At 34.0% G+C, this 288358-nt stretch overlaps 6 protein-coding genes and 3 long non-coding RNA genes across 18 annotated transcripts; 5 read left to right on the top strand and 4 right to left on the bottom strand.

The window, feature by feature from the left end:
* Positions 1-5515: 5515 nt before the first annotated feature.
* Positions 5516-12630, bottom strand: LOC129905785 (uncharacterized). Of its 2 annotated transcripts, XR_008770657.1 has the most exons (5): positions 12097-12168; positions 10101-12033; positions 6160-6549; positions 5921-6089; positions 5516-5840 (listed from the first exon to the last, which is right to left on the bottom strand). It is a non-coding gene; the product is annotated as an uncharacterized LOC129905785 (long non-coding RNA). The 2 variants fall into 2 exon arrangements; XR_008770658.1 differs by lacking the exons at positions 10101-12033; positions 12097-12168 and adding an exon at positions 12555-12630.
* Positions 6888-9090, top strand: LOC129905782 (uncharacterized). The gene has a single exon (XM_055981351.1). It carries the CDS (start codon positions 7365-7367, stop codon positions 8898-8900), a length of 1536 nt encoding a protein of 511 aa, XP_055837326.1. The 5' UTR covers positions 6888-7364; the 3' UTR covers positions 8901-9090.
* LOC129905784 (uncharacterized) lies at positions 10980-14586 on the top strand. 2 transcript variants are annotated; one of them, XR_008770656.1, is made up of 5 exons: positions 10980-11095; positions 11167-11782; positions 11866-11982; positions 12085-14345; positions 14409-14586. It is a non-coding gene; the product is annotated as an uncharacterized LOC129905784 (long non-coding RNA). The 2 variants fall into 2 exon arrangements; XR_008770655.1 differs by lacking the exon at positions 14409-14586 and having other exon boundaries at positions 11860-11982; positions 12085-12805.
* A 1050-nt stretch (positions 14587-15636) lies between these two features.
* On the top strand, positions 15637-17183 carry LOC129905783 (inactive peptidyl-prolyl cis-trans isomerase shutdown-like). Its single transcript, XM_055981352.1, has 2 exons — positions 15637-15803; positions 15875-17183. The coding sequence occupies exons 1-2, from the start codon at positions 15748-15750 to the stop codon at positions 17163-17165; spliced, it is 1347 nt and encodes a 448-aa protein (XP_055837327.1). The 5' UTR covers positions 15637-15747; the 3' UTR covers positions 17166-17183.
* Positions 17184-50647: 33464 nt separating this feature from the next.
* On the bottom strand, positions 50648-52252 carry LOC129921169 (ubiquitin carboxyl-terminal hydrolase 14). The gene has a single exon (XM_056002873.1). The coding sequence runs from the start codon at positions 52136-52138 to the stop codon at positions 50747-50749; it is 1392 nt and encodes a 463-aa protein (XP_055858848.1). The 5' UTR covers positions 52139-52252; the 3' UTR covers positions 50648-50746.
* Positions 52253-52375: 123 nt separating this feature from the next.
* Positions 52376-61043, bottom strand: LOC129921168 (uncharacterized). Of its 3 annotated transcripts, XR_008773466.1 has the most exons (4): positions 60968-61043; positions 57595-60931; positions 57143-57531; positions 52376-57083 (listed from the first exon to the last, which is right to left on the bottom strand). XR_008773466.1 is itself a non-coding variant. In XM_056002872.1 (2 exons), exon 2 carries the CDS (start codon positions 59825-59827, stop codon positions 57827-57829), a length of 2001 nt encoding a protein of 666 aa, XP_055858847.1. In that variant the 5' UTR covers positions 59828-60931; positions 60968-61043; the 3' UTR covers positions 52376-57826. The 3 variants fall into 3 exon arrangements, 1 of the variants encoding a protein (XP_055858847.1); XR_008773465.1 differs by having other exon boundaries at positions 52376-57531; XM_056002872.1 differs by having other exon boundaries at positions 52376-60931.
* Positions 61044-65642: 4599 nt separating this feature from the next.
* Positions 65643-71282, top strand: LOC129921477 (uncharacterized). Of its 3 annotated transcripts, XR_008773529.1 has the most exons (3): positions 65643-65889; positions 65933-68827; positions 68871-71282. XR_008773529.1 is itself a non-coding variant. In XM_056003318.1 (2 exons), the coding sequence occupies exon 2, from the start codon at positions 66595-66597 to the stop codon at positions 68053-68055; it is 1461 nt and encodes a 486-aa protein (XP_055859293.1). In that variant the 5' UTR covers positions 65643-65889; positions 65953-66594; the 3' UTR covers positions 68056-71282. The 3 variants fall into 3 exon arrangements, 2 of the variants coding, with proteins under 2 accessions (XP_055859293.1, XP_055859292.1); XM_056003318.1 differs by having other exon boundaries at positions 65953-71282; XM_056003317.1 differs by having other exon boundaries at positions 65933-71282.
* A 48769-nt stretch (positions 71283-120051) lies between these two features.
* On the bottom strand, positions 120052-123399 carry LOC129907790 (uncharacterized). The gene is made up of 3 exons (XR_008771156.1): positions 121136-123399; positions 121004-121078; positions 120052-120925 (listed from the first exon to the last, which is right to left on the bottom strand). It is a non-coding gene; the product is annotated as an uncharacterized LOC129907790 (long non-coding RNA).
* Positions 123400-124257: 858 nt separating this feature from the next.
* Positions 124258-263710, top strand: LOC129907787 (arginine-hydroxylase NDUFAF5, mitochondrial). 4 transcript variants are annotated; one of them, XM_055984162.1, is made up of 5 exons: positions 124258-124464; positions 124518-124773; positions 240526-240750; positions 250989-251201; positions 251280-251453. In XM_055984162.1, the coding sequence occupies exons 1-5, from the start codon at positions 124280-124282 to the stop codon at positions 251430-251432; spliced, it is 1032 nt and encodes a 343-aa protein (XP_055840137.1). In that variant the 5' UTR covers positions 124258-124279; the 3' UTR covers positions 251433-251453. The 4 variants fall into 4 exon arrangements, with proteins under 4 accessions (XP_055840137.1, XP_055840138.1, XP_055840135.1 ...); XM_055984163.1 differs by having other exon boundaries at positions 124348-124464; positions 124523-124773; XM_055984160.1 differs by lacking the exons at positions 124258-124464; positions 240526-240750; positions 250989-251201; positions 251280-251453 and adding exons at positions 217301-217383; positions 217445-226356 and having other exon boundaries at positions 124659-124773.
* The last annotated feature ends 24648 nt before the right edge of the window (positions 263711-288358 follow it).

Raw genomic sequence — 288358 nt, 5'->3', positions numbered from 1 at the left:
ATTATTTCTATTTTAAGTGGATATAATGATACATAAATCTTATTTCAAAGATGTCTACAAGAGAAGTTAGAATTTTTTAAAGTCAACCATGTCGAATTTCCAGACTGAGATTATGGTACTTCCTACACTGGTAGCTGGTCATCGCCAATAGATCTCCACAGGTGTTTTGAGGTATTTTTAAATTTTTTTCAATTTAAGATTTTGTAACTTGTAGAGCACGTTACGTTATGTGTGATATATCAAATAAAAGGTTATGTTATCAGCATGCGTATTAAAGTTAAATCAAATTTGTATGTGCACTAGATCAAAAGATATAACGTGTGTTGGAAAAGAACATCTTTTTACCGTTATCTCCGAATTTTGAATATGAAATTAATTGAAATTTTGTACATTTATAATTTATTTAATTACCTACCTACAGTACAAATTTCATTCATCTATTTATTAAAACAAAAAAGTTATAACAAGTTGAAGTCGTGTCGCGTTTTCGTTTCATCTTGTTTCAAATCACTACGATACTAAAGAAATTTTCACTTCAAAATGACTTAATTTGTTAATAACGTGCTGTAAGGGCATTAATGCAATAAAATTATTTTATTTTAATGCAAAAACAATAAAGCAAGCAGGTTATAATAAAAAAGGGGTTTTTAAATCATAGGTATTCTGTGATTTTTAAAGGTTTCAAGAGAATTATACCATTTGATAGTACATATTTGAATTCTCTTCTTTCGTATTTGTATTTTCTTGTCATTAATTTATTTTAGGGATGTACATACATTATTATTTGTTGTTCGTTTTTCATTAAAAAATTGCGGTTTTATTCACTTAAGGCCCTTACAGCAAGAATCCATGAGCGGTGGTAGCCCCCGAAGCAGTAAGAAAAATTCTCAGGTAAGTTTTCAGGTGTTATCCAATGAAAAATGATGATCAATTCAGGGCTTATCCAAGTCTGAATGTTTAAAAAATAATAGACGAAAGGTATCGTATATGCTTGGTAAATTAATTTTTCAACAAGTCCAGCCACTTAAAAACCAAAAGTAAAGAGGTTTTTCTTTAAAGTAGTTTTGTTTTTTTTTGTTAATTTCTCCAAAATGACAAAATAGTTTTAAATTCAGTTTTCTATTTTTGTCTTAAAACAAGTAAGACCATTAAATTTGAAAAACTAAATTAGTACTTAATTAACTAAAATTTGAAAAAAAATTAATTAAAACTTTTTTTTGAATTTTTTTTGAAAATTTTGATTTTGAGAATTATTTTTAAAAAACAATACCATAAAATGGCTTTATTTAAATTTTTTTTTTAAACTAGGGTTTTGGCTTTACGAAACAGTATAGCACATTTTTGTTGGTCTAAGCGTTGATTTTTAATAATTTATTTTTCAAATTAAGTCATTTTTTTTTTAATTTGCTCCTCCCCGCTAAACGAGACGAAATAAACCCTCCCCTTCCGTACGATATTTTTCTTGTCTCGACCTAATCCACACGCTCTACATTTTTGGCACATTCCTCGATTCCTCCTGAATCACCTTGTATAATATACATATGTATCTACCTTTTACATATTTACTTCTTAAACAAATTAAGAAGTGGCTCTAAGGCTCCTAAAACTTTTTCTTGTGATTTTTCTCAAAGCAACTAATTCTTATCCTCAGACCATTTAAAATGATAATAAGTATTTCTTATATATGTACCTACTTACTTCTTAATAAAAATAATTTTACAATGTCCTGAATAAAATATAGGATACATTTGCTTTGGGAGCAAATACATGCGACCCATTCGCGGATTTTATTTATAACGAAAAAATATGCAGACCCTTTCTGTAAGGAGGTTAGTTCCTCACTAAAAAAAAAAAACAAACTAAAGAAACAAAATGTTCACATTTCGGTAGATTCCGCAAGGTGGGGGCTTTCTTTAAATTTAAATAAATAAAAATAACCAGCCAATAGAAATTACTTTTCAAATACACACGGAGAAAAAATAAGGTATGTACCACCTTATTTCTGGTACATTTAACTATAATGTAAAGTTAATATAGGGATGACTCCCCAATAAGATCAATTTTACCTTACTGTTCTAGTAAATTCGTAGCTTCTGATTTACTTTACAGTAAAGCATTTTTTAGTATGAATTTCAAACAAAAATTACTAGAAATAAGGTACATATTTTACCTTACTGTAATGCTGAAAATACTACTTTTTAAAGTAACTTGAACTAGTATGGAAGGTAAATAATTCATGAGTAAATAAAGCCAATTTCATATTATTAATAATAGTTTCCTAAAGAAAATTGTAGTGCATGAATCTTCCAATATTATAATAAAATAAAAGTAATAATTATTATTGAAAAACATAACTTGGGTAAAATTACGCGCAATTGCTCCTCAAAGCCGTTTAGGAGGAAGTATGTGTGACCCAGTTATGTTTTTCAATAATTGTTATTACTTTTATTTTATTATAATATTGGTAGATTCATGCATTACAATTTTCTTTAGGAAACTATCATTAATAATATGAAATTACCTTAATTTGTTAAGAATATGCCAGCTGCAATTGCGGAAAAAACGATGCTCAAAATAAGACAAAGTAAGTCGTTGAAACAAAACTATATTTTCAAAAGGAAAAAAAACGCAATGATTTCAAATTCTGGTGTAAGACTTCGTGTCCAGAAAATCAAAGATTAAATCCTCTTGTACATGAAATAGTGCTCATCTATTAGACATTTCATGTTCAGACTTGTCGACATGCAAAAAATCATTTACATTGGAGGCTACAAAGAGAATAATTATAGTTTGTTTTTGTTAATGGTTTAATTATTAAAAAAATTTCACACAGTTACAAATTATAAAAACAAATTGGAAACGACATGTCCACTTACTTTTTACAATTATTCCGCACTTAACTATGATAAAAAAAAATAAAGGGATAACAAAATGGCGCACTTTTCAATGACAGTACCCATGAGTTTTTTTTGTATCTAGGGTACTGTACTGTAAGGTAAAACTTGCAAAATCTACCCATAAATCACTCAAATACTTTTAACTAGAATTTTAAAGTAAAAAAAGTGATACAATTTTGTAGTTGAAAATAAATTTTACTTTACATAATGAAAATATTACTACAATTAAAGTTTGTACTACTATATTTTGTTCACTATAATTTACTTGTAAAAATTACTTTACGGAGCCAGTAAAAGTTCAATACGTAAGATAAATTTTATTAAAAATCTAAGGTTTTTTACTTTAATTATCTTACTAGTCATTTGGAGTAACAAATACTAGATTCATTTTTCTCCGTGCATATTTAAAAATGTTCAGACCTACAAAAAAAAAATTCAAATTTCTTATTGGTGATTGCCAGTGTTGCCACAAGCTGAAATGAAAAGTCGCTAGGCCAACCCCTAAAAGTTACTAGATTGGCTGAAATTCTGGAGACAAAAAGTCGCTAGAAGTCGCTAGAAAAAAATTGTAAAATAAAGCTCAACAAAAATTTATTTTTGAATAACTTTATTTTTTTTTTTTTTCAAAAATTCAAACTTATTCAACAGCATTATTTTTAAATATATTTGTTTTTAAAACCATTTCTGGTAGTTCATAGGTATGACAGTTTTTGTTAAGTCATTTAAGCTGATTTCGAATAAGAATAATAGAATTTAAAGTTTTTGTTGACAATTTATTACAATTACAGTATTGGAATTACGAAAATGAAAATGTCAAATTAATATAAATGCCAGGGATATACAATTACCTGTGCTGTTATATAATAAAAATAGTATTTACGTTTCACAACTCAGAAATGCTTGGCTTCAAAAGTCGTTAGAAAAGTCGCTAGAAATAATCTAGCGACACCAAAATATTTTTTGTCGCGGAAGAAGTTGAAATGTCGCTAGATCTAGCGACAAAGTCGCTAGAATGGCATCCCTGGTGATTGCTTCGATAAATAAATAACAAAAATGAAACTCCCCCACCAAATTGAAACAACTGAAACTGAAATACAAATTTGTTTATTTTTTTTAAATAATTTTTAGTATGTCTCTGACCTCTTTAGCAAGGGGTGGTGCTGCGTCTTTTTTTCTTAAGTAGGTACTGTAATATGTCAAGTTATTAGATTGGTAGAATTACTTTTGACTTAAAATCTTGCTTGATAGTTTAAAAACTTACATGAGAAGTCTTAAAAATTTTTTTAAACAAAAAAGGTGGGTTGTCAGAGCGGTAGCGGGTTGGGTTGCGACCCGTGGAATACCTTAAGCTCCACATATAAGGCTTGGTGGTAGCACCTTCAATTTGCCGTTGTCCTTTAACATCTCGAACTTATTGCGCTAAGAAATCATGTTATGATGTTATAAAACGTTTTTTGTAGGTACCTACATAATTTCATAGTAGGCACCTAGAAGATACACTCGGGCGAATGCGTGCTTTTATTGTTAGACCGAGAGTCCATTCAATCACAGCAATATTGCAATTAGCTTCATTTATATACCAATAATTATTTTACCGGCATGTAGAATATTTTACGGGAAAAAAGAATTCTACATATTTTTTTGTTAAAAAAAACCCATACAACGTCTCATAAAGCAAAGTTTCAAGTTTGAAGTACATCTACTGATGCGGGGTACTTACATTAAAAAAATGTAAACTCACATAAAACTCCTTCAAAAATTTCAACCCCACAGATGCACGGACAGTACCTACCTAAATCTCGAAAAAAAATTTCCACATAATATCAGAACCTACAAGGTCCACAAAAGCCCAAATGTACATTATTTTGACCAGTTTAGTTGCCTCAAAGGGAAGCATATCCCTCCAGTTTTATTTCTTTTCTTCTCTAAAATTATTCCTACAAACATGAGTTGTCAAACCCATGTACATATACATCTGACCTGAGACCTCTTTTTCGTATTCATACATATTCTCTGAAACCTCATCAAAAAAATTTCAACCAATCTCATCTTCTCCTTGGTTTATTTATTAATGTTTGACCAATCTGATTACACATCGTCGGTCCAAAGGAAAAACTCACTAACTACATAGGATTTCAGTAGCACTTAGTGAGTTTTTCCTTTGAACCGACGACATCTTGTGTTTCATTATTGTCATTATTTCACAACGTTCCTCTTACTGTTGCCAGATCAAAAACAACACAAAAAACAGTTCGTATTATTTGAATTCGTAACATCGTTACACGTATCATAGTCGTGCGTATCATAGTTTTGCGTCTCATAGGCGCTTTCCCAAGGATTAGGTCCTCTTTGTTAAAAAATATCAAAACAAAAAGAACTTAATATTTAAGTATTCAACAAGTCTGGTAATTATACGGACATTCCACAGAATTTTCTTCAGCAAAAAGTTGGACAAAAAAAACCAGTCGAGGCTAAGTAATTAAAATGTTAAATGCAACAACACCTTACACCCTCGGGCTTAGTTGCATTGTTGTTGCATTTACCTTGTAAACTGCTATCGGCGATAACCGATTCGTTTTGTTTTTGTCCAATGCCCGGGCGTAATCAAAAACACACCCTTTGTTATCTTTTTGCACTATATTTACTTATTTTTTAATCATTGAACTCAATGATTCATGAACAAAATGTTTCTAACGAAAACTTTATTGTTGAATGAAAAAACCCGAGCATCAACAACAAGACATCTTATTAAATAAAGAATGAAGGAATGGCCAGGACTTCTTCGTCGTAGAGATTCGGTTGTTGATTGGTCAACGATTGCTGTACAAACACAATCAGTAAAGATTTTCTTTATCTGGATTGGATGAAGAGAATTCTTGTTCGAGTAGCGTAATGATTATATCGTAGGCACCTTTTTTCAGCCAAAACCCGGTGTGGGATTGACTGCAAATACGAAAAAAGAAGTTGATAATGTAAAACGCACACATTTCAGCAATTAATAAAGAAAAGAACATTAAACGTACTTCTTTGCATTCATTGTCTAGAACAGTCAAGGAGTTAAGAAGTTGTTTAGTGTCAGTGAACTTTTCGCCAATGGAGTTTTCAGATTATCGGTTTCGTTTTTTTGGATCACCTATTTCCTAATTGATGGCTGGCTGTATTATCGTTGATTATTTTAGCCAAAGTAATTTCCTTGGGACAAAGAAAGGGATTTATGAACAAATACTTAAAAAAATATCAAAGAGCAATTAAGATGATTTACCTGAGCTGCGAATTGTTTTTTGTCTCCTCTTTGAAATCTTCGAGACTCATGAAAAGTTGACAATATTCTTCTTCTTAACCACTATAAAAATTATTCCATTTAAGTTTGAAAAGCATCAAAAAGTGTATTCCCATGCGTTCCTTGAATTTGTGGGAAACATTCTTCTTTGCGTTTTTCAGAGCTCATTGAATTATTGATACTGTCCTCCACGAATGATTATTGACTTGATGTTAGTGTAGAGGTTATGCTGCTGATGCTTCTGGTGTTGAAACGGAGGCACCAGTATTGGCAGCAGCAGTATCATCTCGACTTGACTGCTATTTCTGTGACGTGAATGGTGTGGTCGACGTTGATGATTTTCTTCGAGGGTACAATGAATGGAACGAATTCCTTTTTTCATTTTTATAACTAGAACTCTCAGTGGATTCTGTCATGTCATGTCATATGTCATGTCGTGTATAAACATAATGTAAACTTACAATCGAACAGAAACAAAAGATCTCATGTAAAACCTCGAATAAAAACTGACAATTCATTCTGACTACACGTGTTAAACTAACAAGAACTAAGAGCTTAAACTTTCAATGTTATAATATTCGTATTATTTTATATTTCAATAAATGTTAACTTAAATAAGTATTTAAAAGTTTTTTAATTTATGTACTCAAGTACATAACATGGTGACAGAATCGGGATCTTATTAAGAAAAGATAAAATAAAATAATCGTCGAATCACGCAACCTCAAAATGGCGGCATTAAAAATGGAACCTTTTTCGATGAATGGAAATGTTGCAGAAAATTGGCGACGGTGGAAGACAGATTTTTCCAACTATCTAATTGCAAATGAATTAGATGAAAAATCTGATAAACGAAAAATTGCAGTTTTCCTCATGACTTGCGGTGAAGATCTAAAGTGCAAATTTGCACAACTCGAAGTTGAACCTGTTCTTCCCGCCACTGAAGTTAAGTTTGAACAAGTCCTGGCTAAATTTGATGACTTCTTTAAATCATTTTCTAATGAAATCTTTTCTAGTTATTTATTTTGGAACTCAAATTTTAGACAACTTCCAGAAGAAAATTTGATGTGTTCTATAACAAAGTCAAACAACATGCTATCGACTGCAATTTTGGCAATTCGCTATCAAGAAACATTCGGGATAAATTGCTTATTGGTATCTCAAATTCTGCCTTACGCGAGCGCCTTATGCGTGAAAAAACTCCATCCGAAAAAATTGTTGTAGAGCAGTGCCGAATAAGTGAGTTATCTCATAGCCAGTCAAATTGCATGTCCTCTGCCAGTGTAGAAAATCAAGAAGTTTCTATAGATTTCATAAAAAAAAGAAAATTTCAAATAAAGAATACAAACCAAAATCAGACATGCAACAAGTGTGGACGGCTGCACGATCCCCGGCGTTGTCCAGCCTATGGTGATGAGTGTAATAATTGCGGCAAATTGAATCACTGGGCAAAGAAATGCAGAAGCTCGCCGAAATATAAAAAAAACCTTCTAGAAAATAAAAATAACTACAACCACGTCCATCAGATTCAGACTGGCAATGACAACCATGATGAGGGTGAAGTTTTTACAATCTCCACATTAGCTGGCAAAACCGAATGTTCTTCGAAAGACTGGTCGGTGAATGCATTTATAGATGGAAATCTGATTAATTGTAAACTTGACACAGGAGCTCAGTCAAATGTTATTTCTGTTAATTGTTTGCAGCAATTTAAAAATAAACCGAATGTGCTTACAACCAAGGATATTTTGAAAGCATTTGGAGGTTCAGTAATTAAATTGGTTGGCCAATGTTATTTGCAAGTTGAACTCAATGGAATCAAATGTAAGCAGCGATTTTTAGTCACTTATCTGGATGTAAAAACTATTCTTGGACTTGAGGCATGCAGATATTTTAAGCTCATTAATAAAAAAAATATATGTGAGCTTGTGTTCAACAACAATCAAATAAAAGAAAATCCAGAATCCATTATCACTGAGTTTGCAGACGTGATTGAAGGCCGTGGTTCATTAAAACCAGTTAAAAAACACCTAAAGGAGAATGCGGTTCCACATATTGCTGCAGTAAGACGAATTCCAATTTCATTGCATGAACCAGTTAAAAAAAAATTAGACTATCGAACCACCGCAACTAATGGTCTTAAATCTCAAGCCGCGAACCTCAAAACAAAACCTTATAAAGAATATTGTGTGAAGGACACAGCATGGTTTCGCAAAAATAATAAAACTCCTTGGACAACAGGAAAAATTGTTAAAAAAAAATCGAGTCGCCGTTATGTTATTAAAACAATTGATGACAAATTTTTCACAAGAAATAGTGTGTACATTCGTCCTAACAAATTTCCAGAAAAAAGCGTTGATAAAGATTACAGCAAAAGTTTTGCATCTCCTGAAGACTATTACACCACCGCTTCGCCTGGAGCTCAATTTTTAGAAGAAGAACCGACTTGTTCTTCAGCGAAACAGTGTTCTTCTAACAAAACTTCATTAATTGATAGAAGCATTTATCAAGCGATTTCATCTAAAGCAATAATTGATAATTCAGATTCTATAATGAGTATTAAATTACTATTTCCAGATATGAAAACATCGAAAGCCGTACCTGATATACTAGCAAATTCAAACTCTCAACCTATACCGGACATTCCTGAACAACCAAGCGGTTCGAAGAGGGTAATAAAACCAAGAGTCAAATTAAAGGATTATGATTTAAGTATTGACTAAAAATGTATGTTTAATCAATTTATTATAAAAGGGGCGTGTCATGTCATGTCATATGTCATGTCGTGTATAAACATAATGTAAACTTACAATCGAACAGAAACAAAAGATCTCATGTAAAACCTCGAATAAAAACTGACAATTCATTCTGACTACACGTGTTAAACTAACAAGAACTAAGGCCCAATTTATTGACTCTCCATTAAATTTAAATCGTCATTAAAAAAGGGAATTTTAAAATTAAAAACCAATTCCGTTTAATTCAGTCTCTTTTAAGGATTTTTTTGAAGTTTGGCATCTTTAACTAATTGAGCATTAAATTTAAAAGTCGTTTTAGTTAAAACACCAAATTCGACCTTTTAAGAGGGATTTTTAGAGCAAATGGAGGTTTTAAACAGAATTTCTATTTATTCACTCTCCATTAGTGTCAAATGTCATATCTATAATTATTTTATTTTTTTATTGAAAAATGTCAAATGAGCTAAAGAATTATTAAAAAAACATCACAATTATGAATAAAAGTCCAGACTAGAATTTTTTTTGTAGGTAAACACATATGCATTTGTACCATAAATAAGTAATTCAAGTTGTTATTTGACACCGATGCGCTGAAAAAAATTAAATATTTCACTTAACCTCTTCTCATGGCTTTAATTGTATGTTGTAGCATTCTTTGGTTACCACTGGTATATCGTTAATCTCGTGCATTTTCGCCTGGCGTTTTCAGCTTTAAAATACTTACGGGCCATAGTTTTTATGGTTTTTCTTCAAATTCAATTCTATTTGATTTGACAAAATTGTAGCTTTTGACAGATTATTTTTCAAAAAAATAAAAAATCCCTAGGATATTTTTAACAGAGTTTTAAATTTAAAGTTTCCATTAAAAGTAAGGATTTTAACTAAAGTAGAGTGAATAAAATGAATTTTTAATGCTGTATACTTAAAGGCGTCAATAGTTTAACAAGGCCGTTAACTAAAGCGATAAATTTCAAAATTTAATGGAGGCTCAATAAATTGGCCCTAAGAGCTTAAACTTTCAATGTTATAATATTCGTATTATTTTATATTTCAATAAATGTTAACTTAAATAAGTATTTAAAAGTTTTTTAATTTATGTACTCAAGTACATAACAGATTCATTAGTTATGTTTGGAACGAATAACAATACAAAATTGCAACTACAAATTTACAAACCTTACAAACCTAGTAAACAAGGCACATTGCAGCTTTGATAAATTTATTTTTTTTCGTTTTTGATGGAATTTATCATTTTCTTTTTCACTTCTATTTGACAAACAATTGATAGGTACAAAAGAAAATAAATTAACAGCGTTCAACGCAGTCCACCGAAGTGCGTTCTTTTTCAAACAATAGTTAACTATTATTAACTTTCGTTAACTTTTGTCGTTCTTTTACAAGGGGTACTAGAACGTAGCCAAAATGGATCCGATTTGTATCTATTTGTATCTTCCCAATGCTTCTGAAAATGTTTTATTGGAGTCGGAAGACAATTGTTCTTCTGGAAAGAAGGGAATTCGACATAACTATTTCCAACTCACCTCCATGATATGAGTTGAACAATCATTAGGTTGTTGATGTGTCAAAGTGGATGTTTTGTTTACAAAAAAAAACTTAAAAATGTTTTTCTTTTGGAAATAAGCGGAAAAAATAAAAATAAGAAGAGAGTTTTGTAATTTTATGACGCGAGAGAATTTATTTTGAATAAAAAACATGAGTTTTTGTTTTAATAATGCACATAAACTGTCAAGTGGTTTGACAGTTTGAAATATATCTTACAATAAATCGTTCCTAAATGATTTATAAAAAAGAACCCAACTAATTCAACAAAGAAATTTCAACAACATTTTTTGACATAACAACCATAGTTGACTTTTGTTAGAAAAAGAACGTACCTCCTAAAGGTGATTGAACGCACCCATTCATACTGCTAAAACTTCAAATTTGAGAAACTTTATTTTATGTTTGCTTTTTGATGCTTTTGTTTTGCAAATTTTAAATTTAAATTAAATGAACTCTTGAAAAGTTCCACAAAATGAAAATGAAAATGAATACTTAATATGATTTAAATATTAAAGTCGTCGGTGAAGAAATGAATTTGGCGTTTAGCGATATGACCAACTATGAGATGGTATTATCACTACACTCTGGTTTGAACTGATGATTTAAGTGATGATAAAGTAAGTACTATAGTAATATTTTTATATGTACGAGTTACCTAAAAATTGTATTTCAATCTCCACAACATCAGCAAGGACTTCCGCCTCAGCAGAAACATCCACCGCAGCAACCGCACCATCAGCCACCTTCTCAGATGATTACTCCACAACAACATTCCCAACCACCTCCACAGCATCAGCAGCCTCCTCCATACTACCAGGGAATGCATCTGCAAAACTTCAATCTACCGACATTTGGTTTTCACCGCCCCTGGGGCTACGATTACGATGGGTATCTACCTCCATGGGGAATACCATCACGGAATATGCAACAATGCAACAACATCGTGCCATTCCGCAACAAGAAAAACTTTTGATGCAAAACCAAGAAGAGTTTTGTGAAAAAAAAAACTAATTGTGGATCAAGTGTGCTACTTCAAAGCTTTATACATCAAGAGGAAACGAATTTCTTTGAAAATGTATCCCAAAGAATTGTCGAACTATTTGATGTACTCTGTGGTATGTTAACATCACCAACTGCTTATCTACTACTAATATTTGGCTACTACCTGTCTTTCGCAATGTCGCAAGGAGAGCCAATTAATTGCTATTGCTAAACTACATGCTGAACGAAGCTCACTGGCCTCATACAAAACTAAGCCAAAGCTAAGCTGGAGCCTGGAGGATCAAGTTGTTTCTTTAGAAAAGGTATGAATGTTTTAAAATTAAATCGTAATTCAGATGGGTTATAATTTTTGTTTTTATTTTTTTAATGGAATTGGAAGATGCAGCTGAAGCAAGTTAAGAAATGAATAAGAGCATATCCGAAATTCTTAACAACCAAAGTGGAGATGAATCATTCAAAAGCAATGTGGAGGAACTGCTAAGGCAACATAATGAACAACAGCGTAAGTAAATTGGTTATCTTTCTGCAGAATAAGATTCCCAATCGTATAACTCTAAAGAGGAGATCTATTCTTATTTTAATTCATTTATTATTTTGTTTTTAGATACAATCTTACAGCCCTATTCTGCTATCCATCGGGGGGAAAAATCGCTAAATATTCACCAATTACCATTCTGCTATTAGGGGGGTTCACATTGACCAACTTACCGGACAGACCGGTTGTCATTTGGCCTGATGGCCGAATTATATTTTTCGTTCACACTCATCAGACAATTTTCATCAAAACCCATTTTTCAGCTTATTTTTAATATATCTTTACCCTATTCTGCTCTCAAATTAGAGAGAATGGATTATCACTGTCTGCCGGACAGACATGTCGTTTAATTGACTAACATGTCCGTCCGACCACCAAAAAATCAAAATTTTTTGAAAACCATCCGGCAAACCGGACAGGCCGTTGGATGGGTGTTCACATTATCAAAACAGCATCAGATCAGACCAAATGGCAGCTGGTCTGTCCGGTAAGTTGGTGAATGTGAACCCCCCTATTCATAGGGGGGAATCCAAACTCACGTCGGTAATATCGGTAATGTTGTTCAGTATTCCACTAATCACGTGAATGAACTTGCTCCATACATTTGCAATCCGCATAAAAAATGTTGCGGATCTGTCACTTTTGGTTGTAAAAAATTCACCATCGTTGAAATTAAGCAAAATGCCACTTTTCATAAATTTTTAATTATTTCTTAACATTTAATCGGCTGTTTTTATTTTTTCTATGCAAATAAACACAAACAAAAAATTTTGTTTTCCTTTCAATTTAATTCGTCGCCATTTTTTTTTAATTTGACGTTCACCTGGACGTCCTGGAAATATATATACAATGGTGTATATCACACCTATAGAGTTGGCGATTGAAGCCACAAAAAAATAAAAAAAAAAAATAAATTTTATATAAACTGTCAAACATTTTATATAATCTGTCAGATTTCGAGCTCGTTTTCCATGGGCGAACTTACTCTTATTGGTGATGACAAGGCGATGCAATCATTGACCGCCAATGTTTTAGCTAATCTTAATGATTTTGCAACAATTTTCAGTCTGTTTTTAGTTGAAAAAAAAAAAACAGTTTAAAATTCGTATATAATTATGATAAAAAATAGCACTTATACGGAAGTCTCTCACGAGACCAATTACTTTTCTATTGGCGCCCCTTGAGTGAACAATATATATGCACTCCGACCCTTTACCAATACATGTGCATCTGTACAACTCACACTAATAAAAAGTGGCTTCACTTATTTGGATAAACACCCCTTCCTGTACTTCTTATTCAATGAAAGCAACACTTTTTCCACTTTAAATCACCTGATCCATGGCTGAACCACTGCTAACCCACCAATATCGGTGGGTAACTTCTGATCGTGGTTCAGCTGTGGGTTAAGACCTGAACCTCGATTGTACAACACTGCAAATGAGTTGAACCGAGTTCAAGCGTTGATCCGAGGATGAACCACGTTTGTACAACTGGCCCTGAGGGTTAACTCACGGATCAGCTGAACTCAAGTTAACTCTTGAACCAAGTTCAACTTTTAGTGGGTTGTATAGTTGTAGATGAAGTGAGAGTCAGCTGAACCCCAGTTTAGGTTTATATACAAGAAAATTTTAGTATACATATATATACCTAATGTCACTGTCAGTTGTTGTTATTTTATAAAGCACAAAGTTGGTAAAAATGTATCGTCCGTCTATTAATTGTGATTTGGAAGAAAATACACAAAAATTAAGCATTATTTTAGTGAAAATAGTTTTTTGCCTATTCTAATGGTGGCCGGACCTTCATCAAGTTATCTGATCAGGACGAGGAGAATTCTTGGGGGGTTGTTTTATTTGTTTGATGTTTTTTTTTTTTTTTTGGAGAAAATTGTGTATTCATATATAAAAATTAATTAAGTATTAAAAAATACACATAAAAGTGATAAAAGCTGTGTTATTATTTTATTTATTATTTAGCATCACAAACACATCCAAAACAAATAAAAAAAAAAACACCCCAATCATTCACAGTACACATAAAAAGGTAATATAAATATAAAGACAGTCCGACCTCCGATCGAGAAAAGCGGGGTTGCACTCACACACTTGCAACTTTTTGTGTATGAACACAAAGTCTAAGAGAATCGTGGTGAAAACTGAGAAAAGGAAAAAAAAGTAGACAGACATAGCCAACAAGAGCAAAAGCGTCATTTTGTTATTTTTTGTTGAAGTGTTTAGTCGCGTCGTGTCTCGTGTCGTTGTTAATAAAATATAAGTGTAATTATAAACAATTATATCAAACTATTAACAATATGGAAACAAAAAAAGGTATGTTGTATATATCGCTCAAAGTGTTTGGATTAAAATGATGTGTTTCTGTTTGTGTTGTAGATGTAATCTCTAATGATGAAGAAAAAGGCAGAAGGTGAAACATGCGATTGGGCATCTAAAGAAACATCAACAACAGCAGCAACAACAAATAAAATAAAATGAAAAAAATGTATTCTATTTTATATTGTATATATTGTGAAAATTTCGTTTGCCAAAATAAAATAAAAAAAAAACAGTTTCAGTGTAAAAAAAAAAAAATCTAGTTCTTTTTTTGGTCGCAAATGCGAAACGTCATCCCTTTTTTATTCCTCTTTCTGGTAGGTTTTCGCTGCTCCGACTCAGGTCCGCCTTCGGCTCCGTTTTCTCGGAATGGAGATTTTCACCACACCAATACATATGCAATCGACTTCGCGGTGATTATAATTTCCATACTAATTTGAGCCGCCTTCGGACCAGTTTCTGATCCGAAGTCGGACTCAGCTCAGTCTCAGGCGGAGCGGATTCGGACCGAGGTCGGACCTGTTTGCTTGAAGGGTATATTCCGAACTGACATTGGTCGCCAGATTGTCAACACATGACACTTTGGCGACCATTGTCAGCTACCGTATTCTTAATTGTTTAAAATACCGACGAAAAACGCACAAAAACCGATAAACAACGCACACCACTAATTTTTAAACAATTATTTACCATTTTACGAAGAAAATTTGTTATTTTTCAATTTATAATATTTTTAAATGACATTTCATAAATTAAAACAAAAACAAATTTCCTGTTTACTGCGATTGAAATATAAAAATTAAAGGCCGACCTGACAGATTGGTGCCCATTTTTGACAAACAAATTTTGAAAACGTTCGGAATATATTACCTTATTATGTGTACTGTGCCAATCATTTGGGAAAACCATATTAATTTCCACCAGCTTTTAGCTAAACTGTCAAGAAACTCGGATTAAAGTGAGAAAGCAAAACTTTTTCCCTTAAAAATCACCTGAACCACTGCTAACCCACCAATATGCCATGGGTGGGTAACATCTGATCGTAGTTCAGCAATGGGTTAAGACCTGAACCTCGATTGTACAACACTGCAAATTAGTTGAACCGAGTTCAAACGTTGATCCGTGGATAAACCACGTTTGTACAACTGGCGTTCGCAACCGCACTCGTCGGATGGAAACTTATGGAAATACAACAACAATTGACATTAGCATCCGACTCCATCCGTCAATTATAGTTCTGGTTTAAGGGGAAGACGTACGAAAGTTTCCAGTCTTGATATAGTTTGTTTATGGTTCTTATTCTTAGATAGTTTGTCGATGAGACTAGTTTATTTTGTTTTCCGTTATTTACTTGGTGATTTACTCTTATTTATATGAAATAATAAATATAAAAATTGTAATGAATCCCGAGGAAGAAGTTTCATTGAATGTCTTAAGTGAACCTCTATCAATAAGGTAATTGTATTTCATTTCATTGGATTTTTTTGCTTGAAATATTAAAAACGTTATTTCAATCTTAACTACAGTGATCTTATTGTTAATGGTTCTAAATTTGAAATAAACGCCAATTTTGATGATGAAGAGTTTATTTCGGACATTTTTGATGAAATTAATCCCGGGTCAGATAGTGAAGATGATACTCGCGTTGATAATGCTAAGCTTGTCTCGCCTTGGCAACATTCCTTTGAAGAACTTCGTTTACAAATGACGAAATTAAATGATTTCATGCACAAAAAGATAACAAAGGTGGGCAACAACGAAAAAGGAACGGTTCCCGATATAGCACGCGTATGTATACGCTACAATGCATATTGGGAGGGTGAGGGTGCACCTTTTGACTCGTCATTTCTTCGTGGCTCTTCGCACTCATTTTATACCGGGCGAGGGGATGTGTTAGAGGGACTAGAAGAAGCTGTCAAATCAATGCACAAAGGCGAAGAGGCTCAATTTTTAATATCTTACCAATTGCTTTTTCGTGAAATGGGATGTCCGCCAAGAGTTAAACCAAAGGCCGACGGATTGTTTATAATTGAATGTGTCGATTTCAATGCTGTAGGCGATATGAATGCAACAGATGAACTTAGTGATGAAAATCGCAACAAGTTTCCAGCTGTTGTTATTAAAGCCAAAGAAGTTCATCTTAAAGGAATTGATTTTTTTGGTCAATCAATGTATAAGAACGCCTGTAAGGCTTTTATGAAAGCAGTTAATGCATTAAATTTTTGCCAGCTTAAAAATGAAGAAGAGCAGGAGCAACAAACTGCTTTTTTGATAAAGCTTCACACGAATTTAGCCGTTTGTTATAACAAATTAAACCAGTTCAACAAGGCTATTCTTATGTGCCGAGAGATAAGACGCTTAGCAAACGACAAAATGAGTTGCAAAGCTCTTTTTCAGGAAGGCAGGGCTCTGCTAATGTTAGGTGAATTCACGAGAGCACGTACGTTGCTGATTAGAGCACAAAACATCGAACCTAACAATGTGGATGTAAATAAGGAACTGAAAACATTGGAAATGCGTTATAGTAATTACAAAAACAACGAAAGAGAGCTTTGGACTAGAGCTATTTCGGTTATAAAACGTGATGAGAATAAGATGAATAGGACTGCTGAAAATGATACAGATTCATCATTCCGAGAGGGTATGTCTAATGTCATACAATCATTAAACAAAACTGAGAATTTCAAATCGTTCGAATTACCCACGGGTTTGACTTCAAAAGAAATCAATGTTGTGGATGAATTGGCTAAAGAAATGAATATGAAGTTACAACTTTCTCCTCTGGATAATACCACATATACACTGGTCAAAAAATAAATTTTTTTCTGTTTTGAATTTTGTTTGATTTTTTAATTAATACAATTTTCAAAGGTATTTTCAATAATAAAGGTTTCTGTTTTAGGAAAATACTCTCATGAGTAATGATCTAGCAGAAGTGCCACCATCTGCACAAGGAGATGGGAATTGCATAATAAAATCGTTAGAAAGTACTTATGAGTCTTGGAGGAAGCCAAAGGAATGCCATAAAAAGCAAAATTTTAGTTTTTACATTGAATACCTAGCTACTAGTTTTCATAAAATTGTTCAATCTTACTACTTCATATCAATACTCCGTCAAAAAAAAAGAAAACTGGACTTGGTTTACTTTATTAATGGCTCCAACTCCTAGTTTACTTATTCGGTCTAATTGGGGTTTTTGTTTTCATCCACTTCTGGGATCCTATTTTGTATATAAATTGTCTTTTAATCTACTTCGTTATCATTCTAATGCGGTAATGTATTACAATTATCCTTTTATTTCAACGACAATCGTTAATCTTAACAACTGTTATTTGGCTATCGTTTGACTTAATTTTATTGTGTTTGCCGGTAGAATGAAAATAAATATTTTCTTTCGATCTCTTGTCTTGCGACCTTTTCTTTGAATAATCGTTCTTTGTCCTAGTTATCGTTTACTTCTGTATCGTGAACTTGCCACTTATTTCTTTTTACTTAATAGACCACCTGGGCTTCCATAGTATTTGAGGATGAATTTCTTCATTTAAGCTTGTTCTGGGGCTCAATTACGTAATACGAAACAAGTGTCAAGTCAACGATAGTGAAGTAAACGAAAGTCACGACAAAGAGCGATTATGTAAAACGAGAAAGTCGTTTGGCCAAACTAAACCGAAAAAAAATATTTTTTTAGGCTTGCATGAACTCAACCAGCAAAAGCAATAATAGGTGTGTTTTTTATTACCACCGGTCTTAACTGGACAAAAAAAACGCCTCGGGGCTTAACCTGAAATCTTGGCAGCACTGTATATTGAATGTTCCGAAAACAGCAGACACAATAAAAATTTAGAGTTGTCATATTTTTCGCTTTCGTCATTTCCTTGTATTTTTCATGTATGTTTTACAAAGAGATACAAAAATGTATGCTAGCAAAACTATTTTAATACATTTTGCCCTTCCAAACGTGAGTTTTCACGTTTTTAAACAAATTCTAAACAATTTATGAAAAAATTAGTTTGGTAGCACAGATTTAAAACTCTTCAAAAAGTTAAGCCCAGAGAAATCTCCGGGCTAAACAACTAAGCCCAAGGGGCTAAAGTGTTGTTGTATTTAACATGTAAATTGCTTAGCCCAGACTGCGTTTTTTTTGTCTAGTTAAGACCGGTTGTAATAAAAAACACACCTAATATTAGGTCTGTTCCAGACTTTTTGTGCACTAAATTAGGCAGTCTGTCAAATTAATGAGAGTTGGGAGAGAATTCTCTCAGCAGGAAATAAAACTACGAAAGACTGCCAAAAAGTCTGGAACAAGTTGAACACCATTATACAGCACAGTTTCATATTTTATGTTTAATTCGATAAACACTTTTTTAATGCAAAAAACACGTAAACGCGATTCAATTTAAAATCACTACAATTTGATTTGTTTTCTTCTTTATTTATTTGTTTGACATACGTCAACTTTTCATTTCACAGAACTCATATTTCTGCCGGAAGAAATTCTTTGGGCTAAATTTGTCAGGGTGGGGAAATTTTGTACTCTCTCGTGAGCGCTACACAATTTTTGAAGTTGGGAACAGACTCTGACCAAAAACAACCAAATATAACTAAATTCGGCAGTTTCAAACTGAGTGTGGAATGGACCTATTATGACAGATAAACGAAAACGAAAGTTAAACGATAGGTAAATGGCAGTCGTAAAGATTAACGAGTATCGTTGAAGTAAAACGATTATCGTAATACGTAGTCGCATTTCAACGAAAACGAAGTAGTTTCAACGATAATCGTGTTACAAAATAGGGCCCCTGAGATTTACTTTATACTCTATAGGATTTGGCAGGGAAGGGTATCCTGAGCGAATGATTTCTTTCATACTAATTCATAAGTGAATGGTGGGAGTGAGTGTTTATCAGTAATATAATGAACCAAGACTGGATTAGAAAACATGTACAGATACAGTGATTTTACAACTCCGAATTGACTAGAATGATTCTTCAGATGATTAAAATTAAGAAAACTCTTTAATTAGAAAACCGTATGTTTCACCATTCTAGTCAAACAGTTATTTGATTAATAATCAATTTATTTTATGAATGTTTATTAGGGCGGAATTCATAGTCGTTACTCAAGTTAAGATTTTTCTCAACTTTAACATTGACTTGAGAAAATATTTTTCTCAATCAAACTCACAAAGAAATTTGACTAATTTACGTAAACTGTTATGCAAAAATGTATTTTTTTAATAGTTCCGTATCAATTTAATTTTGTATTTGACTCGATTTAACGATTTTTAACATTAAAGGAAAAAACTGATGGCAAATAATTAAAAAAATAATTATTTTAGATGACAGTTTACAGTCTACATTAAAAGCTTTTAATAGGTCTGTTTAGTGAATCTGATCCGCACAGAAAAGATCCAAAAAGTATAGGTTTGTGTGTTTCATGGAGGAAAACCTTGCCCTAAACTGTTCTACAAACTGTCATTTTGTGTTCCATGAAGTTTTCCAGCACAGATTAGTTCAAGTTTTTCTGCTCCTACTTTTTAGTTAGAGCAAACGAGTGAAAAGTGTCAAACGGCAACTGATTTGTTTTATTCTTACAAAAATATATTTAAATAAATTCAAAATAATGGAAATTTGTTTAGAATCTTCTTAATATGACGAAAAATTCAAAATGTGAAAAATATTCTGATTAATTATAATTTATTTGAATGAAAAGTCAGAACAAAAAAAAATTATTTTAATTTTAAATTTCAAAACTGATAGGCAAAAGTCAACCCTATAAAATAGGAAGGTGTACTTTTCTGATCTTTTTTGTTCAGACAGTTTTCAAGAATTTGTGCTGTTCTCATCTTTTCTGTTCCAGTTTTTCTTCATTAAACAGACCTAATGTATGTAGATTATTATTTAAAATTTTTGTTATATTTTTATGTAACGTAATGTAACAGTATTTTTATGTAACGTATGTAACAATATTGCAAATTGTTTAAATTTGTTACACAATTGATAATAAATGATTTGTTTTTATTTTGATGAAATAAAGTTCCCCTGAAGAAGACAGCAACCCCTGTCGAAACGTCGGGAAAAGATAATGTTTACTTAATTGTTTCATTGCTAAAACCATTGCGACCAAAAAAGCCAAAGGAAAACAAGATTTTAATATTCTCTTTAATCTTAATTTTTAAATAACAACATAACGAAAACCGTCGTTTTGAGGTAAATGTATTTTAAAGTTAGAAAAATTCCTCCAAATTATTTAAAGGCTTGGTCACACCGGAGGGTACATGCGGGAGCGGTACGGGTAATTGTATGAAATAAATTTCAAACTGACATATCAACGTTCAGATGTGGAATTTTTTTCATACAATTACCCGTACCGCTACCGCATGTACCCTTCGGTGTGGCCAAGCCTTAATACAAATATATTGGGATGCAATTATTTTCAAATAATAATATTTACACAAATTAAGTAAAAAAAAAATTATTTTTAAGAGTATTTAGGTATATGTTTTTAGTGAGATATGCGGCCCTAGCGAGGTGCGGATTTTTCCGATTATCTACAAATCGGAGACTTTTTTCTTCGAGGTAATTCTCCGATAAGCTGATCGGAGATTCTCTCCGACAAAATTCAAAGCATGTCATTTGCATGCGATGAAGTACTTCAAATGCTTGTATTTTTGACAATTACAAATAAAATTTTTTCCGAAGCCCTCCGACAACTTTTTGTTGCGGAATAGTTAATTAAAATGTAAATGATAAAGAAATAAAGACTATTGTAATTAATTTGAATTATTTATTATCGATTTATGTGTTTAGGCAACACGAAAAAAAAACAAAACTATATAGGTAAAAAGAAATCGCTGGCACTGGTGGAGAGCCTTGCAGGCAAAAATGTCTTTCTCTTTCACAGTTGCTTTCACTTCTTTTAATCACTTTGCATTCACCTTTTAAAATATTCCTTTTTTTTAATTTCTTTGGACTCGGCCTCTAAAAATTACCCGACACTCCATTGATACTTTTTAAAATAACTTCAACTTGTTTGTTAAGCCTGAACTACATCAAAACACAGAGTCAAAAAAGTACGAAAAAGTCAACAAAGCTCAAAATATAAATAGGTCTGTTTAATGAATCTGATCCGCACAGAAAAGATCCAAAAAGTACAAGTTTGTGTGTTTCATGAAAAAAAGACTCGCCCCAACTTGTTCTACAATCTGTCATTTTGTGTTTCATAAAGTTTTTTAGAACAGAAAAGTTCAAGTTTTTCTGCTCCTACTTTTGGGGTAGAACAAGTGAGTGAAAAGTGTCAATTGTCAGCTGTTTGTTTGATTGTGATAAAAATAAGAAAAAATAAAAAATTAAAAATGAATTTCTTAATTAATAATTTATTAAAAATACGGGGAATGATTTTTTAATTTAAAATTTTGCAACAGATTTAGACAACTGTCAATCTTGTTAAATGCCAAGTTGAACATCTCTGTTTTTTCTTGTTCTGACAGTATTTACAAACTTGTGCGGCTCTGATCTCTTCTGTCCTAGATTTTTTTTCATTAAACGGACCTAATATCACATGTATATTTACCTGACATCTATTGGAAAAAATTAACTAAAAAAGCTCTTTTGTTTTTGAAGTTTTGAAATTTCAAATACAAAAAAAATTTAAAAATAAACAAATTACAGTCAACTCCATCTAAGTCGAATTGTCACAGGACACGAAAATTGGTTGGAGTTAGAGGGAAATTCGACTAGGAGGAATCTATTTAATCTTTTTGTTGCAGGCGGTTTCATTAAAAACGGTTAAAAAATTTGAGTTAAAGGAAGTACGACTTATAGGGAATGGACTGTATTTGAAATTTCAATTGTTTGTCAAAAGAGCTTTTTTTCGCAAAATGACAGGAACTATGTGATCGAAGAGCTACCTTACGGAAAGGATATAAAATATTCAGCCCTATTCTGCTATCCATCGGGGGGAAAAATCGCTAAATATTCACCAATTACGATTCTGCTATTCATCGGGGGGAATCCAAACTCACGTCGGTAATATCGGTAATGTTGTTCAGTATTCCACTAATCACGTGAATGAACTTGCTCCATACATTTGCAATCCGCATAAAAAATGTTGCGGATCTGTCACTTTTGTTTGTAAAAATAAATTCACCATCGTTGAAATTAAGCAAAATGCCACTTTTCATAAATTTTTAATTATTTCTTAACATTTAATCGGCTGCTTTTATTTTTTCTATGCAAATAAACACAAACAAAAATTTTTTTTTCCTTTCAATTTACTTCGTCGCCATTTTTTTTTTAATTTGACGTTCACCTCGACGTCAAATTGAGGGATGATAATGCAGTTTACCCGATGGATAGCAGAATGGCAAGGTAGAGTTAAAGTGAACCGAATGTGTGAATCGGATCTGAGATTCACGGGAACAGCAGAATAGGGCTGATTGTTTGAGTGTATATGTTTTTAAAACTTTGTGAAAATTGAAAGCTTGGTCTTGTTAAAGCTTTTTGAATCGAATACTTTTTTTTAAATGAAAGAGAGATATACAAACAAGCTACCAGGGGGAAGAAGAAAAAACATCGTGTTTACTTTTTTGTACTTTTTTTGACTTTGTGTTTTGGTGTAGTTCAGTGATGCGTTCTTTTATTCGACTATGTTAACTATTGTTAACAATAGTTAACTTTCGTCGTTCCTAAATGAGAAAAAAGTTACAAAGTGTAACATCTTGACGTCACAACATCGTTCCTAAATCCAGTGTTGAAGTGTCAAATAGTTACATTTTGTTACTTTTTCCAACTCAGCTTCTGGACTTGAGTTTCAATGTTAATCTGTCAAACACAACTAAATTGGGAAGAGAGGGGATGATGTGAGAAGAGAATTTCTTGTTTGTTTCCATATTTGAAATTATTGAATGCATATTTTTGTTTCAATTTGCTTAGAATTCAATTAAAAAGAATTATTTCAGTACCAAATTAATTTTTTTTTGTTTATTCATTCATAAAATTAATCTCAAAAATTTTTCTTTTGACAGATCAACAAAATGTAACATTTAGTCGTTCCTAAATCAAAGTTAACATTTTGTAACAAAATGTAACAAAAACAAATACAACGATTTTTTTGACATAACAACAATAGTTAACATTGTTCAATAAAAGAACGGACCACAGGCTTTATTCTTTGAATTGCCTCATCTATTACACGAAGCCTCAAGAGGCTTGACTCTTTTTTCTAATTTTCTTTTGATAATCATTCTGTGAGGCGCGTACTATTACATGATGCCTCTTGAGTCCAGGCCTCAAATTTGACATTTCTCTTAAAATGTGTCGTTGTTGTATTGCACCAAGAAGAAAAAAGAAATGAAAGGGAATTTTGAAAAAAAAAAAGTGGAAAAAGAAACGTCAAAAAAGAGTCTCAGAATTCTGACCCACGACTCTGGTCGGATAATTTTTTGTTGCATCTTTTTTCTTTTTTTTCTCTTTTGCATTCATTACGTTTGAAAAGAGGCGCGCCTCTTGAGGCTTCATGTAATAGCTGACTATTGTTTTTTTTTTCATCTATTGTTTTTTAAGAATCAAAAAGAAATTTCTTTAATCTGTGGTAAATATAGAGATGCCCTTCTAAAAAAATATATAGATGTTTTTCATTTCGATATATTGTTGAATAGAATTATTGCAATATCGATTCATTTTCTAATCAACGAAAGGGTATAATTTATTGTATATTAACATTCCTTTTTATTAAAAAGTATGAAATGATAATTTCTATATCATTTAATGATTGTTACAATGCCTTTTGGTGTTTATATATAAACATATCGAAAGATATACATACATCGATATATCGGTATATTCCTTAGGGCCAGTTGTACAAATATTTAATCCGTGGATCAGCAACTTTTACGGCCGTTTTCTTCACAGAGTCCTAGCGTTAGCACCGGTCCTAGTCTTAAAGTTAGTACTCAAATCGGTATCAACTCATTTCTTCACTCAAGTACTAAGCCCTAGAACTGTCAATTTAGGACCGAGTACTAGTTAGGACTCGGTACTAGCTAGCTCCTCAAAATCAGCTAGGATCTGGTTATTATACCAATCGTTAGTACTCAAATTGGTACCAAGTGATTTCTTCACAAAAGTACTAAGCCTTAGAACTGTCAAATTGGTACCGAGTATTAGTTAGGACTAGGTATAAGTTAGGACCTGAAAATCGGTAGTCTAGCGGTTAGAACTTAAATAAAATCAATGGATTTCAGTCTTTTTAAAAGATATCTGACAGATTTTTTAATTTCTTGTTGTTTCTCTTAAAAAGTGCGTTTTTGTTGATTTAAATGATTTTTTTTTAATTTACAAAAAACACCTAAAATGGGAAATGCAATGCCGTAACCGAAGAATGTACAAAAGAACATTTCTTGATGTAGGTGCAAGTACCAAAAAAGTATAGCGACTTTAATCGATCATTCTAAAAGTCGGATATTAGTAAAAAAAAAAAACCATAACTGGACTGCATTTTTTTTTAATTATTCTTTTTATTAACATATATTTTTTACATACATATGAAGTTACAAATGTCTGTACGAAACTGATGCATTAAGGTTAGGGATTCGTTTATACCTCGAGTATTTAATTATAACTTCGTCGTTTTTTGTATCTTGTATTTCAGCATTTTCTACATTTACCAGATCATACAATTCAGCACTCATGAATTAATTCTTGACTGTGACATTTTTTGATAAGCAAATCGAATTTCTTTGCTTGTTGACTTCTTGTAAAGTTCCACCACATTTTTTTTTTTATTGTTCAATAATCTTTTTATTATTTTTTTTACTTTTTGTCTATATTTATTTTGCAAACTTCCCTTAAATATCAAAATTAATTATTTCAAACATCAAAATATTGTCAGAATGACAGTTAAACCAGTTTTATACGTATTAATTCTTAGGACCGCCTTGTAAACTTAGATCAGGTCCTATAAACGTGAAGAAATGCTCAGGTCCTAACTTTTCCTTAGGACCGAGTACTAGTGCTAGGACCTGGTCTAGCTAGACCGGGTACTAAGCAGACTTAGGACTTATGTGAAGAAATTGGCCGTTATCTTCTAAAATCGGTAGCAAGGCTGAAGTTTGGCACTGGTTCAAGGTTCATATATGGAGAAATAGCCACATTCATGCTTGAACCGAAGTTGACCCGCAGCTAATCCGCCGAAACCGGTGAGTTAACTTCCTGAACCAAGGTTGATCCACGTTTGTACAACTGGCACTTAGAGGATATAATAGGTGTGTTTTTTATTACAACCGGTTTTAACTGGACAAAAAAAACGCAGTCTGGGCTAAGCAATTTACATGTTAAATACAACAACACCTTAGCCCCTTGGGCTTAGTTGTTTAGCCCGGAGATTTCTCTGGGCTTAACTTTTTGAAGAGTTATAAATCTGTGCTACCAAACAAATTTTTCATAAATTGTTTAGAATTTGTTTAAAAACGTGAAAACTCACGTTTGGAAGGACAAAATGTATTAAAATAGTTTTGCTAGCATACATTTTTGTATCTCTTTGTAAAACATACATGAAAAATACAAGAAAATGACGAAAGCGAAAAATAGGTTAGGTTAGGTAGTAGTGGCTGTCAGGCAAATTACCCGACACACTTAGACCCTTATGGATCCATTGTGATACCACAAAAGACTAGCAAGTTGGGACTCACTAGCCGAACCACTCGGTGCTTCTTATGAATGAAGATAGACTTTTAACGTCCGTTTTCACTAGATCACTAGTGTAATCGTAGAAGAATTCTCCTAGATAGAGTTTTCTTCTATTAGAGAGAGCAGGGCAGGTGCACAGAAGATGTTGAACAGTTTCCTCTTCTTCTTCATCCATGCAACTTCTGCAGAAATCGTTAGAGAACACGCCCATTCTTTTTGCGTGTCTACCTATTAGACAGTGTCCTGTAAGGACACCTATGGTGCAGCTAATATGCATTCTGTTTAAATTTAACAAACCCTTTGAACGTTTCAAGTCTATACAAGGCCATATTTGTTTAGTAGCTAGGCAAGTATTACTCTGAGTCCATCTGAGGTTGGTTTTCTTTAAAGCGTCCTGCTTTAGCATAAGTTTGCATGTAGCGATAGGTGTTCCTATATTGTTCCTTTCTGGTTGAAGAGGAGTAATTGTTCCTAGTTTGGCAAGTTCGTCTGCCCTGCAGTTGCCTGGGATGTCTCTATGTCCCGGCACCCATACGAGGTGAATGTTAAACTGCTCAGACATCTCCCTTAGAGATGTTTGACAGTCGAGGACCGTGATTGAGCTTGTAGAGACGGAGGCAAGAGATTTAATGGCTGCTTGACTGTCCGAGAAGATCCGAATATCCGTGTTGGATATTACGTTTTCTCTGAGCCAAGAGAGAACCTCCTTAATCGCCAGAATTTCTGCTTGGAACACGCTACATTGGTCTGGTAAGCGGAAGAAGAGACTGAGATTCAGTTTTTCCGAAAATATGCCACTTCCTACACCTTCATTGGTTTTTGAACCATCAGTATAGAAGTGTAAAGAGTCATTATCCAGAGTACTAAGGTTCTCCCATTCAGTTCTGGAGGGAATGGAGTTCTGGAAATTATTATCGAACACCAGTTGAGGTGTGGTATAGTCTAGACGATCCGGAAGGAATCCGAAGTTGTTTAGAATGTTTGTGTGGCCAATATGATTACTGGTCCACTGAGAGGTTGCTTTTAGACGAGTAGCTGAGCTAGCTGCTACTTGTTTGCTGAAGATGTCTAGGGGTGTGAGATTTAGAAGTATGTCTAGGGCGTCAGAAGGGGTTGACCTCAGCGCACCGCTTATGCACATACTTGCTGACCTTTGGACTTTGATAAGCTTGTTTAAGTTTATCGTTTTGTCCAGTGCGGTCCACCAAACTACCATCCCATATGTAAGTATTGGTCTTATGACCGATGTGTACAGCCAGTGTGCAATGTTAGGAGAAAATCCCCATTTGCCACCAATGGCTTTTTTGCATGAAAAGAGTGCCACATTGGCTTTTTTAACTCTTTCTTCAATATTGAGCTTCCAGGTCAGTTTTTTATCAAAAATGAGTCCTAGGTATTTAGCTTGATCGGATAGAGTAAGTGTTACCTCTTTAATTGTAGGGAGTTTGAAGTCTGGAATCTTGTATTTCCTCGTGAAAAGGACAAGATCCGTTTTGTGGGGATTAATATCCAATCCACATCCTCTAGCCCAGTGAATTAGCTTGTTTAAAGCTGTTTGTAGAAGTTCTGCAAGTGTCTGTGGGTATTTGCCCGATACGGCAATTGCCACATCATCCGCGTAGGCGATAACCTTAAAACCTTCTCCCTCTAGGTCTAGCAGCAGTTCGTTGACTACTAAGTTCCATAGGAGAGGCGATAAGACCCCTCCTTGAGGGGTCCCTCTGTTGGCTGCTCTACAGGTTTTGAAGTTTCCCAACTCTGAACTGATAATCCTGCTACTAAGCATGATTTCTATCATGTTCTTAAGCGGGTCTTCTATTTTGAGATTGTCAAGAGCATTCATGATTGCTGAGTTCCTGACATTATTGAAAGCACCCTCTATGTCTAAAAAGGCGACAAGAGTGTACTCTTTGTAGTGTAGAGAGTATTCAATGGTGCTAACCAGAGAATGGAGAGCAGTTTCCACCGATTTCCCTTTAGTGTAGGCATGTTGTGCCTTAGAGATCAGACATGGTTCAATTTCCTGTCTTAGATGGATATCTATCATTCTTTCTAGAGTTTTAAGCAGAAAGGATGATAGACTAATAGGTCTTAAATCTTTTGGAGTGACATGAGAGCATTTTCCCGCCTTTGGTATAAAAACCACCTTTGCTTCTCTCCAGGCCTTTGGAATATACGAGAAGCTTATGCAGCTTATCATTATAATTTCCAACTTTCGTAGTATGATATCTGAGACGTGTTGTAATTCAGCGGGTATGATACCATCTGGCCCAGGTGATTTGTATGGATGGAAGCTATTTATTGCCCATATTAGTCTATCCTTGGAAATAAGATCTTTGCTAATTTGATAAAATTGGTTGGGTCGGTGACCAATGTCACTTATTGAGTTCGAGCTACCAGGGAAATGAGTGTCTAGTAGCAAGTTTAGCGATTCCTCATAGGAGCTAGTCCAATCGCCATTAAAGTCTTTTAGGGAGCTCGGCATGTTTGGATTAGTTGAAAGGATTTTTCTGAGTCTAGATGCCTCAGAAGAATCTTCAATTTTACTACAGAAGTTCCTCCAGGAGGATCTTTTACTTTTCCGTAGTTGTTTCTTGTAACTTTTTAGAGAAACTTTATACAGGTCCCAGTCTAATGGGTTCCTTGTTTGTTTAGCCCTATTGAAAGCCTTTCTACAGTCTTTCCTGAGCGGTTCTAGCTCTTTGTTCCACCAGTGCGGTTTTTTCTTTCTCTTATTATGGTAATGGGACAAGAGTTAGCCATGGAATTGTTTAGAGCTTTGGTGAGATCGTTGACTTTTAAGTCAAGATCATCTGTATTAGAAGGGAAAATATTGTCCTGATTATCGTAGCAGGTAGTAAAAGTTTCCCTATATTTCACCCAATCCGTTTTCCTATAATTACGAAAACCGGTGGGTTTTGTGCATTCATCTTCGAGACTAAATTGGATATACCTATGATCTGAGAATGAGTGATCATTAGATACAGCCCAATTCCTTATCTTGTGGTGAATTGTTTGTGATACAAGGGTAATGTCCAATACCTCTTGTCGGTTCTTTGTAACAAAGGTAGGTTCATTACCAATATTACAAATAGGAGACTAGTACTTAGAATAAAATCAAAAAGTGACTCACCTCTTTCATTTACGTCAGTACTCCCCCACACTGTGTGATGAGCATTAGCATCACTGCCAATGAGGAGATCTACTTTTTGGCTCGCTGCTGCTGCGATCATTCGCCCAAGTGTCTCCCCCGGAGGCGGCCCACAATCATGGCCTAGGTAAGCAGACGTAATCCAATATGTTCCTTTGGAGGTCTGCAGTGTAGCGGTTGTGATATCACGATCGCTGTAATTAGGGAGTAAAAATACTGTTAGTGTTTTCTTTGCTAGTATGCAGGATCTAGGCTCACCTTTATCCGTCACATACAGCAGAGAATAATCTTTCGTCCCAAGGCCTCTCACCAAGGATTTTACAATCCAAGGTTCCTGGATCAGGACTATATCCTCTCCGGACTTGCTTAGTCGGAGAAGAAGGGCGGCCGAAGCCTTTATGGAGTGTTGGAGATTAATCTGTACCACCTGCAGCATGGCTACAACCAGTACGATCAACCTCCACCACTGTGGCATTTAGGTCTTCCGTTTCTGAGGTAGAGTTTAATAGCTCATCCTCAGAAAGAAGATCCTCCTGCGCAACGCTGACAGTGTCCATGTCGGACAAACTTCCAGCCATCTCATCATCTTCCAATACGGAAGATATTGTTTTCGCGTCCTTTTCGGACGCTGGGTTTTGGTTCGTGTCATTTACTGACACTGGGGTTTGTTTTGTTCCCTCTTCGGGAACTTTCGAAGATGACCGCTGATCTGGAATGGAAGAGCTGCATGATGCATCCACTTCCATTGCTGAAAGTGCTTTACATATGCCCAATTCCTCCATTTCAGACTGCGCCGTATGGCCTGCAAGCCTTGCCATCTCCTCATCTTTTTTATAGATTTTTAGCACAAGGCTATCAAATCCATACTGGATAACTCCCCCGGTTGCAGCCAGAGGATCCAGTGATTCTTTGTTAATGATAACAAGAGCCGAACGATAGCGCCCCACCGGCTCTTTTTCGATGATTGGGACTTTCCAGTCGTGAGTGGGCATCGAAGGGTTACTGAATTGAATCAGTCGGAGAACCATCTCTGGTGACGTGTGTAAGGCCGGGACCAGAGTACGAGCTCTTGGCCTGCAAGGGATTTCCTCCCTTGGCACAACCTCCAGCTTAGCACCTGGCCAGATCTCACCCAAATCACCCACAGCAAGCTTATAGAGATGTAACGATCTCTGATCATCGCAAACGATGAGTTTGACCCTATTTTGGTGCCATCCTCCGTCGCTTACCTTTGGAAGGGGGCCTGGGTTCGTCTCGAGAACAGGGATGAACCTGAACCCGAGGTGAGCCCTGACGTCCGCCCAATGATCAGGCGAGATGTTTCCATCTAAATTGCCTCTGTCGATGACCGCAACAGTAACCTTTTCTTTGACCACGTCACTAAAAGTATTCCCAATTCGAAGTGTCGGTGGTACGCCATCCAACACCCTTGCTTTTTTGGGTTGAGGATTTTCTTCCTCAAAGGACCTTTCTCGCTTAGACGTAGTGTCTTTGCTGATCCTCTCCATCACTTTCCTCGCCCACTTGAGCTTGCCGAGTTCAGAACGACTTCTCTCCCCCGGGGCTTTTTCAGCATCGAGTTCGATGATCTTCATCGCTCGGCGACGCAGTGTGTAATTTTGCCAATCTAGCGGAACTTTAATCAAAAATAAATGTCTCTCAAATGCGACAAAATTGGTATCATATGAAAGGTAAAACCTCTGGCAATAGAGTGTTAAAAAAAAAACAAGAAAACAACTGTATTTACCGTTCAACAGAATCACAAACATCAGCTTGGTTCAAGAGAAAAAAAAATTGAAGCTCATTGCTTTTCTTGTGTCAAGTTGATAACAGCGTGGTCAAGTGGAAAATAAGTTGTGTAAATTAAATTTATTTTATTTATTTTGGGTAATATATTATAACTTCTCAGGGTAAGTAATTTTTTTGTGCACTTACAAATAAAAAAAAAAAAGTCGTTTGTTTGAAGTCCTTAAAAGTGATGTTTTTTAATTGTGTTCTGTAACTTTGTGAAGCGTTTTAAAAATGTATCCTCGTGTATATTTCGTGTTATTGGGTTTAAAATCTCCGTTGGTATATTCTGTGTTAGAATTTCTTTACTTTCCATGCTTTAGACTGCTGACCCCATACAAAATTTTTTTTTTTGTTCAGGTACATAGGCCAAAAACCAATTTTTTGATCTTTTGAAAAATCGCACATCACATTTTTACAAATTGAAAATGACTTTTTTAGATTCTTGTTGGCAAAATAAGACAAAAAGATTAAATAAAATTTTTCGATATTTTGCTTCGTTTTCGAAATAGAGACAGTTTAAGAACCAACTCCCAAAATCGTTTGCTCGATGTCGGCTCTTCCCCACCCATTGTGGTACATTTTGTACTCGTATAATACATATTGGACATATAGTTAGATATATAATTTTGAAAATCAATAAAACCCTTGTAGAAATACAATACTAAACAAAATTAAGCTGGTTTGCATCAAAAAAATTAAGTTTACTTGGAATTAGAATTAAGTACTGCTAGATTGGCAAAATTGCACACTGTGCGACGCTCATTAGCGGGTCTGGATCTTGTTTTGCCCCCTTCCTTGGCCGAGCTGGAGTTCTTGTTCAGAACTGCAGCTCCACCAAGGGAAGGAGCAGCTGGATTCGAGGATGACTTATCGTGGCCAGCGGTTTTAGTATCACTAACCCCTCCCGCCACGATATTCTTCCCCGTCTCACTGGTATTACGGGCATTGGAGGTAGAGACAGAGTTGCTAATAGCATCCCTGCCTCCCCCCCCTTGGACATTGTTGTTTCCTGGTTTGGGTGCCCCGTCACCTTGGTCTGTGATACAGACCGGTGGCAGCAGTGACACCGTCCCCTTTCCACACATATTCATACTTCCTTCCGGGAGAGACGTTCCGTCACCTTGGTTGGCGGTTTGGTCGTTCTTAACTACCTCGCCGCTAGCCGGTGGCAGCAGAGTTGGCAACTCCGGAAGTTTGTTTCTTTCCAGGAGAGACATTCCGCCACCTAGGTTTACGGTTTGGTTGTTTTTCACTTCCTCATCGCGAACCGGTGGCAGCAGAGGCGCCGTTCCCGGAAGATTGTTCGTACTACTAGCATTAGGATTTGACTCCGTCCTGCAAGTAGTAGACGTTGGCATGACTGCCGCATCACTCGCTTTTTTAGAACAAGTGGCCGGCAAGTCCTGCTTCCCGCCATGTTTTTTTGGTTTTGTTTGTTTGTTTTGTTTTTTTGTTTAAAGAGTTCATAGAAGGTCCCACGAGTAGAAACGGAAAGAAAATGTCAGCCCCGGCAGAGCCGTGTACCGGGGTAAGGCTAGTCTATTTCGGACCTTGCCAGGCATCCGAAAGAGCTCGTAAGTGACTGGTTTACCCCCCAGTCTTGCATTCTTCGGCACGGTTTCAAAAAGCTCACACCACCACTGAAATTAGGGACCCCGAATCTATGGTGAAGTTGAATTTCTGAGGATTGTACTATTAAGAAGTAAGAACCACTCAGCGATCCAACCTGACCTTAGCTGCCACCGCTTTGACATCGTACAAAGCATAAACTGTGGTGGTCATTGTCCGCCCGGCACCCACTTGGAGGGTTCGATCGAGGATTTTTGCCAGGCAAATTAGTATTAGTATGTAAGCATGTAAGTATGTAAGCATGTACCTTTGTAATTAGTATAAGTTATTGAATATTAAAGTTATTCTTCAACTCGTCGCCCTAGTATTGAAGTGCCGAATCCGCCATTTTTACATTTTTGGGAAATCGCATTTAAATGTTCGGAAGATAATTGCGAAAGAACTAACTGCTGGTATTTTTTAATATTTTAGTATGATATATAATTAAAATGTGTCTTTTATACACATGTTATTGGACATCTGCAATTCGTTTAGTTTTCAAAATATTTAAATTTTTGTCCAAAATGAGTTTGCCGTATACGCCATGAAAATCTGAAGTTTCTTTTATTCATATACACGTACGTCAAAAAAAAAACATAACGTACGGCAAAACGATTCTCAAAATGTTCTTACATTGCATGAAAAATTTGACGTAAATGCCAAAATTTCTTGTTTTTGTCAAAACAATAGTGAATAGGTCCGTTCCACACTCAGTTTGCAACTGCCGAATTTAGTAATATTTGGTTATTTTTGGTCAGAGTCTGTTCCCAACTTCAAAAATTGTGTAGAAGAGAGGGCACACGAGAGAGTAAAAAATTTCCCCACCCTGACAAATTTAGCCCAAAGAATTTCTTCCGGCAGAAATATGAGTTCTGTCAAATGAAAAGTTGACGTATGTCAAACAAATAAACAAAAGAAGAAAACAAATAAAATTGCGGCGATTTTTAAATAGAATCGCGTTTACGTGTTTTTTGCATTAAAAAAGTGTTAATGTTTATCGAATGATATGAAAATGATAAGCTTGTTTAAGTTTATCGTTTTGTCCAGTGCGGTCCACCAAACTACCATCCCATATGTAAGTATTGGTCTTATGACCGATGTGTACAGCCAGTGTGCAATGTTAGGAGAAAATCCCCATTTGCCACCAATGGCTTTTTTGCATGAAAAGAGTGCCACATTGGCTTTTTTAACTCTTTCTTCAATATTGAGCTTCCAGGTCAGTTTTTTATCAAAAATGAGTCCTAGGTATTTAGCTTGATCGGATAGAGAAGATCCTCCTGCGCAACGCTGACAGTGTCCATGTCGGACAAACTTCCAGCCATCTCATCATCTTCCAATACGGAAGATATTGTTTTCGCGTCCTTTTCGGACGCTGGGTTTTGGTTCGTGTCATTTACTGACACTGGGGTTTGTTTTGTTCCCTCTTCGGGAACTTTCGAAGATGACCGCTGATCTGGAATGGAAGAGCTGCATGATGCATCCACTTCCATTGCTGAAAGTGCTTTACATATGCCCAATTCCTCCATTTCAGACTGCGCCGTATGGCCTGCAAGCCTTGCCATCTCCTCATCTTGCGAAAAAAATATGACAACTCTAAATTTTTGTTGTGTCTGCTGTTTTCGGAACATTCAATATACAGTGCTGCCAAGATTTCAGGTTAAGCCCCGAGGCGTTTTTTTTGTCCAGTTAAGACCGGTGGTAATAAAAAACACACCTAATGTATGGAGTGCTTGTTCCTATACCTAATACATTGTAACGCCATATGGATGGATAGGGGTCGCTGCCTTCGTTTTTCAGTGCGAGTACGGTTTCGCAGCTGTAAATAAACACGCTTGTTGATGACAGCCATCAAATGAAAATAAAATGGAGGCATGCACTCATCGAAAAACTTAAAGAAACTAGAGCCCTCTATAAAAGCTTCACGGAACTAACAGCACAAGCACTCCATATATTATATCCTCTAAGGTATATTCTGTATCTAAAATCTGTCGCATGTCAAAATATTGCGACGCGGTGCGTCGTCCCATTTGTATAGTATTTTTTCCTATGAAAGATACCTCGAATGCAATTTGAACCTCCGACGAACCTCCGAAGTATGCGTTGCGGAAAATCTCCGCTCCGAAGGAATACCTACCTCGCTAGGGCAGATGTTGTTTTGACCAAACATTTTTCGTTCAAGATAAAGATTATTTCGAGTTGTCCTTAGTGCCAACTCCCAAAATTGTTTTTTTTTTTAAATAATCTAGCACAAGTTGGAGTTATGCCATTATGATCAAACATAATTTTAGAAAAAAGAGTTAAGTGTGGCCATTGAATATCTTTGGAACTAGATTACTAGAGTTATGCTGTTAAGACCAAACGTAGATAGTTTTTTTTTTTAAATAGTTCTGTATAGGTACTTAACTCATTTTCAAAAAAAAATGGACTTACGCTGTTAATACTAAACTCCATAGATATAAAATATTAAAAGCAGAAACATTCAAAAACTAGCAACAATTTGGAACATATTCGAGAGAACTTAATCAGTGTCCCTATACATTTGACCAGGTTTGTAGCTGTCCAGGTTATATAGCTGTCATCTTGTTTTTGAATGAAAAAAAAAAATTATTTTTAACTTTTTAAGCTAAAAGGGCGCATATCCATTTTTGTAGTTTTGAGATAAATGAATTTTAGTGTTTCTGGATTTCGCACCCTTAAATTAATTATTTTTCAAAATTTTAAAAAATGATTTATTCTTTTAAAAAATGTATTATCTTATGGCATTCATGAATTTATTATAATGTTGTGTATTTTAAGAGAAAATGGACATACGCCCTTTTTGCTTAGTAAAACACATAAGATGTGCAATGCCGTGCTAAGTAAAAAGGGCTCATATCAACTTTTGTAGTTTTTAGTAAATTGAATTTTATTGTGTCTGGTTTTCGCACCTTTAAATTAAATATTTAAAAAAATTTAAAAGAATATGGAAAAACCTACGCCCTATTTTAATAATTAAAACACATGAAGAGTGCAAATGTGCTCTTTTGGCTAAATGAAAAGATTCGGAAAAATTGCCATAATCTTGTTATTAACTTAAACCAATAAAACAAAAGATTTTTCATAACATTTCATAAGCAAAAATAGACATTAATTCAGAATTAAAAAAATAAAATAACTTAAAAAAAAAAAACAAAAAAACATCAAAAATAATAATTCAACATGAAACATACTTAGTAATTTACTAAAAATGGTTTAGCATTTTACTAAATAGTTTAAATTTTTTCGCTAATGTATCTCAGTCATTTTCCAAACAAAACGGAAAGTGTTTTCCAGATATTAAGCCGGTTTTCTGGTAAAATCTGGCTTATTTTTTTTGGATAAGATTTGTTTTTCTGGTTAACGAGATACCTCGGGTGATTGGTTTCGCGAATGACATTTCTATTCCATTTTGTATGAAATTTGCTTTCAGAAAACTTAATTCGATATTACGCACATAAATACTTGGGTTTTAGCACCAAGGGCAAATTTTCTTTTTATGGGATGCTTCCAATTATGACCGATTTTTTCTACTTTACTGTTACAGTCGAAAAATTTGTCATTAATCTGTTAAATCTTTTTTTAAGCCAAGGAAAGCGTATTTTACTCAATTGCATTTCAGAATATTTATCACTTTCATTCGAGAAGTAAATATGTAATTTTAAATGGTTTAAGGAACTTGTCACTTCACTATCAATACTTGGCGGAAACTCAGAATTTACACAATTGTCAAGTGTTCATTTACAAAATTGTCCCCTGAAACATGTCGCATGTCTTTGAAATAGGTACCTGATTGTAAAAAGATTCGGCCGATATAAATATTATTATATTTTATCGTTTATTTTACATACATATATTAAATCCAAAAAAAAGTATTCAAAGATACTTTTGAAATAACGAATACTACTTTTTAAATGGTTTTTATATCCTTTTTTTGAAGATTGTTGAAGCCGTTTTTCGGATAATATTTTATGTGTAGAAATTTTCAAAAAAAAATTCAATAACGAATAAATCGACATACAGTGCTGCTAAAAACATTCCGGATTTTTTTGTCATTTTCATCAATTGAAATTTAATAACACAAAACTGGAACAAAATATTGTTTTAATATTTTTTCTAGGTCGTTTATATATCAGTAAAGCAATTTTAACAGAAAGTAGTGATCTTTAAAGCATACAAAAATTTAAAAAATTGAAAAATGAAGAAGAGTCAATATTTCAGCTGTGAAAAACTAACCGGATTTTTTAATGTTAATTTTCAAAGTTAATATTTTGCTTAGTAACCTTTCTTTTTGAAGACTGCTTGGCACCAACGAGACTTGGACTAGGACAAATTAAATAAAATAGAACTAGGAATATGCTCTCAGTCATTTTTCAAAGCTACAAGTACGTTAGTTGCTGAGGTGTGCTTTTTCTTTTCTACCCATCACTTAAAGATGGCCCACAATTTTTAATCGGGTTCAAGTCGGCTAATTGTTACGGATATTCTAAGCCAGGAGTATTGTCTGCCCCAAACTACTATTTAATGAGCTTTTAAGAATTTTTGGCATCATAACTTGCAGAAAGAGGTGACGTAAAAGCATTTCTTTCTCCTTTAAAGGAGACATTATCGACTCCAACATCTCGCTATTCTGGAAATGATCCATAATTCCGTTGATTTGGTGTAACGGGCTATAGCCTGCAGCTGAAAAACCCCAAACCATCACTGATCCTCTGCTGTGCTTCCGGATAGGGAGCATATTTTTTTGGTTTGAAACATGTCCATGTTTGGGCATTTCACAATCGGAATAAAACAAGCTAGAATTGCTTTTATCACTGAAAAGCATATTTTTCCGTTTCGTTATCGAGAAGCTCAGATGTTTTTTTGTAAATACAACCATGATGAAGTATTTTTATTTTCAAATTTAAAGTGTTTCTTAAGATCCTTTTATGCCCTACCTTGTTAGACAATGCTCAGTATACAGAAATGGCCTATTTCCGAGCAGAAAGACATAAAGACCATATCTCTCAAACCCTTTCTTACTGCACTTGATATTAAAGGCAGATTAAGCTCCTTGCAAATCGTTTAAGAAGTCGCAAAAGAATATTTTATCAAAAAACTCTTTATTCCCCTATCAGTTTTTAGGGATATTTTGTGATGGCACCCACCCAATTGATCTACTTCAACTAATTTTTCACTTTTCTACTTTTTGATGATATTAAACTCACTTGACGTTGCAATTTCAACATCCCAAAGGGACAATATTTTGTTTTATTTCGTCTTGAAAATGTTCTACAATTCAGTAACGAATTTGATGACTATAACGCGTTTTTTCCCTTGTTCCATTAAATCATTTATACAATTCAAAAAGCTAATAACTTTGTTTGTCACTGCAAACAAAAATTGTATTGAAGTGACGCTTAAAACCGTTACCTCAACAACGAGAATCGAAATTCTTGAAAAATCCGGTTAGTTTTTCACAGCTGAAATTCTGACTCTACTACATTTTTCAATTTTTTAAATTTGTGTATACTTTAAAGATCACTATTTTCTGTTGAAATTGCTTCACTGATATATAAACGACCTAGAAAAAATATTGAAATAATATTTTGTTCCAGTTTTGTGTTATAAAATTTCAATTGATGAAAATGACAAAAAAATCCGGAATGTTTTTAGCAGCATATTTATACAAAATTTGACCCCTTTTGAAAAAAGGCGTATGAACCAACAAAGTTGTGAGATACTAAGTAAAAAAGGACACATACGCAAAGAATTATGGCTTTTGTGCCTTCTTTGCTTAGTAAATGGTTCATACGCCCTTTTTGCTTAGTATCATGATAGAAAATGAATAAATATGTGCCCTTTTTCATTTGCGGCTTTGGGCTATTTCAAGTTGAAAATACGATTTTTTTATCTCACCCAAAAATAAAGTGCTGCTTAACGTTTTCAAATATGCCACTAACTCATTTTTTGATTTTTGGATAATGCCCCCTTTTTTCTTAGCACGGCAGTATAGGTATGTATGTTCCAGTTAAAAAAAGTGGGTTTCCTCATGACGTCCGTGCGTCTATTTATACAAGAAGCTGCAACCTAAACGGGTGGACGGATTTTCTTGAAATTTGGTACAGATGATTTTTGTAATTTCTCCAATTGCGAGAAACCAAAAAAAATTAGTCGAAACTAAATCTTTGAAAATTTGTGAGACATGACTGATTTGCGCTGTCTTGAGACAGTTTTAGCTATTTATTAAAATTGCAGTGTTTAATTTTTTTCTGGTGAAAATAGCGATGGATTCGGAAACAACAGGTATTAGACATTTCAAATACAATTTATTTTATGAAATTTGTTTAACCATAATACTTTTTTAGTGGTGGGCAAAAAGGGGCCAAAATAAAGATTTTTTAAAGAATTTTATGTATGAAAAGACATTTATTTGTGTATCCTGCTAGATTCCGCAATTATTGTTATTTGTATGAAAACTTGAACGCTTTAACTAACAAGTTCTTAACAATTCAGCCGCTCAGCCGCAGAATACCGCAGTCGGGCGAATTTTCAGCACATAGAAAATTTAAATAAATTTGCATAATTAGTATTAAAAAATTTATAATCTGATTTTTTCTCCCATTATCAAATAATTTTGTATATTGGGCATTTAAAAATATAAATTTTTTTTTTTTCAAAAAAAAAAATTCGAGAAAAAAAAATTTTTTTATCCTAAAAAATTTTTTTTTGTAGCAAAAACAACTGAAAATAAATAATTTTGGCCGCTTAGATTGTTGAAATACCTATATGTGCAGCGTTTTTAGCTTTTCTCAACATGAGCAGCGTGTTTAGCTTTTCTCTCAAAAAATGCAGATAATGGAAATATGGTATTTCAATTTTTTAAATTCAATGATGTCGGCTCTTCCCGTATATCGTTAATGGCTGAACCAATTCTGTTTAAAATTTTTGTATAGACAGTTTGTATTACAAACAATTAGACTTCCCTGAAAGTAGTTTTGCATGAAAAAACACTTTATAATTTGAAATAAAGAATCGCCATAGCAACTTCCGGAGAGGTCTTATGGGAAAAAAATTCATATTTGTTATCTATGATATAAATAATACAAACTGCTGGTCTGTTTAACTTTATTGCAGATGTAAAATTCATTTTCACAGTGTTTTTTTGTCCAATATTTTGAAAAGGAAAAATAAAGGTAAATGCTAATAACTATACAAAATTTATTGAGTAATCACATACAGCCGTATTCTGCTATTCCATTCACGTGAATCAAAGGATTCCATATCTTTATCATGTCAAATTGGCTTTGAAAAACTTCTAACTTTCGATAGCAAAGTCTTGTTCCCGTCTGTTTCAGAAATTCTAAAGAAAAAAAATGTTTAAATTTAATTTTAACCACCTTTTAAACGCTTCTTTTTTTAGACTTAAACGTGAATCGAATAGCAGAATAGGGCTGATAATTTACTTTGAGTGAATTATATGAACAAATAATTAAGGGCGATTTTATTCACTATAGCTCAACTTTAGAAAAAATCTAAAGTTGGCAAGCTTCAGAGTTGACCCCAACTAAAGATTTGAATCATAAGTTGAATGTTTGTTTTATTCAATAGTTTTTTTCTCAACTTTCTAGTTTGAAATCAAAAGTTAGCAAACTTGTCGTTTTAGAAATATCCCTAGGATATTTGTGACAATTAATAAAAAAATCTGCCAATTTCAATTGTATTTTGAATACTATGTCATTCCAATTGAAGTTTAATTTCTTTTTTTTAATAAATTAATGGCTCCATCTTTCCTTATCTATATTTTAAATGGCTTTATTTTTTTCTATCAAACAGCGGGAATTTATTTTAGAGCCCGTAAATACTGAAGAAAATAGCTTTTCCAAGAGCACAAGAAGATATTCAAACCAATTTTTTTTGGAGTAAAACCTCAACAAGAAAAAAAAATCAATTTTTGTCACACACATTATTTTTATTCATTTTTAACCTTTAATTAAAACACATACATTATGTACATTATCTACAAATGAGAAAATATTATGCGCTGCATTTTTTTTAAATACTTTTGTAACAAACAAAAATAGGTTAACGGTACGTTTTTAGGGACACAAAAATATTTGTTGGCTTTCTTGGAAACACTCAAAACGCATCAGTTCCATCATTTTCATTATCCAAACCATTAATAATGGAATGTTAAATTTTTCAAAGACAACAATAATTTTTATGTAATTTTTTTTTGAATTCTAAAATACTTTTGACACAAAAATTAATATAAATAAATGACATTTTAAACAAAAATCTCAAGTTTGCTCGGCAAACTTCTCATATTTTCGAGAGTTGAGAAAATCTAAAGTTGATAAACTCTAGATTTATGTCGTTTTCTTTCACTCCAATGAGAGTACCCTTTTAGTACTTATTTTTGCACTTTTGAAGGTTTTGTGTTCTTTGACGCCACAAAAGTGTAAAAAAAAAATTACTCCGGAGTAATTTTAGTACTACGGAGTACCCCGGATTTACTCCACATTTTTAGTCAGATTTACACCGATTTACACACACACTTATGAATTTGAAGTTTGACATTTTAAAATTTTGTTTGAAAATTGAAAAATGCGAAAAGTTTTTCTTTCAAATTCTTTTGTTATTAACAGAAAACAACCATTATGAATATATTTTTACTGTATTATATTCCACCAGATATATTTCTTCCATTTTTTTCGTTAATTCTTCACTTTTTCCAAAATTAAATTTAAAACCGAATAAAAAAAATTTTCCGCCAGTGTTCTTCATCAATAAAAAAAAATCCTGTGCCATATAACAAAAAAATCCCATTTTTTTCTGCGTTGATGGGATAGTTTTATTTTACAATTGAATCATTTATTTGCAAAACATGATAAGTCCATGATTTTAAATTTTTCAGGAGAAGAAAAAAACGTTCTATTTTCTTTTAATATGCGTAGAAAAATTTATAAAAAATATATTCTGTAGAACTCTTGCCTAGCTACAAAATACCGTTTCGTTTTTAATTTTTGGATCGATAGCTCAAAAGATAAAAAATAAAAAAGCTTTTGGACTTATCATACTTTGAAAATAAACGGACGTGAAATTAGTTTTTAAATGGATATGCAATTTTGCTTTTAGCTCCAATCTATCAAACAATTGTATTTGAGAATAAAATACAATGTCCGGACTGCTTATTTAACTTTAAAGTAGCTTTAAACTTAAGATTTTCAGCCATTAATCTAATATACCATTTACACAAAAAGAAGCTGTTGTTTATTTTCAAAAGATGATAAGTCCGGGACTTATTCTGTTTTTGATACTAAAAAAATATTTCGCGTAGCTGTAAAATCGGATACAGATGGAGTAGATACTTCATATTTTAAAGACAGACGTGGTTATCCCTGGAGTACAAATTTAGTCAAAAAAACGAATTTTGAAAAAAAGTGGACTTATCATGTTTTGCAAATAAATGATTCAATTATAAAATCAAACTAAGGGTGTGCGTCAATTAGGCTGAAAAAAAACCGATCAGAAGCATAATGAAAAATACCAAAAGCAAAACTAAGTCCGCTTCTACACGAAGACGCAAAGCGCGATACGCACATAAGAGCAAAGAAGAAATAAAGTTCGAAAAAAAAGGAAGGAAGATTTTCTACCGTGAGTCTCCGGTAAAAAAATTTGTGACTCTTTTTGACGTTTATCTTTGATCTTGTTCTTTTTTTTTTGCTGTTCTGCTTTATTTTATTTCGTCGGTTGCGGAATCTGCTTTGTCGGTTGTGTATTATTTGCGTGTATAGTAACGTTTTTAATTTATGCAAAAGTTTTCGTTGCACATAGACCCAGGGATGAGAATGCTAAGCCCGAAAAGTGAAACATACTGCCCAAAAAAACGAAGTAGATTTGGAAAATATGTAGCAGATAATGAAAAAAAAAATATACATATAAAACAAAGGAGAATGCCCAAAAATAAATATATTTAAAAAAAAAAAAAACCAGCACCGATTTAAATGAGACCTGCATAGCTTGAAAGCGCATCACTCGTAAATAACAAATATGATTTTTTTTCTCAAAAAGCCATCCCCGTGATTGCTATAATGATTTTTAATTTCAAATTATAAAGTGTTTTTTATTAAAAAATTATTTTCATTGACTTGGTCTTAGTTCCATGAGCAAAGATGTGCCATCTGCCATATAAGAACCTAAGATTGTTTTTTAAAAGCCGATGTCTGATTTATTTTATGCAAAATGCATAACCGGACCCACAGCCATTATGTGGATTTGGGCGGTGACATAAAATAATTAATATCTTGGATGGGTCTTTGATTTGGATGTATATGATGTGAAATTCCTGCAGTGCCTAAAGAGCACTAACAATGCATTTTTTTTAACAAAAAATGAAACAAGATGACACATCTTAAATGAAATTTTGTTCTTTAGAAAAAATTTTTTAAACGAAGTAGAAATAGGTTGCTACGTAGCAGATACATCAAAATAAATTAATGAAGTAGATCTGCTACATATGAAGTAAATACTCATCTCTGCATAGACCCCGCACGGGGGTTGTTTTTTTGTATATTTTGGTGTTTTTTTTAATTAAAATACATAGTCTGCTTCTACACGAATACGTAGACGCACAAGATGCTCATAAGAGCAAAGGAGAAATCGATCTTTTTTCCTCTCTTGTTCTTATGTGCATCTCGTGCGTCTACTCCTTCCTATAGAAGTCGTCATACGAAAACAAGAACAAAATAAAACCAAAGAAAATAACTCAAATTTGCGTCTTCAAAAACAATAATACGCGTGTAGAAGCCCGTGACGCACCGTAACGAAAATCAAAAGGAAATTGGAAGATGATTTCTACGCCTTCCGTCTTTGTGTATTATGCTTCATATGTTATTAATATTAATTTTTTTTTTCAATTCATAAAATGTTTTCCCTAGGCCTGTTATCACTATTTTTTTCAAGGATATTATCCATTTTTGCCTTGTCACACACACTATTACATAAAAAAAAAATTACTCTCATTATGTTCTTTCACTCCAGAAAAAGGAGTAAAAGTTTAGAGTACTCCTTAATAGAGTGAAAGAAAACGACATTAGTATTTGACATTTGATAACTTCAACTTTCAGTGAATAAAACCAAATTCTAAAGTTGAAACTAAAAATCCTAAAGTTATATTCAACTTCGACTGAATAAAATCGCCCTAAATCCATTTATTAATGAAATTCGGATTTGAGTGATTGTATTTAAAATTCACTTTGATCTTAATTAAATGCAGAGTGAATAATAATGAAGATCTAGTAAGACAATAAACACCCCTACTCTGGATCTGGAGTTGTGATGCTTACAAGTCACAATTTTTTGTGATGTTATTTATATAAAGCTAATGTTGTTTTCGACGGAATGCTTCCGGATGCTTCGGATAACATAATGACATATAAGGACTGATGCTCTGTCATTTCCCCTAAGCCTGAAGACATCAATCTTGACGATGCGATGAATAGAACTCAAGATATAAGCTGTTTAAACGGCTATGTTTTGGAGACTTTGATGTTTAATTTTTTGTCATAATTTCTGAAAGTAAATCACCTTGGAATTCACCATTGCTCATTGTGCCAAAGAAAATGGTTGAAGGTCAAAAACGGTGGAGGGTGGTTGTTGACTTCAGAAAACTAAATGATGTCACAATCAAAGATGCATTTCCCCTTCCTAGAATAGAAGAAATTCTCGATCAGTTGGGCAATAGTCAGTTTTTCACCACATTGGATTTGGCAAGCGGTTACCATCAGGTGTTGATCGATCCAGCCGATAGAGCAAAAACCGCGTTTAGCACCAGTACAGGGCATTACGAGTTCAATAGAATGCCCTTTGGTCTAACCGGTGCTCCGGCAACATTTCAAAGGATCATGAATCACATTCTGACAGGTTTACATGGCATTGATTGTTTCGTTTGTTTAGATGATATTGTTGTCTATGGTAAAAATCTAGAAGAACATAATCAAAAACTTTCTAAAGTTTTGGGAAAACTTAGGCAACACAATCTCAAATTAAATACCGAGAAATGTAACTTTCTACGGCGTGAAGTAACATATTTGGGACACGTATGTTCTGAAGCTGGTGCTTCACCCGACCCAGCTAAAACAAAATGTGTTACAGATTTTCCTAGACCCAAAACAATAAAACAGGTGCAATCATTTCTGGGACTTACGAACTACTATGGAAAATTTATACCGCAATACGCTAAAATAGCAGCCCCAATAACAAAGCTGCTGCGTAGTGAAAGTAGTCTCGAATGGTCTCCAGATTGTGAGAAATCGTTTCAGTTCCTCAAGGAAGCGATTACCTCACCACCTGTTCTCAACTACCCAGATTTCACAAAGCCATTTATCCTGACTACAGATGCCAGCAACGAAGCTCTAGGAGCCGTTTTGTCTCAAAGCGAAGTGGATGAGGATAAGCCTATTGCTTATGCTAGCCGTTCGCTAGAAAAATCTGAAAGAAATTATTCTACGATAGAAAATAATAATATAGCCGCTTTGTCTCAAAGCGAAGTGGATGAGGATAAGCCTATTGCTTATGCTAGCCGTTCGCTAGAAAAATCTGAAAGAAATTATTCTACGATAGAAAAGGAATTGCTTGCCGTAGTTTGGGGCTGTAAGCACTTCCGAACATATCTTTTAGGTCGAAATTTTACAATTTTTACAGACCATCGTCCCCTTGTAGGAGTATTTAATGTAAAGGATCCAACCACGAGACTTTTGCGTTTTCACCACAAATTGTATGAATATCGAGGTAAAATCACGTATAAGCCTGGCAAAACCAACTGCAATGCAGATGCGTTAAGCAGGATACAAAAAGATAATGATTGTATCAAAATTGTTCAGACAAGGAGTAAGGTCAAAAGGAATAGGGAAGTTCCTAGTATTAGAAACAACATAAGTATTGAAAATGACATCGTAACACAAAAAGGTAAGAAAGGTAAGAAAAATCGAGGAAATAGAAAATTCTAGAAAATCCTGAAGACATACAAACAGTTCTTCGCGATTTCCACAACTCCGCACTAGGAGAGCATCAGGGGATGACAAAAACTTTTGCACGGATTCGTCGTCAGTTTAGATGGAAAGGGATGAAAAATGACATTGAAAATTACATCAGGAATTGTGACAAATGCCAAAAAAATAAGTCAGGGAAAATGACCAGAATGGGCGCGTTCAGGAAATATTAGGGACTAAATATTTAGGCAACGTCATTTTCTGAACGGAAATTTGAGTAAATTGACTAAATTAGTTTGGATACACCATTATTGTCAAATTTCGAAATTTACTTGAGAATTTCAAAGATCGCGAGGGGCAGACACCAAATTTCATTAAACTTTGATAAATAGGTAAATATTATTAATTATAACCGATAATGCACTTTTTACTCGTTTTTCACACAAATATATTTAATTCTCTTGTAATTAAAAAAAATCATCTGTCATGTTGACAAAAAAACTTTCCTAAATTTTTAGGGACAATTTTCTTGCCTAACTTTCCAGTCAGCTCTCCAATAAAATTACCTAAATTGGAAGGATTTTTTTTGACAGCTGACCAATCAGAGACCGAGAAATTACCTAATGTCGTATTCTATTGACGAATCTCAGAATGAGATTTGTGAATTTGACAGCTGAAAGGGGGGGGGGGGGGTGAAGAGGGGAAATAGTGGACAAACCTCAGATTTCATGATCTATTTGCGTCTTGAGATTAAAAAAAATGACAAAAAAATGAATCTGAGATTCAAGAATCTGATTCTGGATTTTTATCAAGATTCACGCATACAAACACACCCACTTTCATACACACTCCTCTGTTTGACATTTGTCTGAACATTTGTTGTTGTTTTATTTTTTTTATACGCACAGATTTCACACACAGTTACAAAACTAGATTTCATATTCTATTTGCAGTGGAAAATCTGAGAATTTTACACAAAAATCTCAAAAGTCAATAGAAAACGACATAAATGTTTAGTCCCTAACGTTTCTGTCGGTGTTCTTCTACTGACGTATTCCGGTAATAGATACATTTTAACATTCCAGGACGACTTGACGAAGTATATGACCTGTGTGGCAATTCCTGATGCTGAAGCATGCACTGTAGCAAGAGCTTTTTACGAAGAGTTGTAACAAGGTTCTGTATACCCAAAGTTCTAGTCACAGATAACGGAACAAATTTTACTTCGAAGCTTTTTTCCGAAACTTGTAAGCTTCTGGGAGTTAAAAAGATCCACACTACCGCCTATCATCCACAGGCCAACGCAGTCACAGACCCTTAGCGGAATATCTAAGGAGTTTTGTTGACAATGATGATCAGTGTTGGGACCAATGGCTGAGACAGGCAATGCATGTCCACAACAACACGGTACATACCGCCACTAAACTGACACCAACGAAGAGCTTGTATGGTTTCGAGTTCGAGATGCCGACAAATTTAAAGAGTAAACCTAAACCTCTTTATAATGATCAAGATTATCCGAAACTTCTTCAACATCAACTGCAGAAAACTCATGAACTTGCAAGAAAGAATCTCGAACTGGCCAAGCAAAAATCGAAACAGCAATACGACCGTCAAACAAAAGTCATGCTTAAAAATCCAACTAGGAAAAATAAGTTCTCCCCTATTTGGTTGGGTCCCTACGAGGTGGTGTCTGCAAATGATATTGTAAATACCAATATTCAAGTAGGTAGGAAAATCAAAAGGGTACACAACAACGGACTTAAGGCATATTGTAATGATTAAATTTGATTTCTTTTATTTTTTTTTTCTTTCTAGCTTGTTGACTGACTGGTAAAAATAATAATTTTTATTTTTATTTTACTAACCAAACATAAATTACACCGGCAAACAAAAAAAAAAAGTGTCATGTACCAGAAACCAGACCTATCTTTCTATATGTTTTTGGACTCGCTGAATCCGAATTTCAAGTCCGTTTGGCCCTGTCACCCTCCAGTTTTGAGCTGTGACTGCATTTCGTTTGAATTTGCATGACTTTTATGGAGTTTTTTGCATTTTTCTCAAAACTGAAGGGTGTTCGGGCAAAACGGACTTGAAATTCGAATTCAGCGAGTCCAAAAACATATAGAAAGATAGGTCTGGTTCCTGGTACATGAAACTTTTTTTTTGTGTGCCGGGGATGAAAGCGACATGTCGCGAAAGTGCCAGCACACCAAAAAAAAAGCTGTATGTACCAGGAACCAGTTTTAAGAAAAATGTAAAAAATACCCCAAAAAAGGCAAAAAAACTTCCTTTTTTTTTAGTTTTTTGCATTTTACTCATAACTGGAGGGTGACAGGGCCAAACGGACTTGAAATTCGGATTCAGCGTGCCCAAAAACATATAGAAACATAGGTCCGGTTTCTGGAACATGACACTTTTTTTATTTTGCTTTCTTATGAGAAATTCTTCCCTAGGGATTTTATTTCCAGCTCCATCATATAACGGTTCAATCTGGGATTCAAAGTGAATTCCGCAAAAAAAAACTTGTCTTTTTGCTGTCTAATTTTTTGTTTTGTACACATCCATGGTAGATTCTACTCAGTCCTCGTACTCTGGTGTTTCTTTATTAGCTAAGACATAATTTGACGCAAACAAATCAGTTCTCCATTGATTTGTTTAACAGGTAACGGGATTTTTAACTTGTAACAATAAATGCCCTAATTTCAATGTTTATTTGCGAAATGTTTCCAATTTTTTTTTATGAATCTGAGCCTAAACATTAGGGTGCTTCTTATATGGTCGAAAAATTTTTTTTTTCGATTTTTTAATGGGACACCCCTGTATTATGTTCTACCATATAAGCATAGTATATGGTATTTTTTTCCGATTTTAATATTAAAATTTAGGGGTCGCTACCATTCAATAAAGATTTAAGTAAAAATATCGATTGCAACAAAAAATTTTAACGTACGCTTAAGACCCGATTTTTCAATCTTCTAATAAACAGTCAGTTAACTGTCTGTCAAATAAAGATATTAGGCTCAAAAATAATCAGATAAAATCATTGGATTTTTCAATTAAGAAAAATCACTCAAATAGCTATTCTACAGAATAACACAAAAAAAATGTCAAATTCAAAAATATTCAAAATTAAACTTCCCCTGTATTTTTATCAAAATTTCTTTCAAAATAGTTAAAGATTTAATATAAAGTACTTAATTCTGATTAAAAATTTTAAAATTTTCTGAGAAAAAAAAACAAAATTTGGTGTATTTTTCAAAACTTTGAATTGTGGTAGCGACCCCTAGAACGTCTTTAAACTGGGCCAAATTTTACCCAATTTATATTTAAGGCAGGAAGAACAAAATGAGAGGGTGTCCCATTAAAATTTCGAAAATTGATTTTTAAGAAGCACCCTACTAAACTTACCTTAACCTTACCAAAATTGAAAAAGAATGCTGGTCAAAATAATTATGCCGCTCAAAAAATAGCACTTTTAATACAAAACAAGCTGCCTGAAAGCCAAATTTCACTCATATGACTTACTTTGACCACCATGAGATTCACAATAACATACTTAATAAATAACCACTATCTTTACCTTAGTTTAACCGTTAGAAATTATTCTTATTAGATCGAGAATTGAAAATTAGTCAAAATAATTATGCCGACGACTGTATATAACAGAATACATATCGAACTCAAATGGTTTGAAATTAATGTCGATTTCCATTTGAAAATGGGATTTTTGTACCAAATTCATTGGTCGCTCGTGGCAAATGGATATTGCCAATTGATTTATTTTTATTCGTAACTGTGTTGAAGCAATTTTTCAATGGAAAAAAACTTGGTCATAAATTTACAAGAACAAATGTTCACATAAATGTCAAATACTGCGGTGTGAGTGCAAATTTGTGTAAATCTCCTTAAAAATTGAGATCTAAAAAATTTGATCTCGGATCAATAAAACATGATCTCTTTTGACAAATAGAATTTGAGATACCAGTATTTCCCGGTATTTTTTGATCTCGGATCAAAAATAATTGATTTTTTGGGCAAATGGAACAATAAATTTATTGTTATTATTTGGAATTGGTTTAATTTCAATAATACTACGTTTCCACCTACGCTAAATCCGGGATTTAGCTAAGTAGATTAAGCATAAATCTCGAGTTTTATTCTTAATCTCGGATTGAAAGTAGGTAACATCTTAGATTTCAGGGTATCTGAACCCAAATCTGAGATAAAGCGAAGTAGATTTAAAATAAATCTCGAGATTTATTCTAACTGCCATATTATTCACTAGTTTAAAAAATACATCTGGATGTAAAGAAATTGAAATGTCAAAAATAAATCCAAATCTATGATATTCACTATCACACAGAGAAAAATTAGTCATTTTTAACGGCCATATTATTCACTAGTTTAAAAAATACATCTGGATGTAAACAATGTCAAATGTCAAAAATAAATCCAATTCCATAATATTCACTACTTAAATCCAATTTTTTAAATCAAATCTCGTTAAATCCAAACAAATTTAAACTGCTCTCTGGAGGTCTGTTTAACTTTATAAATCCAGATGTAAAATTAATTTTTACAGTGTTCAGTTGTTTTTTCACGTATTTTTGTGAAGGAAAAATAAAGATAAATGCAAATTATACAAAAATTATTGAATAAACACATAATTTTTTTTTGAGTGAATAATATGACCAAAAAATTAAATCCTTGGATTTATGAAATTCAGATTTAATAAATTGGATTTAAAATTAACTTAAATCCAAACTAAATCCAGAGTGAATAATATGGCCGTAACTATTTTCATAGTTAAAATCGGGTTAACTATTTTGGATTTATTTTTGAGATTTGACAATTTTACATCTAGATGTATTTTTTAAACTAATGAATAATATGGCCGTAAATCTCGGATTTAGCGTAGGTGGAAACATAGTATAAGAGAAGTCAACAGTTGGGCGATTAATTTTGGCTGCAGTTGTATTAAGCTCAATCGGACAAAAATTGTTCCGGGGAAACAGAAAAGATTGACGAAAAGCTTCACCTTGTCCAGTAAACCAAATTGTAGGTACGAGTATATTAAAAGAAAAACATCTATGTATTTGGAAAAGGTTTCATGAAATTTAGTTGAAATGATCGTTAGGAATTAAAATTGATTAAATACATAAGGAATTTTATCTAAGTTCTGGGTCCATACAATAAGACATATGCACAATGCCAATCACCACCTCCGGACAGTCTAAGAATATCCTCTGTTGCGACTGGAGACACTACATCGTCATCGTACTTCATCCAGATGTCAATTCCCTGACGCACCCATCCTACGTAATGTCCCGAAGAACTTGATCTGCCTTTGTGTGTTAAAACAGCCTGTAAAGTATAATACCCAGAATTATTGCTTCCAAGATCGTCTGCAAATGAAGTGAGGACGGCGCCTGGAGTAAATTTCTCGTTTGCCTTTTCAACTTTTACTTCCTCATCCAGTTTTTCTAAATTTTCGTCCTCTAGTTTCTTCAATTTCTCACGTTCAGGTGTAAGTTTAGCCTGTAGCTGAGGTGTACAGAGTTCAAATGCATCAAAATCAATGGGAAATTTAATATCTTTCAAGACCTTTGCATTGATCCCTTCTCTTCCTTTATATTGAAAACGAACAAATTGTATGGTGAGATATGCTGGCAGACGACTTATCTTCGATGACCGAACATATACAGCATCCCTCCCAAGGGCTTCGGAAAATTTTGTAAGTTGCTCCTGCATTTTTGATTTTAAACCAGTGTGCATGTGCTTTACTTCAGGTGAAATGAAGCAACTCAATTGCAGGAAATTTTCTTTGATTTGACTAGCCGGTTCCTCCGGGTACTCGCTACATTTCATTTCGACATCAAAACAGCCTCCAAAGTACTGTTCTATAAATGAGTTATATTTCTTTTCACTTACTTTTGCTGGTAACTTGTCTTGCAACATTTTTAAGATTTCGGACCAACATTCATTGGCATCTTGCTGTCTGTAGGTGCCATTTCCTTCACTTTGGGAAAATTGAGGAAACGCTGTGTGCAATGTTTGGAGCAACAAAATAGGTGTAACTGTACACCCCTTATCAAGTTGAGTAACAACTGATTTAATTGCTGTTGTAATTTTTGAAGAAGACGATGAACAATCGTCCTTGAACTCCATTAAAGCTTCTCTTAGCTCTGGAACGGATTTCAAACACTGGACTGTTGCATTCATGTAGCAAGTATTTCCCAGATTAGTTAGACCTGCCGGCAATTCAAGAGCGGTCGCTAATTCCGATTCATTCATGTCTTCGATGAACATGGTTGGTTCTTGGGGTAGCTGTGGTACTTCTTCTTTTGTTCCCAATAGGAAAATTGCTGCACCTTCTTTTAGCTGAATGTTCCATTCGTTGTTTTTCAACTGGCTACCTTTGAACATAACTTTTTGACGATCTGGTTGAACACCAGTCAGAGCATAAAGTTGGGCTTTGAACAGAAGAGGTTCTTCGTCGGTATTAACTTCGATCCCTTGAAAGTTTTCTCGTCCCCATTTCACTTTAACTTTGTATAAAGGCATTATTTAAGATTTTATTTGACTTTTTATAAATAAAATGACAGCCAAAATGTAGTACTTTGCGCTAGAGCTCAATGACGAATCAATTTACGAAACCTGTTTACATGCAGTGTTGAAAATTTAAATTTGAGTGGAACCAAAGATAAATAATTACAAGGAACCTAAGCCCAGCAAAGAAATCAACAGTACCCTTCAAGCAAGAAAACGGAGTTCAGAAAAGACCTTCCGACCATCGACCGAGAAAAACGGGGTTGCACTCACACACTTGCAACTTTTTGTGTATGAACACAAAGTCGATGGAGAAGCGTGGTGAAAAATAGTGAAAAGGAAAAAAGAACGTAGGAAAGACAAGGGCAAAAAAAAAAACAGCGTCATTTTGTTATTCCATTTGTGAAGTGTCTCGTGTCGTGTCTTGTATAGTGAATTGTTTTTAAAATATATTAAATAATAATACAAAAATATGTAAAATTTACTATGAAAAATGAAATATGAAAAATGTTGTGTTTGAAAGTCGCGATTTTCAATGTGCAACCGGGAAGTGGAAGTTCGAAAAATGAAAAAAAAAAATATTTTGGCGTGAGACGACATCATTAGCGAAATGAAAGAATTCTGCACAACACCAACAACCAGCAGCAACAACAAATGAATTAAAAGACTTATTGTATTTTAAGTTTTATATTGTATTTATTCTGATTAAAATAAAAGTTTGTTTGTCAAAATAACATAAATTCAACGAAAAAAACAAAAAATAAATCGTCGCCCTAGTATTGGAGTGCCGTATACGCCAAATTGCATTTTTTGAACTAGGTATGCAGTCGTATGTTTTCGAAGTTGCTCTTTTCAAATCTGCTATCCGTTTTTTTCTATCTTTTTTCGTTGCCGAGATATTCACTATTGTTTTGACAAAAATTTTGGCATTTACGTCAAATTTTGCATGCAATGCAAGAAAATTTTGAGAATTGTTTTGACGTACGTTATGTTTTTTTTTGACGTACGTGTATATGAATAAAAGAAACTTCTGATTTTCATGGCGTATACGGAAAACTCATTTTGGACAAAAATGTATGTATTTTGAAAACTAAACGAATTGCAGATGTCCAATAACATGCATATAAAAGACACATTTAAATTATATATCATACTAAAATATCAAAAAACACCAGCGGTTAGTTCTTTCGCAATTATCTTCCGAACATTTAAATGCGATTTCCCAAAAATGTAAAAATGGCGTATACGGCACTTAAATACTAGGGCGACGAAATTATTGTTCTTTTTTTGGTCGCAAATCCGTTATTTCTTTTTTTTTTGTTCCTTTTCTGGTAGGTTCTCGCAGCTCCGACTCGGGTACGACTTCGGCTCCATTTTCTTGAACTGGAGATTTTCACCACACCAATAAACATGAAATCAGCTTCGCGGTGATTATAATTTCCATACTAATTTGAGCCGCCTTCGGACCCGTTTCTGAGCCGAAGTCGAACTCAGCTCCGCCTGAGGTGGAGCGGATTCGGACCGAGGTCGGACTTCTTTGCTTGAAGGGTAGGGCGGCTCAAATAAGTATGGAAATTATAATCACCGCGGAGCAGATTTTATATGTATTGTCCGACCTCGGTCTGAATCCGCTCCGCCTGAGTCCGACCTTGACTACGAAACGGGTCCCTACCCTTCAAGCAAGAAAACGGAGTTCAGAAAAGACACTCCGACCTCCGACCGAGAAAAACGGGGTTGCACTCACACACTTGCAACTTTTTGTGTATGAGCACAAAGTCGTTTATAATTTCGATTATAATTTCCATACTAATTTGAGCCGCCTTCGGACCCGTTTCTGAGCCGAAGTCGGATTCAGCTCCGCCTGAGGCGGAGCGGATTTTGACCGAGGTCGGACTTGTTTGCTTGAAGGGTAGGGCGGCTCAAATTAGTATGGAAATTATAATCACCGCGGAGCAGATTTTATATGTATTGGTTTTTTCACCACGATTTCTCCTTCAACTTTGTGTTCATACACAAAAAGTTGCAAGTGTGTGAGTGCAACCCCGTTTTTCTCGTTTTGAGGTCGGAGTGTCTTTTCTGAACTCAGTTTTCGTGCTTGAAAGCAAATACATGTACCGCTCATTCACAATAAACATAAAAAGATAAATGCAGAAATACAATCACGCTTTGCCGTCGATTTTGACAACTGCCAAAAGTTCAACCATACGAAATTTGTGTAATCTCTTACAATAGGTGTGTTTTTTTGTTTATCTATATAGATTTTGTGCAAAAAAACGACATCGGGATTTTTGAAATCCATGCAAACATTTGGCACCACTGTACACATACTTTGGCAGCTGTCTGTCAAAAATGTTGCTTTTGTTTTTTTTTTATTTTAACTCCGAAGTGGGAAGGCCATTACATCCATGTTGGATGCAAACAAAAATTTTCATATGGCCATGGCATCCATGTTGGATTCAAAAAAATTGTTTTTTCACAAAAAACCAAAAATTATCTGTATATTCTTAGCTACATTTTAAGACCATGACCATTAACATTAGTTGCGTCGTTCTTGTGTTATAAGCGTTTGAAGGTGGCCAGGCCATATTGAATTTTTTTTCGATTTTTTAAAAATCAAATGTGAAAACTTTTTTATTTTTATTTCTAATTTTTCGAAAAAACTTTGGTAATTTTATATACATATCTGTTCAACAATCTTATCAGGATCCATTTAAGACTTTTATCTGAAAAGTGCATTGCGTATATCTCGAGATATTAACATTTCAATGCAACCATGTCAAACAAATTTTTTATTATTTTTTTCTATGAGAGTTTTTTTCAAACCTCGTTTTCTCCGCTTTTTTTTTTTGTTAATATTTTCAGATATTTCTGTATGAACACAACAATTAAACTACCTTGGCACTACTGTTTTTATCGAGAGAAAGTAAAATCTGGATAATTATCTGGATTTTTCAAAAATCTATACAGATAAAGTTTTTGTTGTTTTTAACACGTAAATTGTTTTGATTTCAAAAATCTCGATGTCGTTTTTTTGCACAAAATCTATATAGATAAACAAAAAAACACACCTAATGAAGCTTTTTCTACTGTAGTTTTCCAAAATTCAAAAAGTGTCACACCTAGCTATATAATCACTTCTAAAAGGAGTGATTTCAAATTCCAAAATTGAAAAAGGAGTGAATTTTTGGAGTGAATTCTTCACTCCCAAAATTTTGAAGGCGTGATGGAGTGATTAGCAAAACTTCTACATTTTTGACTTCATGGACCACTTGTCAAATACTTGAGTGGTTGTTTAAATTTTTTTTGTGAAGAAAATTATATTTATTTACCACAATCAAGACAAAAACTTGGCCCAATAATTTTGTGAGTGACTTAGTTTTTAAATTTGACAGCATATTTTATGTTTTAATCAGCTGTTCAAAGTCAAAGTGGCAGAAGCGCACTTTGAGGATTTCTGAACGTCACACGACCACGCGTCTGGCAAATCGTGATTGTGTTTCTGCTTTAAATATCTTCCAAACTGACATTGGTTGCCACATTGTCAAAGCATGACAATTTGGCGACTAATGTCAGCTACCGTAATTCTTAATTGTTTTAAATTACTGAAGTAAAACGCTCAAAAACAGAAAAACCACGCACAACACTAATTTTTTAACATTTATATGAAGAAGAAATATGAAGAAAATTTGTTATTATTTGTTATTTTTCAATTTATAATTTTTTCAAATGACATTTTATAAATTGAAACAAAAACAAGTTTCCTGTTTACTGCGATTGAAATAAATATAAATATTAAAAGCCGACGTGACAGATTGGTGCCTATTTTCGACAAACAAATTTTGACAAACAAATTTTGACAACGTTCGGAAGATATTAAACTCTTCAGATTCCAAATCTATCCAACGGACTTTTAGTTCTAACTCTATCGCATCTAGCTGCGCCCGAGAAAGAGCTTCTGGCACCACGTTCAGTGAACCCTTCCTATGCTCTATGTGGAAGATATAGGACTGTAATTCTAGGCTCCACCTGGCCAATCGACCGCTAATGTCCTTTATAGACGTAAGCCATTTTAGAGAAGAGTGATCGGTTATTATGGTAAAGTCTATACCCTCGACATAGGTACGGAACTTTTTCACTGCCATTACTGCTGCCATACACTCCTTCTCGGTTACACTATGATTCCTTTGGCAAGTGTTTAACTTTTGTGAGAAGTAGATCGGAAACTTAACCTCATCGTATGTTTGGAATAGCGTCACACTGGATAAAGAAGCGCTTAGTAAAATTCGGTCGTACTAAATCTGGGGCCGTCATTAAGGCTCTTTTCAACTCCTCGAACGCAGATTTTGCTTCTTCCGTCATGATAAACTTAATATACTTTTTCTTCAACGTGTCGTTAGTGGAGCGGTCAAGATAGAAAAGTTTCTTATAAACATCCTATACCACACAGCTAGACCCAGTAACCTTCGAACTTACCTTGAATTTTTCGGCATGGGAAAATTCGCTTCTACCTTGGCGGGATCTGTTTCCGAATTCCTACCACCAACGATGAAACCCAAATATTTGAGCTCTTTAAAGCAAAATTTGGATTTCTTAACGTGAGATTTGCCTTTCTCATACATTCGGCTACCTCGTACAGCGATATGAATCTCGAAATCGGGCGCAACGTTAAGCTCCCCATGCCAGGCCTGCGTTAAAATCTAGGCAATAGCTTAAAAATATTTAAAATGAATACATCGCATAACAATTTGTTTGAAATAATCCTGAAAAACTACTCACGCTTACTCTTCACAAAATATTGGTCCATAGAGTCATTTGGGGTAAGATCGCTCAGTGGGTAAGAGCGCGCACTGCTTATTGCTCGAGCTTCTGGCACCACGTTCAGTGAACCCTTCCTATGCTCTATGTGGAAGATATAGGACTGTAATTCTAGGCTCCGCCTGGCCAATCGACCGCTAATGTCCTTTATAGACGTAAGCCATTTTAGAGAAGAGTGATCGGTTATTATGGTAAAGTCTATACCCTCGACATAGGTACGGAACTTTTTCACTGCCATTACTGCTGCCATACACTCCTTCTCGGTTACACTATGATTCCTTTGGCAAGTGTTTAACTTTTGTGAGAAGTAGATCGGAAACTTAACCTCATCGTATGTTTGGAATAGCGTCACACTGGATAAAGAAGCGCTTAGTAAAATTCGGTCGTACTAAATCTGGGGCCGTCATTAAGGCTCTTTTCAACTCCTCGAACGCAGATTTTTCATCTTCCGTCATGATAAACTTAAAAATTATTTCTATCTTCGTGACCTTCTTTAATATATAATATTAACTCCTATGTGGGCTTTAGGTCAAATTCATTTATCCTAATTTTTCTTCGACGTTTCGGTTGTGATTACAACCTTCTTCAGGAATCTAAAATAAATATTCTTAGTCTAAAATATAATAATTAAAAAGAAAATAAAAATCTATACTTACGATGTTAAGCTTAAAAAGTTTAAGATCTTTAAAATCTTTAATTTTATCTGGATTGGTTTTTTTGTTTTTGTAATATTTTAAAATTCAATTAATGAAGTCTTGATAAAGACGTTTCTATCAATCGAAATTTTAAAATAATGAAATCTAAATTTCACATTTGATAAGAAATTCAAAATTTTGAACTTCTAATCAAAAATGATCTTCAAAATTCAAGTCAAATATACCTAAATATTTAGCCTAAAATATTTCTATGCACAAACTGACTATAAATATTGCTCAACCCTTCGCAATCAGATCTCCTATTAACCGTATTATCTGTATTTAAAATATGTAACATTTCTAGTAACATACGTTTGCTATAGTGTTTTTCTGTCTGTATAATATCAACGTTATTGAAATCTGGTCTATGTCCTTCATCTATGCAATGCAAAGCTAATGCTGTCTTATGTGAATGTCCGCTATTAATATCTGATCTATGACCAGCTAAACGATTTTTAAGTTTTTGCATAGACGTTCCTACATAAACGGAAGGACAATTTATTATTCCATCACCTAAGCATTTTATCTTGTAGACAATATTTGATTTTTCATTTTTATTAAGTTCACCTTTTAAATTCGAAAACAATGAACTTCTTAGGATATTTGCCGATTTGAAAGCTATACGAACATTATCTTTATTTCTTATTGGAGCATTTAACATTCTATTGGAAAGATTTGGAATGTATACAATACTTTTGTATGAAAATGGAGTAACATTTGCTACTATATTTATCTGAACCAATGGATTGAAATATTGATTCAGTAATGTTTTTATTATATTTAAAGGAAATGAATTGGAAAGTAACGTATCCATAATTATTTGTATGTTTTTTTGACGAAAGACAATGTCACTGATATCTAAAACTCTATTAACAAATTTTTTTGCTGTATTGATAATAACTTGTTTAGGCTGTTTAGAATTAAAATTAATAAGACGACCTGAAGATGTTGGTTTTTTGTACCAATCAAATATTAACCTATTATTTCTTCTTATTACTAACACATCCAGATATGGAAGTTTTCCATTATTTTCAAACTCAACTGTAAACTGAATTTTCGGATGAAACGAGTTTAAAGCAGTTAGAGTTGAATCAACATGACAAGATTTAAGGATGATAAAAATATCATCAACATATTTTGTAATTATTTTAGGCTTATAAGGAATTTTTTCAAAAACATTATCTAATAATGCTTCCATTACAATATCTGCTAATATTGGAGAAGCTGGACTTCCCATCGGAACTCCTTGTTTTTGTTGATAAAAAATTTTATCAAATTCTAAATAATTATTATCTATAACACAAAATCTTAAGATTTCTAAAAATTTTAATTTTGGAATTCTGGTATGATCTTTAATTTTATCCCAACTTTTTTCAACCAATTCTAGAACCAATGGGATAGGAATGTTAGTAAATAACGAAATAACGTCAAAAGAAACAAGAATATTATCTTGTTCTAAAATGATTGGTGAAATAGTTGAAATAAACGATGATGCGTTCTTAACATTGTATTTTGAGTCAACAGTTATATTATTTAAAACCTTAACAATGTATTTAGACAACTCATAACATGGGACTTTTAGTGATGAACAAATTGGCATTAATGGTACATTCTGTTTATGGATTTTTGGAAATCCGTAAATTTTTGGACTGTTAGCTGTATAAGTCGTCCTACATTTCTTTTCATATTCATTAATATAATTATTTCTGAACAAGAGTTTAACATGGTTGTTATTAATATTTTGGACTTTATTTGTTGGGTCGTTTCTTAAAATTGTATAAGTATTCCTATCAGCCATCATATCTTTCATTTTAGCAAAATAATTTTCTCTTAGCATAGCTACCGTAACATTGCCTTTATCAGCTGGGACAATCAAAATTTCTGGGTGTCGTTTTAAGAACTTTTTTGTATCACTAAATATTTTATTCAAATATTTATCCAAATAAGGAATTGATACAAATCGCATATAATTCTGTAATATTTGCGTAAAACATGACCGTGCAGGTTCTTGTTCATTTTGTTCTTTACTTTTTATTAACTCTTCTCCATCGGCAATCATTTTAAACATTGGTATGTTTTCTTTTTTAATAGGTAACGCAAATTTTGGTCCTAAAGATAAAATCCATTTTGTGTCCTTTGGGAATTCTACCTGTGTTTTATTGACGAACCAATTTTCTTTAAAATTGATCCTCATTTCTTGTCTAGCTTTAAATTTTAATGACCAAGCTTTCTCTTTTTGGAAAATTTTGTACTATCATTTATTTTGGTTTTTGTTATTTCTTGGCTCCTGAAGAAATAACTATATTCATTTTCTAATAATACGCGTTTAATTTTACTTTCTAAGACAACTAATAGGTGTGTTTTTTATTACAACTGGTCTTAACTGGACAAAAAAAACGCAGTCGGGGCTAAGCAATTTACATGTTAATAACAACAACACTTTAGCCCCGTGGGCTTAGTTGTTTAGCCCGGAGATTTCTCTGGGCTTAACTTTTTGAAGAGTTTTAAATCTGTGCTACCAAACTAATTTTTTCATAAATTGTTTAGAATTTGTTTAAAAACGTGAAAACTCACGTTTGGAAGGACAAAATGTATTAAAATAGTTTTGCTAGCATACATTTTTGTATGTCTTTGTAGAACATACATGAAAAATACAAGAAAATGACGAAAGCGAAAAATATGACAACTCTAAATTTTTGTTGTGTCTGCTGTTTTCGGAACATTCAATATACAATGCTGCCAAGATTTCAGGTTAAGCCCCGTGGCGTTTTTTTTTGTCCAGTTAAGACCGGTGGTAATAAAAAACACACCTAATAATCTATTTTGATTTTTGATTTGCGATTGTTTCAATGAAATTGCAATATTGAGTAATTTTGAATGATATTTTCTTGATGTTGAAGAAAGTTTTTTATTTAAACCTCTATCACATTCTCCATTCTCAAAATCGAACAACATTGAAACATTTTTTGTTGAATTCTGAATAAATTCAGGAATTAAACCAAATTCCCTACATTTTAGAAGAAAAACTAAAGTATTTTTATGTTTAATATTACTTACCCCTATCTTGCTAAAACTTTTTAAATCTGAACATACTTGAAATCCGTATGTGTTTCTTACATATTCATAAAAATTCATTTTGAAAGTTTAAATACGGCGTGCCCTCCGTAATACAAATTATTTCTATCTTCGTGACCTTCTTTAATATATAATATTAACTCCTATGTGGGCTTTAGGTCAAATTCATTTATCCTAATTTTTCTTCGACGTTTCGGTTGTGATTACAACCTTCTTCAGGAATCTTTAATAAATATTCTAATATTCTATCTATACTTACGATGTTAAGCTTAAAAAGTTTAAGATCTTTAAAATCTTTAATTTTATCTGGATTGGTTTTTTTGTTTTTGTAATATTATTATTATTATTATTATTATTATTATTATTATTATTATTATTATTATTATTATTATTATTATTATTATTATTATTATTATTATTCTTTATTTCATGTTAAGATATATTACAATTTGATCTAGCCGGTTTACAAAAATATATTAAAAAGTAAAATTTAACAAGAAATAGATACAAGCATTTTGTTGTCTTAAGGACAAGTAGCAAATGCTCAATACAAATATTTTAAAAATTTAAACCAAAATACATTAATGGGGAACTACAATGTTTAATAGAAATGAATTGTAAAATGAAACTTCAAAGTAACTAATGAGAAACAAAAAAAAAAATAAATATGTTATTTAAAAGATATTCATTGTGAAACATCAAAACAGAAAAAAGTACCTAATAGTTTAAGGATTAAAAATGTGAGCAATATGGGCATGGTCGAGTAAAAATAGCCAAGCCTTTGTTTTATTTAGAAAGGAAGTTCTAACTCTTTCGCATCTAAGATCATCAGGCAATTTGTTAAAAAGACGAGGGGCGTTAGCTAAATAAAAGTAAGCAAAGTGAGTTTTCTTGACCCTAGGTACAGTAACTAAATTCCTGGTGTTAACTCTTAGATTATGGTTAGAATAAAGTCTAATAACATTATATCCCGATTTGTCAAAAAACATTTTTAACACCTTGTAAACATATAAATGCCTCAGTGGAAGGATCTTAAGTTTTTTGAAAAGTTCAAAGCTAGGTGTACGACGATGCACTTTAAACATAATCCTGATAGTGTGTTTTTGTTTGACAAAAAGAGGATCTAATTTTTTCGAATGCGTACCTCCCCAGCAAGATAACCCATACTGAAGTTTAGATTGTATTAAACCATTGTAGACTGACTTCAAAATAGGTAACTGACAGTATATACTTAGATGGTAAAATTGTCTAACAGCGTTGTTCAAGTAAAGCTTCAAAGAATTAGTATGCTCTTGCCAACAAAGTTTTAGATCAAGAGTAATACCATGGTATTTAAAACTATCAACCCTATCGATCACAAAACAGTTTTCAGAGCACTTAGTAGCATCATTATACACAGTTGTAGGTGAATGAGAGCAAAGGTAGTCTAAAGGAAATCGAGTGCAGCAAGGTGAATGATAAAGTAAAGGAAGATCTTTGCATATATTACCAGTCAAGTTAAATAACATAAATTTAGTTTTTTTTACTAATAACAAGTTTATGCAAGTGAAACCATTTCCTTAAGACTTCCAAATCATTATTTATGAGAGAACATAAATTAAGATAGCTGAAATCAGAGTAAGATAACGCTGTATCATCAGCAAAAGCTGTTAATTTACCATTGAAATTTTGAAGAAATAAGGAATTGATAAACACAACAAATAGTAGTGGACCCAGCACTGATCCTTGTGGAACGCCCATGTTAATTAACTTCGTAGAACTGATACTATCTTTAATTCTAACTACCTGCTTACGGTTAACTAAATAAGATGCCAGCCAGTCATACATGAACCCCCTAAAACCTGATTTATATAATTTACTAAGTAAAAGCTGATGATCAACCATATCGAAGGCCTTGGTTATATCTATAAATAAAGCTGCAGGAATATTAGATTCATTCAAGCTCGAGTATATTTCACTGCATAGCTTCAAAACAGCATCTTCTGTAGAACGTCCACAGCGGAAACCAAACTGCAACTCACTAAAAAATCTAGTTTTATCTAGAAAAGAAACCATTCTTGACTTTATACCTTTCTCAAATATCTTTGAGAAGGTTGAGAGAAGAGAAATGGGACGGTAATTATTCAAGCATGAAGAATCACCTTTTTTATGAAGTGGTATTACAAGGGCAAGCTTTAGTGCATCAGGAAAAATACCTCTCTGAACACTAAAGTTAAAAATATAACTCAGAACATCAGAAATGTAAAAAGAAATATTTTTTAAAGTTTGACTAGAGATAGAATCCATTGAAGTAGAGTTCAAATTTTTCATACTCATGATTATGTTGTGAATTTCAACCGACGTAAACAGTTCAAAACAGAAGCTCTCTGAATGAAAATTGTCATCCACAATGCCACTGATACAATGACTACAGGTATTTACGGCTGAAGATTCACTTACAAAATTTGATATATTTGAAAAATAATCGTTAAATAAGTTCGCGATTTCGGTGGGTTCAGATATTTGTGCATCATTAGTACAGATAACAATCTCAACACTAGATTTGTTAACATTAAGTATGTCATTTACGATTTCCCATTCTTTTCTGGGGTTACCATAGCTATCAGAAAATCTTTTTTTATAGTACTCATCCCTACAAAAGGGGATTTCAAATTTCAATTCATTGCACAAAGTTTCATAATAGTTTTTAAGCCTTAAATTATTAGGGTGTTTGGACACACTAATGCAAAGCTTTTTCTTCTTATTAATTTTCTTTAGCAAAAGCGGAGTCATCCATTTCTTAAGGCAGTTGAGTTTTTGAGATTTTTTAAGTACCCTGAGAGTACAGTTTGATAAATGAAGCTGAATTTTTTCAATGAAACAGTTAAAGGCAGTGGACGGATTATCAGCTTTATAGGCTTCATCCCAAAACTCGAACATTAAATCATTTTTTAGTGCAATAAAATCAATTTTGTTATGATTCACAAAACTGATAGTTTTAGATCTATTGACAATAGTGCTTAATTGAATTGTAGTAAGACAGTGATCTGTTATTTTTAAATCATGTACCATAGTCTTATAAGTTGTATTATTACATCTATGAAGCCGTATAAAAATATGATCTAAACATGAGCTATGTTCAGGTGTAATACGTGTAGGTTCCACGACTAAAGATTCAAAACCGAAAGCAGATAAAGCAGACATATATAAATCATTTTCAGATGTAACAGAAAGGAGATCTATATTAAAATCTCCTAAGAGAACCATATTCTTTGAACGTTGACTTTCTAAGAAAACTGAAAACTCATCCACAAAAGCACTTACAGTATAGCTGTGTAATCTGTAGACTCCAACAAAACAATACATAACACCAGAAATTTTGAGATTCAAGCAAATTAAATCAGCACTGTCTAATCTAGGGAAAAGTGATTCACATAAAATGTTACTTCTATAAAAAATCGCGACACCTCCGGCAGGATAAAAATCATTACATGCAGCTACAAAAATATAATTTGGAATACAATAATTAGACACTTCAAAATCAAATATCCATATTTCCGATAAGATTATTAGATCTGGCAGATGATCACAAGATGCAAGAAGAGACAAAAGACAATCGAAATTTTTTCTCATGCTTCTAATGTTTTGATGGATCACTGAAAATCCAGAAAACATTTCAATGTTTGAATGATCATGATCAACACAAAAACAATTCAAATTATTATCATTTACAACTACCGATAAATCGCTATTAGAAATATCATTGTTACTTTGAAGGATTTGAAAATTACTAATATTTGATGAATTCATTATTTTAAGAAAGAAAAAAATAAAAAAAGAAAAAATGTATACAAAAATTAAAATTTAAATTAAATCAGACCGTGCTTAGAAAAATCTTCAAAACAAACAATTTTTAAGACTTTGCCTCCTTCATCTTTCCTGACGAGAACATTTGAATCATTTATCCAAACAAATTTGCATTTATTCTTAAGTTTAAGATTTTTGGCATGACGAAGAAGAGACCTTGTATAGACAGTCAGTGAATCGTTAATGAATATTTTATTTCTAGTTTCAAAAACATTTCCATAAGACTGGGATTTATTCATTCGGACCTTGGCCATAATCTGCTTTTTAGTTGTTAACGAATTTAATTTGACACAAACAATCTTGGCAGATCTCTTATCTTCTTTACCTTTACTGCTTTTCACATAACACAGCTTGATCTGATTAGCATCAATGTTTTCTCCTACCCCTTCTGTGATCAGCTTAATAACTTTATCTTGCACGTTAGAATTATTAACATCAGGAATTCCCACAATGTCAAAAGTACATGCTCTCTCCTTCTGCTCCAACATATTCAACTTCATTTCCAATGTATTTACCTTCACGACAAGATTAGCATTGCAATTCTCTAGCGAGCTTATTTTGGCAAGTGCCTCGCCGTTCATCTGCTGCAATGCTTTAATCTCATTGTACAAAGACTCGAGTGTTATGGTCCCACGATGATTAGTGTTGTTGTTGTTGATAGTATGCTCGATAGAAATATTATGCATATCAACAGAAAATGAGTTAACGGGCAATGACGTAGCATGACAAGTCTGCGGTGTAGGAGCAGAACGGGGGTCACAAGCAGAACACTTAAAGCTGTTGTTGTTATTAGAAATTACATCAATTTCATTTTTTGTGAGGTTTGTGCACTTTCCGTGAAGAAACAGGTTACAGATTGAACATTTGATGTTACTTTCGCTTTTAACTAATTTGCGATTGCAAACACTGCACTTCATTTTGGTAGATTTTAAAAAGTGACAATTGAAACAATTAATGCTGTGATACTATTCAACTTTGTTTGTCTTTAATAAGAAACTTTAAAATTCTCTAGATTGTGTCTGTCCCCATCAACACTCACAAGAGAGTGTTGATAAAGACGTCTTGATAAAGACGTTTCTATCAATAGAAATATTTTAGGCTAAATATTTAGGTATATTTGACTTGAATTTTGAAGATCATTTTTGATTAGAAGTTCAAAATTTTGAATTTCTTATCAAATGTGAAATTTAGATTTCATTATTTTAAAATTTCGATTGATAGAAACGTCTTTATCAAGACTTCATTAATTGAATTTTAAAATATTACAAAAACAAAAAAACCAATCCAGATAAAATTAAAGATTTTAAAGATCTTAAACTTTTTAAGCTTAACATCGTAAGTATAGATTTTTATTTTCTTTTTAATTATTATATTTTAGACTAAGAATATTTATTATAGATTCCTGAAGAAGGTTGTAATCACAACCGAAACGTCGAAGAAAAATTAGGATAAATGAATTTGACCTAAAGCCCACATAGGAGTTAATATTATATATTAAAGAAGGTCACGAAGATAGAAATAATTTGTATTACGGAGGGCACGCCGTATTTAAACTTTCAAAATGAATTTTTATGAATATGTAAGAAACACATACGGATTTCAAGTATGTTCAGATTTAAAAAGTTTTAGCAAGATAGGGGTAAGTAATATTAAACATAAAAATACTTTAGTTTTTCTTCTAAAATGTAGGGAATTTGGTTTAATTCCTGAATTTATTCAGAATTCAACAAAAAATGTTTCAATGTTGTTCGATTTTGAGAATGGAGAATGTGATAGAGGTTTAAATAAAAAACTTTCTTCAACATCAAGAAAATATCATTCAAAATTACTCAATATGGCAATTTCATTGAAACAATCGCAAATCAAAAATCAAAATAGATTATTAGTGGTCTTAGAAAGTAAAATTAAACGCGTATTATTAGAAAATGAATACAGTTATTTCTTCAGGAGCCAAGAAATAACAAAAACCAAAATAAATGATAGTACAAAATTTTCCAAAAAGAGAAAGCTTGGTCATTAAAATTTAAAGCTAGACAAGAAATGAGGATCAATTTTAAAGAAAATTGGTTCGTCAATAAAACACAGGTAGAATTCCCAGAGGACACAAAATGGCTTTTATCTTTAGGACCAAAATTTGCGTTACCTATTAAAAAAGAAAACATACCAATATTTAAAATGATTGCCGATGGAGAAGAGTTAATAAAAAGTAAAGAACAAAATGAACAAGAACCTGCACGTTCATGTTTTACGCAAATATTACAGAATTATATGCGATTTGTATCAATTCCTTATTTGGATAAATATTTGAATAAAATATTTAGTGATACAAAAAAGTTCTTAAAACGACACCCAGAAATTTTGATTGTCCCAGCTGATAAAGGCAATGTTACGGTAGCTATGCTAAGAGAAAATTATTTTGATAAAATGAAAGATATGATGGCTGATAGGAATACTTATACAATTTTAAGAAACGACCCAACAAATAAAGTCCAAAATATTAATAACAACCATGTTAAATTCTTGTTCAGAAATAATTATACTAATGAATATGAAAAGAAATGTATGACGACTTATACAGCTAAAAGTCCAAAAATTTACGGATTGCCAAAAATCCATAAACAGAATGTACCATTAAGGCCAATTTGTTCATCGCTAAAAGTCCCATGTTATGAGTTGTCTAAATACATTGTTAAGGTTTTAAATAATATAACTGTTGACTCAAAATACAATGTTAAGAACGCATCATCGTTTATTTCAACTATTTCACCAATCATTTTAGAACAAGATAATATTCTTGTTTCTTTTGACGTTATTTCGTTATTTACTAACATTCCTATCCCATTGGTTCTAGAATTGGTTGAAAAAAGTTGGGATAAAATTAAAGATCATACCAGAATTCCAAAATTAAAATTTTTAGAAATCTTAAGATTTAGTGTTATAGATAATAATTATTTAGAATTTGATAAAATTTTTTATCAACAAAAACAAGGAGTTCCGATGGGAAGTCCAGCTTCTCCAATATTAGCAGATATTGTAATGGAAGCATTATTAGATAATGTTTTTGAAAAAATTCCTTATAAGCCTAAAATAATTACAAAATATGTTGATGATATTTTTATCATCCTAAAATCTTGTCATGTTGATTCAACTCTAACTGCTTTAAACTCGTTTCATCCGAAAATTCAGTTTACAGTTGAGTTTGAAAATAATGGAAAACTTCCATATCTGGATGTGTTAGTAATAAGAAGAAATAATAGGTTAATATTTGATTGGTACAAAAAACCAACATCTTCAGGTCGTCTTATTAATTTTAATTCTAAACAGCCTAAACAAGTTATTATCAATACAGCAAAAAAATTTGTTAATAGAGTTTTAGATATCAGTGACATTGTCTTTCGTCAAAAAAACATACAAATAATTATGGATACGTTACTTTCCAATTCATTTCCTTTAAATATAATAAAAACATTACTGAATCAATATTTCAATCCATTGGTTTAGATAAATTCAGTAGCAAATGTTACTCCATTTTCATACAAAAGTATTGTATACATTCCAAATCTTTCCAATAGAATGTTAAATGCTCCAATAAGAAATAAAGATAATGTTCGTATAGCTTTCAAATCGGCAAATATCCTAAGAAGTTCATTGTTTTCGAATTTAAAAGGTGAACTTAATAAAAATGAAAAATCAAATATTGTCTACAAGATAAAATGCTTAGGTGATGGAATAATAAATTGTCCTTCCGTTTATGTAGGAACGTCTATGCAAAAACTTAAAAATCGTTTAGCTGGTCATAGATCAGATATTAATAGCGGACATTCACATAAGACAGCATTAGCTTTGCATTGCATAGATGAAGGACATAGACCAGATTTCAATAACGTTGATATTATACAGACAGAAAAACACTATAGCAAACGTATGTTACTAGAAATGTTACATATTTTAAATACAGATAATACGGTTAATAGGAGATCTGATTGCGAAGGGTTGAGCAATATTTATAGTCAGTTTGTGCATAGAAATATTTTAGGCTAAATATTTAGGTATATTTGACTTGAATTTTGAAGATCATTTTTGATTAGAAGTTCAAAATTTTGAATTTCTTATCAAATGTGAAATTTAGATTTCATTATTTTAAAATTTCGATTGATAGAAACGTCTTTATCAAGACTTCATTAATTGAATTTTAAAATATTACAAAAACAAAAAAACCAATCCAGATAAAATTAAAGATTTTAAAGATCTTAAACTTTTTAAGCTTAACATCGTAAGTATAGATTTTTATTTTCTTTTTAATTATTATATTTTAGACTAAGAATATTTATTATAGATTCCTGAAGAAGGTTGTAATCACAACCGAAACGTCGAAGAAAAATTAGGATAAATGAATTTGACCTAAAGCCCACATAGGAGTTAATATTATGATAAACTTAATATACTTTTTCTTCAACGTGTCGTTAGTGGAGCGGTCAAGATAGAAAAGTTTCTTATAAACCTCCTATACCACACAGCTAGACCCAGTAACCTTCGAACTTACCTTGAATTTTTCGGCATGGGAAAATTCGCTTCTACCTTGGCGGGATCTGTTTCCGAATTCCTACCACCAACGATGAAACCCAAATATTTGAGCTCTTTAAAGCTAAATTTGGATTTCTTAACGTGAGATTTGCCTTTCTCATACATTCGGCTACCTCGTACAGCGATATGAATCTCGAAATCGGGCGCAACGTTAAGCAGATCATCGAGATACACGAAGACTCGGTCTCAAAGTCATGCAGAGACAACCTTGTCCATTAAGCGGCATAACTTTTGGGCCGCATTGCACAACCCAAATGGCATGACCGTGAACTGGTACAAGGATCTCCCCGGTACCGCAAACGCTGTTTTCTCCCTTCTCTCCTTCTCCAGCGGTATCTGCCAACAGGCTTCTTTTAAGTCTACACTTCTTATATTGTAAGTGTCTGATAGACGGCTGATAAGCCCTTTAACATGAGGAAGCGGGCATGCGTCTTTTTTGGTCACTCCGTTGACCTTACGAGAATCCAAGCAAAAACGATACTTTATCGTATTATCTGGGCCTGGCTTCTTAATAAGGAAAACGGGCAAGCACCAAGGACGCGGTCTCGGTGTTCCGCCATTGCCGTTTTTCCTATCCCATGTTGGTCAAAGTCAAGAAACTTCTTCTTGACCGCTTCCAAACGTACCCGCTGTTGTTCCGTTAAATTATGAGCATTGAGTAGTTCCGCGTCATTCTCCAGAATCGATACTGAGCTTACTATGTTTGGGGCTAGTTGGAACATCCTCCAGAAATCGACCCCCAAGTATAATTCTTGGTCCAAACTAGGAACCAAATAAAGAGTGTTCGTTTTCTTGTGGTATTTATATTCTATTTCAGTTCGAACCTTTCCAACAATGGCTTGACGGTTTTGACCCCCGATGTATAAAGTTGTACTAATAGGTTGTTTGCCTCTACAAATTTCTTACAGTCTCTACCCAGAATGCTCACGCTAGCCCCAATGTCCAATAAACCTAGCAGTTGTTTATGGACTACTACAACCTTAGCGTAGGGCCTGGGATCAGTACTCTTTTCTACTACCGTGGACAATATGTTTTTTTACGCGTTTCTTTCCTAATTCTAAATCTCTCTCTTGCCATCTCTATACGCTTGGATAGTGTATAAGCTTTTCCTTGAAAAATCTTACTTCTAGCCTCATAATATTCTTTTAATCTTATATGAAGTGGCTTAACCACTGAAAATTTCGGGATCTTTTCATCAATTACTCTGTCTTTTTCTTTAATTAAAATTCTTATATTGTGTTGTTTGCCGTTTGCTGGAAAGCTTCTAGCTGCTCTTCGGAGTACTGCCTCGTATTCTATATCGAGCACGTGAGCCACATACCTGCCAGAAGGCTGAGGTCGTGGATGTTTATGGGCTTCTCTATCCTTCATCGGAAATGCATATTCTGCTTCTTTACATACAAGTCTTAGTTGGTCCACACCACAGTATTCACTGGTTGAGCATACACAAGCCTTCCGCTCCGGTCGTTCATGTTTTTCTTCAAGATCCGAACAAGTTCTATTTCGGGTATAGGTGCTCAGAGCTGCGATCTCAACTTAAAATATCGGATTGTGGGTTTTGTAAAACGTTCCCTGAGGGAATCCTGTCTGAGGTACCCCACTATTATAGTCGTTTCCTTCCCTTCGTGCAGGAATGGGATCAACCCTCGGACCCCCCATTGGTTGAACCTGTTGCATGAACAGGACTTGCTGGACCTGGCTTGTGAAGGTCGGAGTCACTTGCGGTGGGGGCGGCTGATTCACTGGTGGGTGGTTTACTGCCCTTCGGGTTGTTGCCTCTGTAGGTGGTGTTGTACGGTTACAGCTGTCGGACTCTTTCATAAGTTGTCTGACCCCTCGTTCGACTTCCGTCCGAATATATTCGCTAATGCTCTCTCTCTTAGAGTCTATAAATGCATCCCGAACGCTGTGTCAATGCTGTGTAAATATTTAAACCAAAAATTAAAAAATTTTTTGTTTAATTTAATGTTTTGTGAAACACTGTTTTTTGCACACTTTTTCGACTTCAAATTACATAGAAAAAAAAGATTCCTTCGTAATCAAACCAAGCTCAGCTGATTCAAAATCCTTATATACTTCTTAAAAAATTAAAAAGCTCAGCTACGTCATTTTGCATCCAACTGAGCTAGAGCGATTTGATTTGATAAGGTCAATCATTTTTTCGACATTTTTTTTTCATGTGTGAAAATAAAATCTTGGAAAATTAGAGTTCATTGTTTTGTGTGTGGTGGATTTCAATAACATGATTTTTTATTTAAAAGGAAAAACATATTTTATGTACATATATTTACTACCTAATTTGTTTGAAAGGGTTTTAAAGCTAATTTTTTTTAAACCTCTTATAAAACCTTTAATTAATTATGCATTTGTTTTTGGGTAGATATCATTAAATTTCATTCAGGTACTTTATTTGATAAGTGCTTTTTACCGGATTTAAGAATTTTCTAATATTTTAATATAAGGATAGACAGATAGTTTTCATGGGATGTCATAAAATTATAAGTAATAAATGGATTCGAATATTTTTTAGTGCTGGTATTTATTTTTAAGGTATAAACAATGAAACAATTGATGAAATTATCATTTAAAGTTTAAAAGAGCAGTTGCATAGTTGAAAAAAAAATGACTTGTGGCACTCGAGGACTGCCGCGGTAAAGCTATTGCATTGCATTTTTTATCAACTTATGCAATTATAATTTGTTTACCTACACTACACAAAACAAATGATTATATTTTGTATCTACCTATCAATTCATATACAACAACAAGGTCACATTTGAAAACAACATGCATACACACAATCTCATATCATAAACTTGTCCAGATAAAAAAATAAGAAAACACAAGAATACTTTTTCTCTTCTCTTCTGATTTAATATCGCAAGCGCAATCCAACGCTTTACTCCTTCACAAATCACAAAAAGTTGATCAAGAAAGAGAAGAATGGGAAGAGAAAACAAAAGAAAAGAAAATACAGAACAATGTATGGTCTTCTTCCTTACTCCTCTTTTTGTTGTCTAACACAATTTATATAACCCTCTCTGGCTGAACCAAAACCATTCACACATCCATGCAAGCTTCGTACAATCGTATCATATGCATATACACACATACCATCATAAATGTACTAATTTTTCGTTACGTTTTTTCTTGGTTAGCTCCCCATGCCAGGCCTGCGTTAAAATCTATGCAATAGCTTAAAAATATTTAAAATGAATACATCGCATAACAATTTGTTTGAAATAATCCTGAAAAACTACTCACGCTTACTCTTCACAAAATATTGGTCCATAGAGTCATTTGGGGTAAGATCGCTCAGTGGGTAAGAGCGCGCACTGCTTATTGCTCGAGTTGTGTCCAAAAAAAACAAAAACCAAAAATGAGGAAATAAGCGCTTAGTAAGACGTTAATAAGTGATGACCTTCGCGATTGTGTGCTCAGTTTTATTTTATTTTAAAAGAGGATTGAAAAAACCCGGCTAAGAACAAAAAAAAAAGTTGTGCATATTTATATTTGATTTAAGTCAAAAATTTGTTCGATTTTGTTTTGTTTTACTATACATTTGATAAATAGAAAAAAAGTACCTTTGTGGGTAAAATCGCGCAGTCCTTTTGTGGGTAAGAACGCGCACTTCTCCCCATACTAAATTTTTCTTTTTTTAATATGACAGACACATTTTTAACTTGAATCTTGAGAAACGAAGGCTGTTATTCCTGAATTCCAAAAAAGAAAGGCCGTAGACTTCTAATTTAGTTAGAAATATTTTTTTGTTTGTTATATTTTGTAAATATAGTTCAAGTTTTTGTATTTGTACTTAATTGGTTTTTTCTTTAATATTTTCATTCATTTTAGTGAAAACTTTTAAGTTTTGAAATAAAGTTTTGTTTGACTAAGTATAACATTAAGTTTTTAGAAATTTAGTTACCGTAAACTGTCAAGATTTCTATTAAAATTATGTGCGCGCTCTTACCCAAGATTTTGCGCGATCTTACCCTGACTTTGGGGCAAGAGTGCGCACTTCGACTTCATTTGGTTTTTGTTTTTAATCATATGAAATATTTAAACTAAATAACTTTATTTTTGAGTTTTCTTGTTCCCAAAATATATGTTTATCAAATGTAAAAAACTTTATGCTGCTATCTCTTACAGAACTTTCACAATTTTGCCTTAAAGTGAAAAGTGCGCACACTTACCCCAACTGACTCTAGTCAAAATATCATAGAATATCAATCACTTCCACTTGGAGAACTTTCAGAAGAAGCCCAGGAATGCAAAATTAAAGACCACAAGAAGTACAGATATCAAAATACGTGCAAAGTTTCAAGGATTCGGCAGAATGAAGACCTATTTAACATGCTTGCAACCTCATCGGATACACTTATTTCTACCTTAAGGCACGTAAGAAACCAAAAAGATCTGAAAGAACAATCCAGAAATGATGAGTTTATAACAAATTACCCCGGACTTAGATGATAGTTTTAAAGAAATCTAGTGTTTTTTATATGTTAATTTGTTACTTTTATCTTTTTCCACTGTTTGACTTGTAATATATCACTGAAATACATTATAAATGCACTCTTCTATAAAGAAAAATGAAAAAATGCGTACAAATTAAAATAAAAAAAAAAATACTTTTCTCCCCACTGTTTCACTCGAATTGGTTCCTTTCCTTTTTCCCCACTGTGTCACTTTACTCAGAATACCAAAATACCATTATGTTTACAACCTTATCTAAAACTTCTTACTTTAACACGAAATTCTGAAACACCCTGTAAAGTTTTTTTCATAGCCTTCAAAATTTCCTTCAAGATAAAAAAAATTGTGGCGATTTCTTTTTTTGTTTAGAAGATATTAACTTTGTAAGCAAAAAAGTCAAAACGGGCCACTGTGCGCCGTCTATAGCCAACTCGATCATTTGCCTCAACTCTGGCGTACTACTCACTACATTTCCCACCCCTATGGTACCCATCCCAGAACTTGTAACGACTTAACCTCCTCCCATATTCACGGGACCCAGGTTTTGCCTCTCCCCCTCATTAAGTTCATTAAGTTAAGTATCTGTTGACTCTTGCCTCTCTGAGACTACCCCAGTTACGTTGCTGTATGGTGGTGCGGTGACTGATCCGCCCGTGACTACTGATCAATTTGCCCCATCTGATAATGAGAGATTCTGACCTACCAGGATATTTCCCTCCCGCGAACTCAACTGGTTAACCCCCGCCATTGGCTGACCTCCTGGATGTGCCTGGTTTCCACGTGTAGATGTTGCAGACACGCCCGAGCCATTTGGCCGTAGTTCCTGTATGCCTGTATTACCGTCGCACATAGGGGTATTTGGCCAATCTAGCTGGACAAAAACCAATTTTATAAAACTCTTTGAATGCAAAAAAAACAATGCTTTTGGCAACTCTCTGGACCGTTATCTGAACACGAGACATGCAAGTCTAGAGAGAAAATTAAAAACAGTTGTTTTAAAATTTAATATTTGTTTCTTTATTCAAGATTAAAGGTGGACGTTTCTTTTATTTTCGCGAGTTAAAAAAAAATATGGAGAATATTCGAGCAGGTTAGTGAGTATTGAATAAGTCAATAACTAATTAAAATGTATGTCAAAAAATAATATAATTTGAGCCAAAAAAATATTATTTTTATGTTGTTTTTTTTTTTTGTAAACAAAGCGTTTTGTTATACTTCTGCATCGATCTGTGCTCTTAAATGTATGTCAATTGAAAGGTACATATTCTTTCTTAATAATTTCGTTTAAAAAAGCTCCGCATTTTTTCGCCTAAAAAATTACGGCTAAGTAGAAGGTAATATAGTCAACTTAAATTTAAAGTAGTTTTTTTTTTTAAATACTTATAAATTTTTTATTTTTCGAACTTTAATCCATTTGGATGCTTATGACGAATAGGCTATTTATCTCTTAAATTGCTTGTTGGTACATAAAAACAGTAAAGCAAAAATAATAGTAAATATATAGTTGCAATTATGTTTTAAATCCTTGATTCCACGTTTTTCTATTTTTTCTTTTTATTTCAAATTTAAAAACTTGTATTTTTTGCTATTCCGTCATTATTAGTGAGTTTTTCAAATGAAAAAGTTATGAGGTGGAAAATTCCCAAGTAACAATTTAGCTTTCATAAGGGTCAATGCAAGCTATTTTTTGGCTTTCATAACGGAGGTCTTCCTGCAGAGGGGTGCACAAACCGGATTACTTGCGTAGGATGTTATATTAAGGCCTAATAGAAGTTGTTGAAGGTGTTGAAGAAGGTTGAAGAAGATGTTGAATTTATGCATAAAAAAAAGAATTTATTGAATTTTATTTCATTTTTTTTTATTTTCTTTTGATTTTTTCTGTTTTGCATTTTGTACATATTATTTTATTTATTTTCACTTTTCCTATTTTCTTTCTTTTCCTTTTTTGGAAATTCCACTGCTTTTTCTGTTGTTCTGAAATGATGAGAATATTATTTTAATTGAAAAAGAACACATTTTTTTATTTTCACCACATGGCCCGGCCAGGAATCGATCCCACGTACCTCTGCATACCAAGCCAGCACCTTACCAGTAGACCATACTCGAATATTAAAGATGAGTGAAAAAAGGGAGCTAATTGAAACCTCACATAAAAATGTAATGTTTTTTTCTAAAGCGTTACAAACATTGCATATCTGCAGGATAAAAGCTTTGCATACTTATTGGTGAAAAACATTGCATACTTGAGAGATGAAAACATTGCATACTTACAAGAACCTCTTGGAACAGGTCTTATGAAACCCTTCTGTCACTTGAAAATAGAAGGCTTCTTTATGAAGGTCTTCTTTAACTTATATTTACAAGGCTTCTTATAAACACTTCCAGATAGCCTTAAGGAGACCTCCTTTGTTTCCAAAATGGATGATTTGCGTACGTAAGCCTTAAACTAAACGTATACAAACTATAGCTTGCCGAATCGAAGAAAATGGACCTTATGCAAGTAAAATTGTTATTTGGGCAATAGACCATGCTCTAATATTAAAGATGAGTGGAAATTTGGGAGCTAATTGAAACCTCACATTGAAATGCAATGTTTTTTTCTAATGCGTTACAAACATTGCGTATCTGCAGGATAAAAACTTTGCATACTTACAGGTGAAAACATTGCATACTTACAAGAACCTCTTGGAACATGTCTTATAGAGGCCTTCTTTCACTTGAAAATACAAGGCTTCTTTAGAACGGTTCAAACAGGTCTTATAAATGTCTTCTTTAACTGATATTTACAAGGCTTCTTCTTAACACTTCTAGATAGCCTTAAGGAGACCTCCTTTCTTTCCAAAATGGATGATTGATGATTGATGACCTTGTCAAATCGAACAAAATGAACCTTATGTAAAATTGTAACTTGGGTTGAATGTTATTGTCCAACACCAACAAAACACTTTGTGGATGATGGGTAAATTTGTAACTGCTGTAATTTTTGGGATAATCACCATAGTATGAAATCAAGTTTATCTTAGAAAACGTTTCCATTCTGGTGGATCTACACCAATTTTGCCCATCATCCTTTAGATTAGTTTCTTGCTAAGTGTCGTAACTTGTAAGCGCTTCATTTATATTTCAGGCCCATCAGGTTTTACACGATCGGAGTTATTCAATTTGTTGCAGCAGCAGAGTTCGCTTAATTTTAATGAACAGTTGGAATATATAGAAAACTATCTTATAGGCTATGACGATTTCGAACGTAAGGAAATTATAGAAATTAAACAGAAGTTTTCCTGGGGGTTCATTCCGTAATTTTGAAAACGATAATCGAGTCGATGATAATCGTTTTACAGTTTGAGAATCTTTAAAGCTATTTTAAGTCAATTCTGATTCAATATTTCCTAAATAGTTTATATAAATAAAAGTTTTCGTATCCTTAGAAGTCGTATTAGTCTAGATGATTTAGTAGTTGCCTGTTACTCGGGTGTCCGAGGTTCGATTTCAGGAGGAGAAATTGTTTTTTTTTTTTTATTTTCTCAATAATATTCAATAATCGTCAATAAATAAACGATAGCTAAATAGGTCTCGTTTTTGGAGAATTTATTCGTTTTTGGATGCAATATTTGATTTTTTTAAAGTGTTTATTAATTTATTCCAATCACTGATTAATTTGGAAACTCCACTACCAAAAAAAAATATTTTAATGATTAATTTCTACAAATTTTGTTATTTTGTTATTTAATAACCATAATGTTAGAGTAAATTATTTTAATATGTGTAGCAAAACACTTTACGCATTTAAGTTTTGACTTTTGGGTCATTAAAAAAAATCATATTGATCCAGCTATACCAAAATTTTGGAAAATAAAAATTTTCAAAAATTATATTCCAATTCCAACGCATATGTAAGTGTACATGACCATTTTGATAATATATCTCACAGATTTTTTCAAAACTTTCGCCTATCCAAAGAAACGTTCGTTTTAGTATTATAAACTATTAATTTAAACAACGGCCGCCGTTCATCATAAATAAGTCAATAACTAATTAAAATGTATGTCAAAAAATAATATAATTTGAGCCAAAAAAATATTATTTTTATGTTGTTTTTTTTTTTTTGTAAACAAAGCGTTTTGTTATACTTCTGCATCGATCTGTGCTCTTAAATGTATGTCAATTGAAAGGTACATATTCTTTCTTAATAATTTCGTTTAAAAAAGCTCCGCATTTTTTCGCCTAAAAAATTACGGCTAAGTAGAAGGTAATATAGTCAACTTAAATTTAAAGTAGTTTTTTTTTTTAAATACTTATAAATTTTTTATTTTTCGAACTTTAATCCATTTGGATGCTTATGACGAATAGGCTATTTGTCTCTTAAATTGCTTGTTGGTACATAAAAACAGTAAAGCAAAAATAATAGTAAATATATAGTTGCAATTATGTTTTAAATCCTTGATTCCACGTTTTTCTATTTTTTCTTTTTATTTCAAATTTAAAAACTTGTATTTTTTGCTATTCCGTCATTATTAGTGAGTTTTTCAAATGAAAAAGTTATGAGGTGGAAAATTCCCAAGTAACAATTTAGCTTTCATAAGGGTCAATGCAAGCTATTTTTTGGCTTTCATAACGGAGGTCTTCCTGCAGAGGGGTGCACAAACCGGATTACTTGCGTAGGATGTTATATTAAGGCCTAATAGAAGTTGTTGAAGGTGTTGAAGAAGGTTGAAGAAGATGTTGAATTTATGCATAAAAAAAAGAATTTATTGAATTTTATTTCATTTTTTTTTATTTTCTTTTGATTTTTTCTGTTTTGCATTTTGTACATATTATTTTATTTATTTTCACTTTTCCTATTTTCTTTCTTTTCCTTTTTTGGAAATTCCACTGCTTTTTCTGTTGTTCTGAAATGATGAGAATATTATTTTAATTGAAAAAGAACACATTTTTTTATTTTCACCACATGGCCCGGCCAGGAATTATTTGTACTATGTATTTTAAAGAGCATACACAGAGAGTTTCTTTTATGGGAATAATATGAGATGAACTGAAGGTATTTATACATTCAAGGATAATGATTTATCCCGTATAGTCCCGTTTTCGTAAAAGAAATTTATACGAAATTTATTGGTGAAAAACATTGCATACTTGAGAGATGAAAACATTGCATACTTACAAGAACCTCTTGGAACAGGTCTTATGAAACCCTTCTGTCACTTGAAAATAGAAGGCTTCTTTATGAAGGTCTTCTTTAACTTATATTTACAAGGCTTCTTATAAACACTTCCAGATAGCCTTAAGGAGACCTCCTTTGTTTCCAAAATGGATGATTTGCGTACGTAAGCCTTAAACTAAACGTATACAAACTATAGCTTGCCGAATCGAAGAAAATGGACCTTATGCAAGTAAAATTGTTATTTGGGCAATAGACCATGCTCTAATATTAAAGATGAGTGGAAATTTGGGAGCTAATTGAAACCTCACATTGAAATGCAATGTTTTTTTCTAATGCGTTACAAACATTGCGTATCTGCAGGATAAAAACTTTGCATACTTACAGGTGAAAACATTGCATACTTACAAGAACCTCTTGGAACATGTCTTATAGAGGCCTTCTTTCACTTGAAAATACAAGGCTTCTTTAGAACGGTTCAAACAGGTCTTATAAATGTCTTCTTTAACTGATATTTACAAGGCTTCTTCTTAACACTTCTAGATAGCCTTAAGGAGACCTCCTTTCTTTCCAAAATGGATGATTGATGATTGATGACCTTGTCGAATCGAACAAAATGAACCTTATGTAAAATTGTAACTTGGGTTGAATGTTACTGTCCAACACCAACAAAACACTTTGTGGATGATGGGTAAATTTTTAACTGCTGTAATTTTTGGGATAATCACCATAGTATGAAATCAAGTTTATCTTAGAAAACGTTTCCATTCTGGTGGATCTACACCAATTTTGCCCATCATCCTTTAGATTAGTTTCTTGCTAAGTGTCGTAACTTGTAAGCGCTTCATTTATATTTCAGGCCCATCAGGTTTTACACGATCGGAGTTATTCAATTTGTTGCAGCAGCAGAGTTCGCTTAATTTTAATGAACAGTTGGAATATATAGAAAACTATCTTATAGGCTATGACGATTTCGAACGTAAGGAAATTATAGAAATTAAACAGAAGTTTTCCTGGGGGTTCATTCCGTAATTTTGAAAACGATAATCGAGTCGATGATAATCGTTTTACAGTTTGAGAATCTTTAAAGCTATTTTAAGTCAATTCTGATTCAATATTTCCTAAATAGTTTATATAAATAAAAGTTTTCGTATCCTTAGAAGTCGTATTAGTCTAGATGATTTAGTAGTTGCCTGTTACTCGGGTGTCCGAGGTTCGATTTCAGGAGGAGAAATTGTTTTTTTTTTTTTATTTTCTCAATAATATTCAATAATCGTCAATAAATAAACGATAGCTAAATAGGTCTCGTTTTTGGAGAATTTATTCGTTTTTGGATGCAATATTTGATTTTTTTAAAGTGTTTATTAATTTATTCCAATCACTGATTAATTTGGAAACTCCACTACCAAAAAAAAATATTTTAATGATTAATTTCTACAAATTTTGTTATTTTGTTATTTAATAACCATAATGTTAGAGTAAATTATTTTAATATGTGTAGCAAAACACTTTACGCATTTAAGTTTTGACTTTTGGGTCATTAAAAAAAATCATATTGATCCAGCTATACCAAAATTTTGGAAAATAAAAATTTTCAAAAATTATATTCCAATTCCAACGCATATGTAAGTGTACATGACCATTTTGATAATATATCTCACAGATTTTTTCAAAACTTTCGCCTATCCAAAGAAACGTTCGTTTTAGTATTATAAACTATTAATTTAAACAACGGCCGCCGTTCATCATAAATTTGGCCTATATCTTGTATTAAAAAACGAATAGTTTTTATATACACATATTAAAATAATTTACTCTTAAATTATGGTTATTTGTAGAAATTAATCATTAATATTTTTTTTGTTTAATCGGTGATTGGAATAAATTAATAAACACTTTTAAAAAATCAAATATTGCATCCAAAAACGAATAAATTCTCCAAAAACGAGACCTATTTAGCTATCGTTTATTTATTGACGATTATTGACGATTATTGAGAAAATAAAAAAAAAAACAATTTGTTTTTCTGGAATCGAACCTTGGACACCCGAGTAACAAGCAACTACTAAATCACCTAGACTAATACGACTTCTAAGGATACGAAAACTTTTATTTATATAAACTATTTAGGAAATATTGAATCAGAATTGACTTAAAATAGCTTTAAAGATTCTCAAACTGTAAAACGATTATCATCGACTCGATTATCGTTTTCAAAATTACGGAATGACCCCCCTGGTTGAAAACTATAATGTGTAACGGAACCTATGGTGTCCGAATAAGTAAACATATTTTAAAAGGATAATATTTCGAATCTCCCAAAAAGGGGAGGTACTATAACCCTCAGAAGTCAGAATAGCAATACCCAAGTACAATTAATTATCACTATTAGAATTTTATGTACTTATATACCTGCATTCCTTTATGCCACCATTATGACCCATAGACTACAGGATCCTATAGGCTAATCCTGGCAGCTGAAGTGAAGGGTGTCCTGGTTACCACGGCTCGGCATGCTTGCTTGAAGCCAAGGCTTAGCTCGTCGAAATCGGTGGATTCTTGCCATAGTAACCGAGAACGTTTGTTCGAATTAATAAAATCGAGACCCAAAATTCATCCAATTTTGAAATAAAAATAGATTACTGTTCGTGTTTTAATTAAATGTGAAATGAGCGAGAAAACAATGATTGGCAACCCTGGTGAGTGGAAAGGACTTTGGTGTTGTAGTCCAAAAAAGGCAAACCACCCCCCCCCCACGCAATATTTAATAAAGCGTCCATGGCCATTGCGACCTCGTTGTTTGTTTGCAAAGGCCCCCTATACGAATTCCGTTGTGGCCTAAAAAAATATACTTAGGACACCATGATGTACTGCCTAAGAGGTCCTTTAAGTCCTAAAAATGTCCTTAAAATTCCATTTTAAGTTTTCTTAAAAAAATTCATTTGAAATTTTTCAATAAACTTCCCGTGTTCACTTTCGAAAATTAGAACGCATTTAGTTTCGTAAAACGTTATAAGTCCTTTTATTAAAAAAATATATACATAGAAATAATATGCAAAAAAAAATAAAATAAGGAAAGATATTATATTTACATACAATTGAAATAATTAAAATTATTTTTACAATTTGTGTTTAATTGTAAATTTAATTGTTTTTGTATTGAATGGTTTTATACTGCTTTTAATTTGTCAGAAATTTGTTTCATAAAACGTATCTCAGAAATATCACAAAAAAAAACTAATCGAACCAACGTCGCACTGTTGTCCAAAATGACTTATCTCGTTGCAAAAATCATAACTTTTGAACGGATTGAGTTAGCGGTACAATTTTTTTTTTTATTTGAAGGAAATTTCTAGGGCTGTTATACCAATGAATTTCAATAAAATTATTTCACAGGGTGTTTCGGAATCATCGGCCAAAAACAGATTTTCTTTAAAAAAAAAGTTAAAATTAAAATTGGTATGCCATTTTGTAGAAATCACTAATCCACATTTAAAAACAAAATTTCAAAAAAATACAATGTCCCGTTTTCGAAAATTTAATTTTTCAAAAAAAAATTTCAAACTTTTTTTAAAAATCCAAAATTTATTTTTTTTAAATTTTATTTTTGGCTTATATTTGAGTTATATAAGTGCTTCTTCACAAAAAGTTTCGTTGAAATCGAATAAGCCGTTTCGGAGAATATCGGATTTGAAAAAAAAACGGTTTTATGGCAGGTACCGTTAAAAATCCATTCGGTTCCATCCATTAAGCCGAATAGGGTATGTGTACCAACCAATTGTTGATCCAAAATAAAAATATTTAGCTGCGCATGCTTGCGCACTGCCGAGATTTTGTACTTTGAAAAAAAAGGCTTGACAAAACGCTTACTTTGGCATACCTTGACCCACGTAAACGCTTAGTTCTCTGTTAATAGTAATGCCAACAACGATTTTAAGGTTTTAATTTTTAGAAGAAATATTATTCATTGTAACTGCGTTTACAATTTTCTTTTATCTTTTGTTATTGGTCAGATATTATTTTTTGATTGATGTCCGTTGTTCTTGTCCGTGATAATTTTTGACTTTGATGTCAGTTTTTTTCGAAGAATGCGTCGTAAACATAACGTTTTCTTACTTTATTCTTATAATGATAGTAATAATGAATAAAAAAGTCATTCATAAGGTTGTCGAAAAAGCCACACATTGTATGATACTTGTAAAAACCAGCAACGGATGAAATTTTAATTTTTAATTTAAAAGGCTAAGAAAAAAAAAATTATTTTGGATTTTATTACGAATATAAATTGATATAGTTTTTGCAAAATTTTTTACCATATCTACCAATTTTTATAATCTGCTACTTTCATTTTCCTATTTAAGTAGATTCCTGCTATTACTAAGCCAAAAGGATTACCTATTATAAATCTTAAGCTAGGTTCTTCCCAAAAGTAAGAGATTAATTTTTTTATTACCTACTAATTATATTAAGGGTTGAAGGATATGTTTAATTATAGATCCTTATTTTATGGTCCAATAAAACAGGTAGAGAGAAATAGTAAGTTCTCTCACTAACCCAATAAAAGAGCTAATAAGTAATGTATTTTGGGTAGATTAAATTTTACCTGTAAAATAATCCTTGTGCATGTGCATGTTTTACTGTTATATTAACTCTGACTATGGATAAACTTCATTAGTTTTCAAAACGTTTGACTAAAGACCGGATCGTGTTAATTAAATTTGAATATGAATATTTTAAACAAAGTCTTTTTGGAACATTTTCACAATGCTTCGAATTCTGAAGAATTTGTGCAATTGTTTCAGAATCAATACTCAGAAATTAGTGTTAATGAAGAAACTAAAAAGAAACTTCAAAAGTTATATGCGATATTTAAGCAAAAATGGATACAAAGTAGTAGACACAATGAAAGATTTCTCACTAAAAATGAAGAATTTTTGAACAGAACATTTACTATACAAGAGGATGAAATTGAAGACAGTGACGTGCCAAGTACATCAAGAGGAAGGCCTTCGAAATCCTTACAGGCATGTTCGGAATACACCAAAAGGAGGAAACTACTCGAAACTACGAGCAATATTTCGACGGAAAATGTGTCAATAGCTCTAAGTATGAAATATAACAAGGATAGTAATAAGGCAAAAGCGGACATCACAAAAGCAGTTCTGAGTGCTAGCCCATTAAGAGTGCAGCGGATTAAAGCGAGTATTCCTACACCTCAAAGGGATCCAATAAAATATGATGGTCCGACTGCACTTGCCTTGTTCTTGGATATGGGACTCTCTAAGGAAAAATACAAATTGATGAGAAAATCATTGCGAAGCCATAACGTTGACGTATTTCCAAGTTATAATGTGTTAATGGAAGCTAAGATAGAGGCCACTCCATCAAACCTTATAATAACAGAAACTTCTGTTGAAGTGAATCTTCAAGATTTGGTGGACCATACAGCAAAGAGGATAATAAACAGCCTAGACAACAGGGAACTACAAATACTACCAACACAATTAAATTTGTTAAGTAAATGGGGATGCGATGGATCTTCTGGGCAAAGTGCATACAAACAAAGAATAGTTTCAGAAGATGGTGATGTAGTATCTGACGCGAACATGTTTATGGCATCACTAGTTCCACTTCGTCTAAAAGGTGATTTAAACGAACATTGGAAGAATCCAAGGCCGTCATCTGTTCACTTTTGCAGACCGATCCCTTCAAGCAAACAGGTCCGACCTCGGTCCGAATCCGCTCCGCCTGAGGCGGAGCTGAGTCCGACTTCGGATCAGAAACTGGTCCGAAGGCGGCTCAAATTAGTATGGAAATTATAATCACCGCGAAGTCGATTGCATATGTATTGGTGTGGTGAAAATCTCCATTCCGAGAAAACGGAGCCGAAGGCGGACCTGAGCCGGAGCAGCGAAAACCTACCAGAAAGAGGAATAAGAAAGGGATGACATTTCGCATTTGCGACCAAAAAAATAACAAGATTTATTTTTTTTTTTCACTGAAACTGTTTTATTTTTTATTTTATTTTGGCAAACGAAATTTTCACAATAAATACAATATAAAATACAATACATTTTTTTTCATTTTATTTCATTTGATGCTGCTGCTGTTGTTGGTGTTTTTTTAGATACCCAATCGCATGTTTCACCTTCTAGATTTTTCTTCATCATTAGAGATTACATCTACAACACAAGAAGAAACAACATTTTAACCCAAACACTTTGAGCGATATATACAACATACCTTTTTTTGTTTCCATATTGTTTATAATTTGGTATTGTTTATAATTATACTAATATTATAATAACAACGACACGAGACACGACGCGACGCGACTATACACTTCAACGAAACATAACAAAATGACGCTTTTGCTCTTGTTGGCTATGTCTGTTTCACTTTTTTTTCCATTTCTCACTTTCCACCACGATTCTCGTTCGACTTTGTGTTCATACACAAAAAGTTGCAAGTGTGTGAGTGCAACCCCGCTTTTCTCGGTCGGAGGGCGGACTGTCTTTTCTGGACTCCGTTTTCTTGCTTGAAGGGATAATGTTTAAATACGCCAAGGAGTCCAGCGATATTATTCAGACAACTGTCAGCAATATAAGGAACCAAATTAAAAATCTAGCACCAACTGTAATCACAATTAATGAAGAAAAAAATGTGATGGTTCGACATGAATTCTTTCTGACTATGATAGATGGAAAAGTTTTGAATGAACTAACAAGCACGAAATCTACACTATCATGTCCAATCTGCAAAAGAACCCAAAAAAATTTTCAAAAAGAAGCAGACGATTTAGCTGAAGCAGATGAAAGAAACTACGAGTTTGGAATTTCGCCTTTACACGCTAGAATAAGATGCATGGACTTTGTTCTTAAACTAGCATATGGACTTAACCAAGAAAACGAGGCCACCGACAAGAAGGAAGCCGAAAAAAGAAGAAAACTGGAGATACAAAAGGAATTTAGGGAGCAGCTTGGGTTAATTATTGATACCCCAAAACAAGGATTCGGTAATACAAATGATGGAAACACTTCAAGAAGATTTTTCGAAAATCCAGGAGTTACATCAGCTATAACTATGAAGAAACTGCAAGTGATTTTGAATGCACTATCATCTATGGAATCTATAAATATAGATAAATTTAACGAGTATACAAAAAGCACTTCGGATCTTTTAAAATCCAAATATAGTCACAAAATCTTGACCCCAACACTTCACAAGATTCTGGACCACGGTGGAGAACTAATTAGCCATCAAGTTCTACCAATAGGGGAACTTTCAGAGGAAGCACAGGAAGCCAGGAATAAAGATTACAAGCGATATCGATACTCTAATACTTGCAAGGTTTCAAGGAAACGACAAAATGAAGATTTATTTAATATGCTATCCATATCATCAGATCCACTTGTTTCATCTTTAAGACACGCCAGATCCCACAAAGAGCTTAAAAAAAACTACTGTCCAGAGCTGATTAGTCTATTAAATATTAAAAGTGATGATGATGGCAGTGAACTTTTTACTGAAAATTTATAATTATTGTTTAAGATATTTTATGTATATATTTTTATTTTATACATTTATACCTATACATATGTTTTCAATTATACTTGATTTTTTTTTAAATTTTTTGGTCCGTTTATTTTTTCCCTTTACTGTTTCACATAAAATATGTCACTTAAAAATGTATAAACCATTATTATTAACCGATTAAAGCAAAAAAAAAAAAATTCTTTGCCAAATTTTAGCATCCACTGTTGTGATGAATTTTATTTTAGAACACCCTATAAACACTTAGGGGGTCATCATTTTGTTTTTACCAAAATTTCCAAAATTAAAGACAATTTTAAAAGTTTAACTTCAATTGTTTTTTCTGTAAATTCCGTTTTTTAAGAAAATCTGTTTTTGGCCGATGATTCCGAAACACCCTGTGAAATAATTTTATTGAAATTCATTGGTATAACAGCCCTAGAAATTTCCTTCAAATAAAAAAAAAAATTGTACCGCTAACTCAATCCGTTCAAAAGTTATGATTTTTGCAACGAGATAAGTCATTTTGGACAACAGTGCGTCGTATACAGTGTGTGTGTGTAGTGTATCTATGATTTTTACATTAGAACGATATTGTCGAATATGATTTGTTATTTACACCAATTTTTTTTTTTTTGCTTGATTTTAGGCAAACCACATAAAATTTATATTCCACAAAAATCTAGTCTCAAAAGATAAAAAATTAAGCCTCAAAGTATGCTTTAAAAATTTAGTATGCGAAAAAGCTTAGTTTATGGGTAGCTTTTCTATTTTGAATATAAAATTTAGGTTGGTGTATATGATGAGCAATTTTCGATTTCGATAATCAAATTTATTCCAAAATATATTCTAATAAGAATTGACTTACCGAGCTTTACTGCTTACTTATCTATTATTAATGTAGATGGCCTTATATGTTTTGCTAGTATATTTTGTAGTTTGTTGGTTTGTTATAACTTAATAAAATTACCTATTAAAATAGAATTAGATTTAAAGTAAAATTCGATATCGAAATATTATTGCTTTAAAGAAAATATTAATAATTAATTTTTTTTTGTATTTTTTTTTTTTTTTTGATTGGTTTAGATTAGTGTTTTTGCATGTAGTTTTGTTTTTGTTCAATTTTGATTAGCTTTTTTTTTATGTATGCTAGTTTGTAAGCTTTATTTTACTAGTTTGTAATTTTATAATTTACGATATTCAAGATCAAATTTTAATTTAGTTATTTAAGTTTTATACTAGTTTGTAAATTTTAATTAAGATATTTAAGTTTTATACTAGTATGTAAATTTTAATTTAGATACTTAAGTTTAAAAGCTAGTATGTAAGTTTTCGTTTCATAGATTGTAGTTTATGATATTTAGTTCAATTTTTAATTTAGGTAATTAAATTTTCAAACTAGTTTGTAAGTTTTAAATTAGTTTAATTGATTGATTGTGAATTACAGAATTCTAGTTCTGATTTTCTGTTTTTTTATATTACTAGCCTATGTATATTTTTTTTTCTTTTTTGATAAAAAAAATTGTATTCGAATAAGTGTAGGTACTTAGCTTTTAAGATTTTTGTTCTGTGGTGTTTTGTGTTTTAGGGTTGATCTATGGGTTGTTGTATGGGCTTGTTGTTGTCGTGCACTTATGCTTTCGCACGTTGTAGGAAGCTGCTTTAGGCAGTTGCTGTTGAGCACTTTTGCTGTGATGCAATGCGGGGTGCTTTAGGCTGCTGCTAGTTGTTGGGTCGTTGGGTCGTAGCGGGGTATGGTTTGTTTCGCTTTTCTTATTTCGGTTTTTGGTTGTTTCGTCTAAGTCGATTAGCTATTTTATTGTTTCGTATTTTTGTTGTTTACTTTTTTATTTATTTCGTTTTTCCTTATTTCGACAAACTTATACTCCGTTTAATTATGACTTCGTTTTTAGTTTATTTTGTTATTGATTACTTCGTTTTTTTATTATTTCGTTTTGGAATTAAGTCGCCTTTAGTTCACTTGGACTTTAATTATTTCGCCACCATTTGCTTCGCCCTTAGGCTATTAACATCCACAAAAAAATGGCGAAACAAATGGTGGCGAATAATTCGCGTCATTTTGAGTGCCTGTTAATTTTAAAGATGCCCAAAAAAGAAAAAAACAACGAATTCGTTACAATTTAAGGTAACAGATCTCTTATATAACAAGGATTTGCTTATCTATAATCCAAAAGTCTTCAAAACCCAAAACAATTCACAAAACTGAAGACGGAATAACCAGATGCCAAAATAAACTAAAGGACTTTGCACATGAGCTACGAACTACGAACTGCGAACTGTGGATGGTCGCATATTTTGACATATCTTTCACATGACAATTCGCAGACAGCGACGAATTGTCAATTGGGTTCAGGGTAATTTTGAGGTTAAGAGTAATTTTGAGGTTAAGTCGCGCGCGAACAATTTATTCGTTGGAGTGTGGATGGTATGTGGAACGCGAATAGAGTTTGACAATTCGTAGCAACCAAACTGCAATTCGTAACTACCAAATTGTTTTTACAAATTTTTCTTATTTTAGCAAACAAAATGCAAATTTTAGTATTCTAACATTAGTATCAATTGGTTTCTTATAATTTGAATCATTTTTTGTTTGAAATTGAGTCGTAGAAATGTGTTAAATCTCGTTTGTTCGTCCATTCGTTCATTCGTTGGTCGCTCTCATGTGCAAAGTCCTTAAAAACGAAAATGCGAAATAAATAAAAATCAAGAAGACACAAGGCGAAGTTATAGTTGGGCGAAGTGATCGAAATACGAAGTAAACGAAAACCCAAATAAAGGATGACGAACTAATCAAAAAAAATTGTGTCAAAAACGAAATAACAGAAATCGAAGTAAAAAAAGGCTTAACAATAGGCACCCGTCGTAGCGAGGTCGATTTTGGCTGGTTTTTGAGCCACATATGTTTATGACCTTTTTAGCGGTGCTTCAAGAAGCTAATCAGTTATGGCCTTGGTATTTGCTTTTTTTTATTTTTAATTTCGTATCGTTGGTTTCTGGGTTTCGTTAAAATTCGAAACCTGGATGGTTACGAATTGTTCGCTAAAATTTAACCAAGATGTTGGCTTTATGGCTTAATCACTTTGTCACTGTATAAAAATTTAAAATTAATTGTTTAAATTTTTTTTTTAACTTTATTTTTAAATTTATTCAATGACTTAAATTGAATAACTAATCGCACTAAACTCCAGAAACCAACTGATGATTTTTGTGATCTAGGATCTATCCTTAAATCGTACTTGTACTTGTACCTGTCCTTGTACGTGTACTCGTACGTATGCTGGAAGTGGATCCGGTCATCTTTATTTTCGCCTTAAGGGGGGTTTCCATTTTTATGGAAGATGGTTGACTAATTGTTGTATAACTTTTGCAGTTTATAAGATAATCTTATGAAACGTACTTTTTTGAAAAGGTAATAAACGTACGAATATTTTTGCATCAAATTTTAAAAACATTTTTTGTGCGATATTTATAAGGGTCGAAAATGATTCTTTTCCCGCAAAATTTAGATTGAATCAGAATTTTGGTTGGGGCACCGTTGTTTATAAACTTTATATTTTTTTTTGTTTTATAATGATCAAATGTGTTTTCATGCAGCAAGTGAAACAGATTTTTTTTTTTTTTTTATTAGAAAAAAAGCATCGTTAATTTGTTGTAATTTCATGTTTTTTTACTCACTCTTCTTAGAATAACTTTACCGTTTATTAGTGTTTTTAGATGAAACAAAAAGAAAACAATAAAGTGAAATTAGGAGAATCCAATAAAATTTCTAAAATTAAATTTGAAGTTAGTTTGAACGGTTAATTTGAAGGAAAGGTGTCGCATTTTAGTCATGGGGCAAAGCGTGATTATTTTTTAAAATGTTTTTGTATTTTCTAATGAGAAGTTAATTAAGTTGTTCATGCAACCCGTTTGCCAAAAAAAAATATTTTTTTTATTTACACGAAATAATAAACCAATATTTGCATTCTGTTTTTGAGGAAGGGGCAGTCAAAGCATCCACAATTTATTTTTATTATTTTTTTTTCATTATATTTCAAATCAGTTTCAAAAAAAAAAATATATGTTTTTGCTCACAGTATTTTTAATATAAATTGTTGAAAAAGTGTCTGTTTTAGCTTTTTTTACTTTGAAAATTCCATTAATCACGCACACATACAAATTTAGTTCAAAAGAATGCCACGCATAAGCTGGCGCTGATAAACTCTTTCTTTCTGTTCTTTTCTATTTATTGAAAAAAACTTGTTCTTGCGCTCTCATTTTCTCGTTATATTTTGTTTTTGTTTTTTGTGTTTACATAATACTAATACTTTTTTTTTTGTTTCCTATTTCCTCACTCAGGCAGGCAGAAATCATTCATGAAATTATGAAGATGCTGCAGAGAGTAGGTAGATAGTAGATATTTTTTGCAAGATCATTATCTTTGGTTTTCAAAAAGGGTTGTTTTGTTCTTGTTGACTCTTGGGTTTTTCCTAACAATTCATTTCGTGTTTATAATATCGCACCCGCGCTTGCGAGTTGACACTTTTGGGTTTTTTTTGTGTCAGCGAAATTCTTTGCATTGTGTAATATTCTCATTGCTCGTGCGGGGATATAGGTAAAGGATTAGATATGTGGTATGCATTTGTTTGTGTGTAAAAATGTGTATTGACATTTGACATGTGCTTGTGCACAATGATTGATTTCCATATTTAGGTTGATTTCTGGGTTGTATTGTTTATTATACTACACTCGCGCGTGCGTGCGGGGTTATATAATATAAATACGTCCTTTTGTTATTCATTGTCTTTGTTTATATGTTGCGGATTCGGTTTTTTTTTTTTTGTAGGTTTGTAGGTATAATAGTTATATTTTCGCGGGGGAATGGGTAAAGGGTTATATAAGTGTATTTGTGGTTAGAATGCACTTGATGGTATTGTAATGTTTTATTCCGGGTTCACAATAAAACTTATTTACATTTCCACTTATATTTCCGTTCAAATAAGAACACACTTTATTTCAACTCAATTTACTTTTATTATTCGCTCAAACAAACACACTTTTAAATCACTTTATTTACTACTAACAATTCGCAACACTTTATTTCACTTTGTACTGTACTCTTTCACTTTCAAGATTAAACTGTATCCGGTCGGTGTCTACGCTGCCCTTTTATACCGGAATCTCGAGACTCGAGAACGTCCTCGAAGGCTCTCGTCCCTGTCTCTCGAAACTTCCTTTCCAGGAAGGGCACTTCATACTTCCAGTCTAGTGGGATATTTTGAGATGTGTTCAGTGGGATATTTTGATATGTGTTCAGTGGGATATTTTCTTAATTACTAAAGGTCCGTTCACATTTCTACCTTTGCAGTAGTAGGTAGTGTGTTCAGACTTTTATCTTAAAGTAGTTCAGTAATTCATCGTTACAGTATTTATAGAAATAGTTTTGAATAGGTGAAGATGCTCAGTATGTTTAATTAGCAAAAAAAAAGTTTTTAAAATTACACCTACTGAGGAAACAGAAGCAAAAAAGTAGCTAATGCCTATCTGAATTTATAAATAAAATAACAGTTTGAAAAAATAGATCATTTTTTTTTTTCAAAGTGTTGAGCTTGAAAATTATTTTTGAAAACTTCCCTAAACTCTGATTACATAATTGAAAAATTAATTTCAAGGTTTAAAAAAAAGTAAGTTATAAGTTATTAATGCTGCCTTATTTTTGTTTCCTAATAATTGGTGTGTTTTTTATTACAACCGGTCTTAACTTGACAAAAAAAACGCAGTCTGGGCTAAGCAATTTACATGTTAAATACAACAACACCTTAGCCCCTTGGGCTTAGTTGTTTAGCCCGGAGATTTCTCTGGGCTTAACTTTTTGAAGAGTTTTAAATCTGTGCTACCAAACTAATTTTTTCATAAATTGTTTAGAATTTGTTTAAAAACGTGAAAACTCACGTTTGGAAGGACAAAATGTATTAAAATAGTTTTGCTAGCATACATTTTTGTATCTCTTTGTAAAACATACATGCAAAATACAAGAAAATGACGAAAGCGAAAAATATGAAAACTCTAAATTTTTGTTGTGTCTGCTGTTTTCGGAACATTCAATATACAGTGCTGCCAAGATTTCAGGTTGAGCCCCGAGGCGTTTTTTTTGTCCAGTTAAGACCGGTGGTAATAAAAAACACACCTAATGTAGGTATAGGTAAATAAAAAATAAAATCGATTCAGTTACGAACTGAGTTCATTGCATTGGTGACTCTAAAAAAATCTTTTAAAAATTTGTTGAAAGTAAATTGGATTGATATCGAGTCCATCCTCAAACAACATACACATAAGAATCTAAACATTCTATATATTGTAAGTAAATACATTTCCATGTCAGCCGGCACGCGCGTGTGCGAGACAAAAAATTTCTCAACGAAGAACAACTCAAAAGTGAGCAAGAACCTGAAAATCAATCCTTCTGCGCATCTACTTATATTTTTATAGACACTACACAAAGGATACTGTCAAGTATATTATATCAATGCACCCACATAACAAATCCTCTACCTGGACCTGCTTCTCCGCTGAACAACTATAATTATTATTATAATGCAAAAAATTTCTCTGATACACAAAAAACTCAAATGCCATCCACAACAGCAACATGAAAACAAGTTTCTTTTTCATTTCAAAAATAAATAGGTATACACTCCAGAAATCTTTCATGAAAATATTGAATTTCAAACCAGTTTTCGTCCACAAACACCATATCCATATAAAGATCTATGTAGTATACCTACATCCATTTGCATGTCACCCTGCACGCGTGAGTGCGATGGTGATCTCACAAAGAGACAATGAATGAAAACCCTAACCAACTTCCTGAGAGTAAAAAACCAGAGAATTCGATGGCGAGCAGTGTTGCCGAAAGTACTCCCATATGAGTATTGTGCTACTTTCAGCACCTCCGTACTCCCGTACTCCTCCTTTCACATTCGTACTCCTATTTTTTTTAATGACATACAATATTTTACACTTCGTCGCCTCAATAAAATATTGTCGTATGTGCAAAATTGAGGTTTTGAGATTTGAATGCAGTTTTGCTAATTGATTTTTTCTCTTTCATTCTGTGAAATCCGTTTTTCGATATCTGTCTTCGTTTCCGAGATAATCAGTATGCATTTTGTCGTATGTGTAGGTTTACAAACATTTTCAGTATCTCCCTTCAAGCAAACAGGTCCGACCTCGGTCCGAATCCGCTCCGCCTGAGACGGAGCTGAGTCCGACTTCGGATCAGAAACTGGTCCGAAGGCGGCTCAAATTAGTATGGAAATTATAATCACCGCGAAGTCGATTGCATATGTATTGGTGTGGTGAAAATCTCCATTCCGAGAAAACGGAGCCGAAGGCGGACCTGAGTCGGAGCAGCGAAAACCTACCAGAAAGAGGAATCAAAAAGGGATGACGTTTCGCATTTGCGACCAAAAAAAGAACTAGATTTTTTTTTTTTCACTGAAACTGTTTTTTTTTTATTTAATTTTGGCAAACGAAATTTTCACAATATATACAATATAAAATAGAATACATTTTTTTCATTTTATTTTATTTGTTGTTGCTGCTGTGGTTGGTGTTTCTTTAGATGCCCAATCGCATGTTTCACCTTCTGCCTTTTTCTTCATCATTAGAAATTACATCTACAACACAAACAGAAACACATCATTTTAATCCAAACACTTTGAGCGATATATACAACATACCTTTTTTTGTTTCCATATTGTTAATAGTTTGATATAATTGTTTATAATTACACTTATATTTTATTAACAACGACACGAGACACGAGGCGACTAAACACTTCAACAAAAAATAACAAAATGACGCTTTTGCTTTTGTTGGCTATGTCTGTCTACTTTTTTTTCCTTTTCTCAGTTTTCACCACGATTCTCTTAGACTTTGTGTTCATACACAAAAAGTTGCAAGTGTGTGAGTGCAACCCCGCTTTTCTCGGTCGGAGGTCGGACTGTCTTTTCTGGACTCCGTTTTTTTGCTTGAAGGGCTATTTGTCGTAAGTGCACTGAAAACGTGCACATACGACAAGAATTATCACATACTACAATTTTTTCATACAAAATCTATGTTTTTCTTCGTTCGGTAAATAATTGTAGTATGTGCTATTTTTGCTAAACATACGACAATTTTTTACTGGAATTTCGGTAAAAGTTTGTCGTATGTCCCATACGGAAATACACAGACGAGTGTAATTTCAGTCGCAATCAAGATGTCGAGCAGGGCGGACGAGTCACCTGCGCCAAGTTTATCGGAGGAGCTTTATGCGTAATATGATAATGCATATTAAATGCTTAAAAAGTGGTTTTATGATTATATTTTATTTAGCATGAGCAACGAAATATTGGATGATGAATTCCTCGATGTCGATCCATTAGGTTCGCCCAATGAGTGTTCTGAATCCAGTGACAAAGGACTTTTCAGCAGACGATGAAGATAACGATCCTACGTACCAGTTAGAAAATCAAAATGAAAACTCGCCCCTCCGAAATTTTTATGAAGCTGCACATGATATTATTATGTCTACTCCATCCACATCTACAAATAATCAATCCAACGATCGGAATCTTCCATTCTAATTCTAAAAATTGTTTAAAAATAACATAAAAATGTTTTATTTTTTCTATGAATTAAATGTGATTTTAAGTTTTTTTCTGTTTAGACAAAAAAAAAAGTATAGGTATTTTAAAGCCTTAACTACATTGGCTCAAAAAGTGAAAAAGTACAAAAGTGAAAATTTTCAAATGCATTTTTGTATAGTTTTTCGCGATGAAAAATTAAAATAAATGATGCAGAAAGCTTATTTTTTAGTCTAAAAAAATATTTGTGTACTCTTTATCACAAAACAATGGCGATAGAAAAGAAGAAAAAAAATCTTTTCACTTTTGTACTTTTTCAAAAAGTCGTGTATGTAGTTAGGCCTTAAGAATTAAAAGTTCATCTTATGAATTCTAAAAATTGTTCAAAAATAACATAAAAATATTATTTTTTCTGTGAATTAAATTTTATTTTAAGTTTTTTTCTTTTGTTTAAACAAAAAAAATATATATTTTAAGAATTAAGAGTTAAGTTGTTCTACTTTTAAATAATAAATTAACGCAAACCGTTTAAAAAGAAAAAACCTGGTTCTATGTGTTTTTTTTCGCATCAAACTTGATTTCTATTTTATGTCGTATGTCGTAAACAAGTGTAGGATTAAAATTTGTTTATTTTTTGTCGTATGTGTCATCAATTTGTCGTATGTGTTTGACTAACAAATATTTTCTGTGAAAACGTTACATACGACAACGGCATATTGGACAAAATTGACTATTATTTGTTTCTGGATTGGAATATTGAAATAATTCTAACGCAATTCAATAGGCAAATGTTTTCTGTATATACCATGATATTTTTAAAAAAATTCACCGTACAGTTTTCGAGAAAAAAAATTCTGAACTTTGATTGCGTTTTCCCAAAAGTAGCCGAATGTAACATACGACATTATTTTATTGAGGCGACGACTTGTAGCAAAGTGTAATGTCAGCCTAAATAAATTTAATTTACTTTAAATTTAATGCAAATTTGGCAGCACTTTTACCTTCAAAGGGAATTTTTACTAGGTGGTTAGATCTTGAACAGGTTGTGGCAAGAACGCTAGAACAGTGGCCTGCATTATTATATTATTTTTTGGAGAATTCTTTTGAATCTTCTGACAACAATCTAGATCTTGTTCACAAGATTCAGAAAGAACTAAATGATACCACAAAATTGTATTTATTATTTCTCCAGTTGACTAAGCAGCTAAACTTAGAATTTCAATCTTAGTCCGTCCGGATTCATAAATTTTTGCCATACGTAAAAACGTTCTATAAAACTATTTTACAAAATTTTATCAAATCGGATGTGTTAAGCGACGAGTTTCTCTCTAATCCGAATTTTTCTGACATTTATTTAAAAAATATTAACTCTGTATACGTTGGGGCTAAAGCTGAACTTTTTATTAAAACAAACAAAATTGAAATAAATGAAATAATTGAGTTTAAAGGTGTTGGCCGAGAATATTATAAGACCCTGTGTGCTCAAATTTCACAGCGAATCAATTTTGATGACGAAATTCTGAAACATATTCAAGGCATTGACCCTATAAATTTAGCAGAAAGTGCAATAACTTCAATAATTTCTTCCATTCCCGATTTGATTAGTGAAAATGAAACTGAAAACCTCGACATGGAATGACGAACACTACTTAGCCAAACTATGGTTTCGAATTCATTAGAAATAGAAGAATTTTGGTCAGAAATATTTTTTTTTTTAAATGCTCTTAATGAAACACTTTTCCCTCTGAAAAAGGATTTAGTTAGTGCTTTATTAAGTCTTCCGCACAGCAGCGCAGCGGCAGAACGAGTTTTTTTCCCAACTCTTTATCATCAAAGATAAAAAGCGAATCAGATTGGAAGTAAATACAATAAATGCAATTATGAGTTGCAAGGAATTGTTAAATAGAGTTGATTGCCACAAATGGAATCCTTCAAAACAACTTTTAAAAGCTTATAAAAAATATTTGTTTTTTTCTTATATCATTTTATACTTACCATATAATCAAAATACCTTGATTTTTGCAAAACCACTTCTATTTAATGTATTTAATACATATCTTGTGATTACAATATCTAAGTTCCTAATTTTTATTCTAAAAAAATAATATTACTATAAATTAAGCTATCTACCATAAGACAGATATTTTATTACTTCTGTTATTTTATATTAATAATTTATTTATTTATGTTTTGTTTTTTATGTTCAACTTAATATATTTTTTTAAAAATAAAACTAAAAAAAAATTTCAAGACAAAAAAATGGCTGTACTCCTATTTTGTTAAAAATACTCCCCTTTTTTTCTGCCGTACTACCTTCTAATATTTCTCTCCGGCAACACTGATGGCGAGAGAGCGAAATACATTCACTAATACACACAAATGCTTTTACATGAGATTTGACTTTGCTGAAAAAGGGACTTTTAACCACAAAAATTCCATTTTCATTTTGGCCATGATTTTTGAAATTTTCGCTATTCTTACGTCTAAAAATATCAGGTTTTTAAATAAAATTTAAGAATTTTGCCAAACAAACAAAAATCAGGCCATCACCCATACTATTGGCTTTCTTTGTATATGTAATCCTTTTTTTTCTTTTTTTAATTATTTTTCTTTAAATTATCTTAAATAAATTTATAACCTATGGTTCTACAGATAAAATAGATTCCCTATCAAGCTTACTACAACACTCCCATAGCTCAATGGTTCTGTGTACCGACCCACATCATCGCTCAACTATCGCAGGTTCAACACCCACCCTAACCTTATTTTTTTTTTTTTTATAATTTATTTTATTATTTTTATATTTTTTTTATTGATTATTTTTTATTTATTATTTAGTTTTATCCAATTAATTTTAAATTTTCAATAAGCGATCATTGTGAATTTTCCACAATATCGTTATTTCCTATGAAATAGAAAAGTTAATTATCATTTAGTATGTTCCCACCACACTATTTGAACAAATTGAAAATAACCCCAAAGGTATGCAACGCTTTCCAACCGTTTGGAACGTAGAACCAATTAATAACGAGTTTCGAATTCAAATATGCTAAACTGTTATACCTGTGATATAACTAATTTTCTTACAAATGAAGAGGAAATGGAGAGCAGCACAGTATAAACCTAACCGATTTAGGGAACAAAATAACGATTGGCTGCAAAAAACATTTACATTGCCAAAAAAGCTCCGACATTCCGGTCCAGGACGACCGATCACTTCTTTCGAAGATTCATGTAATAGAAGCAAAAGAAGAAAAACCGAACATTTGTACAAAAACACAGAAATCAGTATGTTAAGTTATGCCACGCAGGTAAAATATCGATTAGAAGGAAAAAGAGATGCATCGAATGTCCTTAAAGATTTAAACACTACTCAAACCAGAGCATCAAAATATAAGAAAGCATTTTCTAAACCAAACCAAATGACATCTCTACAGGCTGTATCTATGATGGTAGAAGCTGGTCTTTCCCATAAACAAAAAATACCAAGACTGGAAACTTTCGTACGTCTTTCCCCCCGAAACCCTTTTGTGTACATCGCTGTCTGTGAATATATGTGAAAGCCACCACGTTGGTAAATGACGTTAACACGCACACATTTATAGATTCACGACATTCACCACACATTAGACACGAACACAACGATAGGTTCACGACATTCACCACACCTCGCAGCTTGTAGGCAAACGTCAGTTGACCGCCGAGTTTCCAGTCTTGGTATTTTTTGTTTATGGTCTTTCCAGAAGGCAATATGATGTTGTAAGAGGAACAAATAAACCGTTTTATCCATGTTACAGCATTTTTCAAAGAAAAAGCTAAATCATACCCTGAGAGGTCTTCTTATTCAGTAACCGAAACATGCGCCGAAATTAAATAGCAAAATTTAATGGACCACACGGTATCACGGCTTTTGCTATATCTTAATGATGTAATAATAAATTTAAGTAGCGAAGATATACACACCTTGCACTTAAAGTGCAAATGGGGATGTGATGGGTCCCAGCAAAACCAATATAAGCAAAAATTTTTGAATGATGGAGATTCAGACGCTTGTATTTTCCAAAGTTTTTTTATGCCATTGCAATTAGTTTGTGACTCAAATAACAAGCTTATTTGGCAAAATCCATGTCCATCGTGAAAGAGACAGTAGACATAACTAAAGAAGAGATTTCATATATTCAAAATTCTGCAGAATCATTGAAAAATACAGATATGAGCTTAGAAGATAAAGATGTTTCTGTAAAACATACTATGTTCCTTACAATGGTAGATGGGAAAGTGTGCAATGCTGCAACAAATACCAGCTCAACCATGAAGTGCTATATATGTGGTGCTACGTCAAAAAATTTCATTGAAATAACAATAGAGCGCGAAATTAATCCAGAATCACTGAAGTTTGGTTTATCAATATTGCATGCTAGAATTCGTTTGTTCGAAACCTCGCTACATATTTCCTTTAAGTTACCTATTAAAAAGTGGCAAGTGCGGTGCAAGTTGGAAGTCACTAGATGCGTTCTTTTCTTCATTACCTGGTCAAGAATATGTTTTTTTTGAATTTGTTGCCAGTCATTTGAACTAGATTTGGTTGAGGAATGGTTGAGAAAATGGAAGAACATAAATGATTTAATGTTTTTTCGGGTTCTGATTAAAACAAGACGACGTTATAAAACAAAACAAACAAAATATAGAACAACCATCTTACATTTTTGATGGAATGATAAAGTAGATACAGAGAGCACTAGTGATGTGTTCAATTTCTTGTGGGATTATTTTTCACTGCTTAGACAAATTACTTAGCCACGTTAGACGATTTTGGTTTACATTCATGATACGAATGTTAAGAACAATTTTAATGTTCGTGTTGTTAGTTGTGAGGGGTCAGATTCGATAGTTTTGTCCAGGTGTCATGAACTATTGCCGCATATTTACGGTCATGAGCTAATCGTTTTTACTGGTGATGGTTTTCAATGTTGAAACTCCACATAAATGACGTTGTTCAAAGTAAGCCGACACCGATTCAGTGGGCAAATCGGTCTTCGAAAAATTTCCCGTACTATGCTGACATTCTCCTAACGGTGAAACACTATAGGCTCTAGATAGAAAGGAATAATATCGACAAACAAACGTAAATATTCATCGATGATTTGGAGAAGCTCCAGATGCAATATCCAATGGCAGACGTTTGGGACACATTGATTGGGCTAGAGCAGGGTTGTAAAAAATCATTTTATTTTTAATGCAATTGCTTTCCATTACAAATTAAAAATAAAATATTCATTGCAAATTAAAAAAAATATTTGCTGCAACTGAAAAACATTTGCATTAAAAAAAAATTTGTATTGCAACTGAAAAATATTTGCATTGAAAATAAAATTTTTAGTGCAAATAAAAATACTTTGCATTTTTTTTAATACTCGTCGAATTTCTTACAATTATGCAACTGCATAATGTTAAAACTCCAGTAATTTGTGAGTTGTGACCTGCTCTGAAGGAGATCACAATTTTGATAATTTTTATGATGCTAACAATTTGTGAGTGTACGCCAGAATTCGAAAAACCTCACAAAATCAAACTCACCTCACCTTATGAGGTTCTTGTGACTGTGAGGTTTTCTTTAGAATACGAAAAAGTCACAAAATCGAGTTCATCTCGGGTTATGAGGTTATTGTGACTTGTGAGGCATAAGTGAGGTTGCTCAGAATAGGGCTGTCACAGGGCTATTCTGGAGTTGTGATGCTCACAAGTCACAATTTTTTGTGAGGTTATTTTTGTGAGGTTTCTTATGAGGTTGTCACAATTTGGTATTCTGCGGAAAACCTCATAAGAAACCTCACAACGAATTCACCACTATAGAGGTGAGTTTCTTTTTTGACAGCCAGCTGATTTGTCAAACAAATTAAAAATTTTAATTGAAAAAAGTTTTTTTATCTTGTCTATTGTTAATTTTTAATAAAATCGTCAGAGAAGTGAATATTGACTTCTTAAAAATCATCCTAGCAACACATACGTCCAATTCCAAAGAAGAAAAAATGCTAAGATACTCTCAAATCTCAATCTTTATCATGTAAGATGTAAGTGGTAGCAAAGTGGAAAGATTTGTGTGAAGTGAATAACCACATACGGAATGAAACAAGCCAAGACAATCAAGAACTACGTTCATATCGATCTTCAAGTAATGAAAAGGTAAGTCAGAGTCATCAAAAACAAAGAATATATATTGTAACGATGAATTACTGAACTACTTTTAAGATAAAAGTCTGAACACACTACCTACTACTGCAAAGGTAGAAATGTGAACGGACCTTTAGTAATTAAGAAAAATATCTCACTGAACACATCTAAAAATATCCCACTGAACATATCTCACTGAACACATCTCAAAATATCCCACACTGAACACATCTCAAAATATCCCACTAGACTGGAAGCCTTCCTGGAAAGGAAGTTTCGAGAGACAGGGACGAGAGCCTTCGAGGACGTTCTCGAGTCTCGAGATTCCGGTATAAAAGGCAGCGTAGACACCGACCGGACACAGTTTAATCTTGAAAGTGAAAGAGTACAGTACAAAGTGAAATAAAGTGTTGCGAATTGTTAGTAGTAAATAAAGTGATTTAAAAGTGTGTTTGTTTGAGCGAATAATAAAAGTAAATTGAGTTGAAATAAAGTGTGTTCTTATTTGAACGGAAATATAAGTGGAAATTAAATAAGTTTTATTGTGAACCCGAAATAAAACATTACAGTGGTGTCAGAAAAGTGGAATAAAACTTATTTATTTGTGCGAATCAGATAATTTCGCGAATAAAGTAAAAAGTGCGCGTGTGTTTTAAAAATAAACAAAGTTTAAAACATTTTGAAATAAGTAAAAGTGCTCGCGTTTTAAAAAGTTAAAATGGGTAAGACATTAAATCAGTTAAGTTTGACTGAGCTGAAGGCGGAATTAACTAAGCGAGGTCTTCCTACTGCTGGATCGAAAAATGACCTCATTATTCGTCTGCAGGATCACTTAACCCAGATAAACGAAAATTTGGACACATTTCAATTCGAAATTGAAATGCCAGAAGAACAAGTAAGTACTGGTTCCGCTTCCGATATGTCGTCCGTGATGTCTGTTCTCCTTGCTAAGTTCGAGAAAAATCTTCTTGAACAAATTGAAGCACAACGTAATGAACAGAAGGATGAACAGAAAAATCTTCTTGAACAAATTGAGACACAACGCAAGGAACAGAGAGAACAATTAGAAAAACAACAGAGTAGTGTTCTCGAAAAAATTGAGGCACAACGTACCGAGCAAAAGAGTGAACAACAGAATCTTCTCGAAAAATTGGAAACCCAGAAGAACCTTCTAGATGAACAGAAAAACCTCATCGAAGGTAAGCTTGATGCTATCGAGAACAAGTTCGTTGCTCTTGATGCTTCCATCAAAGGTGTTGAAAAACAATCTCAAGAAAAGTTCGAGAAAGTTGAAGAAAAACTCGAAAAAGTAGAAATAAAATTCGATGACAAATTGAAAGGAATGGAAGTGAAAATGCAAAGTTTTACCGAAGAACTTGACAAGGTTCGAAAAATTAAGGTGCGAGAAAGTTCTGGTGAGTATTTAAAGAAGAAGGAAATGCATCCACCAACCTTTGATGGACAAAGTTCTTGGTCGATCTACAAGAAACAGTTTGAGGCAGCTGCCACAACAAATGGCTGGGATGACGAAGACAAATGTATAGCGCTGACTCTTGCTCTTAGAGGTCCTGCTGCTGAGTTGTTACAAACGTTACCACCAGAAAAGAATGGTAACTTTAACGCTCTTGTCCAGGTCATTGAAAAACGCTTTGGAGATGGCCATATGCAGGAAGTCTTCCGCGTCCAACTCAATACAAGAGTCCAGAAAAGAGGAGAAACTCTGCAACAACTTCAAGCAGATATTGAAAGGTTGGCTCATCTGGCATATCCGACAGCAGGAGACGACATTATCAATCAGTTTGCGACAGAAGCCTTTGTACGTGCTGTATCTGATATAAATCTTCAGCGAGCAATTCGAACAGCTGGAAAACGTTCCCTTCCTGAAGCATTAGCGTTTGCACTGACTATGGAAGCAGCAGAACAGGCTTCTCAAGGCGTTCATCGGGTAAGAGAAGTTGCAGTGGAGGAATGCTCTTGTCAAAAACTCGCGTTCCAAAGAAACCAGCGAGACGGAGCTGCTCGATGCTGGAACTGTAACAAGACAGGACATCTCCAGCGGCAGTGCAGATTGCCACCAAGAAGAACTGCTTGCGAACACTGTGGAAACAGGAATATTGCCCAACAACAGGTAAGCGATACAACTAACACTCATGCTCATCTTGTTTCCCATTCGGGAAACGAGTAAGGACCAACTTCGAGGGGCAGAAGCTGGTTTCTGGTATCGATGGCCCCGGAACCACAATTCAAGTCTCACAGACTAAACGAGACAACAAAAGTCTGACAGTGGAGGCGACCATAAACAACAAACAACACGTGGCTACAATTGACACCGGTGCCACCGCCTCTATTGTACGAAGAGACTTGGTGAAGATGACATGGCTACATAACACCAACAGCTACCGTCTGAAGACAGCCACAGGAGAAGCAGCAAGGGTGTACGGTGAAGTTCGTCTTACGATCCGTATGGCAGAACTAGAGTTTTCACATGTGTTTTTGGTGGCAGATATATGTGACGAGTGCATCATTGGAATCGACTTCATGAAGGAGCATGGAATCATTTTGGATATAGGTAATCAAGTCCTGAAATACAGAAATGTAGAGATTCCAATGGTCTATGGCACTGAAAACTCGACAACAATTAGAACTGTCATCAAAGAAGACATGTGCCTGCCTCCTTCTTCAGAAGTTTTTGTGTGGACCAAGTTAAAGGGGAACTTTGGAAGCCATCGATACCTCATGGTTGAACCAGAAGTTGAGCAAAGTTCCGAAAACATCATCATCGGGAAGACTCTTGTGGCACCAAAGAACAACATGGTACCTGTACGGATACTTAACATCAAACCGTACCCAATCAAGCTTAAGAAAGGAGAAGTTGTTGGGCAATGTGAATCTGTGGCCGCAATAACTAAGATCAACGAGGTGGATACACAGATGACTATGAACTCGGAGAAACTAAAGAAACAAATTCTCAATTCAGACAACCTGAGTCAACATCAGCTTAATGTTGCGGGAAGGCTTCTTCATGAGTATGCTGATATCTTCTCTTCACCCAGCGGGCAATACGGCCGAACACAACTGGTGCAGCATCGAATCGATACAGGAGATGCTAGGCCGATTCGTCAACCAGCAAGACGTCTCCCCTTGGCCAAACAAGGTGAAGTTGAAGAAATGATAACAACAATGAAGAAAGACGGGCTAATCGAAAATTCCAAAAGCCCTTGGGCATCACCGGTAGTTCTCGTCAAAAAGAAGGATGGAAGCACTCGATTTTGTGTCGACTATCGCAGGCTGAATGATGTGACGAAGAAAGACAGCTACCCACTGCCAAGAATCAGTGATACTCTAGATGCAATGGAAGGAGCACAATGGTTTTCGACTTTGGATTTGAAGAGTGGCTACTGGCAGGTGGAAATCCATCCAGAAGATCGGGAGAAGACGGCTTTCTCCACAGGAAATGGTCTGTGGCAGTTTAATGTCATGCCGTTTGGGCTATGCAATGCCCCAGCTACTTTTGAGCGCTTAATGGAGTGCGTTTTAAATGGATTAACCTGGAAATCTTGCCTAGTCTATTTGGATGATGTCATCGTTTACGGGAAAACATTTGATGACCATTGTGAAAACCTAAAGGCTGTATTCCAAAGGCTACGAGAAGCACATCTTAAGTTGAATCCAAAGAAATGTGCACTTTTCAAGACCGAGGTTAAATATTTGGGGCATATCATCTCATCCCAAGGAGTGAAGACTGATCCTGAAAAGGTTGACACTGTGAAGAACTGGCCAACCCCTCAGGACAAGCATCAACTTCGGAGTTTCCTCGGTCTGGCAACGTACTATCGACGATTTGTGAAGGATTTTGCGAGAATCGCCAAAAGCTTGCACCAACTTACGGAGAAGGGTAAACCCTTTAAATGGTCAGGTGAGTGTGAGAAAAGCTTTCAGGAACTGAAGCTGCGGTTATGTGAAGCTCCTGTGCTGGCCTATCCGACTCCAGGCAAACAATTCATCATTGACGCAGATGCAAGTAATGTTGGAGTTGGTGCTGTTTTATCGCAAGTTCATGACGGAGAAGAAAAGGTCGTTGCCTATTTCAGCAAGGTACTCTCGAAACAAGAAAGAAACTATTGCGTGACCAGAAGGGAACTTCTAGCTCTAGTATTGGCAACAAAGCACTTCCATAAGTACATCTATGGACAGAAGTTCCTTCTTCGCACAGATCATGGTGCACTAAATTGGCTTTTGAACTTCAAAAATCCAGAGGGTCAAGTAGCAAGATGGATCGAGATACTTCAGACGTATCAATGTCAGATTCAACATCGAAGAGGAAAACTGGTGGCAGATATATGTGACGAGTGCATCATTGGAATCGACTTCATGAAGGAGCATGGAATCATTTTGGATATAGGTAATCAAGTCCTGAAATACAGAAATGTAGAGATTCCAATGGTCTATGGCACTGAAAACTCGACAACAATTAGAACTGTCATCAAAGAAGACATGTGCCTGCCTCCTTCTTCAGAAGTTTTTGTGTGGACCAAGTTAAAGGGGAACTTTGGAAGCCATCGATACCTCATGGTTGAACCAGAAGTTGAGCAAAGTTCCGAAAACATCATCATCGGGAAGACTCTTGTGGCACCAAAGAACAACATGGTACCTGTACGGATACTTAACATCAAACCGTACCCAATCAAGCTTAAGAAAGGAGAAGTTGTTGGGCAATGTGAATCTGTGGCCGCAATAACTAAGATCAACGAGGTGGATACACAGATGACTATGAACTCGGAGAAACTAAAGAAACAAATTCTCAATTCAGACAACCTGAGTCAACATCAGCTTAATGTTGCGGGAAGGCTTCTTCATGAGTATGCTGATATCTTCTCTTCACCCAGCGGGCAATACGGCCGAACACAACTGGTGCAGCATCGAATCGATACAGGAGATGCTAGGCCGATTCGTCAACCAGCAAGACGTCTCCCCTTGGCCAAACAAGGTGAAGTTGAAGAAATGATAACAACAATGAAGAAAGACGGGCTAATCGAAAATTCCAAAAGCCCTTGGGCATCACCGGTAGTTCTCGTCAAAAAGAAGGATGGAAGCACTCGATTTTGTGTCGACTATCGCAGGCTGAATGATGTGACGAAGAAAGACAGCTACCCACTGCCAAGAATCAGTGATACTCTAGATGCAATGGAAGGAGCACAATGGTTTTCGACTTTGGATTTGAAGAGTGGCTACTGGCAGGTGGAAATCCATCCAGAAGATCGGGAGAAGACGGCTTTCTCCACAGGAAATGGTCTGTGGCAGTTTAATGTCATGCCGTTTGGGCTATGCAATGCCCCAGCTACTTTTGAGCGCTTAATGGAGTGCGTTTTAAATGGATTAACCTGGAAATCTTGCCTAGTCTATTTGGATGATGTCATCGTTTACGGGAAAACATTTGATGACCATTGTGAAAACCTAAAGGCTGTATTCCAAAGGCTACGAGAAGCACATCTTAAGTTGAATCCAAAGAAATGTGCACTTTTCAAGACCGAGGTTAAATATTTGGGGCATATCATCTCATCCCAAGGAGTGAAGACTGATCCTGAAAAGGTTGACACTGTGAAGAACTGGCCAACCCCTCAGGACAAGCATCAACTTCGGAGTTTCCTCGGTCTGGCAACGTACTATCGACGATTTGTGAAGGATTTTGCGAGAATCGCCAAAAGCTTGCACCAACTTACGGAGAAGGGTAAACCCTTTAAATGGTCAGGTGAGTGTGAGAAAAGCTTTCAGGAACTGAAGCTGCGGTTATGTGAAGCTCCTGTGCTGGCCTATCCGACTCCAGGCAAACAATTCATCATTGACGCAGATGCAAGTAATGTTGGAGTTGGTGCTGTTTTATCGCAAGTTCATGACGGAGAAGAAAAGGTCGTTGCCTATTTCAGCAAGGTACTCTCGAAACAAGAAAGAAACTATTGCGTGACCAGAAGGGAACTTCTAGCTCTAGTATTGGCAACAAAGCACTTCCATAAGTACATCTATGGACAGAAGTTCCTTCTTCGCACAGATCATGGTGCACTAAATTGGCTTTTGAACTTCAAAAATCCAGAGGGTCAAGTAGCAAGATGGATCGAGATACTTCAGACGTATCAATGTCAGATTCAACATCGAAGAGGAAAACTGCATTCAAATGCAGACGCATTATCTCGACGCCCGTGCAAGCAAGACTGCAAACATTGCACACGACTAGAAGAAAAGGAAGTTGTCGCTGTTAGAAGAACGAGAGCTGATCCCATTTGCGGCTGGAGTAATGAAGAACTCAGAATGGCCCAACAGGAAGATTCGGACATCGAACCCATCCTTGCATGGAAGGAACATCAAGAGAAACCAGAATGGGCCGACATCTCCGACCGAAGCCCCACTCTAAAAGCATATTGGGCACAATGGGACTCACTTCATGTGCAAGAAGGGCTACTCAGGCGTAAGTGGGAATCCGCAGATGGTAAATCCTATGTAATGCAGCTAGTCGTACCTCAGTCAAAGGTAAATGATGTTCTCCGAGAGATGCACGGTGGAACTTCTGGAGGCCATTTAGGCATCAACAAGACGCTGGAAAAGCTACGACAGCAATTCTACTGGTTACGTATGAGAGAAGACGTTGAAAAGTGGTGCCGAAAATGTGATACTTGTGCCGCTAGCAAAGGACCAGCTAGAAAAATCCAAAGCAAGATGCAGCAGTACAATGTGGGTGCACCTTTTGAGAGAATTGCAATAGACGTAGCAGGTCCTTTCCCCGAAACCAACAACGGAAATCGATACATCCTTGTAGTGATGGACTACTTCAGCAAATGGCCTGAGGCATTTGCCATTCCAAACCAGGAAACCAAAACAGTTGTGGATAAGATTGTCTTTCATTGGGTGAGCAGGTTCGGAGTACCCATGGAACTTCATTCCGACCAAGGAAGGAACTTCGAATCTAAGATTTTTCAAGAGGTTTGCTCACTCCTTGGCATCAAGAAGACGCGAACAACACCGCTTCATCCACAATCTGATGGGATGGTTGAGCGATTTAACAGGACACTTAAGGAACACCTGTCAAAAGTAGTCAATGATAATCAACGAGACTGGGACCGACATATTCCATTATTCTTGATGGCTTATAGAAGTGCAACACATAGTTCTACTGGACATACACCATCGGAAGTCCTATTTGGCTCAACAATACGTCTGCCAAGTGAGATAAAATTTGGAAGTGTTCCAAACGAGCCACATGAAATGGATGAGTACGTAGATAAACTGAAAGGAACACTGGCTGACATTCACCAACGGACAAGGACAAATATAAAAGCGTCTAGTGACAGGATGAAAACAAGATATGACGCACGAGCGACAGCAACAGGGTTTCAAGAAGGAGAACTTGTGTGGTTTTACAATCCCCACCGACAAAAGGGACTATCACCGAAGCTACAACAAAACTGGGAAGGCCCTTACACAGTAATAACCAGAATTAACGACGTGGTTTACCGTATACAAAGAGGGGTAAGAGGCAAACTAAAGGTAGTTCATTGTGACCGTTTACATCGTTATAATGGTGATAGAAGCAATGGAGTTGTTCGGGACGAACAATCCTAAGAGGGGGGCAATGTAACGATGAATTACTGAACTACTTTTAAGATAAAAGTCTGAACACACTACCTACTACTGCAAAGGTAGAAATGTGAACGGACCTTTAGTAATTAAGAAAAATATCTCACTGAACACATCTAAAAATATCCCACTGAACGCATCTAAAAATATCTCACTGAACACATCTCAAAATATCCCACACTGAACACATCTCAAAATATCCCACTAGACTGGAAGTATGAAGTGCCCTTCCTGGAAAGGAAGTTTCGAGAGACAGGGACGAGAGCCTTCGAGGACGTTTTCGAGTCTCGAGATTCCGGTATAAAAGGCAGCGTAGACACCGACCGGAGACAGTTTAATCTTGAAAGTGAAAGAGTACAGTACAAAGTGAAATAAAGTGTTGCGAATTGTTAGTAGTAAATAAAGTGATTTAAAAGTGTGTTTGTTTGAGCGAATAATAAAAGTAAATTGAGTTGAAATAAAGTGTGTTCTTATTTGAACGGAAATATAAGTGTAAATTAAATAAGTTTTATTGTGAACCCGGAATAAAACATTACAATATTTATTGTAGTGAACATTTCTCAATTTATTCTAATGTTTTTTGGTTAGATCAATACCTCATATTTTCAACAATAGACTGCGTTTATTTATGGTTCAAGCGAATGTGTAAAATCAAAAAGCAAGTCTGATGGAATCATTTAAACTCGATTAATCAAAACATCTTTGTCTTTGAATTTTCCACACAAAATGGTAGCTTCAATCAGATTTGCCATTAAATTCTTTACGGGTACCATTACAAAGTTTAGGTTGATTGATATTCCGAAGCAATATAATTGGCGCTCCTATTGCGGAGTTCCTGGTTAATGTATTACCCATTTAACCAACCGTTATTTTTGTAGTTTTCCTTTATGCTTGGAAACACAGTTTAAAGCAATTTTTTCCTCGATTGCATTAAAAATTCGTTCGTAGTGTAGTTTGGCGTTCAGATTCAAGTGGCATTATTTTCCATTACCAATGTCCAATAACTACTTAGAAATATTCACTTTCTATTATAAAAAAAAGAAAAAGTTCAAAATTTTAATTTTTTCACTGTTAAAAATACAGCTGACTTTTCACTGAACGATAACAATTTGATGAAAAATCACAAAATGTACAGTCATTGGGTGCGTTCACGTACCGATCCAAGGGTATCCGGATACCTTTGTGTTGTTGTAATCCCATATAAAATCTCAGCTGATCGATCAGCTGTGTTGACAAGCAAAAAAATCCAAAGGTATCCTAAAAATTTCTGGATTCTCGTGTATCTTATGGGAGATTTGATGAACAGCTGTTTCGTGTTCACAAACGTATCGGATACTTAGGTATCTTGGATAGGGTATCTGTGCGCATGTGAACGCACCCATTCTTCGGCGCCTCAACTGAAATCTTACAGATGTGATCGATCATACTAAAAGGCATGTATTTTATATTACAAGTGTTGCCAATTTTACTTTTTCATACAACGTAGTACAAAACCGGTTTGCCCCCATAGGCGCTCTTGCCCCCACTTCCCCTGTAGTTTTTTATTCATACACGAACATTGTTCCAATATTTTTTGACTTTATCGCAAATCCATCAAAGTGAAATCTAAAACTTCAATTTTAAGTGCGCCATTTTGGTCTCATCCACACAATAACCTGACACTAAGGCAACTTAAGAGCAGAGTGAGCTGTACTGTTACTATTTAATAACGTATCATTAATTCCAGAAGAAGCCAGAGCCAGTGCTTTTTTATTTTTTAGATGTTGCAATTTATAATATACGAAATGTTTCCCCGTACCATCAGGAACCAGGTGCATATGAAAAACACAAACCCAAACTCTAATTGATCACACCTTGTTTAATTGTTTCGTACACATACTTTTGTTGATCATTTAACTTCGGCACATTAGTTTAAGCAAACATTTTTAGTTCAATGCAATCGTCCCTCCATTTGATCAAGAAAATCTTGCTCTGCACGATTTGGAGCAAACATTCCAAACTGTGCCCATGTTTTATTCGTAAAAATAAAACCGAAGATCAGAACTTTATTATACATTTCATGTGTGTGCGCCAAATTCGCACCCGTGTGCCGACTGAAGGACAAACTATCGGTTTTAAATTTGGGCATTGCAGTCTGATTTTGAGATTTTCAAGCTGCAACAACGTGTAAAGAAAGTTGTCCTGGTTAAGCCCCCCGGTTGTTTCTCTTCCTGGCGAAATTTTCCTTTGCTGATCAAAAATTCATCAACTTTTATTATTTTATCGGCCACACACACTAAACGAACTCATTTTTATATATAAGATATAAAATATGATGCTCTGTCATTTTCCCTAAACATTAATCTTGAAAATCCGACCATTAGAACTCATAATATAAGATTTTTAAGACAACCATTTCAGGCTCGAAAGTTTTCAAACAATTCAAAGTAACAAAAAATTGAACAACAAAACTCTAAAAATAGGCTTGAATTTGTTGTTTTAAAATGCTTATAGTTTGGGTTCTAGTGGTTGGATTTTCAAGATAAAGGTCTTCAGACTCAGGGAAAATGACAGAAAATAATATTTTGCACTTAAAATACACAATTGAGTTATAACATTGAGACATATATAAAGTGTTAAATGCAAAAATTCATTTTATCCGTTATTGAAATACGTCACAGGGATAAAACTTCTGCACAATGTATGTAAACCTTAAGTACATCAAAAAATAACAAATTCATTCCTGGCCGCGTAACGTCCACGTTTCATAAAAACTTGCCCATTCTCCTTTGACTAAAACTTTTTAATAAATCATTCTTATGGATCTTTAATATTTTTTGTGTATTTGCCATTTAGTTCATAATAAATTTAATTGGTTGATGTTTTATTTTACAATTGTATTTGTGGTTTTATGTTTAAACTGTTATGGTTTTTTAAGATTAGTTAATAATATGTAATAATAATTTATTCACAAATTAATTTTGATCTTTCAATGATGCCTTCCAACGATGCCTCCTGGCATTGTAAACATGAGAAAGTATTGCACTACTACAGACAAATCAGCCGCTTGCCAGGCACGGCAGCCTTTTCTCCTTTTATTCAGAGTGTGTGCTGTTCTGTGAAGAAACCGTCGACAATGATAAACATGATTTCCCGCTCGAAAACCTCTAAGCCCTCTTCGGTCTTTTTATGTTGTAGCATTTGTTTGACACTTCCACCCACTTCTCTCACTAATCATTGTGAGTTTAACTGAGTTCAAGAAGCTCTTTCGCTGGCTAGAATTGAAACCGAGGATTTCGTTGCTTCCTGGACACAAACAAGTTGATGGCAATCGACGATCATCGATGACTCCCATTGTCATTAAATTTTTCAAATTCGGTCGGTTTTCATCGAAGTCACTCGAATAAACCGAGAAGAAATCAAAAACGTTGTTTTCATTCCTTGAATCTGCATCCATAACTCCACCGTCTGTGAAACCTAATAGGAAAATATTGAGGATTTTAGTATGGCCAAGTCTCATTTAAAACAAAAGAATGTACATATATATGTACATATTAACTGTTTTTTTACACGCTTGGCCTTTCTCCTCACGTCCTGGGTCCTCCTTCCTTGACGATGTCATCGGGCTGCGAATAAGTGAATCGTATTATATTGTAATGTTTTATTTCGGGTTCACAATAAAACTTATTTAATTTCCACTTATATTTCCGTTCAAATAAGAACACACTTTATTTCAACTCAATTTACTTTTATTATTCGCTCAAACAAACACACTTTTAAATCACTTTATTTACTACTAACAATTCGCAACACTTTATTTCACTTTGTACTGTACTCTTTCACTTTCAAGATTAAACTGTGTCCGGTCGGTGTCTACGCTGCCTTTTATACCGGAATCTCGAGACTCGAGAACGTCCTCGAAGGCTCTCGTCCCTGTCTCTCGAAACTTCCTTTCCAGGAAGGCTTCCAGTCTAGTGGGATATTTTGAGATGTGTTCAGTGTGGGATATTTTGAGATGTGTTCAGTGAGATATGTTCAGTGGGATATTTTTAGATGTGTTCAGTGAGATATTTTTCTTAATTACTAAAGGTCCGTTCACATTTCTACCTTTGCAGTAGTAGGTAGTGTGTTCAGACTTTTATCTTAAAAGTAGTTCAGTAATTCATCGTTACATTGCCCCCCTCTTAGGATTGTTCGTCCCGAACAACTCCATTGCTTCTATCACCATTATAACGATGTAAACGGTCACAATGAACTACCTTTAGTTTGCCTCTTACCCCTCTTTGTATACGGTAAACCACGTCGTTAATTCTGGTTATTACTGTGTAAGGGCCTTCCCAGTTTTGTTGTAGCTTCGGTGATAGTCCCTTTTGTCGGTGGGGATTGTAAAACCACACAAGTTCTCCTTCTTGAAACCCTGTTGCTGTCGCTCGTGCGTCATATCTTGTTTTCATCCTGTCACTAGACGCTTTTATATTTGTCCTTGTCCGTTGGTGAATGTCAGCCAGTGTTCCTTTCAGTTTATCTACGTACTCATCCATTTCATGTGGCTCGTTTGGAACACTTCCAAATTTTATCTCACTTGGCAGACGTATTGTTGAGCCAAATAGGACTTCCGATGGTGTATGTCCAGTAGAACTATGTGTTGCACTTCTATAAGCCATCAAGAATAATGGAATATGTCGGTCCCAGTCTCGTTGATTATCATTGACTACTTTTGACAGGTGTTCCTTAAGTGTCCTGTTAAATCGCTCAACCATCCCATCAGATTGTGGATGAAGCGGTGTTGTTCGCGTCTTCTTGATGCCAAGGAGTGAGCAAACCTCTTGAAAAATCTTAGATTCGAAGTTCCTTCCTTGGTCGGAATGAAGTTCCATGGGTACTCCGAACCTGCTCACCCAATGAAAGACAATCTTATCCACAACTGTTTTGGTTTCCTGGTTTGGAATGGCAAATGCCTCAGGCCATTTGCTGAAGTAGTCCATCACTACAAGGATGTATCGATTTCCGTTGTTGGTTTCGGGGAAAGGACCTGCTACGTCTATTGCAATTCTCTCAAAAGGTGCACCCACATTGTACTGCTGCATCTTGCTTTGGATTTTTCTAGCTGGTCCTTTGCTAGCGGCACAAGTATCACATTTTCGGCACCACTTTTCAACGTCTTCTCTCATACGTAACCAGTAGAATTGCTGTCGTAGCTTTTCCAGCGTCTTGTTGATGCCTAAATGGCCTCCAGAAGTTCCACCGTGCATCTCTCGGAGAACATCATTTACCTTTGACTGAGGTACGACTAGCTGTATTACATAGGATTTACCATCTGCGGATTCCCACTTACGCCTGAGTAGCCCTTCTTGCACATGAAGTGAGTCCCATTGTGCCCAATATGCTTTTAGAGTGGGGCTTCGGTCGGAGATGTCGGCCCATTCTGGTTTCTCTTGATGTTCCTTCCATGCAAGGATGGGTTCGATGTCCGAATCTTCCTGTTGGGCCATTCTGAGTTCTTCATTACTCCAGCCGCAAATGGGATCAGCTCTCGTTCTTCTAACAGCGACATCTTCCTTTTCTTCTAGTAGTGTGCAATGTTTGCAGTCTTGCTTGCACGGGCGTCGAGATAATGCGTCTGCATTTGAATGCAGTTTTCCTCTTCGATGTTGAATCTGACATTGATACGTCTGAAGTATCTCGATCCATCTTGCTACTTGACCCTCTGGATTTTTGAAGTTCAAAAGCCAATTTAGTGCACCATGATCTGTGCGAAGAAGGAACTTCTGTCCATAGATGTACTTATGGAAGTGCTTTGTTGCCAATACTAGAGCTAGAAGTTCCCTTCTGGTCACGCAATAGTTTCTTTCTTGTTTCGAGAGTACCTTGCTGAAATAGGCAACGACCTTTTCTTCTCCGTCATGAACTTGCGATAAAACAGCACCAACTCCAACATTACTTGCATCTGCGTCAATGATGAATTGTTTGCCTGGAGTTGGATAGGCCAGCACAGGAGCTTCACATAACCGCAGCTTCAGTTCCTGAAAGCTTTTCTCACACTCACCTGACCATTTAAAGGGTTTACCCTTCTCCGTAAGTTGGTGCAAGCTTTTGGCGATTCTCGCAAAATCCTTCACAAATTGTCGATAGTACGTTGCCAGACCGAGGAAACTCCGAAGTTGATGCTTGTCCTGAGGGGTTGGCCAGTTCTTCACAGTGTCAACCTTTTCAGGATCAGTCTTCACTCCTTGGGATGAGATGATATGCCCCAAATATTTAACCTCGGTCTTGAAAAGTGCACATTTCTTTGGATTCAACTTAAGATGTGCTTCTCGTAGCCTTTGGAATACAGCCTTTAGGTTTTCACAATGGTCATCAAATGTTTTCCCGTAAACGATGACATCATCCAAATAGACTAGGCAAGATTTCCAGGTTAATCCATTTAAAACGCACTCCATTAAGCGCTCAAAAGTAGCTGGGGCATATCAGCATATTCGTGAAGAAGACTTCCCGCAACATTAAGCTGATGTTGACTCAAGTTGTCTGATTTGAGAATTTGTTTCTTTAGTTTCTCCGAGTTCATAGTCATCTGTGTATCCACCTCGTTGATCTTAGTAATTGCGGCCACAGATTCACATTGCCCAACAACTTCTCCTTTCTTAAGCTTGATTGGGTACGGTTTGATGTTAAGTATCCGTACAGGTACCATGTTGTTCTTTGGTGCCACAAGAGTCTTCCCGATGATGATGTTTTGGGAACTTTGTTCAACTTCTGGCTCAACCATGAGGTATCGATGGCTTCCAATATTCCCCTTTAGTTTCGTCCACACAAAAACTTCTGAAGAAGGAGGCAGGCACATGTCTTCTTTGATGACAGTTCTAATTGTTGTTGAATTTTCGTTGCCATAGACCATTGGGATCTCCACATTTCTGTATTTCAGGACTTGATTACCTATATCCAAAATGATTTCATGGTCCTTCATGAAGTCGATTCCAATGATGCACTCGTCCCATATATCTGCCACCAAAAACACATGCGAAAACTCTAGTTCTGCCATACGGATCGTAAGACGAACTTCACCGTACACCCTTGCTGCTTCTCCTGTGGCTGTCTTCAGACGGTAGCTGTTGGTGTTATGTAGCCATGTCATCTTCACCAAGTCTCTTCGTACAATAGAGGCGGTGGCACCGGTGTCAATTGTAGCCACGTGTTGTTTGTTGTTTATGGTCGCCTCCACTGTCAGACTTTTGTTGTCTCGTTTACTCTGTGAGACTTGAATTGTGGTTCTGGGGCCATCGATACCAGAAACCAGCTTCTGCCCCTCGAAGTTGGTCCTTACTCGTTTCCCGAATGGGAAACAAGATGAGCATGAGTGTCAGTTGTATCGCTTACCTGTTGTTGGGCAATATTCCTGTTTCCACAGTGTTCGCAAGCAGTTCTTCTTGGTGGCAATCTGCACTGCCGCTGGAGATGTCCTGTCTTGTTACAGTTCCAGCATCGAGCAGCTCCGTCTCGCTGGTTTCTTTGGAACGCGAGTTTTTGACAAGAGCATTCCTCCACTGCAACTTCTCTTACCCGATGAACGCCTTGAGAAGCCTGTTCTGCTGCTTCCATAGTCAGTGCAAACGCTAATGCTTCAGGAAGGGAACGTTTTCCAGCTGTTCGAATTGCTCGCTGAAGATTTATATCAGATACAGCACGTACAAAGGCTTCTGTCGCAAACTGATTGATAATGTCGTCTCCTGCTGTCGGATATGCCAGATGAGCCAACCTTTCAATATCTGCTTGAAGTTGTTGCAGAGTTTCTCCTCTTTTCTGGACTCTTGTATTGAGTTGGACGCGGAAGACTTCCTGCATATGGCCATCTCCAAAGCGTTTTTCAATGACCTGGACAAGAGCGTTAAAGTTACCATTCTTTTCTGGTGGTAACGTTTGTAACAACTCAGCAGCAGGACCTCTAAGAGCAAGAGTCAGCGCTATACATTTGTCTTCGTCATCCCAGCCATTTGTTGTGGCAGCTGCCTCAAACTGTTTCTTGTAGATCGACCAAGAACTTTGTCCATCAAAGGTTGGTGGATGCATTTCCTTCTTCTTTAAATGGTAGAGATGGCGGTCATAAGCATCCTAGCTTGATGACCCAAGTAGCGCAAAATGCGCCGTTTTGATACTCTTCTTTAAATACTCACCAGAACTTTCTCGCACCTTAATTTTTCGAACCCTGTCAAGTTCTTCGGTAAAACTTTGCATTTTCACTTCCATTCCTTTCAATTTGTCATCGAATTTTATTTCTACTTTTTCGAGTTTTTCTTCAACTTTCTCGAACTTTTCTTGAGATTGTTTTTCAACACCTTTGATGGAAGCATCAAGAGCAATGAACTTGTTCTCGATAGCATCAAGCTTACCTTCGATGAGGTTTTTCTGTTCATCTAGAAGGTTCTTTTGCTCTGTGCGTTGTTGTTCCATTTGTTCTCTCTGTTCTTTGCGTTGTGTCTCAATTTTTTCGAGAACACTACTCTGTTGTTTTTCTAATTGTTCTCTCTGTTCTTTGCGTTGTGTCTCAATTTTTTCGAGAACACTACTCTGTTGTTTTTCTAATTGTTCTCTCTGTTCCTTGCGTTGTGTCTCAATTTGTTCTTTCTGTTCTTCAAATTTTGCAAGGAGAACAGCCATCATGGATGACATATCGGAACTAGTACTTACTCGTTCTTCTATCATTTCAACTTCGAATTGAAATGTATCCAAATCTTCGTTTTTCTGGGTTAAATAATCCTGTAGACGAATAATGAGATCATTTTTCGATCCAGCAGTAGGAAGACTTCGCTTAGTCAATTCCGCCTTCAACTCAGTCAAACTTAACTGATTTAGTGTTTTACCCATTTTAACTTTTCAAAACGCGAGCGCTTTTACTTATTTCAAAATGTTTTACACTTTGTTTATTGTTAAAACACACGCGCACTTTTTATTTTATTCGCGAAATTATCTGATTCGCACAAATAAATAAGTTTTATTCCACTTTTCTGACACCAATGTAATGTTTTATTCCGGGTTCACAATAAAACTTATTTAATTTACACTTATATTTCCGTTCAAATAAGAACACACTTTATTTCAACTCAATTTACTTTTATTATTCGCTCAAACAAACACACTTTTAAATCACTTTATTTACTACTAACAATTCGCAACACTTTATTTCACTTTGTACTGTACTCTTTCACTTTCAAGATTAAACTGTCTCCGGTCGGTGTCTACGCTGCCTTTTATACCGGAATCTCGAGACTCGAAAACGTCCTCGAAGGCTCTCGTCCCTGTCTCTCTAAACTTCCTTTCCAGGAAGGGCACTTCATACTTCCAGTCTAGTGGGATATTTTGAGATGTGTTCAGTGTGGGATATTTTGAGATGTGTTCAGTGAGATATTTTTAGATGCGTTCAGTGGGATATTTTTAGATGTGTTCAGTGAGATATTTTTCTTAATTACTAAAGGTCCGTTCACATTTCTACCTTTGCAGTAGTAGGTAGTGTGTTCAGACTTTTATCTTAAAAGTAGTTCAGTAATTCATCGTTACAATATAAATTCACTTTTTCGGTTTTAAATTATTTTCACACAGGTTAAATTTTTTTCATAAATGCACTCAGCGAAGCGGGTGGGGTTAGCTAGTTCCATATAAAAATATAAATCAGTTTTTCCTTCATACATTGAACAATGCATTAACAATACTAATACTGCATTATCTTGCATTCTTAACGCAATACAGCGAAACGTCCATAATAAAAGTTTTTCCTGAGCTATAATTCTTTCATTTGATACCAATTTTATTGATGGCCGCTCAACGTCCAAAATGCCCATTCTCCCTTAATCACTAATGTCGTTTTCTATTGTGAATTTGACAGCTGAAAGGGGGGGTGAAGAGGGGAAATAGTGGACAAATCTCAGATTTCATGATCTATTTGCGTCCTGAGATTCAAAAAAATGACAAAAAAATGAATCTGAGAAATTAAAGCCTGTTTGTGGTCAGTTTATATAAACGTTTGAAAATTCAATTCCTTATAGACCGTGAATTCGTAAATAAAAATACTCAATTTACATTATGCAAACAAAGAATATATTTATTAAATTATAGTATGCATTTTGGTCCACAACTGAGGAACCATCATCGAAACAGTGCAAAACAAAATGAAAATGAAAAAACAAAAACAATTACATACATAGTAAAGTTACATTTATATTAGGTGTGTTTTTTATTACAACCGGTCTTAACTAGACAAAAAAAACGCAGTCTGGGCTAAGCAATTTACATGTTAAATACAACAACACCTTAGCCCCTTGGGCTTAGTTGTTTAGCCCGGAGATTTCTCTGGGCTTAACTTTTTGAAGAGTTTTAAATCTGTGCTACCAAACTAATTTTTTCATAAATTGTTTAGAATTTGTTTAAAAACGTGAAAACTCACGTTTGGAAGGACAAAATGTATTAAAATACTTTTGCTAGCATATATTTTTGTATCTTTTTGTAAAACATACATGAAAAATACAAGAAAATGACGAGAGCGAAAAATATGACAACTCTAAATTTTTGTCGTGTCTGCTGTTTTCGGAACATTCAATATACAGTGCTGCCAAGATTTCAGGTTAAGCCCCGAGGCGTTTTTTTTGTCCACTTAAGACCGGTGGTAATAAAAAACACACCTATTGATAGCATGAAAAAAAAAAATTATTTCTTATTTTGTTATTGTTTTTAAACAACCAAACAAAGGTGATTGAATTGCTCCTGGTTCAAGATTCATCAGGTTGTCATTTATATGTATATATAACGATTCATAAGCATCAAGCTTTGAAGGTCTGCTGATTGATTTTAAAAGGCGAATATTAGGTGTGTTTTTTATTACCACCGGTCTTAACTGGACAAAAAAAACGCCTCGGGGCTTAACCTGAAATCTTGGCAGCACTGTATATTGAATGTTCCGAAAACAGCAGACACAACAAAAATTTAGAGTTGTCATATTTTTCGCTTTCGTCATTTTCTTGTATTTTTCATGTATGTTTTACATAGAGATACAAAAATGTATGGTAGCAAAACTATTTTAATACATTTTGTCCTTCCAAACGTGAGTTTTCACGTTTTTAAACAAATTCTAAACAATTTATGAAAAAATTAGTTTGGTAGCACGGATTTAAAACTCTTCAAAAAGTTAAGCCCAGAGAAATCTCCGGGCTAAACAACTAAGCCCAAGGGGCTAAGGTGTTGTTGTATTTAACATGTAAATTGCTTAGCCCAGACTGCGTTTTTTTTTGTCCAGTTAAGACCGGTTGTAATAAAAAACACACCTATTTTCTATTCCAAATTTGTTGTGCGGTACTTCGTGGTTAACATCATATGCGTGGGAGGCGATTGCATTCTCAAGTTTCTTACATTTTACTGCACGAAGATGTTCATTGAACCTAGTTTGTAATGCTCTTCTTGTTTGACCTATATATTTTTGGTTGCAGTTGGTGCAGGTTACTTCATAGACGCCACTTAGTTGTTTAATTTAATTTAGTGATTAAATTTGACTAAAACTTTTTAATAAATCATTCTTATGGATCTTTAATATTTTTTGTGTATTTGCCATTTAGTTTATAATAAATTTAATTGGTTGATGTTTTATTTTACAATTGTATTTGTGGTTTTATGTTTAAACTGTTATGGTTTTTTAAGATTAGTTAATAATATGTAATAATAATTTATTCACAAATTAATTTTGATCTTTCAATGATGCCTTCTAACGATGCCTCCTGGCATTGTAAACATGAGAAAGTATTGCACTTCTACAGACAAATCAGCCGCTTGCCAGGCACGGCAGCCTTTTCTCCTTTTATTCAGAGTGTGTGCTGTTCTGTGAAGAAACCGTCGACAATGATAAACATGATTTCCCAGTCGAAAACCTCTAAGCCCTCTTCGGTCTTTTTATGTTGTAGCATTTGTTTGACACTTCCACCCACTTCTCTCACTAATCATTGTGAGTTTAACTGAGTTCAAGAAGCTCTTTCGCTGGCTAGAATTGAAACCGAGGATTTCGTTGCTTCCTGGACACAAACAAGTTGATGGCAATCGACGATCATCGATGACTCCCATTGTCATTAAATTTTTCAAATTCGGTCGGTTTTCATCGAAGTCACTCGAATAAACCGAGAAGAAATAAAAACGTTGTTTTCATTCCTTGAATCTGCATCCATAACTCCACCGTTTGTGAAACCTAATAGGAAAATATTGAGGATTTTAGTATGGCCAAGTCTCATTTAAAACAAAAGAATGTACATATACATATATGTACCTATTAACTGTTTTTTTACACTCTTGGCCTTTCTCCTCACGTCCTGGGTCCTCCTTCCTTGACGATGTCATCGGGCTGCGAATAAGTGAATCGTATTATATATATTCTTTGTTTTTGATGACTCTGACTTACCTTTTCATTACTTGAAGATCGATATGAACGTAGTTCTTGATTGTCTTGGCTTGTTTCATTCCGTATGTGGGTTTTCACTTCACACAAATCTTTCCACTTTGCTACCACTTACATCTTACATGATAAAGATTGAGATTTGAGAGTATCTTAGCATTTTTTCTTCTTTGGAATTGGACGTATGTGTTGCTAGGATGATTTTTAAGAAGTCAATATTCACTTCTCTGACGATTTTTTTAAAAATTAACAATAGACAAGATAAAAAAACTTTTTTCAATTAAAATTTTTAATTTGTTTGACAAATCAGCTGGCTGTCAAAAAAGAAACTCACCTCTATAGTGGTGAATTCGTTGTGAGGTTTCTTATGAGGTTTTCCGCAGAATACCAAATTGTGACAACCTCATAACAAACCTCACAAAAATAACCTCACAAAAAATTGTGACTTGTGAGCATCACAACTCCAGAATAGCCCTGATAGTCTATCTAAAAGGTGATGATAACATTGTTGCAGACGCGCTCTCTCGAGTAAGCACCATAGCCATGCCAACCATTTTAAGAGAACATACGTGACGAACAACAAAAAGATGTCCACCTACAAGAGCTACTTAAAAATCCAACATCACTGCATCTACAAAAACTACAAGCTGAACCAGGTATCCACATATATTCTGATATATCATTAGGAATTGTCAGACCATATATTCCAAAGTCACTACGAAGAACAGCATTCGAAACCATTCATAACACCTCACACCCTAGTGGCAGAACAACTTCACGACTTCTGCGACAAAAATTTACTTGGCCCGGAATTCGAAAAGACGTATTACAATGGTCCCGAGATTGCATAGCATGTCAAAGAGCCAAAGTGCACCGTCATAACAAACTCCAACCCGATCACATCACAGTCCCAGACTCGAGATTTAACCATCTACACATTGACATCATCTTTTTACCCATGGTTCAAGGTTATCAATACTGCCTAACTATGATAGATCGTTTTTCAAGATGGCCAGTAGCTGTTCCGATAAAAGACATGACCGCAGACACAGTCGCAACAACCTTATTCAATCACTGGATTGCACATTACGGATCACCTGTTACAATAACATCAGATCAAGGCTCTCAGTTCGAATCAGCTCTTTAATGCTCTCACCAACCTTGTACGAACAAAGAAAACAAGAACTACACCCTACCATCCTCAGTCCAACGGTATAGTCGAAAGAATGCACAGAGCATTGAAAGCAGCACTCATGTGTTCTCCAAAACCTTGGACTGAAGTATTGCCAACAGTTTTGCTTGGACTTAGAACTTCATTTAAGGAGGATATTCAAGCCACTCCGGCAGAAATGCTTTATGGGACATGCCTCAGAATACCCGGAGAGTTTTTCGTTTCATCAGATTTTCCATCAGATCCAGCATTCTTCATTGAAAAACATCGTAAATTCATGCGTGGAATTCGGCCAACACCTACTGCTCATCACAACAAAGCAAGAATCTTTGTTTTTAAAGATCTCAACACCTGCACCCACGTTTGGTTGCGCTGCGACCATCTTAAAGCACCATTAAAACCTCCGTATCAAGGTCCTTACAGAATCATCGAATGAACATCAGACCGCATCTACAAATTAAATATCAATAATCAAGAAAAAAGTGTTTCAATCGAAAGGTTAAAACTGTGTTACACAAATAAATCTGACGAAGATCAAGCAGATAACACATCACAAGAATCAACTTTACAACAAATTCCATCGCATCATTGGGATTCCAGCATGGATCCGCCACAACAAACGTACCAACAAAGACGGACCGTGTCTTTTCAACTTCCAGCTCCAAAGCCACTCAGGGGGGAGTGATTGTGGCGACTCTGTATCTATGCTGGCGCCGCACATCAACGAAAAGATACAACTCAAATTCAAAATTCATTCCTTTTTGTAACGCCAACGAACTATTTTCTTTTTATGCTCTCGAACTTTCCACATAATTTTTGTTTTCTTAAGAAAAGTTAAATAAAGTGTTTTATATTTAGATTCTTTTGAAATCTTTTAAACAAAACGGTTTTTATTTCAATCAAGACAAATAGAACAAAAACAGGTATATTTTCTCCCTTCAAGCAAACAGGTCCGACCTCGGTCCGAATCCGCTCCGCCTGAGGCGGAGCTGAGTCCGACTTCGGATCAGAAACTGGTCCGAAGGCGGCTCAAATTAGTATGGAAATTATAATCACCGCGAAGTCGATTGCATATGTATTGGTGTGGTGAAAATCTCCATTCCGAGAAAATGGAGCCGAAGGCGGACCTGAGTCGGAGCAGCAAAAACCTACCAGAAAGAGGAATCAAAAAGGGATGACGTTTCGCATTTGCGACCAAAAAAAGAACTAGATTTTTTTTTTTTTTCACTAAAACTGTTTTTTTTATTTAATTTGGCAAACGAAATTTTCACAATATATACAATATAAAATAGAATACATTTTTTTCATTTTATTTTATTTGTTGTAGCTGCTGTTGTTGGTGTTTCTTTAGATGCCCAATCGCATGTTTCACCTTCTGCCTTTTTCTTCATCATTAGAGATTACATCTACAACACAAACAGAAACACATCATTTTAATCCAAACACTTTGAGCGATATATACAACATACCTTTTTTTGTTTCCATATTGCTAATAGTTTGATATAATTGTTTATAATTACACTTATATTTTATTAACAACGACACGAGACACGACGCGACTAAACACTTCAACAAAAAATAACAAAATGACGCTTTTGCTCTTGTTGGCTATGTCTGTCTACTTTTTTTTTTCCTTTTCTCAGTTTTCACCACGATTCTCTTAGACTTTGTGTTCATACACAAAAAGTTGCAAGTGTGTGAGTGCAACCCCGCTTTTCTCGGTCGGAGGTCGGACTGTCTTTTCTGGACTCCGTTTTCTTGCTTGAAGGGCTCTTTTTTTTATTTGGGAAAGTTAGTGTCATACTTCCCCTGACACTCATTCCCAAGTCACAATACTGACAAGCGTTGGAAGTTCCCCTTACAACAACAACAAATTTTAAATCAATAGAGAAATGTCAAATTTGAGTCTTGAGTCTAAGGAAAATTCGAAAAAAGAGTCCATGCAGTTTTTCGTTTTATAATTCAAAATTTTTGTAATCATGAATTATATTTTACAAAAAAACAACTTTAAACCATTCATTCATGTGCTGTGCACTACCGGAACTAAATTATACCCATTTGAGAATAGACGGAAATCTTGTCGGCTTTTTTCCCAAGTAGCCTCTGGGGTAAATATTTTCGATCGTAAAACAAAATATTTACAAAAGGAGAGAGCTGCTAGAAAGTAAGGTTTTAATTCTTTCCCAAAATAAACAATGGTATTTCATAAGCTTAAAGTCCAGATGTAGCCTTATTTGATTACATAAAAGAAGAAGTTGGTTACCGGCTCTCTGATCGTATTTTCGACATTAAGCGTATATTCCAAAATGCTGCTGATATTGGATGTAGCCGCGGTTTCGTTTCTAATCATGTTCTTGCTGAAACTGTTCAACATTTGTTTCTTTGTGATACGAGCCCAACAATGCTTGAGCAAGCGAAAGGAACTCCTGGTTTAAAAATGACCAAGGTTGAAATGGATGAGGAACATTTGGAAGTAAGTTTATTATTTAAATATAGGCATTTTTTTTTCATACAACAAAGGAAAAGGTCAAAATAAGAGACTATTTCTAATTTTAAAAAACAAAAGTGCAATTAAACGGAGGCGACTAATATTACCGATCACCCCACATGGCGAGTAGGGAAACTAGTTTTGTGATTTGAAAATCCAAAAACAGATATATCTTGCGTTGTTTTTGTATTACGTTAAATAAAGTACCCATGCCAACCTTCGAATCTTGGGAACAAACTTTTGGCTAAAATTAAATATGCTACTATTCCAATGAGAAACTTTTAATGCTTGGTGGCACGGGTAAGTTGCAATTTGGGGTATACATTTTTTTATTTATTGTCAATAGTTCAGCTGGTAGAGAAAACATGAACTATAATATTTATATTTTACCCATTTACCTTCTGCTTACTTATCGTTCTTCTCATCTTTAATAAAAATATATTTAAAATTTGTTCTTAAGTTTTTGTTTAAAAATATACCTATGTATATTTTTTCTGAATAATATTTTGAGATGATATAAAAAATTTAAATAAACTTTATTTAAGTATTACAGCTCAGTCTCAAGTTATTTTTATTATCAACACTTATAGTAATTTAGTTCATTGCTTCATTGTCGAACACTTCTACATTTTGAAGTTGTTCCTGAAACGAAGTTGCTGATGCCACGGTACATTACCGCCCCCCCCCCCCCCCCTTGAAGGGTCAAAGGATTCTTAAACTATATCAAATGGCAGTAAAAATAGTATTTGAACTGAGCTCATTATTCACCGTTGTCTGCTACTTTAAGTACTTTAAGTTCAACGTTTTGGATGAGACCATTCTTTCCAGAGAATGTTTTTGTAATAAGACCTTTTCGCCCATATAAATATGTATATTTGATAACGATCACGCATGTGTACATTTTATTTATTTATTTATTTAGCTACAAAATATATTCTTAGCCTATTTACAATTTTTCATTCAATTACATTTTTTAACAATATTTTTAGATTGTTTGAATTATTATTAAAATTTATATAATCGCTATAATTATTAAAATCGACACATGCTGCAAAGAGCGGTTCATGCTGACCATATACAGTTCTGTTAAATCTTAAATTTAAAAGCTCATAATTTCGAAAAGATCTACATACTTGGGACATTTATGTTGATTTTACACAATAATTCACTTGAGTTAACTTTATTTGTCAATAAATTAAACACAAAAAAGGACATTTATAATGGTCCTTCTTTTACATAAAGTATCAAGATCTATTAAATCCATAATCGCTATTAATTACGACCACGCATTTGTGGCCCCTTTGAATTTGTGCATGTCGTTTCATGCTGACGCCACGGCACATTTATGTTTACACATATTAGCTATGAGAGCAAACAGTTTCTGAAACTATCAAGAAATGGATTGCAAATTTTGTAAATAAAATAAATTAGCAAATAAACTCACATTTAATTCGTTAAAATAAATATGTAGTCGCTTTTGTCCACGTCTTTCCACAAGATCTCAATCCAATTGAGATTTGGAAACTGGGCACTTCATTGCAGAATTGCTACTTTGTACTTATATGGATAGCCATTGCTTAACAAACTTGGTCGCAATTTACCTTTAGGATTTCCTAGTATTTTTTCTAGGCCATAACACCGTTTATCCGATAAAGTGGCTACACACCATAGCAATAAAAACACCAAAAACAAGTGTGCTACCATGTTTATCAGTCGCATTCCTTTGGAGCTGATAGAATGCCTATTTATTAGTACGAGAATCTGGAGTTTCCAACTACACAGAGCATGTGAATTTATTTCTTCAGAGTTCCATTGAACCCATGACAAAAAATAGAAGTCTACCTCCTTCAAACGCACTCCGGTTATAGGGCTATTTTTTTTTAAGCAACTTATTTATTTAGCTAAGTTTAAACTATTTACATATACACTTAGGAACCAAAAAATGGAATCAAATTTTGCGGTCTGTAAAAACGATAATTGGTCGCGAAGTAATCGACATACATGAATGATAATGGTACCATTGAAAAACTTGAAACAAAAGCTTTAAGTCAATGCTAAGAACTCAAAAATCCGTTCGTTGGTTCCATCCATCCAACATAAATGAAGTATGTAAGGAAGAAAAAAACTGAAATTAAAAGACAAATTATCTGGAAAATTTAACATTAAAAAAAAAATTAAGTGCAATTCATTGACAGACAACGCTAATACTATCGTTGGAAAAAAAGACTGAAATTGAAACAGAGAGTATCTTGAAAATTTAACATTAAAACAAAAATGAAGTGCAAATTATTGACAGATAGCGGTAACCCTATCGTACGCATTTTTATGTTTTTAACAATTCAAAGTAAAAAATACAAGCTTTAAAATGAGACCATGAGACTTTGAATAAAAATATTTTATCCATGGCAATTTTTGTTTTTAATATAATATAATTTATTTGATTCCGTTTTTTTGCTCCTAAGTGTATAATAATTATTTATGTTTTTTATTTAAAGTTGGACGCCGGGCACATTGAAAAATTCTTAGGTCAGTTTTCCAAACCCCTGTAGACTTTTGTAATCATCGCTAAATGGTATCAAATTTGCAAATAGAGTGTTACTGTAGAACAATTTTGAATTTAGAATCAAGAATAACCCCTTAAATTTTCCTAATCTTATTCAGGGACATCCTGGTGACGGTAAACCACAATGCGGTGCCGCTTTGTACCGCTACCCGTACCTAGTGCTATAGTAGGGTGGGTCAAAAAAATCTAAATTCGTTTTTTGATTTTATATTCCAAAAAATCGATTGCTAAACACCTCTTAAATATACTCACCAAATATGAGCTCTTTATCATAATGGGAAGGTCCTCCGCTTCGCAATCTTCCAATTTTACATCAATCTTCTACTAAAAAAAATTATTTTTTTATATGTATATCGACTTTTAAGCCAATTTCTTTACATATTCTTGTAGGAAATTGAACGCTCTCAAAAAAAGGCTTTATACACATTTTCGTTTATCTAACCGTTTAAAATATATTTGAGGTCCAAGGTTTGAAAAAATCATTTAATATTCGTTTTTTTTTTGTTATTACTTTTGTAACAAATTGAAATATTATAACAATCAAACGGGCAAGACATAGGTGTTCTTGTAGGAAACAGATTACTCCACAAAAAAAGATCTTATAAACTTATTTTATTAATATAACCATTTGAAAGATATTCGAAGTCAAAGATAAAAAAATTTTAACATCATTTTTTTAACTTTTCAGTTTTCTAATTCACTGAAAAGTCATTATTATCAAAAGATGTATTCTTGTAGAGGCTTAAACGTTCTACTAAAAAGTCCTGAGCATCAAATTGATTGCTTTAACCGTTTAGAAGATATTCGTATTTAAATCCCAATTCATTCTGTTCATAAGAAAACTATTGAAATCAGTGGGGATTAGGATTTTTTTTTATTTTCTTCATTTTAACAAAATAGATATTTTTTACAAATTTTAAATTTGAATATAACAAAATTAATTAAAAAATAATTTATAACATAATTTATTTATCTTATATTTAATTATTATATTTAAGTGTTTTTCGTTTAGTAGATAAGAAGAAGGTTCAAACTGTTGCCAAAAGACAAGAATCGAAAGTACCGACTAAATTTTTTGTTACATAAGGATTTGACATAATTATACATTAAGAAATGTTGTGGGGTAAACACTTGAAGAGATATAATTAAAAAAAAAAAAATTAATTATTGAAGGGAAAAAAGAGTAAATTAAAAATTGTATACGGATCCTGATTATGTTATCGATTACATTGAGATCAAAGTTAAAAACCATTTTCTTATGTTTTTATTGAACAAATCAGTTGAGCGAATGCTTCGTAATTCAAAAGGTAGTGAATTAAAGAGTCTAGCGGCCAATTTCTTCACACAGCTCCTAAGTCAGCCTTATACCCGGTCTAGTTAGACCAGGTCCTAGCACTAGTACTCGGTCCTAACGAAAAGTTAGTACCTAAACATTTCTTCACATTTATAGGAGTTTTTTTCATGAAATAGAACCAACCTTATCTCTATTCCCCGATTTACTTGTCTTACATCTGAGCGACAGTTCTTTATTGGCGCGGCTCGTTTGGAATTTGCTTCCACGTGAATTTAAGAAGAACAGAAAATCTGAAAATATTTCAGACGAAGTTAAATAAGTACTTAACAACTTATTAAGTTGAACCAGTTTATGTTGCAAATCATTAAAATTGTACCTTTTTATGTTCTCAAATCATTAATTAATTGATATGTGTAGTTTAATAAAGTTCCGAACGATTTAAGGTTCAAACTATCTTATGGTTCTTTGCTACTCGCGCTGGCATGTTTTAACTTAACGATCATTATAATTAAAATTGTTTTTCTCTTCTCTTCTTCTCTTCTCTCTTTTCTATTTTTTCTCTCTTTCTATTTTCTCTTTTTATTATTGCTTTTTTTCTAAATTTTGATTTTTTTAATAATAATGTTAATTTAATTGTATAATTTTCCAATTACAAGGCTTAATTATCTAAAAGATGTACAATCTTAATATTAAGTTATATTTTAATTCAATAAATACAAATACAAAATAGGACCTGAGGGTCGATTCTCGTTCTGTGATATTTTGAAATGAAAAAAAAAAAAAAATATCACAGCTTCACACCGAATTCGATTCTTCTTTTGTGAAAAAAATTTTAAAAAAACGTCAAAATCTTTTCACATAATATAATATTTATCACAAACAAATTCTATCGTGAACAAATTTAACACTCTATAAAAAAGGTTTTATACAATTTTTCGTTTATCTAACCGTTTAAAATATATTTGAGGTCCAAGGTTTGAGAAAATCATTTAAAATTCGTTTTTTTTTTGTTATTAATTTTGTAACAAATTGAAATATTATAACAATCAAATGGGCAAGACATAGGTATTCTTGTAAAAAACAGATTGCTACACAAAAAAAGATATTATAAACTTATTTTATTAATAGTACCTGGGTGACCGAGCTTTGCTCGGTATCTTTAAATGTCATAACTTTCAGTGCAAAAAGTCAAATGTAAACAGCAATTTTTTGGAGTGGGTTTGAGTTTGCAATGACCAGTTTTTTCGCGGGTTACAAAACACCACATTCCCACTTTATAATCCAGTTTATTTACGTTTGAATACACATACGACGATCAGTAATGGATAGAAGGGTTACAGGAATCTGCATTATCGAAAATGCCTACAGCAATGAGATCCCTTTTTGTTCAAATTTTAATTTACGGGTCAGAAAGTTTTGGATAGTGTACATAAAGTTAATCTTTTTTTCAAGTTAAGCCTTGTCGGCTTGTTGTGAGTTATTTTATTTTTATACGTTAACAATAGTTGCATTTAATCAAAAGAAAAACGTAAGACAAAGGTAATGTGTGATACCTAATTAACAAATTACTTAAAAGTTTCAATACATGATCAAAAAAGTCATGATCTAAAAATTTTTGTTTAGTTATTGTAACAAAAAGAAAAAGAACAATGCGTAAAATATGGAACCATCCTTCAAAATTTTATTGAAATCGTTGAATCTGTCTCCGCGAAAAAAAACTAATGTAAGAGAAAATACTTTCAAAATGTTGTATTTGCCTAGAGGAAAAAACCCTCAAAATTTTATCGAAATCTTTAAAGCAATTACCAAAAAACTAATATGTGAGAAAAATAAGCGTAGCTGTGAGCGGATGTTTCTAAAAGTACTTCCAAAACATTTTATTCGGCTAGGGGACCAAAACCTTAAAATTTCATCGAAATCCTTAAAGTTGTTACCAAAAAAAATTCCATGTTAAAAAAGTGGGCGTGGAGGTGGGCGGATTTTTCCAAAAATACTTCCAAACTTTTTACTCACTTAGATAAACAAACTCCGAAAATTTCATCGAAATCCTTAAAGTGGTTACCAAAAAAAAATTCCATGTTAAAAAAGTGGGCGTGGCAGTGGGCGGATTTTTCCAAAAATACTTCCAAACTTTTTACTCACTTAGATAAACAAACCCTGAAAATTTCATCGAAATCGTTAGAGCCGTTCCCGAAAAAACTTATATGTTAAAAAAGTGGGCGTGGCAGTGGGCGGATTTTTCCAAAAAAACTTCCAAAACTTTTGACTCGCTAAGATAAACAAACCCTGAAAATTTCATCGAAATCGTTAGAGCCGTTTCTGAAAAAACTTATATGTTAAAAAAGTGGGCGTGGCAGTGGGCGGATTTTTCCAAAAAAAACTTCCAAAACTTTTGACTCGCTAAGATAAACAAACCCTGAAAATTTCATCGAAATCGTTAGAGCCGTTTCTGAAAAAACTTATATGTTAAAAAAGTGGGCGTGGCAGTGGGCGGATTTTTCCAAAAAAAACTTCCAAAACTTTTGACTCGCTAAGATAAACAAACCCTGAAAATTTCATCGAAATCGTTAGAGCCGTTTCTGAAAAAACTTATATGTTAAAAAAGTGGGCGTGGCAGTGGGCGGATTTTTCCAAAAAAAACTTGCAAAACTTTTGACTCGCTAAGATAAACAAACCCTGAAAATTTCATCGAAATCGTTAGAGCCGTTTCTGAAAAAACTTATATGTTAAAAAAGTGGGCGTGGCAGTGGGCGGATTTTTCCAAAAATACTTCCAAAATTTTTTACTCGCTTAGATGAACAAACCCTGAAAATTTCATCGAAATCGTTAGAGCCGTTTCCGAGATCCCAATTTTATATATATTTATATATATATATACATATATATAAACAATTTTAGCTCGTTTAAAGTTATAAGATAACCATTTGAAAGATATTCGAAGTCAAAGATAAAAAAAATATAACATCATTTTTTTACTTTTCAGTTTTCTAATTTACTGAAAAGTCATTATTATCAAATTAGCAAGATGTGTTCTTGTAGAGGCTTAAACGTTCTACTAAAAAGTCCTGGGCATCAAATTGATTGGCTTCGAAAGAGGCTAAGTCGTCAGTGACAAATGGGGGAAAGAAATAGAAACGCTGACAAAAACAAAAGGAAAGGTGAGTCGACCTTAGCCTCCAGAAAGACTTCAAAGTGCAAAACTGGAGGCCGGCGAACAACCAGCAATCCAAACCCTGCTACCTTGGGTAGCGCTAACCCTCCTTCTTCGACGGAATTAGCTCCCACCAGTGGAAGTACGGCTGTCTCTTACAGTACTACTGACACCCCCAAAAAAATGTAGATAATTCTACGGGACCTGAAGGGGATGCTATGACTGAAAAACGGACCGTCTATTACGAATCCACCTTCATTCAAAGCAAACCCCTTCAGGACACGTTGTTTACTACACTCGCTGACGGAAGTAAGGCTGTCTCTTATAGTCATGCTTCCGCCGAGGAACATAGTAACAAAATTACTACTCCAAATACAGCAATAGTTCACTCTGTGGGTCCAGAAAAGGCTGTTTCGACCAATAACACGGCTGTCTCTTACAGTCTCACCTCTGTTCAAAGCAGACCGCTTCTTGACCCTAAAAATGCTCAAATCCCCAGTGGCAGTGTAGCTGTCTCTTATAGTTCCACCTCCGCTGGAGAGGAAAGCAAAAAAGCGTCCCGTAATGACTAAAGGAACGCAATAGGGATCTATAGAGCAATAAGTTTGATACCTACAGCCGAACGTTCCCCAGAGCAATCCAACAAGTTAGAATGGGCAAAAGCTGTTCTGAAAAAAAGGTTGACCGGTAGAGACTCAAAGCAACAAAGGTCTTTTGAAGATTCCGTCTCGGAACCTAAAAGACAAAAGTGCTTAATTTCAGCACTCACACTAGGAAAGACATGTCCTTTAGAGACGTTCTTAAGAACAAGTCTATCCTGGCAATTATCGATAGAAGTAATGTCGATGGCATGATCTCTTTTGACCGATGGACGATGGTCTCAAACAAACTGCAGATCTCCTACTGGACTCTCATGATGGAGAACCCGGGTGAGCCTGCAGTTGTTGAGGACGCAGGATGGTACCAAAATCGCGTCAAGCTCGTCGCATCCGGTGACAAGAGATCATGCGATCTATATAAGTTTGCTATAAGCAGACTAGAAGGGCTATGGCCTGATGCCAAGCTAGAGGTCGTGGCAAAGGAAAATATTCCTTGCAGACCTAGAGCTCGTATCAGTATCCCAGCTGAACTAGCTTGCAAGGAACTGTACTAAAAATGATCCAGTTTGGAAACCCATCCCTACCCACTCACGACTGAAAAATCGCAAAGCTGGAGGAACCAACGGGCCCTTATAGATCGGCAATTATTGTCATCAATAAGGAGTCGTTGGCTCCCCTAGCTGCGAACCAAAGCCAGATAAGGTTTGGATGGACTTCCACAACCCTAAGGATCTATAAGAAAGATGAGGAGACTGGAAAAGCTGCACCTCCAGCACCTGAGGTTCCCTCCTCGGAGGGGGATATCGCCTTAAATATCGACGCTCCATCAATGGAAGTCGATGCTCCGGTGACTTCCCCAACTGAGGAGGTCCCCTCAGTTTCTAAACCGCCACCCATAATGGCTCCAGAGTCAGACAGTTTTGATGTTGAGATGGAAACAGACGACTATCTCAACAAGATTCTACTCACTGAAGATGAACTCCTACGGTCAGAATCAGAAGAAGATCTCGACCTTACAGTGGTGGGGGCTAGTCTAGCTAACAGTAGCATTCATGCTCCAGTTAGTTCAGATTAACCTTCACCACTCCAAACAGGCTTCGGCCTCCCTTCTTCTCCGAATCCACAAGAATGGGGAAGACGTGGTGCTGGTATAGGAACCATGGATCTGCAAGTCCATGGTTAAGGGACTCAGGAATCCTGGGTACAACTTGCTATATGCATCGAACAAAGGTGACCCCAGATCATGCATATTAGCAAGAAGTAATGCTAATGTATATTTACTCCCTAATTACAGCGATCGAGATGTAACCGCGGTCAGATTGCAAACTGACCAAGGAACAATCTGGATTGCGCCGGCATATCTCGGCAAGAACCACCTCGGCCCTCTCCCTTGTGATGAACTTCGAAGACTCATAGCTGACGCTGAACGGCAAAAGATCTGCCTCATAATTGGTTGCGATGCAAACGCCCATCACACGGTCTAGGGAAGTACCGACATAAATGAAAGAGGTGAGTCACTTTTTGATTTTATTTGAGTACTAACCTGATAGTAAGTAGTACTGGCAATGAACCAACATTCGTTACCAGAAACTCCGATTCGATTCATCAAAGGATCTTGAATTGGAAAGTATCTGAAGAACATTCGTTCTCCGATCATAGATACATCCAATTTAGTCTTAATGATGAAACTACTAAACAGTTAGCACTCCGAAACTTCCGCAAAACTAACTGGCATAAATGCAGGGAAACTCTGAAAAGCTAACTTAAACCCGAATTTCTAAGTTATCCCTCAAATACAATCGATCTCGACAACAAAGTCAATGATCTCACTTCTGCCCTTAACCTATCAACGAATAATTCCTGCTTACTCATACAAGTAAGAGGAAAGCAGAAGCCACACTGGTGGAAGTCAGGGCTAGAACCGCACAGAAAAGCTTGTAGAAAACTTATCAATCTCGCCAAATCCACTAGAGATGTTTCAGACTGGGACCTATACAAAGAATCCCTGAAAAAAAACAGTTAAGAAAATGTAAAAAATCTTCTTGGAGAAATTTCTGTGAAAAAATAGAAGACTCTTCGGAGGCCTCTAGATTAAGAAAAATTCTCTCAACAAACCCTTTAATGCCCAGTGCCTTGAAAACAAATAACGGGGCCTGGACCAACTCCTGTGAAGAATCACTCAATTTGCTACTAGATACTCACTTTCCAAGTAGCTCAAACATTATAAACACAGTCGGCTTATTAGGGCCAGACACAAATTCAAAAAACAATCTCGGTCTGATTACAAGAGAGAAGCTAAAGTGGGCCATCAACGCCTTCAAACCATACAAATCCGCTGGACCACATCCCTGCCCTATGGAGAGAAGTTAAAGTTGTATTTATACCCAAACAAGGCAAATTCTCTCATGTCAATCCCTAAGACCTCCGACCTATCAGTTTATCATCATTCCTTCTTAAAACTCTAGAACGAATGATTGATATCCACTTGCGTAATGTCATAGATCCCAATCTTATATCTACAGCACAACACGCTTATTGTAAAGGGAAATCGGTTGAAACAGCACTACATACTGTAGTGCGCACTATTGAATATTTCCTCCATCACAAAGAGTTCACCTTAGTTGCATTTCTTGATATCGAAGGTGCGTTTAACAACGTCAGCAACAAAGCAATCACAAATGCACTGAAAAACCTTAAAGTAGATAGCTCACTGAGTGAGCTAATAGACATTATGCTGAAAAGCAGAATCATAAACTCAACTCTAGGAGACTTCTCAGCAAGAAGATCTGTTAGTAGAGGTAAACCACAAGGAGGGGTACTTTCCCCACTCCTGTGGAACTTAGTAGTCAACGAACTACTAGTCAATCTAGAACAAGATGGATTCAAAGTGATTGCATATGCTGACGACGCGACGTCGCCATTGCTGTATCACTAAAACATCTCCATACTATAAAAGAACTAATGCAAACTACTCTCAATAAGCTACTACAATGGGCAACAAACTGTGAATTGGGGGTAAATCCTCAAAAAACAGAGCTTGTCCTCTCTTTACAAAGAAATATAAAATTCCACAACTAGACCCCCCCTCTATTAATGGTGTTCCACTTACTTTTGCAAGCGAAGCCAAATATCTGGGTCTTATTTTGGATAGCAAATTGAACTGGAAAACAAACATACAAGAAAGAATAAGAAAAGCCACAGTGGCACTCTTCTCTTGCGAAAAAGCTATAGGGAACAAATGGGGACTGTCCCCTAAAATAACTCACTGGCTATACACTGCAGTCATCAGACCTATTCTCACTTACGGGGTAGCAGCTTGGTGGACTGCTCTGGAAAAAGTAACATATCGCGACAAGCTAAGCAAAGTCCAACGTTCAGCCTGTATGTGTATCAGCGGAGCTCTCCGTTCGACACCTTCCGCCGCTTTAGATATATTACTCAATCTTCCACCCATAGATATATTCAGCAAACAGGTGGCCGCGAGCACTGCTATACGTCTCGAAGTCATCTCTCAATGGACCAATAACTCTATTGGCCACAAAAATATTCTGAATTTATTCGGATCAATCCACAGTCGCTCCGAGTACACCACCCCACAATTGGTTTTTGGCAATAATTATGAAGTCACCTTAGATCAGAATGGGAAAATGCCGAGTTTCTGACAGATGATTCAATTCATTTCTACACAGATGGTTCTAAAACCAATGACGGAGTAGGTGGCGGGGTTTACTCAGAAAGACTTAATGTTAGTCTCTCCTTTCGTCTCCCTAATCACTGCAGCGTGTTCCAGGCGGAAAAAATGGCGATTAAAGAGGTATTGACTTGGCTCAAAGAAAACGTGACATCTACATCGGATATCCGCATCTTCTCTGATAGCCAGGCCGCCCTTAAATCGTTAGCTTCGGTTTCCACAAACTCCGTAACTGTCCGCGACTGTCGATCATCTCTCATGGAGATGTCAGAACAGTTTAACATTAACATTAACTATAGAGGCAACAAACATACGAAGGTCAAACATTATAACATGCCAAACGACCAAGCAGATCTGGCCTAGGCTAGATCCAAAACGTTCAAAAAATGTATTGTCTCTAAGCAGATTGCATATCAGCTCTGTAATAGGTGTCTTAACAGGACACTGTCTCATAGGTAGACACGCCATAAGACTAGGCGTAGTCTCTAACGACTTCTGTACAAGTTGCCTTGATGAGGAAGAAGAAGAAACAATCCAACATCTTCTCTGCTCATGTCCTGCCCTTTCCAGTAGACGTAAAAAATACTTGGAAAAATATTTCTTAGAAGATACTAGCGAATTAATTAATACTGACATCTTCAACCTTCACCGCTTCATTAAAAGCTCCAACTAGTTTAATTAGTGAGGAATTTCCTTGCAAAATCATGGTATCACAACGCACCAATAAGTGGTCTAAGTGTGTCAGTCGTTTTCCTGACAGCCATTTCTACCTAACCTAACCTATCGTGAAGAACAACTGAGAATGATTCCTCAGATAATATTTTCATGCATTTTAGTAGTTTAAGTCGAAGAACATTATTAAAAACTGCTTATAATTTTTTAAATTTCTTTCTAATTGAAATGCTTTTCAAATACTGGTCAAACTTCTAAACGCAGTGCTGCCTTGCAGGTTGCAGTACAATCACATCGAATGCAAAATCTGATGCTTTATAGGTTAAACAGCATTGCGACCAATACAAAGAAATTAGGAAAGCATTAAAAAGTTCAGTCAATCTCACTGATGAATCGGATTACTAAGAGCTAAGTATGTGCATTAATTTTAGAAGCTTAACCAAGCTGCGGATAAAATTATGACGAAGTGTATAAGTTTAGGTTTTCCTTTCTCTTGGTGTGTACATATGAATTTTTGTTCAGTGTTGATATTTGCGAAATCCTACTGCGGATAACTTTGCTAAAAACACACGCCTTATTTTTAATTTATAAACCAAAATTGAATGCTTGGACAATATGTAATTTGCAACACCTATATCTATTAAATGCCTTTCAGCGTTAAAAGCTGAGTTACGGTAGAAGAGATTCAGCCGTTCATCGTGCAATGTTCTTAAAAAGAGAATAAAGTATGTACATACGTCGGAACCATACGTTTTTGTAAGAATGGCATACGCGAGAACATTAGAATTTGAAGACAAAAAAGGAGGAGAAACATTAAGTAAAAAGCACTTCTTTTCCAATGCCATTTTTATTAAACCATACAAACATTTATAACCATATCCATAGATACATCTTTAACTGATAAAGGAGAATGGGCATTTTGGACGTTGAGCGGCCATTAATGAAAATGGTATCAAGTGAAAGAGCTATATCTTAGGAAAAACTTTTACATTGGAAGTTTCGGAGTATTACTCTAAGAATGCAAGATATTGCAATATTAGTATTGTTAATGCATCGTTTAATGTGTGAAGGAAAAATTGAATTATATTTTTATTTTAAATATATAATATGAAGCTCTGTCATTTTCCCTGACCCTGAAGACATTGATCTTGAAAAACCGACCAATGGAACTCATAATACAAGATTTTTTAGCCAACCACTTTTGTTTTTGTTCGACTGCTTTTCAAACGATTCAAACTAACAAAAAATTGAACATGAAAACTCTCAAAATAGACTTGAAATTGTGTTTAAAAAAGCTAATAGTTTGGGTACTAGTGGGTGGATATTCAAGATTCGGATCTTCAGAGTTAGGGAAAATGACAGAGTATCGTAATATGCACTTAAAATAAATATTAAAGTTACAACATAGAGACAATCTGCATAAATTGTTAAATGCAAAAGTCCATTTTATCCGTTTCTGAAGTACGTCACAAGGATACAACTTCTGCAAAACATATAGCTGCCTCAAAACTATTCTATGTTTCAAAAAAATGTTTCGAGAAAATCGACTACAAAGTTTGGAGTATCAGAATTTCACCCTTTATTTATGTATTTTTGCATGAAAATAGAAAATTAACTACCGTAGCTGGATACTCTATCAATTCAAATGCTAAAATTTCTTTTTTGATGCTGGAAATCTGTTTAATTAACGTTTTTCTGTTTTGACATAGAACATTTATTTGATTTCCTTGCATTTCGAGTTGATTTTTTTGTTCTATGTTCGACATACAACATCATAGTAATGAGTATGGTATATGAAAATAACCAACTTACAGTCAAGACAAACAATATTTTTGGAGTAATTATATTGCTTTTTAAGATTTTTGTTGTTTTTTTTTATTAAAAACCATAAATTTAATGAAGTGCATCATGTCCAAGCAAGTTCAAAGATTTCAAATTAGTATTTACCAAGAAATTAGCAAAAAAATATAATTACACAGCAATTATTTAAATAAACATTCAAGTGAACCTTACTTACAAACTATTGCTGATTACTGTCAGTAACTTTTTCAAAAAGGCCATAATCGACTTGCCGCATGACCTTTCAATATTGCTTTAAAGGATTTTATTTTGGACTCCGGCAGCTAATTTTTAAATGTAAAATGTTCTATGTAACTTAAAAGTAGTCATTTTTGTATGGGGTTCAAATGAGGCAAATTGTTCTATGTCAACTAAGAACTTTATAGTACTGAGTATAAGTCATTATATCCGAAAATTGAATATTTGTTTTGGCCATAAATATTGTATTAAGCCAAAAATTTTTGTGGACACAGTCTTGTAGCCATTGAAAAGACGAACATTTTGATATAAAAAAGTCATTTTTTGCATTTCTTCGACATAGAACATTATAGTTTTGAGGCAGCGATATGTGAGACTTAATAACATCATAAAATAACAAATTCATCAATGGCCGCACAGCGCAGCGTCCACGTTCCATACAAATTTGCCCATTCTTCTTTACAATCTTCTCAATTCTTGGTTTCATACTTTGTCGTTCCGATTTTCTTGATTTATTCCTAGGGATAATATTATAAAAAACATGATTGTTGGTCTTGAAAATAGTTGCATATATATATATATTTAAATGATAATACCACAGACAATTATATACAGATATCGCATCCCATAGAAAAAAATTGTCATCAAAATTTTTTCCAGCCGACACGTTTCAGCCGACAAGAGCTTTTTAAATTGGAATCAAAAAGGAGAAGAGAATTTTTCAGCCGACAAAAAAGCTTTTTTTTTTAATTTAAAAAGAGAACAATAAAAAGGATCTCTTACGACCATGACCTTACTCACTCTCCCGCGAAAATAAAAAAAGGAGTGCAAGTGGGTAGATAGACGTGATTTCAATTCGTCTTTGACTTTCTAAGCAATCAGCTGCTGTGAAATATTTCAAATAGGTATATATCGTCGGCTTAAAGCGAAATTGTTCTGAGTAGGTACATAGGATTCCTTAAGGACTAAGAACAATTTTGCTTTACGCCGACGATATGTACATAAACTGTTTGTAATTGAAAATATTTTATAAGAGAGTGTCGGCTGATTTTGAGATTTCATGGGCATTGGGCACCGATCAGATTGTTCAATTGTGTGTAGACATACATATGAGGTGCAGAGTGTTGGTGAAATATGAACGTGAGCATAGTGTGCGTATCTGCTTATACATTAAGCCGATGTCGTTGGGCGACATGACGTCTGCGTGCATAAGGCGGACGGCCCATAGACAAGATACTTGTGTGTTCGCTCCGGTGTGTATGCGTCGCTTAAATCTGTGAAAATTTTGGTAGATGGATAGGTAGGTTAGCAAGTTCTTAGATGAACTTTATTTTTTTGATGGAAGCAAGGAAAAAAAAAGCAGGGTTGTAAAAAAATCTTTTTTAAAACAAATATTTACTGCAACTTGATATTGTTCCGCATTAAAAAAATACTATTGCACCATCTTTATTCACAAAAACAATATTTTGCCTTAAAAAAAATTGTACCTATTTCAATACAATTTTAATTGCAATAATTATTTTTTTAATGAAAATATTTTTCTGTTGTATCTCATACAATTTTTTTCAGTTGCAATAAACGTTTTTTTTTCAATTAAATTTTTTTTTTTCAAAAAATATTCTTTTTTTTTTTACTTGCGGTTTACGATTTACGGAAAAGTTAAGAATTCGTACAAAAAATCGAACTCGAGATAACAAAAAGCGATCTATCTCGATCTGTAGCGATTTTCCTACTTGAAAATTGGTAACTAAGAGTGATTCCGTAGAGGGAAAATTTGCTTTAGGACCTTTTAAACCTTTTATAGAAAAGGTCGCGTTTCTCAAAATTTTTTGAATTTTTTTGAAACTTTTTTTTTAATTCATATTCAATTATACAGGGTGATTCAGGAATAATGTGCCAAAAAGCTAGAGCGTGTAGGTTAGGTCGAGACAAGAAAAAAATCGTATGGGAGGGGGGGGGGGGGGGGTAACACAATAACGTGTTACACCTTTTTGAAAAGCCAAAACCCTAGTCTTTTACAAACATTTTTTAGAAAGCGATTTTATGGCACAGTTTTTGAAAAATTAATATTTAAAATAAAAATTTTGAAAAAAAAAATTTCAAAGTAATTTTTTTCAAAATTTCATATAATTAAGTACCAATTTAGTTTTTTAAATTCGATGCTCTTATTCATTTGTAAGCAAAAACAAAAAACCAAATTAAAAAATATTTTGTGATTTTCGAAAATTAACAAAAAACCAAAACTACTTTTTTCTAAAAAAACCTCTTTATTTTTTGTTTTTACATGACTGGACTTGTTGATAAATTAATTTATGAAACATTAACCATTCGTCAACTATTTTTTAAACATTAAGACTTAATTAAGGATACAATAAAGTGATACCGTATTGGATTAATCCTGAATTGATCAACTTTTTTCATTGATAACACCTGAAAACTTACCTGAGAATTTTTCTTACTATGTCTGGGGTACTCGCTGCCCATGGATTTTTTTCTTTTCAAAATTTTTATTATAAAAATTAATTTTTCAAAAACTGTGCCATAAAATGGCTTTGTTTAAAATATTTGTAAAAGACTAGGGTTTTGGCTTTACAAAAAGGTGTAACACGTTATTATTAGTATAACCTTTGATGTTTAATAATTTTTTTTCCAAAATAAGTCAATTTTTTTTTAAATTGCCCCTCCCCGCTAAACGAAGGGGAATAGACCCTCCCTCCCATACGATGTTTTTCTTGTCTCGACCTAACGTACACGCTCTAGCTTTTTGGCACATTACTCCTGAATCACCCTGTATAAATCACTCTTGTATGCATATAATATAAGAATATTGCGAGAAAAAAATACTGTTGATTAATGTACTTAGTAGCTGATGTTGAATCAATTAATGTAATGTAATAAATTATCATCTGAATTAAATTGATTAGTGAAGTAACTAAATCATTTTTTATGGTTTAGGTATCTAATAATAATTTTCATAATTTTATGGGTTTAAATTTCACTGTAATTGCTCACAACGTGACCGTTCTTCTATACCTACTAAATATTAAAAGAAATGAAAGATAAGTTCAAAATTCTGAGTTTGGGGACCAGTTTCTCAAATACACTGCTTTCAGTTTCCGTATACTTGATTTTGAAGTTTGTCAATTTGTTAGAAAATTGCTTCTGCGGCTTTAATAATGTCTTCAAATAACTCAGGCAATCTTTTCATATCATTTAGGAATTTTTTTTTTGAAAAAAACCAACAAAACATAAATTGAAGTCTTAAGTAATTTGAATTTTAAAAGCAAAACGGAAGCAGTGCAATTTTTCAAGCAATTTTTCATAGAGATAAGAGTATTTTTAAATTACCGACGTTTGTAAGAAAAGATCATGAATATCGGATCTGTTTCCGCCCTTTACAACATTTTTTAGCTACAGTTACTCCACTAAATAATTTTATTGTTAAATTAGTAGGTAATTTTCTTAACTCTACACAAACGAAACAACAATAAAAATAGAATGTGTAATTCCTTTCGTTTATCTACAAAACATGAAAAATAAAAGAACTAAATAAAGGAGGAATTTACAAGGTTTTTGTGACAGACACCAAGATATACTTTTCTATAGGTTTTTTGGGTGCTGAGCTCGAATCACGTTTTTGAGATAATCCCGTTAGAATATCGAAAATGCCGCTTTTTATCAGTTTTCAAGGTTATTTCTTAGCATTTGTTTATTTGTTATAAATAAATTTGTAACGGTTTCTAAAAGAACTAAATCTTGTCTTTCTAAATCCGTTAAATCTCTTAAATATCTCTTTTCTTCTTCGAGAAACGTTTGTAGTATTGTAATTTTTTTTTATGCAGCGGTGCCCCTTTTTCATTTTGCCACCCGGGCCCTTTTGCCCCAGTCCGACCCTGTAACCTACTTGTTTCACCTACCTAATTAGATACTCATGATTTCATACCCCAGTTCAACAAGGCAAAAAAAACACAAACCAAATCAATGCGCAAACAAATAAAACTGTGCATGCATTCTTTTTTCCTTGATTTCCAAAAAATATCCCAAAACCAGATCTCATTTGTATATTCCTAACCCTAACCTATCCTATGAAAAAATATTAAAGAACAAAATTTCATTCATTGATCAGGTAGGTAGTACTAGGTACCTACCTACTTTCTTAAAATGCATTCACAATCCTTTTGCATACCTACACACAATTACTCAATCCCACCATCCAAGGAAACAAAACCAAAACTAAATTGCAAAAAAAAACAAACAAACAAAAACAAAAAACCAACCCAAATATGTATGTAGATACTACACTTAGGAGCAAAAAAACGGAATCAAATATATTATTTATATTAAAAACAAAATTTGCAATGGATAAAATAATGTTTCTTCAAGTCTCATGGTCTCATTTAAAAGCTTGAATTTTTTACTTTGAATTGTAGGTAAAAACATAAAAATGCATACGATAGTATCATATCTATCTGCCAATGAACTGCACTTCTTTTTTTTATAAATGTTAAATTTTCTTGATACTCGCTGCTTCAATTTCAGTCTTTTTTTCCTAACGTTACTATTGACGTTGTCTGTCAATAAATTGCACTTCATTTTTTTTTAAATGTTGAGTTTTACAGATACTCTTTGTTTTGATTTCAGTCTTTTTTTCCTTACATACTTCATTTATGTTGATTGGATCTTTATAAAGTAAACGGGTTTTTAAGTTCCTAGCATTAATTTAAAGCTTTTGTTTCAAGCTTTTTAATGGTGCAATTGACATTCGTGTATGTCAATTACATCCTGACCAATTATCGTTTTTACAGAACGCAAAGTTTGATTCCATTTTTTTGCTCCTAAGTGTAGTACATAGGTATTCCTTATTCTTTCTTTCTCTTCTAATAGATCTTTTGTGAGTAGGTAGGACAACTCGATACTCGAGCTACAAGGTCTACTTCTATGGACAGAAAAAAAAAAAACACATATGTGCACAACGGTCTTGAGTTGTAATCGTATCTGAGTACTATTTTCTTTTGTGCTCTTATACTTCAAATACGACGATTTTCTGTTTGCCTTTCCATTTTTTTAATTGACAAACAATATTGCAACACCACAGATCACCTCATATTTTTATTCCTCATCTCAACCTGAACCTATGTAGCTTATGAAAAAAATATTAGAGAAAAAAATGCATTTATTGCTCAGGTTTTTATTTTTAAATACGTTCACAATCCATCTGCACACACACAATTATATTTTTCTTCCAAAAATCCCGCCTTAAAAAAGAAACAGTTAAAGCGCGATTTTGCAATGCAAAAACACAACAAGAATACAAGAACAAATTTCAGAGATACAAAAAAAAAAACGATTCCAACTCAAGAGTCAAGACCGTTATGCCCATGATTTTTTTTTCTTTTCTATCCAAAAAAGATCTTCTCGCTCTGTCTGAGGCAGAGCGGTGAAAACACATGATACTAACTCTCAAAGACCACGTAAAAGAGAATCAGAGAATAAATAATCGAAATTCCAAAGAGAAATAAAAGCATTTTAAAATTTCTCAAATTTTTCATTGAAAAGAGCTTTTTTAAAAGCTCTTCAAAGTGGTGATTTTCAGTTTCATATGTCACTTTTTTCTATGAAGATGAGATATCTGTATATAATTATTTGTGATAATACCTTTCTTTTATCCATGGGCGAAGTTTATTCTTCATCATTTATTGACATTTTATTAAAAATTATTCTCACAAAAAAAAAAAAAAATACACAATTTAAAAACTCAGAAATGAAATATAAGTGACAGAATTTTTCATTTAGTAGTTTTTAGTACAGAATTTTTCTTTTTATTAAAAAATAAAATGCCAAAATCAGAATAAAACTCAATAAAAGCAGAAAGTATCTATTTCAAAAGACACCAAATCTCAAAACTGCTAATTAAGTTTTAGAATAAATGCAAAAAATCCAACCAAATCAAGTATTATCGTCGCTAGACTGTCGATTTTTAGGTTCTAACTTTAAGGAAGTCCTAAGCAAAAAGCGGTACTAATTTGACACTACTGCCCGACTAACAAATTTGCTTCTATAAAGCTTTACAGGTGATAATGTAGCTCCTGTAAAGCTTTATAGAAGGGATATTGTTTTTTGGGTAGGGCTTAGAATTTGTGTGAAGAAATCACTTGGTACCAATTTGAGTACTAACGATTGGTATAATAACCAGGTACTAGCAGATTTTGAGGCAATTCGAGTCCTAACTAGTACTCGATCCTAAATTGACATTTATAGGGCTTAGGACTTGAGTAAAGAAATGAGTTGATACCGATTTGAGTACTAACTTTAGGACTGGGACCGGTACTAGCGCTAGAACTCTGTGAAGAAATCGGCCGTAGGTGTTATTCAGGTAAGAAAAATTAAAAATTCATTATTAGTATGTATTGGAATGGTGGCAAGGTTTCTATCGTTTCTGCATAAAGTGTAAGCTGGCCTTTTGTGACGTAAAATATATTCACTTCTCACAAAAAATATTTTTCAAACTTTACAGAAATAAAGATATTTGAGAGGAAGAATACCAGAGCTTACAAACAATGGAAAGCTCTTTTCATATTTCCTTTTCTCAAATGGTTCTTAGTAAGTTCTTTTGCGTTACCAAAAGAGGTTGCTAAAGATCTTCCAAATGGCTCTTAGTAAGTTCTTTTGCGTTACCAAAAGAGGTTGCCAAAGATTTTTGTAGCAAACACCCCAACAGATTATACCGTATTGTAGTGCGAATTTTCTAGTCCATTTTACTGTCAATGTTTATTCCAAGATACTCATACTCAGTAACTGGTTCAATAACAGTTTGTAGAACAATTATTTGACAACTCATTAGCTTGAATGTCTTCAGAAGTACAACAAGAGATGGGATTTTTTTGTAATCATATGCTGGACAAGAAAAGGAAGACTCAAATCTTCAGCAAGTGATTTGAAAAACATAATTCTTGTTTTCTCACTAATAACGAGTTTATGGATGCCAAACCAATGTCTAAATAACTCTAAGTCATGATTAATGTCTGAAATCATATCAAGTAAAGTGGGACTAGAATAAACACACGAGGTGCGTTCTATCGTTAACTTTTGTCGTTCCTAAACTACAAAATAGTTACGATTTGTAACTATTTGACAGATGAACATCGTTCCTAAACTCGTTTTGAAGTGTCAAATAGTTACAAATCGTAACTATTTCCAACTCACCTCCATGATATGAGTTGAACATTCATGAGATTGTTGATGTGTCAAAGTGGATGTTTTGTTTACAAAACGAAGACGGATTCGATTTTTGGCAGCGACACGTGATGGTTCTTCCTCTGTGCAAAGAAAATTAAAATAATTAAAATTTTTTTATTCAAACTAAAAATTACAAACGAAAGTTATTAAATTTAACTGAATTAATTAACTAAAAAGTTTTAAAGTAATTAATTTGCAAAGTTTTACTGAAATTTCACTTAAAATTAAATAAAAATCAAAAAGAACCAAAATCACTCGCCATTTTGGAATTAAAAAGAAGCGTGCTCTGGCTGTATCCCGCCATTTTACTGGTTTTACATCCAACCAAAATCAAATTAGTACAAGACGTACTTTATTAACTTTTTACGAAGTAAATTTTACGAAGTAAAACCATTTTGACACCAGTTTTACGAAGTAAAACCAATTTGACACCAGCTGCCCTATAAGGCAAGTCGATGACAAACTGAAAGGCAAAAAGCCTGGAAGGAAAAAAGTTGCTGCAGCATTACAGTTGCTCGCACTGAGAAACTCCGACTCGGGAATTGTATCTCCGAAGCGTCCACGCACCACGGACTCGCCCGAATCACAGCAACATGAATACTCGTGGCTCACCCCTCGTAACAAACTTTTGTTCTCTGCTAAGAGCAATTCGCAACGCAACACTGTTCAGGGTGCTGAGCAGAGTGAAAACAAGTTCTCCATTTTGAACCGTGGGATAAAAATTCACCCTTCGAAGAGTGCCACCATGTGCCCCAACTTGGCACTCCAAGCCAACCAGTCAACCTTCAACGACGAGGATATTGAAATTGACGCTCAAGAGCCTCAAAATCTCATAAGACAAATGGACAGCAGCGAGGGACCATCTTCAACCGCAACAACGTCAGCAACATCAACCTCAGCAGCAGCAGCAGCGGATGGCAACAGTAGAAATACTGAAGGCGAGCCGCTGAGCTCGAGGGGTAAGTACTGCCCTCCTATTTTTATGCGAAATGTTAATGTTAAAAAATTAGTAGACGATTTTAGAGAAAATTCGGTTCATTTTTCATACAAAATCATTAACCGTGGTAGTTCTAGTAGACTTTATGTAGATAACAACGGAGTTCATCGGGAATTGATGGAACTGTTGAGAAAAACCGAAAATGTTGAGGCGCACTCCTTCACTCTGAAGGAAGATCGTACTTCAAACATTGTCCTTAGAGGTCTCACCTCTGACTTTGTTGAATCGGAAATTTTGGCCGAGTTAAAAGTTAAAATCCCCAACGTAGAAAACGTTTCTATTTTTGAAACCTTAAGGTCTAAGGCGGCCAAAACGCGCTATAATCTTTTTCTCGTTCGATTAAAACCCGGTACTAGCCCCGACGAATTGATTAAAATTCGCTATCTTTTCAACACGCGAGTGTATTGGGAGAGGCCCAGGGGCAACAAGGGCTCCCTTCAGTGCAGACGGTGTCAGCAATTCGGGCATTTGGCTAAAAATTGCGCCAATAAATACAATTGTGTGAAATTCACAAACAACCACGAGCCAGGTTGCTGCACCGTCTCCAAACTGGAGGGGAGCAAGGCAGTATGCATTAACTGTAAAGAAAACCATCCAGCCAATTTCAAGGGCTGCTCGGCTTACAAACAATACGAAAGCCTTAGAAAATTAAAAATTAGGACAGCTAACGAAAAAATCAATAATGCCAAAGCCTTTACAAAAGCAATTGCCAATGGCAACCTTGTTGCCCCTGGTGTCTCTTTCGCCAGTCACCTTCAGGATGCGCAGATTCCTGGTTTCAACCTCTCTAGCGGCTCCAAACCACCGAAAGCTAATCACAACTCATCGGGAGCTGGTCTGATAAGCGATTTTATGAACCTTTCCAAAGACCTCTTTGGTATTGAAATGAGCAAACTCATTGCGAAAATCGAGCACTTTATGTCTAATCTTGGGAATTTCGACTCAATAGTCAGCAAACGTTTAGCTTACCTTGAGCTGGTAAACCAGCTCCTTATTAGTTCGAAATAATGTTTTTACACCTCATAACTTTTAACATTTCGTCCCTAATAAGTCAAGCTAGGAGAATAGAATTATTGAAAATTCTCTTAGCCAGCAATTGTTCAGTGGCGTTTATCCAGGAAACCCACTTAAATAATAGGCATAAAGTTTTCATCGACAATTATAATGTTCTCAGAAATTATGAGCTTCAGGGGGTCGCCCTTCTTATCAAAAAAGACATCATTTATGAAACAATTAACTTCCAATCTACGCTCATACCGGCCGTTTTCATCTCTATTAAATTTAAAGTCAACAACACCTTCAAAAAGTATCTCTTGGGCTCCGTATACTTTCCCACCAATAGTCCATCTTCACTTTTGACAGCCGAACTTATTAAAATAGAATCGCTAGCATCCACTTTCGAAGGCACAATCATCGGCGGAGACTTAAACGCCAAAAGCCCCATGTGGGGGGACTCTTGGCAAAACTCCAACGGAAATACCCTAATTAATTGGTCACAATCACATCTTCCTTCGTTAACTCATATCACCTCTGACACACCGACCTTTCCTCGAAGCTCATCATTTCTGGATCATTTTCTAATTTCAAGCCACCTACTTAACTTCATCGATTCTAACTTCACGATCAAAACTCTGTCGACCTTTTCAGATCACTGTCCGCTTTTGCTTTCAATCAGCCTTAACGAAGCCAACATTTGTATTAAAGAGCCTCATTATAACAGGTCTTTCAAAGGCACTAACTGGGACACCTTCAAAGAGGAGCTGGATGATTGCCTCCAGGATATCCTCCTCCCTCACCACTCCTGTCTATCCAACTCTGATATTGATAGTTACATCTCTAGCTTCACCACCTCGCTCGAGGCTTGTATTGAGAGCAATTCGTCCAGAAATGTTTTTTCCTTTAAAAAATACCGAAATCTTCCGAATGACATTGAGAATTTGTACAAGATCAAACATCAATGGCAAAAACGCCTCAAAATTATATACCATCAATCATTTAACAGAGTTAATACTCAGTATAGAGAACTCTCATCTCAAATTGCTCTTCTCAATATCATTATAAAAGACAAAGTTAACATATGGCTTAATAAACAGCTCGGTGATAGACTCGCCAACATCGTCCCAGGCCCTCAAGCCTTTAAAGAAATTTTCAAGCTAGTTGGTAACAAGAAAAAATTCTCATGCAACAAAGTTTCAGTGAACAATAACTTGTTCACTAATGAAGCAGACATTGTCTCAGCCTTCGAGAACCATTTTAAGGATGTTTATCGCGAAAGAGTACCCGATTTCAACTCCAGAGTCACTGAATCTGCTAAACTGTCAGCTGCGAGGGTTAGAAATTCCAAACCTGAGCACATTTTCATTTTTGACGCCGACAACTCGGCCTTAAATCCACTAGCCTCTGAAATTTTCACCAACCCGGACAGCGTGAAAAATATCATTTCGCAATTCAGACCTAAAAAATCCTCTGGTCCAGATGACATCACCAACTTTGCCTTAAAAAAACTATCCAACTTAGCCATCAACTTTCTTACAGTTTTATTCAATAACTGTATCAATAATGGATACTTTCCTGACAAATGGAAGGAGGCAAGAATCCTTCCCATTAGCAAAAAACAAAACAATGTCGATATTAACAACTTTAGGCCGATTTCCCTCCTCTCCAACGTAGGGAAGATCCTAGAACGTATTATTCTGAATAAAATGCAATCTCCCTCAGAAAATCCTGTTGACCCAATCTCAGATTACCAATTTGGCTTCCGCAGAGGACACTCGACCCTTCACGCGCTTCTCAAATTACATAACGATGTGGTACTGAACCTTAGAAACAAGTGTTGTACTGTGGCTTGTTCTCTCGACGTCGAAAAAGCCTTCGACAGCGTGTGGAGGGACGGTCTCCTCTCCAAAATTGTGGCTCTCAATATCCCCCGTCACATAATCAACATTCTGGAAAGTTTTCTCACAAACAGGTGCTTCTTTGTGCAAATCCAAGGCACTAAATCCCAAATCTGTGAGTGCAACAGTGGTGTGCCGCAAGGTTCCATCCTGGGTCCCCATCTCTTTAACATCTTCTTGCATGATTTCCCCCATTACATATCAGATAATAATCAAGTTTCAACGGGTCTTTATACGCGGATGACACCATTGCGTATTCCAGTCATGAGTATCCCATTATTGCCTCTCGCCAACTTGAAAAGCATCTTAAAACAATTAACGATTATTACAATACCTGGGGTATTAAACTAAATATCCCAAAAACTGAATTTATCTGTTTCAGAAACGCTAGTGGCGAGGGGCCAGAAGGGGTTGTCCGAGAAAGTAAAAATAACTCCATCAGACTTGATGGAAATACCATTCAACCCAAAAACAGCTTAAAGTATCTCGGTGTCAACTTTAACAAACTTTTCAAATTCAATACTCATGCTCGGATCATTCTAGGAAAATCCAGAAAAGCTTCCAATATGCTTATGCCATACCTAAAACATAAAGATTTGAATAAAAAATCCAAGTTGCTCTTCTATAAAACCTTGATCATTCCAATCATGACTTACGCGTTTCCCATCTGGTTCTCCATCTCGCCTACGGCAGCGTCGGAGTTGGAGCTGCTGGAGAGAAAGATTCTGAGGCTCTGCGCGGGTATAAATTATGAAAATCAAACGAAGACATTTTCCAACGTACACCTTCATAATGAAACTAACACCATTCCGTTTCTAAGATATGCCCTCCTTCAAATGAAGAAGACCATTTCTAGACTCGAGCTTTCGGATAATGATCTGGTGGAACACATCATTTCGTCTCAGACTGGGTTCTCTTGGGACAGCGTGAACTATCTATCGCCACTCGGTATTTTCTCAACGGATTTTGATCCCACCGAGATCTCCCCTCCTCAATTTTACTTAACTGCCACGCCAAATCAAAATCGTGGCTAATCCAAATTAGAAATTGACTTTTTCAACACCCTACTATAACTGCCACCACATGATTTCGTACGAAATTTTAGAATTTTAAAACAAATGTTATCAAATCGTTAAAAAAAAAAAAGAAAAAAAAAAACAAAAAACAAAAAACAAATCAAAACCAAACAAACCAAACAGCAAAAGGGAAAACAAAAAAAAAAAAAAAAAAAAAACATTCACATCAAAATACTTTACATTTCCATAAATGGGAGGGCAGTACTTACACCCTTAGGTTAAGTTATTCCCTAGTACACTGAAAATACTTTAAAACATATTCGCCAGTTAATTGATTTAATTTCATCTAAATTGAATGTTTTATTGTTTGCTACAATGTTATTGTTCTCATCCTAGTATTTATGTAATTAAAATTCTGTGATCTATTTTGTATTAGTGTTGAGCACATTCATACTTCTTTACTGACTATTTCATTTTGTATCTCCTACTAAATGTATCTATTTATTCTATAACTTAAGAAGAGCTATCGCTCGTAAAGATTGAGAAACAACATCAATGTATACCAAAATGTATCTTCCTCTCTACACCATTAATCGAATCTTTCACTCAGTCACCTTAAATGTATATCTCAATATTAAAATGTTGCTCATACACTCTCGTATACTGTGATTTTACTTGTATTTTTAATGTATATATGACGCTCTCGCTTCATAAACTCAAAAGAAAAAAATTTAAAAAGAAAAGAAACGAAAAAAAAAAAAAATCTAAAGCAATATGTTAGATATTAAGCATATCACTGCACTGGCCAGTATTCGTATGTATGTAGTTTTAAGATAGGTTAAGTTTATTGTATATTTGTATACGTGACTCCCGTCACAAACAAATTCAATTTAATGCTTATGAGCAAGAGCAGACCAACCATATATTTAGCTTTATATAAATATAGACTGCCACGAGGCTTTACAAAAAAAAAAAATACTCGAAAAAGAAGGCAATACCTTATAGCCACTTCAGTACAATCCAAGCTATTGTTAGAATAAGATATAAAATGTAACCTAACTTTGAAGACTCAATAAAAATTCAATTCAAAAATTTACAAAACGAACACAAAGATTTTTTTTCTTTTGAAATAAGCGGACAAAATGAAAATAATAAGAGATTTTTGTAATTTTTTGATGATAGATAATTTATTTTGAATAAAAAACAAATTTTTTTGCTATAATAATGGAAATAAAAGTGGTTTGACAGTCTAACAATCTCTAACAATAAATCGTTCCTAAATGATTTGTAAAAAATTCAACGATTTCTAACAATGACACTTCAACAATAATTTTTGACATAACAACGATCGTTGACTATTGTTAGAAAAAGAACGCACCTACGCTATGTCATCAGCAAAGCCAACTACTTTACCTTTTAAATTAAGACCAAATATACTATTCAGCGGCGTCGCGTGAGATATTTAGATAGGTGTGCAATTCTTGAAAATTATATACCTACATATCGATACCTTCCTATGAGAATATACATACCTACATACTAGGTAATATTTTTTTCGAAAATTACTTTTTGTTGTGGAAATATACTATGAGTTAAATACCACTTTTTGGTCCCATTTTGGTTGTCCTATCATGTATGCAAATGAAACAAGAGGGAAAATAAAATTGTGCAACCCATTGCTTTCCTCGCAAGAATAATTTCTTTTTTTTTGTTTCTGAACAAAAAAAAGCCACTCTCTTGGCTTGGTTAGCGTCCTTGTACAACCCGTAAAGCTCGTTGTTGTATCTTCTTCTCCAATCACCATCAAAACACACGCGACCAAAAATCGCACGAAGAACTTTTCTCTCGGAACAATCCAAGATGTTTTCATCCGCCTTCGTTAAAGTTCATGCTTCTGCCCATTTAGCAGGAATGGGATGATAAGGGTCTTGTATAGGGACACCTTAGTTGCTCGAGAGAGGGCTTTGCTGGTCAATTGCCTTCTCAAACCAAAGTAGCAGCGGTTGACAAGAGTAATTCTCCGTTTGATTTCAGCGCTGATGTTGTTGTCCGTGTTTATAGCGGAGCATAGGTAGATAAAGTCCTTTACTACCTCGAAGTTATGGCTGTCGATGGTCCAATGCGTCGGTGTTGAGTGTCCTTTTTTGACGACAGCATATAGTTGGTTTTGCCTTCATTGACCATTAAACCCATTTTTGCCGCTTCCGTTTCGATGCTTACAAAAGCGCCATTGATATCACGCTGAGTTCTTCCGGTCGGCATATGCAAGCAGCTGGACGGACTTTTGAAAGATAGTGCCTCTGCTGTTGACGTTTGAGTTCTGTACAATTCTTGTCTAAAACCTTTTTCGACATCAAATGCTTCTGTTAGGTCTTAACGGACTCTGACGGAGCAGCGTGCATTCTCCATCGTCATTATTGTACCTACAACAGACAACAAAACTACATTCCACGAGATTCGATCTTATACATTGTATTTTCCATCTATGAAGCTTTACAGAAGATGAACAGAACAGATACAAAAGAAAAAAAAAAAGCCCGAGCACAGAAAACCGTCGCACGAGTTTACTACAAATTCATCCTACACATTCATTCTACAAATTCATCCAAGACGATGAGGATGGATAATGTGAAAATCTTGTAGCCTAGAACTATACAGTTTGGATTCGGATGGAGTTGAGTTGGATGAATTTATTTGACATCAACAAAAAATTTGCACAGCGAGATTTCGTAGGGGAAAGTGGGGACCTTTTGAACACGGGGCACATTTGAACACTGCATATAAAATTTTAGTTTATCAATCTTTTTTAGAAGTAATTCGATATTTGAAGATTTGAAGCCGTCAACATAATATCCAGAATCGTCAATGACTTTCCTTGGTTATCTCAGCTGGCTTTCAGATTTATAGGTGCAAAGTAATTTTTATAGTGGGCTTGCATTATTTCAGTTTTTTAGTTTTAAGAGTTTAAAAAAAAATTGGTGCGTGATTCCAAAACGCAATACAATTTTTGTTAATGTTTAATAAATTTTAAACTAAATTACGGTGATTTTTTGAATAAATAAGTATATTAATGTTAAATATTTATTCAACATTCTATGTCGTTGACACAGTTGGGGCAGTTTTGAACAAGTGTGTTGGGACACTTTTGAACATGTTCAAAACCGCCCGAACAGTTTGTATCAGACATTTTAAGGAAACTTGAATGTGTTCCATTTAAAAAATCGTAATGTTCCTATAAAAAGAATATTGAAACTAGCAATTGTGGGCAAAATTGAAGAAAAAAATGGAAATGTGTAGGTACAACATTATTGAAGTTTTAAAAAACAGGCCTGAATTCTTCAAGTTCTACGAGTACTAGACTGATCTCGATGAAAACTCGATCAAATACCGCTTAAATTAAAGTCAAGCTGCTTACACCAATTAACACTCCTGGTACATTAAGGACACCCACTTTGTTCATGGTATAAAAAGAGAAGGTATGATCATTAGAAAAAACTCAGTATCGAGAACTGTCAAAACTTATGGCTACTTAAGGTTTTGACAGCCCAGTCCATTGAAATTGTTGTTGTAAAAAAATTTGTCTTGGAAATTGTTGTTGCTTTTGACTTTGCCAAATGCCAAACGTCAAAACCTTACTACCCCATTTTGTAAGATGGCGGCTCTAATGATCATACCTTAGGTGCGTTCTTTTTCTAACAATAGTCAACGATCGTTGTTATGTCAAAAATTATTGTTGAAGTGTCATTGTTAGAAATCGTTGAATTTTTAACAAATCATTTAGGAACGATTTATTGTTAGAGATTGTTAGACTGTCAAACCACCAGCTATTTTGTTTTTGATAATACTTTTATTTCCATTATTATAGCAAAAAATTTTGTTTTGTATTCAAAATAAATTATCTATCAAAAAATTACAAAACTCTCTTTTTATTTTCATTTTTTCCTCTTATTTCAAAAGAAAAAAAATCTTTGTGTTCGTTTTGTAAACAAAACATCCACTTTGACACATCAACAATCTCATGAATGTTCAACTCATATCATGGAGGTGAGTTGGAAATAGTTACGATTTGTAACTATTTGACACTTCAAAACGAGTTTAGGAACGATGTTCATCTGTCAAATAGTTACAAATCGTAACTATTTTGTAGTTTAGGAACGACAAAAGTTAACGATAGTTAACAATAGTTAACTATTGTTAGAAAAAGAACGCACCTCTTGTCTTTTTATACCATGCACTTTGTTAACATTTGCATTTAATGTCTAGAAATATAGGTTGATCACTCCGACAAGCATAAATGGTATGAATGCCATTTTCTAAGTTATGTTTTAAATGATTTTTTTGTTTTTCTTTTCAACTAATAAATGCGATAACTATAGTTTAAATTTTAAGGTTAATTTTTCTGAGTTTTTTTTTTATTTTTTAGTTCCTTGATATAAAGTATGTTCAACGAGGATTTTTCTAGATCAGAACAGGACAGCACAGTTTCGTGAGAAACGTCAGAACAAGTTAGAACAGTCATTTAAACGTCATTTGTCAAAATAAAAAAAAAATAAACGAATTGTAAATTATACGAATTTTTTGTTAATCGTTTCTCGTTTATTTTTCTATTTTCTTGTATTTTTACTGCGAAAAATATAATAAAAAATTGTTTTTAGTAATAAAAACCACGAGCACTCGAGAAATATTCGCACAATTAAATCATAACAAAAACAAAAAATGACAGCTTTGCTTTTGACACTTCTCACGAATCTGTTCTAACCTGTTCTAGATTTTTGTCAATGAACAGCAAACTAGAACAGTTCAGCACAGAAAAAATCTCAATGAACAGCAAAAAGCTGTACTTTTCTGCCTAGAACAGCCCAGCACAGCGTCAGTGAACAGACTTATAATAATCAATTATGAGTTTGTGTTTGTTCATATTAAAAAAAAAAAAAACTAATAAAAAGTTGAGTGTTATTTATTCATTACAACGAAACTAATACTGCTGTTCAAAAGTGCCCCTTCCATGTTCAAAGCTGCCCCATACATGGGCCACTTTTGAACATAAGGACCAATATTTGTTAAACATCAAAATAAAATATAAATATTTCGTCTAACTAACCAAATGTTATTAAAAATGGAAGTTCAATGTTAGTAAACTTTACAACGAAGAACAAAATATTTAAAAATTATTTTTATTTTAAGTGTCGGTAAACATCGACCAAAATAAGGCGTCTTAGTAAGGATACGACAGGGGAGACGGACAGAATCCCGAAATCCAAAATCCAGAAAGACCAAAATCCAGAAAACCCTCAATCCCGAAAACCCAAAATCCCGAAAACCCAGAATCCCGAAAAACCAAAATCCCGAAAACCCAAAATCCCGAAAACCTAGAATCCCGAAAACCAGAAATCCCGAAAACCCAGAATCCCGAAAAACCAAAATCCCGAAAACCCAAAATCCAGAAAGGCCAAAATCCCGATACTAAAACAGAAAAATTAAAAAACTTGTGTTTCACTGAAATTTTAACTGAAACATAAAATGAAAACCAATTATAAAGCATTTTAACCATACAATTATTATAAGTTAAATATTAACACTCATAATTCTTTTGATTTTAGTTCAACGATTTTTCCAACTTTACTCAATCATAACAAAACACTGCTGAGAGAACAATAAGAATATGAAATCATGTAAAAAAGAGATACATACTAACGGAATCATACAGTTATATTGTTTTTTACGTATTAACAACTCAATTTCACATTTAGGATTGTTTTCGAAACCGAAATCCCGAAAAATTATATAAAATGAAAAATTTGCGCAAATTTTTCATTTTATATAATTTTTCGGGATTTCGGGATCCCATTCGGGATTTTGGGTTTTCGGGATTCTGGGTTTTCGGGATTCTGGGTTTTCGGGATTTTGGGTTTTCGGGATTTTGGGTTTTCGGGATTCTGGGTTTTCGGGATTTTGGGTTTTCGGGATTTTGGGTTTTCGGGATTTTGGGTTTTCGGGATTTTGGGTTTTCGGGATTTCGGTTTTCGGGATTTTGTCCCCAATCCGTACGACAGATCTAACTGATGAGCCCACTGTCGTACCTGGGCGAAACGCTTTATAAATATTTGGAGTGCATATTAAAAAACAAGTGCATATTAAAAAACAATTAGGAAAACCCGATTGTTTAAATAATATTTTCTTCTTGGATGAAAACTATAAAGAAATCTTATTGTTTTTGTTCTACTTTATGTGGTCTAGTTTTCTCTGTGCAAGAATAGAAGATATGATCCTGCAGCCAAATGTTTGGTAAATCCAACAGTTTCATTAAATTTTTTAGCTGCTTTGTCTATTTGTTGACGAAGAATTCTTGGAAAGAACCGAAAACCCTTCTAGTATATATGTATGTTTTCATGGTTTGTACATTTTTCTCCAAGGCCCATTACATAGGAATCGAGAAAGGGATTGAAAACAGTTTCACGAAAATATTCTTATCTGTACTTTGAACCAAAAGGTTCGAACGATTCTTTTGTCGCTTAACTATTCTCTTATGTTTATCGCCAATGTAGAGCTAGCTGGTGAAGCTTGTTGGTTGAGGCCCAAATCCACCGCGGATTGTAGCCGCCTTAAGGCGCTGGTCACCCTAAGGAAGTAAGTAAGTTATCGCCAATGTCAACGACTGCTGCTATATTTTATATTTTCGCATCTTCAAACACTTTCGAAAGTGAGTCGTCTTCTGCCCGTTGGGTTTTAAATTGATCGCTTAAATCTTTGGCGATATCCATAGCTTGGACCAAGTCTAAATTCACTCTTTAAAACTCACGACTTAATCGCAACGAGAGTTGGTAAACCATTTGAAGCTCGCACTGTGTTTAACATATTAAGGGTATTTAACTCCCTTTAGTGCGCGTTAATTAGAAAAAAAAAAAAAATACTTAAAACCTTTAAGCTAGTCAAGAACTCCAAATCCATAGCGTTTTTTAACTAGACTTAATTCAAGTAGGAACTTAGAAACTATATTTCGCAGTGCGTTTCTTTAACTTATTAGTTCATGACTGATTATGTTAAACAATTATCGATCCCAATGGGGGGGGGGGATATGTCCCCCTGATCCCCCCCCCCCTATCTACGCCACTGGTGCAATGCACACATGGCACACCCTGACGAGACGCCAATGATCTATCAATATAAATAAGAAATAATATTGGACCTAAGACGGAACCTTGCGGGACTCCTATGTTTATATTTTTTTACCTCACTGAATTTGCCATCAATTTTGACCATTTTTTCTGTTTTTAAGGTAAGAACAAAACCTCCCGAAAACCCAAAATCCCGAATGGGATCCCGAAATCCCGAAAAATTATATAAAATGAAAAATTTGCGCAAATTTTTCATTTTATATAATTTTTCGGGATTTCGGTTTCGAAAACAATCCTAAATGTGAAATTGAGTTGTTAATACGTAAAAAACAATATAACTGTATGATTCCGTTAGTATGTATCTCTTTTTTACATGATTTCATATTCTTATTGTTCTCTCAGCAGTGTTTTGTTATGATTGAGTAAAGTTGGAAAAATCGTTGAACTAAAATCAAAAGAATTATGAGTGTTAATATTTAACTTATAATAATTGTATGGTTAAAATGCTTTATAATTGGTTTTCATTTTATGTTTCAGTTAAAATTTCAGTGAAACACAAGTTTTTTAATTTTTCTGTTTTAGTATCGGGATTTTGGCCTTTCTGGATTTTGGGTTTTCGGGATTTTGGTTTTTCGGGATTCTGGGTTTTCGGGATTTCGGTTTTCGGGATTTTGTCCCCAATCCGTACGACAGATCTAACTGATGAGCCCACTGTCGTACCTGGGCGAAACGCTTTATAAATATTTGGAGTGCATATTAAAAAACAAGTGCATATTAAAAAACAATTAGGAAAACCCGATTGTTTAAATAATATTTTCTTCTTGGATGAAAACTATAAAGAAATCTTATTGTTTTTGTTCTACTTTATGTGGTCTAGTTTTCTCTGTGCAAGAATAGAAGATATGATCCTGCAGCCAAATGTTTGGTAAATCCAACAGTTTCATTAAATTTTTTAGCTGCTTTGTCTATTTGTTGACGAAGAATTCTTGGAAAGAACCGAAAACCCTTCTAGTATATATGTATGTTTTCATGGTTTGTACATTTTTCTCCAAGGCCCATTACATAGGAATCGAGAAAGGGATTGAAAACAGTTTCACGAAAATATTCTTATCTGTACTTTGAACCAAAAGGTTCGAACGATTCTTTTGTCGCTTAACTATTCTCTTATGTTTATCGCCAATGTAGAGCTAGCTGGTGAAGCTTGTTGGTTGAGGCCCAAATCCACCGCGGATTGTAGCCGCCTTAAGGCGCTGGTCACCCTAAGGAAGTAAGTAAGTTATCGCCAATGTCAACGACTGCTGCTATATTTTATATTTTCGCATCTTCAAACACTTTCGAAAGTGAGTCGTCTTCTGCCCGTTGGGTTTTAAATTGATCGCTTAAATCTTTGGCGATATCCATAGCTTGGACCAAGTCTAAATTCACTCTTTAAAACTCACGACTTAATCGCAACGAGAGTTGGTAAACCATTTGAAGCTCGCACTGTGTTTAACATATTAAGGGTATTTAACTCCCTTTAGTGCGCGTTAATTAGAAAAAAAAAAAAAATACTTAAAACCTTTAAGCTAGTCAAGAACTCCAAATCCATAGCGTTTTTTAACTAGACTTAATTCAAGTAGGAACTTAGAAACTAAATTTCGCAGTGCGTTTCTTTAACTTATTAGTTCATGACTGATTATGTTAAACAATTATCGATCCCAATGGGGGGGGGGGGGATATGTCCCCCTGATCCCCCCCCCCCCCCCTATCTACGCCACTGGTGCAATGCACACATGGCACACCCTGACGAGACGCCAATAATCTATCAATATAAATAAGAAATAATATTGGACCTAAGACGGAACCTTGCGGGACTCCTATGTTTATATTTTTTTACCTCACTGAATTTGCCATCAATTTTGACCATTTTTTCTGTTTTTAAGGTAAGAACAAAACCTCTGAATGCAGCTTTCTCTTACTGTCTTATTAATATCTCATGGTCGACTGTATCGAAGGCTTTTTTATGTCAATATATACCTAGAGCAGATGTAAATTTTTTTTGTTCAAACTTTCAAAAAAAAAGCTAAAAGCTAAAAGTGCATCTTCCGTCGATGGTCCAGCTCTAAAGCCAAACTGCTTGCTATTAAAAACGAAATATTCTCTTGAAAGTTCACTGTCCGGGAAAATACCGTGATAAATACTCTTGTTATGTAAATAAGTGGGGTAAGGTATCAACTATATTTAGACTTATTTTTTTAATGAAATTATTTGAAAAATTTTTAGATGTAGATAAAAAATAACTATCTAGATTTTGAATACCTCTGAAGATATCAAAAGAGGAAATAGTTGAGGAGAAGAAACTTCGAGACTGAAAATTTTCTTCGAACATTTAAAGGTGGAGTTAATAATGCCTGCATTAACGATGGTATCATTCACTATTTTTAACAAATAATTGATAAAGATTTTTTTTATTATCATTTATTTGGCAATATTTGCCATTTAAAAAATTCATTACAAAAATTTAGCATTCTATAAATTAAATAAAACTAGTTTTTACATATTCTAATAAAAGTTTTTAAATTTTGTTAAATTTTGTTCCATTTTTAATACATTTGGCAGGTTATTATAGATATTTAATCCTCTATGTAGAAGAATATTTTGTGTTTTTGAGTTCCTGTACATTGGTAATCTAAAATAATAAGCATTGCGTAACGCAAAAGGCTGAACATCACTTACATAGGTTATATATTCATTTAAATAATTTGGTAATATATTAAATTTGATTTTAAACACAAACCCAATGGCATTATACATTACTCTTTGGTTCATACTCATCCAATCCAATTTTATGAACATTTCTCTTATTGGAGTAAATCCATTACATAGTAAAACAATTCTCATGCCTCTATTCTGAAGTTTTTGTAACCTTTTTATCATGAGATTATTACACATAAACAAAATACTAGAACAAAATAAGGTTTTATCATGGTATTATATACTTTAATTGATGTATTTTTTGACATTTTTTCTAATTCTACTAAAAAAGAAAAGTTTTTTAGATATTTTTTTACATAGATGATCAACATGCGCATTATGATTTAATTTATCGTCGATAACTACACCTAAATATTTTATTTCACTTATTATCTCAATGGTAATATTCGATGTTCTATTTGTATTACAGTTTAATATCATAGCTTAAGTTTTGTTTATATTCAATTTTAAAATGTTGCTATCAAACCATTTTTGTAAATTTTGCAAATCTGCATTAATTTTATCAATACATTCATCAACATTACTACATATTATAACGCATCATCAGCAAACAGTACAATTTTTGAAAACCGGCTAGCATTCTCCATATCGTTGATATACACCAAAAATAGCAAAACACCAAGCAAAGATCCTTGAGGTACACCATGCATTATAGGAATATTGTTCGAAATATCATTGTTCACTTTTGTTTTTTGGGATCTACCACTGAGATATGATTTAAACCATTGAGCTTCTGTGTTTCTGACACCATACATTTTTAGTTTTTCAATTAATATTAGTCTATCCACCGTTTCAAAAGCTCGCTTTAAGTCAAGGAAGACTGCCACTACCACTTTCTTGTCATGGATATCAATTTTCCATTTGGTGATGACTAGATTAAGAAGGTTCATCATATTAACCGGTCTAAGGTCTTCCACTTTGTTAGAGTTTTTTTATTTTTGGAATATCACCACATATATTAAAGGCACATTTTTACATTAACTCCGTTTGTATCTTTTTTATTGTTTATTGATTTTAAAACTGATTGTAAGGGCCGGTTTGTTGAAACTCGATTATCTTTTAATCAAGGATTTTTCTATGGATTAATCCTTGATTATAAGATAACCAAGTGTCAACAAACCAGCCCTAAGTCATTTATATTAATTTCTTTGAATTTAAAATCCAGGTAGTAATAATCAGGTATCAAATTAATATATGTTTAATATAACTTCTTATTTCATCAATGCTATGAACGAAAAAAGAGTTTAACACATTCGACTTTTCAGGACCATTGGTGTAACGTTTACCATTGTATATCTCTTCATTTATATTTTTTTGACTTTTAAGACAAGGAGTTTTAAAGTTCTCCACATCGTTTTCTGATCACTACAAATTTCAATTTTTCTACTATTGTTGTCGTGTTTTGCACTTTCAAGTGATGTTTTGAATTTGTTTCTAGAAATTTGAAAGTTCTTCCAATCAACCACAAGACAAGAAACTTTAACCTTTTTGTAATTAGACACTTTTTCGTTTTCAAGCATTCTTAAATTTTCGTTAAACCAAGGGTAATAGTTATTACTAGCGCCCGGATTTTTATGCCCAAAGAAACACGAAATATGCGCCTTAAATATGCGCTTAAAATTACTAAATATGCTCGAAAAATATGCATTTATTGTCAAAATATGGTCATTAAGCCAGAATATGCATTTATACCAAAATATGCAAAAATATGCGCTAACGATTGAATGCCACTTTAAAGCAAATTTATTGATTCGAAAAACTATCTGATTCATTTGCAGTCCAAAAAAAATATGCATTTCTATAAAAATCCGGGCCCTGGTTATTATTAATGTTTTTTTATGTTATACAACTATTTACTGTCTGTAGGATATTATACGAAAACTTTTTTGCTAACTCGTCAAAAAGTATACTGCCCATAACCTCGTAAAGGCCCTAACTACAAAATTTTCTATTTTGATTTTTTTTTTGCATATTTGGAGTTAGGGCAATGTCTCTGATTTATCCTCATTTATTTTTTAGGCTAGGTCTTCAAATACGTCAGAAAATTCAAAATGTACTTTTGATTTGTTTGCATTTTTATATGAAAATTGGTATATTAGATTAACTGTTTCCCTCTATAACTCAGAATTAAGAAAAATGTAGTTAGGGCCTTTACGAGATTATGGGCAGTATATTGTTATCAGGTACAGACAAATCACAGATTCGTAGCTTAGAGACAAAACTTTCTGGACTATATTTAAACACACGTACTGCTATGAACAAAGAAATAGCACACTTTTGATTTTTCTTACAAAAATTGGATTTATTTGGGACCTTTTAACTTATATATTATAATTTGTATATCAGGGCATGCATTAGCTTATGGGGACTCATAAAATTAATAATTATGAATTAATTCATTTCAATTCAATTTTTAAAAACTTTTTTTCTTGTGGAAAATAATCATTTCATACAATTTCCAATAAATTCAATACTACTAAGTTAGTAACTTGTAAGTAGACCACGGTTTTTCAAAGTTCCTTGGCACCTCTTTGGTAAACTTTCAACTAACGTCTGGTATCCACTTTGTGGAGTACGGTACCACGCTTCTTTGATTCTGGCCCAAAGATCGTTTGAATTTTCGAATTTTGTTTCCCCAAGCTTAACCTTGACATCAATTTATAAATTTTCTTTGGGGTTAAGATCGTGATTTTGAGATGGCTAGGTGCAAACATCGATTTTTTCGTTCGAAAACCTATCTTGTATCTACTATTTTTGATGCATGTTTGGGTCATTGTCATGTATGAATATCTATATAGTTCTTTGGTATTTTAATGCAATATTAAGAAAAAAGAATTTATCAATTCTGCCATCCACCTAACCAATGGGTCCTTACCATGCCAGGAAAATGCGCCCCAGACCATCAAATCCTATCCTCCTAGTTTCATCGTCTTGAGATAATACTTTGGCTTGTCCTTTTAACATTTAGGGCGATGGAAAAATGTTTCGTCATCGGTTCCAATGCGGTTAACCTTTATTTCATCACTCCAAAAGACTCCCATTCAAAACTGCATGTTTTTATTCAGATGTTTTTTAGCTAATGTTAGGCGATCTTTGATGTGTCTTTTTATAACATTTGATTTTTCTTGCTTACCCGTACAACTCAGCATCACAAAGTATCCTTCTTAAAAGTCTGATTGGCATTTTTTTCAACGAATTCTATATTTACTTCGGGCAAAATCGTGCGAGATGACTTAAAAGGCCCACATGTGCGTTTCTTTGTGATCGCTCTATCCACTCGTATGGAAGTTTTGCGAGGAAGAAGTTAACGCAATTTAATTTCTGTGTTTAAATTTCTATTTGCTCTTTCTAAATAAAAGGCTTTATCCATCATTTATTCGATAAATTTAGAGTTTAAGCTAATTGAGAAGGATTTTTCCCTTGACTATGAAGATCAAAAGTAATTCTCCTTTTTTTCGGAGTTTAATGATTTTTTCTGCCTATTTTTTTTTCAAAAATACTTGTTAATTAAATAGTAGCAATAAAATAAATGCATTTTCGTTTACAACTTTTGAACGCGGAAGAAAAATTTAACGGTTAAACAAATGTGTGCTATTTCTGTCAAGAAATTCAAAAATATACCAAAAGAAAAAAGATTGAAAAAAGCATTCCCAATATCTAAAATTCGATTCGCATGATTTTTCTCAATAGTGTGCTATTTCTCTGTCCATGGCTGTATATTCTTCTTTTAGTTTATTGTTATATATGTTACACCTTAATACTAATTATCACAGATTTATGATCTATGGGTTTCTGTAGCACATATGAAGTCAAATTTATTATTATTGTAAACTAACGATTCGAGCTCACCGAAATTATTTACAAGGCAATGAACTGCGTTCATTGAGCAGTTGCCATTAGGGTGTGTCACTTTTGTATGACCGAAAAAAAGTACTCTAATTTTGCAATTTAATAGTGGTCAAAAGTTTTATTAGGGTCTAAGGTTTAATAATATTAATTTTTTTTATTTTTTATTTTATTATTTTTTTTATTATTAAGCTCGCAAAAACGAATAGCTCGATAAAAGATTTCAAAAAAGCTTTTTTCTTACTATTTAACCTCATATGCATCAAAAAATCTGGAGTGCAAGAGACTTCGAGTAGTGTCGTGTTCAAACGACCCGTGAGGAGTGACACTTTGAATTCTGGAAAACTACAAGATAAAACAACAACAAATTTTCAGACAAATGTCAAACAGAGGAGTGTGTGTGAAAGTGCGTGTGCTTGTATTCGTGAATCTTGATAAAAATCCAGATACGCAAAGATTTCGTACACAATTACAAAACTAGATTTCATATTCTATTTGCAGTGGAAAATCTGAGATTTTTACACAAAAATCTCAAAAGCAAATAGAAAACGACATTACTTTGATAGAAAGGGCCGATGGGTCTATCTTCTTTTTAATTTCAGTTTAAGTGACGTCATAGTGCTGATTTTCTTTAGGTTTCACTAATACAGGGGCAATCTCAATAGGTTTTTTTGATAACCCAGCATATGACGGTTAAGCTTTTTCTTTCACTCTAACTTCACACTCTATATTATTATTGCGGGATTTTACCACTTTACTCTTTAGCTCATCAAATTTATTTATTAAACACTCTCTAACATTTTCTTTGATACTTTTTAGTTGATCATCTTTCTCGCTTTTACTTTCGGATGATTTAAGCATTAAGTTATCATTTAATTCTTTTACTGTTGCAGATATTGTTTGCACTTATGCTTTGTCCTTTTCACTCTTATTCTTGAAATCAGTATGAAATGCACTAGCCATATCTTTGATTTGTGTTGATAGACTCTTCACACTTTCATTTAAAACCTCTACAATCTTATCACTTTTTGACTTCTGTAAATCCAATCAATTTTCATATTGATTGAGAATATTTTTTGGATAAACTAAGCAATCATTACACAATTAAACAAGATATTTATTTCCTTTTAGTAGATTAAAGTCATACTCAGACAATTTGCCTTCGCAACACAACCGATAGAAAACTTTTTTGCAGAAACCGCTACAAGGAATTATATTCACATAACTGCGACTTAATCTTGCTTCGCATTTTCCACAAGATTCATGCATCGTATTGAATGTTTATTACGGAAAACCAGATTCGCGATAGTTTTTTTTTCGATGCTAGAACTTTTTGTGGTATTTTATTACCAACAAAATTAATCAAAAAAAATATATTTATTTATTTAGCACTTGATTAACACGTCTAACTCGATCGAACTCTTCTCTTGTCTCCTGCCATGTCACTATGATCAAATATGTTTTGAGAATCATAAGTCAAAAGTGGAGAAATATCAGGTCACCTATTGCTTTATGAAACATATCCATATAAAAATTTTCTTTACAAATCGATACTTCAAATCTTATTTCATCGCATAAATTATCATATTTTTTTGCGGTATAATATGTTATTCGGATGCTTCTTATGATTTATTCTTAGTTTGTTTTTTTCGTTTATTTTATTTAACAAAATATAGACATCCATAGCTTAATTTTTTTGTATTTACCTTTTTTGTTCACTAGAACTTCTGAATTTTGCTTTTGATATTTTAATAAAGAAACAAAGTTATCAAAAGCGAGGAGAAGATCAGGGGGGTCATTCCGTATCTCGATTATCGTCAGACGTTAACGTTTGGACGATAGAGTTGCTTCACGTAAAATTTAAAACGTCCATCGTTTGGACGATCACGTTTTCGCTATTATTGTTTTGCTTCACGGAAGACGAAAATCGTCTAAACGTACACGCAAAAACGTTGACGTTTGGACGATAGCTAAATAGATCACGTTTCCCATACGTTTATACCCATTTAATATTGTTTTTTTTAGAGATGCCGCGAACATTCGGCCACTATTCGGTATTCGGCCTATTTTTCAGGTACCAAATGGAGAAGAAAAAAGACAAATAATTATACCGAAATGTGTGTTTTATTAAAAATTTTTAATTTTAGTACATATAGGGCGATTTTATTCACTTGAAGTTGAACACAACTCGAGGATTTTTATTCTCAACTTGAAAAATTGTTTTCATTCACTGAAAGTTGACGTTTTTAACTTTCAATTTTCAAACCTAAAGTTTATCAACTTTAATTTTTTCAACTTCAGGAATTATCAGAAGTTTTCGAGCAAACTTGAGTTTGTTTTTTTAAATGTCGTTATTTATTATTATTTCTGTTTCAAAAGTTTGTTTAAATGTCATATGGCCAATTTTTCAATAGTCAGATAAACCTCAGTTAGAGGTTATTAATAGGAATAAAAGTTTTTTTTATATTGACATTTATTCCTCTGATAGTCTAACTGACGATTGAAAAACCAGGGCTTAGTTTAAAATAAATGCAAAAGTGATTTGTGTGATAAAAATTGATTTTATTTGTTTGATTTTTTTCTCTGCAAAAAAACATTTTTTACACAGAGAAAAATAGACCACATAAAATAGAACAAAAACAATAAGATTTCTCTATGGTTTTCATCCAAGAAGGAAACCTTATTAAAACAATCGGGTTTTCCTTATTGTTTTAAAATCTGCAAAAAAATAAAAAAAAAGTGACCAGGCTGGGAATCGAACTGGAGACTTCAAATCATTAGTCGCCCACCTTACCACCTGAACCAAGCTGCCATGAAAATATTGATCGCGATTTTTTTCTAGTGCTAAGTTGCAAAAGAAATCAACTTTTCAGTCAAATTTTAATAAGATTTTTTCTATAAAAATAATAAGAAATCTCCTTAAAAAAACCTTATTAATCGTTGATTTTAATAAGATTTCCTTATGAAATGTATGGACGGTAAAACAATATGGCAATCTGTTAGTTTTTAGCGGGTCATATTTTTCTCTGTGCAGGAGTTTCCTTTTGTAATCTTGGAAAATCTACTTTTTCATTGTAAATTGATTGCGTTTCCCTCGAAATCTTATTTTTTGAATAAATCAATAAACATATGAAACCATTAATTAAAAAAAAAAACCTATGAAACTTCAATTTAAACGACACATCATTCAAAATAATATTCGAAATTGACAGTTTGTGAAATTGACTGTCACAAATAACCTAGGGATATTATTAAAACAACAAATTGGGCAACTTTGAGTTTGGAACAAGGGAGCTAAGAATTAATGAATAAAACAAATTTTCAGCTTTTGATTAAAATCTCGAGTTGGAGCTAACTCTCAAGCTTGCCAACTTCAGAATTTTCTCAAAGTTGAGTAATAGTGAAAAAAATGGCCCATAATCTACTAAAGGCAAGTTGTGGTGAATGAAAACTATTGGTTCCGCATATGTTGGTAGTAAACGATTACGTTTATCTTCGTAGACTATTCCTGCTTCGAAAAATAGTCTTTCGCTGTAAACACTTGTCCCAGGAGAAGAAAGGTAGACTTTTGCAAATGTTTTCAAAATATGAAATTTTGTAGTATGTGTTGACCACCACTTGTATGGGTCCGCCGTTCGATCTTGGCGAACAGTCCTCATATATAATTCGATTTTAGATGTCTACATTTGCAGTAGTATTACAATACAATGTTGTTGGGAATTTTTTAAGCCACATCTATTCTTGAGACAAAGTATAAATTTTTTTAAATTACCAACGTTTTTTTCTGAGTGTCCTTGGCCGAATATTCGGCGGCCGAATATTCGGTATTCGGCCGAGGAATGTGGCCGAATATTCGGTATTCGGTATTCGTCCAAATCAATGCTCGCGGCATCTCTAGTTTTTTATTATTATTTCCAGTTTATGATCAAATGTTATTTAAGGTTCAAGTTTGTTTTTTATTAAAAAAATAAACATCACATAATGTTTCTTTAAAAAAATTTAAATAATGATTTTGTCCTAACAAACGCATATTTTATATTTATACATATGTGCAGTACATGCATATAAGATAAGCGCAAGAAACAAAAAAAACATTGTTTGTTTTGCATTTTCTTTGAGTTCATACAACACCAACAAAAAATAAAATGCACGACTGGGGTCGCACGTACTTGCTCTTGCAGTTCAAAACACTTTTATGTTAGTTTACTTGTAGATTTTACGAGCTGCCTCTATTTAAATTTTAAAGAAATTTTGTTGAGGTTGGGGAAGAGCCGACATTTAGACTAAATTTTTTTTATATAAAAATTTTTTTTTTGTTACTTAACTTTTTTGAGAAAAAATAAAAATGCAATTTTATTGCCATTGCTTTAAATATTACGTATACAAAGTTTAATCAAAATCGTTAGAGCCGTTTTCGAGAAATTCGCAATATCGTATTTTTTTGTATGGGAGGTATACGTTCTAAACGAGATATAAAAAAACAAAAAAAACCAACTTTCAGAATTCCATAAAATTCATCTGTACCAAATTTGAAGAAAATCCATCCACGCGTTAAGGCTGTGGAAATGTGTACAGATGGACGTACAGACGCACAGATGCACAGACGCACGGACGGATTTGCGAGACCCACTTTTTTGGAATTCTCCATCATGGTAATGTTGGTTTTGATTAAAACCTCAAATTTTTTTTTTCGACACGAAACCAATACTTGCCCTATAGCGCAAGTAAAAAACACATGACATGACAGAAACAGAAAAAAAAAAACAACACAAATAAAAAAACAACAGAGCATCCTTCTTCTTCTTATTCATAATGAGTAATGACAGACAGAGTCAGTATGACATTTACAGCAGTTTGAGAATTTCTGAAACCTCTCAAACTGCATGAAGGAATAAACGTAGACGAAACGAATTTCGCTTAGTTATGTGGAGCAAATTGTGGACGTGATCGTCCACGATCAACGTTTTGACGGTTATCGTTTTGAAAATTACAGAATGACCCCCCAACTCTTGACCAATTTTCTTGACAGAATACTAACCAACTCTTGACCAATTTTCCATAAGAAGAATAGAGTTCAGCTCCGCGAAATTTGTTTTTAATATTCGACCAATTCAAATTCTGTTGCCTGAATTAAATTTTTCTGTGTTCATTAAAATTAAAAACTAAAAACCATCCCATCCATGGGGGTAAGCCTGGTCGTGGCGGATGGGCTTACGGTTTATATAAATAAAAGTTTTCATATCCTTAGAAGTCGTATTAGTCTAGGTGAGCTAGCAATTGTCTCTTAATCGGGTGGCCGAGGTTCGCCTCCCGGAAATGGAATTGTTTTTTTTTCTGTAAGTCAATAATCGTCAATAAATAAATGATATAAAAATAGGTCTCGTTTTCAGAGAATTTATTCGTTTTTGGGTGCAATGTTTATAAAAGTGTTAGGAATTTATTCCAATCACCGATCAAATTGTAAACCTCTGAAACAAAATATAATAATGACTAATTTCTAGAAATAACCATTTTCAATTATTTAAAAATTTGTAACAAGGTTAGGTGAGGTAGAAATGGCTTTCAGGAAAACGACTGACACACTTAGACCACTATTGGTCCGTTGTGATACCATGAGTTTGCAAGGAAAATCCTCACTAATTAAACCTGTTGGAGCTTTTAATGAAGCGGTGAAGGTTGAAGATGTCAGTATTAATTAGTTCACTTTAAGTAAAATTTTTCCAAGTATTTTTTACGTCTACTGGAAAGGGCAGGACATGAGCAGAGAAGATGTTGGATTGTTTCTTCTTCTTCCTCATTAAGGCAACTTCTACAGAAGTCGCTTAGATACAATACATTTTTTGAACGTTTTGGACCTAGGTAAGATCTGCTTGGTCGTTTGGCATGTTATAATGTTGGACCATCTTATATTTGTTGCCTCTATAGCTTCTTGCTTCAGCATGAGTTTGCACGTTGCGATTGGTATACCAATATTTGCTTTGTTGGGTTAAATTGGTATTAGAGTTCCATTTCTGGCGAGTTCATCTGCTTCGCAGTTTCCGAAAATATCTCCTAAACCCAAAAGAGGTGAATTAAACTGTTCTGACATCTCCATGAGAGATGATCGAAAGTCGCGGGCAGTTACGGAGTTTTTGGAAACAGAAGCTAACAATTTAAGGGCGGCCTGGCTGTCAGAGAAAATGCGGATATCCTATGCAGATATCAAGTTTTCTTTGAGCTAAGTCAAAACCTCTTTAATCGCCATTTTTTCCGCCTGGAACACGCTGCAGTGATTAGGGAGACGGAAGGAAAGACTAACATTAATTCTTTCTGAGTAAACCCCGCCACCTACTCCGTCATTGGTTTTAGAACCATCTGTGTAGAAATGAATTGAATCATCTGTCAGAAACTCGGCACTGTCCCATTCTGATCTACATTAGCCCAAAAAATTAAGGGAACAAAAAAATCGTGATTTTTTTAGTGATTTTCGATAGGCTGTATCTCAACAGAAAAACTGCTTGATGAATAAGTCTGAAACTTTGCATATAAATTTCAGGTATATTAAGCTTCAATAATTAAGCCTCAGTTTAATCTTATCACCCATAGAAATTAAATAGCGGTACATTTTCTAAAAAACCGTAAAAATGCCTATTTTGATAGCTTTTCTAAATTAATTCCAAAAGTAAGAAAACATTTTTTTTAACAAAGCAAATTTAATTTCTTTGTGGAGAATTGAATGAAATTTTTAAATATGTCTAAAAAAATCGTAGAAGTTTGAAACAAAATGAATCTTAAAGCCAAATAAAATAAAAAAAAAAATAATAATCATTTTATCAGAAAAAATGTTCCCACTTTCTTAAGAGAAACGTAAAATCAAAAAAAATATTTGAAAATTTTGGTTTCTGGACAGTTCCAACGATTTAGCTATTTCACCGTTGGAAATAAAATATTTTAACATTTAATCCTAAAACTAGAAGAATAGAGCTTTCACATGCTTTTTATTTTGTCATGATATGATCATTTTTTACTGAGATACAGCCTATGTAAAATCACTAAAATAAATCACGATTTTTTTTGTTGGCTTAATTTTTTGGGCTAGTGTGTTTCGGATGGTGACACAGGGGCGTATACAGGTTTGCTTCTTGGGGGGGGGTCATGCCAATTTTTTTTTTTTTTTTTTTTTTTTCAAAAGTTTTGATAGCAGGCATAAACCTGAAAATGGGCTTTTTGAATTATTAAAAATTAAAATTTGTGCGTCTTGCATTTCGAATCGAAAAGTTCCGAATGTAGTTCTAAAAATAACCAAACAAAAACGGTATGAGATTCGTTTAAGTTTAGCGTTAAGCCTTAAAGCCTAGAACGCTGCTGATGTGAAACGAAATTTTTCGTCGGTCTCCACAACGAAATGCTTGCGAAATCTGGACCGAAAAATACTCAAAAATTGCAAAACATAAGTGAAAAAAAGCAAACACGCATCGCAGAAAGACATGCAATGACAAAATGAACAACAAAAACAAACAAAAAAAATCAAAATGTCATTTTTCCACACACAATGAATGTCCCCGGCAATTGTTTGTGTGCGAAAAAGAAGTTTAGACTTTCAATTTCGTTGTGCCGAACAGCGTACTACAGAACGAAAAGTTGAACGAAATTTTTGGTTTACCATTTCGTTGTTTCATTTTTGTATGGGATTTTTCGTTTCTCATCAGCAGCGTACTAGGCTTTAACTATGACCAATTGAGGCTATCCTCTCCTAAAAATAAAATGTACTGCACGAGTACTTCGATTGAATAATTTGCCTTAAAACAACTGTCCATTGTTTTCCGCTAGCCCAGAAAGTTAAAATAAAAATCGTTTTTACTTAATAACAGTTTTAACTTTTGAATTAAAAGTCTTCCTAACCTCGGGCAAACGAATCGCAAAGTTTTGTAAAAAAAATTGCATTTGAAAATATAATTTTTTTTTAATTTTGTTTTAAAATTGAATGGGAATTTAAAATTCCTCTATTAAAATAGTAAAGACAAAAAAAAAATATTTTGGCGATATTTTCGAATTCGTCCGTTTTCAGGTATTAATCAGCGATTTACAATATAAAAAACATTCAGTTGTATTTATTAGATTAAGCCCTGCTTTTTCAATCGTCAGATAGACTATCAGAAGAATAAACGTCACTATAAAAAAAAACTTTTAATCCTAGGAATAAGCTCTAACTAAGGTTTATCTAACTATTCAAAAAATTAGCCCTAAGTGATATTTAATAATAATATTTAAATTGCCTTAGATAATGTTGCTTACATTGCTTCTATAATTGGCTGGCCATTGATGATTAACAAATCGATAGTTGTTTCAAAAAATGCAACAGATCTAGCAAATTTAGTATGTACAAAATACTGTCATATTCTGTAAGCAAACAAAATTCACCAAATTTTATCAGACGAATGTATTGAACTGAAACATTGCAAAAAACTAAAAAGATTTGAGAAATGATATCCTTCTTTAACATTTTGCCGATGACGAATTTTATCAACAGAATTGACCTCCACACAGCAAGGCCACAGAAAGCTTCCCTATTTAAAACATATTTTATTCACTTCATCATATAAAAAAATAGAAGAAATGGCTGCTTCTTTTATTTGCTGGTAAGCAGTGTCTTGCCCTTAAGATATTATTTTTGTGTACCTACCAGATTCAATTTCTTTTAAAAAGCTTTGAATATACAGTACCTTAGCATATTATTAGGCCCAAGCGAAAAAATACAATTTTTCGGTTCAGTTTTTGCTCAGTTTTTAAAGTTTTTGTCGAAATATCTGGAATTTTTTTTTGTTCCATTTACTTGCACATATCATGTAGATATGGATTGGCTTGAAAAAAGTTTAAAAATTCATACTTTTTGATAAAAATAACGTACAAAAGGGGATAAGCTCCAAAAAACTTACCCTATGGAATTCACGCCCGGATAATTACCAGACCGGTCCAATACTTAATTTCTTGTACCGAGGAATAACGTGACCTTCTTAACTTTATGGCAAGGGGGGTGGTTTCTAGTTGTGGAATTTTATATTTCTTTGTAAAGAGGACAAGTTCTGTTTTTTTAGGATTTACAGTTTGTTGAGAGCAGTTTGTATTAGTTCTATTATAGTATGGAGATGTTTTCCTGATACAGCAATGGCGACGTGGTCAGCGGATTCAATCAATTTGAATATATCTATTTCTAGATTGACTAGTAGTTCGTTTACTAGTAAGTTCCACAGGAGTGGGGAAGGTACCCCTCCTTGTGGTTTACCTTTACTAACCGCTCTTGCTGAGAAGTCTCCTAGAGTTGAGTTTATGATTCTGCTTTTCAGCATAAGGTCTATTAGCTCGCTCGGTGAGCTATCTATCAGTGCATTTGTGATTGCTATGTTGCTGACGTTGTTAAAGGCGCCTTCGATATCAAGAAATGCAACTAATTTGAACTCTTTGTAATGGAGGGATTATTCAATAGTGCGCACTACAGTATGTAGTGTTTCAACCGATTTCTCTTTACAATAAGCGTGTTATGCTGTAGATATAAGATTGGGATTTATGACATTACGCAAGTGGATATCAATCATTCGTTCTAGAGTTTTAAGAAGGAATGATGATAAACTGATAGGTCGGAGGTCTTAGGGATTGACATGAGAGAATTTGCCTTGTTTGGGTATAAATACAACTTTAACTTCTCTCCATAGGGCAGGGATGTGGTCCAGCGGATTTGTATGGTTTGAAGGCGTTGATGGCCCACTTTAGCTTCTCTCTTGTAATCAGACCGAGATTGTTTTTTGAATTTGTGTCTGGCCCTAATGGGTCGACTCTGTTTATTATTTTATTAATTATTATTAATTATTAAATATTAATTATTTCTTATTATTAGGCAATGTTTTAGTGAAAAAATTGTAAAAAAACAAAAATCAATTATGAGACGAGGAAGAAAAATACTTTTGCAAAGTCGGGATTTTTCGAAAGGACCCCGCACATTTTGTATGGGAAGTGGCCCTCGGTGAAATTGTCTGAAATTTTAGTATGTTGTTCTCTTGAAGCTCTTGATCAAAAGTTGATATGGGCAGAAAGTCAAAAAATGGACAGTTTTTAAGATAACGGGTTTTTTCCTATGACCATCTCAAACCTTTTAAAAGGGATAGTAACTCTCTATATTGTGTTTTCCTTCATTTTTTAGTATAATTCACAGGTTTTTAGGGTCACTGAAACCAAATCTGAAGTCCATTTTGTCTCATCAGGTCAGGTTTTCAAGATAACCTCAAAAAGTGTCACAGCCTCAAAATTTTTTTTTTTTTGATCTAGGAGTGCGACTATATTAATTATATGTTTTTTGGGTCGCTGAACCCGGTTTCAAAGTCTATTTAATCCTATCACTTCGAGTTTTTGAGATAACCGCAAAAAAGTAACGAACAACTTTTTTGAGATTATCTTGAAAACCTGACGTGATAGGACAAAATAGACTTTGAATCTGGTTTCAGCGACCCAAAAAACATATAATTAATATAGTCGCACTCCTAGATAAAAAAAAAATTTTTTTGAGGCTGTGACACTTTTTGAGGTTATCTTGAAAACCTGACCTGATGAGACAAAATGGACTTCAGATTTGGTTTCAGTGACCCTAAAAACCTGTGAATTATACTAAAAAATGAAGGAAAACACAATATAGAGAGTTACTATCCCTTTTAAAAGGTTTGAGATGGTCATAGGAAAAAACCCGTTATCTTAAAAACTGTCCATTTTTTGACTTTCTGCCCATATCAACTTTTGATCAAGAGCTTCAAGAGAACAACATACTAAAATTTCAGACAATTTTACCGAGGGCCACTTCCCATACAAAATGTGCGGGGTCCTTTCACAAAAACTGCATTAAATCGAAAACCGTAAGGATTTGGGATGAACAAGTTAAATTCTGAGAGCCCTAAAAATGGCCTATCAGCATATTTCGTTTGATCCATTACTTTTGGGACACCCTTTATAAACCTATTTACAAATTCGAAAGAAAAAGTTAAAAACATTCAAATAAATAAACAAATATGTACCTAATAGTTTTAAAAAATAAACGTTTTATTTGCCCAAAAAAAAATGTTGAAAAAATTTGTTTTTTAAGCTACTAAAATAAATATCATCACTGAATACCATAACAAAGAAAAAAAAAAGTCGATCAGATTCCTGCGCCTTGCAAAAGTTATATAGAATACCAAGTGATGTAGGTACATATGTAGATGCGCAGAAAGATAGAAAAATTCAACACTGAATAGGTATCATACCATTTTTTTCTTCATAAATATACCTACCATTACTCTTGCACATAAAACCAACGGAAAACGAAAACACAAGTAAATTCGGTTGCGCAAAGCAAAACCGCAAAACAATTCTAGAATCTATATACCATAAACAAAAAATACCAAGACTGGAAACTTTCGTACGTCTTTCCCCCCAAAACCCTTTTGTGTACAGTGTTGTCTGTGAATATATGTGAAAGCCACCACGTTGGTAAATGACGTTATCACGCACACATTTATAGATTCACGACATTCACCACACATCGGACACGAACACAACGATAAGTTCACGACATTCACCACACCTCGCAGCTTGTAGGCAAACGTCAGTTGACCGCCGAGTTTCCAGTCTTGGTATTTTTTGTTTATGCTATATACACTTGCAAGGCTTGCAAGTTTGCTGTTTTGTTTTTTCTACCTAAATAGACTTTAATTTTATGACTTTGGTTCTCTAGAAAGGGAAAGAGAATGCAAAAAAAGACACTGAGAGAGAACTGAGTTGAGATGACGTTGAACGTAAGAGATGTATGGCAAAGAAAGGTCACTAATACACACAAACTCATTTACATGAAGTCTGAGTTCGTCATTCGGGGACACCCACTATTAATGTAGATATGTAAGTTTTGACTTTTGGGTCATTAAAAAAATTCATATCGGTTCAGCTATAGTAAAATGTTTTGACGCACTTATTTTGGAAAATGAATATTTTCAAAAATTACTTAACACACGCATTAGAAACCAACTTAGAGACAAATCAAATTCTTTGTCTCTTCCAACGCATATGTAAGTGCACATGAACATTTTGATCTCATATTTGGTGTTTTTCTATTTTAACTCAGAAAAAGGCTCAGAACAGAGCCTGAACGTTCTGAGCACGCTCTGAACAGCCACTGAACAAAGCTTGTTCTGCTCAGAATTATTTTTAAAAGACACCTGAATATTTGTCTATTTATGTACTTGTCATTTTCTTTAACAGAAACAAGAAATAAAATTTAAAAATTAAATTAAAATAAAAAAGCTAGACTGACTACTGCACTCTTGCGCCATTATTTTATTTGTTTGAGATTTTTTTTCAATTTCATTCTTGTTAAATGCTTGTGGTCAGCAAAAAAAAAAAACAAAAAAACAAAACAAACAAACAAACAAACAAACAAACAAACAAACAAACAAACAAACAAACAAACAAACAAACAAACAAACAAACAAACAAACAAACAAACAAACAAACAAACAAACAAACAAACAAACAAACAAACAAACAAACAAACAAACAAACAAACAAACAAACAAACAAACAAACAAACAAACAAACAAACAAACAAACAAACAAACAAACAAACAAACAAACAAACAAACAAACAAACAAACAAACAAACAAACAAACAAACAAACAAACAAACAAACAAACAAACAAACAAACAAACAAACAAACAAACAAACAAACAAACAAACAAACAAACAAACAAACAAACAAACAAACAAACAAACAAACAAACAAACAAACAAACAAACAAACAAACAAACAAACAAACAAACAAACAAACAAACAAACAAACAAACAAACAAACAAACAAACAAACAAACAAACAAACAAACAAACAAACAAACAAACAAACAAACAAACAAACAAACAAACAAACAAACAAACAAACAAACAAACAAACAAACAAACAAACAAACAAACAAACAAACAAACAAACAAACAAACAAACAAACAAACAAACAAACAAACAAACAAACAAACAAACAAACAAACAAACAAACAAACAAACAAACAAACAAACAAACAAACAAACAAACAAACAAACAAACAAACAAACAAACAAACAAACAAACAAACAAACAAACAAACAAACAAACAAACAAACAAACAAACAAACAAACAAACAAACAAACAAACAAACAAACAAACAAACAAACAAACAAACAAACAAACAAACAAACAAACAAACAAACAAACAAACAAACAAACAAACAAACAAACAAACAAACAAACAAACAAACAAACAAACAAACAAACAAACAAACAAACAAACAAACAAACAAACAAACAAACAAACAAACAAACAAACAAACAAACAAACAAACAAACAAACAAACAAACAAACAAACAAACAAACAAACAAACAAACAAACAAACAAACAAACAAACAAACAAACAAACAAACAAACAAACAAAACAAAAAAAACTGACGGGAAGCAAGGCTTGCCGGCCACTTGCTCTAAGTTAGCTGAAAAGCCTACGCAAGCAAGTGGAGCGACAGCCTTGCCAAGGTCCACTACTAGCAGGACGGGGTCAAATCCTAATGCTAGGAGTATAAACAATCTTCCGGGAACGGCGCCTCTGCTGCCACCGGTTCGCGATGAGGGAGTGGATAGCAACCAAACCGCAAACCAAGGTGACGGAATGTCTCTCCAGGAAGAAAACAAACTTCCAGGGTTGGCACCTCTGTTACCACCGGTTTGCGGGGAGGGAGTGAAGAACGACCAAACCGCCAACCAAGGTGACGGAACGCCTCTCCCGGAAGGAGAAATAGAAAAGTCAAAAACTGTTTCGGGGACGGTGCCTCTGCTGCCACCGGTCTGTGATGGCCAAGGATGGACGGAGCACCCAAACCAGATAGTTTAAATGTTCCAATTTTTTTTTTTTTTTTTTATAATAAGCGCGCACTAAAGGGATTAATGTACCCTTAATATGGTGAACACAGTACGAGCATTAGGAAAATAGGGAGGGGTTTGAAAGGAGATACCGATGAACATTAGTTTTGAAGTTCTGAGTTCTGAAATGAGATGGGAAAACAGAGGCGGGTAACGCGTTCCACATTCGTGAAGTGCGGCTGAAGAAAGAATCTCTGTATTTGACGGTACGTCCGAAGTTGGACTCTAGGGTAAACTGATGAGCATTCCTTGAAGCGCGAGTATTACGGTTGAATTGTTTCAGAGGAGGAATGCAACTAGCTATTTCATCGGAGCACTGCTTATAAAAATAACGATAGAACAACGTGAGACATGACACGTTACGACGCACAGTGGTTCCCTTCTTTGGAGGAAGTGGAAAAAACCTATAAAAACTGAACGGGTGGACCGATTTGATTGAAATTTGGTATATAAATTAAATAAAACGAATTCTCATCGTGATCTAAAAATTGTGCGTCGTACTTTAAAATTACTCATTTTTTTCAAAAGTTGTATTGATTAATACGAGTATATTTATTATTTTTGTTTCCTTTTTTTTTGTGATGTGAATTTCTCTTATACTTTTAAAACTTAATTAAAACTGAATACAAAGAAGGTTTTGAGAAAGCAAATAACTAAAAAGTTTCAGAATTATTATAGCACCTTACTACTTACTTACTAGCCCAAAAAATTGTGATTTTTTTTAGTGATTTTTTTTAGTGATTTTCGATAGGCTGTATATCAGTAAAAAATGATCGTATCATGACAAAACAAAAAGCATGTGAAAGCTACATTCGTCTTGTTTAAGGATTTAATAACTAAATATTTTATTTCTAATGGTAAAATAACTAGATCTGGAACTATTCAAATATCAAAATTTTCCAAATTTGTTTTGTTTTTACTTTTCTCTAAAAAAAAGTGGGAACATTTTTTGCGAAAAAATGATTATCATTTTTAGAAAGGCTATTTATTTGGCTTTAAAATTCTTTTTGTTTCAAACTTTTATGATTTTTTTTAGACTGCAAAACAAAAACCATAGTTTTGACTTTGACTATCAATATCTCAACAACGGATCACCTTACAGAGAATTTAAGAATACATTTGAAAACTTCATTTAATTCTCTACAAATAAATTAAGTTTACTTTGTTAAAAAAAATGTTTTCTTACATTTGAGAACATTTTAGAAAAGCTATCAAAATAGGCCTTTTTACGGTTTCTTAGAAAATGAGCCGCTATTTTATAACTATGGTTGATTATGAGCAAAATTAAATTCGTTTGAGTTTATTTCAACATTTTATTAAAACATACCGTTTAAATTTTAGATAAGCCAAAGAAAATTAAAAGTTTTCAAAAAAAAAAGTTAAATTTATACCGTTTTTTGATATTTTCCCTTTTTTTGAAAATTTTTGATTTTTCTCTATTTTTTGGTTTATCAGTGATGACTACATATACCTCTTATAATGTAAACCACTTTATTTTACAAAAAAAAGCCGTTAAATTAGAAACGGTAATACCAGAAGCCAATTTCAAATGCTGTTTGAGTGAAACGCATTGCTACACTCAAGAAGCTCTTACAGGAGAATGGGTCAATATGGGTCATTTGTTTTAACACCATAAATAGTATATATCATAAGCTTTAAATAAATACTAAAATGAACGTGGAGCATCGTGGAGCTTTTTTTTTATAGGCCGACAAAGAGTAAAAACTATTCGCTCATATAATATTCTGGTTTTTCTGATTCAAAAGCAAATTCAACAAACGGTAAATGTAGACTTAAGGACAAATATACCATTAACAACACTACATACTTTTTTTTTTTTTAAAAAAAGCTCTATTCTTAAAAAAAAAATTCGTCAAAAGTTGCAGAAAAAAAGAACGAAATTTCCAAAATTTTAAAGAATCTAGTTTGAGCTAAGTATACTCGGGAACCAGGCTATGCAAAAAATTAAAATTGATTGCATTCTGTATTTAAATATATTTTTAATCAAAAAACCAAATCAAAAAAATTGAAAAAATTGTTTCACTTTTTTGGGTTTTTTCCATCTGGGAACCACTGTGCGACGGTGCTCGAGAGACGTAATTGTATCAGTTATTGATCTATCACCTATCATTTTTATAGCTCTATTTTGTATTCTATCCAAGAAACTCAACGAGGTTATTGGAGCACCTGCCCAGATGTGGGAGTTATATTCAAGCTTTGGACGAATGTACGCCTTATAAATAATTGCTAGATCAGACGGGGAGAAAAATTTCTTGCATCTTCGGAGGAAACCTAAACATTTCGCAGCGGATTTAGCGGTGTCAAATATGTGTTCATTCCACAGGAGGTGGTTTGTAATGCACATACCGAGGATGGAAAGCTTTTCGGTTTCTTCGATGCAAGTACCACTCATGGATAGTGGCATGGGATACATGTTCCGCTTTAATGATAGTAAGCAGCATTGAGTTTTGGAAGCATTAAATTCTACGCGATTTCTTATTCCCCATTGGACAATGCTATTAAGATCAGAATTTAATGAGTTTATCATATTTAGCCGTTCAAGATCCACTTCCGAAGAACTTGGGCGAGAATCAGGAAACGAATATGAAAAACTGAGGGTACTATCATCTGCAAAACAGTTGAGTGGATTAGAAGTTTCAGACAGGAGATCATTTATAAAAATGAGAAAGAGAGTCGGAGACAGAACGGAGCCCTGTGGCACACCAGCATTTATTTTGTGGGTTTCAGACTTGAATCCATCCAATACGACTTGTATTGAACGGTTCGAAAGGTAATTTCTAATCCAACGAAGAAGAGATTCATCGACGCCAAAAGCACGCATTTTCGAAAGAAGAGCTTGATGCCAAACTCTATCAAATGCCTTTGAAATATCAAGTGCAACAATCTTACTTTCTCCAAAACGATGTAAAGATTTATTCCACTGCTCGGTGAGATAAACTATCAGATCACCAGTGGACCTGTTGCTACGAAAGCCGTACTGCCGGTCATTAAGAAGCTTCCGTTCCTCAAGATATTTCTTAAGTTGAAAGTTAATCAACGTTTCCATGACCTTGGAAAGAAGGGACGTAAGTGCGATCGGTCGGTAGTTTGAGGGTGAGGAAGATTCGCCTTTTTTAGGGATAGGCTGGACAAATGCTGTTCTCCATCCACTCGGAAAGAGACCTGTAGAGTAGGACAGATGGAAAAGCTTACGCAGTGGTTTTGCCAGCGTGGAAGAACACCTCTTCAGAACGATGGGGGGGATACTATCCGGGCCAGCGGATTTGTGTATGTCAAGATCTTTAAGAACTCTTGCTACTGTACGAGTGCGAAAGAAGATTTGTCCCATGAATCCGTTTACGCGCTCAAGTACTGGCGGAGTCATGACACTATCAGGCAGTGTTGAGTTGGCAGCGAACTGCCTCGCAAGTAGGTTAGCTTTGTCAACAGAGCTAACAAATGGAGTGGCATTGAAGACGAGCGTTGGAACCGACGACGAGGTAGTGTTGCGAATATTTTTAACAAATGAACAAAAATTTTTACTACCTTTGGGACATTGTAGTATTTTTTGCCTTAATTCTTGATCATGCAAAAATTTGGTTCGTCGAATATCGGCGTTGCTGGCCTTTCTAGCTTGTTTGAACTTTTTTCGGTTTTCCTCAGTGGGATTGGCTTTATAACAACGAAAGCTTGTCTCTTTAACCCTGATAACCTCTTTACAGCTCGAATCAAACCATGCATTCTCTTTCGGTTTAATTGTTTTAACCCTATTCGGGATAAAATTTCTCATTCCGGAGAGAATTAAATTTGTTATCATATCAGCACTGGAATCAACGTCACTATCGAGGAAACATAGCGACCAGTTAAAGTTTTTGAAGAATACGTTGAGTCCCTCCCAGTTGGCTTTCTCGTATTGCCAGACGGTTCTTCTTGGTGCTTTTTCTTTAACTGGGTTTGTTTGACACGAGAAATTCGCTGATATGACATAATGGTCTGATGTGCCTAGAGGCGATAATACACTAACAGTGTATTTATCCAATGCCCGAAATATAAGCGATACGGGGAAGAATATCGTGTCGGGAGGGGTTAGTGATACTAAAACCGCTGGCAACGATAAGTCATCCTCGAATCCAGGTGATCCTTCCCTTGGTGGAGCTGCAGTTCTGAATAAGAACTCCAGCTTGGCCAAGGCAGGGAGTAAAATGAGATGTAGGCCCTCTAATGAGCGTCGCCGAGCGAAGAAGATCATCGAACTCGATGCTGAAAAAGCTACGGGGGAGAGAAGTCGTTCTGAACTCGGCAAACTCAAGTGGGCGCACAAAGTGTTGGGGAGGACCAGCGAAGACTCTACGTCTAAGCGTGAAAGCTCTTTTGAGGATGAAAAGCCTCAACCCAAAAAAGCAAGAGTGCTGGATGGCGTACCACCGGCACTTCGAATTGGGGATACCTTTAGTGATGTGGTCAGGGAAAAGGTTACTGTTGCGGTCATCGACAGAAGCAATTTAGATGGCAACATCTCACCTGATCATTGGGCGGACGTCAGGGCTCACCTCGGGTTCAGATTTATCCCTGTTCTTGAGGAGAACCCAGGACCCCTTTCAAAAGTAAGCGACGGAGAATGGCATCAAAATAGGGCCAAACTCATCGTTTGCGAGGATCAGAGATCGTTACATCTCTATAAGCTTGCTGTGGGTGGTTTGGGTGAGATCTGGCCAGGTGCCAAGCTGGAGGTTGTGGCAACGGAGGAAATCCCCTGCAGGCCGAGAGCTCGCATTCTGGTCCCGGCCTTACACACGTCACCAGAGATGGTTCTCCGACTGATTCAATTCAGTAATACTTCTCTGCCCACTCACGATTGGAAAGTCCCAATCATCGAAAAAGAGGCGGTGGGACGCTATCGATCTGCTCTTGTAATAATCAACAAAGAGTCACTGGATCCTCTGGCTGCAACCGGAGGGGTCATCCAGTATGGATTTGACAGCCTTGTGCTCAAAATTTACAAGAAAGATGAGGAGATGGCAAGGCTTGCAGGCCATACGGCTGAGTCTGAGTTCGATGAATTCGGCATATGCAAAGCACTTTCAGCGATGGAGGTTGATGCATCATGCAGCTCGTCTATTCCAGACCAGTCGCCATCTTCGGTAGAAGATCCCGTAAAGGGAACGAATAAAACCCCAGTGTCCGAAGAGGACGCGAACCAAAACAAAGTGTCCGAAAAGGACGCAATAAGAAAATCTCCCGAAATGGAAGATGAAGTGTTGATTGACAGTTTTTCCGATATGGAAACTGACAATGACGCGCTTGAGGCCCTCCTCAATGAGGATGAGTTACTAAACTCAACCTCAGAAACGGAGGACCTTAATGCCACAGTGGTGGAGGTTGATCGTACTGATTGTAGCCATGCTTCAGGTAGTACAGATTAATCTCCAACACTCCATAAAGGCTTCGGCCGCCCTTCTTCTCCGACTAAGCAAGTCCGGAGAGGATATAGTCCTGATCCAGGAACTTTGGATTGTAAAATCCTTGGTGAGAGGCCTCGGGACGAAAGATTATTCTCTGCTGTATGTGACGGATAAAGGTGAGCCTAGATCCTGCATACTAGCAAAGAAAACACTAACAGTATTTTTACTACCTAATTACAGCGATCGTGATATCACAACCGCTACACTACAGACCCCCAAAGGAACGTATTGGATTACGTCCGCTTATCTAGGCCATGATTGTCGGCCGCCTCCTCCGGGAGAGACACTTGGGCGAATGATCGCAGCAGCAGCGAGCCAAAAAGTAGATCTCCTAATTGGTAGTGATGCTAATGCTTATCACACATTTTGGGGGAGTACTGACGTAAATGAAGGAGGTGAGTCACTTTTTGATTTTATTCTAAGTACTAGTCTCCTAATTTGTAATATTGGTAATGAACCTACCTTTGTCACAAAGAACCGACAAGAGGTATTGGACATTACCCTTATATCACAAACAATTCACCACAAGATAAGAAATTGGACTGTATCTAATGATCACTCATTTTCAGATCATAGGTATATTCAATTCAGCCTCGAAGATGAATGAATAAAACCCACTGGTTTTCGTAACTACAGGAAAACCGATTGGGTGAAATATAGGGAAACTTTCAATACCTGCTATAATAATCAGGACAATATTTTCCGTTCAAATACTGATGATCTTGACATAGAAGTCAACGATCTCACTAAAGCTCTCAACTACTCCATGGTTAACTCTTGTCCTCTTACCACAATAAGAGGAAAGAAAAAACCGCACTGGTGGAACAAAGAGCTAGAACCGCTCAGGAAAGACTGTAGAAAGGCTTTCAATAGGGCTAAACAAACAAGGAACCCATCAGACTGGGACCTGTATAAAGATTCTCTAAAAAGTTACAAGAAACAACTACGGAAAAGTAAAAGATCCTCCTGGAGTAACTTCTGTAGTAAAATTGAAGACTCCTCTGAAGCTTCTAGACTAAGGAAAATCCTTTCAACTAATCCAACTATGCCGAGCTCTCTAAAAGACTCAAATGGCGATTGGACTAGCTCCTATGAGGAATCACTAAACTTGCTACTAGATCCAACCAATTTTATCAAATTAGTAAAGATCTTATTTCCAAGGATAGACTAATATGGGCAATAAACAGCTTCGATCCATACAAATCACCTGGGCCAGATGGTATCATACCCATTCTTTGGTCAGCACCATTGAATATTCCCTACACTACAAAGAGTACACTCTTGTCGCTTTTCTAGACATAGAGGGTGCGTTCAATAATTTCAGGAACTCAGCAATCATGAATGCTCTAGACCAGGGATGGCGAACCTTTTTAGAGCCTCGTGCCATTTTAAAAAAATATTTATTTGGGGTTCCTTGGGCGTGCCATACAGTTTTGATCTAGTTTTTTTTTTTTTTTTAACAAAAATAAATTAGTTTTGAGCTACGCAGCGTTACGTTTTATTTGTAAACATACCTATTAGTAAAAATGTTTTTTTCTTTATCTATTTGTTTGGAAAAAACTACAAAAATTGTGTTTGAAACCAAAAAAAAACTTTCGGCATCATTATTTCAAATTTTGCGTTTGAACAAAACTGAGCTTGAAAACAAAAGTTTGAAATTTCTCACTTTTCAATTTTTAGTTGTACCTTAACAAAACAAAGAAACAGAAAATAAATATAAAAAGTAAAAGAAATATTTCAGTGTGACTTCTGATGTTGTGAACTCGATGCCAAGAAGTTTATATCAGGGTTATATTTCTTGACATTAAGCAAAATGCAGGGTGAACTGAACTGAAATCATCTGAAAATCATTATGACTCTCAGGCGTAATTAGACGAAAATATTGTCAAGATCTTCAACTTTTTCAATTCCATCTTTCAATTAATTAATCCCAAATCATCAGTTTGGCTTTAGAAATAAACATTCCACGATAGACCAAGTTAATTGAATAACGGATGTAATAGAAAAAGCATTATAGAAAAAAAAAAACAAGTATGTTCAGCTATTTTCTTAGATGTTGCTCAAGCTTTTGACAATGTTTGGGATGAGGGACTTGAGTACAAACTGCAAAGGAATCTTCCCAGGCAGAACTATGAAATATTAAAAACGTACATCTCAGACCGATTGTTTAGAATAAGGTACGATCAAGAATATTCGGAATTGAAGAAAATAGAAGCCGGTGTACCACAAGGAAGTGTCCTAGGTCCTACCCTGTATTTACTATACACAAGGGATATCCCAGTTGGTAATCACACCATAATGGCTACTTTTGCAGATGATACCGCAATTTTGGTACCCGAAAAATGTGTCTATAAGGCAGCAGTAAAACTACAAAATGCCGTCGACACAGTCAGAGATTGGACCGAAAAATGGCATATCAAACTCAATGAAACAAAATCTTCACATATAAACTTTACAAATAAAAAGATAAACAATATTCCAATATTCATTAATAATCAAGCTGTACCTTACACCAAGGGCCAAACACCTTGGAATGACTTTGGATGCAAAGCTAAAGTGGAATCAAAGAAGAAAAGAGAAGAACTAAACTTGAAAAATAGAAAAATGTACTGGTTACTTGGTAACAACTCTAATTTATCAACCCAAAACAAAATAATGCTGTATAATCAAGTACTAAAGCCTGTTTGGACCGATGGTATCCAATAATGGGGCTGTACAAAGAAAACAAATACCAAAATCATCCAAAAATTCCAAAACAAAGTCCTTCGTGGAATAGTTAATGCACTTTGGTACATAAGAAATAGCGATCTACATCATGACTTACAAATAGAAACGGTTACAGAAGTTGTTAAAAAATACGCTTTATCGCATAATCAGAGACTACAAAGTCATACCAATTCTGAAATGGTGTCCGTCTTGAATACAAGAAACCATCGGAGATTGAGAAGAACCAAGCCTCATGAGCTTATGGTCTATAAAAACATGGGAAAGTATTAAAAGTTTAAACTTCCCCCAAAGTGATTGTACAAAGTTAAGAAAGAAAAATCTGATGTCGATCTTTCAAGATTGGTCCTGATTAAGAGGCGGTTTTAGTGGTTAAGAGTCCCACACTACTTGGTGTCGAATACTGCCAAGTGTCTTTTGAAGATTTAGTCCTGTCAAAAAAAAAAAAATTATTGTGAATTGGCATTGTTCGTTATGTTGCCCTCCAGCCTGTCTAGTTCGATTGATTCCAACTCTTTCCTTGTTCGACGAATTTTTGAGTCGATATCGAACAAGATTGAAATTCGTTCAGCAGCATTTCAATGTCTTCAATTTCCAACCAATCAAGTGTAGACAAGTTAAGTTTATCAAAGGATGTCGTATCAGGGTTCATAGTACCTCTAGCGTTTCCGGTTATTCTTAAAATTCTGAAAACCTTGACGAAAATTCATCCACTGATGAACTAATTAATTCAGTTAATTTTACTTCGTCTGGTTTTTCATGTAAATTCAATCCGTTGTTCAAAGACGTGAGTAGATAGGTATCTTCTTCTGAGAAGAAAAGAGTTTTACAAGTAGAACAAATTCACTGGAAAAATCATTGAATGTCGTTTAAATGGCAATTGGATAACTCAATTGGTAGCGTGTCGGAAATATTTTATGGCGTGCCCCCAATGGCACGCGTGTCATTGGTTCGCCATCCCTGCTCTAGACAATCTCAAAATAGAAGACCCGCTTAAGAACATGATAGACATCATGCTCAGCAGCAGGATTATCAGTTCAGAAATGGGTAACTTCAAAACGCGTAGAGCAGCCAACAGAGGGACCCCTCAGGGAGGGTTCTTATCACCTCTCCTATGGAACTTGGTAGTGAACGAACTGCTGCTAGATCTAGAAAAAGAAGGTTTTAAGGTTATAGCCTACGCGGATGATGTGGCAATTGCCGTTTCGGGCAAATACTCACAGACACTTGCAGAACTGCTACAAACAGCTTTAAACAAGCTAATTCACTGGGCTAGAGGATGTGGATTGGATATTAATCCCCACAAAACGGAACTTTTCCTCTTCACGAGAATACAAGATTCCAGACTTCGAACTCCCAACAATTAAAGATGTAACACTTACTCTATATGATCAAGCTAAATATCTTGGACTCATTTTTGATAAAAAACTGACCTGGAAGCTCAATATTGAAGAAAGGGTGAAGAAAGCCAATGTGGCACTCTTTTCATGCAAAAAAGCCATTGGTGGCAAATGGGGCTTTTCTCCTAACATTGCACACTGGCTATACACATCGGTCATAAGACCAATACTTACATACGGGATGGTAGTTTGGTGGACTGCACTGGACAAAGTGATAAACTTAAACAAGCTTATCAAAGTCCAAAGGTCAGCTAGTATGTGCATAATCGGTGCGCTAAGGTCAACCCCTTCTGACGCCCTCGACATACTACTAAATTTCACACCCCTAGACATTTTTAGCAAACAAGTAGCAGCAAGCTCAGCTACTCGTCTAAAAGCGACCCTTCAGTGGACCAGTAATCATATTGGACACACTAATATTCTAAACAAATTCGGATTCATTCCGGATCGTCTAGACTATACCACACCTCAATTGGTGTTCGATAATAATTTCCAGAACTCTATTCCCTCCAGAACTGAATGGGAGGACCTTAGTACTCTGGACAATGACTCATTACACTTCTATACTGACGGTTCAAAAACCAGCGAAGGTGTAGGAAGTGGTATATTCTCGGAAAAACTGAATTTCAGTCTTTTCTTCCGCCTACCAGATCAATGTAGCGTGGTCCAAGCAGAAATTCTGGCGATTAAGGAGGTTCTCTCTTGGCTCAGAGAAAACGTAATATCCAACACGGATATTCGGATCTTCTCGGACAGCCAAGCAGCTATTAAATCTCTAGCCTCTGTCACTACAAATTCAATCACGGTCCTCGACTGTCATCTCTAGGAGATGTCTGAACAGTTTAACATTTACCTCGTATGGATGCCGGGACATAGTGACATTCCAGGCAATTGCAGGGCAGACGAACTTGCCAAACAAGGAACAATCACTCCTCTACAACCAGAAAGAAACAATATAGGAACACCTATCGCTACATGTAAACTTATGCTAAAGCAGGACGCTTTAAAGAAAACCAACCTCAGAGCAATATTTGCATAGCTACTAAACAAATATGGCTTTGTATAGACTTGAAGCGTTCAAAGGGTTTGTTGAATTTAAACAGAATGCATATTAGCTCCACCATAGGTGTTCTTACAGGACACTGTCTAATAGGTAGACACGCAAAAAGAATGGGCGTGTTCTCTAACGATTTCTGCAGAAGCTGCATGGAAGAAGAAGAAGAGGAAACTGTTCAACATCTTCTGTGCACATGCCCTGCTCTCTCCAGTAGAAGAAATCTCCATCTAGGAGAATTCTTCTATGAATATACTAGCGATCTAGTGAAAACGGACGTTAAAAGTCTATCTTCATTCATAAGAAGCTCCGAGTGGTTCAGCTAGTGAGTCCCAACTTGCTAGTCTTTTGTGGTATCTTGCCTGACAACCACTGCTACCTAACCTAACCTCAGGCTCTGTTTTGAACTAAAAAAGCATTTTAATGGAAGATGGTTGACTAATTGTTGTATAACCTTTGCAGTTTATAAGATAATCTTATGAAACTTACTTTTTTGAAAAGATAATAAATTGATTTTTTCCTGCAAATTTAGATTGAATCAGAATTTTGGTTATTTATAAACTTTTTATTTTTAATTTTTTTGTTTTATAATGATCAATTGTGTTTTCATCCTGTAGGTGTAACATATTTTTTTTTTTGATAGAAAAAAAGTTTCGTCAATTTGTTGTAATGTCATGTTTTTTACTCACTCTTCTTAGTGTTTTTAATAGAGAGGAAGATCTTGAGGATCTGTACAAGCATGCACTACGACAGGATACGCAGGAAACACGTCAGCAACAAGAGACTGTATGAAGAATCCCAAATTATAAAACTCGACAAATATCTTATCCAATCAAGCAGAAGATGCCTACAGAACCTGAGCAACCATCCAAACCCAATTAAAGGAAGAGTCATAAACCAGCCAAGACATTCTAACCAGCGCACAGTGTGTCGTCCCCTTATGATAAATCACTTTTTTTTTGTTAAAAATTAATATTTTTGCTATTAAAATATAATTTAGAAGTGTCAACTCATATGAAAACATATTTATCTTAGAAAATAACCCAGTTTATGTATAAGCTCCGAAACATGAGTACCTCGGAAATCGAAAATATTTTGAGGAATTTATGCGAATCTTTGAGAGTGTATATTTCACGTTTGGTGAATGTTTAAAAAATTTTGTTAATGTTATTTTGTTTATTTGAGTGTTGTTGTAAAACGTATAACAAAAAAAAAATTAAATTTATAAAATAATATATGAGTTATTAAAATTTCTTTGATAAATGGCCAAGAAAAAAATGTAATTTGTAAACTTAATTAAAAAAAAAACATTGAAAATCATATCGATAATTTTTTTATATTATTTTGCCTTAGGCCTATACTTAATATTGGCAAAGTTTGGTCTGCTTCTGTTTGCGATTACCAGAGATATTCACATTTATGTGCTACGAGTCAAGTACTAAAAATAATTCATTTTTTGAGAAACAGCTTCAAGGGGATCACAAAAATGAAAAAATCGATGTTTTTAAAAATTTTTAACCATACACAAGTTACAAAAAGCTATTTATGTAATTAAAATATTTGAAATATTGTTTTCAACAAGAAAATATTTTTTGCTGCATACAAAATTTTTAATATAATTACTTGACCCGGCCACGTTCTACTGTGAATTATAGCGTATTTAATATAAAGATATTGAAAAGATTTAAACGGGCTTTAAAAGAAAACATTTAGTTCTTTTAGAAACTGTCACAAATTTATTTAAAATAAATCACCACGTTCAAGAACATAACCTCAAAAACAGTTAAAAAACGACATTTCAGATTTTCTAACGGGAATATTTCAAAAACGTGATATGATAGAATTTTTCTGACTTCGGATTCGAGTTCAGCACTCGAGTTTATATAACAAAAAAAAATTAATTTTGCTCACAAGCGGCTTCTTCAATCAATGTTAATTTCATAAATTATACTAAAAAAAAAGTAATAGGTTGTTTAATTTGTTAATTTGTTACTTTTTTTCTATTCCTGCCATAAAAACACAAAAAAAGATATTAAAACTCCAAAAACTTAGCTGCAAGTATTTATGATAAACTTTTGTATGGGCTCGACACACTGTTCAGCGGTACTTAGAAGCTAAGGAACTTTTGGATGAGGATTTAATATCAACCAACGACGATGAGAACATCCCCTTCTACGCTGAACCTGGGTCAGCTCACTATTGTGGCTGAAAGCCTCATCCTTTCCTAATCCAACCTTCACAATGACAACCGGACTTGAACAACCTGAGTTAAAAAGCTGCCAGAATTAATATTTAAAACAAACACAATGACAATTAACTGTAAATTTAGCTTAAAAAAAAAAAAACAATGTGAAAACGTTAGGCCCCTTTTGTGCCAACATAATACTAAAATAACACTGTGTTACAAAATAAAAATCATGTCAATTACTTTGGAAATGACCTAGCAGAGGTTGTAGGTATAACTGAGTACATCATATTTCGGCACTTGAAATTTTTCGTAGACCCTCAAAATTTCAAGTTATCGTCAAAAAACCCAAAAAACCGTTTTTCAACGTTTTTGGTCAATTTCAGATTTTTTTAAAGTTCCAAACAGAGGAGTTCTTTTCTTTCTTTTTGAAAATATTGTTTTATTATGCTCAACACCAACTTGGGTGTAGATTTTATGGGCTGAATCGCAGAGTACAACATTTTTTCACCGTTTTTTAGAGTTCGGAGGCCGTTTTAAGATTCATTTTGTGATTTGAAATTTTTTTTTATAAACAGTTTTATTGTTCTATTGATAATGAATAAAAATAGTACAGGTAAAATAGGCAAACAGTGACCGCAACTCCCATAGAAAAAATTTTTTGTCGAATTTTTTTCCGAGGAACCCCATAAAATGTTCCGCCTTTGCAGATTTTTAGATAGCCAAAATTTCAGCTCGATTGGATAAGTCTAAATGGTGCCGACACTCGCTCAAAGTATCAAAAATCTCTGTTTTTTCACTGTTTTTCGAAGAAAATTAGCTCTAGCTTCCAAACAGAGGGGGTTATTTTTACTTTTTATATATTAAATTAAAGGTAGTGTTGTTACACATAATTCAGATGCTAAATTTGTTTAGTTTTACTAAAAACGAAAAATATTGTCATCAATTTAAATTTTCAGTACTTACCTCAAAAAGAGCTGAAGTGCAAACTCGATTTAAAATTAAACTTTTTTTTAACTGTTTTATTCTGCGGATTGGGATAGAATGGATGTTTCTCTATCTCTGGGCCCTCGGGTAGCAAAAGTATGAGGTATAGTCGTGGGGTGAAAGAGCTATTAACAATGAAACTTTCTATGTTATTGGATCGATGCAAGGCATCTGATAGAAATGCTTCTCGCATAATTATAGCTACAATAGAAGCACTAGGGCAAAATCCAATTGATTTGTAGTTTCAAAATCAAACTTACATTCAACAAGAAAAAACTTTTGCTTGGTTTAATGCCCCAAGAGCTTATCTGGCTCCTAAACAAGATCTTGATCTTTTGCGTAATTGCATTGAATACCGCAAGATAGACAAAGATATTTCAGAGAAGGCTCTTGCTAAATTCTCAAACCATTTATGGTATTTGAGTTCAGAGCTGGCAGGTCTGGTGTTCTTTGACCTAACTTTACGAGATGGTGAAAAATGAGAAACGGCCAACATAATTTTGAAAACCAGTGAAACGGAAACCAACAGAATATTGTGAACAAAGAAACATTGAACTTTTTAAGCCGATTGAAAATAGACACAAGTTTTCTCAAAGAACCTCCAAATCTTTGGCCCGAAAACCCGCATTTTAAAGAAGGCTTTAAAAAAGTGCAATCACTTAAAGTCGTAAATGACATGACAGAAAGAGAAGTCAAATTAATAACCGATTTTAATAACCTTTTAACTAAAGATGAGGAACAAAAACAATATGTACTTCAAGTAGTCAGTGAGTGCCGAAAATTGTATCTTGATGCTTCCAAAACTACTTTGTAAATCTCTTGATTAAATTTTTTTAGTAATTACTTCATTAATTATGTATAAGAAATGTAACACGATGTTATTTTTTTTTGTTTTTTAGGACGTGTGTGAATTGCGTAAAATAGTTAACATAGTGTAAAATTTTTGACACTATTGGCAGAGAAAAATATTAAACAATAAGCCATACAGCTGAAATTTTTTGTTCACCTCAATAGTGTCAAAAATTTTACACGGTGTTAACTATTTAACGCAATTCACACACAGCCTTAGAATTCTGTTAAATGTTTCGTTTTTTTTTTTTAAATAAAACAGTTTAAAAAAAAAGTTTCATTTTAAATCGAGTTTGTACTTCAGCTCTTTTTGAGGTAAGTACTGAAAATTTAAATTGATGACAAAATTTTTCTTTTTTAGGGTAAAACTAAACAAATTTAGCATCTGAATTATGTGTAGCAACACTACCTTTGATTTAATATATAAAAAGTGAAAATAACCCGATCTGTTTGGGAGCTAGAGCTAATTTTCTTCGAAAAACAGTGAAAAAACAGAGATTTTTGATACTTTGAGTGAGTGTCGCCACCATTTAGAGTCATCCAATCGAGCTGAAATTTTGGCTATCTAAAAATCTGCAAAGGCGGAACATTTTATGGGGTTCCCCCGACCAAATTTCGAAAATCGATTTCTTGCGGTCACTCTAATAGGCATTTATAAAAAAAAATTGTTACACTCATGAAACTTGGCAAAAAGTTTGCTTTTGGGATAAGAACCAAGTACAAAAAAAGTCTTTGGGTGGAAGGGTGTTTTTTCGTTGACAAGAGGGAGGGGGTGAAGGTCAAAAATAAACTGAAAAAAATTGTTTGTTGAATATCATCACATGTTTTCAAGGTATTTTTTGATGCTGAATCTAATGACATAAAAATAAAGTCAATACGATTGCTCTAAGAAAAGTTATTTCCGATTAAAAACCAGGGTGCCTGTTTTTTGACCTCAACAGGTAAAATATAACCGAAAACCATGTGATGGGATGAAGGTTTAAGATAAAACAGGGACAAAGGATTCATAAAGTTTTTAAAAATATTTTGGGTGAAAGGGTGTTTTTTTTGATAGGTTAAGTTGTGTGTGAGAAAGGTATTATAACAGCTAACTTATATTTTCAATGATTCATTTTATTTATGGTTTTGATGACAAATTAAACATTTATAAATAAGTTCTTACACGTTTTACGCGAATCATTGGCTTTTTGGGACCAATTACAGATTTTACTGTCTCTTCGAAAAAAACACCCTTTCACCAAAATTTTTTTTTATGAAAACTCTTTATTCTTGCTTTCTATCCAAAAATCAATGTTTTTACCAAATTTCATTAGGGTGACCCATCATTTTTGTTTTCACTCAAAAAAACACCCTGGTAACCATGATATTTTTATAGACGCTTAAGATTCTTGTTTCTTATCTTAAAAGTAACATAATTGCTAAATTTCAATAGGGTACCACTAATATTACTCTGGTATTTCAAACTTTTTCAAATATACCCATATTTTCTTTACTTCTAAAAAAAACACCCTTTCACATAAAACAAATTTATAGACTAACATTATTCGTAATTCCCATGGGAAAAAGAACATATTTAATGAATTTTGTAAGGGTACCATTTATACCATTGATTTTATCGGACTTCAATTTCAATTTCAATTTATTTATAACCAGTGTACAAGTAAGACTTAGTCTTTTATAGTACTTAACAATGTGGATAATAATATAATAATATATAGTAAATATAACACACAATTTCAATACAAATCAGTGGCAAATACAAATTTTTTTTTTTTTTTTTTTTTTTTTGATAAAAATAGTAATTCAAAAAATACAATACTAAAATAATAGTTACTTCAAGAAACAATTTTTTTTTTTTTTTTTTTTTTTTTTTTTTTTTTTTTTTTTTTTTTGAAAATAAAAATATATTATTAACCTGTTTAAATTTTATTTAAATAATCCAAATATCAAAACTACCTTAACGAAAATGAACAGTTATTGCATTCTTAAAGTTAGTTGTTCCAATTATTCTCTTAATGTTAACCGGTAGAGAGTTCCATAGTTTTGTTGAATAGACGATGAATAACCGTGAAGAATTCAAGTAGTTACAAGTTGGTACAAGAAGATTAGTTGTTCTTACAGATTGCGCGAATTGAAGTTTATTATATAAATAAAGAGGTGTTCTATTTTGAATTATTTTGTGTAATAATCTACAACATCTTGCATCAAGATATTGCTGCAGAGTGCAACCAAGGACTAGTTGATGATAATGAGAAATATGTTCGTGTCTGCGCAGGCCATATACATATCTTATCATATCGTTAAAAGCAACTAGTAGCTTATGTTGCGAATGCGAATCAGGCTTACAATATACTACATTAGCGTAGTCAATAAGAGGCACAAGTAATGTTTTTATAAGTCTAAGCTTTGTATTCACAGGAGTTACGGTAGAGAATTGCCAAAGTTTACGTAGTCCAGCATAGATTCTTCCAACTATGTAGTTGATGTGATTTTCAGCTGAAAGCGTCCTATTGATTTTAAATCCAAGACTAGTAACCGTATCTACAAAACGAAGCTGTACTAAGGATAGGTAAACGGGTGGCAAAAATGAAGTATCCATATGCTTTTTAGATATTGCTATAAGTTGGGACTTATCCGGATTAAGAGTGAGACCATTGTTAAGAGTCCAAGTGGATATTGCCTCTAGATCTTCATTCATTCTACAGATCAAATCTTCCTGCAGACCAAGCGGCCGAGATAGGTATATCTGTAAATCATCTGCATATAAATGTAGACGTACATTTGAACATACATTCGGGAGGTCATTTATAAAAATACAAAATAATAAGGGTCCTAAAATAGAACCTTGGGGTACACCCATGTGTAGGTTCAAAGAATCAGATTCTTCTTGGCCTATTCTTACTTTTTGGCAGCGATTATACAAATAACACCTAATAAGGCACACAGCTCTATCATGAAAGCCAAAATAAAACCTAAGTTTCTTGCAAAGTAATTCATGGTTTACTCTGTCAAAAGCCTTTGAGAAATCAAGCAAACAAAGAACAGTAAGATTTGCCAGATCATATTCAAGTCTAATATCATCTAGGACTTTGATCATAGCTGTTTGGCAGCTATGATTTTCACGAAAACCAGATTGATACGGTGATAGTAAATTAAATGTTTTAAGATGACTTGATATTTGTGATGCTAGAATTTTCTCAAAAACCTTTGACAGGCAGGGAAGGATACTTATAGGACGAAAATCAGAGCACGAACTAGGATTCGATTTTTTGGCTACAGGGACAACTTTAGCAATTTTCCAGCTTTCTGGAAATGATGAGGAAGCAATGCAGAAATTAAGCAATTGTGTGAGGACACCCAACAGGTGTGATATTATCATTTTAATGAAGCATATTGGCACACCATCCTCACCAAGAGCATCAGACTTTATTGAACGAATGCTTTCTAAAACCTCAAGTTCAGAGACGGAAACAAATTCAAACACATTAGACGGACCACAATGAGCTTGGCCGTTAGGCACAAAATCCAGGTTTTGAAGGTCTCTCAATATAAAAGTCTTATTCAATTCATTAGGATCAGGGTACTTATGAACAACCTCTTTTTTTCCGATACCAATTGAGCGAAGATTACTCCAAAGCTTGCCAGATGATTGTTTTGTATCCAGCTTGGACATGAAAAACCGTTTTTTGGCCCTCCGAGTCGCATAAGTAGCATCATTTCTTGCACGGCAGAATAATTCCCAGTTTTCAGTGCTAGGGTTTAGCTTCCATTTTGCATAAGACTTTCTACGTTTCTGTATTGACCTTTGAACATCAGTGGTAAACCAGGGACAATTTTTGCTACGAACTGACACGGTTTTAATAGGAACATGTTTATCATATAGTTCAAGAACCAATGACTGAAAATAGTCGACTTTATCAGTAGAGTTGACGAAATGTTGGCATAAATGCCAAGGCGACTCCATCGCATCAGCTTGAAGCGCAAGATTGTCAACTGATTTCAAATCTCTAAATTGGAAAGTAGAGGGAGTTGGTACACGTGAGAAGTCAAGATTGTAAGTGCAGAAAATAAGATCATGGTCAGATATTCCATCCAATGACAATTGGTCTTGCAAGAAAACATTTGATAAGTCAGAGACAATCATAAGATCAAGAAGACTAGGTTTTGAGTTAGGGGCAAAGCGAGTCGCATAACAGTTTGAAACATAGAGCCCTTTGCTTGCAATTTCATCTCTTAATTGCTTGGCCCGAGTGTCTGAAAGCAAGAGATCTGCATTGAAATCACCACAGATTATAATGTGTTCATATGAAGCAGAGAATTGTTGTAGAGCTGAAAAAAGGGGATCTGGAGAAATGCTTCTATTTGGATTATAACACACACCCAAAATAGTTTTAGTACTGCCATCACTTACCTCTAAAATTAGAAACTCAATACCATTATTCACTGATTTAACAAGAACCTTACTATTAAGGGATGAATTGCAATAAATTGCCACCCCACCCCCAACTGTGTCTGTTATTCTGTCATTTCTGATTAGATTATAATTACTTATATCATATGAACTACTGGGAGTATCTGGTCTAAACCATGTCTCAGTAATACAAATAATGTCTACACCTGATTGGTCAAACACATGTTTAAGAAAATCTAACTTATTTATATTAAGGCTACGAGCATTAATGCAACATACTTTGAAACCTTCACGGGCATTTGAAAGTATTTTAACAACCGATTTTACTGATAGACAGTCCATGCTTTCAAAATGAAACCATCCACCCAACAATGATTTGAAACAATCAACAAAAGAAGAAAAACTATGACAAAAACAAAGAATAAAACAGTTCAAATATTCAAAAAAAAAAAAAAAAAAAAAAAAAAAAAAAAAATAAACAGGCTTTACAAGAACACAAATAAAATATAAAGAGAGAAAATAAAAATAAATAATATGTTTATGTAAATATTCTTCGAAATGAAAATAAGTATCTACCTAAATAAAATTAAAATAATATGATGACAGCTCCGCTCCTGGTGACATTCAAATTTGCGGCACATTTATAGTTGAGAGTGTACTCGATTGAATCTTAATTTCAGTATCATCGCTGCTCTTTTTTACAAAAATGAAACCATTCTTCGATCGGACTGAGAATAAAATTCCTTCTCTTCTTAATTGAAGGGCATGACGCATCAATGCACTGTTTTGTGGTGTTAAACTTTCATTAATGTAAATGCGGCGGTTCCAGGTGTTAGTGTCAGTTGTGTGTGGTAAATCTTCATTGCTAAATAGCTGGGAGACGGTCAAACCTTTGTTTATTTGGAAAGCAGTGAGTAGTGCTTTCTTTTCTGCAGGGGAAGACAATCTAATCAGCAACGGGGCTTCACAATTGTCTCTCTGATTTTGGGAGCGCAAGCGAAAAGCATCAAAATGTGGAGTTAGTGTGTGTTGGAGTTTATTTGCTATTTGTTTAACAAGATCGACTGGACTCTTGTTTGATGTGAGTGGTAATCCACTAACAATTACATCACTAAGCCGTTGTTGACGTTGAGAATCATCAAGTTGGTCTCTGATTTTCTCGTTTTCTTGTCTCAATGCATAAATGTCTCTTTCACATTGCTCCACACGGCTACATAAAGCTGTTATTGTGTTATTAATCTCAACTTTCATATTTTGTTCAAAAATAGAGAGCAAATTTTTGAATTTTGCTAAGAGGTTCGACTCAAACTCACGAAAATTTTCGGGCATGAGCATTCGACTGTTATTGTTTGTTGGTCTAGAATTAGATGTCGATGGAGATAATAATGACGTTCCAGATTGCTTCGGAGTGTGTAAATAGTTTGGTAGGTTAGATTTAGTTTTAGATCGTGTGGAATCGCTTACTACCGGGCTATTAGACGAAACAGTACGAGACCTTGTGACGGGAGCTCTTGTATTCTTAGTATTACTACCATTAGCTTTGCTGGTTTTACAATTGTTTGTGGTTCCCTTTCCAGGCTTAGTGGTGGCGGAGGCGGCTATATTGGATTCGGAATTAGTTTTGGTTGCAGTGTCAGTTGCGGTTGCAGCGTGAGCGCCGGTTGGAGAGCCTGTCACTATAATAGCTGGGCTTTTGGGTGAGGGTTCAGTGGCAGGACTTGTATTAGTAGCGTGGTCGGTGTCGGTGGAGAGTACGGTGGCGGGGTCTGTGTAGGTGGTGTCTGTTGTGTTAGTGTTAGAAATGTTCTCAGAGTCAGACATGGTGAGTGTTTAAACAACAACAACAAAGCAAGATGTATTTACAGCACAATGATGAAATTTAATATTGATTTTAATTTTTTTTTTTTTTTTTTTTTTTTTTTTTTTTTTTTTTTTTTTTTTTTATTGCGTTTTTTATTTCGGTTTGATCACAAGCACAAATTAGTTGAAATTTACAAGAGTGAATCAAATACACAAAATAAGCAAACTGAGAGATTTTTATTTAAAATTCTATGAGCGGATCTCGGTTTAAATTGTTTAAATGACAGGAGCGATAAATAACACGTCTATACTGTTCTCATTTCTCTAGAGGTGGTAATTCACACCTATTGTGGAAGTTGTGATTTTTTTACTCGAGAAAGAAATTTCAATTTTTTGGGACAATAGATGTGTTTTTGATTACCACTGGTCTTAACTGGACAAAAAAAACGCAGTCGGGGCTAAGCAATTTACATGTTAAATGCAACAACACTTTAGCCCCTTGGGCTTAGTTGTTTAGCCCGGAGAATTCTCTGGGCTTAACTTTTTCAACAGATTTAAATCTGTGCTACCAAATTAACTTATTCGTAAATTGTTTAGAATTTGTTTAAAAACATCAAAATTGATGTTTGGAATGACAATTATTATTTTAAATATTTATTTAATAGTTAGTTAAACTTTTTTTCTTCAAAAACACACAAGAAACCCCAAAAGCGAAAAATATGTCAACTTTATATTTTTTTGTGTCAGCTGATTTCGGAACATTTAGTATGCAGTGCTGCCAATTTTTCTCGCTAAGCCCCGAGGCGTTTTTTTTAACCAGTTAAGACCGGTGGTAATAAAAAACACACCTAATGAATGAAATGAAAAATTAATTTCTCTGTTCATAATAATGGTAGAAATTTTTGTATGGTCTTAATTTTTAGAAAAAATGTTATTCTTTAAAATTACGTTTCAAAAATTTTTAAATCGATTTTGGTTGCTCAGATTATTTAAAAAGCTGTTCATTTTTTCTTGCGCATGATAACACAAGCCAAAAAAAAAGTGTCAATACTTTTGACCGGACCTGCCTTCTTTATGTATTTTGACGTGGTGAATCCGAATCTGAAGTCAATTTTGCCCAAACACCCTCAAAATTTTGATAAAATTTCAAAAAATCATGAAAATTGAGGTTTTTTGCAATAAATTGAAATTTCTTTCTCGAGTAAAAAAAACCATAACTTCCACAAATTCTAACTGTTTTCAATGAGTAAAAGCTTTATTGATTCAGCATAAATAGAACAATAAAACTGTTTATAAAAAATATTTTCCAAAACACAAAATGTAGCTTAAAACGGTCTCCGAACTCTAAAAAACTGTGAAAAAATGTTGTACTTTTAGATTCAGCCCATGAAATCTACACCTTATTAGGTGTTTGAGCATAGTAAAAAAATATTTTCACAAGTACTCCTCTGTTTAGAACTGTAAAAAAATCTGAAATTGACCAAAAAATGGCTGAGTAAAAAATCGTTTAAATCTGAAAACATTGAAAAACGGTTTTTTGACGATAACTAGAAATTTTGCGGGTCTACGAAAAATTTCAAGTGCCGAAATATGATGTACTCAGTAATACCTACAACCTCTGCTAGCTGATTTCCAAAGTATTTGACATGATTTTTATTTTGTAACACAGTGTAATCAATATAAATTCTTAGATAACTATCTCTAAGCAAATTGTATATATATAATTACTGTTCAATAAAAGTATCGTTAAATCGTTACAAAAATTAGTGTTTTTAGATGAAACAAAAAGAAAATAAAGAAGAAGATTGGTTTATAATACAAAGTCTATATACTACTGGAATCAGTAAAGTAGAAGAATAAGCACTATATTTAATTGGACTTGGAAAAAAAAAAAACAAAAAGAAAATAATAAAGTGGAATTCGGAGAATCCAATGAAATTGTTAAAATTTATTTTTAAGTTAGTTTGAACGGTTATTTTGAAGGAAAATTATCAAAATAAACTTTTTTAGCATTTTACTCGTGGGGCATGATAATTTTTAAAAATATTTTTGGATTTTTTAATGAGAAGTTAATAAAGTTGTTCATCATGTCAGTTTAACAAAAAAAAAAAAATTTGTTTTTATTTACATTAAAATTTTGATTTTAATAAACCAATATTTACATTCTTTTTTTTAGGAAGGAGTAGTCAAAGCATCCACAATTTATTTTTATCATTTTTTTTTTTTTATTATATTTCAAATCAGTTTAAAAAAAAAAAACATGTATATATTTTTGCTCACAGCATTTCTAATATGAATTGTTGAAAAAGTGTCTATTTAAGCTTTTTTTACTTTCATGGACATACAAACCTAGTTCAAAAGAATGTCACTCCGTAAGTTGGCGCTGATGCACGCTTTTTTTCTGTTCTCTTTTACTTATATAAAAAAAAGTTTCTCATGCGGTCTCATCTTCTCATTAAGCGGCCCATAGACAAGACACTTGTGCGCACATTTGTGTGTACACCGCACCACAGACGGCACACCGATCATTACACCGATACAAAAAAATCAATGGGCCGCTTTTTTTGTGTTTACGTAATACTTTTTTTTTCCTATTTTCTCACTCAGGCAGGCAGAAATAATTCATGAAACAATGAAGATGCTGCAGAGAGTAGGTAAATAGTACATATTTTTTGCAAGATCATTATCTTGGGTTTTCAAAAAGGGTTGTTTTGTTCTGTTGACTATCTGGTTTTTCCTAGCAATTCATTTCTCGTTTATAATATCGCACTCAAACAACAAATTATTATAGCAAATTTTTGAGTTGTTTTTTTTTGTCAGCGAAATTCTTTGCATTGTGAAGTATTCATATCGCTCGTGCGGGGATATAGGTAAAGGATTAGATATGTGGATGCACTGTTTGTGTGTGTAAAAATGTGTATTGACATTTGACATGTATGTACACAATGATTGATTTGCATATTTAGGTTGATTTCTGGGTTGTACCTTTTGTTAATTTATTATACTACACTCGCGCGTACTTGCGTGAAAAATGCGTTTTTTTGTGATTTTCTCGGCTCCTGTTTATCGTAGAATGGATTGTTGTCTTGTTTTGTAGAAAAACGTATTCTTTAATTTTTATTTATTATAAATAATTTTTTTCCACTGTAGTTAGGCTGTTTTGGTCTATATAAAGCAAATGCGAATAAAAACAAGTTCTATCCCATTATTTTCCCAACGTTTCGTAAGTATTTCTTACTTCATCAGGGGTAATTTATTCAATTTAATAATTCAAAACATAATACATAATTTGCTTCCCTTCCGCTCCTATTGCATATGTCCCGGAGACGGCAAAACTCAAATATGACAATTAACACTTATATCACAGCTGGGTATCAGGTACTTTTCTGGGATAGAACTTGTTTTTATTCGCATTTGCTTTATATAGACCAAAACAGCCTAACTACAGTGGAATATTTAATCCAAAAAATTGGTCAAATTTAACATATTATAAATAATTTTTGTTAATGTCTCTGTAAAAAGAAGTTATGGACGAAAATATATAAAATTTTCGGAGATGATAGTGAGTTTTACTTCTTTTTCGATTTATATCGTTTTCTTTCACTCCAATGAGAGTACCCTTTTAGTACTTATTTTTGCACTTTTGAAGGTTTTGTGTTCTTTGAGGCCACAAAAGTGTAAAAAAAAAATTACTCTGGAATAATTTTAGTACTACGGAGTACCCCGGATTTACTCCACATTTTTAGTCAGATTTACACCGATTTGCACACGGACTTGTACACACACTTATGAATTTGAAGTTTGATATTTCAAAATTTTGTTTGAAAAGAGAAAAATGCGAAAAGTGTTTCTTTAATGTCGTTTTCTTTCACTCCAATGAGAGTACCCTTTTAGTACTAACTTTTGCACTTTTGAAGGTTTTGTGTTCTTTGACGCCACAAAAGTGTAAAAAAAAACTACTCCGGAGTAATTTTAGTACTACGGAGTACCCCGAATTTACTCCACATTTTTAGTCAGATTTACACCGATTTGCACACGGACTTGCACACACACTTATGAATTTGAAGTTTGACATTTTAAAATTTTGTTTGAAAATTGAAAAATGCGAAAAGTTTTTCTTTCAAACTCTTTTGTTTTTTACAAAAACAACCATTATGAATATATTTTCTACTGTATTATATTCCGCCAGATATATTTCTTCCATTTTTTCGTTAATTCTTCACTTTTTTCCAAAATGAAATTGAAAACCGAATACAAATTTTTTTTCAGCCAGTGTTCTTCATCAATTAAAAAAATCCTGTGCCATATCGAAAGATCGATTTCTCCTTTGCTCTTATGTGCATCTTGTGCGTCTACGTCTTCGTGTAGAATATCTTGAATCTTGCACTTTTCGTCTTCGTGAAGAAGCAGGCATAGTCTTCTTCTACACGAAGACGTAGACGCACAAGATACTCATAAGAGCAAAGGAGAAATCGATCTTTCTCTCTCCCTTGTTTTTATGTGCATCTTTTATAAAATCTTTTAGGAGGTTCGAACTGTCAAAAATTCTTTTACGAATCTCATTTTTGGTATTCAGCAAGCCTTAATCTGTTATGAAATCTTTTATGAATCATAAAAGAATAAAAGACAAATTTTTGTTGCTTTTATCATAAAAGATTTCATGAAAGTAGCAAATTTTCAATAAAAATAGGTAGGTAAATAACTGAGTCGGATGTAAGTTTTTTTATTCATAAAATACCATCAATTAAAAAAATAAAATTACTTCAGATACTACAAAAGTTACTAGGACAAATCTAATGCAAAACTAAAAGCATCAATAAAACACCAAGATCACTTCACCCACTATTCCGTCTTCAATCAAGTAACTGCCACAAGGAACGGTCGTCCTCGTCTCGACGCGACGTTGCAATCCTATTTAAGAGTGGGTGTCCCCGAATGACGAACTCAGACTTCATGTAAATGAGTTTGTGTGTATTAGTGACCTTTCTTCGCCATACATCTCTCACGTTCAACGTCATCTCAACTCAGTTCTCTCTCGGTATCTTTATTTGCATTCTCTTTCCCTTTCTAGAGAACCAAAGTCATAAAATTAAAGTCTATTTAGGTAGAAAAAACAAATCAGCATCAAGGAAATAGCAAAAAAAAGGGTTGCAAGCCTTGCAAGTGTATATTGCGGTTTTGCTTTGCGCAACCGAATTCACTTGTGTTTTCGTTACAGACTGCCTGTCTTTGCAAATTTTTTTTTCATATAAAAAAATATATCCATACAGTTGCTCAGAAGAATACCTAACATGCAACATCATAAATTTATGAAAGAGATAAATAAACCAGTTTAAAAAAAAAACAAGAATACAAAAAAAAACTCGTTTATCCTATTCCATATACCTACCACGCAACACCAGATACCATACATTGCAAACGTGCGAGAGATCCATTTCCTGTATCCTCTCATTTTCGCGAAAAAAATACAACAACACTTTGCATGCACTTAGCCTGGCGCCAATCCTTTTTTATGGAAAAACCTATGTACAAACAATATGTAGAATGCAGATACCTAAGTTCATCTTATTCTTTATACCACCAAACAACCACTCGACAGAGCGAGTGCGAGAGATCATGTAGAAACAAAATAGAAGATAATAAAGAGGGAGATACAACAAAATAATATTTTCCAACAAAATATAGTTTTACTCCATAGTCCATAAACTAAGCTTTTATATAAAATAAAAATCAAAACCATACTTTGAAAAACAAAGAAATTAAACCACTTTTTTTTAAAAAAAGTTAAGAAAAAATGACTTTTTAATATTTTTTTGTTGTTTGAGACCTTAAAACTTAATATAAATTTCTTAAACTAATCAATGTGTTAGTATTTGAGTTGAGATACTTATTTCTTTTTATTTCGATGAACTTTATCAATAATTGCAGAAGTTATACATGTTCAAACATTGTAACATAAGGAAAAATAGCTTCAGTTTCGATTAATTTTTTTCTATGAAAAATACATTTTTAGTTTTTCAAAATAGTTTTACTCCGTAGTTTGATTCAACCTCAATCCAAAATAGAAATAAAAAAAATAAAAATTTTAGTCTAACTAAGAAACAAACCAATGTCTTTCAGGTCGTTCTAAAACAACGAAAATTTTATCATGTTTTGTTCTCTCTTAATTACAAGTGCACAAATTTGGAAATTGTGGGGATGAAGATATTTAGCCTTGTTTATTATCTAAATAATAAAATTTATTTCATTCAATTATCTTTAAAAATGTAAAAGTTATTCACCGATTTGTAAACGATAACCCGATTTTTACGTGGTCCACTCAGCCTTCATCTACAAGAACTACCACCTCCTTGGAACAACTTTTTCTCTTAATATAAATGGAATTAAGATAAACACATTGTTTATCTAAATTATAATTTATTTCATAAATAAAATGAAAACACATAGCTATTTTACAAAAAATAGGGAAGTTAACAAAACAATTGCATTTAAAATGTTGCAATCATCTCTGAGCACTTTGTCCAATGTCCATGTAATAGGGTTGGTTTTGTAGCGGTGAGTAATCTGCTTCAGATTGTTAATATTTTGCGAAAGGCAAGATGCCCGCGAATCTATTTATTTACTTTAAGAAGAAAAACAATTTTGCTGGATGATCTACGAGAAAATTCAATTCACTTTACTTTCCACACTTTGATTTGTTTTTTTTTTTATCTTTGGGAATGACAGATGATAAAAGATTTAAGTTCTGTTTGATTTGTTTATAGCAGATTTTCCTTTTCGAAGTTTCATAACAGAATTTTATAAAAGTTCGAACTGCTGTATACCAATTATAAAAGATCTTTTATGGCTGAGATCTTTTATCATTCATAACAGAAAATTCATAGCGGAATAAAAGATTTGGCAGAATAGGCCCAATCATGCTTGATATGTTATTAATATAAATTTTTTTTTTCAATTCATAAAATGTTTTCCCTACGCCTGTTATCACTATTTTTTTCAAGGAAATTATCCATTTTTGCCTTGTCACACACACACAATTACAAAAAAAAATTACTCTCATTATGTTCTATCACTCACGAAAAAGGAGTAAAAATTTAGAGAACTCCTCAATAGAGTGAGAGAAAACGACATAAAATTCTTTTGTTATTAACAAAAACAACCATTATATATATATGTCCTATTATATTATATTCCGCCATATATATTTCTTCCATTATTTTCGTTAATTCTTCACTTTTTCCAAAATGAAATTGAACTGAATTAAATAGTTTTTCAGCCAGTGTTCTTCATCAATAAAAAAAATCCTGTGCCAGATAAAACAAAAACCCATTTTTTTTTTCTGCGATGATTGGATATTTTTATTTTACAATAATTGTAATAATTATAATTATTATCAAACCTTAGTGTGTCAATTAGGATGAAATAAACCGATCAGAGTTATAATGAAAAATATACCAAAAGTAAAACTAAGTCCGCATCTACACGAAGACGCAAAGTGCGAGACGCACATAAGAGCAAGGGAGAAATAAAGTTCGAAAAAAAGGGAAGGAAGATTTTCTACCGTGAGACTCCGGTTAAAAATTTTGTGACTCTTTTTGACCTTTTTTGTTTATCTTGTTCTTTTTTTTGCTGTTTTGCTTTATTTTATTTCGTCGGTCGCGGAGTCTGCTTCGTCGGTTGTGTATTATTTGCGTGTATACACTCCGCGAAATAATTATTAGGACAAATTTATTTGATTCGTCTTAGGATATTTCTTTTATGAATAAGCAGACATGTATATGGAGGATTGTTTCCCACCATTTGTTTTTATTTAATTCATTAGGATACAATAATACAGTTATTTTTTCCGGGTCTGGAGCGAAATAATTATAAGGACACATCTGATTTTTGCACTAAAAGTGAGGTTTAGCGAGATCAAATGTAAACAAAAGTAAGCAAAACAGTTAGAAAATGAATTTAAACCCATTATGACCATTTCATAAGTAAAATTTTTCGGGTATTTTAAAATAAGGCGTGAAAAACCCTTGATCCAGGCAGAAATGGGCAAAATCGAGGCCTACCATGAATAGGGTTTGTGTAAATGGGAAAAACTAGAGGATTAGAAAGGTCCGATTGTGTAATTGATAATTTTATTTACAAAGGTGACATGTATGGTTAACTAAAAGGATCAGGGAGGAAGCTTTTGGTCGAAGAGAGAGCCAAAAGTGACAAAAAATGAAATATTTTTCGTGAGAATTTGACAGCAAGAGAAATTTCCGAGAAAATGAAATTGGAAGTGAGAGTATGTTGAGTGCACTAAATAATAGAGGTGTGCTACGAAGGTAAATGGTGAAAACCGGCGGTCTTGCCGAGACATAAACTTGCCCGCCTTCGCCTCGGCATAAAGCATAGGTTCTGGGATGAAAAATGGAAAAACCGTTAGGTACACCATCTAGGCTATCCAAATTAAACTTTCTCTCATTGATGAACTTAAAAGTTTTTCCATTTTTCATCCCAGAACCTATGCTTTTTGCCGAGGCAAAGGCGGGCAAGTTTATGTCTCGGCAAGACCGCCGGTTTTCACCATTTACCTTCGTAGGAATGGGCTTAGCACACCTCCATTATTTAGTGCACTCAACATACTCTCACTTCCAGTTTCATTTTCTCGAAAATTTCTCTTAATGTCAAATTCTCACGAAAAATACTTCATTTTTTGTCACTTTTGGGTTGGCTCTCTCTTCGACCAAAAGCTTCCTCCCTGATCGTTTTAGTTAACCATACATGTCACCTTTGTAAATAAAATTATCAATTACACAATCGGACCTTTCTAATCCTTCAGTTTTTCCCATTTACACAAGCCCTATTCATGGTAGGCCTCGATTTTGCCCATTTCTGCCTGGATCAAGGGTTTTTCACGCCTTATTTTAAAATACCCGAAAAATTTTACTTATGAAATGGTCATAATGGGTTTAAATTCATTTTCTAACTGTTTTGCTTACTTTTGTTTACATTTGATCTCGCTAAACCTCACTTTTAGTGCAAAAATCAGATGTGTCCTTATAATTATTTCGCTCCAGACCCGGAAAAAATAACTGTATTATTGTATTCTAATGAATTAAATAAAACCAAATGGTGGGAAACAATCCTCCATATACATGTCTCCTTATTCATAAAAGAAATAAAAAATAATATCCTTTACATATCTTAAGACGAATCAAATAAATTTGTCCTTATAATTATTTCGCGGAGTGTAGTAACGTTTTTAATTTATTCAAAAGTTTTCGTTGCTCATTAGAGTGGAGCGTTTTTTGACTTTTCTTACAGATCACTACGTGCAACTCATGATTTATGCCTTGTGCTCTTCTGAACATATTCTGATACTTTTTTTTTATTCGACAATGGAAAAATAAAAATCGGGAAGCCTCTGAAGATTGCTCGTATTTCACGAAAATCGATATTTTATGAGGCGATAGAACCCACCTGAATTGACTTAATCTTTTTCATTTCACATTTCACTACCAACTGCTCATAACTTATGCTGGACCACTCAGCAAAAAAAAATTTAGCATGGGCAAGAATTATGGAAACACCTAAATGTCAAATATCTAAGGATTGAAATAAGATATCGACGTAAATTAAATGCAGTTACAAAGATTAGTGTTTTATATAAAAATTAAATTATTAACGAAGTTTTCAAGGGTAGTATTAGAATTTAAAATTCTATTGAAATGGGTCAGGGGATGTCAAAGTAGCATTTTCTTAAATCCCCCATAAACGACGTCATTATTACAGAAAAGTTCTCAGTTTGAGTGCTTCATAGCTTATAAGGTTCAAATAGGTTCTAACAAATATAGCAAATACAAACAAGTTGTAAAAGAAATTTGCTCTGGGTGGGATTTTATACAAAAATCTGAATTTTTGCGAAAATGTGCATTTTTCGGAGCCTTCCCGATTTCGTTTTTTCCATTAACGACTCAAAATAAGGGATCAGATCTGGTTCTAGAGACCACTTAGCATAAGTTATGAGCAGTTGGTAGTGAAATGAAAAAGATTAAGTCAATTCAGATGGGTTCTAACGCCTCATAAAATATCGATTTTCGTGAAATACGAGCAATCTTCAGAGGCTTCCCGATTTTTATTTTTCCATTATCGAATAAAAAAAAGTATCAGAATATGTTCAGAAGAGCACAAGGCATAAACCATGAGTTGCACGCAGTGATCTGAAAGAAAAGTCCAAAAACGCTCCACTCTATTGCACATAGACCCCATGGGAGTTGTTTTTTGTTTGTATATTTTGTTGTTTTTTTTTGGAATTAAAATACATAGTCTGCTTCTACACGAAGACGTAGACGCACAAGATGCACATAAGAGCAAAGGAGAAATCGATCTCTCTCTGTCCCTTGTTATTAATATTAATTTTTTTTCAATTCATACAAGTTCTGTTTGAAACCTGTCAAATTTTTTTAATTATTTTTTTCATAAAATATTAATTTATTTTGATTACATCACTAAGAGCGGAATTCAAAGTCGTTGTTCGAGTTGAGATTTTTCTCAACTCCAGTTAGTTGAGAAATATTTCAAGCAATAGCTCAAAAGAATTGAAAATAGCGCTGTCACTTGAGTAAAGAAAAATCTTGTCTTGAGTAATATTTTTTCTCAAACTCGAAAATTTGACTGATTTGAATTAATTGTCATCAAAAAACATTTTTTTTAATAATTCGCTATCGGTTCAAAAATAAATAAATAAAAGCTATTTAAAATGCCCTTCGACAACTGACTGAAAAACACTTAAGCGTTTCCTTAAGTAAAAAAGTCTCCTCAGACGATCACTTGAGAAAAATTTCGACTCCAGTGATGACTATGAATAAGGATTCGCTTTAGCGAATGCTTAAGATATTTCTCAACTTGAGTGACGACTATGAACTCCGCCCTAAAACGCAATAAATAAAAAAAAACAAGAAAAAAGCCACAGCGCCATGTTCGTAGTTTGTTTTCTTTATGTTGTGCGACAAGAAAAAAAAAATAAAGAAAAAAAGAGAAAGCGCTACCTTTGACAGATTTCAAATTTTTGTCCGAAGAAATTTTTTGGGCAGAAATTCGCAAGAAGGGGAAATTTTTTTCTCTCTCGCGGCCATCTTTTTTTGTGAAAAAATGTACAATTTCAGAGTAGCCAAACAAGAATTGGGTTAAAAAAGTTGAAAAAAGTTGAAATATTTCTGTTTTAGGCAGTACCCAAACAGACCTACAATTTTTTCCCTAGGCCTGTTACCACTTTTTTTTTCAAGGAAATTATCCATTTTTGCCTTGTCACACACACAATTACAAAAAAAAAATTACTCTCATTATGTTCTATCACTCATCACTCCAGAAAAAAGAGTAAAAATTTAGAATACTCCTTAACAGAGTGAAAGAAAACGACAAGAAAACTACAAAAATAAATTTTTAATTCGTACCCATTTTTGACTAAAGCGAAAAACATAGTTTTTAGAGATTTTACCTCGTGCAGGTTTTCCAAAATATCATAAAATCTATAAGTTTTCTGGCAATTTTGTGAAAAACATTTTTGTTCATTATTGTTTTCTTCATAAGAATAAATTTATAAAACACTGTTTATATCACATAGTCCGGTCAAATTAGACTAAAATAAGGGGGTGAGGTTACATTAATTCCCAGCAAGCTGAAAATTGGTAGGATTGTTGGAAACACCATCATAAATTAAATCTAAAAAGTCCTCATCGATCCGAGGCCTGGAAAAAAATTTACGGGGGGTCAAAGGTCACAAAAACTGAATATATACGAGGTTTGCAATAGAGAATGGACAACCCTAAAACGGGCGATAGCTATACTTATGACTGTTCACACCCTGTATATATTCAGACATATTCTAAACAAAAATTCCCAGGGAAATGGTTTCGGGAGGAGGGCCCCAATCGGAAAAATGGTGAAAATTTTCATTTTTTTTTGCTTTCCTCATATTCTTAACCATCGAAAAACGAAATTCAAGCTAAAAAATAGTGAAATTTCAAGAACTTTTCAGTTAGGAGTTCTTTTTTCAGAATAGGCCAGATTATGACGATTACTACACTACTTCAACTTTTTGAATCGTTATACCTAAGAAACGGTGGGTCTTAGGAAAGAAGTGTCATGACACTTTTTATAAATAATGATCTGGTCTACAATTCTTGCATTGAAAATTTTTTGATAAGACTTACCGTTTTGCTGAAAATCGTGAAAACCCAGTTTTTGTGACCTTTGACCCCCGTAAATTTTTTTCCAGGCCTCGGATCGATGAGGACTTTCTAGATTTAATTTATGATGGTATTTCCAACAATCCTACCAATTTTCAGCTTGCTGGGAATTAATGTAACCTCGGATGTCTAACTTGACCGGACTAACATTTATCGAAGAAAAATGTGTCATGGGTAAGAAACAAATAATTCTATTTAAAAATTAATATCTGAGCAATTAAAGAAGATATTAACATTTTTAAAAGGCAGGTACAAAGAATCATCATAAGAATTTAGGGATCGGGTCAAAATTCTGGCTTCAAAATTCTGCTTTTCAAAAGTCTGCTTTTTTAACGAAAATTCTGTTTTTCAAAATTCTGCTTTTTTTCTATTCTGCTTTTCAAAATTCTGCTTTTTAAAATTCTGCTTTTCAAAATTCTGCCAGTATTACACTTAAACAAAAAAATTTTGCCAATTCTGTTTTTTTTTTTTATAGCATATGCGGTGACTAAAGAAAAATACACCTCATTAATGTAATTCAACATTGGTACTTTCCTAAATTTTTTTTTTAAGTGTCGCAAATAGCTATTTTGTAAATGCATAGACTTTCTTTCAAATAAATTCTATAACTTATTGGAACCTATTTTGTTTGATACAAAATTTTCCTTTTCTTATTCAAATTTTTGAATATTTATCTTTATTTGATAAATTAAAAAAATATGAATTATTTTCGGAAATGTTTAGTATTAAAAAACTTTTCTTAATATTTTTAAATTTATTCATTTATAAAACAAAAATTAATATGCATTCAAAGAATGACAAATTACTAAGGTAAGTAATCAAATAAGCAGATAATTTTTCAAGAAGATAATTTTACAGAATTCTGCAAAAAATTAAAAAAGGGTTTGGAAAATGTTTAAAAGCGCGCGCTTTTTAACATTTTCCAAACCCTTTTTTAATTTTTTGCAGAATTTTGAAAAACAGAATTATGAAAAGCAGAATTTCGAAAAACAGAATTTTGAAAAACAGAATTTTGAAAAGCAGAATTTTGACAAAAGAATTTTGACCCCGGCAGAATTTTGACCCCAACCCAAGAATTTATCATAAGTATTAACGGAGTTATTAACATTAACATGAGTTAAGGCATACCAAAGTAAGCCTTTTCTTAAATCATCGCTAAAGGGTATCAACTTTGCAGGTAGAGAGTTACTGTAGAACAATTTTTTTTCTCAAGAATCATCCCTCAAAATCTTCTTATCTTATTCCGGGACACCTTGTAAAAATGTGGGTTTGTTTCGCAAATTAGAAGCAAAATGACATTTTTCCATATACCTTTCTGACGTAATTTTTATTTTATAATTGGGTTATTCTTGAAGAAGTAGTTCTTCTTATTATCTAAAAAATGAGCTATTGTAACTATCATATAATGTATTCTAAAACCAATTTTACTTTGAAGTTCACAGTGCTCTTTTTACCAACCATATCGGGGCTTTCAATTATAATGTTTTTGTTTAAAAACAAATAAGAGCATCGAATTTTAAAAGTTAAATTAGTACTTAAAAACATAAAATTTTGAAAAAAATTTAATTGAAATTTTTGTTTCCAATTTTTTTTTTTAATTTTCATTTTGAAAATTAATTTTTCAAAAACTATAACATTAAAATGGCTTTATTTTTTATTAAATACGCGGTTTTTGGCTTTACAAAAAAGTATAGCACGATATCGTAGGTAAAATCGTTGATTTTTAATAATTTGTTTTTCAAATTAAGTGAATTTTTTTTTTAATTTCCCCTCCCCTAAACTAGGGGGAATAGACACCCCCTCCCATACGATTTTCCTAAACGCTCTAGCTTTTTTGCAATTTCCTCCCGAATAACCCCGTAAATGTACGTAACGTACATACATTTTCATAACAACCCGGGCGATCGCGATATACAGGGTGGCTGATGAAAGCCGCTACCAAAAAAAACTTTAATAACTTTTTTTCTACTTAGTGAATCTGGTTAATTTTTAACAAAAATGCATAATAGAAAATGGATAATGTTTTCGTAGAATTCCTACGAACATTTTCCGATAAGCTCATATGCACGATTTTACCATTCCGTTAAAATCCCAAATCGCTTGCACTTACTGCATCCGACTTTTTCTTTTGAGTTTATTGTAAACAGGAAGGCCGCAAAGCAAAATCAACAAATTTGAATGAAAGAAAACAATCCAATCGAGAAATATTTGCATTTATTCCTGTCTCAAATCTTCAAAAAACAACTTTTTTTAAGGCACCCCACATGCATTAACGACCAGGGGAGGCATTTAAAATTCATTATTTTTAAAACTAATAAAGCTATATTTAATAAAATTGAATGCGCTTTAACATGAATAAAAGAAAAATAAATTTCATACACTGAAAAAAAAGTTATTTGAATTTTTTAATGTAGCGATATTCATCAGCCACCCTGTACCTACCTAGCGAGGCAATCGGCCTTATCACGTATTCCATCGTATCGGAAAATAATCACAATCACGATTTGTATGAAATTTTCGACTACTACTCCAGTCAAAGCGTCATTTGACCTTGCGCTCAGAGGCACTGTCAGTTTTAATTTCATGGATCGATAGGGGTATATTTAAAAGGCTTAAACCCAATTTCTCACCACCTGATCATTCTTTTTAGCGGAGTTATTCACAAAAATGAATTTTTTGGGATATTTTAGTTCTAAGCTTATATCTTTGCTCCTCTACTTTGCATTCTCTTCCTTATAATATTTTCTATCGTTGTATGTAATTTCATTGTATTAAAATGAGTTACTACAAAATGGCAGCCAGTTAAAGTCAAATTCTAGTTGTTAAAAAACACATTTTCGTTTTTATTTCGAAAAAAGCTTATATAATGGTCAACATTTTTCTTACTTATTTTGTAGTCCTCTTAATTTCCTGCATTTTACAATCAATCAATTTACAAAAATCAACTCTTTATCACCAAAGATACCGAGCAATTGATAAATGAACGCACAAAGCTATTAATTGTTCGTTACATCATTTTCTATCTATTTGGTGCACATTTAGACCAGGGTCGATAATTTTTGAAACCAAAAAAAATCAAAGTAGAATGAAACCCATTGGAAAAGGAGGTGAATATGATGAAAATTAAAGGAAAAATAAATTACGGGCGAGCCGAGTTCAGGAAGTGGGTGGGTTGAGTTTTTAATGGTAAAAAATGGTATATCTCGATTTCCGGCAAAACTACAAATCCTATAGAAAAAAGTTGTATGGCAAAGTTGTAGGTAATAAAAAGATCTACAACTTTTGTATCAACAATTTTTTCACATAACCTCAAAATTTATGTGAAAAATTCAAAAAACCGAGTTTTTGGTTTTTTATTTTTATCTTTTCCAAAAACAAAAATTTTTCTACGAAATTTGGTGAAAACTTACCTTAATTTGTCCCAAATACACTGTAATTTATTTGATTTAAAATATTTATTTGTTCACTTTATTTTGACTTAATACCAAAAAAACACCCTAATTTTCAATCGAAAATTCACGTGTCAAAATATCAGCTTTTTTCAAAAAGTCGGTGGGCATTTAGTTTGTTAAAATGTCTATTTTCTGATGGTGTAAAAAAAATTTTACATTAGAATACTTTAAAACATGTTCTAGTAAAATTCAAAAAATGAAAAAAGCTTGAATTCGAAAAAAAAATTTTATCATTGTTTACAATTTTGGCCTATTTATTCAAATTTACACTTTAATTACTCAAAAAACGTAAGATTAATCAATGTTACATAAAATCTTACGTTTTTTGAGTAATTAAAGTGTAAATTTGAATAAATAGGCCAAAATTGTAAGCAATGATAAAATTTTTTTTTCGAATTCAAGCTTTTTTCATTTTTTGAATTTTACTAGAACATGTTTTAAAGTATTCTAATGTAAAATTTTTTTTACACCATCAGAAAATAGACATTTTAACAAACTAAATGCCCACCGACTTTTTGAAAAAAGCTGATATTTTGACACGTGAATTTTCGATTGAAAATTAGGGTGTTTTTTTGGTATTAAGTCAAAATAAAGTGAACAAATAAATATTTTAAATCAAATAAATTACAGTGTATTTGGGACATAATAAGGTAAGTTTTCAAAAAATTTCGTAGAAAAATTTTTGTTTTTGGAAAAGATAAAAATAAAAAACCAAAAACTCGGTTTTTTTAATTTTTCACATAAATTTTGAGGTTATGTGAAAAAATTGTTGATACAAAAGTTGTAGATCTTTTTATTACCTACAACTTTGCCATACAACTTTTTTCTATAGGATTTGTAGTTTTGCCGGAAATCGAGATATAACATTTTTTACCATTAAAAACTGAACCCACCCACTTCCCGAACTCGGCTCGCCCGTAATTTATTTTTCCTTTCATTCTTATCATATTCCCTTCCTTTTCCAATGGGTTTCATCCTACTATGATTTTTTTGTACTTTTTAATGTTTTTGAAGGCATCGGCACTGGTCTAATTCTTTTTGTTGAAACAAATAAAAAATAAGTAATATAAAGTCAAAGACGTTTTTTTGTTTAGCAAACTCTTGCCTTATTATATTGTAAACGGTACAAGTATTGGCTAACAAAATAAAATATTGTTGTAGTCCTTAAAATTATCTACAATTTAAAAAAAAATTAGCTCTCTACGACCCACATAAACCGAGAAATTAATTTTTTAAAAAAGTTCCAAATGACCAACGAAAAACATGAGACAAATTCTCTTATAACAAGAAACAAAGAAAACAACCACTCTCACTGAGAACTATTATTTGACTCATAATTTATAAACAAGTAAATTTTTTTTAAATTTTCTTACGGAATGATGCTTTCTTAAAATTATAAGCAAAGCTATAAGCTTAGAACTAAAATATCCCAAATAATGCATTTTTGTGAATAACTCCGCTAAAAAGAATGATCAGGTGGTGAGAAATTGGGTTTAAGCCATTTAAATATACCCCTATCGATCCATGAAATAAACAGCTTTATTTTGAGACTCGAACGAATAGCTAATTCGATAGAATGGATCAATTCATTCGAATGAAATTAGTATATTTGGACATTCGAATGAATAATGTTCATTTTCGAATGTTTCATAAAATGAACCTTAATGAATTTCATTTTCGAAATCAGCTGTTTTTGACATTTATATTAGGGTTAGTGTGACAAAACTAATTTTTTCAAAGAATTTTATTTTTGTTAAAAGTTGGGTTGTAAAATAAATACTTTATTAGAAAAAAAGATAATAATATAAATAATAATAATAATAATAATATAAATAAAATAACTTAAAAAATTTAAAAAAAATTTAAATTTGGAAAGCGGATGGACAAGTTTATTGACATGAAAAAGTAACAAAATAAATTCAAAAGTTTTGAATAGATGAGTAGGTACTAGTTTTTTTGAACATTCATGTCAATTTTAGTGTGATCAAAAAAAAAAAAAAGAATGCAACTTCAAAGTTTTGCTTTACTTATTACACACCTGGTCACACTTTTCAGTTCTGAACAAAAAAAAAACAATTAAAATCAATTGCCGGCATTTTTTCTTTTGTTAGAATTTTTAGTTTTAATTTTCAATAAATGGCAATTGTTTTTTTTTTAAGGGAAGTGAAGAGTGCGGCGAAGAGCAGATATGAAGGAGAAGGATAATGGATGCATCAAATCAATTCGAGCTGGAAAGTTCAAAGTAAAAACTGATTCCTTCCAAGCGCCTAACCCATATATGTATATATCTTTTTTCTTTGAAGATAAAAGTGTCTTTAAGTACGTGTTGGACGAGCTACCCACTGAAGTTCAAAGACGCACATCTTTGTCTATTCCTCCCATCATAATTCTAGCGACAACTTTGCGGTTTGTTGCAGAAGGTGGATATCAATTTGGGGTAGGCAAAGATCGCAATTAAACTGTCCCAATCATCTGTGTCAAGCTGCATACAAAAAGTGACATCTGTTTTGGAAGCAAACCTTAAATTAATACGCCAACAAATAAAAGTAAATTTATTTTCGTTATTTTTCAACAAAAATATCTGAACTTACATGTGTTTTCGTTTTTATTCGACACAAAAATTTTAACGTCAAATAAATGACATTTGATTCGAATGATAAGAAAGTCAAAATTTGCTTGATTTTCAAAAGATAAATGAACTTTCGAATCGTTCGAAACTGAAAATGCGAATCTTTCGAAATCGAACAACTTTCGCACGAAAGCGAATGTCAAAATAAGGCTGAAAAACTGACAGTGCCTCTGTGCGCAAGGTTAGGCCCTTTTTTCCGACGCTTTGACTGGAGTATACGGACGGATTCCGTGATTATTTTTTCGGGAACCGTAGCAAATTTCCGATTGACACTTCGTCGCCCTAGTATTGGAGTGCCGTATACGCCAAATTGCATTTTTTGAGCTAGGTATGCAGTCTTATGTTTTCGAAGTTGCTCTTTTCAAATCTGCTATCCGTTTTTTTCTATCTTTTTTCGTTGCCTAGATATTCGCTATTGTTTTGACAAAAACAAGAAATTTTGGCCTTACGTCAAATTTTTCATGCAATGTAAGAAAATTTTGAGAATTGTTTTGACGTACGTTATGTTTTTTTTTGACGTACGTGTATATGAATAAAAGAAACTTCTGATTTTCATGGCGTATACGGCAAACTCATTTTGGACAAAAATTTAAATATTTTGAAAACTAATCGAATTGCAGATGTCCAATAACATGTATATAAAAGACACATTTTAATTATATATCATACTAAAATATCAAAAAATACCAGCGGTTAGTTCTTTCGCAATTATCTTCCGAACTTTTAAATGCGATTTCCCAAAAATGTAAAAATGGCGTATACGGCACTTCAATACTAGGGCGACGACTTGCCATCACGGCACCTGGCGGCCATGTGAAATCCTGTATATGATATAGATTTTTTCGATGTATTTCCCATAAGAAAAAAATAAGAAAGACCTCAAAAAACATTCGTTTTACGAATAAATTTTATATGAACAGGTATCAATATTATGATTGTAAAAAGATAATAATATTTGTTTATGTCCAAATTAGGTTTAAAATATAACAAAAACTGGAATTAGTCCTGTGTAATTTGACTCCATAGGTGTAAGCAACAACACAGCAACATGAAAACAATTTTCTTTTTCATTTCAAAAATAAATAGGTACAGAGGTACACACTCCAAAAATGTTTCATGAAAATATAGAATTCCAAACCAGTTTTTGTCCACCAATACCATATCCATATAAAGATCTATGTATACATACATCCATTCGTATGTCACCCCGTACGCGTGAGTGCGATGGCGATCTCACAAAGAGACTGAAAACCAACATCCTGAGAGAAAAAAAAGCAGAGAATTCTATGGCGAATTTGGCAATTTAAAAAGAGAGCGAAACACATTCACTAATACACACAAATGCTTTTACATGAGTTCTGACTTCGCTAAAAAAAGGAACCCAGTCTTAACGTTTATGAATACTAGATACTATTATAAATTATATTTTATTTTTATTATTAAAATTCTTTATTTTTCAAGATTTTTTTTTACAATTTTGGTTTTACATACATTATCAAGACATGGCCGAGTGCCGTCATGGACTTTACATTTAACAGGAATTGGACTTAATGCGTCCAGGACGATGGGAGTTTGATTTGCACAGAGCGCCCCTGTTCGCTCGTTGTTGGCTTTAAATGTAGAGTCCAGATTAAACAACTTAAATTACATATATTTACATTTAGTAATTAAAACAATAATAAACATAAGTGAAAGGATAATAATAATTAAATTATGTTCACTAGGAAATCAAAAGAAAGTAGATAGGTACAATAAACAAAATGCCTTCCATTACAATAAATATAAGTGGACTTAAAATAACTCGTTTACAACATCTATTCTGTATACAAGTTCTACATTACAAAGTCCTAAGAGCCTTGTCCATCACTGCCAATTGAGTATCAGTCTTATTTCTTCATTTTCTAAAGTTTATTTATTCTAATAAACCCTTCTAATTTCTTGGAGTATAGGACATCTTCCTGGGAAGTGGCTGATATTTTCACGCTCTCTTAAGTTTTAGCTCATCGTTTTCTGTTTTGAGCGTTCCCAAATCTACTCGGATCTCATCGATGTCAGTTTTTCTTTGAGAAGAATATTTTCGAATGTTTTCGAAAATATTTTCCAGATCGGCTAAGGTTAGCTCTGATGATTTCGAGGAAGAGGATTTTTTTGTTTTTGGGGGCATTTCTGGTATAGGTCTCTTGGTCGTTTTGACAGGGGAGAAATCTTTCATTTCAACAAAGGCGGACAAACGAAAGTTGGAAAAATTAAGGAAAAATTTTGATTGTCACTTACTTTTATTGATTAAATTGTTAAACGAATTCGTCTAAACCCGTAGACCTCACGAACAACAATAGCCTAGCTACGGTCATAACAAAAGGACCATACATCGAAAGGCTAGGGCGATCGATGAAAGGGAGTTACGTCACCGTCAGAATCGTAACGCTGAAAGAATTGTCCGTCGCGAATTGCGAATTGCACTGGACAAATCCCAATAGCGTTTGCGTGCAGCGGCAGAACAAGGAATCACGGACACACCTAGCACCTCCAAAAGAGCTAGGTATGACGCTGATTATCCAACCAACTCTTCGCCTAATAAGACGAAGAAGAAATTTAAGACCTCCCGGGCTAGCGTAAAGGGCCACCAAGTCGCTATAGCTGATTATGGTAAGCCCACACGCAAGCTGACTAAGGATGAATGGCATCTCCTTGAACTAAGAATCCTGGAGGAAGTCAATGAGGCTATCGCCAAGAGCTGGACTGTTCCAATCTTCGGTAACCTTACGACTGTCCATGGTCCATGGTGACTCTCGACTGGCTTCGGGAGTTCATACAGAAAACGTCAGCTCCATGAAAAAGCGCCGAATTGCGTCTCATCGACGTAAGGGAGATAAAAGATCTCAATAGACCTCTTGGAAGGCTGTTGGTCAAAGGCCCGATCCTTCTCAATGATCGGCTTGAGAGATACATCCTTCTTCTGAATAGTGATCTCTTGAGCAAAGAGTGGGAAGTGGTCAAGAGGGAAAGAACGAATTATGGTGGTGAGATTGAGTCACAAATCTTTACCACTCCTGAGGATGGCTGACTTCAAGGTACGCCTTGGTATCACTAGGTACAAACTAAGGTTAAGCGATGAACTTTATTATATAAATGGAATTGAAAATCTTACAAATCAATCTTCATCATGGTTAAGAAGATAGATAGATAAGATAGATGAAATTCTTTATTTCATAAAACAAAGTTTACAATATTTATTCCTAAGAATAAGGACGTGGCAATTCTGCCGTCTGCCTGATATGACTGTTGAGTCTTAAATACATTTCTATCAAATATTCATTTAAATTGTTATTAATTATCTTAACTTAACTTTTAACATTTAACATTTGCTATAAAATTGAATAATTCACTTAATTAATTGCACTTAAACACCCTGTAAATAATTCTATGTTTTTTGTTTGTTAATTTGCTTACAAGGTTACTTATGAATTGTCAGAGAAAACCTTTCCGGTTGTCAAAACCTAACTTTTTTATAATCTCTTCTTAATAAAGCTGTGAACTAGTAAAGACCGTGTCTTCAATTAATCCAAATTTATTAGGGCAATCCATCAAGACAGTATCTTGAATCGGACTTATTTAACAGGGAAACAAAAACGCTTGCTTTCTCTCAATATTATTTGGTGACCCCGACGTGATCGTATCACAAAATTTAACGTTTACTAAACAATATTTGCTGTACTATCAACAATGCCTGATGACGATACAGCCACAAAAACTACCAGTTCGGAAAAGGGTGCAACAGGCTAACCTGTGGATGGAGCTGCTTTAAAGGCCCAGCAGAAGAAACTCAAGGGTCTAGAAGCTCTTAAAACTCGACGATTTGTGGCCATGGACCAGATTGAAAGAGTGAGGTTATTTTCTGTTCAAGCCAAAGATAACCCTGCTTCAACGTCTGTGCCCGATCTACAAGTTCGTATTGAAGCTCTAGAGTCTGCCTTTAGCAATTTTAAGGTGGCACAATTGAAAATTGAAGAAGCTGATTACGAGGAAATCAACAATCCTGAGCGCTCTCATAACGAAGAAGTCTACTACTCCACCATCGCCACACTTAAAGTTCTTTTGAACGTTAAACATGTGAACAAGGATGAAACAATGGACGTATCCCAATCAACTTCTAATAAACACGATTCAATCAAATTGCCAGTAATTGAACTTCCTTCATTTTCAGGTGACGTGACTAAGTGGACGGTTTGGTACAATCGCTTCGTATCACTGGTGCATAACAATCATAAACTGTCTAAGCAAGCTAAGTTTCATTACCTGCTTTCGAAGCTTAGCGAAACTGCGATTGCCCCAGTTGAAGGGCTCAAAATAGAAGACGACAACTACGATGTGGCACTAGCAAGGCTGAAGGAACGTTTCGAAAACAAGAAAATTATTGCCCAGGAGCACCTCCAACGCATATTCAATCATTCCAAGATTTATAAGGCATCCGCAGCAGATTTAAGGAACCTGGTGGATAAAATCAGCAACCATTTAACTGGATTGAGTAATCTGAAAAGACCCGTCGAACATTGGGACGATGTTGTTGTTTTTATAATGACTTCCAAGTTGGATCCTGCTACTCTGAGTAAGTGGAATGATGACGCACCAACAGATCGACTACCAAGTCTAAAGGAACTTACCGATTTTCTTAAAAAGAGAGCTCAGCATCTTGAAGGTAATATTACAAATCATTTATTTACTCCTGATTGTTCAACAAAATCTGATAACCACAAAGGTCAGAAATCTAATTCAAAAAAACAATGTAAAAACCTTTATTACCACAAAAAACACTTGCATTTTTTGCTCAGTTCCCGGCCACTTTATTTATCGATGTTACAAATTTCAAGGTCTTTCTATTCCCGAACGTATACACAAAATTAAAAATCTAAATCTATGTTACAACTGCTTGAAATCTACAGATCACAGTAGCGCTAATTGTCCATCTAGTGGTTGTCGTCATTGTGGAAAGAAACATCACACACTCTTGCATCTTATTGAAAATGCTCCAACTTTTGTACCACAAGCCCCACTTAGTTCAAGTAGTCACCCAACGTCTTCTCAGAACCTCAATACTTCACACGAAATACCTGCTTCAACTTCTCATTCAATGTACGCCAGCTCTTCTGAAAATAGTCTTTTGGGAACAGCAGTCATAAATATATTAAACAAATGTCAACAGGTCATACCTTGCCGTGGACTCAGGGTCTCAAACACATTTAATTTCTGAAAGGCTTATGCAGTGTCTTGGAACGCAACGTCTGCAATCAAATACCACCTTATCTTGTGCCAATAACATTGTAACAATGGCTAAACACAAAGCAATTCTTAACATCAGTTCTCGTATCAATGGACTTACAGCTACAATAGAGGCGCTTGTGATACCACAAATAACAGGACTGCTACCTGATAAAAAAATTGACATCAAAGAATGGAACATTCCAAATAATATTAATTTATCTGATCCACAATTTAATGTTCCTCAGCGTGTAGATCTGCTTCTTGGCGTGGATTTGTTTTACAAAATACTATGCGTAGGACAGATTAAATTAGGACCGAACTTACCTGCGTTGCAAAACACGTTATTTGGGTGGGTAGTAGCCGGTCAACTTCCAAAATCCAATAATCAGAGCACTTCCAACAGACTTAGTTTCGCTATTAGAGACACTCCGCAAGAATCCGAAACCGATGAAGCACTAAGCAAATCGTTACAAATACTTTGGGAAATTGAAAGCTTCAACTGTCAAACAGATGTTCTGTCAACAGAAGAAAGGGAATGCGAAAATCATTTTGTGAGCAACTATTCGCGCTTAGAGTCTGGTCGTTTCAGTGTGAGACTTCCCTTCAAGCAGAATCCAAACTTATTAGGGAATTCTTATGATATATCCAAAAGGAGGCTTCTGTCCCTCGAAAGAAGATTCCGTAAAAACCCAGACCTGTTTCAACAATACTCTGCCTTTATGAACGAAATGCTGCTGAACTCTCACATGGAATTGGTAAACAATTTAGACCTCACCTCCCCACATTATTTTCTCCCCCATCACTGCGTCATAAAGCTATCAAGCTCATCTACAAAATTACGAGTGGTGTGCGATGCTACTGCCAAAACGAGTGCTGGGAAATCATTAAATGATATTCTAATGGTAGGTCCTGTTATTCAGCCAGATTTATTCTCCATCGCTCTGAGATTTCGGAGACACAAATTTGTGATGACAGCTGATATAACAAAAATGTATCACCAAGTGCGATTAGATGAGTCTGATAGACGATTTCATTACATTTTATGGAGAAATTGTGAGAGCGAGATTGCCATTTATCGTTTGTGCACAGTCACTTTTGGCACTGCTTGTGCTTCATTTTTATCAACTCGTGCATTAAAACAACTGTCTGTCGATGAAGGGGAACAATTTCCTGCAGCGGCTAAAGCTATAAGCTCTGAGTTTTATGTCGACGATTTGATCACTGGTTGTGATTCTCTCAATGAATTAAAGGCTTTAAAGTCAGAATTAATATCGTTGCTGGGCAAAGGTGGCTTCATACTTAAAAAATGGTGTGCAAACTCTGTTGAAATCTTAGAAGGAATTCCAAAAACTGATCGTGAGCAATGTTTCAAGATAAAAGGTAAAGAGGTAATCAAAACATTAGGTACCTATTGGAACCCAGTCGAAGACAATTTTCACTATGAGATAACTCCTCTGCTTTCAGAGTGCATAACAAAAAGAACAGTTCTTTCCGATATTGCACATCTATTTGACCCTTTGGGTCTTATAAACCCTGTCATCGTTCTTGCTAAGATGTTTATGCAACAGCTGTGGCGTCTGAAGCTTGCGTGGGATGAAGCACTGCCCCAAGAATGTCATCACTCATGGTTAAAGTTTCGAAAAGGTCTACATGAGCTCAACAATCTGCATATTCATCGCCGTGTATTTTTTGGTCATACAGATAATTATCAGCTTCATGCATTTTCAGACAGCTCAGAAGGTGCATTTGGTACATGTGTATATATACGTTCTGTAGATGATGATGGTACTGTAAGAACTAACCTGTTATGTGCCAAATCTAAAGTAGCACCGGTGCGTAAGGTTACACTACCACGTCTGGAGTTGTGTGCCGGAGCGATGATGGTTCAGCTTGTGCAACGACTAAAAGAGATTTTCGGTTCCATCTTACAGCACATAACTTATTGGACGGACTCGTCAATTGCTCTGAGTTGGATCGCTGAGGAATCATGTAACTGGCAGACCTTCATAGCCAATCGCGTTTCATTTATTCATCAACACTCTTCAAGTTCTCAATGGCGACACATTCGTTCGGAATTGAATCCTGCGGACGTGATATCGAGAGGATCATATCCGTCAGCATTAATTCAAAGCGACCTGTGGTTCAGAGGACCTTCTTTTCTGAATCTGGAAGAAAGCGATTGGATTTCCTCAAATGCAATTTTGAATGCTGAAAACCTGCAGCTTGAACGAAAAAGAACCAAAACGATTTTAAAGATTGTTATAGAAACTGATTTTATGGAAAACATAAAATACCACAACAATTACGAGTCTCTACTCAGAGTAGTTGCATACTTGTTCAGATACAGAAACAATCGCTTCAAGAAAAATATTAAGTTATTTGGACCGCTAAGTGTCGCAGAACTCAACAAAGCTCTGAAAGGTTTGATAAAATACGTTCAGCTCACAAGTTTTCAAAGAGAAATCGAAACATTTTCTAAAGGCGATCAGCTGTCCTCAAGATGTCAGATCAACTCGCTTTCACCATTCCTGGATTCTGAGGGAATACTTCGTGTAGGAGGCAGAATAACTAATTCGACTCTGAACTTCGACACAAAGTTATGTTATTGCCAAAAGACCATGCATTCACCACAGTTTTGGTTCGTCATCTGCACGAGAAGAATTTTCATGCTGGTCCGCAAGCGCTTCTCAACAAAGTTCGTGAAAGGTTTTGGCCCATACATGGTAAGATGGTGACTCGTAAGATTGTTCACAAATGTGTTCGATGCGCACGAGCAAAACCATCTCGTAATCTTCAAATTATGGGTGATTTGCCTCATCATCGAGTACAACAGTCAAGGCCATTTAATATAGTTGGTGTTGATTTTTGCGGCCCATTTAGCATCCATTTTCGTCGTCGAGGTACATCGCCTATGAAGGCTTATGTTGCAGTGTTTGTCTGCTTTGTGACCAGAGCAGTCCATCTTGAGTTAGTGTAGGATCTAACTACCCACAGCTTTCTAGCGGCTCTAAAACGATTCATTGGCAGACGAGGATTGTGCTCAGTAATCTACAGCGATAATGCTACTAATTTCATTGGGGCGCGAAACCAATTGCATGAGCTCTATGAAATGTTCATGAGGAGTGAAAACAGAGATGAAATAATTAAGGCGTGTGCAGCAGATGGGATAGAGTGGAAAACCATTCCTCCTCGATCTCCTCATTTCGGGGGTTTGTGGGAGGGCGCCGTTAAAAGCTGCAAGTTTCATATGAAACGAACCTTACAAAATTCTTCTTTAACATATCCCGAACTTAATACTTTTTTAATTCAAATTGAATCTATTCTCAATTCTAGGCCAATTACACCTCTATCTGAGAATCCAAACGACATGCAAGCGCTTACTCCAGGCCACTTCTTGGTTGGTACACCTCTCACTGCAGCAGTCGAGCCACAGTTACACCACTCTAACGTCAATACCTTAACACGTTACCAGCAATTACAGTGGTATTTCCAACAGTTTTGGTCTAGATGGTCCCGAGAATACCTGCAGAATCTACAAATTCGCGCCAAGTGGGCTAAATCTGGGTATCCAATTGCTATCAATGATCTGGTTACAATCGTAGATGAAAACCTTCCACCACTGAAATGGAGACTGGGCAGAGTCGTCCAAATTCATCCTGGAAAGGACAATGTCGTGAGAGTCGTGACTCTTAAAACATCTACTGGCGAAGTTCAACGAGCTGTTACGAGAATTCGACGACTTCCTATTGAAGAACCTATGTCCCTTCAAGGGCGGGAGGATGTTGAGTCTTAAATACATTTCCATCAAATATTCATTTAAATTGTTATTAATTATCTTAACTTAACTTTTAACATTTAACATTTGCTATAAAATTGAATAATTCACTTAATTAATTGCACTTAAACACCCTGTAAATAATTCTATGTTTTTTTTTTTGTTAATTTGCTTACAAGGTTACTTATGAATTGTCAGAGAAAACCTTTCCGGTTGTCAAAACCTAACTTTTTTATAATCTCTTCTTAATAAAGCTGTGAACTAGTAAAGACCGTGTCTTCAATTGATCCAAATTTATTAGGACAATCCATCAAGACAGTATCTTGAATCGGACTTATTTAACAGGGAAACAAAAACGCTTGCTTTCTCTCAACAATGACATTTCATAATAAAGAAAGAAAAAAAATATAGGTATTGAAAATATTGAAATAATTTATAAAAATTGGCTAATGAACAAAATTCAATAAAATAATAAAAACTTATTAAATAAGGAAAAATTTAACAGTTAGTTGAAAATATAAGTAACAATTTTGAAGTGATTTGAAACACAAAATACATTTTTTTCAAAATTTATAAGAACTTTAAACATGTTATCAATTTTCAAGTGATTTGAAACACAAAAATAAATTATATACGAGTTCATAATAATAACAACACAATAATGGTATAAGTTTTACAGGATTTGACTCTATCAATTTTGCAGTGATTTGAAACACAAAATAAAAATAAAATAATTTAAACTGCAATAGCTGGGATAACTTTAGAATTTCTCATAAGTAACTATTCCGAAAAGTCAGCGTATGCTTACAATATTTGTATAGGTTAGACCACCCTTGAGCACCATTAAGTATTTCGCGCAAACGAATTGGGGAAATAAAGCTCTCATCTAAATGTAATCTTCTTATCTCTTGAAGTATTGGACAAACCGCAATAAACTGGAGAGTGTCTTCAGCTTCTCTTCTGTTACACAAACCACAAATTTGTGAGAGATCAGGGCGATGAGGCATACAGTTGAGGCTAAGCATTTCAACCCGTAGCTTATAGCTTCAGCCGATAGTTCGTTGGTAAAATAGTTGTTTTCCGATTGCAAGTGGTTGAGAGTTCTGTATACGTTTCTGGATGTAGTTGATGATTTAACTCCGTCGGTAAAAAGTTCACATCGTGAGATAGGGCAAGCTGTTTCCATTCCTTAAAAGGTGTTGTATTTGTAAGTAATAGACGCAACATGATCGTTTTGTGCAGACTTCTCTCTTCTCTTTTTATAACTCTTACTATGTAATAAGCGTTGGTTTTAAGATTTTGAGTATAAATTGGCGTTATACCAGACTCTACATAGATTGCATAACTCGGAGTTGACGAAGGCAATCTAAACAGTCGTTTGAAAAAATGCCTTTGAACTGCTTCGAATTCTTCGAGAGGCAAGTAACCAAAAACTTGAGCACCGTAGCACATACAGGTGTTGACTGTAGCATGAAACACACGGTATTTAGACTTAATATCAACTTGTTGGTTTGCAAAAAACTTGGGCCACATCAAGTTTAAAGCTAGTTTAGCCTCAGTGCTTTTTTCCTTAAAATGTTTCAAAAACTTCAAATTACTTGTGAGTAAGACTCCAAGATACTTAAATTCCTGTACGATGTCAATTGGTATATTGTTGAGAGACCATTGTTCTTCAGGCCACCTCCTTCTTTGGCGTGCTTCAAAAACCTTTACCTTCGTTTTTGTAGTGTTAACCTGAAGGCCCCACATCTCGCAGAAGCTTTTAAGTCTATTGATTTGCAACTGGAGGCTGAAAGGGTTTTCAGCCAACAGAACTAAATCGTCGGCATATAGTAGGACTTTAACTTGTTCATGGTTAAGCCGCAACTGCTAACCTTGTCTACCTCATGGAGAATAGACAATACGACATAGCCCTGATACAGAAACCCTGGGTTGTAAGAGGGAATATCAAGGGTCTACATTCTAAAGAACTACTGCTGTACAAGTCAAATCTTGAATAGTACTAACCCTAGAACATGCATAGTAGCTAAGAAACAGTTTTATCTTTTTCTTCTAACTAATTACAGCAACATTGACCAGACTATGGTAAAATTGGAGCGCGATGGGCTTCCAATGCTCATTCTCTCGTCCACTTACATGCCGTATGACAGTACAGAAGGACCACCAGCAGATATCACTAAAACTTTGGTATCTTTTGCAAGTAAGAATAAATTTGATATTATTTTAGGTTGTGATTCTAACTCACACCATGTGCAATGGGGAAGCACTGACACGAATACCAGGGGCGAGTCCCTTTTTGATTATATTATCGAGAACATCTTGCTGGTAGCTAACAGAGGCAACACACCTACCTTTGTTACAAAAATACGGGAAGAGGTTCTTGATATTACCTTGACGAGTAATTCAGATAGGTACTTGCCAATTAGAACAATGGAAGGTTTTAGATGAAATCTCTTTTTCCGACCATCGCCTAATAGAATTCTATGTCCCTTATGCTGCCCGGCACAGTAAGCGCTTTAGGAATAATAGGCGTACCGATTGACTTGTCTTCAATAGGGAAATAGTTAAGAACATAAGTCAATTGAACATTGACAACAACCTAAACCCAAATGGTCTAGATAAATTGACAGAGGAATTCACAGGAATTCTACGCGGTGCATTGGGCAAAAGCTGTCATCTCATTACCGTGGCGAAGAAAAAAAAAACAAACCACCCTGGTGGACTGTTGAGCTCACCAACATAAGAAATGAAACAAGAAAACTTTTCAACCTTGCTCAAGAGTTCAAGACAGAAACTCAACGAGCCAAACGAGGCTCTTGGAGAAACTTCTGTAGTACTATCGAATGTACAAACCATTCGGCGAGACTAAGGAAAATACTCTCCAAAACGAATACTTCTATAGGGTCTCTAAAAGGGCCTGAATCGATGGACAGAATCCTGTCAAGACAGTCTAAAACTCCTGATGCAAGCCCACTTCCCAGGTTGTAACTCTGAATTGGAAAATGATTCTACAAACTCTTTGCACTCAATATGTGAAATTTCTAGAGAAATTATTAAGAAAGAAAAGTTGATCTGGGCCATCAACTCCTTCTCTCCTTATAAATCTCCAGGCCTATTTCCCCTTGTTGATGCAAAAAAGTAGTGAACTCATTATTCCATACCTGATCACAATATTCCCAAATAGCCTACAATTAGGATATGTCCCTAAAACATGGCGTGAAGTCAAAGTTGTCTTTATACCAAAAGCTGGTAAATCCAGTTACACAGAACCCAAAAATTTCAGACCTATCAGTCTAACTTCTTTTACACTCAAAACACTTGAAAGGTTATTCGATATAAATATCCGTAGTTACTTAAGACCGGAGGCTATATCACCCTTTCAGCATGCATACACAAAAGGTAGAAGTGTAGAGACAGCTTTACACTGTGCAGTCAGAACAATAGAAAAGTCACTTGTGGTTAAAGAAAATACCCTCGCAGCATTTCTAGACATAGAAGGAGCATTCAATTATGTTCATAATAGTGCAATTGAAAAAGCACTCACTGACCTTAAAATGGATCGTGTGCATGTTGAAAACAGACAAATCAGTAGTGAATTAGGTGGGTCACATATTAAAATTTACGCATCTAGTGGAACCCCACAAGATGGTATTCTCTCACCTCTTCTTTGGATTTTGGTGATGAATGAGATTCTCATCAAACTGAATAACAGCGGTGTCAAGGTTATAGCCTACGCAGACGATTTGGCTCTTCTAGCGACAGGTAAATACCTAACCACTGTAAGCGAACAATTAGAAAGCGCATTATCCAAGGTCAGTAACTGGACCAGGAGATTCTGACTTATGGCAGCTTAGTCTGGTGGCAAGCTCTGGAGAAATACACGAACTTAAAGACCCTAACAAAAGTACAAAGAACAGCATGCATTACCACTACTGGGGTGATGAGGTCCACTCCAACCGCAGGTTTGGAAGCAATCCTTATTCTCACTCCCTTAGATCTATTTGTCAAACCAATATTTGGGGTACTAGTCAAAACGGCCATACTACGATCCTTTCTAACTACGTTGGCAAAAACGTAAGTACAGATTACATGAGCCCTTACTTAGACTTCAACACGTCTTTTAATGCCAGTTTCCCTAACAGACAAGATTGGGAAAACAGTGTACCTTTCTCAAATGAGTTGACTATCGCCATCTTTACTGATGGCTCGAAAATGAACACTTGGGTTGGTGCAGGTTTCTACTCAGAAAACCAGCCTGAAAGAACTGGCAATTCTATCAGGCTCCCCGATTACAGCAGTATCTTCCAAGCCGAGATATTGGCAGTGAAAAATGCTGCTAAACAAATATCCATGTCCAAGCGGCAATAAAAGCGATTTGCCACCTTAATCAATTCAAAGCTTGTTTCTTGCTGTCGCGAAGAGCTTAGGGTTCTTGGTATGCAGCATAATGTAAGACTCTGCTGGGTTTTGAATTAATAGCGAGAAAAAATATAAGTTTTGACACTTTCACACCAGTGTTGCCACATCCATAAATTATATTATAACTCTCACAGATCTTGAAATGTTCGCCTATCCATTCAAAAACGATTAAATTCCCCCTAAAACGAGTCCTATTTAGCTATCGTTTATTTATTGACTTACAGAAAAAAAAAAAACAATTCCAATTTCGGGAGGCTAACCTCGACCATCCGATTAAGAGGCGACTACTAGGTCACCTAGACCAGTGTTTTTCAAACTTTTTGAGTTCGCGAAGGAAAATATTTTGGGGACCCCCCTACAGAATCTCGGAAAAAAAAATTTCCAGTTTTGAAATAAAAAAAAAGTGTAGCAGGTCGTGCAGTTATTTCATTTTTTAAATTCAACATTTTTGGCATGACCACAACATGGTGAAGTATATGACAATACTAAAAAAAGTACAGTTTTTATTTAAGAAAAATTAAGATCAATATTTTTTTTTTCTAAACTCAAAGAAATGTTTGGAGGTCTTGGAAAACTCAAAAAATTTTGCATGTGGTTGTGTACATGTGGTGCAGGTGTCTTTCACTTGCATAAGTTTTTTCTCAGAACTCGTTGCATGAGCACATGTTTGTAGGTACTGTTCAAACCGACCGTCTTCATTAGACAGTTTGATCTGTATGAATGTTTGCAATTTTGTATGGTCCCGTCCGCTAGTTTGGCAGGTAGATCATACTACCTGATCCTTCGCTTCTCTATTTTTTTTTTCATTCATAGTTCGTTTGGAATCATTTGTGTCATTTGTCACGTAGTCCGTATTTGGTAGGTATGACTGTCAACCTGCATCATACCAATACATTTTTTATTTTAGGGTTTTTCATTCATTGTATGTGTATGATATGGTATCCTTTGTTTGATTGTATGGTTTCAGGACGTTATAATAAGCGTAGTCGAATAAGAAAAATAATAACTCTTTGAGAAGTAGCATTACAATTGTCATTATTTATATATTATTATAATAGACTACGATAACATGAAACCATCAAAGCTTATGCGACATCTGTCTACCAAACATTCTAAAGAAGCAGATAAGCCTTTACATTTCTTCGAAAGAAGATTGAGATCCCTTAACCAGCAACAGAGCACAGTGGTTCAGTTAAGAAAATTACTCTTCTTTACTCTTACTTTTTGTGTAAACGCGATAACGTTATATGAAATATGTTTGTGATTCACTAATCGTTTGTGTTATAATAATGTGTTTGGTAGAGTTATTAAGTGCCAATGAGAAAGCCTTATTGGCAAGCTATCAAGTAGCATACCGAGTCGCCAAAGCGGGGAAACCCCATATAATTACTGAGAATCTCATTTTGCCTGCCGCCCTGGATATAGTTGAAACCATTCTCGGACAACAGTTGGCAGATAAGCTAAGAACCATTGCACTTTCTGACAACACAATCGAGAGAAGAATAAGTGACATGCCCATTGACATTCGTGAATAATTAGTTTAGTTGCAAAAATAAAGAAAAGTCCACATTTCGCATTGCAACTAGATGAGTCTACAGATGTTACAGACTGTGACCATTTTGTGGTATTTGTCAGTTTCGAAGCAGACGAAAACATTGAAGAAGACATTTTATTTCGTAAAGCTCTTCCTGCTAACACTACTGGCCAGTGTTTGTACGACATGTTTTTAGAAAGCTGTCACGACTACGAATTGGATTGGACAAAATGTTTTGCTGTGTTTTAGCGATGGTGCTACAAACAGCAAAAAAAGTGGACTAATTGCAAAATTGAAACTAATAATGCCAAACGTTTCATGGACACACTGCTTTCTTCATCGACAAGTTCTAGCATCCGAGGTACTGCCTCCAGAACTAAATGATGTGATCAGAGTAGTGAACTCTATAAAAGGCAAGGCGTTGCAAAGTTGACTCTTTAGGATTGTATGCGATGAAATGGGTTCACTCCACAAAAATCTTCTTTACCACACAGAGGTCAGATGGCTGTTAAAGGGAAAACTATTGACACGAATTTTGGAATTATGAGCTGAATTATTGATTTTTTTACGAGATTCAAAATCTGAAAATTCGAACCATTTTTGGGACCCCCGTGGCTTTTAAAATTATCATACCTCACTGATCTTTTTGACCACTTAAATATTCTGAATTAGAGCCTCCTTGAAAGAGAGGAAAACATTTTGACCAAAGGACAAAATCAGAGGATTTCTTGGAACACTTCGGTTATGGTCAGTGTCGCTACAAGCAAGCACATTTGATCGTTTTCCCTGCGTTCAAAAGATTCTTGAAGAAAATTCATCGGAAGAATCGATATTTGTTAGCTCCCATATTCCTCTCATGGTACAGAGTTTATCAAAGTTGGAGAAGAAGCTTTTGAGTTAATTTCCAGAAGTTGGTTCTGGAAGCGAAAATGAACAAAAATGGACTTTAAATCCTTTTTTGAATAATTCGGTTGAACTTGCTCATCTACCTGAAAAACTGAAAGAAAATCTTATAGATTTAGTTGCAGATGGCTAGTTAAAAATGGAATTCAATTTAAAAACAGTTGACAGCTTCTTGATTAAGAAAAAAGTAGAGTATCCTGAGCTGGCAAAGCACTGAGTCGCACTGAGAAATTTTTTATTTTTTTTTAATTTGTTTTTTTTTTTTTTTTTTTTATCGAATTTTTTTTTTTTTTTAATTATTTATTTTTTTGTATCAATATTTGGGCCCGCGATTGGCGACCCCCCTAGGATTTCCTCGCGACCCCCAAGGGAGTCGCGCCCCACACTTTATTGAAAAACACTGACCTAGACTCATACGACTTCTAAGGATCCACAACAACAACATGAAAACAAGTTTTCTTTTTTATTTAAAAATAAATAGATACACACTACAATATTCCAAACAAGTTTCCGCCACAAACACCATATCAATATAAAGATCTATGTACCTACATTATGGTGGTCCAATTTTTTGGTTTTTACATTTCCGTTGTTCCCCACTCAAAAATTGGTTGCATATGTGTTTTGTATTACACACGTGAAATTTCAGCTTTTTAGGTGAAGTGTAAGTGGGCGCTCAACAGGCTCAAAGTTTTTGCTCAGATGCTGGTATAGCTGGGTCCTCATGCCTAGTAATTAACTCTTGTTTTGATTTATCAAGTGAATTAAGTTATGATGTGGTAAAGTTTTTCATAAAAAACCAATAGTTATGTGATATTTTCACAGATAATAATTTTTGTTCATTTAAATTCGTCTGTAAGTATTTTTTGCTTAAAGTTATCAAAACAGAATTAATCAATGAAATACGAGCTAATGACTCAAAACCAAAGAAACGTGAAAATCATTTACTTGGTTGTCGGGAACATGCGTGCTTATCATGTTTAATCCAAATTGCAACCTCAAGCCAAGTCCTAATACGATATAATCAGATATTAAGGATAAGGTGAGGGTAACAAAGTCTAATATTCCAAAGCTGATGAGCGCCCTCTTCCTTTTAGTTTTGAAGGCTAAAACTTTCAGCATATGTTGGTATTGATGTCTGTAGCAAAATAATGGGTGGGGAACTAATGAATTATATGGTTTTTTTTTCGCCTTATAACGTGGACCACACTAACCTACATACATCCATGTGTCTCTCTAACATCCGCATTGATATTGAAAACAAAAATAATCCTTTTATCCATTTATCACTTTTCACATTCTACATTTTTGTAGACTTGTTTGTGTTCCAACTTCCAACAAAAAAGAGGTATCTTCGAAAAAACAACCCTGGTGCTAAATCGATGAACTAAAATCAGCCCTTAACAGAAAGTAACGACTTTTTGGTAAAAAAATAGAGTTTTATTAATTGTGTTATTTTGCAATAATACAATATATACAATTAATTAAGCCCATACAAGAATAGATCTTTCTAATTTGATATAAAATGACTTTTCAGTGAATTAGAATATTTTGAAAAGTAAAAAAATGATGTTATATTTTTTTTAAACTTTGACCTGGAATTTCTTTCAAATGGTTAGATTAACAAAAAAAATGTATAAGACCTTTTTTGTGGCAATCTGCTTCCTAAGAGAATATGTCTTGCCCGTTTGATTCTTATAATTTGTTGAAAAAATTAATAAAAAACGATTTTTTAAAGATTTTCTTAAACCTTGGACCTCAACTATATTTTAAACGGTTAGATCAGCCATACTCAACTTTTTTTCTAAATGGGCCACCATGACAATTTGGGTTGATACCACGGGCTACAGAGAAAAATGTTTTTTGCATCAATATTAAAACTCATTTTAAAAATCAAATTTTAAACGCTTTAGTAAAATGCTAAAGCCATTTTAGGCAATAATAAGTTTAAAAACAGGCTGCTTTTAAATTTAACTAAGCTTTTTAACTTAGATACTAAAATGACTAGCATTTTACTCAATAGTTTAAAATTTTGCACCTATGTATTTATTGAAAAAAAAATTTTAATTCGATTTTTGAAACTAGGAACACATTTTCAAAACTTGGTCTGACTTGTTGCTACATGCCAACATTATTTGTTTCAGTACATATTTTTGACAGAAAAAGGCAACCTTGGTTGTGGCAGTGGTTGATTTGTATCAGGCGGAATTCGGAAACGGAAATTGATAGTTTTGAGTGAGACAATAAAAGTGAAAATATTACGAATCGAAAGCGCTTTCAAGAAAATAGTTCAGATAATCGAATTCAAATGTTCTGTGCAATAATTCGTCTGAAAATCAATTTTGTGTTTCTGTACATTGGCAGGAAAATTTATTGCAAATTTTAATTGTTGTCAGCTGTCAGAGAAAGTAATGGTGTTTTCGTTTGGTAAAAAAATCAATTTATTTTGTTGATCTAAATCTGTCAAAAAAATAATTTTTATGTGTTCAACTACATACAATTAAGTAGTCACAACAAAAGTTTTTTGACAGATTTAGATCAAAAAATAAATTGATTTTTTTACCAAACGAAAACACCATAAAAATTGAATTGAATTTGAATTGTAAAGAAAATTCTCCCCAAAACGTCAAAAGTGATACAGTAATTCATCCTAATCCTAATGCAAAGAGGAAATGTGCGTTTTCGTCTGCACAGGCATTAGATGTGCTGGTTGGTGAACTTTCTCTGGATATTCTTATGCATACGATGCAAACTCAAATGGGGATCTTCTTGATTCAAAATTTAAAAATTTAGCCACAAAGACAGATTTTGTCCAAAGCTAGCAGTTTAGCATCTCGTTTCTCGTTTCCTTGCAAAATCAGGAATTAAAAGAACAGACACACAATCAACTGGCTTGAAGATCAAATAAAAACTTGTTTTCAAAGGCATTGAGGCCCAGAACTCTGTATCTGAATCTATACGAAATGTATGTGAGGATGTAATGAAGTAACCTTCAACAGTTAAAGTTAAGTCAACTAAAAAAATCTACGAAAGAGATGGAAAACTGACTGTTGTAGCCAAATTTGAGTCGACAGAAAATGTAGAAGAGATTTTGCGGGCCACGGGAAAATTAACTGGTACAGCAATAAGCCTGGAGAGAGATCTCAACTCAGAGAAGCAAATGCACAAAAAGGCAATGTTGCATCTGAGAAAAAATATTTTGTTAAAAAGTCATCTACATACAGTTGACGTAGTTAATGATAGGATAAAAGTTGGTGTAAAGTGGTTTGCATGGAATAAGCAAAATGTTTTGGTTTGTGGCGCTCTTAAAGGAGAAACAGTTCTGCAAGACCTGTATAATTGCGAGGCAAGCTACATTAATTGTAATTTCCAAGAATTTATCGAGCAAACTTTTCAAAAAAACTAATTAAAACCAGCATAATGGAACATTTTTAAATTTAGTATTAAGTAAAAATAATAATCAAATAAACCGAAATTTAGAAATAAATAATATTCAATTAGGCTAGTCGCGCACATTCAACTTTTAGTCACGGTCTTGTATGGGACCCCGCGCACATGCAAAAACTATTTGGTTGTCGGTTTGATTAACTAAACGATTTGTGTTTTATCACAAATTAAACGGTTGAGCCAAATCAGATTTTTAGTTTGTGTCGTACTGAATCGTATGTAACAGCGCGAAACTTCAAATAGATAGTTGAGCAATTTTGCATTAGTGCAAGAGAGAACAAAAATATTGTCAATATTTTCCTCTCATCCATATTTACAACAGAAGAGATCCCCCATACATATCAATTGTACCGACATTATCAATTAGTCAGAAATAAGTGGTACAACTTTGATTGTGATTCACAAAGAAAAAAGTCGTTTAAGCTTTTAAACGTTTTCCGAAGAACAAATAATGAAGAAGCAAAACTGAACTACTTAAGAGCGCAACAGAATTTCAAACAGAATTACAAAAGAGCCTTGAAGTGAATATAGCTTAATCGGAAATTATGTTTTTTTTTTTTTTTTGCAATAGAGGAAGAATATCTAACCAGGAAAAATGGACTTTTATGGGAGAAGAAATATCAATAACGGCAAATTATAAATATTTGGGAATTCTTCTAACACCCAGGATGACTTTCTCTAAACATGTAGAAATGAGGAATGTTACAGCGAAGATGAGCATGGCAGTGTTTTTTTTTTTAGCAAGGAAACATATAAAACTGAGAGCGAAGTGGTCACTCTTTCAAGCATCCTGCAGAGCTATACAAACTTATGGCGCTCAAGTTTGGGGTTTTAGAATGTTCGAGGAAGTAGATAAACTGCAGCGATACTTCTTAAAGCGAATTTTGAAGCTACCAGCAAGTACACCAAACTACGCTCTGACTTTAGAAACTGGAGCAGAAGATGGCCATTTCTACACTCTTTATCTTCATCTGAGATATCTCCAAAAAACAATCCTTGAATATGGCTTGAAAGACTGTCCCATCAGCTCTCTAAAATACTCCTACCAGAAAATCAGTTTTGGGTAAAAGAGTTAAATGCAAAAAAAAATTATTAAAAAACAACGGCAACACTTACAGTTATGATTGATACTTTTTTCAAAAGCTAGAATTATAAACTTAATATTAATTTTAAAATGAAATATTTTAATCAATTGTTTTTGAAATAAACGAGTGATTCCGATAAAGAAAGTATTTTGTTTATTTTTCAATTTTCTCAAGAAGTAGAAGGCAGAGGAACATTATGATTTTCATGATTTGATAAGAAATCAATTAAGGCAGTTTAATTGTCGATCAATTTCGTATTGTCTACAGTCTTTGTGAAAATTGTACTCAATGTGCTTTTTCAACTTTTTTCACAAGTTTTGACTTTGAAATCGGGTATTTCAAAAACAATTGTTTAAAATAACTTCATTTTAAAATTAATATTAAGTCTATAGCTCTAGCTTTTGAAAAAAAGTATCAATCATAACTGTAAGTGTTGCCGTTGTTTTTTAATAATTTTTTTTTATTTTAAGTATTTTTTTTAGAAAATTGCCCCTCCCGCCAAAACGGGGGGACATAGAGCTCCCCTCCCATAGTAAACAATGATAGTATTTAACCCCTCTACAAAATCTCATTATCAGTTTTTGGTGCTAAAGTTATCGCACTTTCCCCTCAAATGTTTCTGTTTTACTTGAGTAAAACTAAAAATGCGAAAAAAAGATAGATTAAAATGGCCATACTTCGGTTAATTTTCAATGAAAAAATTTATTCAGTACAGCATTTTGAAGGAAATTTAATCTTCTTTTTTTGTTTGGAGCAATGCTTACGCCTATCTCAACCCAAAAAAAATGTACCAGTAAAAAACCAAAAAAACTCAAAAAATCGATTTTTTTGATAATTTTTTTTATGATTGTTTCGACTATTTCGGTATGAACATTTTTTTTCAATTTTTAAAAAATATTATTCCAATAGGAAATTTAATTTTCTACAAAAAGTTTTATGTGCAATATATCAAAATTTTGCTTGGTTTACGAGGTTTATTGAAAAAACCAAAAAGGGGGCTTTTGCACCCCTGTTTAAAGTTTCCACCCTCTCATTTAATAGCACTCCGCGGTTTTATCTTCTCTTATAACCCATTGAACGATTCCTGCAATAAAAACCCGTGAATGTCTTAGTTCCTTATTGCCATGTTTTTTTCGACAGTAAACTGGGCTAAAAAAATATGTATTCTCAAATTAAGTTGAAAATAAAACATTTACAATATGTTGATGGTGATGACCTTTTTGTTGATAATTATATGTTTTTATGTTTGGACCTAAAGCCCGGTTTAAAAACATATAAAACATTTACATTAGATTACATTATTTTTGCCACATTTAATTTTCGAAAACAAAGATTCACAAACACAAAATCTAGATGCAAACAAGGTTTTAAACACACATCGGCCACTTTTTCCAAGTGGTCGAAAATGTACAAAAGAAAAAAAGTCTTTCAAGCGCCATTTTTTATTTTACCAAAAAATTAGTATTCTGCATCATTGTTTTAAGTTTTCCATTTAAAAATCTTTCACAAAATGAGTTTGAAAATTTTCACTTTTTGACTTTTTGCTAAAAGTAGTCTATGTACCTTAGTGTTGGATTTCTTTTTAAATATTAGGTAACATATTTCGTATTTTTTCATGAAAATCCTTAAGATTTTCTCAAAGCATATATTTTACTCGCCATCACTGAGATGTTATTTTGTCCTGGAAAATTTCGATTGATTTCACTGTAAGATATTTATTTTGTGCTCAAAAACGTGCAATATTATATATTTAATATTATATATATTTCAAGGCATTACACAGGTAGCTGTATTGTTTTTGCTAGGGACAACAAAATATTCTATTTCCCATTCATCATAAAACGATAGATTTTCACCGAATCTACTACGTTTTATCTCCTCTCTTAAACTCCTGCCATTTATTTTTAAATTACAAAACACAAATTAACAATTTTTGTAATTTATTAAAAAACTACGTGGGCCAAAGTTTATAAGCTCCCGGGCCAACTCCGGCCCAGGTTGATTATAGCTGGGTTAGATAAACAAAAGAAGTGTATAAGGTCTTTTTTGTAGAGCGTTCAATTTCATACAAGAATATGTAAAGAAATTTGCTTAAAAGTCGAGTAATAAAAAAAATATTTTTTTTAGTAGAAGATTGATGTAAAAATGGAAAATTGCAAAGCGGAGGACCTTCCCTTTAAGATAAAGAGCTCATTTTTCGGAGTATAAAATTTAAAAAAAAAACGAATTTCGATTTTACTGGCCGACCCTACCCTTCCCGGTGTGAGATTACCTTTAGACTTATTCATAATCACAATTTAAGAGCGCAAATTGATCACGTTATTCCTTTTCAGTTTGAAGACAACTCTTTAGATCTTGTGATGTCAAATCTTAATTTGCACTGGGTAAATGATCTGCCTGGATGTTTCAGAAAAATCAATAGAAGTCTAAAACCAGACGGAGTGTTCATTGGCTCAATGTTTGGAGGTGATACTTTATATGAACTACGCTCATCATTACAATTAGCAGAGCTAGAGCGCAAAAATGGTATTTCTCCTCATATATCACCGTTAACGCAGGTGAGGTTAATGGTTAACTAAGGCCAGTAGCGCACATTCAACTTTTAGTCTCTCAACTGTTTGGTACCATACACATGGGCTTGTATGGGACCGCGCGCACATGAAGAAATTATTTGTTTGATCAACAAAACGTTTTGTGTTTTGTTACAGACCAAACGGTTGGGCCAACATCAATCACCAAAGGTGCGTTCTTTTTCTAACGGCCATATTATTCACTAGTTTAAAAAATACATCTGGATGTAAAGAAATTGAAATGTCAAAAATAAATCCATATCCATGATATTCACTATCACACAGAGAAAAAAATAGTCATTTTTAACTATTTTTTAACTATTTTCATAGTTAAAATCGGGATAACTGTTTTGGATTTGGATTTATTTTTGACATTTGACAATTTTACATCCAAATGTATTTTTTAAACTAGTGAATAATATGGCCGTAACAATAGTCAACTATTGTTAACTTTTGTCGTTCTTAAACTACAAAATAGTTACGATTTGTAACTATTTGACAGATGAACATCGTTCCTAAACTCGTTTTGAAGTGTCAAATAGTTACAAATAGTAAATATTTCCAACTCACCTCCATGATATCAGTTGAACACTCATGAGATTGTTGATGTGTCAAAGTGGATGTTTTGTTTACAAAACCAACGTAAAGATTTTTTTCTTTTGGAAATAAGCGGAAAAAAATGAAAATAAAAACAGAGTTTTGTAATTTTATGATGAGAGAGAATTTATTTTGGCTAAAAAAAAACATGATTTTTGTTATAATTATGGAAATAAAAATATTCTCGAAACAATTTTTTTTGGTGGTTTGACAGTTTAGCAATATCTAACAATAAATCGTTCCTTAATGATTTGTAAAAAACCCAACAATTTCTTATAATGAGACATCAACAATATTTTTTGACATAACAACCATAGTTGACTATTGTTAGAAAAAGAACGCAGCTCAGTTCGACATGTTTGTCTTTAAAAATTTATTACGTTTTTTGTAGACATCGTACAGATAAGATTGAAGCATAATATTAAAGGTGAAATGATAAGCTTTCTGGTGATATAAAATGTATATTATAGGTTGTCATAAAAATTGTGCAACAGTTTGAATGAAGAAAAAATGTTTGTCTTTTGATTTTTTTTGATGAAAATTGATGGCATTAAAAAAAATTCCAGCTCTTTTTGTAGATGGCGTACAAACATAATAAAAGTAAAAATTAAAAACTAAGATAATAAGCTTTCAGATGATATAAAATTTTTAGTATGTTGTCATACAGTACCGAGCAAAAAAATGCAAATGAAGGAGGTTTAAATTGTTTTAAACTCCTGCCATTTATTTTTAAAATACAAAACACAAATTAACAATTTTTGTAATTTATTAAAAAACTACGTGGGCCAAAGTTTATAAGCTCTTGGCTATTTTACATCGTTATACTACCAAATTTGGCATACAATATTGAAAATGTTTTATTTTCATTAAACAGAGTCGTTTTGTGGAATATCTTACTCCAATACAATTTTTTAAGTCAAAAAACTCTATTTTATGAAAATAAAACTTTTAAAATTGGAACTTCTAGGTGGCAACCCTATTTTAAAAGAAAAGATGACATATAACATATCTTTGTAGTATGATCAAATGAGAAAATTTTTGAAATGTCACACAAAAGCCTAAATAGTAAAAAATTAATAAAATAATATTCGGAATGTAGGCCTACAAATTGGCAACCCTATTTAAATTAAAAAAACACATCAAAAAGTCTTTTTGTATTATTCGTTTTCTCTATCAACTCATCTTTCTTTTGACACCAATTTGAGCCCCTAACCTCGTGAGCTTAGTAACTCTACGGCCGTTTCTCCGAATATTGCCTATTCTTACCCTCTACATTTATGTCTATAACTTTTTTCACACAGCGAATTGAAGTTTGTCGCCATACAAACAATTGATGTACGCAAAAATACCTTTTCAATGATATATGTTTCATCGTTATTGGTCTCAGGGCCAAAATTACCATTGTCCTTTGGCAGTATTACGATGTTAAATAACTTATTTCTCGTTTAAAACCCTTTTAACCTCCTTGTTTGCATTTTTTTTGCTCGGTAGGTACTGCATAAAAACATTGACAAAATTTTGTATAAAAAAACTTATTTAAGGTTTTGAATGATTACACAGGCAGCTTCCCTGAAGACTATATAATAATGTTGTGAATGTGTGCTGGTGCTGGTGATTAAACTATTTGGTTTTGATAAAGTTCAATGTGCGTGCATAGCCTAATAGCGTTTTCGTTTGGTCGTCCGGGACTGTCCAAACGATTCTGAAACTGTTCGTTTGGCACTCAACGACAGTTCTAATTCTGAAAAGAAAATCGATTCCAAATTTTGAGGCAGAATCAAATCGAGAGTCACGCACACATGTTTATACTTAACACAACAAAGTAATGAAATGTCATTGTTTGTTGTTCATTTCTCAATTTTACAATTTTTAACTATATGCACAAACTTTAAATTACATTAAAATAAAGAGAAGGAAAAAACAGCAACGGTCCCGAACACTTCTAATGTCGAATTCCTTTCAATTAAAAAATCGAATTTTTGGCGATCTTGAAGCGAATTTTTTCTGAAAATCATGTTCCATAGAAAAAAAATTCGCCTCAAACGAAGCAGAATTCGAATTTTTTTAATCCCTCTTTTTAGAGAGATTTGCACGGATTTGCACACACACTTGGAACATTTGACATTTCTCAAACGTCAAACTGAAAGTTTTCTTCGTTTTGTTTGTTTATTTTAGGACACCAACTTCAAATAAAGAGGAAATTATAATCGAATATCGTATTATTATTGCGGAAAAATATGAAACAAATTAAAAAAAAACATTGTGCGATCAAAATTTATATTTTCCTGATATACTTCTTCTGAAAAAATCAAATTACTGTGACTTTTCTTCCCGTTATTGTCTTCAAGAAATTTTTTCTCTGTAAAACCACAGCATATGGCCAAAATAATTAACCTTATACAGGGTGTCCCAAAAGCTAACGTCGAAACGAAAACGGTAGATAGGATAGGTGGTGACAGTCATCAGAAAAATAATAAAAAAAATCGCAGCCATATATTTTGTGAGTTATGGGCATTTGAATATTAGTCGAAAAAATAGTCACCCTGTGACGGTTTTTTATGTGCCCTGACTACACGGTTAAAAATTCTGGAGTATTTTTTAATACAACACTTGTATTAAAGCAATTATCAATACAAAAAACATTACATTTTAATACTTCCAAAATATTAAAATTATTTTTAATCTTTTTTGTATTAAATTTCAATATTTAAGTATTAAGTTTACTAGTTCTAATACAAAAATTATTAGAAAATAATCTCCGTGGGTTAAATTCTAATCTTGTATTGAATTTTAATACCGCTGTATTAGAGTTTAATATTTTTGTATTATATTTGAGTATATTGTATTACATTTTAATATAATTATACTACATTTTAATATAATTGTATTAAAATATAATAAAAATTTATTAAAAACTAATATAAAAAGTATTAAATTGTAATACGAGAATATTAAACTTCAATCAAACGTCAGCAGCCACAGTACACATAAGGCGTGTTTTTTCTATTACTCAGTAGCAACTCATTTTTCATTTTATTCACAAAACAAAACAAAAATTACGCAAGTAAGTATTTGTTTTTATTGTTTTTCGAATAAAATCAGTAGCTACTGAGTAGTAGAAAAAACACGCCTATAATAAGGAAATATATTCCGAACGTTGTCAAAATTTGTTTGTCAAAAATGGGCACCAATCTGTCAGGTCGGCCTTTAATTTTTATATTTCAATCGCAGTAAACAGGAAATCTGTTTTTGTTTTAATTTATAAAATGTCATTTGAAAAAATTATAAATTAAAAAATAACGAAATTCCTTGTGTTTCTTCGCGGAAAATGGTGAAATTGTTAACAAATAAGTGGTGTGCGTGGTTTTTCGGTTTTTGTGCGTTTTACGTCGGTAAATAAAAGAAATAAGATATACGATAGCTGGCATTGGTCGCCAAATTGTCATGGTTTGACAATTTGGCGACCAATGTCAGTTTGGAAGATATTACCTTTTTATGTGTACTGTGGTCAGCAGCAGCCATTTTAAAAATGAAAAAAATCCATTGTTTGAGGTACCTTTTCTAAAAAATATATAATTAATATTTGTAAATTTGAACTAATTTGAAGGCGCTTTGTGTTTTTTCAAAGCAAAATATGTACAAACATTGCAGATGAATTTTGGTCGGCAATAAGATTTTACTTGCCACAGTTTGTGAAACAGATAAAATAGAGACAATAATATCACCATTATTATATTATTTATGATTAATATTTATTTTCAATAATAAATTGTGGAAAAGAATAAATTTTATTAACTTTAAATACATTTGGTATTAAATTGAAATATTATTGTATTATCTTTTAATAAAATTGTTATTAGAAATTAATATAAAAAGATTAAATTTTAATATGCAATACTTGAAATTTAATACATTTGGTATTAAATTCTAATAAAAACTGTATTATTTTTTAACACAACTTTATTAAATTTTAATACATTTTGTATTAACTAAAAAATTTTTTAATACATTTCTGGTGTAGACCTATATGTAACCCAAAAAATATTAAAAAATACTCAAGAATTTTTAACCGTGTACAAATCTTAATTTTTCTCATTTTTTTCTTTTGTTACGGAACCTTGAATAACCCAGCTACCAAATGCATTCAAAAAATTTTACTCAGCTGCATCAGTTTTAAAGAAAATTTCACTTTTTTGCCCAACTAAGTACTAAAAAATTTTACATGACTCTAATTCAATTAACCGTAGTGTAAAAAAAATGCACTACGATGTTTCGGCAAGTTACCTTAAAAGTTGGTATGTTCAATTTTCTTTTCAAAATGGTATAACATTGTTGAGAATATTCCATAAATAACCGAGATTAAATTTATTTTCTTAAGAAATCCGACTTTTTTATTAGGTATTTTTTCCATATTATTTTAGTTTCGTACCCTTTTAGTCGGAGAGGCGACCGTCGAGTTACTTAGCTCATAAGGTTAGAGGTTAAAATTGGTGCCAAATGAAAGATAAGTTGATACTGAAAATAAAAAAATAGGGTTGCCACTTCTAAAATGGGAACTTCCATGTGGCAACCCTATTTGAAAGGAAAAATTGTCACATAACTAATACATTCATATCTTTGTTGTTTGGCCAGATAAAAAAAAATTTGAAAAGCCAACCGAAAGCCAAAATAGTAAAAAAAAATAATAAAATAATATAAAGAACGTAGCCCTACAAATGTGGCAACCCCATCCAAATGAAAACAACACTGACAAAAATCTTCTTTGAACAAAACAGTATAACTTTTTATGCACTAGAAAGCTAAACTATACGCCATATTTTAGATAATACTCCCTTCTATCTAAAAAATGTCGGGTGCCACGTCGCAAATGCAGACAAGTACTCGGCAACCCTACTAAAATGCTAAAAAACGCAAAAACCATTTGTTTTTTGGCCAAAGTGTATAATTTTTGATAGAGTTAAAGGCTGTAAAATACATCATGTTTAGCTTAGACTCTCTTCTATCTGAAAAATGTCGGGTGCCACCCCACAAATGCAGACAAGTACTCGGCAACCCTATCCAAATGCTAAAAAACATAAAAATCACTTGTTTTTTGGCCAAAGTGTATAATATTTGATAGAGTTAAAGGCTGTTAAATACATCATGTTTAGCTTAGACTCTCTTCTATCTGAAAAATGTCGGGTGCCACCTCGCAAATGCAGACAAGTACTCGGCAACCCTACTAAAATGCTAAAAAACGCAAAAACCACTTGTTTTTTGGCCAAAGTGTATAATATTTGATAGAGTTAAAGGCTGTAAAATACATCATGTTTATTTTAGACTCTCTTCTATCTATAAAATGTCGGGTGCCACCCCGCAAATGCAGACAAGTGTTTGGCAACCCTATCCAAATGCTAAAAAACATAAAAATCACTTGTTTTTTGGCCAAAGTGTATAATATTTGATTGAGTTAAAGGCTGTTAAATACATCATGTTTAGCTTAGCCTCTCTTCTATCTGAAAAATGTCGGGTGCCACCTCGCAAATGCAGACAAGTACTCGGCAACCCTACTAAAATGCTAAAAAACGCAAAAACCACTTGTTTTTTGGCCAAACTGTATAATATTTGATAGAGTTAAAGGCTGTAAAATACATCATGTTTATTTTAGACTCTCTTCTATCTAAAAAATGTCGGGTGCCACCCCACAAATGCAGATTAGGAATCGGCAACCCTATCCAAATGCTAAAAAACATAAAAATCACTTGTTTTTTGGCCAAAGTGTATAATATTTGATAGAGTTAAAGGCTGTTAAATACATCATGTTTAGCTTAGACTCTCTTCTATCTGAAAAATGTCGGGTGCCACCTCGCAAATGCAGACAAGTACTCGGCAACCCTACTAAAATGCTAAAAAACGCAAAAACCACTTGTTTTTTGGCCAAAGTGTATAATATTTGATAGAGTTAAAGGCTGTAAAATACATCATGTTTAGCTTAGACTCTCTTCTATCTAAAAAATGTCGGGTGCCACCCCGCAAATGCAGACAAGTACTCGGCAACCCTATCCAAATGCTAAAAAACATAAAAATCACTTGTTTTTTGGCCAAAGTGTATAATATTTGATAGAGTTAAAGGCTGTAAAATACATCATGTTTAGCTTAGACTCTCTTCTATCTGAAAAATGTCGGGTGCCACCTCGCAAATGCAGACAAGTACTCGGCAACCCTACTAAAATGCTAAAAAACGCAAAAACCACTTGTTTTTTGGCCAAAGTGTATAATATTTGATAGAGTTAAAGGCTGTAAAATACATCATGTTTATTTTAGACTCTCTTCTATCTAAAAAATGTCGGGTGCCACCCCACAAATGCAGATTAGGAATCGGCAACCCTATCCAAATGCTAAAAAACCCAAAAATCACTTGTTTTTTGGCCAAAGTGTATAATATTTGATAGAGTTAAAGGCTGTAAAATACATCATGTTTAGCTTAGACTCTCTTCTATCTGAAAAATGTCGGGTGCCACCTCGCAAATGCAGACAAGTACCCGGCAACCCTATCCAAATGCTAAAAAACATAAAAATCACTTGTTTTTTGGCCAAAGTGTATAATATTTGATAGAGTTAAAGGCTGTAAAATACATCATGTTTAGCTTAGACTCTCTTCTATCTGAAAAATGTCGGGTGCCACCTCACGAATGCAGACAAGTACTCGGCAACCTTATCCAAATGCCAAAAAACAAGCGAGTTTTGCTTTTTTTTAGCATTTGGATAGGGTTCCGAGTACTTGTCTGCATTTGCGGGGTGGCACCCGACAGTTTTTAGATAGAAAAGAGTTTAAACTAAACATGATGTATTTTACAGCCTTTAACTCTATAAAAAATTATACACTTTGGCCAAAAAACAAATGGTTTTTGCGTTTTTTAGCATTTTAGTAGGGTTGCCGAGTACTTGTCTACATTTGCGAGGTGGCACCCTAAATTTTTTAGATAGAAGAGAGTCTAAGCTAAACATGATGTATTTTATAGCCTTTAACTCTATCAAATATTATACACTTAGGCCAAAAAACAAGTGATTTTTGGGTTTTTTAGCATTTGGATAGGGTTGCCGATTCCTAATCTCCATTTGCGGGGTGGCACCCGACACTTTTTAGATAGAAGAGAGTCTAAAATAAACATGATGTATTTTACAGCCTTTAACTCTATCAAATATTATACACTTTGGCCAAAAAACAAGTGGTTTCTGCGTTTTTTAGCATTTTAGTAGGGTTGCCGAGTACTTGTCTGCATTTGCGAGGTGGCACCCGACATTTTTCAGATAGAAGAGAGTCTAAGCTAAACATGATGTATTTAACAGCCTTTAACTCTATCAAATATTATACACTTTGGCCAAAAAACAAGTGATTTTTATGTTTTTTAGCATTTGGATAGGGTTGCCGAGTACTTGTCTGCATTTGCGGGGTGGAACCCGACATTTTTTAGATAGAAGGGAGTATTATCTAAAATATGGCGTATAGTTTAGCTTTCTAGTGCATAAAAAGTTATACTGTTTTGTTCAAAGAAGATTTTTGTCAGTGTTGTTTTCATTTGGATGGGGTTGCCACATTTGTAGGGTTACGTTCTTTATATTATTTTATTATTTTTTTTTTACTATTTTGGCTTTCGGTTGGCTTTTCAAATTTTTTTTATCTGGCCAAACAACAAAGATATGAATGTATTAGTTATGTGACAATTTTTCCTTTCAAATAGGGTTGCCACATGGAAGTTCCCATTTTAGAAGTGGCAACCCTATTTTTTTATTTTCAGTATCAACTTATCTTTCATTTGACACTAATTTTAACCTCTAACCTTATGAGCTAAGAAACTCGACGGTCGCCGCTTGGACTATTTCAGAACCTTTCAGAATACAAAAACTTAAATAATATAGAAAAAAAAAAACCTAATAAAAAAGTTGGATTTCTTAAGAAAATAAATTTTATCTCGTTTATTTATGGATTATTCTCAACAATGCACAGTGGGTCCCGCCATAGGTCAAAAATAAAAAAAGTAAATGTCAATTTTTTAAAATCCAATGATTAAACAACGTTCTACAATCTCCCATCGAACCAAAACCAAAAAAAATTTGACAGTTACCCTTTTTTTCATTTCTTAATAGCCATTCAAAGTCGGTATATAAAAAAAGGTACAGTTTTTTAATCGCGGCAGTTATAAAATGTGAACTTGCGATAGTGATAGCTGGTGTTAAAAATTGTGAACAGTATTTAATTGTTATGGATATTAAACGAGAAGGTTAATACTTTCTAAAAACATAAATTATATTGTTAAATAACATTAAGGCTAATTGTAATGGGGCTCGTTAGCGAAGCAATTTTAACCATTTTTATTTAGCTCAATTTTCATTAAATTAGAGATTTAGTTGGTTTGCCTTCGAGTGCCCTCTACAATTTAAGTTCTCAAATGAAGAATACCGTCCTACCTTTCGAAATAATAGCGCCGTTTTTTCCCCTTTTTTCCCCTTTTCGAGTAATACGAGTTTAAATGACGATAGACGGAGAAAAAAAAATTACAACGTAAAACTAAAATAAATTCCTTTTTGGCACTATTATTTTTATAAAAGACTGAACTAGAGGATAATGGTAAAGTGCTCGACTGACAGGCAGGTCCATTTCCGGCATTAACCATTTTTTTTATATTTTCAAAAAAAAAAATCTTTTTTACCTTTTTTTAATTTTCTTGAAAATAACCAAAATTTTAAAAAACTGACTTGATGCATTTTTTTGCAATAATAAATCATATAAAATGATAATACAGGTGTTTCATTAAAAAAAAAATGGTGATTATATTTTTGACCGCACTTTGTATGGGAGGTGACCCACTGTGCAATGTTATACCATTTTGAAAAGAGAATTGAACACACCAACTTTTAAGGTAACTTGCCGAAACATCGTAGTGCATTTTTTTTACACTACGGTTCATTGAATTAGAGTCATGTAAAATTTTTTAGTACTAAGTTGGGTAAAAAAGTAATATTTTCTTTAAAACTGATGCAGCTGAGTTAAAATTTTTGAATGCATTTGGTATCAGGGTTATTCAAGGTTCCGTAACAAAAGAAAAAAATGAGAAAAATTAAGATTTGTAGTCACGGCACATAAAAAACCGTCACAGGGTGACCATTTTTTCGACTTTTATTCAAATGCCCATAACTCACAAAATATATGACTGCGATTTTTTTTTATTATTTGTCTGATGACTGTCACCACCTACCCTATCTTCCGTTTTCGTTTCGACGTTAACTTTTGGGACACCCTGTATGTACTTCATTTTCACTCAGATCATAATAAAACTGTAATTTCCGTTTGATTCTGATTAAAATAAATTTATATTATCGAAGAAAATAAACAAAATTATTGATCAAAGGAATCTGTGGTTTTATTTTGCAGAAATTGTTTTGGTTTCAGCTTGACGTTCGTGTAAAAATTGTTGTCTAATGACACACATACAATCGCAAAAAGAATTCGGTCTGTTTTCATGTTCCTTTTTAACACCAAAAATTTTTTTAAGGCGATTCAAAAATTGAAAGGAATTCCACATGAGAATTATCAAACGAATACGCTATAAACGTTTCTTATACGAATGCATTGAAATATTTTCATTTAGATTAGAGATATTGGAGCGATTCTTAACAGCACAGGATATACAATGTTGACCATAGATACTGATGAATTAACTGTCGGATATCCGACTATGTATGAATTAATGTGGGACCTTAAAGGAATGGCGGAGAACAATGCAGCATTCAACAGACCAGTGCATCTGAGCAGAGATGTTATGTTCGCTGCAAGTGCAATTTATAAAGAGTTATATGGAAAGGTTTTTATAATGAAAGCCCATCTTAAAATCCAATACATAAATAACTAACCTTGTTTTGTTTTTTTGTTGTTTTTTTAGAATGACGGTATTTCGGCCACATTTCAAGTAATTTATTTTGTTGCATGGAAACCTTCACCGGATCAACCAAAACCGTTAAAGAGAGGAAGTAGTGAAGTTTCACTCAAAGATTTAGGAACAATAATTGAAAGTGGCAGTAAGCTTAAAAAATAAATAAAAATTCAGTCAACAAATTGTTTTTATTTTTTAATTTGATACTTCTTGCGTTTACATATCGTCGCACAAATCAAAATTGACACCAAAAAGTTTGGCAAAGTGGGTGCAAAATAAACATGTGTCAATATGCTGCACTCAAATTTTTGTTTTTCGATCGTATCTGGTTAAAAATTGAGTTCAAAGTTAACTGTTACATCTACCACATTTTTATTTGATTGCGAAGTATTTTAGTAAGTGTTATTCTATATGCGATATCGAAGTGTTGTGATAGAAATCTAAAAAAAATTAAATGGAGAATTCTTCTTCAGTTATTTATTAACAATATTATTGAAGTTTTGGAAATGTTAGATGGTGTTTTCTATTTTAATTCGGGCTTAGATTTAGTATCTTAAAACTTGATATTTTTGTTAAGTTATTATTTGAACTTTAATGATTTTGTTTCAGTATACCCCGGTATTCTACGATGAACTGAAAGTTATGAGCTAGTTTATATATTTTTTAATACAATGCAACAATAATTGGGTGCTCTTAGGTGATCTTTAGAGAATTGTGGGTCAATTAGTTTTTCACTTTCTGAGAGAGAAAATACTCCTTACTTTATGCAACGTTTTTTTTTATTTTTAAGTTAAAGGAGAGTGGGCATTTTGGCCCATCGGTGTAACACATTGAGACATACATCAAATGAAAGGTCTCGATGAGTGTATTATTTTTTTGTATGAGCACAAGTCTGTATCTCGTGCAGGGAAAGTGCATTGGTGCATTTTATTTTCAAAAATGTATGTAATAAAATTTATAAAAGTATACATTTTGACTAGAAGTTCGATAAAATTGTGTCAAAAACATTACAAAACTGTGTTGGAAGTTCAATTGGGCTATTCCATCACCAGTTTTCACCCATGACGCAATGCATTTTTCGTTTTTTAGAACACTTTTGTATGGGACGTGGCTCATTTGTTTAGATGCTCGATTGACTAGATTCAAAAACATAATAATAACGGTGTTCTGTTGGACTAATCCATCAACTGCTTTTATTTACAAAAAAATGCATTTATCGTTTTTTATAGATTGAAATGCAATAACCAAAAATGTTTGAGTAAGTATATAATCTTCTGTACTTTGAAGTCGTGTGCGAAATTACCTTGTTGGTTTTAAAATAATTTAAATATACGAAGGTTGTAACTAATTTTTCAAAAATGCAACTCAAACTACAACTTACATATATTACTCATAAAATGTTGGTAGGTATTATGAATTTAAACCACAAACCATACGACATGGATTTAGTCGTTTCTCCACCTTTTTTTGTTCTAAAAACACAAACATTTAAAATAACCTTGAATACATTTTTGAACATAAAATGCACCACTGCACCTTCCACGGGATAGAGTTTTTTGTCTATTCAAAGAAATAATGCGCTTATCAGTAACTTTCATTTGATGTATGTAATTTTCAATGTGTTACATTTATCTTTGAACATAAAATGCACCAATGCACTTTTTCTGCACGAAGTATAGACTTTTGTCCATACAAAGAACAAATGCGCTCATTGAGATCTTTCATCTGATGTTTGTCTCAATGTGTTACACCAATGAGCCACGTCCCATACAAAAGTGCCCTAGAAACCGAAAAATGCATTGCGTCATGGGTGAAAACTGGTGAAGGATTAGTTCAATTGAACTTCAAACACAGTTTATGTTATGTTTTTGAATCAATTTAATCGAGCATCAAGTCAAAATGTATACTTTTCTGAATTTTATTACATACATTTTTGAGCATAAAATGCATCACTGCACTTTCCCTGCACGAGACACAGACTTTTGCCCATATAAAAAAATAATACACTCATCGAGACCTTTCATTTGATGTATGTCACAATGTGTTACACCGATGGGACACGTCCCATACAAAAGTGCCCAGTCTCCTTTACTGATGTCATTTTATTTTGGGTGATCTTAATTAAGGTTGGGGAAGAGAGAAAAGAAATTCAGAATTGCGTATTAGGGATGAGGAAACAAATTTGAGAAAAATAATATCGACAGGCGGAGTACTTCATTAATCAATTTTTTTAGTTTTTGATACAAAAATAAAAATAATTAAAACTAGTTTAATATTGTATTTTCTTTTAGGAATACTCATTTTAAACAGAAATAATAACAAAAACCACGAAAAATAATTTTGGCCAGGTTTTTGATGACAATACTCCTATGTGCGTCGCCTTAGAATTGGGTTGCTGTATACCTATTTAGTACATACATATATACGGCAAACGAATTCTAGGGTGACGATATGTACATATAGGGCCCTATTATGACTCGTGAGTCGAACGATTTGGGAAACACTCATATCGTCGTATACCGATTACAATGGGGCAAAACTAAAAAAGCTGGCATTTAATCAAATCATAAAGTTGAGCTTTGTTTTGAATAACCCAACTATTTCTCTTTGAAATATAATAGAGAGTTAGAAATGAAAGAACAAAATTATTCAAACCACGTGTAATTCACGAGATTGTCTTAAAGGAAGAAAAAGATCACTTTTGAGTAGAGTTTTTACGACTTTTTATCATTTTGGGTTTTTTCAATAAATTGTGTACTGTTTATTATTTATGTCTTGTACTAAGTTGAATCTTTTTGGAATGGAACCATTGAGCTTGGGTACGTTCTAATAATTTTTCTGTTTATGACAAATATGCATTCAAAATATTCTAATTCGTAGTCAAAAATGAAAAATAACCTGAAAATAATGTGTTTTTTCAGCTCTCTTCTGAAAGCCTTAGTTATTTAGTTGCGTTCGCCGTAAAACACCAATAAGTTTTATATGTCATTTTGTTCTGCGTTTTGTCTAATTTTAGAATATGAAAAGTTTTCTTGCTACGTTTTGCTACCCTGTGTGAATTGTTCATTTTTAGTTGGTGACGTTATTTTTTATAAATGCACATTTTTTAAGTAAAAATTGAGAGTGATAAAGACATCTAAATTATTAAACTCGTTCATTTATTAAAAGCGTAATTATGTTTAATAAAATATTTAAAAAAATCATTGAATATTTATTTCAAAAAATTAGTAATAAAATAATAAAAAAAAAATACAAAATTTCAAAAGTGGCAACACTATTTCTTATTTAATTTTTTTTTTATAATAGCTATTGTATTACTATTTTATAAAAGGCATTCAAAGTTTAAATTAAACTGATTAAGGATTTTCCGAAAATCTTAACCCTAAAAATGGGCGTGGCCATTCGAAATTTTGTCTATGAACTAACATTAGTAAAAGTAGGATTTGTTCCAAATTTCAATTGTCTATCTCTTTCACGGTGGTCTTGAAAACGCGGCAGGTTTTACAAAAATGGACCCGAAAAGTAATGATGCAGATTTGTTCGAAATGATCTAAGGATTCCAAATTTGTAAATTTCAAAATCGTACCTGATCCCTTTTTTTAGTTACAGTTATTATACATTAGACTGGGTCAAAAAAATAAAATACTCTACAAAAAAGGTCTCTTAGTAATTTTCCCTAAATTGAGTTCTGAAGAAGTTATTCACGATTTAAAAATTGATTTTTTAATTTTTTTCTCGATTTAAATCGTGAATAACTTCTTCAGAACTCAATTTAGGGAAAATTACTATGAGACCTTTTTTGTAGAGAATTAAATTTCCTATAAGAATCTGTCGTGGTTTTATTTTTCTATTCACTTATTTGCTCATCACAAAATTCCAAAGTGAAACAGTCAAATTGAAAAAACACTTCGATTTAAAAAGCTTAATTACTCGAATACGGCTCTTCTGACGAAAATTTTCAATTAGATCTTTTTTGTAGGAAATTTAATTTTATATACCTAATTAATTAATTTTTTTTACTTTGATCGTCTAGCAGTTCTGTTGTTACACATCATATCATGTATAAAAATAAAAAACACCGATGATTGACCTCTTAAAATTATTTTTAACGGCTCAAATTTTCACCAAATTTTTTTTTCATCATCCTGAGCAAGATTTTCGAAGTAACTTTCAAAAAAAAAATATTTTATTTTTTTGGCCCAGTCTATTATACATATATATACATTTGACTTAGAATGGGGAAAAAAAAATAAACAAAAAACAAAAGCACATTATAATGTCTTATACCTTTTTGGAAAGCTTAAATATACTCCTTGAATTTGATGTTAATTTGAAGTTGATTGAGCAAATAGTTTTTTCTTTATTTTTTTTTCTTTTTGGTTGGTTACGTTTGGTCGCGTCACGTTTGATCGTTTACGTTTGGTAGGATCACGTTTGATCATAAATCATTTGATCGCGTAACGTTTGATCGCCAATCGACAGCTCTGGATTATTTTTCGTTTTTGGTGACTCGATTTCATGAGAATTAGAAAGAACGAAATTTCGTACTATTTTGATTTTTGGGAGACAGCGCTGCACTTATTTGTTCCGCCTCTGCTTCTGATTGGTTGATTTACTTTTATTATTTTAGTGACTCGAATGCATGAGAATCACGGAGATTCGGAAAAACAACTCGTCGTTCAATTAAAACTACTTAAGGTGGTTGTGTTTCTGAGAAAATCTTCAGTTTTGTGTGAAATTTCGTCGGGAAGGGACATGTTGCTGATTTTTCTGTTCTTTTAAGGACTACTAAATTTTTAAAGAGATTTTACACCTTTTTTATAACCTTTTGGAAAATGTTTTTTTTTTTTACAGCATTAATATCTTTCCAAGAAATATTTTTAGTTCTTCAGTATTGGGTGGACATGACATCTGGTGCAGAAGTCCTACAAAGGACTGAAATTTTTTGGGAAAAACCAAAAGTTTAAGTACTTTTATTGAACGACGAGTTGTTTTCCGAATCTCCGTGATTCTCATAGCATTGAGTGACTAAAATATAATTTTACAAAATAGTTATTCAACCAATCATAAAAAGGGGGTGTTACCAAGATTATGAGGAGCCAACGGCGTATACAAGGCGGGGGGGAGGGGGGTGGGGGTCACGAGGTCATGACCCCCCCCCCTCCCAAGAACTCAGAACCTTAAAAAAGAATTTGTTATGTGATACTGAAATCTCTTGAGTCAGATTATTTTCAAAATGTTGAAGTTTTAGAACATGAACGAAAATTAAAAGTATACAAAATTTTGGTATTCAAACAAACTATTTTACCATATTTTGGGGATGTGGTCATATTTTTAGCGAACGCTATGCTGGATTAGGATTGTTTTGATTCGTTCGATAATATTAGTTGAGCTGTGCTGTAGAGTTTTGTATGGAAACAAAATCCGGATATGTATTATATTCAAATCTTTTTAAAAGAAATTGAATTGGGTAGGTACACAAAAATAATCTCTTATAGACCGAGAGCCGGCAGCATATTTTGGCAGTTTTGATATAACCGAAATTCGAGTGTGCACATATCTAGATATGCACCACAGTATATCAACGGAACAAGTCTGGCAGTGATCTTTTTCAGCTTTCCCTTGCCAGACGCATCCAAAGTGCAGCAAAAAATCAATTTTTGGCGTTTTGGTATAACCGAAAAAATGATACACCAAAAAATCAAAAAATCCCCTGATTTCGAATCTGTGGGTACCGCAAGTTTCTTTTTCAGCTTTCCCCCCGCCGCACAGTGCGGTGACCCGTGGAAAAAAGTCAACAAATTTGACCTTCTAAAACCGGTTTTGAAGAATGCAAAATTATAGCCAGATGTCTAACTAGATGAACTGTAATTTTTTTTTTGTAAAACGCAACTACAGCAAGCTACACAACCTCTTAAAGGTAACATGTCAAAAGTAGGCCATTTAGTGATGATTTACGAATAGCTGCACCACGGAGTTAAATTGCTCCAATTAAACCAGTTTTTAATTGGATACTCGTAAGAAGGGTAAGCTTAATATATTTTATTGATTTTTTTTGCACTCCAAAGTGTTAGATCGTTTTAATAACCGGTAAAGTAACCGTTTATTTCTCACAAAAACAGCTTATTTTCAAAGTTCAGCATAATTTTTGATTCAAGTGCATTCATCAAAAAAGTTAATAGGTTATAAAGTGGGAAATACGACCTTTCCAAAAAGGTATCATTCATCCGCGTCCACCCGCGTCCCTGCTAGCTATGACTGATTGTTTCAAGCCTTTTTACACACAATTTGTATGAAAAACGCACTTTTTGAGTTATAAAAATAACAATCCTTAGTGTACTTATATGACAAAAAATTATAACCGAAATAAAAAATGTTTTTATACACTATTTACTTGCCATGAGACTAAAAAATAATGTTAAAAGAAAAGATCATAAAAATTAGGCTGTTTTGAATTTTTTCCATACTTTGCACTGAATCAACGCACTGTGCGCCGGACCGCTTTAAAGCATTTTTAAGTGCATTTTTCTAATAAAAAACCTAATTACTTATTTTCTGTTAGGTATAACCGTATGATGGTAACAAATTAATATTCTTTGTCTATTCCAGGTCTAGAAAATATAATTTTTAGCCAGCTATTTTTCAGCCTTCCCTCTGCCAGACGCATCCAAAATGCAGTCAAAAATCAACTTTTGGCGTTTTCCTAGGTATTAACTGAATAAATGATACACGAAACAATCATAAAAAATCCCCTGATTTCAAAAATGTGGGTACCAGAAGTTTTGTTTCAGCTTTCGGCCCACCAGACCGCTTTGAAGCATTTTGAAATGCATTTTTCTAATAAAAAACCTAATAGCTTATTTTCTGTTGGGTATAACCGTATGATGATAACAAATTAAAATTCTATGTCTATTCCTGGTTTAGAAAATATAAGTTTAAGCCAGATATTTTTCAGCCTTCCCTCTGCCAGACGCCCTTAAAGGTTTCCCAAACAGGTTTTTCCATAGAAAAAACACTTCTAGTTTCTGTTTTTTTCTTATAAAATTGAAATAATATTTTTTGTTTAGAGTAACCATATGATGGCCAAATATTAACTTTCTCTGCCTTTTCCTGATTTAGAAATGTAAGTTTAAGCCAGTTTTGTTTTAGCCTACCCTATGCCAGACGCCCTAAAAGGTATCTCAATAGTACGAGAAAGTTAGATTTTGCTGTATGGGGCATGGGGGTCCTTTCGGCCCGCCCGCCAGACCGCTTTGAAGCATTTTGAAATGCATTTTTCTAATAAAAAACCTAATAGCTTATTTTCTGTTGGGTATAACCGTATGATGATAACAAATTAAAATTCTATGTCTATTCCTGGTTTAGAAAATATAAGTTTAAGCCAGATATTTTTCAGCCTTCCCTCTGCCAGACGCCCTTAAAGGTTTCCCAAACAGATTTTTCCATAGAAAAAACACTTCTAGTTTCTGTTTTTTTCTTATAAAATTGAGATAATATTTTTTGTTTAGAGTAACCATATGATGGCCAAATATTAACTTTCTCTGCCTTTTCCTGATTTAGAAATGTAAGTCTAAGCCAGTTTTGTTTTAGCCTACCCTCTGCCAGACGCCCTAAAAGGTATCTCAATAGTACGGGAAAGTTAGATTTTGCTGTATGGGGCATGGGGGTCCTTTCGATGTAAGGATCCTTGACCCTTGAAGAAAATCGCAAAAGTTTATTTACAAGTTCTTTGTAAAAGTGAACGTATTTTACAGTGTAAAAAGTTTGTGTTTAAACTAAATTGTGTGCAAAAAAAAAACAAAATGGCAGATACAATTGAGGTAAGTGTTTATTGTTGCCCTAATCGCTTTGTAAACTTCGGTCTCGCAGTGTTATTAATTGCTCTGCAGTTCGGTTTTGTTCCAAAAAAAGTGATAGTCTTAATCAAAACGAACATTTCGATGATAGAGAAATTAAAAAAGCGGCTTTTGTTATGGCGCCTGTCGGTTTGTGCGTCGGTGCGTGTGAGGGTTGGTACGCCTGTGCGTCTTTTAGTCCATCTTTTCACGTGTGTGCAATCGTTCATCTCTTCGCCCATTTTTTCTTTTAAATTCTTCCAAGAATTCTTTCAAGAATTCAGTTTTTTTTTTTGTTTTTAAATACCTTTCTCAATAAAATCGTTTGCATCCTATACAAAATGTTGAAGGCTTTTAAAATTTTTCGAAAACGTTTCTTTGTTTTTGTTTATATTGGTATACATATTTTTTCGCGCTTGTTTCGTTGACGAGTCACCAGAATTTGTGGCCAGACATTAATTTAAGTGACCCCGAATGTAAAACAAACGGAATAAAAACAATGTGTATTATAATTTTAAATAAAATTGTTTGTGCTTAATTTTAAATAATGTAAAGTCATCTACCAATGCATGTAGGTGCGAACCAGTCTTGTTTTTTATTTTCTTAAAATCGAAAATCGCTTAAAACAATCGAATCCTTTATTTATCAATAATTTATAATTTATTAACTTTTACCTTTTTCTTTATTTTTCAGGTTGTTTTCTCAAACAAAGGGTTTCCAATGTTGGTACACAACGGTTACCTCTTTAACCAGGAGCAAAAAAAACCGAGGAAAAACAGATTTGGCGTTGCACGTGCAGGGTGAGGATCCACAGTGTTGCTCTTGGCGATATCTTCACCACAACCTCAGTCCAAGGCATCCACTGCCACGCTCCCCTCCCACATGAAAAAGAGGTGCGCAACGCCAATTCTTTGCTGAAAACAAAGGCGCAAGAAGGATCGCTTCCAGAGTGCCGCCCGAATCTACCATCAACGGGAGCCCAAAAAATGAAGATTCACCGGGTACGCGCCTCCCACATAAGAGAATCACAAACACTCGAGGAAATTGATATCCCAGAAGAGCTCCGCAAAGTGGACGGTGAAGTCTTTGTGCAGTCAGAAGAGGTGTATGATGGAGGATTCAACATCTTAATGGGTACAAAGTCTTTATTGAACTTCTAGCGCGTTCAAAGTGCTGGATAGTTGATGGAACTTTCAAAGTTGTCCCAATCATTATGGGGCAACTCTTTTCCGTCCACGGTTATACTGAAGAAACGGTTGTGCCATTAGTCTTTTGCTTGATGAGCAAAAGAACCATCAAAGCCTACACAGTCTTCTGGCAGAAACTGGCAACAGCAGCACATGAATACAACATCTTTTTGTGTCCAGATGTCATACTCTCGTATTTGAGAAGGCCATTATAAGGATATCCGATCACCCGATGGACGGAACTACTACATTCCCGACTTTTGGACGACTGGAGCTGCCGCTGCTGAAGGGAATTTCCCCCGGACGCAAAATAGTGTGGAAGCCTGGCACCGACGCCTTAGGGTCGTCGTTGGTAAAAAACATGCCGGCGTCTACCAGATAATTGGAGGTTTGGCCAAAGAGTCCGCTTTGGTCAAATTGACGATTGCGAAAATTCAGCGCGGCGACGCAGAGCCCAGGTCCAAGAATGTGCGAAAGAATGAGCGGCTTCAGGTGGTTTTCGGTAGGAGAGCGACTACCGAAAAAGTGCAATATTTGAGGAATGTTGCACATAACCTCAATATTGTGTAGGAAGCAGATAAAACAATCCGTCCTTTTCAGGACGAACAAAAATTCAGAAACAGATAATAATTAACAATTTCAAATATTTCGTCTTGATTTATTATTATTCAAGAGACAAAATAATATTTGAATTAAACAGTTTTTTAGGCAAAAAGTACCTGCCTGTACTTTGCTGTACCAAAGCATAGACTCAATTATATCATGTCAAAAAAGCGACATCATTAATGATCTTAAAGAAAAGAATTACAAGATCTTAGATGCGGAAAACATAATAAAGAAAGAAAAACAATAAAACGATAAAGAAGCAGTCGTGGTACAACGTGGTCTCCCACTATTTATACTCACGTTCGATAAAACAGAAAAACTAGAGGAAATCTACAAAATCAAAAGAATACTTAGCCTCGTAGTTAAGATCGAACCTCTAAAAAAAACATACAAAACAAGTCCCTCAGTGTAGACGCTGTCAAGGGTTCAACCACCCACAAACTTATTGTAAAAAAGAACCTAGGTGAAAAGCTTAAAATTATAACATGGAACGCCAACGGATTATGGCAAAGACTTGGAGAATTAGAAATGGTTATGCGGGAAAAAGATATTGACATTTGTCTGATATCAGAAACCCATGTAAAAAAAGAATCAAACTTCAATATCAACGGTTTTCTAGATTACCACGCAATTCACCCGTCGAACAAAGCAAGAGGCGGAGCATCATTACATATAAAAGATTGTGTTAAACACGCGATAGGTCTTAAGCTTGAATCGATGCAACTTATAAGTGTGCAAGTTGAAACTAAGCATGATGTACTTAATATCTCATCTATATACTGCCCTCCGCGGTACAAAATTGATAAAAATGAATTTTCAAACTTGCTAAAATTACTTAGACCAACTTTAATTATCGGCCGCGACTTTAATGCAAAGCATACGTTTTGGGGTTCTAGATGTATATCTCAAAAAGGCCGAGCGTTATACGAAGCCGGTATGGAGAATAATTGTGACTTTCATTCTACTGGGAAACCAACTTATTGGCCGGCAGATACCTCCAAAATACCTGACCTGATTGATTACTTTATAGTCAGGGGAATACCGTCAAATCGAATTAAAGTAACGGAATGCTATGATCTTTTTTCTGACCACTCTCCCGTTATTATCACAATGAGCGAAAGTCTTGTTAAAGTTGAAATGCCACCTAGACTAACAAACGGTAAAACTAACTGGGAAGGCTTTAAGAAAGATATTGAGGATAATGTTGAATTAAGAGTATCACTACGAACACCTCTTGAGCTTGAAGCAGCGGTAGATAATTTTGTGAATATTATCCAAAAAGCCGCATGGAACAATACCCCTTGCCAAAGAGAAATTTCAGGGTACAAAGATGTTAAATATCCCCAAGAGATAAAAGACGTACTTAAAGAAAAGCGAAAAGCGCTCAAAAAATGGCAACAAACTCGTGCTCCTCAACACAAATCTAATTTAAATCGCTTAAGTAATTTGCTTAAAAAGATGATATCAGATTTCAAGAACCGCGAAGCTAAAAATTACCTTGAAAATTTGACGGCAGGTAAAGAATCTAACTACTCTCTATGGAAAGCTATAAAAGCCACGAAAAAACCTAAGCTTCCAGCACCTCCGATTATGAAAGACCAAAATGAATGAGCAAGAAGCGACAAAGAGAAAGCAAACTTTTTCGCTGATTACCTAGAAGACACATTCAAACCATTCAATGGGCAAGCATTGAATGATAGTATAAATATAAATATGAATTTAACGTCAAGTGAAAGCTTTATCACAAGAAATGTTACACTCGCCGAATTAAACAAAGAAATTAAGAAGCTAAAGTTAAAAAAGCACCCGGATACGACTTAATTACAGCGGAAATTCTTAAAATGCTCCCACGGAAAGGTTTAATAAATCTTCTCTATATAATGAATGCCACTTTAAGGTTAGAATACATTCCAAATTAATGGAAAGTCGCAGAAGTAATAATGGTCTTGAAACCTGGCAAACCATCACATGAAAAGAAATCATACAGACCCATTTCACTGCTTCCTGTAGTATCGAAGGTTTTTGAGAGAATATTTTTGCAGCGTTAGGCACGAAAATGAAACAATGAAACAATCATAAAAAATCCCCTGATTTCAAAAATGTGGGTACTAGAAGTTTTGTTTCAGCTTTCGGCCCACCAGACCGCTTTGAAGCATTTTGAAATGCATTTTTCTAATAAAAAACCTAATAGCTTATTTTCTGTTGGGTATAACCGTGTTGCACTTTTTCGGGGGTTATTTAAATTATTTTATCTTCAATTATTTTATCTTTTATATTAATTAAATTATTTGTATCGAACTTGAAAACCGCGAGGATCTATCGAAAATCCAAATAAACAAAATTATAATTACGCACCGATGCGACGAAAGTTTAAAACGCGAATGAATTAAATTTGACAGATCAAAACAAGAACACGATATCAAAAGAGAATAAGGAAAAAAAGTGCAACAAGTAGCTCGTTAATAAAAGCTACCACCACGACTGCTCAGCTGGGCTGGGTTCAGTGATAGAAGAATTTTAATGATTTGATAAATTTGATTGATTGTCGATTCAATCAATTTATTAAGTAAAAGAGATGATTTTATTACAAGCACAGTGGGGAACTTGTAATAAAAAAATGGGCGCCAGGAATTTTTTTTTATGACCAATAAAATTAGCAAAAATTCCAAAACTAATTAATACAGAAAACCAATAAGAAAAATGAAAAGAACCAAGATTTGTTTAAATTTAAATTATTTTTAATTGGATAAAAACCGTGGGATTAAAAACCCCTGGATTAAAAACCAAATTTTTTAAAATATAAAAGTAATGATTACAACAGTTAAATAAGGCTTGCGGTTAACCGCTAGCCAAAAACAAAATAAAGGTAAAAAAGAAAAGTTAAAACCGCAAATGGGCCGTTAACAAACGTTTTAAGAAAAATACCGCGTCCCACAAATTATTGGGATAAATCTCGAAATTGTATCACAAAAAAAAAACTTTCGGAATAAATCCACTATATCAAATATATGTACAATAAAAAAATTAAGTTGCTTTTTCGCAATTTAATTATTTTTCACTCTTTTTATCTTTATATGCCACTTTCTCTCGCCTCCTAAATTTTCTCGAAAATTTTCCCCAATCTTCTTCGTTCCTCGAAACACCTTCAAATTTCCTCGAAAAATTCTTTCCTCGATTTCTATTGTTAATCGTAAAACTTTTTCTCGCTTTTTCTTCCTCTTTTTCTTTTCCTCCAAAAAATCAACTTGTCGCTTGGTAAGCTCACCAAAAAGTAAACTTCCAAGCTAAATCCCCATCATTACATTCCTCCCTCGACCATTCCCTTCTCTCACACATACATACATCCAGTCAATCATTTTCGTGATCGTCGGTCACGGATTCCCGGCTTCCTGGAAGCTTCTCTGCTTCTCTTAAGGAAAGCCACCGTTGTTGAGTCTCAACGAAACTTTACTCTCACACACACAAACACGGATTCAGCAAGTTGTTGGAGGTCTTCCAAAACTTGCCGAATTTAAATGGCCGAGTTCAGACCCAAACCCAACTACTTTCTACGAGGAAAATAAAAAGAATTAAAACCGAGAAAAAGCTTTCGCTGAGCATTCTCCCAGTTAACCATAAAACATTCGCGTGTGATTCGAAGAGCGAACAAAAATCTAAAATCAAACTTTTCGAGAAGAAAGGAGGAAGGCATTTCCCAAACTCAAACCCATTATTCCGATAAGTCTTTTCTTTGAACTAAACTAAAAATTTAAGCGCGTTAAAGACCCATTTTGCTTACATACATATAAAAGATTTTCAATTATGTTACTTTACGTTAAAAGAATTTACGTTAAGATTAAATTACTATTTGCTGTTAATGTTTATGTTGATGTTCACATTGATGTTAATGTTTATGTTGTGTTGTAAGTAAGAGTCCTCTTGACTCCTTACTTCTTCAGCTCATCCGCTGGCATTTTCAAAGAGACATTTATAGGACCATCTGTCCAACTCGAACTTTAAACACGAACACCCGTTTTTGTCGCTTTTGCAAAACGCTGGCTAGGTACACCAATGGCTGATGGAACCAAGGTTGCCCTCAACTTCGCCAGTATTTTGCAGCCGCAACGAAAAGAGAACGGGGAAAGGAAAGCAGCGAAAGCTGGTTTTTGTTGCGGTAAATTTTACCGTAACAAACTCCACCCTTACCTCCCAAGAAATGTGCTTACTTTTCAAGAAAAGTAAACCATTTCTTAAAGAGAGACTTGGATTAAGGTGAACAACACAACATTGGGTATCCATCATTAACACATTTAATCAAAAAAAGAAAAAAAGAAAATAAACAAGATTATTAGAATGGCACGAATTATAAAAACTAAAATTGAAAATCCAATATAATTATATATAAAAAATTTAAAAGCAAAATTAGTAAAAAGATTAAGGGACTTTTTGGCTCAGCCGTCAATGTAAGGCTTTAAATCCCTTACGTGCCATGTCCCCCGATCTTTACCCCTTTCATCCACAAGCAAATATGTCCAAGGTGACACTCGCTTACTTATGCGAAATGGACCAACAAATTTGGTAGCCAATTTCGCCGCATAATAATTTGCTGCATCAGACAGCGTAAAATTTCTTCTCCACACGAGATCGCCAGGTTGATACTGCGTGTCTCTTCTTCGAAGGTTGTAGGTTTTTGCGGCCTTCTTGCCCGCCGCTTCCAACTTCTTAGCTATATCTTCTCTCAACTTTCTAAACTGCCTATCAATTTCTTCCCCACTTTGGTCCCTATCAACAACTCTAAGCCCTACATCATGGCCACTAGTTGCCATGTTCCTTCCAAAATTCGCAAAGTATGGCGAAACTCCCAAAACCTCATGATGCGAAGTTCGAATTGCACAGGCCACTTTTGCCAGTTGCGAATCCCAACTCCGATGGTTCTCTGACACATAAGCTCGTAGAGTAGTCTTTATGATTTGGTTGATGCGCTCCGCAGGATTAGCTTGGGGATGGTAGTGCGCTGTATAACGAAGTTGTGACCCGTACGCTTCACTCAGCGCTTTCAGTTCCTTGCTACGAAACTGGGGACCGTTGTCACAGACGATCCACTTTGGAACCCCGAAGAGAAGAAAAACGTTTTCTTCCAACTCCCTACACACTGCTTTTGCAGTTGCCGTCCGCAACGCAAACAAAAGTGGAAACTTGGTAAAGTAATCTACCACTGTTAAAATGTACATAAAACCCTTCGACGACTTTGGCAATGGACCCACCAAGTCGACACAAATCATTTCCCATGGTTTAGAATTCCCTACCCTCTCCGTCATAAGACCAGCTGGTTTCTCGTTCACCGGTTTCACTTTTTGGCAAATTTTACAATTCCTAACATATTTTGTTATATCCCCTCTCATTTTGGGCCAGTAATATTTTTCCGCTGCTCTAGCAAAAGTTTTCTTAACGCCCATGTGCCCAGAAAGCGGATCATCATGACACTCGTTAAGAATTTTTGCTCTATCTTGTTTACCTATCACCAATTTCCACCCTTCACTTTCTTCGTGAACTACAATGTGATTTACCCTAACATGTTTATAGAGCCGACCATCTTCCACTCTCCAAGATGGGTACGCTAATGGACTCTTTTCTACTAGTGATTTCATTTTGACTACCCCAGGGTCTAAATCCGCACCTGTGATCTCCGCTAATTCTGGGACACCTCGCGATAACATATCCGGAACGACATGTTCTTTTCCCTTCCTATGGATAATCTTGAAATCAAATTGTTGGAGCCGAATGGCCCAACGTGCTAATCTACCTTGTGGATCCTTGAGATTGCTTAACCAGACCAATGAGTGATGATCAGTTACGACTGTAAATCGAACACCTTCGAGATACGGCCGCAACTTTTCAATCGCCCAAAGAACTGCCAAACACTCCTTTTCAGTTGTAGAGTAGTACCTCTCATTCCTATTCAATGACCGACTTAAATAACAGATGGCTTTTTCGCCATCCTCAAATTGCTGACTAAGTACGGCCCCGATACCAAAATCTGACGCGTCTGTTTGAACAACAAACGGCAGAGAAAAATCCGGACATGTTAGGATCGGTGCCGTAACCAAACACTCTTTGGCTTTCCTAAAACTTTCCTCACATTCGTTGGTCCATTCAAATTTCTTACCGTTCTTTAAGAGATCGGTAAGTGGTCTAACTAAAATTGCAAAATTTGGCACGAATCTTCGATACCAAGAAATAGTCCCTACAAAACTTCTAACTTCCTTCTGATTTTTCGGTGGGGGAATCCTCAACATGCTTTCCACTTTTTCGGGGTCTACGTGAAGTCCGTTCCTATCTACGACGTAACCAAGAAATTTTAAAGACGGTCTACAAAAGTTACATTTTTCCCTACCTACTTTTAAACCCGCTTCTCCTAATCTTTTAAAAACTTCTTTGAGAATTTCAATGTGTTTTTCAAACGAATCAGTGACGATGATGATGTCATCTAAATAAACAAAAACGAAGGGTTCTAAATCGGGACCTAAAACATCATCAATAAATCTCTGCCATGTAGCCGGAGAATTATGGAGGCCGAAAGGCATTCTGCGAAATTGGAAAAGACCTCTTCCCGGTACAGTAAAGGCAGTGTATTTCCGTGACTCTTCTTCTACAGGTATCTGTCAGTATGCAGACTTAATGTCTAATGAAGACAAATACTTCGCGTTTCGAAGTTTGTCCAAAATCGCTGAGATAAAGGGGAGTGGATAAGCGTCCCTATCAGTAACTTCATTTAGTTTCCTATAGTCAACACAAAACCGAAAACTACCATCCTTCTTCTTTACAAGAAGAATCGGAGATGCCCAAGGACTCTTTGACTTTTCGATCACCCCAGCTTCTAACATTTCCTGAAGTTCCTTATCTATATGTTTCTGAATCGCCGGCGAAACAGGGTAATAACGTTGCTTAATTGGTTCTGCGGATGTTCTTATTTTGTGCTCAACTAAATTGGTGCACCCTAATCCTTCGGTCATTGATTTAAAAAGTTCCTCTAAAACTAATTCTAATTCCCTACTTTCAGTTTCATTTAAATCGGATTTTTCCCTAATCGCAATGTTGTCTGTTATCGAAGCCACCATCTCTTGGCTCGAAAAACTCCAAATACCTGATCTTAAATCCGGAACGATACCCGAGAGTGCCCAAAATCAGCACCCAAGATCAACAGGTGTGGGAGATTCGGTATAACCAGACATTCTATTAGTAGTGATCTATTTTCAACCTCCATAGGCAAAGAAATAGATCCAGCTACTCCTACACCCGCCCCATCTGCTAACGATACTGACCCAACACTACTTTTTCCCAATTTGAGTCCTAACTCTTTTAAAATTTTCCACCCATCCCCTCCTACAATGGTGCGTGAAGCTCCTGAATCAAGCAATCTCAAAAACTTGATTCCATAAATATTAACCCCCAAATATGGTCTACTGTCCCTACCATTTGCCGCTAAAGTGAAACTTAAATGAACCCCATCGTCCTGTTGGCTGCCAACAGACGACTTGATTAACGCCGACGGGTCTCCTGTCCAGCTGACACAAGAGCCCGATTCCCATTTCCCGAACACCTTCTACAATCCCTACGATTTACCCCCACTGCCCCACAACCAAAACAACGTTTTTGAACTGAACAGTTCTGAGCTAAATGGCCTTCCTTGTTACAGTTAAAACACCTAACTGCCCGACGAAATGGATTATTAGAAGCTGGAGTAGGAGTTGGAGCTGGGACAACAGCTGCCACTCGATGATGTGCAGAAGAACTCGGCTGATAACCACACTCTGGTTCTAACAAATTCCTGCCTCTAGAGGGTGGGGTGAAAGTGTCCACATTCACTTTCAGGGTATCTAACTCCCTACCTAATATTGCAAGTTCCTTCACGGTCCGTGGTTTGGAACTAGCAATCTGCAGTTGGAAAAAGGGGTCTACATTTTTCTTCAAAATAGCAAGCATTCTTCCCTCTGACAAAGGTTCCGACAATCTTCGAAACAATGTCCTCATAGTAGAAAGATAAGCGCCGAAAGTTTCATCCTTTCCCTGTGAACGACGATTGATCTCTTCGAGTAAAAGATCATCGTAATTCGCAGGAAGGAACTCCGCCTTGAGTTCCTTGACGAGTTCTGACCAATTCTCAATATCTTCCCTAACTGTCCTAAACCACATTAACGCCCTACCGGTTAAAAGCTCCGAAGCGGATTTGAAAAGGTGGGATTCTGGAACATCGTTAGCCAAGCGAAGTTCCTCCACTCTCTCCAGGAATGAATTCACTGATGCTCCGTCCGAGTCACCAGTAAATTTCACCCCCCATTTTCCTATTCTTTCTGGGCATTTTTGTTGAACAAAAATCCGTTCCGAACGCGTTTCAACCCTAGCATTATTTTCAGGAACCCTAACCACCACATCTCTTACTTGAGGACTGCTGGCACCATCCCTTGGATCAGCAACTGCTGCTAAAATAGGCCCTAAATTTGTTCGTCCCACACTAGAAACTACTGCAGACTTTGGACTAGAACCATTAGTCTGACCAACTGGTGTCGGTACCTTTAGTTGGTTTTCTAACCTAGCTGGAGTTTTCTTCTTCGGTGACTCTTCTTCCCTTTCACTATTCTCACTATCCCCAGTGAGATCTCCCAACAAACACAAAACTTCATTTCGGAGTGAGCTGATCTCATCAACTTCCTCCTCGGCTTCACAAGGTGTCCTAGCTAACCTACCTATACACCATTCAATCTTCGTTACAATCTTAATGTACTCCGAAGATTTTGGATTCTTCGGAGGTACTTTAAGAAGGTCCCTAATCTCCTTTTTTTTGCCTTAACGGCATCGCGATCCTCTTCGTAAGTGAAGGGATAAACCTGGCTCATTTCCATCGAGTTCCTCTTAACGAGCAACCTCGATGACCTTAATGCCTTACGCATCTCTTCGACCGTTCCTACTTTCAAACCTCTGACCTTCATCTCGTAGGCCAGTTCATCATGAGCTAAACGTCCTATATTCATATTGAATTTTCTTAAAAAAGTATTTAAAAAAAGTTAAATAAAGTTTAAAAAAAAAATTTTTAAAAAATTAAGAAAAAATAAAAAAAATGGTAACCCTGCGCTTCCTTAAACAAAAAAATTATTGTTAACGAATGGTTTGAATATTCTGTTAACCAGACTCGAACCACGAATTTAAATCTTTAAAACCAAAAAAATTAAAAAAAAATTAACAACAAAAAAAACAGATAGTTGGCAACCCTACAATATAATTTATTTATTAAGATTAAAAAATTAATTAAAATTAATTAATTAAACGAATTTTAATTAAAAAAATCTACACTTTAATCTTAAAATTTAAAAAAAAATTTAAAAAAACAAAAAAAAATTTTAAAATGGTAACCCTGCAATTTTTCAAACCAACTAAAAAATTTTTGTTGACAATTGGTTGGAATATTCTGTTAACCAGAGTTCAAACCACAACTTAAAACTCGAAAAAACAAATAAAATTAAAATAAGTTAAAAACCAATAATAACTATAGTTGGCAACCCTAAAATATAATTTATTTATTAAGAACAATAAATGAATTAAAATTAATTAATTAAAAAAAATTTTTTAATTGAAAAGTCTACACTTTAATCAAAAAAAAAAATTACACCCGCAGTACGTAGGTTGGTCACCCCTGACTATTTTCACTCAAATATATTAATAAAGAGTGAAAACGAAAAGCACTCAAAACAACTATCAAACAAATCTATGATGACGACTAAATGAGTGGGAGAGCAAAGCACAAACAAAAAAAATGTAATCAACCACCAAATGCAATTTAGAGAACAAAAAAATTAAAACCGGTAAAATATGAATGACGCGAAATAAATGCATGTAAATATGTATGTATGAAAAATATGTTATGATAGGTTTTAAATGAATGATAAAATAAGGTAGGTAAATAGAATAAAAATTGAAATAATATAAAAGCAATGTAAATGATGTAAAACAAAAAAAAATATACTTGCTGTTACCCAACTACTTCTCCACTCTGTGTTATGTTTTTGTTTTAATATGTATGTATGTTTGTACGTTCCCTTCTATTTCTCCTTCACCAAACACCTTCAAGCTTCAAATTCTTATTTAGAACAATTGTTATTCAACTTTAATTATTCACCTAATAAAAAAAGAAAACGCAATTAATTCTTTATAAAAATTTAAATATGAAATAAAACACAATCACGATACTAAATCCAAACCACACAAAAAAAACACAAATCCTTCCACCAGTTCCACATACGTTGGGTGCCAATTGTTGCACTTTTTCGGGGGTTATTTAAATTATTTTATCTTCAATTATTTTATCTTTTATATTAATTAAATTATTTGTATCGAACTTGAAAACCGCGAGGATTTATCGAAAATCCAAATAAACAAAATTATAATTACGCACCGATGCGACGAAAGTTTAAAACGCGAATGAATTAAATTTGACAGATCAAAACAAGAACACGATATCAAAAGAGAATAAGAAAAAAAAGTGCAACAAGTAGCTCGTTAATAAAAGCTACCACCACGACTGCTCAGCTGGGCTGGGTTCAGTGATAGAAGAATTTTAATGATTTGATAAATTTGATTGATTGTCGATTCAATCAATTTATTAAGTAAAAGAGATGATTTTATTACAAGCACAGTGGGGTACTTGTAATAAAAAAATGGGCGCCAGGAATTTTTTTTTTATGACCAATAAAATTAGCAAAAATTCTAAAACTAATTAATACAGAAAACCAATAAGAAAAATGAAAAGAACCAAGATTTGTTTAAATTTAAATTATTTTTAATTGGATAAAAACCGTGGGATTAAAAACCCCTGGATTAAAAACCAAATTTTTTTAAATATAAAAGTAATGATTACAACAGTTAAATAAGGCTTGCGGTTAACCGCTAGCCAAAAACAAAATAAAGGTAAAAAAGAAAAGTTAAAACCGCAAATGGGCCGTTAACAAACGTTTTAAGAAAAATACCGCGTCCCAAAAATTATTGGGATAAATCTCGAAATTGTATCACAAAAAAAAAAACTTTCGGAATAAATCCACTATATCAAATATATGTACAATAAAAATATAATGTTGCTTTTTCGCAATTTAATTATTTTTCACTCTACTTATCTTTATATGCCACTTTCTCTCGCCTCCTAAATTTTCTCGAAAATTTTCCCCAATCTTCTTCGTTCCTCGAAACACCTTCAAATTTCCTCGAAAAATTCTTTCCTCGATTTCTATTGTTAATCGTAAAACTTTTTCTCGCTTTTTCTTCCTCTTTTTCTTTTCCTCCAAAAAATCAACTTGTCGCTTGGTAAGCTCACCAAAAAGTAAACTTCCAAGCTAAATCCCCATCATTACATTCCTCCCTCGACCATTCCCTTCTCTCACACATACATACATCCAGTCAATCATTTTCGTGATCGTCGGTCACGGATTCCCGGCTTCCTGGAAGCTTCTCTGCTTCTCTTAAGGAAAGCCACCGTTGTTGAGTCTCAACGAAACTTTACTCTCACACACACAAACACGGATTCAGCAAGTTGTTGGAGGTCTTCCAAAACTTGCCGAATTTAAATGGCCGAGTTCAGACCCAAACCCAACTACTTTCTACGAGGAAAATAAAAAGAATTAAAACCGAGAAAAAGCTTTCGCTGAGCATTCTCCCAGTTAACCATAAAACATTCGCGTGTGATTCGAAGAGCGAACAAAAATCTAAAATCAAACTTTTCGAGAAGAAAGGAGGAAGGCATTTCCCAAACTCAAACCCATTATTCCGATAAGTCTTTTCTTTGAACTAAACTAAAAATTTAAGCGCGTTAAAGACCCATTTTGCTTACATACATATAAAAGATTTTCAATTATGTTACTTTACGTTAAAAGAATTTACGTTAAGATTAAATTACTATTTGCTGTTAATGTTTATGTTGATGTTCACATTGATGTTAATGTTTATGTTGTGTTGTAAGTAAGAGTCCTCTTGACTCCTTACTTCTTCAGCTCATCCGCTGGCATTTTCAAAGAGACATTTATAGGACCATCTGTCCAACTCGAACTTTAAACACGAACACCTGTTTTTGTCGCTTTTGCAAAACGCTGGCTAGGTACACCAATGGCTGATGGAACCAAGGTTGCCCTCAACTTCGCCAGTATTTTGCAGCCGCGACGAAAAGAGAACGGGGAAAGGAAAGCAGCGAAAGCTGGTTTTTGTTGCGGTAAATTTTACCGTAACAACCGTATGATGATAACAAATTAAAATTCTATGTCTATTCCTGGTTTAGAAAATATAAGTTTAAGCCAGATATTTTTCAGCCTTCCCTCTGCCAGACGCCCTTAAAGGTTTCCCAAACAGGTTTTTCCATAGAAAAAACACTTCTAGTTTCTGTTTTTTTCTTATAAAATTGAAATAATATTTTTTGTTTAGAGTAACCATATGATGGCCAAATATTAACTTTCTCTGACTTTTCCTGATTTAGAAATGTAAGTTTAAGCCAGTTTTGTTTTAGCCTACCCTCATCCCAGACACCCTAAAAGGTATCTCAATAGTACGGGAAAGTTAGATTTTGCTGTATGGGGCATGGGAGTCCTTTCGGCCCGCCCGCCAGACCGCTTTGAAGCATTTTGAAATGCATTTTTCTAATAAAAAACCTAATAGCTTATTTTCTGTTGGGTATAACCGTATGATGATAACAAATTAAAATTCTATGTCTATTCCTGGTTTAGAAAATATAAGTTTAAGCCAGATATTTTTCAGCCTTCCCTCTGCCAGACGCCCTTAAAGGTTTCCCAAACAGGTTTTTCCATAGAAAAAACACTACTAGTTTCTGTTTTTTTCTTATAAAATTGAAATAATATTTTTTGTTTAGAGTAACCATATGATGGCCAAATATTAACTTTCTCTGCCTTTTCCTGATTTAGAAATGTAAGTCTAAGCCAGTTTTGTTTTAGCCTACCCTCATCCCAGACACCCTAAAAGGTATCTCAATAGTACGGGAAAGTTAGATTTTGCTGTATGGGGCATGGGGGTCCTTTCGATGTAAGGATCCTTGACCCTTGAAGAAAATCGCAAAAGTTTATTTACAAGTTCTTTGTAAAAGTGAACGTATTTTACAGTGTAAAAAGTTTGTGTTTAAACTAAATTGTGTGCAAAAAAAAAACAAAATGGCAGATACAATTGAATCATTTATTTGCAAAACATGATAAGTCCACTTTTTTTCAAAATTCGTTTTTTTTGACTAAATTTGTACTCCAGGGATAACCACGTCTGTCTTTAAAATATGAAGTATCTACTCCATCTAAATCCGATTTTACAGCTACGCGAAATATTTTTTTAGTATCAAAAACAGAATAAGTACCGGACTTATCATCTTTTGAAAATAAACAACAGTTTTTTTTTGTGTAAATGGTATATTAGATAAATGGTTGAAAATCTTAAGTTTAAAGCTACTTTAAAGTTAAATAAGCAGTCCGGACATTGTATTTTATTCTCAAATACAATTGTTTGATAGACTGGGGTTAAAAGCAAAATTGCATATCCATTTAAAAACTAATTTCACATCCGTTTATTTTCAAAGTATGATAAGTCCAAAAGCGTTTTTATTTTTTATCTTTTGAGCTTTAGCTCCAAAAATTAAAAACGAAACGGCATTTTGTAGCTAGTCAAGAGTGCTACAGAATATATTTTTTATAAATTTTTCTACGCATATCAAAAGAAAATAGAACGTTTTTTTCTCCTCCTGAAAATTTTAAAATCATGGACTTATCATGTTTTGCAAATAAATGATTCAATTGAGGTAAGTGTTTATTGTTGCCCTAATCGCTTTGTAAACTTCGGTCTCGCAGTGTTATTAATTGCTCTACAGTTCGGTTTTGTTCCAAAAAAAGTGATAGTCTTAATCAAAACGAACATTTCGATGATAGAGAAATTAAAAAAGCGGCTTTTGTCATGGCGCCTGTCGGTTTGTGCGTCGGTGCGTGTGAGGGTTGGTACGCCTGTGCGTCTTTTAGTCCATCTTATCACGTGTGTGCAATCGTTCATCTCTTCGCCCATATTTTCTTTCAAATTCTTCCAAGAATTCTGTCAAGAATTCAGTTTTTTTTTTTGTTTTTAAATACCTTTCTCAATAAAATCGTTTGCATCCTATACAAAATGTTGAAGGCTTTTAAAATTTTTCGAAAACGTTTCTTTGTTTTTGTTTATATTGGTATACATATTTTTTCGCGCTTGTTTCGTTGACGAGTCACCAGAATTTGTGGCCAGACATTAATTTAAGTGACCCCGAATGTAAAACAAACGGAATAAAAACAATGTGTATTATAATTTTAAATAAAATTGTTTGTGCTTAATTTTAAATAATGTAAAGTCATCTACCAATGCATGTAGGTGCGAACCAGTCTTGTTTTTTATTTTCTTAAAATCGAAAATCGCTTAAAACAATCGAATCCTTTATTTATCAATAATTTATAATTTATTAACTTTTACCTTTTTCTTTATTTTTCAGGTTGTTTTCTCAAACAAAGGGTTTCCAATGTTGGTACACAACGGTTACCTCTTTAACCAGGAGCAAAAAAACCGAGGAAAAACAGATTTGGCGTTGCACGTGCAGGGTGAGGATCCACAGTGTTGCTCTTGGCGATATCTTCACCACAACCTCAGTCCAAGGCATCCACTGCCACGCTCCCCTCCCACATGAAAAAGAGGTGCGCAACGCCAATTCTTTGCTGAAAACAAAGGCGCAAGAAGGATCGCTTCCACCCTCATGAATACAACATCTTTTTGTGTCCAGATGTCATACTCTCGTATTTGAGAAGGCCATTATAAGGATATCCGATCACCCGATGGACGGAACTACTACATTCCCGACTTTTGGACGACTGGAGCTGCCGCTGCTGAAGGGAATTTCCCCCGGACGCAAAATAGTGTGGAAGCCTGGCACCGACTCCTTAGGGTCGTCGTTGGTAAAAAACATGCCGGCGTCTACCAGATAATTGGAGGTTTGGCCAAAGAGTCCGCTTTGGTCAAATTGACGATTGCGAAAATTCAGCGCGGCTACGCGGAGCCCAGGTCCAAGATTGTGCGAAAGAATGAGCGGCTTCAGGTGGTTTTCGGTAGGAGAGCGACTACCGAAAAAGTGCAATATTTGAGGAATGTTGCACATAACCTCAATATTGTGTAGGAAGCAGATAAAACAATCCGTCCTTTTCAGGACGAACAAAAATTCAGAAACAGATAATAATTAACAATTTCAAATATTTCGTCTTGATTTATTATTATTCAAGAGACAAAATAATATTTGAATTAAACAGTTTTTTAGGCAAAAAGTACCTGCCTGTACTTTGCTGTACCAAAGCATAGACTCAATTATATCATGTCAAAAAAGCGACATCATTAATGATCTTAAAGAAAAGAATTACAAGATCTTAGATGCGGAAAACATAATAAAGAAAGAAAAACAATAAAACGATAAAGAAACAGTCGTGGTACAACGTGGTCTCCCACTATTTATACTCACGTTCGATAAAACAGAAAAACTAGAGGAAATCTACAAAATCAAAAGAATACTTAGCCTCGTAGTTAAGATCGAACCTCTAAAAAAACATACAAAACAAGTCCCTCAGTGTAGACGCTGTCAAGGGTTCAACCACCCACAAACTTATTGTAAAAAAGAACCTAGGTGAAAAGCTTAAAATTATAACATGAAACGCCAACGGATTATGGCAAAGACTTGGAGAATTAGAAATTGTTATGCGGGAAAAAGATATTGACATTTGTCTGATATCAGAAACCCATGTAAAAAAAGAATCAAACTTCAATATCAACGGTTTTCTAGATTACCAAGCAATTCACCCGTCGAACAAAGCAAGAGGCGGAGCATCATTACATATAAAAGATTGTGTTAAACACGCGATAAGTCTTAAGCTTGAATCGATGCAACTTATAAGTGTGCAAGTTGAAACTAAGCATGATGTACTTAATATCTCATCTATATACTGCCCTCCGCGGTACAAAATTGATAAAAATGAATTTTCAAACTTGCTAAAATTACTTAGACCAACTTTAATTATCGGCCGCGATTTTAATGCAAAGCATACGTTTTGGGGTTCTAGATGTATATCTCAAAAAGGCCGAGCGTTATACGAAGCCGGTATGGAGAATAATTGTGACTTTCATTCTACTGGGAAACCAACTTATTGGCCGGCAGATACCTCCAAAATACCTGACCTGATTGATTACTTTATAGTCAGGGGAATACCGTCAAATCGAATTAAAGTAACGGAATGCTATGATCTTTTTTCTGACCACTCTCCCGTTATTATCACAATGAGCGAAAGTCTTGTTAAAGTTGAAATGCCACCTAGACTAACAAACGGTAAAACTAACTGGGAAGGCTTTAAGAAAGATATTGAGGATAATGTTGAATTAAGAGTATCACTACGAACACCTCTTGAGCTTGAAGCAGCGGTAGATAATTTTGTGAATATTATCCAAAAAGCCAAAGAGAAATTTCAGGGTACAAAGATGTTAAATATCCCCAAGAGATAAAAGACGTACTTAAAGAAAAGCGAAAAGCGCTCAAAAAATGGCAACAAACTCGTGCTCCTCAACACAAATCTAATTTAAATCGCTTAAGTAATTTGCTTAAAAAGATGATATCAGATTTCAAGAACCGCGAAGCTAAAAATTACCTTGAAAATTTGACGGCAGGTAAAGAATCTAACTACTCTCTATGGAAAGCTATAAAAGCCACGAAAAAACCTAAGCTTCCAGCACCTCCGATTATGAAAGACCAAAATGAATGAGCAAGAAGCGACAAAGAGAAAGCAAACTTTTTCGCTGATTACCTAGAAGACACATTCAAACCATTCAATGGGCAAGCATTGAATGATAGTATAAATATAAATATGAATTAAACGTCAAGTGAAAGCTTTATCACAAGAATTGTTACACTCGCCGAATTAAACAAAGAAATTAAGAAGCTAAAGTTAAAAAAGCACCCGGATACGACTTAATTACAGCGGAAATTCTTAAAATGCTCCCACGGAAAGGTTTAATAAATCTTCTCTATATAATGAATGCCACTTTAAGGTTAGAATACATTCCAAATCAATGGAAAGTCGCAGAAGTAATAATGGTCTTGAAACCTGGCAAACCATCATATGAAAAGAAATCATACAGACCCATTTCACTGCTGCTGTAGTATCGAAGGTTTTTGAGAGAATATTTTTGCAGCGTTAGGCACGAAAATGAAACAATGAAACAATCATAAAAAATCCCCTGATTTCAAAAATGTGGGTACCAGAAGTTTTGTTTCAGCTTTCGGCCCACCAGACCTCTTTGAAGCATTTTGAAATGCATTTTTCTAATAAAAAACCTAATAGCTTATTTTCTGTTGGGTATAACCGTATGATGATAACAAATTAAAATTCTATGTCTATTCCTGGTTTAGAAAATATAAGTTTAAGCCAGATATTTTTCAGCCTTCCCTCTGCCAGACGCCCTTAAAGGTTTCCCAAACAGGTTTTTCCATAGAAAAAACACTACTAGTTTCTGTTTTTTTCTTATAAAATTGAAATAATATTTTTTGTTTAGAGTAACCATATGATGGCCAAATATTAACTTTCTCTGCCTTTTCCTGATTTAGAAATGTAAGTCTAAGCCAGTTTTGTTTTAGCCTACCCTCTGCCAGACGCCCTAAAAGGTATCTCAATAGTACGGGAAAGTTAGATTTTGCTGTATGGGGCATGGGGGTCCTTTCGATGTAAGGATCCTTGACCCTTGAAGAAAATCGCAAAAGTTTATTTACAAGTTCTTTGTAAAAGTGAACGTATTTTACAGTGTAAAAAGTTTGTGTTTAAACTAAATTGTGTGCAAAAAAAAAAACAAAATGGCAGATACAATTGAGGTAAGTGTTTATTGTTGCCCTAATCGCTTTGTAAACTTCGGTCTCGCAGTGTTATTAATTGCTCTACAGTTCGGTTTTGTTCCAAAAAAATGATAGTCTTAATCAAAACGAACATTTCGATGATAGAGAAATTAAAAAAGCGGCTTTTGTCATGGCGCCTGTCGGTTTGTGCGTCGGTGCGTGTGAGGGTTGGTACGCCTGTGCGTCTTTTAGTCCATCTTTTCACGTGTGTACAATCGTTCATCTCTTCGCCCATTTTTTCTTTCAAATTCTTCCAAGAATTCTTTCAAGAATTCAGCTTTTTTTTTTGTTTTTAAATACCTTTCTCAATAAAATCGTTTGCATCCCATACAAAATGTTGAAGGCTTTTAAAATTTTTCGAAAACGTTTCTTTGTTTTTGTTTATATTGGTATACATATTTTTTCGCGCTTGTTTCGTTGACGAGTCACCAGAATTTGTGGCCAGACATTAATTTAAGTGACCCCGAATGTAAAACAAACGGAATAAAAACAATGTGTATTATAATTTTAAATAAAATTGTTTGTGCTTAATTTTAAATAATGTAAAGTCATCTACCAATGCATGTAGGTGCGAACCAGTCTTGTTTTTTATTTTCTTAAAATCGAAAATCGCTTAAAACAATCGAATCCTTTATTTATCAATAATTTATAATTTATTAACTTTTACCTTTTTCTTTATTTTTCAGGTTGTTTTCTCAAACAAAGGGTTTCCAATGTTGGTACACAACGGTTACCTCTTTAACCAGGAGCAAAAAAACCGAGGAAAAACAGATTTGGCGTTGCACGTGCAGGGTGAGGATCCACAGTGTTGCTCTTGGCGATATCTTCACCACAACCTCAGTCCAAGGCATCCACTGCCACGCTCCCCTCCCACATGAAAACTAGGTGCGCAACGCCAATTCTTTGCTGAAAACAAAGGCGCAAGAAGGATCGCTTCCACCCTCCGTAATTATATGGGATACTGTAATGACAGTGGATCCAGAGTGCCCCCCGAATCTACCATCAACGGGAGCCCAAAAAATGAAGATTCACCGGGTACGCGCCTCCCACATAAGAGAATCACAAACACTCGAGGAAATTGATATCCCAGAAGAGCTCCGCAAAGTGGACGGTGAAGTCTTTGTGCAGTCAGAAGAGGTGTATGATGGAGGATTCAACATCTTAATGGGTACAAAGTCTTCACTTGAACTTCTAGCGCGTTCAAAGTGCTGGATAGTTGATGGAACTTTCAAAGTTGTCCCAATCATTATGGGGCAACTCTTTTCCGTCCACGGTTATACTGAAGAAACGGTTGTGCCATTAGTCTTTTGCTTGATGAGCAAAAGAACCATCAAAGCCTACACAGTCTTATGGCAGAAACTGGCAACAGCAGCACATGAATACAACATCTTTTTGTGTCCAGATGTCATACTCTCGTATTTGAGAAGGCCATTATAAGGATATCTGATCACCCGATGGACGGAACTACTACATTCCCGACTTTTGGACGACTGGAGCTGCCGTTGCTGAAGGGAATTTCCCCCGGACGCAAAATAGTGTGGAAGCCTGGCACCGACTCCTTAGGGTCGTCGTTGGTAAAAAACATGCCGGCGTCTACCAGATAATTGGAGGTTTGGCCAAAGAGTCCGCTTTGGTCAAATTGACGATTGCGAAAATTCAGCGCGGCGACGACGCAGAGCCCAGGTCCAAGATTGTGCGAAAGAATGAGCGGCTTCAGGTGGTTTTCGGTAGGAGAGCGACTACCGAAAAAGTGCAATATTTGAGGAATGTTGCACATAACCTCAATATTGTGTAGGAAGCAGATAAAACAATCCGTCCTTTTCAGGACGAACAAAAATTCAGAAACAGATAATAATTAACAATTTCAAATATTTCGTCTTGATTTATTATTATTCAAGAGACAAAATAATATTTGAATTAAACAGTTTTTTAGGCAAAAAGTACCTGCCTGTACTTTGCTGTACCAAAGCATAGACTCAATTATATCATGTCAAAAAAGCGACATCATTAATGATCTTAAAGAAAAGAATTACAAGATCTTAGATGCGGAAAACATAATAAAGAAAGAAAAACAATAAAACGATAAAGAAACAGTCGTGGTACAACGTGGTCTCCCACTATTTATACTCACGTTCGATAAAACAGAAAAACTAGAGAAAATCTACAAAATCAAAAAAATACTTAGCCTCGTAGTTAAGATCGAACCTCTAAAAAAACATACAAAACAAGTCCCTCAGTGTAGACGCTGTCAAGGGTTCAACCACCCACAAACTTATTGTAAAAAAGAACCTAGGTGAAAAGCTTAAAATTATAACATGGAACGCCAACGGATTATGGCAAAGACTTGGAGAATTAGAAATGGTTATGCGGGAAAAAGATATTGACATTTGTCTGATATCAGAAACCCATGTAAAAAAAAGAATCAAACTTCAATATCAACGGTTTTCTAGATTACCACGCAATTCACCCGTCGAACAAAGCAAGAGGCGGAGCATCATTACATATAAAAGATTGTGTTAAACACGCGATAGGTCTTAAGCTTGAATCGATGCAACTTATAAGTGTGCAAGTTGAAACTAAGCATGATGTACTTAATATCTCATCTATATACTGCCCTCCGCGGTACAAAATTGATAAAAATGAATTTTCAAACTTGCTAAAATTACTTAGACCAACTTTAATTATCGGCCGCGACTTTAATGCAAAGCATACGTTTTGGGGTTCTAGATGTATATCTCAAAAAGGCCGAGCGTTATACGAAGCCGGTATGGAGAATAATTGTGACTTTCATTCTACTGGGAAACCAACTTATTGGCCGGCAGATACCTCCAAAATACCTGACCTGATTGATTACTTTATAGTCAGGGGAATACCGTCAAATCGAATTAAAGTAACGGAATGCTATGATCTTTTTTCTGACCACTCTCCCGTTATTATCACAATGAGCGAAAGTCTTGTTAAAGTTGAAATGCCACCTAGACTAACAAACGGTAAAACTAACTGGGAAGGCTTTAAGAAAGATATTGAGGATAATGTTGAATTAAGAGTATCACTACGAACACCTCTTGAGCTTGAAGCAGCGGTAGATAATTTTGTGAATATTATCCAAAAAGCCGCATGGAACAATACCCCTTGCCAAAGAGAAATTTCAGGGTACAAAGATGTTAAATATCCCCAAGAGATAAAAGACGTACTTAAAGAAAAGCGAAAAGCGCTCAAAAAATGGCAACAAACTCGTGCTCCTCAACACAAATCTAATTTAAATCGCTTAAGTAATTTGCTTAAAAAGATGATATCAGATTTCAAGAACCGCGAAGCTAAAAATTACCTTGAAAATTTGACGGCAGGTAAAGAATCTAACTACTCTCTATGGAAAGCTATAAAAGCCACGAAAAAACCTAAGCTTCCAGCACCTCCGATTATGAAAGACCAAAATGAATGAGCAAGAAGCGACAAAGAGAAAGCAAACTTTTTCGCTGATTACCTAGAAGACACATTCAAACCATTCAATGGGCAAGCATTGAATGATAGTATAAATATAAATATGAATTTAACGTCAAGTGAAAGCTTTATCACAAGAAATGTTACACTCGCCGAATTAAACAAAGAAATTAAGAAGCTAAAGTTAAAAAAGCACCCGGATACGACTTAATTACAGCGGAAATTCTTAAAATGCTCCCACGGAAAGGTTTAATAAATCTTCTCTATATAATGAATGCCACTTTAAGGTTAGAATACATTCCAAATCAATGGAAAGTCGCAGAAGTAATAATGGTCTTGAAACCTGGGAAACCATCACATGAAAAGAAATCATACAGACCCATTTCACTGCTTCCTGTAGTATCGAAGGTTTTTGAGAGAATATTTTTGCAGCGTTAGGCACGAAAATGATTACTCAGACTTTAGGGAAATAGTGGCCGGGGTACCACAAGGTAGTGTTTTAGGTCCCATTCTGTACCTTCTATTCACACGCGATATACCTCAAACAGAAAACACAATTGTAGCTACTTTTGCTGATGATACCGCAATACTTGCAGTAGGCAAAACAATCAACGAATCGACAAGTAAAATGCAAAATGCCCTTAATAATGTCAATGAATGGACAAAAACGTGGCGAATAGCGCTTAACGAATTTAAGTCAGTCCACGTGGACTTTACGTATAAGAAAATAAATAGACTACCTGTTTTTATTAATAATACTCAAGTCCCATTTCCAAATGAGGCAAAATATCTCGGGATGACTCTCGACGCGAAATTAAAATGGAAACCGCATGCTAAAAATAAATGTGATCAATTAAATATGAAATTGAGAGAAATGTATTGGTTGCTAGGACAACATTCTAAACTAAGTATCGAAAACAAATTATTAGTTTACAAACAGGTACTTAAGCCTGTCTGGACATATGGTAATCAACTCTCGGGTTGTACCCGCGATACAAATTTAAATAGATTACAGACCTTTGAAAATAAATTATTAAGATCATTTGTAAATGCGCCGTGGTATATAAGAAACGAAGTTCTTCACAGGGATCTTGGAATCCCCACGGTTCGCGAAGAAATAAAAACGTTTGCCCAAAAACATCGAAAACGGTTAGTCGAACATACTAATAGTAGGGGTGCCCAGGAAGGGATTTCGCGCGTTACTCGAGCGCGTCAGAAAATCATATGGGGAGTAAGCTTGTACTCAGTAATGTACTCCTACCAAATATAAAAGCTTCATACAGTGTTCTGCGTTGTGGGCAGCCCGTCAGATTAGTAAAAAAAAATCGATCCTCGGAAATACTCGAGCGCGTCAGATTAAGAAATGGTAGGTTTAGTACACCTAGAAAAGGATGAACGTACAGTAAAAAAAAATACAATTTTTTGGTTCGTGTTGCTGAGTTTTTAACGTTTTTGTCGAAATATCTTAATTTTTTTTGTCTTATTTACTTACACTTATTATGTGGATACGGATTGACTTAAAAAAATCTAAAGAATTCATTAAATTGGATAAAAAATAACGTGTCAAAGGGAATAAGCCCCAAAAGACGTTTTATATGGAATTTACTATCGGAGAATATCCAGTCCGGTTCAACACTCAAATTTTTGTATCGAGGTATAACGTGACATTCTTAACTTTATAGCAAAAGCCCCATCTTTAGTAAATATAGAAGCTCTGATCGTCTGGTCATTACTTAATGTTCTTAGATTTGGGGTATTTTTTCTTTCGTTAAAGACCAGACGAGCAAAACTTATGACTTTAGGTACGTTTACTTTTTAATAATATAATATCATACGAAAGAAAGATTATCAAGTAAGTATCATAACCATTTTTGCTTACAGAAACACGAGATGACGACAAAGTTGAACAAGTGGAAACCAACCTGGAAGACGAATCCAGTTATTATGAATATTAAATTATTATTGATTGACCTTTGTATATAATATGTATATAATGTAAATTTAGTATTACATCCAGTAGGTAATAACCAGAAGAAACGAAAAATATTGTTTTATTCAAAAACTGTCTAATTTTTTTTTAAATTGTCAGATTAGCAATACACCTTAACATAATTGTCAGATTATCATTTATTGTGACTCCGACATCGAGCTGAACCTACAGTAGAAAAATCTGACGCGCTCGAGTAACTTAAGTTTTTACATTTTCAAAAATGATTTGTAAGTGTAGGCCACGTCCAAATCGTCAGTTATTCAAATTGAACACTATTAGGAGTTCACTGAACGTACCCTCTCAAAATCTGACACGCTCGAATAACTTTTTTTTTTATTTTTTCTACCGCTTTTTGTAGCCACCCACCACTGTCTTATCGTCAGATTAATATTTATCGGTTATCACAAAGTCAATGCGAGTATACCCTATTAATGTCTGACGCCCTCGAGTATTTCAATGTGGCAGTTTTTTTTTTACATTTTCTTAACGTGTTTATAAGCTCTTATCCCCACTTAAATGGAAAACTTCCATATACTTTTTTTCGTTTTAGAACCTAATCTTCACAATCCAATAGGTCCCCATGGCGCTCGAGTAACTGCAAATTTAGCATCTCGGGCTCCCCTACTATAATAGAATAATACTAGAAATTCTCGACGAGACAAACTTAGTACGACGTTTGCGAAGGACTAAACCTTCCGATTTGGTTTAGTGAAATTTTTCAATTTAATTCCTTTATTTCAAAATATCGGCATTGATTAATATAAATTAAAATGTTTTAGAGATTTTATTTGTTTAACTTCCTTTAAAATATTTTTTTTTTATATCAAAATTTAAACCATTACTTAAATGATTTAATTTAAAACAAATGTTATTTATTTATTTTTAAATATCATCAGTAGGAACTTTCATCGGAAAGTTACCTACAACACGTAACTTAACTTCGAGAAAGATAAATTGCTAGATAAGTTCCATCTGAACTTAGTTGCAATCGGGAGGAGGAGGTTTTAGTGGTTAAGAGTCCCACATATCTATGAGCACGCGTTTTCCGGTCCTCATAGAATCTTTTGAAGATTTCAACACCTACCCACGGACAAAAAAAAAAATTATATTATATATCATGACAAAAGCCGTGTTTTATTGGTAACTCAGTACTTAGCTAAGTAAAATTTTGAACGGGAAACAACAACAAATGATTGTTGCGGATAAACAAAAGATTTTTTTTCTAAACTTATACATTTTTTACCCTTAAACAATAAGGATTATTAATAAATAAATAAAAGTAATCAATTGTTGTTGTTAACAGCATACTTACTCAGTAAAATACTTAGTACCAATAAAACACGGCTAAAATAATAAAAAACCCACAGAGAAAAAAGAAATAATATCTCTTAAGAGAGTATTTCCAATCAAGAACCGTGCAAGTAATCCTTCCTCTACTTACCTGATGCCATCAAACGAACAGCAAAATACAACCATGAAAAAAGAAATAATATCTCTTAAAGACCAGAGCTCTGAATAAGAGCTCCTTCTTCAACGAAGCACTACACACAACTGAAGAAATTAAGAAAAACCCAAATGCTTAAGACTGGGTTTGGGTTCCCTTTTTCAGCGAAGTCAGATCTCATGTAAAAGCATTTATGTGTATAATGAATGTGTTTCGCTCTCTCGCCATCGAATTCTCTGGTTTTTTCCTCTCAGGATGTTGGTAATGGTTTTCATTCATTGTCTCTTTGTGAGATCGCCATCGCACTCACGCGTTCGGGGTGGCATGCAAATGGATTTCAATTTCAATTTATTTCAATATAATTTAAAGTTAACAAAGACACATTAAGATATAAATCTTTTAGAGTATCTAGAATATGTACAATTTACAATTTTACGATAATAAATTCAGTTTAGGTTAAAAGTAAGAATACAAAAAAATATTTTTAAGCAAGATGATTATAAAAAAATTAATTAATTTAATTAATACAGTATTCAAAATCATGAAAATTTAAAAATAAACAAATGTTCCTAAAGATTTGAGAAGTGCAAATATAGTTTCTTCTTAAAAGCGACAGGTGAGGCTATATTCTGCAATTCGTTTGGAAGTAAGTTCCACAAACGAATTGCAGATACATAGAAGGAGCGTTCAGCGATGATGTGCGAAAAACGCGGTAAAATTAGTTTCAATCCTCGCGGGGAATTGGCGAACTGAATCGATTCACTTAAATATGAAGGACATCTACTGTGGACGACATTATGAAACCTTAGAATAAGTCTGTATCTCAAAAAATTCTCAAAACTCATACCAACCAGGAAACGATGTAAATGGGATACACTGTTATGTCTCTGAATACCATATATAAAACGAACGCAATCATTAAAAGCAACATAAAGTTTACGCTTACATAGGCAATCAAGAATCGGATATACTGAACAATTAAACGTAAAGTATGGCAAAATCAACGATTTAATGAGGTATTTTTTCATATCAGAGGACAGTAACTCAGAGGAAGATCTCAAAGATCGCAGACCAAAATAAATTTTCCTGACAATATCTGAGATTGCACCAAAACAGCTTAAATTACTATTTATTTTATACCCAAGATATTTAACATCATTTACATACACTATTATTTCATTGTTAAGAATTATCGGCGGAAATTCTTCAAAACTTAACTGGTCCCTAGAACATAGCATAGCGACAGATTTAGCTGGATTAAGTTTCATAGAATTGTTGTTCGACCACGTGAGAACATTACTCAGATCTTCATTTAACCTTTCTATACCATCCTCCATCAGACCAATTGAACGAAAAATGTATAGTACAACATCATCAGCATATAAATGGATTTGGCTATTTTTAATTACGGACGGAAGGTCATTAATGAATAATGAAAATAAAAGCGGACCCAATACTGAGCCCTGCGGTATACCCGTGTTGATTATAATAGGATCACAAGTATCCACATCCGTTTTTATCCGTTGAATTCTATTCAATAAATAGTTGCTCATAAGCTTAAGCGAGGTGCTAGAAAAATTAAATTTCACCTTAAGTTTAGTTAGGAGGATGGAATAATCAATACAGTCGAAGGCTTTGGAAAAATCCAGTAACACAATGACACCAAATTGATCACAATCGAGCGCATATCTAAAATCCGAAGTAACTTTAACTACAGCAGACTCACAGCTGTGTTTGCTGCGAAACCCAGATTGCCACTGTGAGAGCAAGTTACTTTCAGTTATATGGGTTTGGATTTGGTCGTGAATAATTTTTTCAAATACTTTACATAAGAAACATAATATACTTATAGGCCTGAAATCAGAAGGATTAGAAGGATTAGGTTTTTTAGGGACTGGTATTATATTAGCATTTTTCCACGCATCTGGGAATTGGGCACTATAAATTGAGAAATTAATTACATGAAGAAGATGACTAGTTACAATAGGGAGAATAAGCTTTAAGAACTTTGGCGATATACCGTCAGGACCAATAGAATTTGATTTAACTGACTTTATGGAACAAAATAACTCGTAAGGACTAATACAAACAAATGAGAAGGTATTTTCATCATCAGCAGTGTTAAACAAATCATGAGAAATACCTACATGAACCAGAAAAGGCGGGATCAAGACATGAGACATAGATTGGGCACTAAAAGGGCATTTGTTTTCATTTTTGTCTTCTTTAAGACCAAGTTTTTTTAAATTGTTCCATAAGTCTTTAGAACCGAGAGACGGGTCAAGTTTTGCTGAAATAAATTCTCGCTTGGAGTTACGAATAAGAGAAATAACTTTATTACGAGCTACTGTATATTGTCTTCTATTATATTCTGTTCTGTTAACTTTAAACCTCCGGAAAAAACGTTCCCTTTCTCGAATCATAGCCTTTATGTTTTCATTAAACCAAGGACATTTTTTGATCTTAAATTCTTTTGTTACAATTGGAACATATGTGCCCATGATTATGAAAGTGGACTAAGTCACTTTTTGCATTGTTTGAAGAAAAACTTGCATAATAATTTTCTTTTAACGATTTAATTATATTTCTTTTATGAAATCACTAGAGGAGCAATAAAGAGGTTTATTTACTGCAATTTCGCTTTCAAATA

This window comes from Episyrphus balteatus, chromosome 1, assembly GCF_945859705.1.
Source record: "Episyrphus balteatus chromosome 1, idEpiBalt1.1, whole genome shotgun sequence".
NCBI classification, from domain to species: domain Eukaryota; kingdom Metazoa; phylum Arthropoda; class Insecta; order Diptera; family Syrphidae; genus Episyrphus; species Episyrphus balteatus.
This window is presented reverse-complemented; position numbering and strand designations above follow the sequence as displayed.

Bases quoted from the DNA above. Each gene is read 5' to 3' on its own strand.
- LOC129905782 (XM_055981351.1), top strand. From the start codon at position 7,365: ATGCGTGAAAAAACTCCATCCGAAAAAATTGTTGTAGAGCAGTGCCGA.
- LOC129905783 (XM_055981352.1), top strand. From the start codon at position 15,748: ATGAATCCCGAGGAAGAAGTTTCATTGAATGTCTTAAGTGAACCTCTA. The intron at 15,804-15,874 runs GTAATTGTATTT...TCTTAACTACAG, and splicing joins AGTGAACCTCTATCAATAAG to TGATCTTATTGTTAATGGTT.
- LOC129921169 (XM_056002873.1), bottom strand. From the start codon at position 52,138: ATGCCTTTATACAAAGTTAAAGTGAAATGGGGACGAGAAAACTTTCAA.
- LOC129921168 (XM_056002872.1), bottom strand. From the start codon at position 59,827: ATGAGGATCAATTTTAAAGAAAATTGGTTCGTCAATAAAACACAGGTA.
- LOC129921477 (XM_056003318.1), top strand. From the start codon at position 66,595: ATGAGGATCAATTTTAAAGAAAATTGGTTCGTCAATAAAACACAGGTA.
- LOC129907787 (XM_055984160.1), top strand. From the start codon at position 223,026: ATGCAGTGTCTTGGAACGCAACGTCTGCAATCAAATACCACCTTATCT.